Here is a 264,141-nt window from a genome sequence, read left to right as displayed (position 1 = left end):
ATCAACATGAGTATACCTTCAGCAAAGGAAGGCCAATGGCATCCGGAAAACCTCTGTTACCTGGAAAGGCACATGGCTGGCATCTGCTGATCCTGGATTGTGTTCCACTCCTCTCTCAGTTCCTGTGCTTTCTTTGAAATGTTGCTCTTGTGGTGTTTTGTCCTCTCTTAGCTTCTCTGGAGCAAACACTGGGCTAGCATATCCAAAGTGTCAGTAAAAGTCTGCTCTCAGTGGCCATCTTCAAAATGTCTCTCTTGGCTGCAGCACAAATCAGGGGTCCACAACTCCAAGCATCTCTGAGCTAAGTCAGCTAGCTTCAGGGTCTGTGCCAGCATTTTTTTTTTCCATAATAAAGGAGATGATAGCCTTTACTGAGCACCTATGGTATATCATGCATTTTCCTAGGTGTCTTTTTTTAAATTCAGTTTTATTGAGATATAGTAAAAAATCATACAATCATCCATAGTGTACAATCAACTGTTCTGGTACCATCACATAGTTGTGCATGCATCACCCCGGTCTATTTTTTGAACATTTTCCTTATACCAGAAAAAAGTAAAAATAAGAATAAAAAATGAAATTAAAAAAGAACACTCAAATCATTCCCCCCCTCCCACCCTATTTTTCCTTTAGTTATTGTCCCCATTTTTCTACTCATCCATCCATACACTGGATAAAGGGAGTGTGATCCACAAGGCTTTCACAATCACACTGTCACCCCTTGTAAGTTACATTGTTATTACAACTGTCTTTAAGAGTCAAGGCTACTGGGTTACAGTTTGATAGTTTCAGGTATTTACTTCTAGCTGTTCCAATACATTAAAACCTAAAAAGGGCTATCTATATAGTGCATAAGAGGGCCCACCAGAGTGACCTCTCAACTCCATTTGGAATCTCTCAGCCAGTGAAACTTTATTTCTTTCCATTTCACATCCCCCTTTTGGTGAAGAAGATATTCTCAATCTCACAATATCAGGTCCAGATTCATCCCTGGGAGTCATATCCTGCATTGCCAGGGAGATTTACACCCCTGAATCAGATCCCACATGGGGGGAGGGCAGTGGGTTCACCTGCCAAGTTGGCTTAGCTAGAGAGAGAGGGCCACATCTGAGCAACAAAGAGGTACTCAGGGGGAGACAGTTAGGCACAATTATAAGCAGGTTTAGCCTCTCCTTTGTAGTAACGAGCTTCATAGGGCAAGCCCCAAGATAGAGGGCTCAGCATACCAAACCATCAGTCCTCAATGTTTGTGAGAACATCAGCAACAATACAGGTGAAGAAGTCCAACACTTCTGCATTTTCCCCCAGATCCTCAGGGGGGCCCTACATATATATTTTTATTCTCTGCCCAAATTACTTTGGGATGTGTTGCTATTTCACACTAACCTATACAAACCTACCAGGTCTCACTTCCTACTCAAAGTTCCATGTAGTTATGGTATTTGAACAAACTGTACGAGGTAAATTGTTTAGGAAATATAGATCCTGCACCAACTAAACATCTCTTGGTCTCACATGGAATTTGAAGTTTTAAAACACAGTCAGTATCGTCCTTTACCCTTTGGCCCGATTTGCCCTAGTCCTAACCACATCTGCTTCATTCATATCTCTAATTGAAGTCTGGACTCTTTTTCAGCTTTTTTAATAGTTGCTGTATGTGCTAATACTGTCATTCATATCTGCCTAGCTCTAGCTCTGAGTTTCAGGTATCACACTGATACCCAAAGTTCCAGGGATCAATCAGGTTATACACAAAGGGATCAGCTTCTCAGAATCTGGAGATATCCTTTACAATTCAGAAATAGATATGACTGCTGTACAAGCTTACAATCTAGGGACTATTACTATAAGCATTCCCCTGATAAGCTGTGCTCTAAGACTCATTTCTAAGTTTACATATTGTAGTTAGTCCATATTGGTGAGGTATTATAGTGTTTGCCTTTGTTTCTGGCATAGTTCACTCAAAGTGCTGTCTAAAGGATCCATTCACCTCGTTGCATGTCTCACAGCTTCACTTCTTCTCATAGTTGCTCAGTATTTCATTGTATGCATGCACCACAGTTCACCATTGTGTTCCTTAGTCGATGTACCCTTAGGCTGCCTCCACCCATTGAAAATCATGCATACTGCCTCCATAAACACCAGTGTGCAAATGTCCGTTCATGTCCCTGCTCTCAGATCCTCCAAGTATATGCCCCCTAATAAGGTTGCAGGACCTATGTGTACCAGTGTTTTTAAAGGAATCCAGTGATTAAATCAAGACCCATGCTGAATGGATGTGACCACACCTCCATGGAAATAATTCAATCAGAGTTTTCACCTACAGTTGGGTGGGTCATATTTCCATGTAAACAACTTAATCCAAAGATTCCAACCTAATCAACACAATATGTCTCCCCCACAAGATTGCATTAAAGAACATGATGTTTGGGAGGACATAATACATATGGACCATCACACTCAAGTTAAGTCATGGATTCTAATTAATACTACCTTTATAATAATGTGCTATCATCAGTTGTAACAAATGTACCAAACCAATGCAAGGTGTTAGTGGTGGGTGTATGGGAATCCTGTATTTTATGCATGATTGTTTTATAAACCCACAACTTCTCTAAAAAAGGAAAATGGGGGGGGGAGGGTAGAAGAAAAAAAGAGAGACCTGAGTATCAGTGACCTGTGGAACAATTACAAATGGCTTAATATATTTGTAAATGGAGCTCCTGAAGTAGTGTGTTATAGAAAATTATTTTAAGAAATAATGGCCAAAATTTTCCCAAATCTGATAAATAAACATAAATCAGCAGTTCTAAGAAGCTCAAGAAACCCTAAGGAAAAGAAACATGAAGAAAACTACACCAATACACATCATAATCAAATTGTTCAAGGCCAGTGATAAAAAGAAAATCTTAAAAGCAGCCAGAAAAAGAAGACACAGAGGAGCAAAGTTAAGGATGACAATGAATTTATCTCAGAAACAGTCAGGCAAAAATTCTGTGAAGCATCATCTTTAAAGTACTGAAAGAAAAAAAAAAAACTGTTAACAAAAATATCTCTTAAAATGAATATTAAATAAAAAATTTTTCAGACCTATCAAAGCTGAAAGCACTATCAGTAGAGCTGCACTAAAGAAATGTTAAAGGAAGTCCTTTAGGTAGAAGGAAAATGATACCAAAGATACCTAGAGCTACATAAGAGAATGAAAAGCACCAGAAATGGTAACTGTGTAGGTCAATATGTAGGATTTTTTTTTAATTGCTTAAGTTTTTTCAAAAGAGAATGGGCTGTGAGGCATGCAACCAAGTGAATGAACCTTGAGGACAGCATTCTGAGTGAAATAAGCCAGAAACAAAAATACAAACCTAATGCCTCAGTAATATGGACTAACTATAATGTGTAAACTCTGAGCATTGAATCTGAGAGCATAGGTTATAAGCTGGAAGTCTTACGGTAAAGGTTCTTAGATTGTAAGCTCTTACAGTGTCACATCTATTCATGAGTTGTAATGGTTATTTGTAAATTCTGAGATGCTGATCTCTTTATGTATGACCTGGTTGGTCTCTGGAATTTTGGGTATCTGTGTGACACCTTAGACTCAGAGCTAGAGTTCTGCAGCTATGAATATCAGTATTACCCCATACAGCAAATGTTTAAAAAGCTGAAAAAAGAGTTCAGATAAGAGATATGAATTAGAGTTCAATTAGAGATATGAATGAAGCAGATCTGGTTAGGACTAAGGCAAATCGGACTGAAGGGTAAAGGATGTAAAACTTCAACTTCTATGTGAGACCAAAGGAAGAGTTGTGTAATTGGTGCAAAATCCATATTTTCTTTAGCACACTATATAATTTAACTTGTATGGTCAGTTTATTCAAACACCATAATTACAAGGAACTTTGAATAGGGAGTGAGATCTGGTTGGTTTGTACAGGTTAGTGTGAAGTCTCAATACATCCCAAAGTAATTTGGACAGAAAATAAAAACGTATTTGCAAAGCCCCCTTGAGGGACTGGAGGAAAATGTGGAAATATTAAACTTCCCTACCTGGGGAATTACTGATATTCTCACAAGCATTGGGGACTACCAATTTAGAAGGCCAAGCCCTCGATCTTGGGGCTTGCCTTATGAGGCTTATTACTGCAAAGGAGAGGCTAAGCCTATTTATAATTGTGCCTAAGAGTCACCCCCAGAGAAGCTCTTTTGTTGCTCAGTTGTGGCCTCTCTCTCTAAGCCAACTCTGCAGGTAAACTCACTGCCCTTCCCCCTACATGGGAAATGACTCCCAGGGATGAGCCTGGACCTGGCATTGTGAGATTGAAAAAGACTTCTTGACCAAAAGGGACAAGAGAAATGAAACAAAGTAAAGTTTCAGTGGCTGAGAGATTTCAAATGGAGTCAAGAGGTCATTCTGGAGGTTATTTTTATGTGTTATTTAGATATCCCTTTTTAGTTTTTAGTGTATTGGAATAGCTAGAAAGAAATACCTGAAACTGTTGAATTCAACCCAGTAGCCATAATTCTTGAAGATTATTGCATAACTATATAACATACACAGTGTGACTTATGTGATTGTGAAAACCTTGTGGCTCACACTCCCTTTATCCAGCATATGGTAGATGAGTAGAAAAATGGAGACAAAAAGTAAATGAATAGGGAGGAAGTGGGGAATGGGAATTTTTGGGTGTTCTTTTTTACTTGTATTTTTACTGTTATTTTTACCTTTTTTGGAGTAATGAATATGATCAAAAATTGATTGTGGTAATGAATGAGCAACTGTATGATGGTACTGTTAACAATTGTACACTGTAGATGATTGTATGGTATATGAATATATCTCAATAAAACTGAATTTAAAAAAAGAGAATGGACTGTTAAAAATAATAACAATGTAATATGGAGTTTATTATATATAATATAAATATACATAACTTATTTATAAATATACATAAATATATACATAAAGAGTGATAGGGAAGTACACTGTATGACAGCAGTAGCATGAAGAGTAGGAGGAGGGAGATGAAAGTATACTATTGTAAGTTTCTTGTACTATATGTGAAGTGGTATAGTTGGTTCTGCTTCTGTGATTGTACTCTGACTGATACAGTCTCCTTGAAAAACTTGGGATTTTGAGTAGGGTTGCATTAAATCTATAGATCCACTTGGAAACTGCATGGGTTTGGATATATTATGTCCCGCCAAGAGCCGTGTTCTCTAATGCAATCTTGTTGGGGCAGCCTGATTAGTCTGTTGGTTAGGGTGGAAACATTTGATTAAGTTATTTCCATAGAGATGTGTACCCCGCCCATTCAGAGTGGGTCTTAATTAAATCACAAGAATCCTATAAGAGACCTCAAAGGCAGAAGGAACTCAGAGCAGCTGAGAGAAACTTTTGGAGAGATGCTTGGGATCTGATGCTGATGCTTGGAGACATTTGGAGATGTAGACAGAAGGAAGTTTGGAGATGCTAAGCTAAGAGATGAAACACAGAGTTTGCCCTGGAGAAGTGTAGATGCCAGCCACATGCCTTCCCAGCTTACAGAGGTGTTCCGAATGACATGGCTGTTCTTCACTGAAGGTATCCTCTTGTTGATGCCTTAGTTTGGATACTTTTATGGCCTTAGGACTGTAAATCTGTAACTTAATAAATCCCTTTTATAAAAGCCAATCCATTTCTGGTATTTTATGTAATGGCAGCATTAGCAAACTGGAACAGAGGTTTTCTATTCAAAAGCTTATGTCTCTGTATTTATTTAGATCTTTAAAGTCTTTTCTTCATAAAGGACTTCTTTTGCTATTCCTATTTACTTTATATTTTTATTGCCACTGAATATAATGTTTCTTTTTTAGGAGACTTTAATTTTTAAAAGATTTTTAGATTTACGGTAAAATTGAGAAGCTAGTTCAGAGTTTCCATATCCCCCAGCCTCCTCCAATTTCCCCCATTATTAACATCTTACATTAGTATGGTACATTTGTTACGTTTAGTGAACCAATATTGAAAGTCCATAGTTCAGTCAGATTTCTTAGTTTCTACCTAATATTCTTTTTCTGTTCCAAGATCTCATCTAGGATACCATGCTGCATTTAGTTGTCATGTCTCTTTAGTCTCCTCTTTAGACTCCTCACATTTAGGCTGTGACAGTTTCTTAGACGGTCCTTGTTTTTCATGACCTGGACAGTTTTGAGGAGTACTGGTCAGGTGTACTCCAGGATGCCCCTTCTTGGAATTTGTCCTTGGCATATTTTAAGGCTCATAAAAGATTAGCTGTCATTATTTTTGCTTCACGTTCAGATAAAAGTTTGGAACACGGGTGGTATGTATGTATGTGATTTTGTTGAACATTCAGTATTCAAAAGAAAAATTTCTTTTGATGCTTGGTCAGTTTATCAGTGCTGAAAAACTGTCTGGATAGAATATTGTTTGCCTACATCTGTCCTTCTGTTCATCCCTGAATATAATGTCTTTTTAGAATTTCAATTTTCTATGTTCTTGTTGCTGGTGTATTGATTTTGCATATTGAACTTATAGTCAGTAAATTTTCCATACTCTGTTATTAATTATAATTTGTCTGAAGATTTTCTGTGTCTTTTATTTAGACAGTCATATTATTTGTGAGTAGTGGAAGTTTTGTTTCTTCCTTTCCAACCCTTATGCCATATATTTTAGCAATTTTCTGTTAAAAAAAAACAAACAAACAGGACTTTTGGACATAGCCTGAATTTACTGTATGGGAATCTGGTTATAATATGGATAATATACATTTCTAAACTTCCATTATAAGGATCCATCAATGTTTTTATTTTTCACATTCACCAAGATGGACATCATGAATGGCCAAGTTGTGGCTCAAAAGAGGTTCTTTAACAAGTGCTCTAAGCTTCTCAAAGGCTCTAGGTTCAGATTCTTTGAAGTCTCTGATGTTATTAGGGAACAGCAAGAATAACAAACAAACAAACAAAATTTCATAAAGAAGCAGGAAACTTCTTCACTAGGGGCCAAGGTCTTAGAGATATGATTGATGAGATTTCACTTTCCTTCACCTTCAGGGACTATCTGTGCCAGACAGGAGGAGGCAGTGTTTAGAGAATCAGGGAAGCAGTCTGGTGCAGCAGGAAATGCAGGCTCTGAGCTGTGGCAACACCTGAGAGAAGGCAAACAGTAAGATAAACCATAAAGTCATCTATGGGGACTTACACTTACATATGAGTACAAAAGTAGAGATAAGTAAGTAAATATTTTAAAAAATAAAATTGGGATCATATTCAATATAATCATGTCTAGTATTTTCCCCCTTTGTATCATCAATATTTCCTCATGTAGCACAAATTCTTAAAAAATGTTTGTAATGGTGAAGTTTTTCAAGCCTAACATTCTGGAACAGAAGCCGAGTTCACTTGGCAAGACCAATGTGTCCTCTATGCTACAGTTATCTAATTCCTTTTGGGTAAACAGGGCTAGAAAAGATTGCAGAGTAGCAGAGATGAAGGCTGTATTGTCTTCAGACTCTGAGTCTCCCCAGGCCCCACCCCATGATGCTGTGAGAAACCCGAGCTGCTCCTTGAAAGGAGACTTTGTGCCCTTGTCTGTGCTCTGGGTTTACTCATCTCTGGCAGTCCCAGGCCTGGGGCAAAGATATTGCTCCTCAGGTAAGGAAGGATGGAATAGGGACTGTTATAAAAGAGGAAGAGTAGGTCAAAGTGAGGAGACGTTGAGGAGAAAGAGAAGTAAAGGAAGAACAAACCCAGAGGAGACAGTGAAGACTGTCCTGTATAATTTTTATTTGCATGTTTGTTTTACTTGATAACACCCAACCAGAAGTCTGGAGACCTGGGGGCTTTTGCTAGTTCTGAATTTGTTATGGAGTTTTCCATAAAAACATGAAAACTTAAAAGTGACCTAAAATTCATCTTCATTCCATGGAAATGGGAGGCAACATAAAGTCATTAGGAGATAACTTTAATCAATGATTCCCATACTCCATATCCAACTCTGTCTTCTTTTTAAGAAACAATCCTATATATTCAGGGATCAACTCCACATTTTCATTTCCTATTTCATGTGACATCCAATTTGAGTAAAACTCATTGCCTTACCTACCCTGCCAACCCAAGTTCAACATCTTTGTTACTTATTTATTTTATTTTTATATTTTTCACTCTCAGAGCATCTATTAAGTACCTACAGTGTGGCTGGATGTTATGCTAGATAAGAGGCTAAGACCAAGCTTCTCTGTGCTTGGAGCCTTATAGCTCAGTTTGTGGGGGTGTGGAGGGTGGCCAAGGAGACACCTTGCAAGTTAGTGTACTAAAGTGTTGTTGATTCTATGAGATTAGAAAATATCTTTAAGTTACAAATCTAATCAGTCAATTAACCCCTTTCTCTCCATTTCTTCAGTCAACATCCTAGTCTGAGTCTTGGTCACTTTGTGCCTGGAAAACAACATAGCTTTTCTGATAACATATCCTAGTACCATTGCCAGACTAATCTCTGACTTATCCTATGGACCTCAATGACTACTGAATCAAGTTTACATCCCTCCATGTCTCCACCTGCCTCTTGAGAGCCTCATAATTTAGCCTCATCAAGGCTAGCACAGAACTTTCTCTCTTGTCATTGTGGTTTCTTTGAAGCCCCAGAAAATGCCATTCTCCTTCCTACCTCCAGGACTGTGCCCTTATTAATCCCCTGACTTGGACTGTTCTCTCCTTTCCCTCCACCTTTTCAGTTGCTTCCCATCCCTCAAGGCACGGCTCAAGTCAACCTTCCTTGACAAAACCGTCCCAACTTTTCCAGCCTCACTTCAAACTTCTCTGAATTTCCAGTGCACCACAGACTCAAGTCCTTAATTAGGTACTATGTTCCAGAATTATATATGATATATAATTATATATTATGTAATTATTTGCATCATTCTCTTAACATGAATGATATTTGTTGAGTAGCGTCTGTGTGACAGCCATTAAGTGTCGTGCTTGTTTTGTGTGTTATAAGTGCCTTGAAGGCAGGATCATGTTCCATAATACAGAACTTTTGAATGTTTAATAAATTCTCAAGTCTTGGGGACAGGACAGTAGGAGGTAGGAAGGTAGAGAACAATCAAAGTGAAACACTGTTTGGGATGAAGGGTAGGGGATTTTGAAGAAAGGGTGAGTAAATAGAATCAAAGGCTATTGAAGTTTTAACAGGAAGGATGCAACTGAGATGAAACTATTGAATTTTGCAATTAGGAAATTATTGATAACTCCCAAGAGTGAAATATCTTAGACTAGTTGGACCAAAAGTCACTAAAAAGAACAGAGGAGGATCAGGAAAGAGATGCACAGATGTGAACACTGGGGGTTTTGGTTGAGAGAATAAGAAGGAAATCATTGCAAGTATTTTGGCCATTCCTAATGTAAATATTGATGCTTTAGGTAACCAATGCCAGAAGACACTTATTGTATTCTAGTCATCCTTCATAGAGAGGAGTTTATTCACTTTTGCAGGTAAAGAAAATATAGCCTTTTCAATAATAAACACTTAAATAATAAAAAATTCAGAGGCTTTTTTTAAATATAAAAATGTTTTTCTTTTTCTTTCTGCCACCTGTAATATATCCAATTTTGAACCAAAGTTCCTGGGGTTAAAATGGCTTTCAGAAAATGTAGTTATAAAGCTAATGCTCATGGAAATAATAATAATATCAAACACTTAGATAGTAGTTACTATATGCCAGGCACCGTTCTTTGTGTTTTATGTATATTAACTCATTTCGTCTTTACAACAACCTGTTGTAACAAATGAAGAAACGGAGAGGTTGATTAACTTACCCAAGTTCACACAGTTAGTAAGTGGCAGACCCATGGTTCAAACCAAGATGGTATAGTTCTAAAGTCCAGGTTCTTGAATACTTCACTAGACTGCTAAAGATCAGGGTGACTCAGTTCACCTGTCTAATTCCTCTGATTCTTTAAAGGCCTGAGTTGTGCATTACCCATTACCCACAAGTGTTCTTGGTCAGTGAAGTCCTAGGATCTCAGAAGTGATGTTAGGATCTCAAAGCTCTTCAGGCTTAGGCATGTCTATAAAGCTCTTTGCTTTTTTTTGCATGACTAACTCCATCACTTTGGAAGCAGTTGAAAGAAGTTGACCAAGAACTCATAGAAGCACTGAAAAGAAGTGACATAAGGGACTGACCTAGACAAAGTTGTAAAGTAGAAGGTTTTGCTTCAATGCTCTCCTCCCCATATGGAGATCATCCTTGCTACTTGTGGCCATGTCTTTGTAAAGGAATGGTGCACCCAACAGAAAACACACTGTATTCAGGCACAGTGATGGTTAAGGGTGCTGCATATCTCACCAACCAGATCTAGACACCCCTGCAATAGCACTTTATGATTGCCTTGTTTAATTCAGACGAATCTACCTAAAATACTGCCTGTGGTTTGTTTAGTTTGAGCATTTATGAAGATGACAAAGAGATTTATAAAGAAAAGCTTTATATATAAGGCTCACTAGCAGTTAATATATACCTGTGACAAATAATTCACAGTTATTACAGTGTCATACAGTTCTGGTACTAAAAAGGAAATTGTCCTTACTAGGGAGGTGGTAAATTATCCAGAAGTGTAATGTTACCCTTCTGATTTTGATTCTCTTCATCTATTGTCCCTTCCTCTATGACCTGTGATGCTCAGATCAATGCCTGGCTATGGTTACTAATATCAGGTGATTATTCTTGAATGGAGTGAAGGCTCAGTAGAATGAATGTCACCTATTATTCTGCCTTGATCAAATATTTTGGAAAAGAGCATTTTATGGTAGGGATCAGTATACTCTTCCTCTTTGAACAGGAGCACAAGGGAGATAAGAAGTATGGTACATTCTCCTCTGATGAAAAGAAGAGACAGCAGAAATCCAATTGAATTCCATCCTAGTGGTAGACCCAGAAAGAATCATGGGTTTTAGAACATTTTGGATTTTTTAATCTTTGTAATGCTCTTATGTTTTCTTTGACTTTTTTTTCTTCATTTCCCCTAATGTGAATAGTAAAATCCTTCCAAATAGAGAACTCCTGTGCTTTTCTTTGAGGGTAGGGGTATAGGGGCAACAAGAGAGGCTGCAGCCCAAGTGACGGCCCAAGAAATGGTGGGACGAGAGTCTGCAGACTGGGATACGGTGAGAGACTAACATGACGAACAAGAGAGAGGGGGTTGAGCAGTAGGAAGGTCTTCATGGGCTTCCTGGTAGTTGGTTACGGTCTTCTATCAGAATTGATATTCTAATTAGAAAGTGTTTCAGTTTTTCAGTTCTGTTGCTGTTACAATAGAGATGCCACCAAGTACATTTTTAATGTTCTAGTTATTTCTTCTATAACTATCGAATAATTAGTAATAATTAGTATTGGCTATTTCACAATTCCATGCAATACTGAAATGCTGGAGGTTGATTTCATGGTGCCCCCCAGAGGTTGTTTTTCCTCTTCTCTAAAGAGAAACTTGCCAGAGAATTGCCTTGGAACTCAGAAGGGTCAACCTCCCTTTCCACCGAGATCAAGAGGGTAGGTACCGTGGAATCACTGGAGCATCTCCCTTAGAAGGCTCCCTGGACTGCAACCATTGAGGAAAGCTTCTCTTAGAATGGTGGATTCAGGAGGAAAAGCCCAATTGTCTGCAGAGAAACTAGTGGCACTACCTTGCAAAGGATTTTAGAATGGTAGATAATTGGGTTTGTTTGCAGGTTGAAGAGAACAAGCCAAGGCAAAGAAGAAATTGAAAGCAACATCAATCTCAGTCTCATTCTCAGCAGCTGGAGAGGATGGAATCAAGGACCTTAGATGAAGGATTACCTTTGGAGTAGAAGAAGGATATTTCTTTCTTCCATATTTGTGAAAATAAATAAATAATAGTTAAAGATATAAGGAAGCATGGAGGTGACTGGTTAAAAATTAGCCATAATGTTGGATTATGGCACCAAGTCTCCAGAAAGACTTTGTTTAAATGTAAATGCCACTTTGGAGTGGTGCTGTATTAGTCTAGCATCTGCAATCACTGATGATTTTAGCACTGACTAATATCCAGATTAACTACCACCTAGTAAAACTAAATGAAATGGAAAGGATAGGGGCTGTCCCTCAGCAAAACTATGAGGTAGGAGAAATTGATTTTCTTCCTCTTCTCACTTCTCCTTTCAGCACCCTAATGGCATGTTGAATTATACTTACTCCTACCTTCTTTTTTCCTTCATAAGGCAATTCTGATACTCTCCCTAAAACATTTTAATTCAAAGTAGATATCAATCAAAATGATAATGAGTTAAGCTGCAACATTCAACTTTATGTTTCTGAGGCTCACAAAACTCTCAACACCCATGTGGCTAACTATAAAAAGGATCTAGCAGATAGTGGAAGCTCAAAACATATTTATTCAACCGATTGCACCCAGTTGTCAGGGAATACACACTCTTTTTGAGTAAAGATGGTGCCATCGGCCTTTCTTCAGAGAAGGTATCTTCCTGTTGTTGCCTTAATTGGGACATTTTCATGGCCATAGAACTGTAAATTTGTGAACTAATAAGCCCCCATTGTAAGAGCCAAGCCATTTCTGGTGTATTGCATTCTGGCAGCTTTAGTAAACCAGATCAAATGGTATATATGAAAATTGGCCATGTACTCATCCAAAGAACAAATCCTGAAAATTTCCAAAGAATAAATGTCAAACAAAACACATTTACTGATATCAATGAATTAAATTAGAAAGCAATAACAAAAACATACCTAAAATACTCTAAAAATTTGGAAATTAAACTATGGGTTAAAGAACAAATCATAATAGAAATTAGAAAATACTTATAACTGAATGATAATTAAAAGTGTTACAAATCAACACTTGTAGAAGGCAGCTGGAACACTACTTAAAAGAGACATGAAATGATGTTTGATCACATTATCATCATGGAAATACAAATGAAAACCACTGTGAGATATTATATCATGCTCACCAGAGGTTGTCAAAAATTTTAAATCTGAAGGGTTGGTAAGGATGTGAAACAACAGGGACTCTCATGTGTTGCTGGTGGAAGTGTAGATTAGTACAACCACTTTGGAACAGAAATTTATATCACTCAATAAATTTGAAGATAAACATAACCTATGACCCAGAATTCTCCTCCTACATATATAATTTATGACTCCTATATGTGTGCACCAGGGTATATGTACAAGAAAGTTTGTAGGAATATTATTGGAAATAGCCTAGAAACTTCAAACAACTCAAATGCATATTGATAGGAGGCTGGCCAAAGAAAGTGTGATGTGGCCATTCAATGGAGTATTATCAGCAGTGAAAAGGAATAATCAAGGGTCTATTGGTACATGAATAAACAGAAAAAAAAAAAAAAACCCTTGAAATTAAGAGGGCAAGTCACAGACACATACATCTAGTATAGATCCCTTTCCCCTAAACATACAAAACTGAATTTTATTTTACTGGGGTACAATAAAACCAAGTCACTGGAAAAACCCAATATTCAGAAAAGTGATTACCCTGGGGCTGAGGAAGAGAAGGAGAAAGAGTCAAGGAAGGGCACAAAGCAGGTTTCCGAAGTGCTGATGATGTTCTGTGACTTAAACTAGATGGTATGCACATGGAATTTTGTTTTATTATCGTATAAAATGTACATATAAGTTATATATACCCTTTTGTCTATATATGTTTCATCAAAAAATGGAAACAATAGTAGAGATTACTCTGGTAGCTATATGGAAGAGGGGAGATTAATAGAGTCTGGGAGACCAAAACAGACACTGATGCAAGAGTGAGAGATTGGAAAAGAAGGATGAAGTTCACAAACATTTCTGAAATAGAATTTAGGACTTTTGAATTAACTGGATGTGGTACAATAAATAAAAAGGAAAAAATGAGGACTGTTCCTTTTTCTAGCTTGTGAAATTAAATTTTTATAAATAGAAAATATTTGGAAAATGAACTAGAAACTGGCAATAGTGTTGCCTTCAGTGGTAAACTGTACAGTCCTGGGCAGAGGAGGGAGGGAAATATACTTTTCATTGTCTTTGAATTCTGAACCGTGCTCATGTATTACCCATACAAAAACAAACAAACAAACAAACAAAAAACATTAAAAAGCAGAGATTTGTGTTTAGCTCAGATATGACTATCCTGAATTGATGGAGGTAAGTTTCATAGCAACAATATGATTGTGGAAATGACTTCTCCTATATTTTGTGATCCAATGCTAAATAAGACTAAATAGGGAATCTTCTGCATTATCCTAGGCTACTACAGTGGGAATGAGAATTGATTACCCTTTAGTCAAAGGCTGTGAGGACTGTCCCCTTAGTAGGCTCTGGGTGGGACAGTCACTATGCTTGATATGTTTGGTACAACAGTACAAAGAACCTATAAAACACTCCCTGTTTGGTCCTTATGGCTGGGGCAGTCCCATAGTAAAATCCTACAGTGAGATTGATCTTTGACACCATCTTATCTGCCTTCTCTGCATCTTTTCCTGTCCGGAACTTCTCTTGTATATAATCTTAACACGTTAGCTAGTCCTCAGTAAATTGATAAGCCTTAAAGTGTTAACCTTTCAAGGGGGTTCTGTATTTTTATCAGAAATCCTGAAAAATCAAAAAGCTCTTACAATTGAAAGAAATGAATATTATTGGTGAGGTTTATCATGCTTATGTCTTTTCCATTATACTATTTGACTAATTACTAAAGCTGATCCTGACTCTAGATTTACAATGTCATTTATATAATATAAAAATGTGATCATTTTATTCAATTTTTATTCATACCTTGCTTCATTTCACAAAAGATTTAAGGTGGCTTATAATAGCACATATCATAACATGGTAAACTACAAATAAGAAATTAAGTATCAGGCACAGAGAAATAAAATCTAGACTAGAAAGTCAAGCATAGGCATAAAAGCAGAACACAAATTAGAATGAACTAGATTTGAGTTTTGTGTTTGGTCCAAGATCCCCTTCTGGAAAGCAAATAGGAAGACACGATACGTTACCAGTTACTGTCAAAAAGAAAAAGCCCACTATGACCACAGAAATACATAGTCTTTCCTAACATGTAATTCTATAAGAAATTTCTCACGAGAGCCATAAGCTTTTATTACTAGCAATGACTCTACATACCTTTGCATAATAAAGAACACAAAGAGAAAAAGAAAAGAAATTTTTGCTGAATCAAAATTGAAAGGTTAACTTTTGCACTGGGAAATGAAAGAAACAGTAGATGTAGCTGACATGACTTGAGAGAGCTGTGTATTTGTTTACCAATTTATATCTCAGTAGCAAATAACTAGGGAAATAAGAATCCTCATGCGTGTGCTTTGGAAATATCATGCAATCACCTGATACAGTTGCATCATATTTTTTGGTTCATATGAAAATAGTTGAAGTGATGTTCACTTGATAATTCTGTTTTCTGAATTTAGTGATTCATGTTCACAACATATTTAAGATATACCATACATCATTAAATACCTTCATTTAATGGGGCACTGGGGAAATAATAGCTTTTCTTGAAAAGTTTTGTTTAGCATGTTTATCACTGACCTGGATTAAGACATAAAAAGAATACCATTTAAAACTGTGACAGACAAGAAGCTGGCAGAGTTAATTCAGATGATGGATGACAGAATCCGGGTCTCCTTCCATCTTAGGCACTTTAAATAACCATATCACAATTTGTCTGAAACATGTTAAAATCCAGCCAAGGTGCATCTGCCTGTCTGCAGGATTTTTTTTTTTTTTTTTTTTTTTTAGAAAATTCCTTTATTATAGTGCAAATAACTTTCAGCAGTGACATAATCATGTAAGAACACATTTAGCAATGTTTTACACCATGCAGTAAACAAGAAAATGTTTCTTTGAAAATATGTCATAGGAACATTATTTGTATATAAATGCTGAAAAATGCCAAGGCTGTTTCTGTCAAGGCAATAGGGCTTCCTCCCATTTTGGATTTTTTAAAAATTAAAATAAAAGGATTTGCCATTTTAACAAATCACCAGCAATTCTAGGAGTGATCTCTCATGGGACTCTAAACTGAGGTTGGCAAGATTTGAAATAGGGTTTCAAAATTTAAAATAATAATAATTGTAAGACAAGTCCGAGATAGCCCAGAAAGTAGAAGTCACTTTTATTAACTTTTAAGTAGATACACACATTCACTTTCATTTTGCTGCGGAAACGGACAGATTGTCTAAAGCCTGCCTTTTATTCCCCCAGAGCCTGATTGTTATTCATATTCCTTGGTTTTGGTCATATTGCAAAACTAGGGCTCTGGTCAGAAATAATGCAAAATAACCCAAATTGTCTGTAGGAATTTTGCAGACCTCTTCCTGTTCCGAACCTCTGCCCACTGCCCCCCACCCCCAACCCCCGGGGTTCTACTTGCTTCGCACCTCTCATTCCAGAATTTGCTGCAGGTTCTCTTGCTTAGTGACCTACCTGGACCCACTTCTCCAGGCCCTAGGCTCTGTTTCCTGGATATTATCTGGTGCTCAGCCTTTGGCTTCAAGCCCTGATGCACTGTGGAAAGCTACCTTCCCCAGCTCCTGCGGCCCTGACCCAGTTTGGCCCAGCTTGTCATGCTTCCTCATGGTAGTGAGTGTGTGGGAGTGCGAGATCAGTTTTTATCTCCTTTCTTGGTTGTCTGGTGTCAAAGAGTGAGGAAACCGAAAAGCTACACTCAGAGTTGCTTAGCAAAACCAAAAAGGGCAAAGGCACATTCATTCATTCATTCATTGTCCATTGTGTGCCAGGCACTCAGGACCCAGAGGTGGACCACACAGACACTTGTCTCTGTCTTCACAGAGTTAATAGTAACGGAGAAAGTACTTTTAAGGGAATTTTTTTTTTTTTTTTTTCAAATGTACTTTGTTTATCATTTAGTTACATAGTGACCTTGACCAGGCTTTGGGGCAAGAGGCTTTGACAAAGACAGTGTATCCCTAACAGCAACTATTAATAATCCAGCACAGTGGTTTTCAAGCTGGGGTGATTTTGCTCCCCAGAGGTTTTGTGTCTCATCAATGTCTGCAGACATTTTTGGATGTCACAACTGGGAAGGCGCTACACAGTGGTCAGAAGCCAGGGATGCTGCTGTGTACAGGACAACTACACACAACAAAGAATTATTAAGTCCAAAATGTCAGCAGTGCTGAGGTTGAGAATCCCTGGCTAGTGTATATATGAAACTGAATGCTACTGAGAGAGCAACTGTCAGCAAAGCTTTCTTTAGCCTGGTATTTATTGCTAATAATAATGAACATTTTTTGAGTGCTTACTATATACCAGGCATTATGGTAAGCACTTTACATGAATTATCTCACTTAATCATAAACAACTTCTTAGGGGGGATATTATTATTACCTCCATTTTATAGATGGAGAAACGGGGTTAGTTGGATTAAAAAATCTTGCCCAAGATCTCATCACTAATAAGTGACGGAGCTGGAAGTAGAACCCAGGAGGTCTGAGTCCTTACTCTTTTCTACCATAAACAGTTAGTGTCTCTAACTCAGAGGCCAGGTCATCCCTTTCTGTTAGCTCATTAGACATTGCTTTACTGACAGACTGAAATAGCTCAGCCCTCTTGGTTGTATCCTTCTGTTGGAAGCCCTAAGGGAGAGAGAAGTTGACATAATCTTGCATAATTCAACCCAAATTTGGGAAAAGTTTTATATTTTAAAACATCAACACACAGTTTGTGATTAGTAGTTCTCCCACATGGTCATGCATCTAGCTTATTAATCTGACCCAATTAAATGCAATCAACCAAAACTGTAACTGTTAGTCATCTAATTCAGCTGTGGTTGTGTTGCAACAGCGTAAGCCAAACTTATACACAGCAGAATTGAGCTAAGAGTCTCTGAAGCAGTTAGCTTTCATTATTTTACACTTGGCTCCTGCTTTACTAAGAGCTGGGCAGATTTTGAGAAACATTTTTAGGACCCATACTGCACTTTCCCACAAAGTTTGGTGTTTTCTGAAGACAAAATGCAGTCTGCTGTCATCCATACCTTTACTTGCATTACAGTGTCTGAACATGCCCAGAATGTAATTTGATCTAGTTCCCTAACCTTATAATCTAACTGATAGAAGGTAATCGAACACCATGTCTGCCCATGTGATAGGGCAGAATTCTTCTGTCTTCTCACCTAAGTACAACAGGCTTGTGCCACCCAGAAGAATGAAAAGGTAACTCAGAATATGTGGGGTCCTTATAGCCCAGGAGGATATCCTTATGAAGAAGAGGAAGTATGGGCCCCACAAATTGCAGGTTAGTGTGAAGTTAGTATTGTTTTGATCCCAGTAAGTTTCTGAAATGACTTGCTTGGAGAAATTATATGTGTGCACCCATAGCTTTGGCTGTTTCATTTTTGGGTCCTTGAGATATGTGGGGGTTGGACATCTTTAACATGCTAAAGCATTTTTGGAAAGAGTAACTTACCTGGAATTCATACCTGTTTGGCTGACAGCAATGGAAAACATCTCTGTATGTGGGGCCAGTAACAGCTTCTAGGGGGTTAATTCAAGGATGTTGACTTTCTTTTTATCATGATTTCTGTAGTTTAAACTACTATAATTCAAAGGGAAGGTTTGCAGGCAAAGATATTTTTGGGGGTAAGCACCTTTCCCTGCTGTTATCAAGACTGATGGTGTATTACCTTTCTCCCTGATAATTCAACAAGTCACACAGACAATGTTTCATTAACCCCTTCTCTGATGGTGGGTGGCTGCCTGGTAGTTTTTTTCCCTTGTCTTTGAAAGTCACAGAAAGGTTAAATATCTTTTTTTTTTTTTTTTAATATCTTAATTATTAGCTCAGTAATGTAGCTTTACATTTTAGAATCTTCAGAAAGTCTTGTAGTGAGTCTACCATTATTCAACTTGCTTCTAGAAATGTCCCTTAATATTGTAAACCCTGCTTAGCAATAGAAATATTTATGGTCCAAACTAAACAATAATATAGTGGTAATAGCTACAATCTACTGACTGCAATGTGCCAGGCCTGGTGGTGACTGCCTTAAATACACTCTCTTAATTGATCCACATAACCCTTTCACTTATTCCTACTTAACAGAGGAAGAAACTGAAGTTGAGGCTAAGTGATGAGGATGGTTTAAGTCACACTGCTGGTAAGAAAGCAGCTAAACTAGGATTTGAATGCAGGCTTGGCTGATACCAAGGTTCATGTGATGAATCACTCTCCTGCATTGGGAACGCTGTTCTTGCGCTCAGGGTTTAACTGAAGGATTGTAGAACCTAAAGGCAATGGAATAAGAAGTGAGAAGAGAGTAAGAACAAAACAGAGTCCAGGTAAAGGAGGGGAACTTTCAGGAAGCTCACTGAGTATCCGTGTGTTTCCAATTTTTCCCAGCCAGGTTCTGCTTCTATATTTCACACCAGTTCTAAAAGTGGCAAATTGCTCTAGAAAAATCGATGCCACATTCTAATAGATAATACAATATTTTGTGAGTTTTATTTTTAAGGTTACACATTTAAAGCATTTTCCTAGTGTTACAGATCTCAGATTTATTTGAAATGAAATTTCCTACCTTGCCCTTTGTTTAGGGTATTAGTCATTTGTCTAGAGATGTAATATATTGAGTTATAATTTCTATCCAAAATTCTGAATGTCTTTAGAAGGACATTTCACAATATTTAAATGTTGCAGTCTTTGCACAGATCATAAATCCATGGGGAAAATAGGAAATACAGATTCTTCCTGGATGTTTTTTAATACTTCTGGACTCTTACCTGATTTTATTTCAGCTATTATACCTGTAGACTTTTCATTTGATTCATCTACAAAAATAGTTGTAGAGCTGGCAGCTAGACAGTTGGTACTTCACTTTATGGTATAAGAATAGTTAATGTTTATTGAACATTCACCTTTTGGCTCTGTGCTAAGGCTAGGTACTTTACAACGCATTATATCATTTCATCCTCATAACCCTATACATAAGTACTAGTGTTATCCCCATTTTACAGATGATAAAACTGAGATTTAGAGGGATTGGAAACTCACTCAGTTTTCACAGTTAGTGACAGAGCCTAGAGTGAGCCATGGGTCTGACTTCCTGTCAATATTTTCAATTTTGCCTCAATAGTGTACGGGCTTCAGATTAATGAAGGTGAGTATATGGGAGCATTTTCCTTTATTGTCTGCTAAAAATCTGAGTGCTGTTTTTTCAACTCCAACATAAACTTATAGCTTTAAAAAATATTATTGCCTTATTTACTGTATTTTCTCTGACCAAGGATCGGGAGATAAAGGTTTATGGTATAGCATTCCAGATGCCTCAGCCTAGTGTTAGAAACTCTCTGTGATCTTTCTACTTTTATATCCCAGAACTTTTTTTCATTTGCCCTTTGCTCCAGTCACACTAGATTACTTATTGGGCCTCTGGCATACCTCACCCTTTTATGTAGCAAATTTGTTGAGGACTGAATATATGCAAGGCACTATGAATTGGGGGAAATGTAAAGAATAGGTGTTCCAACATCTAGTAGTGTTGACAGTCATGGACTCAGATGTCTTTATTAAAGATTTTAGTATGATGAGCACCCCTAAAGAGAATTACAGATAAAATGTTGTAGGAACACAGAAGAGAAAATGACTAAGTGTGACAGCATTTAAGCTGGGTTTTGACTGAAGATTTTGGCAGGGAGAGGTGGTGAAAAGCATTCTAGGCATCCCCGTGCTGTGGTGACTTGGAAGGCATTGAGCTATAAAGGGCATGATAAGGCCAGGAAAGAGATATCTATACAGTGTGGGCAGGGAAAGTTGTAAGATCTAGCATGGCCCACCAGCATGGAAGGTGGTCCGGGATGGATGGGTAAGGGCCTAAAGTTTCCTGATGAGAAATGCATTTTGTTCTAAAGGCAATAGATATCTTTAAATCCAACGAGTTTACCAAAGCCTTTAAGGTTCTGTAAGATCTGCCCCACCCATCATCCCTACTTCCCTGATCTCATTTCCTACTACTCTCCCTGTCATTCACTCTACCCCCACTATCCTGATGGTTCTTGTATACTCCAAGCATGCTCCCATCTCAGGGTTTGGCACTTGATGTTTCTGCTAACTGAAAAAAATCTTCCCCCGAATATCTCCATAGCCTAGTCCTTTATATCCTTCAGGTCTTTCTCAAATAACACTTTATTGGAGAGATTCCCCTGCCTACCCTATGTAATATAGCACCTAATCCCTCTTTATCCTTGTACCCTATTTTATTCTTTTTCATGGCCCTTATCACCACCTGATATATTTTTTATTGTTTTACTGTTCCTCTGTCCCTCTTCTTTCCTCACTTGGCTGAAATGTAAGCTCCTTAAGGGCAGGAGTTTTTGTCTTTTTTGTTCACTTCTATATTCCCAGCATCAAGAACAATGCTTGGCACAAAGAAGATGCTCAATACATATTTATTCTATTAACAGATAAATTAAAATTTGAATTTCCTGCCTCTGCAAATATATTTATGCTTCTGTAGCCCATTAGAATGTTTTCCTTTTATCTTATCAAATTTGTCTTCTCTTTTAAGGCAATGTATATAAGAATCACCAGGAGTGCCTTATAGAAAATGCCAATTCCTGGTACCCATCCTCAGAAATCACTGTGCCAATAATTCTCAAATCAGATGTTTTAAAATAGTAATGTCTGCGTCAGTTGGAATCCCATGTAGCTAGTTACTGACAATGCAACTTAGATTAAAAGGGAAAAAGGAATTTTGTGGCTCACAAAAAAAGAAAATTTGACTTGTAGTTCTTTCATCATGTGATGCTTGATCCAGTGGGTAAAGCAGGGGGTCACCAGGTCCTGTTTTTATCCCTTTGCTCTGCTTTCCATGGTCTGGCTTTATCCTTGAATTCCGCATGGTGGCAAAATGGCAGATACGGCTCTACACATTATCTTTTCTCACCATACCATCTATTCTAGGGTAAGAAGCAGTGATTTTTGAAATTGCTCTGGCACAGAGCATGGGATTCATTCTCTCCCTATTGACCTAAACTATGTGCCCTTTTCATCCCTGACTTAGTCATTATAACCAGTGGGGGATAGAGTATGCTGATGGGCTAAGCCAGTAAAGGCTGGGGGCAAAGTCAAAGCTACTCAAACCACGTATTTGAGAGAGGTTGAAGGGTGAATGTCTAAAAGGAAAATTAAGATACTATTGGAGAAAGAGGAGGAAAGTAGATGTTGGGGAGCCAGGCAATACAAGGCAGTCAAAGCAGGAGCTTTAAGCTTTCTCTTTCAGTCCTGGAATTGCCCTCTGTTCCCAAGATGGGTTATGATGAACCACAACTGTGTGGACTGGTTTTTAATCTAAGTTGGACAATTTTTCCCCCATTCTTTTCAAATATCCACTACTCTTCACAAAAACCCTAGTTAGTTCCACTCCTCTCTTATCAGGTGATCTCAGCATCTAACTCATAGAGGGAAAGAAGCAATTAGGTAAGTGTATCATTTCTACCACCTTCCTACCCAACTCAAACTCATCTGCATTTGCACCCAATCTTATCTACTCCCCTCTAATCTTATAGTAGGGATTGGCAAACTACAGCCTCTTGGTCTGCTACATGTTTATGTAGATAAAATTTTTTCAGAACATAACTATGCATTTGGTAATAGACACCATATAGCTTATGTGATGGTTAAACTCATGTGTCAACTTGGCTATGTTTGGTCAAGCAAGCAATGGCCTGATTGTTACTGTGAGGGTACTTTGTGGATTTAAATCACTAGTCAGTTGATTGCATCTATGACTGATTATATTTATAATCAACAAAGGAGATTGTCTTCAGCAATGTGAGAAGTCTCATCCAATCAGTTGAAGTCTTTACAGTTAGAAAGAATTTTTATCTCTACTTCAGCCAACAGCCTCTCCTGGGAATGTCATCAGAGTTCCAGGCTTACAGACTTCCCTATGAAATTCATACTTGCCAATTATGAATGGTTCTGTTTAGTTGCATGAACAAATTCTTATAATAAATATCATAATATTTACATTCTATATATCTATATCTCATCTTTCATCTATCATCATCTCCTTTGGTTTTGTTTACCTGGAGAACTCTGGCTAATTTGGCCTATAAAGCTACAGATATTTACTACTTGGCCCTTTAAGATAAAGTTTGCTGATCTTTGTCTTTGAAGGTGGGGTGATCCTCCACCTGACCACAGCTATCTTTCTTGTTCTTGATGTTGACCTCTTCTGCTTCTTCTGATCTTTTAGGCCTTCCTTCTATGATGTCCTCAGCCTTTCCAGCTACATTGGCCCCTTTCCCTCAGTCTACCAGTGTGCTCAAAGATACCAGCCTTAAACAAAATAAAACAAAACAAAGCATTCCCTTGGTCTTTCAGCAATCTCTGAAATCTCTGCCTTAGCTCTCATCTTCCCATCTCTTCCAAACTTCTTGGAAATGTTGTTTTCATGATTGCTCTTATATCTCTCACCTTCCAGACACTTCTCAAAGCACTTCAGTCTTGTTTCTGTCTTTATCAACCGCAACCACTGTCAGTTAGTTAATCAGTTTAGTCAATTAATTTTAAAAAGGTATTTAGGGACCACTGTTGTGCCTGGTTCTGTTCTACTCTGAGGACAGAACAGTGAGCAGTGAGCAAAATGGACAGATTTTCTTACCATCATGGAGCTTATAATCTAGTGATTATGCATTAGACAATGAACAAAATAAAGAAGTAAAATAACCAGTATATTAGAAAGTGATAAGTGCTTTGTAAAAAGTAATCAGGGAAGGGAGATAGGGAGTGCTGGAGGGGGATGTGTGGGGTTCAGACTTTTAAAAGATGGTCAAAGAAGGCCTCATTGTGAAGATAACATTTAAACAAAGACCTAAAGATATGAGGCAATGAGCCATGGGGATATCAAGGGGAAGAATTCCCAGCAGAGGGAAGAGCAAGGGCAAGGGCCCTGAGGTGGAGTGTGTATCTCATGTTCAACAAACCACAAGGGCCAGTGTTGCAGGAGTAAAGTGAATAAGGGACAGAGTGATAAGAGATAGAGTTGAGGGGATGATGAGAGGTGTCTTAATTTACTAGATGCAAAAACAAATGTTGTACAATGGTTTGGCTTTTCCTAAATGCTAAAACAACTGCCATACAATGGTTTGCCCTAACAACAAGAATTTATTGGCTTATGGTTTCAAAGTCTAGAAAGCTTGCTTTGTGGGGTTGATATCTTCTGGCTGGCTGGCAATCTTTGGTGTTCTCTGGCTTTTCTGTCACATGACAATGCACATGGTGGTATTGTCTCCTTTCTTTTCCAGGTTCTGTTGACTTCCAGCTTCTGGCTGCTACCTGTGACTTTTCTCTCTGTGGCTTTCTCTATAAGACCTCCAGAAATAGGATTAAGACCCATCCTGATAAACAAATTGTGGTGTGTATATATGATGGAATATTATGCAGCTGTAAGATGGAATGAAGCCCTGAGGTATGCAACAATATGGGTGAACCCTGAGGATATTATGTTGAGTGAAATAAGCCAGACACAAAAGGACAAATATGGTCTCAGTAATATGAGCTAAATATAATGAGTAAACACTGGGAGTTAAAAATCTGGAGTATAGGTTACCAGGAGATAGAAAGAAGGTAGAGAATGGGCAGATGGTGCTTAATTTGTAAAGAATGTTAATAAGGGTGATAGTGAATGTTCAGAAATGGATAGCACAATAGTTTGTGATAGTAGCACAATACTGTAAGTGTAACTAACAATTCTGAATGTAGGTATGGTTGAAAGGGGAAGGCTAGGGTAGTGTATGTCATTAGAAGGAAAGCTAGAGGATAAAACATGGGATTGTATAACACAGTAAAACCTATAGTGGATGATGACTGTTGTTAATTGTATGAATATAAGAAAGTTTCTTACATGAACTAGAACAAATGTACATTACTATTACAAAGCATTAACAGTAGGGTGATATATGGAAAAATACAATTAATGCAAACTATAAGGAGTATAAGGACTATAGTTCTTTCATCAATTGTAATAAAGATAAGCGTCAATAATGGGGGAGGGTGTAAGAGGCATAGAATTTTTTTTTGAGAAATGAGAATGTTCTCATATTGATTGTGGTAGTGAATGAGTAACTATATGACTATATCAAGGGCCATTGGATGGATTATATGGTTTGTGAATAAAACTCTTAAAACAAAACAAAACAAAACGGTCCATCCTGATACAGTTGGCAACACTGTAACCAAAAATACCATCTTCAAAAGGTCCTATTTACAATGGGTTCACACCTACAAGAATGGATTAAGAACGTGTTTTTTTCTGGGGTTCATAACTGGGGTACATATCTCAATCTATCACTAAGGGCTATGCCATTTTACAGGGCATTCTAAGGATTTTGGCTTTTACTCTGAATGACTTGGGATGGTCTTAGAGGATTTTGAACCAAGAAGGGATGAGATTTGACTTAATATTTTAAAGGGAGCCCTCTGGCTGCTGTGTTAGTACTAGACTACATGGGATAAAGGCAGAAGGAAGGAAGAAGGAAGGTAGGAGATTGTTGCAATTACCCAGAGATGATGATGGCTTGGATGTGACACTATAGTGGAAACCTGTTCAGTTCTGAATATATTTTGAAGGTAGAGGTGCCAGGATTTGCTACGGATTAGATGTGGCATATGACAGAAGGAGGGAGGTCAAGAATGAATCCAAGGTGTTTGGTCTGAGCAGCTGGAAAGGTGGAATTGCCACACTGAGATGAGGAAGATTATATGGGAATCAAGTCTTGGATTAAAAATCAGGACTTTGTTTTAGGACATGCTAAGTTTGAGATGCTTTTCAGACATTCAAGTGGAAATGTCTAGTATACAGCTGTATATGTAACTCAGGAGATATAGATGATAAACTCTGGAAGTCAGCACATAGATCGTGGTTAAAGCCAGATAACTGGGAGAGATCAGTATCGGAAGTGGCTGAGAAGAGAAGAGAAGAGAAGAGAAGAGAAGAGAAGAGAAGAAGTATAGATTCTGAGCTCAGGGGCACTCCGCTGTTGAGGAGATGAGGAGGAATAGTCTACAAAAACAGTAGCCAATGAGGCAGAAGGGAAACCAGGAGATATAGTGTCATGGAGGCCAAGTGAGAAAAGTGATTCAAGGATTTCCCCTTTTAAAAAACTCTCTGTGAGGCTCTATAAAAGTTTCACTCACAAAGTTTATTTCTCAGAAACTTAGAACCTCCAGAGTGTTCCTATGCCACATAAGTCCCAAAACCCAGAGGCAACATCTTCTTCAAGAACATCAAACAGATGCATCCCCCTTCGCCCTAATGTAGACACCCCTTTACAGTATGAACAAGCTAGGGTCGTCACTGTCCAGATATCCCCGAAGACTGAGACAGTGACCAAGCGAGAGGGAGGGGTAGCAACAGATAAGATAGGATAAAAAAGGTTTATGAATACTGAATTTTTGTATAAATATATTTTTTTAGTTTCTAGGGTATTAAGATAGCTAGAAGGAAATAACTGAAATGGCGGAACTGTAACCCATAACATTCTTTGAAATTTGCTCTCTAACTACTTGTCAAATTGTACTTTGAAAGTTATCACTTTTCTGTATATATGTTATATTTCACAATAAAAAATGTAAAAAACAAAAACAAAAACAAAAAACAACCCTCTGTGACTTCCATTAAAGTTTCAAATTTCTTTGAGTGGCCTAGAAGTGCTAGGAAAGAGTTGAGTCAGTTTGGTAATTCAAGTGGACTTCTTGTTATTTTTATTTATTTATTTATTTATTTTGGTGTTTCCAGTAAGCCAATGGGTAGGGAATATTTATGTTAATTTGAGAACTAAATTTGATTTGAGAACTAAAATTGCTTTCAGAGGAATGCTATAAAGGGCCAGTGATGAGATAAAGTTCATCAGGAGAACGTGACTAGGCAAACTACCTGAGCATGAAGAAAGGCATCATGATACACAGATAGTGCATGTTAATAAAAATTAAATCTGCACACTGGTGAATGTTTTATCTCTTAAGAGAAGATGGGCCAGGCTGGGACTGGCTGTCACTTTGAGGGCTTTGGGACACATGGGTATGTCATCAGCATAGCCTTCCTCCTTGTTGTTGTTGTTGTTAGGGACAATCAACTTACCCTTTAAGATGTCAAGTAATCATTAGTGCTAATTTGTTATTTTAAAAAAACAGTTTAAGGTTTTTGGAGGTCAATTTCTTACACATCCCAAATTATATGTTAGTTGATGAAAACATGTAAAATAAAATATAATTCTTATGTAATCTATTTTTTTTTTAATCTTCATTTTATTGAGATATATTCACATACCACGCAGTCATACAAAACAAATCGTCCTTTCGATTGTTTACAGTACCATTACATAGTGGTACATTCATCACCCAAATCAATCCCTGACACCTTCATTAGCACACACACAAAAATAACCAGAATAATAATTAGAGTGAAAAAGAGCAATTGAAGTAAAAAAGAACACTGGGTACCTTCGTCTGTTTGTTTCCTTCCCCTATTTTTCTACTCATCCATCCATAAACTAGACAAAGTGGAGTGTGGTCCTTATGGCTTTCCCAATCCCATTGTCACCCCTCATAAGCTACATTCTTATACAACTGTCTTCGAGATTCATGGGTTCTGGGTTGTAGTTTGATAGTTTCAGGTATCCACCACCAGCTACCCCAATTCTTTAGAACCTAAAAAGGGTTGTCTAAAGTGTGCGTAAGAGTGCCCACCAGAGTGACCTCTCGGCTCCTTTTGGAATCTCTCTGCCACTGAAGCTTATTTCATTTCCTTTCACATCCCCCTTTTGGTCAAGAAGATGTTCTCCGTCCCACGATGCCAGGTCTACATTCCTCCCCGGGAGTCATATTCCACGTTGCCAGGGAGATTCACTCCCCTGGGTGTCTGATCCCACGAAGGGGGGGAGTAAGATTCAGTTTTATTGAGATATATTCACATACCATACAATCATCCACAGTGTACAATCAACTGTTTACAGAACCATCATATAGTTGTGCATTCATCACCCCAATCAATTTTTGAACATTTTTCTAACTCCAAAAAGAATAAAAATAATTTAAAAGAATGTAAAAAAGAACACTCAAAGCATTCCATTCCCTCCATCCCACTCAATTTTTCATTGAGTTTTTGCCTCCATTTTTCTACTCATCTATCCTTACACTAGATGTAGGGAATGTGAGCCACAGGTTTTCACCATCGAATAGTCACACCATGTAAGCTACGTAGTTATGCTATTGTCTTCAAGAATCAAGGCTACTGGGTTGCATTTCCACAAGGTATTTCCTTCTAGCTATTCCAATACACTAAAAACTAAAAAGGGATATCTATATAGCGCGTAAGAATGCCCTCCAGAGTGACCTCTCCACTCCATTTGAAATCTCTCAGCCACTGAAACTTTGTTTCATTTTGCTTCCCCCTTTTGGTCAAGAAGATTTTCTCAATCCCACAATGCCAGGTCCAGGCTCATCCCTGGGAGTCATGTCCCGCTTTGCCAGGGAGATTTCCACCCCTGGAGTCATGTCCCACATAGCGGGGAAGGCAGTGAGTTCACCTGCTGAGTGGGCTTAGAGAGAGAGAGGGCACGTATGAGCGACAAAGAGGTTCTCTGGGGGAGACTCTTAGGCACAATTGTAAGTAGGCTTAGCCTGTCCTTTGCAGCAACAAGCTTCATAATGGCAAGCTCCAAGAACAAGGAAGGGCTCAGCCTACTAATTTGGTGGTCCTTAATGTTTGTGAGAATATCAGTAAAAACCCAGGTGGGAAGTCCAACATTTCTGCATTCTTCCCCAGTTCCTCAGGGGAGTCCTGAAAATATATTTTTATTCTCTGCCCAAATTACTTTGGGATGTATCGGGATTTTTGTGCAAAACATCTTACTGCTTAAGATATAATTCAGTTCCTTATATTTATATTAAATTGGGTGATTAAAAATACTTTCTTCCATTATATTCCTCCATAGACTGCAAAAGCATGCCTTTATTATGACACTATAGCCAATAGAAACTTTGACCTCATGATAGCTGAGAGAACAAAGTGTTTTATGATCTCATTAGAACCTTGATAGGTATGTTTGCTGGGTGCGTACTCTCGTTCAAAAATTTTCTTGTAGAATTTTCTATACCATTTAGGTTGTGCAGATTTTGGCTTAAAGAAATCTGTTTAGATTGACAATCACTTCCTTGGAAGAAAGTTTTGTAAGTTCATTTTAGAAAATAACAAGAGGGCAATCAATTAAAGTGTAGATTTGGGGGTTCTTTTCATTGGCCTATTTCACTTTGTGAAATTAAAAAATTTTGCTTTGAATGAGAACTTTGACTTCTTTTCCTAATGCATTTTATTCTAATACAACATCCCATTGAAATGCTGTTAGGAAATATGTTAAGTGAGCTTAGATTCTACAAGAATTTTAAATCAGCAAATTTGGAAATAGATTGCCAGCTCTGGATTAATTTAGCCTTTTAAACAAAGTGAGTGAGTTTATTGAGCGATTCATGTTTTTCACATATAAAATCTCAATTAGAATTTTCTTTAAATAAAAGTTTTTGAATTAACAAACCAAGATTTGAGGGGAATAAACATCAAGATTTTGGGGAATAAACATCAGGCCAAATTCAATTAATTGTGTGAGTGTGGGCAACATGTTCGGGAGTTGTTTCATTCTTCAGAACTCTACTGCCATGGACAGTAGCCTGTAAAACATGGGATGCAGCTCAGGAATGCTGTGGAACACTCGTTACAACGAATCTTTTCAGGACTTTGTTTTTAGTTTTAAAAACTCTTTTGGGGGTTTTATTTCGCTTGTGAAAATTAGTGGATTGTAGATGTGATCTTTAGGGTTTCTTCCAGCTTGAAATTTACATGGTTCTGGGCTTAAAAGAGTTTAGAGATTCTGATGTTAGGGCGAGTTCTGTTTTAACTCTCTTAAAAGGGTATGTTCCGGTAGTATTTCTGAGATTTCCAGAATAATTAGTTATCTGAAATATCAAAGTAATATTTGTTTATCGTTTAGCTTTTTCGCGAACCAGCGACACAACTTGCTAAGAACAAATGAGTTGAGCTTTACTCCCTGGTCTCAGACTCTCCCTCGAAGTCAGTCAGGGGGCGCTACACGTGCGCGCCGCTTTGCCTCCTAGAGGTAAACAAGCGACGCCGAACCAAAGGCTGGCGCAAATCCCTTTCCGTTTCTGGAGAAATCACTCAGAGCGCATGCTCTTCTGTTCGTGGGTCAGTAGCGCCATTTTCGTATGTTAGGAACTGCCCACTAATTAAACACTTTAATAGGACATCAGCATTGAAGTTGCTCAAACAGTATGAAGAACCTTGCAGACACAAGTCAAGAACCTCTTTGAGAGGAACCACTCGCTGCAGCGCTTCAGCGGAGATTACGTAAAGAAATTCTTTGTGTTAATTTCCCCCTTTGACGTGTGGCCCCCCCTCCCCTCCCTCCTGCCTGGCCTCGCTTCGCCGCCCCGACCCCCTCCGGCGACCAGAGCAATATCAAGGTTAGACATTTGTGATGACTTTGCGCCATCGGTGGCGGCCCGTATGAGAGGACCTGGGAACCGGATGGGAACGTTTTTCCCCGTGAGAACAAAGCACAAGTTGAATCAGACTCTAGTATGTGTAGAGGAAACCAGTACGTGTACTTCTGAACTAGGAGGTAGCACTTCTTTTATTTTTGTAAAGATAGAGACCCTCAGTGATGGGGATGGCGGTTGGTTGAAAGGTTAGCAAGAGGTAAGGCAAGGTATGGAGAAGATATGAGGTCTTTAAGTGTGTGCATGCATGTAAAAGTTTAGAAGAACATGGGTGAGTGGGGAGAGAGAGAAAGGGAATGAGACATGGAGGAAAATCTGGAGTAGAAGACTTAGTGGGTGCAGAAAAGGAAGGGGCGCCGGCGCATCCTTGCCTTCCCTGTCTCGACAGAGCCCTCCGGGATATCCCCTTCCAACTTCACTGTTTCATTCATAAGTTTCTGGCCTGGAGGCCCCGCCCGACTCCCCTAGGCCGAGGGCCCAGTTTCCTATACAGCAATTGGTGAACGGCAACAAAGCCTTAGCAACTGGCTCCTAGTGACCTGTGGGGCGCTTGGTAACTGGGGCGCGGGGACCGGCGAGGAGGAAGGAGCGGGGCTGTCCCTTTAAGGGATGGCCGTGGAGCCGTGAAAGTGGAGGGGGCTGGGGGAAGGCGGGGAGGAAGGTCTGGGGGTGGACCTAGGGGGAGGAGGAGGAAGAGGAGCTGCTGAAAGGAGGTGGCGAAGGAGGAGCCCGAGCAGCTGCTGCCAGCCCGCGGGCACCGGAGTCCTGCCAGCTGCCCCACGAGTAGCCACGGGCGCGATCGGGGCTAGACGTCTCCTCCTCCATGATCACTTTGGGAGCCGGGGGAAGACTTTGCCTGGCCGTGAGAGCTGGTCTGAGTTTCCCAGGCGCGGCGGCGGCGGCAGAGCAGCAGCAGCCGGGTCCGGCTGGGAGCGGCCACAGCCCGGGGCGTGTGTGCCCCGCGCGTAGCGGGCTCGGGCTCCCCGCGGAATGTCCCCGGGGCGCCCCGCGCGCTGACCCCACGGCTGCCTCCGCCTTCGGCACCTTCTGCCTCTCTCGGGCCATCCCTGCGTTCGGGACTGCGAGCACACAGGCTCCAGGGCAGTGGGGAAGCCCCCGGGGGTGGGTGACCTCAGCTGGCCGCGACCCAGCCCCTTCCCCGTGCGTATCTCGCTTAAGATGGCAGCGGAGTCTGGGGAACTAATCGGGGCTTGCGAGTTCATGAAAGGTGAGGAGCAGCCGTCCCGCATCCTCCAACCCTCTCTCGCTCCAATTCTACACTTCTCTCCCCTACGTCCCAACCACTGCCCCCCGGCCCCTTCCCGGACCCCCAGTGTCCTGCTAGCCGCTGCGCGCGCTCTTGTCTCCACTCCGTACTCTTCTCCCCGAGGACCCCCTGCTTCCGGCTTCCTCTGTCTTTCTTGCGTCCCTCGTTCCCTTTGCAGCTCCCTTGGATGGCCTCCCCGCCCCGAGGTGATACAACTCCGGCTTCTGCTCCGGCTCCTGGAGGCAGCAACTTGGGAATCCTGCCCCGGGAGATCTCTTCGGCCGCCTTTATCCCACCTTTGCTGGCCTCGGTTTTCCGGACACCCCTACCACACCCCCCAGTTTCTCCTCTCTTCCTCTTGAGGTCTCTCGAGCTGCTGAGGAGAGGCTCGCCTCTCTCTTCCTCCTCCGCAGCTGGTGAAGTCTGGAGATTTCAGAACCAAACTTGCATCTCCAGTTCTGGCAGTACCCCCAGCTCCTATCTACTCCCACTGGCCTGAAACAAGGGAGATGTGGGAACTGTGCTCCTTTCCAGGCCCCTCCAACCAGCCCTCCTCTTACCTCTTTAACTGTTGTGCTCTTGGGTCTCTATCGCGTTCTGGGAGAGATCAGGTTTCCACGAGAATTCCACGTGTTATTGGGGGGTCTTTAAAAATTATAGGCAGCAGTTATTTTCGTTGCAGTAATCCTTCGTGTTTTGTCACCAGCCCCACCTCCATCTTCCCTATTTCTCATGTGTTTTCTCCCGTCTTTTAAACTTGTCTTTCAGATCGGTTATATTTTGCTACTTTAAGGAATAGACCAAAAAGCACAGTAAATACCCACTATTTTTCCATCGATGAGGAGCTGGTCTATGAAAAGTAAGTTTCTGTTTTGTTTTTTTCTCAACCATTTAGCTTGTTGGCTCTTTGGTGAGGAAACACCGTGAATCTTTATGGTGGTAGTTTTAGTCACTTTGCCCAATGGTGGAAGTAACAGTACCAAATTTTTTTTTTGTACTGTTGCTTGGGGAGAGAGTCAGGGAAAGTTAATGTAATTTGAACCAGTTCAGTTCTTTTAGGCTTCTGTCTCTATTAGATCTTCCTATCATGCCAACAAACAGCAGCTATAGACTCATTATCCCCACCCCCTCGCCCCACCCCCCCCCCCCCCCAGAGTAGGAGAGACAATATTGCCAGACTAATTGCCGTGTGAATCAGCCATATAGTAATTATGGAGCACCCACAGGGTACAGGGCAGTGTGTGTATTACAGGTGTTTAAGCCTTACAGTTCACAAGGCCTCTATTGTATCTCAGGATATTTTTGTTTATGCAGTTCATTTTTGGGAAGTGGGGCACTTTAGCTATAGGGAGCTGTACCCAAGTCATATCTCTGAGTAAGGTTTTGCTTGTATGGCAGATTATTGAGTTCTTTTTTATTTGTTTGCCCCAAGTTTAATGGTATCACTTTATTTGCCTTTGAGGAAGTGTCATAGGAGTGCTGATTTACTTTCTCTTTGGTTACTTTGCTTCTATGGGATTAGGGTTTGAGAGTGTAAGCTAAGAGTAGGGAACTGTTTTCTATGATGGACCACTGATCTACAGGAAAAAGATATCTCATACTTTAAGCATAGTGAAACATTACAGAGAAATCTCCATTCAGTAAAAGCAACAGATAAGGAATAAGGCGGCAGCTGAGTTGACTTTGTCTTTTTATTAAAAGAGTTGGTGTTTCAGAGGAGTCTAATATATTTCGATCTGCTGAGTTGACTTTGTCTTTTTATTAAAAGAGTTGGTGTTTCAGAGGAGTCTAATATATTTCGATCTGCAGAGTTGACTTTGTCTTTTTATTAAAAGAGTTGGTGTTTCAGAGGAGTCTAATATATTTTGATTTAAACATTTAATTTTACTTTCTTGTTGTCTTAACCAAATGTGCAGTTAAAATGAACATACTTCAATGAACCATGGTCACTCTAGTAAGTTTTCTAGGAATATTATAAAAGGGAAATTGGCAGTTCTGCCTAAGGATTTGTGGGTACCACTGTGCATTCAAAGAGGGAGAGTATTCTCAACCTTCAAGAACCTGTCTTTTATTTGAGTGGCAAACAATAAGAGTCTTTGCCACTTTATCATAGGGTTTCTTGAAACTAATGTCTCCAGGATATTTCTTTTAGTGGTGCTGGGGGTCAGATTCTTTTTGAATGGCTGAAGTGAAAGTGGGGATGAAAGAGCCCTTTGCTGTTCCTGAAGGAGGCAAAGAGGTCTCGATCTCTAGTGTCAGATTACAGCTCTGCTCCTAGATAGAATGGAGTTTTGCACAGCCTGCTCCCTGACCCTGTGTACCTGGATGATGTCACCGCCAGCAGTGTTTATTGAGTGTTCAATCTATTATTGGGAATGTGCACTGTTGTGACTTTCTTTTTGTGAGGTTAGGGTTTGGGAACCTCCTGTGAGTCTGAGGATATGGAGTATGGATATGCCATTATGTTCAATTCTTCAGTGACAAACATGCCGGAGGTTGTTAATATGTCATTGAATAAGCTCAAGTCATTGACCTCTTGAGTTGCTTCTCTTGGGATTTCTTGGTGGTGGATCTAGCAGAAAATTAATTTAGTTGACTAAGGCAACACAGTGTTGAATGGGTTTTTGATTCTAATATTGATGTATCACACACAAAAAATTTTGATTTTAATGTTAGTATTTTAGGAAAGGGCTCCAAACCTGTAGGGGGAATAACAGTACTGCAAATTAGAGGTGTAGAAAAGATAACTGCTGTAAGAGAAACATAACCCCTGTTCTAGGAGGAATTCAGAGGATCGGAAGACATCTGGTTGAAGGGTTCAGAAAAGGATTGATTCATGGGGGATTTAAAAAGGGCTTGAAGGATGGACAGGATTTTATCAGGTGGAGAAGAGAGAGGAGGAGGCATCTCAGAAGAGAGAAGAGCAAGGACAGTGGTTTAGAGGAAGGACACTCTGGACACATGTTCAGGGACAGTAAGTCCTCCAGTTTGCCTGGTGTGTGTCCAGGTCACATGTGGGGGAGGCGGAATAGGAGGCTGAAAGGTCAGAAGGGGACAGAACAAATGCCAGGGTGAGGAAAGGCCATGGGACTCTATCGAGAGTTTTGGGGCATCCATGATATGACTGAATTTGCACTACAGAATGTCAAATAATGGCAAACATTTATTGAACATTTAAATGTTTGCCAGGATCTGTTCTTGGTGCTTTACAAATATTAATTTATTTGATTTTCACAACCACACTAGGAGGCAGATACTATTATCATTCCCATTGTACAGATAAGAGTCAGGTCCAGAGAGGTTTGGTAACTTGTCTGTGGACATGGAAGTAAAGAAGTAGCAGAGCTGGTATTTGAAACTAAGCCATCTTCTTATGGAGAACACATATACTCTCTCAAAAAAATTAATATGATAACATCACTTAAGATGGGTTAGAGGAGATGGGAACCTACTTAGAAAAATTCCTGGGGTGTTGAGAGGGAAGAAACATGTGCCTAGATTAGGGAAAGAAGGGTTTGTAATCCAGGTGACTTGACTACAGATCAGGTAGATGGATAGGTGGGAAAGGAGGGGGCTAAGAAAAAAGAGGAGTCAAATAAGTCTTTAAGATAGCCTAGGTGGCCTTAAGTATGCTGGTGACATTAACTGAAACAAAAGAGGTAGAGGGGGAGAATTGGCTTTGGTAGGAGGAGCTCTTGGGGCCCAGGAGAGTGTAAGTACCAGAGGTCACTCAGCTAGTAAATTGCAGAGTTGGGATTCAAGCCCCAGGCAGTCTCTCGGGAGTCCATACTCTTAACCTAGCGGTTTGAACAAGTTCCCAGATGTCCTGAGCTTAAGGCTGGTAGGGAGGTGTGCAGAGCAGATTTGCCCTTCTTGGGAAGGTTTGAACCCTCTGATTAAGCTGGTGATGGCATCAGTAAAAAATATGCCACTGATAGAATGTGTACAAACTTTCTCTCCAGTCCCCTATCTGAGAATATACAGTGGTAATTAGAATTTTTTTCCCACAATTTCACCTTTTTGTGGGTATAATTTTGCCTTTTCTCCTTTCAGTGAACTGCCAGAAAGAAAGAAAAAGTAAACTAAGTTAATTTTAAGTATATATTGGTAGGACAGATGAAACAAAATAACTCCTGTTTTTATAAGTCTATGAAAACTGCTTTTGCAGGCTAGTGAATGGTCTCGCGGCTTAACTGGTGTAATTTAAGATGTAATGATTTCTGCATAAAATTCTAAAAACGCAGAAAACTCGGTAGCTTTTAAAAGATGATAGGTTTATACTCTCTTCCTCCTTTTTCCTTTCCTCCTTCTCAACCTTGCAAAAACAACGCAGTATTGCTCAGGGCCACTTTTTCTTATCCTTTGTTTGAGCTTTAGATGTGTGCTTATGTATTTGTATACCTATATATGTAACCAACATTATAATATACATTATGACTACATAGATAACTCTATATACAGCCACCAGTTCATTCTTAATTCCATGACTCACTAGAACCAGATTTTACTTTCTAGATACTGATTTTTTTAAATCCTTGCTGTATTGACCAACTTTTAGGTATTCCAAGTGGATAGTCATTCTCTAATCTTGATTAACTGTTATTCACTTCTTTCAGTTTGCTTGAATGAAAACCCAAAATTTAACCAAAGTGCTAAGTAGAGGGATCTGTATGGGCTGCTGGGGAGTCAAATGGGGAGCTGTCTGTTATCCAAGTTCTTTCTGAGCCAGGTCACCACAGGGCGGTTTCAGTGTTTTTCTTGAAATACAGTCCTAGGACATCAGGTGTTCTCACTTGTAAGTTCATAAACACATTCCAAAGCCAAAAGTAAATGACTTTTACTCTAGCTGCAGCTCAATACACCTGAGCCTTAAAAAAATAAAAGAAAAAAAGAAGACTCTTGACACATTTTATGGGAAGTGAAAAGCATGACTCAAAAACCCATAAGTGGTTGGAAATTGCTATAGAAGAAACTAACATTTATGTGGAATAGATTTTGATGCAGAGCACTGTGCTAATGCTTTGGGAGTACACAGAATGCATAAAGAAGAAAGAGAAAACAAATACAGTGCAGTTCAACTCATGACAAAGGCTGCAAATGAATCCAAGGATTCCCAAGGAATCCAAGGAAGGAAGAAGAGGTCATTACTGCCCAGGGTGATTGAGACTTCATAGAAGTGATGTTTGGACCAGCTTTTGAAGGGTGTGTGAGAGTTTGATGAGCAAAGAGTATATTTTATGATCTTTGCGGGACACGTACTACCTGTTAGCACAGTGCCTGGCATAGAGTTGATGCTCAAGAAATTGTAGTTGGATGAATGAATGAATTAGGGAGCTAATGAGAAAGGAAGGGAGGAAAGGAAAGAAGAGATTTCAGGCAGAGGCATGAGAAAAGGCACAAGAGGTGTTTGGGAACAGCAAGATTCTGTTGGGTGAGGCACAAGATTTGAATAAGGGAGTGATCACAGGTGAGGCTGGGCATGTAGTTGGGGACTGGATTGTGGAAGGCCTCTTGGACCTCAGTGAGCACTGTGTGTTGTGAACAGTGGAGGGAGGCCGATCAGGGCTCGAGTACAGAACAGTACTGTGATGGCTGGGAGGTGGAGGGCAGGTAGGCTATGATGGGAATCTAGGAGGGAGGTGAGAAAGGCTTGGATTATGTCTCAGTGGGAACAGAAAGGAAGGGCCAGACAGGGGAGAGGCTAGAAAGGATGGATTGACAGGATTTGGGACTGATCAGACAAGGGTGGGAAGGAGGAATTGAAGGTGGGTCCAAGGGTTCTGGCTTGGGTGACTGGGAGAAAGTAACACATTTAATAGGTGAAGTATGTAAATCAGAAGGAGAGGCTGCCTTTTTTGTTTTGTTTTTGTTTTGGGGGTAGGGAGCAGAAGAAAACAGGGGGTCATTATAACGCAGTCTTTGCTTTTTGTGATCTTCAAACAGAAAACAGACAATGCCCCTCCTGGATATTTAAATATTTACTTGCTTAAAATCTGGGGAGGTGGGTGGGACAGCTGATCTCAAGTTCCTTTCTGACTTTGTGATTTGAGTTGGGCTTTCTACACTTGTGTGCAATTCATTGTTTCCTTTTAATTTTTTTTAAGCTTTAGTTTAAATATACTTCATTGAAATGCAGTTTTGTAAACCAACTAACCACTTCTAGGCTCACTAAACAATTATATGTTGAAGGAGAATCATCAAAAATATGACTCTATTGAAAGCACACAATATTCGGAGTCCTTGGCAACTCGGAAACATCTGGTAAATGGTCACAATTATTTGTGGTTGACAGTGAATTCCCTTATAAAAAACAGTTTGTGTCAATTATAGTTTTGAATAAAATGCTTCGGCCAAGCACTTTTCATAACTGTAATTTAATATTTTGTTGTGAAACATGTTCACATCCTTCTGATGAATTGAAGAATTTGCCAGTTTGGACTTGTTCACTTGTTATGAAATTTAGTTTTCTTTTAAGAACCACAAAAGATAGTTTTTTCTAAATTTGGTCTTTTTGATGGATATATTCTAGTAATGTACTTACCTAGTTTTATGAGGGAATGTGGCATTTTAGTGAGGCAGCTTCTAAAGAGAATTGGAAAATACTTCTTGAAATACCAAAACAGTTTTACAATTTAAATAATTTATGGAAACCTTTCTAAAATGAATCTACATTCCTGCCTTCTTAAAGAATTTGCTGATCATGATTTACTCTTTTTCCTAATACTCAGACTCTATCATTATGAATATATTGGTTGTATAGTTTGACTGTAATTCAGCTATAGCTTTAGGGGCTCCTAAGGAATAAAGGGCTCTTTGCTTGTGTGCCAGATGGCCCTGTTTGCTAAACATCTTGTGTCTTTTAGTGGTTTTAATTTATTCAGCCAGTTTTTACTGTGAATTACCACTGTGAGTCGAGTGGTTTCTAGGTGCTGCCTGCACCTAGCTTTTGACATCCCTGTGAATGTACCAGCCACTAACAGCTGCCTCTTCTCTATGATCTTGTCTGAGGCTTCTAATATACTATAGGCAGGGAAACCAGATCTAATATTTTATTAGCATTGGGTACAAAATAAGACTAAATAGATTCTGAGTGAGACTGGGAGTCTTCTATAAACATAGCTAAAAGGCATGGGATTTTTGACAGCCTGTAGAAGAAACAAAATGACTTCGCCCTTTTGGCTTCCTTGTAACTCTCACTTATGTTCCAAGTGGTGAGATTTCTGAACCGGCCATCTGTGTAGAACTGATTTCTTATTCTACACATTTTTCTTCCTTAAAGGAATGTTGAATTAATAACTGCATTTGCATTAGTCCTGGTAGTCAAATTATTGACTTTCAGCAGCTGAATTAACTGAAATGGCAAATCCCCCCCTTTTTAAAGTGTAAAATATAGGCAAAGGCTTAAAAAGTTTTATTCCAAGCAGCTGTGAGTGTAGGCTTGTAAAATAGTGCCTTCCCTGTTCTTCTAGACCTTTCACTAGCATTGTGTTGAGCTTTGTTCCAGTGTCCCCACGGCTTAAGATGGTTGTAACTTGGCAATACTCAGACAGAGCTGAAGGGGCTCCTAAGGAAAAAAGGAATTGGGTGATGTATAGTTGTAGAATGAGTCTTAGATATCAGGGGTTACTTCTGGAGCAGGCCGTATTTCCAGCATGCCAGTAATAAAGATGTAAGTTGTAGGGGAAAGTTTGTGGGGATGCACCTAACCTTTTCTTGCATGGAGTAGTGTGGACGATCTTGCTAGTCTTTAGTCTTTTTGCCATTTCTTCCTTCTTAGCTCATTTTTGTCAATTTTATTCATTTAGTCTTATTTTGTAGGCAAAGCTATAAGAAAAACAACCTGTGATATCTGATACCTCTTCCCACATTAAGCTGGTGTATAGTTTAGAAGGATTAGAAAGGAAGAAGGAAGTATTTTTGCAGATGAACCAACCAAGTGTCTATCAGTTATCCATTTACTCAGCCACCCTATGCCAGGTGCTAGGGACATAGCAGTGAGCAAACTTTAACCCAGCTCTTGTTCTCATGGAGCTTCTAGTCCAGTGCAAGGGTGGGTAAGTGGAGGTGGCGGGGGAAGACACTGATCAAATATTCAGACATGAGATTACAGTACTTGTAAGTGCTCTGAAGGAAAGACATAGATCTAAAGTATGAGTAAATATTAACCAGGCAAAGGGAGGGTGGCAAGTGCTAAAGGCCTGAGGCAGAAATTAAAAGAAATTCCCAGGCTGGAGATTACCAGTAATAAAATGGGGGTAGGGTGCAAAATGAGGTGGATGAGAAAGACCCACCCAGGACCTCATAGCAATGTTGAAGGTTGTGGTTTTAATTCTGAGAATTTAGAGAGGTAAAATGATCAATGCTGCAAGGTTTAGAGTAACTATGAGTAACTATTTTCCTTTTCAGGGCCTCAGCCACTTTGTGAAATGTGAGGGTTAGTCTTGTATGTCCATAACAACAGTCATTCTGTTTTCTGCCAGAGCCATGTGGCATATAAGTCTGCATAGCCCCCTTAACCTCCAACCCTTGCCATTAATGATGGGGTTAATTTATACTGCTTGAGAATGTTTCTGTGGGAATGGATTTTAATCTTACCCGTGCCTTCCTGAAAAAGCCTCCTTTTGTTTTCATGAATCTGAATCTAGAAGGGACTTTTCATTAATTGACTTGCATGTTATCATTTTCAAAGAAGGAAGTCACAGAAATACAGTCCCTGATGATGGAAGTTTCCTTGATGTTGGGCTTTAAGGCAAGTGGTGACACTAACCCATTTCACAGAAGCTGCAGCTGAAGCCCTAAGAGGCTGTGCTACTTGCCGCAGGTTAAGAAGGCACTAGGTGGAGAAGGGTTCCTCACACTCCCAGGGTTGTGTAGCTGCACTTTCTTAAAAACCTTGATAATGCACCAAAGGACAAGAGTGAGTGACAGTTGATATTGGGGGTTCTCTCCTTCCTTTCATGATCTCACCTCTCTGCAGTTAAGTAAATAACAGTGATGTCAAAGGTCCTAATATACGAAGCTGATTTCCACTCTATAGGGTTGTTCTAACCTCCAGAAAACATAGTGAATTTCAGGGAGAAAGGTCTGAGATTCTTCCCCCTTCTCGAGGAAATACTTTGCTGGAAATGTCCCCTATACCCAGACTGAACACATTCAGAAGACAGAGTGGATCAAATAGGGCAGAAGCCCCTGAGAAACATTTGAACCATTGAATAGATTTGTCCAGTGTCATAGACTAATAAAATGTGAGATCTGGAGAGAACTTTAGAAACCGTCTAATTCAGTGGCTTCATTGGGTAGATGAGGATGTAGTCCCTGAGAGGCTAAAACACAGCCCAGGAACATTAAATGAGTGACCACCTTGGGACTAGACTTGCAATGTTCTTTGGTTCTACATCAGGCTGCTATATGATGTTCTGGAGGTAGGACAGTCTCTTTCCCAAGAACTTGACATAAATGTGACTGTGATTGGTTATGCTATACGGGCTTAAGCAAAAACTTGGACCTTGGCATTGTGCCCTGATCTTAGATTAGTGTTGAGTGATTTGAAATTTGAGAGTGCCAATCATGTACAGAAATTTTAACATCCGATTGTAGGGGTACTGATACTTTTCCAGTGATAGGGAAAATACTAGGGGGGTGTGTAGCCCAGAGGGTTGTGCTGATTAATTTCACCAAAAATACATGCACACATATATACTGTGCTTTAGGAGATACTGCTGTTTTAGCATTTATCACACTGTAATTATATGTTTGCTTGTGTCTTCATTAGGTAGTGAGCTTCTTGTTGGCAAGGAATGGTGGTCAGCAGCCTTTCTGTAAATATTTGAGTGAGTGAGTGAATAAATAGACAGAAAGTATCAGCATCACTGGTGTAAAGATAAATAGTTCCTTATGATCTTGTAGAATTTTTTCACCCTATTTAAAAAGTAGTTAAACAGTTTGGTTTTTTTGTGTGGGTGTTGCAAACAGTCTGATTGATATACTGAGTGTAGAACACCTTGCTCATACTAGGGGTTCAAAATTTTTATTGAATGAATGAGCAATACTTGGAATATAAGAAATCCAAAGCATTCCTGTCCAAAGTATATGAATTCCTGTCAAAATAGGATATAGTTTGATATTAGTCACTTACACTTATTAAATAAAAGGTAGATCGGCTGTTTTCACTTAATTATGCATGAATTTCATTTTAGTTTTTGACTAATAATTTCCCAACCCTGCTACAGAGGAGCTTTACAAACAGATGGAACGATTCATTTGATTGTTTGTTAGTTCATTTGTTTTTGAGGAGGGGAAGCTGAGGGGTCCCTGAAATAATATATCCATATTTTTCTCTGCTCAGATGAATCAAAACCCCCATCCACCACCCCCCGGGAGTGTGGAGCCCTGGCTTGGCTGTGGTTCTGGAGGCGTCTTCCTGGGAATTGCCAGGATAGAGAAGACACTGTCCAGAGTCATTGACTTGAGATTTAGGAGCCCACCCAGCATTCAGGTTTCTTTATAGATTCACTAAAGGGCTTATCTCTGTCATTTTCTCTTCCTCTTCTTCACTGTGCCCAGGTTGGTGACCTTCCATTTCTTCTTTTCTATTCTGAGCCAAACTATTCCATGCTTCTGCCTTTGCTCCAAGTTGCCCATATACATATTTCATACTTTATGCTTTCAGTTGATATGTTAATAATATTTTTGTGTTTGAATATTTCCATCTAGCTAATGATCTGGGATTATAAATGTGTTTCCATTTTTCTCCCCCCTCTGGTGAGGAAGATTCTTGCAAAGACATATTGTTGGAAAATGTCTTCTTTGTTCTTGACATTTTATTATACCAAAATTAGTGATAGTACAGCATGATGTGAGCAAATAGGACCATTTTTCAACTATCTGTGAAATTTTCAGAAATATATTTAGATATAGTATATAATATATATATTTTCTTAGAAGTATAAGTATTTAAAGGAGAGGATATATAAAATGACCTTAACATCAAGTTCTTTGACTGTATATTTGCCTGTGACAATTCTGACTTTCAAAGACCTGGTCTGAATTGCTCTCGGCTCTGTGAAGGTTTTGAATTTCTTAGTGTGACTTGGAGCCCAGTCTTTGGTGGGATATGAAAGCTAGCCTACTGTGCTTTAAAATGTTGCAGGATAGGAAGCCCTCTGGGTTGATTGCTTGTTTTTCTTAAACCCTTAACCTGGAAAGCTGTGGCCAAGAAAGACGCATGTTTTTCACTGCAGTTTTCCAAAGCTCTTGAAGCAGTCTGTCTTATTGAGGGGCAGTGAAGGAGAGTGGGGACTAGATCCTCTCCTATTTTTACATTCTCTAGGTCCCATACTGGCTTTTAGGAAATATGACCCCCTTGAACAAAAGGTGGTTAGAATTACTAGGACCTAATCTCACTGTTGGGAAATAAGTGGACCCCTGTAATTTGTTTCCTAGGGCTGCCATAACTAATTATCACAAACTTGGTGGCTAGAAACAACAGAAATTTATTCTCTCAATGTTCTGAGACCAGAAGTCTGAAATCAAGGTTTTGGCAGAACTGGTTTCTTTTGGAGACTCTGAGAGAGCATCTCTTCCATGCCTCTTTCTTAGCTTCTCGTAGTTCCTGGAAGTCCTTAGCGTTCTTTGGCTTGTAGCTGCATCAACTCCAATATCTGCCTCCATCTTCACATGATCTTTTTCTCTGTGTCTCTGTGTGTCCTTCTCTGTCTCTTATAAGGACATTCTCATTGGATTCAGGGCCTAATCCGGTATGATCTTGTCTTGATCCTTACCCTAATTAGATCTGCAAAGACCCTATTTCCAAATAAGGTCATATTCTGAAGTTATGGGTAGATAGGAATTTTAGGAAGAGACTATTCAACACCCTAAACCCCTAAAGGTGAAGGGCATTAATTGTCTCCAAACATTTTATCTATGCCTTACTCATGGTACTAGGAAATTTCTCTAGCATTTTATGGTCATTTTTGTTCCCGTTTTATCTTTTCATCTTGATTAAATTGTTTATTAGTGCAGAAGATTTTCTGTGAGGATGAAATGTTCTATATTTGCATTGTTTGATTGAGTAGCCATTAACCACATGTGGCTTTTGAACACTTGAAATGGGCTAGTACAATGGGGGAACTGCATTTTTAATTTATTTAACTTTAATTAATTTACATTTAAATCTAAATAGCCATATGTGGCCAGTGCCTACCATGTTGGATAGTGCATATCAATTTAAAGACAAGGTCTATATTTGATTTACTTTTGCTTTCTAGCTCTGGTAGTGGTAGAGTACCTTGGACACAGTGGTTATATACTGAATACACAAACAGGTATTGGATGAGTGAATTTATATTCTGTTCCTGAAAAGTTTGCCAAATAGAGGCAGTCATGAACCAAATGGTATTTTAGAGATCTTAAGTTAAAAAACTGACCCAAGCCTGCTGCATATTACTTTTCAACTACAGAAATCTTTCCTTAGGAATGTTTGAATACGTTTGAACATTGTTCAGCTGTTTTAGATGCATTTATTAGTACAGGTTAATGGCAAATGAAGTTGGGGACATACTGTTTTAATATGATCAGTGTTCATCACAGCTTGGATGCTGTATAAGTATCCATGACTTAACTATAGTGTTGCCTGATTTAAAAAGTCAAGCTTTGAGGTAAACCTCTCAACTGAATTCGTGTCCTGTGACCCTTTTTTTTTTTCTTAGGGAGGTTAACCCTAGGCAACTTAAGCCCATACCAACTTATTTTCCTGGTCTTTGGTGAAATAGATGTGTTTATTAGCCATATTGCTTCCCAAAGCACCTGTGCCATGGCTTGTTGTTAGAAATTGCATAGCTTTGAGTTTGAAGTAGAAGTTGGCCTGTAATGATTAGGATGGAACTGCAATTAGATGGCCTAAATTCTTTTGGCTTTCCTGAACTTTGTTCAAAGTGAGTTGAAAAAGCTGAAATAACAATACCTAAACATTTGAGATGTATTAGAATTCTTCAAGTGTCATGTTCAAGTAGAAAACAAAACAAGGTATGTTAGTCAAGAGCACTGATTGCAATAACCTAAGGATAAAGTTCTCTGAAACTTTAGTAGAAATAGGGCCACCTTGATCAATGTTGGTAGGTACTTATTTGTATCCTGTTTTCATTTTGGATCTTTTGAGAGGGTTCTTGTTGACACCAATTCTGTTTTTGGACTGGTCAGTAAGTACGTTATAGGCATAGTTCATTTTGTTTGGATTCATGGATATTTTGTTTATATTTATAGCACAGCACCACACCGGAAACTAAATAAATAAATCAAGACTTTTTGTTTCAAGTCATTGCAAGTTTCCTTTTTTTGTGACTGTTCTTTTCTTTCATGAAGTCTGTTTACAGGGACAGCTAATTTTGGTGCTGCTGGAAATATGAGTTCCAAAATATTACCAATTTGCCTAACATAGATAAAAATATATAAGTTCAGTGTTCTTTTTTTTTTTTTAATTTTGAACTTTTTATTTTGAAATACTTTCAAATTTACAGGACAATTACAAAATAATACAAACCACACACAGAACTCCAATATATCCCTACACCCCAGATACCCAGATGCACCAATTTTAACAGTTTATCACATTTGCTGTATTATTCTATCTATCCACCAGTCCATTTATCTATCTGTCTATCTGTCAATCTGTTTTCTGAATACTTTTGTGTTGGTTGTATACATCATACTCCTTTAATACTTAATACTGCCATGTGCATTTCCTAAGAGCAAGGATATTCACCCATTTATCCAACTCAAGTGAAGTTATCAAGCTCAAGAAATTTAACATTGATATAAAGCTTATAGTCTATATTCCAATTTTTCATATGTCTCATTAATGTCCCTTTGGGCCCTTCCTCCCTTGCTAAATCCTGTCCAAGATCATGAATACCTTTAATTGACTTGGTCTCCTTAGTTGCTCTTTTTTTTTTTAACTGTGGAAACATACATACAATACAAATTTTCCCATTTCAACCACTCCCAAGCAGTATACCCTTCAGTGAGATTAATCACATTCACTATGTTGCAGTACACTCACTAAAACTTTCCCATTTCTTCAAACAGAAACCCTGTACCCATTTTACATCAGCTTCCCATTTCTACTGCCCCTTGCCCCTGGCAACCTGTACTCTTAATTTCAATCTCTGTGAGTTTGTGTATTCTCCAGTATTTTCTTTGTATTTACCATGGGGCTTAAATTTAACATCTTAAATCTGTAACAATCTTGATTGCTTTGATACCAAATTAACTTCAATAGTATGCACAAACTATGTTCCTATATTCCTCCACCCCCCACCTTTATGTAGTTCTTGTCACAGGTTACATATTTATACATCATGAGTCTCAAACCACTGATTTATCACTATATATATTTTTTATTATCAGTGACATTTTATGCACTTGCCTTTTAGATTCTACAGGAAGTAAAAACTAGAGTTACAAACCAAAAAACAATAGCATAGGTATTTATATTTATCCCTGTCAATTACCCTTACTGGAGATCTTTATTTCCTCAGGTACCTTTACTCTATTATCTCCTGTCCTTTCCTTTCAACCTGCAGAATTGTTTTTAGCATCTCTTATAGGGCCGGTCTAGTGGTGATGAATTCCCTCAGCTTTTGTTTATCTCAGAATGTCTTAAACTCTCCCTTATTCTTGAAAGACAGTTTTGCTGGATATAGAATTTTTGGTTGGCAGTTTTTTACTTTCAGCACTTCACTTATGTCATTCTACTGCTTTCTTAACTCCATGGTTTCTGATGAGAAATCAGCATTAATCTTATTGAGACATGTGACACGTTGCTTCCCTCTTATGGCTTTCAGAATTCTTTCTTTATTTTTGGCATTCAAAGTTCGGTTATAATATGCCATGGCATCGGTCTATTTGGGTTTATCCTGTTTGGAATTCGTTGAGCATCTTGGATGTGTATATTCATGTCTGTTGTTAAATTTGGAAGTTTGCAGCCATTGTCTTTGAATATTCTTTCTGTCCCTTTTGCTGTTTCTTCTCTTTTGGGAACTTCCCATGATGCATACCTTGGTATGCTTGATGATGTCCCACTGGTTCCTCAGGCTTTGCTCACTTTTCTTCATTCTTTCTTCCTTCTGCTTCTCAGACTGGGTGGTTTCAGTAGTCTTATCTTCAAGTTCACTGATTCTTTCTTCTACTAGCTCTAATCTGCTTTTGAAATCCACTAGGGAATTTTTAATTTCTGTTACTGTGGTTTTCAGCTCTGGTTCCTTTTCATAATTTCCATCTTTTTATTGATATTCTCTTTGGTTCATCTATCATTTTCCTAATTTCCTTTAGTTCTTTGTCCATGTTTTCCTTTGGCTCTTTGAGTATACTTAGGATCATTTTTAAAAAGTCTTTGTCTAGGCCTAGTCTTCCTCACGGATAGTTTCTCATGCTTTAATTTTCTCCTTTGCTGAACCATGAATTCCTCTTTCTTTGTATGTGTTGTGATCTTCTGTTGAAACTTGGGCATTTTGATATTTTAATGTGTTATTGCTGAAATTTAGACTCTGAGGCATCTGTTCCTTAGGCTTGTGTCCTGGTATCCCGCTAGTATTATGACAGCCTTCCTTGAATGCCAGAAGCTCACTTAAAAAAAAAAAAAAAAAAAAAAAAGGGCAGAAAGGAAACACTTTTCAGAACTTATCCATACAATGAGTTTTGAGAGAATAGTGTGAGGCCAAAATGTAGGGGCCACCTTTCTGTGCACGTTTTGCCTTGGGCATGCCCATGTGTCCCTGGAAATTCCCTATTTATGAATATCCCCTCTTCCCTAGGAAACTGTTTCATCACTGTTCTGGCCACTATACTGTATGGTTTCCTTTCAGCAATCCCTTGCCTCAGGGCAACCACTTGACTGCTCCCTACCCTGTTCTGTAAAGGAGCTTGATGATCTGCCTTCTACATGCAGGACAAGTTCTGGGACAGTGAGTCCTCAGGCTACCACAAGATAGATTAGGCCAGACATACATGCTCCCAATATGCGCTACAAGGGTTACTCTGTTCACTCGAACTGGGATCATCTGCACTAGGAGCACAGGCTGGCTCTGCACAGAGCTGATAAGGGGTGGGTGAGGGATCGGCCAGGACACTGCAAGATCATACCACTTTAGGGTAGCCTTTTTCTTGATTGGGCACTAACTCCATTACCACAGTCCTGTAACTGTTTTCTGGAGCTTTACAAAAGATGTTTCTGCCAGTTCTTGCTGGTTGTTTGGAGCTTCTGATGGGGGACAGAGCCCTGAGGAATTCCACTCTGCCATCTTGATTGGGCAGTTCAGTATTCTTTACTCATCTAAGGCTAATTGCTATTGGCAGACTTGATGTAATGTAATGGCATATTTGTGATAAATTGGGTGACAGAAAAAAATCAAAGCAAATGATTCTCTCAAGGTAAGGGTCTTATGGTCATGAATTTTTTGAAACTGTTATTTAGCAATTTTATGTTCCAGTCTAAAATTGAATTTAGAACATTAGTGAGCAGACTATTCATAGTGAAGTCCCATTTGTGATAGTTTTGTGTCATGAGCATGGCATTCTAAGCATATAAAGTACAAAATACAGCCCCTCACTGAGTGGTATACACAGTATTTGGGCAGGTGGGATATACATTTAAAAAGATAATTCACAAATTAGGATTTGACTGGATTTTGAGAAAGTTAGATTGTAGCAGAAAGAGAAGATGAAGGCTTCAGACAAGGAGATCAACATGAGTAAAAGCTTGGATTAAGAACAGACTTGGAATATTTGGGAATAAGGAATAGACATGTTTGTTGGAATGAAGATTCCATATGGAGACATATCAGGAGATAAAGTCAGCATGGAAGCTGGGGGCATTGATTTGCTGGGCCTTAGTAGGGCTTTGATTGTTGGGCCTAGGAATTATTCTGAAGGCTGTAAGGACCCATTAAACATTTGTAAATAGTAGAAGAATATGTGAGAAGTGGGATTTTAGAAAGATTAATCTCTATTGTGGAACATAGGAAGATTGGGAAGGGGAGAGAAAGGATTTAAACAGTACAGATGTTTGATGAAAATGACCCAGACTTCTGTTGCTAAAATGGGAACAGAAAAGGAAAAGATGAGTTTATGTGGTAATTTATTTGATACAGGAGAATTTAAATTAACAAATATTTCTTGTGATTGAGAGAGAAATTATGGTTTCATGCCAGAGTGATGGGGAGAAACATTTTTGTTTTCAGTCTGGAGGGCTGATGTGAAGGAAAGGTATGTTGAGTTCTAGACATTTTGAGTTCCAGGTCATGGAAGAACATGTAGATGGTGAGGTTCAGTAGGTAGCCAGAGATAGAAAAGAGGATGCTGGGATTTCAAGTATAGGAGACATCTCTTCTTTGTAGGGTTATCAGTTAAATTCATGACAGTGTATGAGAAAGAGATCTGTGGATTGAGTATGACTGTATTCTGGAGATGTAAGTGGTTGGGAGAGGGAGAAGAGCCAGTGTATCATATTACACAGAAGGTTCAAGAGAATGAGAACTCGACAAAGACCACTGGATTTACTATACTTTGGTGTTAGAGTGGAATAGTTAGAATTGGAACCCAGAGTACATGAATTTTTTGACTAAGTAGTTGATGGGGACATAAAAGCAGGAAGTGTAGGCCTTGCCTGTGTTATGCTCAGGTTGGTTCTTCAGGTGCTTGTTTTCCCATTCTTTTGCGTCATGTTCAGGCAGGGAGATAAAAAGAAGTGAAACTCAGTACTGTCCAACTAGCTGCCTATTAAGAGATTGGTTATAGTACTGGAGTGGGTAAGTCAGGTGAAATGATCAGTTATTTGGATTACCATGAATCACATTGGTCATATAAATGGCCCTCATTCCTGAAGATAATTGAAATTCAATAGCAAATTTAATGAAATAAAAAATTAAGCATTGATGTTACTAAAAATTACATTTCTACTAAATACTAAGTTTATGTGTTGTGTTTTTTTTTTTAATCCCAGTTTCTATGCAGATTTTGGACCTCTGAACTTGGCAATGGTGTACAGATACTGCTGTAAACTAAACAAGAAACTAAAAGTAAGTATTGTGCTGATGGTTTATATACTTTGGTATTAAAACATTGGAACCGTGAAATCTGACAAATGAAGTGGCCGTGCACATACCGTTTAGTTAGGTAATCTTGGTCTTTGGAAATTTATGTGAGTAGTTTACCTACAAGTTGAAATTGATCCTCTGATTATACCACAAAGGACATGGTAGACTCTTTCATTTTTCAGGATGAATTGAAACACGAGCTGAATGAAATCATTGGGATGGTGATCTAAGAAAGAAAGCAACAAATCCTTTTTAGATGGTCATTAATGAGTCTCTGTCAAATTCCCTCCTAGGATTATTGTTCTGAAACCTTCAATTCTGCTTCTGGACACTGTTACTAGGTGATGAAAGGGTTCATCACAGCATGGCAGGCACTCTGAGGCATGACATTTTTCTCTCTGAGCAAGATTGAAATTTTTATGTATTCTTTGATTGTCTTCTCTGCAGAATCAATAGCCAAGTGAGACTGATGAACTAGCTGTGATAGAGCATGGACTTTATGCCTGTTCTGACAGAATTAGGGTCACATATTCAGTATTCATGTATATTTTTTATTTTACATGGGGATCTGTTTCATTTTCTCCACTTATGCATGCATTTAGGCATGCGACATTCCACCCCCCCTCCCCCTTTGAGCATGTGTGAGGAAAAGTGACATCTGTACTCCTTGTTTTGGTAAACTTATTTCCTTACTTAAAAAGCAATAGTTTATCTGTGTTTTCCTTTTCAGTTTTCTAAATGAGGACTTTAAATATAATGTTTCAATTTGGAAAGTAAATTACTATACAGCTTGCTCTTAAGGATAACTGCTAAATTATAATGCTCTGATAGTTTGTTTTTGTTGTGTAAAACGTCTCTGGTGTTATATAATACAGAGCCTTGTACATATTAGTTGCTCAGTGATTATTTTTATTCAATTGATTTTTATTGAACTTAGGTCTAAAAGGTACTCTATGGTGGAGAATTTCCTGTAGAATGTAGTGTATTTATGAATTTATAAGTTTTTGACTTTTATCTCAAAATGTTACATGGTCATGGAATGATGCCGGGAGATATTTTAGTCAATATTTAGTCAATTTTTCTAGGAATCATTTTTTAAAATACTGTCTGACTCAAAAACATATACGAATTCCTTCAAGTAAATATCATTTAAACCAGATCTGTGTTTTTCAGATAAGGTGCTACTGCCTGTAGCTTGGACTATAAAACTGAAATTTTTGTATTCACTGCAGAAGCAAATAATATCCTTTTTATACAAAATGTATTTTTAATGGATGAATTATCAAGAACAGAATAATTTATTAATAATTGAAGCCCATTTCTTCTTTTTGGGGACCAAGGGATTTCTTTGCTTTCTTGATTAGCCTGTTTGTCTGCAGTTAACTTGAACTGGGTATTATAATTATCAGTCTGGGACCTGAGTACTATCTGGAATGACCAAAGAGGAAGGAATCATAAATAAAATTTCTGTTCTTACTCAGTGTTCTACTTATATCATTTACATAAGAGTAGATGGATTGAATAAAGACAATTTATTCTACCATATGCTATGTAGAACAGTATTGCTATATATACACACACATATATATAAAGATTTATTTTGATTTGTTTTCATTTACAAAACTTTCTTTCAGCGTTTTGAAATTGTTATAAAGTTCTGGCAGTGCCCTTGGTTCATTCTAGTGATCAGGTGGTCTGTTGAATACTTGGAATAACATTGTTAGCTTAAGAGCAATTTAAAAATATACCCTTTTCCATAGCTGGCACTCTATTATTCATTTAAAGAATGAATTTTCAAAACTCAAATCTTTATAAGTCATTGCTTATGTTATTGAAGCATACCAAGTAGAATCTTTATTGTAGGAGCAAAAGAATGATCCAAAGTTGTAATTGTTTCAGTCTTGTGGAATCTTAGTTTCCTTGTCTATGAAATAGGGATTATAGAGTTTCTCACTGGGTGGTGGTTAGGATTATATTAGAAAAATACATATAAAAGAGTTTTGTAAACGTTAAGGTCCTATACAAAAGAAAGTTAATATACATTTGTGAATTCTGATAGGAAATACAATAAAGACAATTCTTCAACAAAGTTTATGAACACTCTCCTCAGCCTCATAGCTATCACTTCTGTGTGGAAAAGTGGTCCAGTATAATTTTAGAAATCAAAATGACCATTTAGTTCGGCCTCCTGATTTTATAGGTGCAGAAATGGAGGCCCAGAAGAGGTACATGACTTGCCAAAGGCTGCAAGGTAAAGTCAGGCTAGATTTCACAGCTCTCGACTGCATCCTTCATGCTCCTCCTGGTCACCTTCATGGTAATCACAGCCTCTGATTTATGATCTTCCCATGCTCACCCTAATTGACTTCACTTTGCTGACCAACAGTGCCCTTAGGGTTCTCTGCCTCTTCCATTCCAGTGACTATTACTGCCACTCCAGCTGCTTTACTTCAGGAACCCAGACTCCAGACTTTCCCACTTTGAGTATACCCTTCTTATTATACACCTCCTTCATTTCTTTCTCTCTCACCCTAATGCAATCTCTAGACCTTCCGTCTCTGTATTTCTGCTGTCCATCGGCTCCCTGCTTATGTTTCTTGCCTGCAGCCCATAATCACTCATTTTGGTAAAGCCTTTGAGTGCCTTGCTTCCATACATTTCTCCTTGCTTGCCCTGCTAAGTCCCCACTCTTTCACTTACTCAGTGGATGATTTCACACTAATATACGAGGAGGATCGCAGTATACCTGCCATTCCTGGGCTTGCACTTTACCCTGGATTGCACCAGTTGCTCCATGTGTTTAATGGTAATGCCCGTTCTGACTGGAATGCCTTATCCCAGTGGCTTGATAACTCCTTGTTCTTTAAGACCTTACTTAGGTGCCGCTACTTCTGGGAAGCATTTCCTGCTGTTCCAGGCTGAGTTAGAGGTGCCTCCCTTGTTTTCCCCATATTCTTGTGCAGATCTCTATTATTGATGAGTTACGATTTCTTGTTTGTACTTTCTGTCTCTCTCTAGCTTATGAGCTCCTAGAGGCTGGGAACATGTTGTGTAGCTTTGCGTCTCCAATGCCCGGCACAGGGTCACTGAAACACTCAGAAACTTCTGTTGACCTTTACATGATCCCTTTGACTTTCAGATCATCTCTTACCTTTAGCCTGCCCTCAGAGTTTTTATAACTGCGTTATGATACACACTGATTTCTTAATTCTTTGCTCTCTAATTTTTGCTGTCCCTACTCTTATCTACTGGAACTGCTCTAGTGACATCTTAATCACTGAATCTGGTGGCATTTGCTTGATCCTCAGACTTCTTTATTTCTGTGAATAATTTGGTGCTATTTTAACCAATAACTCCTTAGAATTCTTCTGCTGTATGGTTTCCTAACTCTTTTAGCACATTTTGTTTTTTAGTTTGAAGAATTTTTAATTCCTTCCAATTAAAAAAAAATCCCTTATCTGATGCCTTGTGTAGCTGGATAATATTTTGCAGTGGAATCATTCCAAACCCAAATTCCTTATTTTTAATGTCAAAGTATTTTTTCAAGTTGATGATCAGCGATTGTGATTTACGGCTATTTTTTATGTGTCAGTATGTACTACATTCCCAGTGGCCTTAATTTCTTTTATGTTGATTAGGATGGAAAAATTACCTATCAAACCTCTGCTTAGACTAAAAAACCAAAACAAAAACCACCACCAATAACAAAAATTCTGCTGTTTATTTTAAAGAATACTTTAAAAAATTGTTAGTACTAAGTGCACTAATAGGTGCATTTTGCTATTTCTGGTCAATAGTTATCTTAATATGACAGCTGAAGCAGTTGAAAGGGGAGATTTATTGAAGTGTGAACAATTTGCAGAATTGTGTGTGCTATTTAATATAAAATTTCATCAACAATTGATAGACCAGAGAAGGAAGTATTAATCTGGTATTTCAGGGAATCCATAACTCCCTGAAGTTATATATAAAATTTTGTATTTCCATTTTTCTTTTGGGAAGACAGTTTTTATTAGTTTCTCAAAGAGATCCTTGGCATAGACAATACTAAGAATAAGTGGGCTAGGTTATAAGGGTTTTTAAAAGAGAAGACTGTACTATAAAATACAAAGTTATAGTATTTTAAAAAAAAAATACGTTCTCCAAACTTAGTCAGTGAAAAAAGGCTTTCAATTACTGATTTAATAACCTGAATGTTTTATGAATGCAATATGACTTAACTGGCTTTTTCTAAATTAGTCAATACATTTTTTTTCCTATTGTACAACCCTGTTGTTTTTGTTGTTGTTGTTGTTTTTTAAATTCAGTTTTATTGCGATATATTCACATACCCTACAGTCATCCACAGTGTACAATCAGTTGTTCACAGTTCCATCATATAGTTCTGCATTCATCATCAAAATCAATTTTTTTAATATTCAATTTCACTGAGATTTATTCACGTACCATATACAGTCATCCAAAGTGTACAATCAATTGTTCACATAACCATCAAACAGTTGTTCATTCATCACCCCCATCTAATTTTTTTGAACATTTTCCTTGTACCCAAAAATAAAATCAATTTTTGAACATTTTCGTTACTCCAAAAAAGATTAAAAACAAAATAATAAATTTAAAAAGAATAAAAATACAAGAATAACACCCAAAACATCCATCCCCCATCCCTCTTATTATTTGTTTACTTTTTGTTCCCATTTTTCTATGCATCTGTCTGTACAGTGGATAAAGGAAGCGTAAGCCACAAGGTTTTCACAATTACACAGTCATACTGTGTAAGCTACATAGTTATACAATCATCTTAAAATCAAGGCTACTGGATTGCAGTTCAACAGTTTCAGGTATTTCCTTCTAGCTATTCCAATACACTAAAAACTAAAAAGAAATATCTATATAATGCATGAGAATAACCTCCAGAATGACCCCTTGACTCCATTTGAAATCTCTTAGCTACTAAAACTTTGTTTCATTTTTCTTCCCCCTTTTGGTGAAGAAGTCTTCTCAATCCCCTGATGCCGGGTCCAGATTCATCCTTGGGAGTCATGTCCCACATTTCCAGGAAGATTTACACCCCTGGGAGTCATGTTCCACATAGAGGGGAGGGCAGTGAGTTTACCCTCTGAGTTGGCTTAGAGAGACAGGCCACATCTGAGCAATAAAAGAGGTTCTCTGGGGGTGACTCTGTGCACAATTATGAGTAGGCCTAGCCTCTGCTTTGCAGTTACAAGCTTCATAAGGCAACCCCCAAGATCGAGGGCTCGGCCTTCTAAATTGATAGTCCCCAATGTGTATGAGAATATCAGTAATTCCCCACGTGGGGAAGTTTAATATTTACAGATTTTCCACCAGTCCCTCAGAGGGGCTTTGCAAATACATTTTTATTCTCTGCCCAGATTACTTTGGGATGTATTGGTGTTTCACACTAACCTGTACAAACCAACTGCATCTCACTCCCTATTCAAAATTCCATGTATTCATGGTGTTTGAGTAAACTGACCATACAAGTTAAATTATCTGGTGTGCTACAGGAAGTACAGATTTTGCACCAAATAAGCGTATCTTCCTTTGGTCTCACAAATTTGAAGTTATAAAACATAGTCAATATCATCCTTTACCCTTTAATCTGACTTGCCTTAGTCCTAACCAGATCTGCTTCATTCGTACCTATAATAGAATTCTTAACTATTTTTCAGCTTTTTAAACAGTTGCTGTATGGGGTAATACTGATATTCATAGCTGCAGAACTCCAGCTCTGAGTCTAAGGTGTCACACAGATATTCAAAGTTCCAGAGACCAACCAGGTCATACACAATGAGCTCTGCATCTTAGGATTTAGAGATAACCTTTAGAACTCAGGAATAGATGTGACTGCTGTGGGAGCTTACAATCTAAGGACCTTTGAAGTATACCTTACCCTGATAAGCTGTGCTCTAAGATTCAATTCTCTGCATTTATGCATTATAGTTAGTCCATTTTAGTGAGGTGTAATAATGTTTGTCTTTTCATTTCTGGTGTACATCACTCAAAATTGTGTCCTCAAGATCCATTCACCTAGTGCGTATCTCACAACTTCATTCCTTCTTGCAGCTGCTCAATATTCTATTGTAAGCTTGCACCACAGTTCACCATTCCCGTTCTGTTTATCAGTTGATGTATCCATAGGCCACCTCCGTTCATTGCAAATTGTGAATACTGCCACTGTAAACACCAGTGTGCAAATGTCCATTTGTATCCCTGCTCTCAGTTCTTTCAAGTATATACCCAAAAATGAGTTTGCAGGATTCTGTGGCAACCCCATACTTAGCTTCTTGTGGAACCACCACACTACCCTCCAGATAGGCTGCACCAATAGTGATTAGGACCTCCCTCTCTCTCTGTTTTCTCTAGCAATTGTATCCCTCTGTTTATTTTTTTCCCCTTATGTCTCTCTTCTTTTTCAATTTGGCATCCATAGGGTCCTTCTCCCATCCCTACCCTCCTCCAGAGTTCCAAGCAAGTCAAGATTATCTCCCTTTTTAATTAGTAAATACAGTTTTTTTTTTTTTAATTCAGTTTTATTGAAATATATTCACAAACCATACAGTCATCCATGGTATACAATCAACTGTTCACAGTATGATCATATAGTTATGCGTTCATCACCACAATCTATTTCTGAACATTTTCCTTACATCAGAAAGAATCAGAATAAGAATAAAAAATAAAAGTGTAAAAAGAATACCCAAACCATCCCCCCATCCCACCCTATTTGTCATTTAGTTTTTACTCCCATTTTTCTACTGATTTTTTTTCAATTTTTTAACTTTGTTTATCAAAAAATTAAAAACAAACAGGCAAACAACAACCAAAAAAACCCCCACAACATTTCAAACAAAGCAATGGATTAAGGAAAACAAATAACCTAAAATAACTACTTTGCTTCCAATATGTTCCTACCATACCCCAAGAAAATTAATAAACCATGTCCAAACAGAGGAGTAAGAAAAACAAATAATCTAAAATAACTACATTGCTTCCAACATGTTCCTTCCATACCCCAAGAAAATTAACAACCCCTAAGAAAACAAAGGAATAAGAGAAAAAAAAAACCTAAAATAACTCTATTGCTTCCAACTTGATCTTACTATATCCAAGAAAGTTTACAAACCATAATCATTCCTGAGCATTCCCATAACATTGAGATTACCCTCCATAGTTTATCTGTTCTTATTAGATTATCATTCCCCCTCCACTAATTGGTATCTCTAGGTCCCCTACATTCTACAGTATAAAACATTGTACAGTAAATACAGTTTTAATTGCTCATTTCACTTTCCCTCAAGAAAAAGAAAACCTCAGCTTGGGAAAAAAATATCCAAGAGCATCACTGAAAAAAAGGGACGTTTTCTAGGGCAGTGATTTTTAAAAAATACCTACTCATATGAATCAACAGGACAACTACAATAGTCTTGTGGACTCTTAAAAAGTTTTTAAGAGACTCTTAACAGAAATGTAACTTGAAATTTACAAAATACGCCACATAGCCCTTTCAGGGCAAAAGGGAAAGGGATGGGTACTATGAATGAATGATTGTATTAAAGCACTAAAAGTAGCTGGCAGATGGCTGGGGCTCAGTGAACGTCCTTGTTGCTGAATGAATCAGTGCAGTAATCTGATCGTGGTAACCAGGCACCTGCCATGGTATCAGTTGTTGTACACAAGAACTCTTTTGATAGCATGATTAGACCACTCTTTTATTATAACTACAAAAACATGTCGATATTTTTTCATGTGGTTAGCTTCTGTTTCAAGTTCATGGGTGTTAGGGGAGAAAAAAACAAGCTACATTCTAGAGAGAGTTCATGTGGTTTAAAGAGGTAGTAGGGATTTTAAGGTAGTGTTAACTCACTTGGGAGCATATGCAGAGTTTGCAGGCTTGGACCCCTTAAGCTCGTTCAGGAATTCTCAGGCAAGAAGAATCCCCAAATGCCAGCATCGTTAAATAATCTTTATGAGCAACTTTTCTCTGACATTTTGACTTCTACTTTAATTATGTGTGCCATTTCATTGATGAACTATATTTGGCTTTAAAGCAAATGGAAAATAAGGAGGTGCTTTTTTTCTTTCTAAGAAACTACTCAACCTATTTTAATTACTTGAGCCATAAATAAAAACATAAACCATATTTTGTTTTGTACAGCCAAAGAAAATTTTCAAGAGTATCCCTTTCCTGAGAAGGTTGGAGGTAAAACATGTAGAGGTCATGGCTGCTCACAGGAGGACCTGTTCGTTGTTACCGCTTTTGCAGTGAGATGATCCCTGATTGCTATGGAATTGCTGGTTGCTGCAGCAGTTATTGGGCTAGCCTGGCCACCTGTAAGAGAATGATGCCTTTGGTCACTATGGTGCCCCTGTGTTATGATCCCCGTAGTCTGACCACCATCATGCCAGAGCTTGCTTGTTTAAGGAAGTGCATGGACTCTTATTTTGTTTTTGTTTTTGTTTTTTTAATTAAATTCAGTTTTATTGAAATACATTCACACACCATACAATCATCCATGGTATACAATCCACTGTCCACAGTATGATAACATAGTTATGCGTTCATCACCACAATCTATCTCTGAACATTTTCCTTACATCAGAAAGAACTAGAATAAGAGTAAAAAATAAAAGTGAAAAAAAGAACACCCAAATCATCCCCCCATCCCAACCCATTTGTCCTTTAGTTTTTATCCCCATTTTTCTACTCATCCATACACTAGATAAAGGGGGTGTGATCCACAAGGTCTTCACAATCACACTGTCACCCCTTGTAATCTACATTATTATATAATTGTCTTCAGGAGTCCAGACTGCTGGGTTGGAGTTTGGTAGTTTCAGGTATTTACTTCTAGCTATTCCAATACATTAAAACCTAAGAGGTGTTATCTGTATAGTGCATAAGAATGTCCACCGGAGTGACCTCTCGACTCCATTTGAAATCTCTCAGCCACTGAAACATATTTCGTCTCATTTTGCATCCCCCTTTTGGTCGAGAAGATACTCTCAGTCCCACGATGCCGGGTTCACATTCATCCCTGGGAGTCATATTCTGCATTGCCAGGCAGATTTACACCCCTGGGAGTCGGGTCCCATGCAGGGGGGAGGGCAGCGAGTTCACCTGTCAAGATAGCTCAGTTAGAGAGAGAGAGGGCCACATCTGAGCAACAAAGAGGTACTCAGGGAGAGACTCTTAGGCACAATTACATGCAAGTTTAGACTCTCCTTTGCAGTAACGAGCTTCATAAGGGCAAGATGGACTCTTTTTATTTTTAACGAGCATCTTTTCCAGGCTGCACTAATGTGTTCCTTAGCTCAAACTATTCCACACAGCTTAATTAAATGCAATGTTTTAACAAATGACCTGAAGATTTTACTTTTAAGCATGGCAAACAACTTGATCAAAAGGCTGCTTAAAATTTGTTTTTTTTAAATTGGCTATTAATATTTTTTTCTTATTTTCAGCTAAATTTCATCTCCTTTTGTTGTTGAATGGCTAAGTATTTTGTGGTCTTCTGACCTAATGTGAACAAGTGCATAAATTGTTTCTGTGACCATTCTTCAAGGTTAGCCTGGGCTATTTGTTATTTGTGTAGCATGTTATCATTTTCATCTCTCTCTGAGTTGCTGTGGCTTGTTTTTACAGAGAGTGATCCTACAGGAATGCAATCTTTCACATAGATTTCCTTTTGGAGATAGAAAATGTCTGTCAGGGTCAATACCCTCATCTTAGTTTGCATTGTTCTATTGCAAAAGTCAATGTACTTTGGTTTACAAGTACTATTAAGTATTTACCATAAATACTTATCTCCATCACACAAGAGTGGTAAAACTTTGAGTCTGAGGTAAGCAATACAGGTCTAGAAATTTCTGTAGACTTGATTATGTTAATTGTGATAGATATTCAATAATAAATCCCATCTCTTATCTCATATTTTTACCTTGTGAAGTGAAACAATTATCATACCTGTAGTTAAGATCATTCCATTGGTCCTTGCTGTGTTGCAAGTGCATCCCAATGCAGTTATTCTCTTCTTTATGTAATATATCTTGGCTAATACTTTGACCTTGTTTAGCAACAAATATTCATAGACTGTGAACACTTATGAGGCTCGTGATTGGGGTTGCTCTCCCTTTGGGCATTGCTCAGCACAGTGCTTGGCACACGAGCTTCTTAATGTATGTTGATAAAATGAATTGAACTTAATTCAGCCACAGTATCCTAGCACCAGATTCAGCATACTGGTTGCCAATGTGGTGATTCAGTCCAAAGACCTGTTTTGTTGGACATGTATGCTGTTTAAAAATTTCAAATTTATAGTCAACAGCTGTAATTTATGGAAATTTCCAGGCAATTCTGGGTTTTTGGCTTCTCTTAAATATTGCAGTATCTGACAATTCTGGGCCCAGATTCTTGCATGGGAGCAGCATGTTGGAGCTTTGGATAGGGCATGCTTCTCTTATTGTCCTGCTGGCTCCCCTCACAGTCCTGGACCCTGAGAGCATCCGAATTTGGAACCTCTGGAATAACCCCATTTAAAGCAGCTTAGTTACTGAACCACTAAAGGAACCTTCTCCTCAGGTGTTATCACCTGGAAGGTGTGAATTTATAAATTGTAATAGAAGTTTGCTGAGGAATCTGGGGAAATATATTTTTTGCAACATGCTTATAAAAGGCATATGGCATGATTTAGTGTTCCTTGATATGAGAATTTTAATGTCTTTTGGGCCTGCTTGGAAGGATGGACAGCATTTTAGGATCCACACAGAACATTTCCAGAGGTGTAACCAGTCACATTTTTGCACAGCTCTTCTCCAAAGTTTAGCCATGTCTCAGGGCTATGGATTTCAATGTGTGTTATCTGGACCAGTGGAACTGGGGAACTTGCAAATGCAGGTGATTCCGAACCCCTGTTTTAGGATGAAATATGACACAAAAAGATAATAAAATATAGTTTAGGTTTAGATTTAATTTATTTTTATTTCTGAAAAGTTTTAGTGTTAGTGACCAATTCAACCTGAGAATTATTTAAATTCTGAACCACGAAACTTGTTATGGCCTCTTGATTGAAATTTACACAAATTATCCAGCTCAGCAAGAGAAAGTTCCATGTAAATATTTGCAGCAGGCCATTTCTGGATATTGGCTTATGTTTTCCTGGTAAAACACAGCATGTTCATTATATTTCAGTCATGCACAGGGCCTGTAGTTTGAGGGTCACTCTGTGTCCTGTCAAACTGGACCCCTCTGGTATTGTTTCTTTTACATTGGGAAATAATGGAATGTAGCAAGTGACCAATAAATGTTAGCTGCTGTTTTTGTTTTTGCTGTTTTTATAGTGGGCTGGCTGTGTCCATTTAGGTTAAGTGTTCAGAAGGCTGTATATTCCAGTTTCAAGATAGAAATCTAAAATATAGAGCAGATAGTGGGTGTAGGTTATGATTTGTAATGGGTAATGTGCAGCCTGTGGCAGAGTAGGCAAAGAGTTCAGAGTTCTTAGTATTCCTTTGGTGACATCCTCCCCTTTATATTTAAGACTATAATCACTTGATTTGACCAGTTTCTAACTTTACTTTGCTATTGTATATAGGGTTTTTGTAATCTCTGAGCTTCTCTTGTAAAGCAGCAAAAATTTATAATAGAGCAGATAGCTCATTGAAAGCCAGAAACGATGGTATAATTTTGCAAGTGTTCCCCCTGAAGGGTCTGGCCAGCCTACCAGACTAGAGCCAGACCAGAGTAAGGAAGAGGCAACCGTTGAGTGTTGAGGCATGATGGTCTCTTGGTACTAGGCAGAATCTGAGAAAATATCTGGGCTCATTCATACGGTAGAGTCCTGTGGTCTCCAAACTGCACCTTTCTTTCCCTGTCTGGTTAGTAGTACTTCCGTGACAGATCTCAAAGAAGGAGCTGAACATTCCTCTAAAGGTATGCTGGTCGTCAGGGTTGCTACTGGATAGCATCATTCTTCTAGACGTGCTTTGATATGTAATATTAGTTTGTTGTTTTTAATGGAGGAACAAATTTCATATTGGAAGGAAAACATTAGAGTTTTTGTATAATCGGTCCAGTCATATAAAACATCAGCTAAACACTGGACAAAATGACAGTGTTTGGTACCCCTGAAATCTTCCACCCCAATACCAGAATATTTCCTTTGTTGAAGAGCATTTCCAACTCACTGGTATAAAACTATGGGACAGAATGACTGATAGAATCAGGAAAGGGAGGCCTTGTTTTGGCAAGGAGGGTAATTAGTACAAGGCCTTGTAATACCTAAGATTTTTCTCTGTTACGATTCACTTTTAGTTAGTTTTGTTTCCTTGAGTAAGAACTCAACTCTCTGTGACCTGACCTAGGAGATACTGGCCAAGCTTCACTAAACAGAAGATTATTTCTTGGCTGTAGTGCTTGGATAGCAAAGAGAGAAATGTCTGCTTGGGTGGTGAGGATAGTGCTTTTGAGTCCTAAGAGAAACATGTGAATTCCCAAAATACCGAAGTTAAGAGTTTTACAGTTTTTCCTGAAAATCAGACAGGAAGCTCTCATTTAAATAAAATAAATTAAAAAAAAAGAGTAATGTTTGCTTCCAGTAATGTTTGCTTCCTATAGCTTCCTGTAGGAAATATTTAAAAATAGTAAAATGTCTAGGTATATGTTATGAAGAATATTATTTTCCTGATGTTATAATTTTTGAAAGCTTTAACAGTTTTAAAAAATTGTTCTAAAGTCCTTAAAAGTTTAATTTGTATTTTATTAAAAATTTTTTTTAAAAAGTACACAGTGAGAAGAAAGTCTCCCTCAGAATTCTGTCCTCCAGCTTCCTGGTGCCCATTCCAGGATGGTCTCTGCATTACACCAACTTCAGAACAAGAGAGAGAGAAAAAACAAAAACAAAACAAACAGAAAACAAACAAGCAAACACAAAATAATCCAAAAAAACAAAAAATAAATATTGGTGATGAAAGGACAGCAATATGTGACACTATGTGACGCACACAGTATGTGACCGAATTGTAATTGGCAGGTGGAATTGTAAAATAAATATAGTTTCATATTATTAAATGATAGAAATAATTTGTTATGGAACATAAATTCTTAGTAAAAGAGCATCAAACAGATAATGCAAACCTCAGGGTAGATTGTTGGTATTTTGTTTCCCACAAGGTGTTTTGGGGAACCGGAAATGTGAATAGTGATAGGACTGGGAGCTGCAGAGTGGTTGAGACCTTAATGTTCAGTCTGACACATGTCTGTAGAGGGACTGGCCTGTGGAAGGCTGTCTTTAGATGTACTGATATGTTGGTATTCAGAGACCATAAAAGGAGTTTATGTGTTATCAATCCTACATTCTTCCTTTGGTAAATCAAGTATCACTTATTGGTGGAGAATAATAAGTGGCAGAACCAAACAGGTAATAAAATAAAAGAGAAAAAGGACATGTGCAGGCAATTAGTAGTTGCAAGTTGAAAAAGCAAAGACAAGTGTCAGTGCCTTTGCGTTGTGACCCTTTATGTAACAGCAATGCATTCAGCTGGCTGAGCTGAATTGAATACAATGTTATACTCTTTTGTTTTAAATTTTTATTTTGTAGCAGTACTTTAGTAAGCCTGTGAGGAAATAAGGACATTGGTAATAAGAGACCCTCCTTGATTGAATTTTTTTTAAACATTCAATTGCAAAAGAGCAGTAATATTGTAATAGTGATCAGAAAATGTGATTCTTGGTTATCAAGGAAATAAACACCTGACTTGGGTGGTAAGGGTTCCCACACTCATTGCTGGGATATATGTAGCTACCTGCTCTGTGGTTACAGGTTAAAGTCAGAATGTTGCAGTTTCATCTTAGAACAGATTTCAGAATTGAAAGAGTTTCTTTTCCTTGCAGGAAATAGAGTAAAGAAAAGTAAATAGTTGAGCTCTGTTTCTGTTTTTAAAGGGCCTCTAAAAGCCGTGAGTCTTTGTGGGTTGTGGTCATTGTGTAAGATAAAAAAGCAGGTTTTCTAGTCAGTATGAATTTATAGACAAATAAACTGTACTAATCTGCCTGTATTTTTTTTAAATCATTTTATTGAGATATATTCACATACCATGCAGTCATACAAAACAAATCATACTTTCGATTGTTTACAGTACCATTACATAGTTGTACATTCATCACCTAAATCAATCCCTGACACCTTCATTAGCACACACACAAAAATAACAAGAATAATAATTAGAGTGAAAAAGAGCAATTGAAGTAAAAAAGAACACTGGGTACCTTTGTCTGTTTGTTTCCTTCCCCTATTTTTCTACTCATCCATCCCTAAACTAGACAAAGTGGAGTGTGGTCCTTATGGCTTTCCCAATCCCATTGTCACCCCTCATAAGCTACATTTTTATACATCTGTCTTCGAGATTCATGGGTTCTGGGTTGTAGTTTGATAGTTTCAGGTATCCACCACCAGCTACCCCAATTCTTTAGAACCTAAAAAGGGTTGTCTAAAGTGTGCGTAAGAGTGCCCACCAGAGTGACCTCTCGGCTCGTTTTGGAATCTCTCTGCCACTGAAGCTTATTTCATTTCCTTTCACATCCCCCTTTTGGTCAAGAAGATGTTCTCCGTCCCACGATGCTGGGTCTACATTCCTCCCCGGGAGTCATATTCCACGTTGCCAGGGAGATTCACTCCCCTGGGTGTCTGATCCCAGGTAGGGGGGAGGGCAGTGATTTCACCTTTCAAGTTGGCTTAGCCAGAGAGAGAGTCTGCCTGTATTTTGAAAACTGTTTGTCAAAATACTATAGATGTTTTGAAATATGATTAAATTGAGCAGATTTCATTGACATGCATCAGTGTTCTCATTGTTTTAAATTCATTTTTGTTATGATTTGTAATTTGATTTCATTTTAATAGGTCTCTTTTCATGTTCCTAAGCATGTATACAACATACCATCTTGCTTTTTCTAGATTTAGTTAAATACTTGAGCATGCAGCATATTGCCTGGCATATAGCAAGTGCTTAATTAACTGTTTGAATCCATGAATTTAATATGTGACTACTGTATTATATTAAGATGTTCACTGATATAATTCTTTTGATGATTCTCTTCCTATTAACCATTTATTTTCAGATAATTAAAAGAGGATTATCAGAGAACATTCTAGAAAGAAAATATTACTATTGGTGCTCCAGCCAATATAGGCACTTAAAAACTTTTGGAGAGGAAAACAGAATGGTTGACATATTTAAAAAATTGAAAATATGAAAAGTATAGATAACTTTTGGGAGTGAGGGTAGGGTGCAGCGAGTCAAAAAGAGTGAATAGACTTTACATATGGGATCCAGTGAGTTGGAAAGAATCATCAAAAATGGTTCCTGCTAGTAGAAATTCTAATAACTTAATCATTTTCCACTGCATCAGTCTCCTTTTTTGGTGAGAAACATATTTGTTATTTAGACAATTCTTACAACACAACTGAGATGCAGGAAGTCTGATGTAGTAATCTTCCCTTCCCAAATGCTCTTATCTAAATGCCATAGAAATTAAAGTTGAAAGGTGTTAAATTTCACTGATTGTTCTGCATCTTTCAAAGTTAAGAGAGGATGTTTGTCTTCTTTATATTTTATCATTGTCTCTGTGGTTACACTAAGTCTCTTTATTTCCTCTGCCTAGTCATACAGTTTATCAAGAAAGAAGATTGTGCACTATACCTGTTTTGATCAACGGAAAAGAGCAAATGCAGCATTTTTGATAGGTGCTTATGCTGTAAGTACTTTTTCCATGATTAGTTTCAATAATCAGGCTAATGCTAACACTGTTGAATAAATCCAGAAAAGGTGGATTAGCAGTTTGGGATTAGCAGTTTGGGAATTGATCTGGAATGAAAAGTGTGATCTAATGTTGGTAACCTATTTACTTTGTAGATTTTATTTTCCAGGAGCTAGTGAGAGAATCTTGGAACTGAAATGAAATGTGTAACTTGGATTCCACAGTTGTTTAGAATCCTAGTAGGGATATTTCTAGGGGGAGAAAAGTATCTCTCTATCTATATATATAGTTATGATATTGTAGAAGGCTTAAAAACCCTTGAAGTATTTCATTTTGGGGAAGAGAAGAAATCCTAGACTACGTGGGAGAGGATTAATTTTTTTAAAAAATTTAATCTGGACATTAATCTGTCTGTCTCTCCCATCTCTTCATCCATCCAACCATCCATCCATCCATCCATCCATCCATGCATCCATCCATCCATCCAGTATTTTTAAGCATCCACTATATGCCAGGCATTGTCCTAAGGGCTAGAGATACAAAGATTAATAAAACACAATTTGATATGGGGAATAGATGAAAAAACAAATTGAGTTGCCATTTGTTATGACAGGTTTATGTATGTAGTGAAGCAATGGCATAAAGCCTTAGTAATACATTCTACTTGGAGTGGGTCAGAAAACTCTTCATAGAAAAGGAAATAGTGGAGCTAGGTCTTGAAGGATGATTAGATTTTCACCTTTTGGAAATAGAATATGGAAACATGAAATAAGGACTTGTAATTAGTTAGGTATGGCTGAGGTGTGGGGTGGAGGATATGGGTGTGGTAAGTGTATGAGGGAGGAGAGGAGAAAAAGAACAGATCATGCAGTGAGTTATCATGAAGTTTTGAATTGGCAAAGGAGTTTGGCTTAGTTTGATACCAGTGGGAGGACCATGAAAGATTTTAGGCTAGGGAGTAAAAATGAGATCATTTTTTGTAGGTCCATGGTTATCACAAAGGAGATTAGCTCCTAACATTTTACTGAAATTCCTATATAAGCATTTGCAGTAGGCGAACTGAATATAAATCCTGTGTATATTATAGCTTCCCTAATAATAGACAAGGCTTTTTGAAAATAATTTCAATGAGAAATTTTATTCTCTGTAAGCACTAAAATGAAAATGTGAGTTGCACAAGAACATGTTAGAGTTTGGGAGTAGAAGAATCTGGAATTTTCTATATGTGTACTGGGATTGGGCAAACACTTGGAAGGCAGGAGCCTTTTTAGGGATGTGTGTGATATCAGCTGTGAGTGATGTTTTGAAGAGGTGCTACAGCCAAGAGGGACACTTTGAAGAAAGCACAGGAGCTGCAGATGAGAGACATTTTGAAGACGGCCATTGAAAGCAGACTCTTGCTCCAGAGAAGCTAAGAGAGGATAAATACCCCAAGTGCAACTAAGAGTGACATTTCTGAAGAACTTCAGCCTAGAGAGGAACATCCTGGGAGAAAGCCATTTTGAACCCAGAACTTTGGAGCAGATGCCAGCCACGTGCCTTCCCAGCTAACAGAGGTTTTCTGGACACCACTGGCCATCCTCCAGTGAAGGTACTCGATTGTTGATGTGTTACCTTGGACACTTTATGGCCTTAAGACTGTAACTGTATAACCAAATAACTCCCCCTTTTTAAAAGCCAATCCATCTCTGGTGTTTTGCATTCCGGCAGCATTACCAAACTAGAACAGATGTCTCATCCTAAAGCAAAATTCTCCTCTGAGAATTTTGCAATCGAGTACCTTCACTGGAGGATGGCCAACGGCATCGGGAAAACCTCTGTTAGCTGGGAAGGCACATGGCTCGCGTCTGCTCCAAGTTCTGGTTTCAAAATGGCTTTCTTCCAGGATGTTCCTCTCTAGGCTGCAGTTCCTCAAAAATGTCACTCTTAGTTGCACTTGGGGTATTTGTCCTCTCTCAGCTTCTCCAGAGCAAGAGTCTGCTTTCAATGGCCGTCTTCAAACTTTCTCTCATCTGCAGCTCCTGTGCTTTCTTCAAAGTGTCCCTCTTGGCTGTAGCAGCTGTGCTTGTTTAAAGGCAGGGAGAAGAGAGGCATCATTTTTCCTTATCCTTGCGGGCTTTCTGTGCTTCTCTGAAGCCTGGAAGCACACTGCTGCGTGACCTTTGAAGAGCTTCATTCTGAAAACCTTGACGGAAGGAGGCACCAGCTACCAGACATCAAACTCTGCCACATCAAATCAAACGCTCTGGGGGGAAAAAGCCGAGCTGTATTGTTGGAAACACTGTCAGCTGTTGCAGGGTGTAGTCTGAGAACAGTGGCAGGCTGACAGCTAGTCTGCTGGCCTAGAATCTTGCTTCCAGAATGGAGATGCCCAACTCTGCCCACCTTTTCTGTCTGCTGTGGCTCCCTAAAGCCTTGGGCTATCACTTTCGGCACTTGTTCTTTCTTGCTCTGCAGTGTGGTGTAGTAGAAGGAATAGCTAAGTGTCAGAAAAACATGAGTTTTTAGTCCTGAAGTGGCTCTGTGATGATGGGTGAGCCACTTTATCTCTCTTAGCTTTCTTTAGTTTCCTTATCTGTAAAATGAGAGGGCTGGATGTAATGACCTCCAAGCTTCTTTCCAATTCTTAGTATGCTGGGATTATTTGTCATGCCAACCAGGCTGTTGCTTTTGTTTTAAGAACATACACGTAAAACTGGCTATTGGTATGAAGGTTCAGTGAAGTGCTGATAAGCTGAATTAAGTAGGCATGCTTAATTTTCATTTTACGTTGATAATAGCTACTTTTTTTTTTTTGACTGATGCTTAAAATATGGATAGTCTGTAATAATCTCTGGATTCAAGACACATAAACAAGTGTGTCCTTCTAGAGAGGTGTTGTGGTGCTCTGTGAGCCTGTTGTTTGTGGGTCTGTGACATAGGGGATTGCCATCAGAGAGGTCATTTGCTGCTCTTCTTCCATTTCCCTCCCTTCTTTCTTCTGTCTTTCTTTTTCCTTTTTTAACACCTATCCTTTCCATTTTGTTTAGTTATTGTCTTTAAGTTCAGCATTACATCTCTAGATTTTTTGAAAGGAAGTTTAGTTGTAGAAGATGGTTGAATTTGTGATAAAATATTCTGTGATAAAAAGTCTTCTAATAGAGGAGATTACACCACTTTAAAGCGACCGAAGGGGAAGAACCCAGTCCTGGCGTAGTTGAAGAGAACAACCTGAGCTAGATTTACACACTAGGTACAGTCCTGAGAAGCAGGATAAAGTGATTATTCTTGTAATGGGCACTTCTCACCTATTTTCTTTTCTAATTTTGGAAATGCATTCCCCAAAAAGCTTTCTGACACAAACACTTAGTAAAAACGAAGAATAACAATGTTAATCTTTCCTTGAAGAGAATTTTGTGCCTTTGTATTGTCTGTATGCATTTAATTGTTGCTAAGTCTTGTAAGAAGATAGTAGTATCTGTTATATATATATATATACACATACATTTCAATTAAAATTTATGTATATTAATTGTTGCCATTTGGATAAGTCTCAATCTTCTGGGGGAATCTTGTTGGATGCAATGGACCTTTCCAATGGAGTAGCCACATAGTCTGTGTGTTGCAAGCTATGTAGGTGAGTTTTTTCAGAGAAAAGTCCTTAACAGAGAAGGCAGTCATCTCTTCTATATGTGGTCTCTGGCCCTCTCTCAAGGGGGCATTGACTAATGAAAATGTTTTGTTCTAAGATAGGACTTTTGCTCTGATCCTGTTTTCTCATTTGTAAAAATGGGACAATAGCAGGATTTCCCTGACTAACACACAGAATTATCATGAAGATCAAATGCCCAACTACGTATCTGATCACTCCACATGAATCTAAATCACATCTCAAATTTATTGTGGAAAACAAGAACTTTTTCTTCCTTCTCTCTCCAAATATGTTTATTCCCCTAGTCATCCTCTTAATAAATGGAGCCACCATTCAGTCACTTGCTAAATCAAAAGTTAGTAGTCTTTTGATTCCTCTTGTTCCCTCATTCCACATTCTGTTCATCAAAAAGTTTGTTCAGTTCTACCTCAAAGTCATATACTGAGACTGAATACTGCTTTTCATCTCTATTATTGTCACTCCATTCCAAGCCACGGCCATTGTTCACCTGGCTTACCACCACAGACCACAGCTTCACACCTTGTCTTCTCTTTACATTCTTGCTTCCCTTTTACCTAATTGCCACACAATTATTGGAGTAATCTTTTACATATATATGTTAGTTCATGTCATTGCCCCGACTCAGCTCTAATGATTGCCCACTGTTCTTGGCATAAAATTCAACCTCCTTATCAATCATAAAGATCTTCTATGATCAGGCCCCATATATCTCTGTGATCTCCTTGCTGACGAAATTCCTATTGTGCTGGGCTTTCTAACCCTGAAAACCCCATTTGTTCCCACCAGAGGGCCTTGATACTTCTGGTTTCTCTATCTGGAATGTTCTGATCTCAGACCTTTGCATGCCTAGTTCCTTCTAATGTCACCTCCTCAGAGAGACTTTCTCTGAAGTTCCACCCTTTTATCCCCACCCCCAGTCACTCTAGCCCTTCTGTTTTATTTTCTTTATAGTACTCTGCTATTTGAAATTACTTTGCTCATTTTTATATTTACTTATTATCTCTTTTACCCAGACTAGAACACAGGGACCTTGTCTGTTTTGTTCATTGTTGTGTCTAGGGAGTGATAAAATATTTAACAAGGGGTTGGGCTGAGGCTTTCACCAGCTGATTTGGAAGCTGGTCACAGCATCCTGGAGGCTTCCTGCTGTGCTCAATCCTGGGGACGTCTAGGGTGAGGGTGGGGTTTCCCGGGGAAAAGACTAGGGTGGCCAGGGTGGGGTGGGGTGGGGTGGGGCAGCAGCTATTTACCAACTGGTATGCAACTCTTGCAGTATTTGAACACTAGATATCAGCTTAGAACTGAGTCTGACACATAGTAAGTGCTCCATAAATACCTCTTGAATGAATGAATAACAAAATGAAAAAATATGAAAGAAAGAAGGAAGGTAATGTACAGGAAACTCCTCTGAAAATTCTCAGGTTGGATATAAGTATAAAGTGTAGTGGTGTCTTCTTCATTACCAGAATATTTGTGGTAGTAATGACTGAGCCAATAGTGGTCTTCAAAGAAGTGGCGTCCAAGTACAGGTCATAGAGTAAGGGTGGTACGTGGTATACAAATTCGTATCATCACTCTGCTTTTGAGTATGATACCTTGTGCCAAATATGATGAACCTACAGAGTCAGGGCTTTAATCTGGTTTCTCTGTTAGATTATGATTTCAAGTACATCACAGATGCTTTTGTGTCTCTATTTTCTTATCTCTAAATGGGGAAGAGCCTTTTTATACTCTGTCTTTTAGAGCTGTCATGAGGATCAAATAGGAGATAAAATATGGAATGTTATGTTCAGTAAAGAATCCACAGAGAAGGAAAACCCTTTTCTATGGGCGATCCTAAAACCAGGGTTACTGGAATGTTGTGGGCACTGGAGATCACAGAGACACAGACTGACAGGCATCCATTAGTGAGTGCCTATTGGTGAAGCATCTCTACTCTCTAAGCTGTAACATTGTGTGCCATGAGATGGAGGGCTCAGAATTTAAGGAAAAAATTATCAACTTTGCTGACAGGTGTTTCCCTTCCAGGGTAATAATCTGTGCAATTTTAGAGCAAGGACACTTAAATCACCGTAGGGTGTGTTTTAGTTTCATAGCCACTAAAACAAATACCATACAATGGGTTGACTTAAACAAAGGGGATTTATAGGCTCACAGTTTCAGAGGCTAGAAGGCTTGCTTCCTCTGGAGTTTGTATCTTCTATCTGGCTGGCACTCTTTGGGGTTTCTTGACTTTTCTGTCACATGGCAACGCACATGGCGGCATCTTCTCCTTTCTGTTCCGGGTGCTGTTGACTTCCGGTTTCTTGCTCTTTCCGTGGCTTCTCTCTCCATCTTTCACTCTGTTTATAAAAGACTCCAGTAATCTGAATTAAAGCCCAACCTGACTCATTTGAGCCACACCTTAACTAAAGTAATGTTTTGAAAAGATCTTATTTATAATGGGTCCACACCCACCAGAATGAGGACCAAGACCAAGATACATATCCAAATTGGGGTACACGATTTAATCCACCACAGCATCTAAAACACTTCCATACGAGTTTGAAGAAGGTAAATTTAAAAAATTGTAAGTGTGGATTAAGTTATTAAAGTTGTGCTTAAAGAACAATTCCTCACTGACACTTGTGTTAATATATTGTTTTCAGTTCACAGGCCTGTGATAAAGAGGTCAAGGAGAATTTGGATCAGACCACAAATGACTGAAAAATTGGAAAATAGTTGTATGGGGAGGAGTTAAAATAAGTGGTGTTTTTTAGCCTAGAAAATTAGATTCAGAGTTAAAGAGATTTAAGAATGTGTTTTTTTTTAAGTTTGTGGAGGATGCTTAAACAGAGGTGATAACCACATTATATTTTCCATACCAAACTTGTTAGGTGCTCATGTGGCTGAATGAGAGGTCTGTGGTATGCATTAAATCTGGGACTAGCTTGACGCAGCTGTCAGGTCTGAATTTGGTGGTGACAAGGCTGTGTCTGTGTTTCCTATTTATTTTTGTAGAACAACAATTAAGGCCTCAGTAGTTATATAAGAGTAGTTATAAGTCTACCTCTAATTGCAAGAAGCCATTCTTGATCTAGTGTAGCGGATGAGGGCAATGACTTTAGCAGAATGACAGGCTCAACTCTAACCCACTTGTTAGTTATATGTCTTAAGCAAGCTGTGTTACTTATCCAGACTCCTGTTTTTTTTTGGTTTTTATTATTGTTATTATTTTCATCTTTAAAATAGGGATAGTAACACCCATCTGAGAGAATTGTAATGAAGACTCAGGAGGTCATGCAGGTAAAAGTGTTGGTGCAGTGCTTTACAGTCTGGGCAGGGAAGCCTTCTAACTTCCCCAAAGTCTTCTGAACTCCTAACTTCAGTGCTCAGACCCGTAGGCCACCTCCCTGAAAAACTGAAGATCTGAAGGCAGTTTCCTGCTTTTGTTTGCTGAATCTTCCCTCCTTTCTACCCTATTTTACATTTAAGTCCTTTGCTGGCTCAGTAACACTCAGATGGTTGTTAATCTGATTACTGTTTAGGATAATTAACTGGAAGGTATGAGTATGAAGTTTACTTTCCCTCCTAGGATGTTACTTGCATTTTAAAGGAAGAACTTGTTTAAGTGATTTTGTAATCTGTGGGACATGTATTCAGGCATTTATTAAGTCAGTAAATATGTATTAAACTTCTATGAGCCCTGCTGGGCATTGTAGTGGGCTCTGGGGAATTAAAAAAAAGAAAAAGAATGCCTAGGTCAGAGAGGGAGACAGATGAGCAATAAATAATTGTGAAAAGTGCACAACAGATACTAAATCTGGATAGATATGAGTTCATTCAACAAGTGTTTTTTGAGCTCCTATTATGAATCAGGTGTGTCTTAGGAGTTGAGGATGCTAGGGTTTTTTTTTGGGGGGAGGGGTAGTGAGTGGTGGGAAGGCAGTGAAGGAGGATTGGGAGAAGATTAGTTATATTTTAAATTTCTGATTTGAAAGGGGGATAATCTAATAAGATACTTTTTTTTCCTTACAATTTTTAAATTAAAAAGGTGGCATAACTACTTTGTGGGAAATATGAAAATTCCTGTAATTAAATCACTCTAAACCTAAACTATTTACTTAAGTGTAATTTGCAGTGTAGTTTTGTGAATCATTTTTTCACTTAACCTACATGTATTTGGCCGCTTTGCTACTGAGAGGGCCAAAATATTACCCCATTTAGAGGGTATACCATTGTTTGCTTAACATTTTAGATGATTTTCAAAGTATTTATAATGTGACAAACATCTGTCTGCATCATAAATATTTTTTTGTGGGTTTTTATCTTTAGATAGCCAGAAGTAAGATTATGGCTCCTAGAGCATATTGCTATGTTTGAGCCAGTTAACACTAAATTTGCTACTATGTGAAATCTTGTTTCACATACCTTTGCATATTGCATATAAACATTAAGAATTTGGAAATTTAATAGGTGTGAAAAATAATACATTGTTTTACTAATCACTTCTTTGATTATTAATGAGGTATATTATTCTTATAGTTTTATTTACAGGTTTATTAAGTTTTTGAAAAATTTAAAAAAATTTTTTTCTCTATTTTGGAACATTTGAAAGTTGGAAAGGGCCTATCAGTCTCATTCCTTAAGAAATAAAAGTATTTTCCCCCTGTCTACTTTGTACCAATAGGTCAGACCCCTAGAAATCACACACATCAGTCCAAGTTTTTTTTTAAGAAATTAGGAAGTCCGTATACCTTAAATTCTATTATTCATCTGAATGCTTTATTAATAAGTACTTCTGTATACCTGAATGGAAAGATGATTAGTTAGATCTGCTGAAAATATACCTATTGATTATTTAACAAAGGTGTCTGCTAAATTAACAGAAAATTATATTCAGAACAGTATGAGTTAAAAATAATAAGGATTTGTGTATGTTTTAGAACATTGGAAACTGATAAACCAGTTAGTTAACTCTGAAACTATATATATTTTATTGCTTGGCCTAAGCATGTTAGTTTCCTTTAACTTACAATTCTTCAGTAAATTGCAATTTCAGAACTGCTTTGAATTGTCATTAAAAAACAAGTAGGTTAAACAAATTTTGTTTAAAATTTAGATAAGTTTATCAAGAAAAGTGTTGGTTCTAAATAATAAAGACATTTACCTTAAATATTTATTAAAAAATAATATAACGGATGTCAGTCGTGATGCTCTGTCTTCTGTTGTGGCTTGGTAAATCTAACAGATAGTGTTTGCTTCAGCCCATAGAAATTTGGAGAGGAAGGGAGGGGTGGCACATGGCTGGGGCAGGGCATGTTCCTGTTTGCAGTTCCTTCCTTTATGGTTTGTTAGGCAAGAATGCTTTTTGTGATATTGCCTGTAAATGGTCCAGGCAGTGTTGTAGTTCTGCAGGCCTTTAATTTTGGTGACTTTAAAACAGGTCACACTCCCTGAACTCATACAGCATCTTTCAATTTGTATCTCTTTGAGTTGGAAGTTCTATTAGTCTTCTGCATGTGGTTAGAACAGTATCTTCCCTTAGTCAACTCTCCTTGCATATTTCATCTAGCTTTCTGGAATACAAAAATCAGCTGTTTGTTTTTCATTAATGGAAGGTTTGTTTCCCAAATTAAACTGAATGTCTTTTCAGCATTTTTCCTGTTCTCCTTTTAGCATCTTGATAAACTTCCTCTGTGCTGTAAGTAAATTCTCATATATGTGTATGTATACATATATGTATATATGTATATGCATATATGTGTATATATGTGTGTGTATATCTATGTATAGATCTCATTATATATTTAGTACTGGTTCACTGTGTGTGCTTACAGCAGTTGCTTGTTTCTGAATCTTATTAGTAGCCTTGGAATGACATATACCTATTGAAAGCTTTTGCCCATTTGCTTCATTTATGTACTGAATTAAGGAAGTGTACTTTTTTTAATTTAACTTTTTATTGTAGTAACTGATATAAAGCACAAAATTTCCCATTCTAACCATGTTTGAGTATACAATTCAGTAGTACAGATTATATTTACAATATTGTGCTACCATAACTGACATCCATTACCACTCCTTTTTCATCACCTCAAACAGAAACTACTTACCCATTAAGCTATAACTCCCTCTTCCCATCCCCACCCTCTACCACAAAACCTATAAACCACCATCTGTCTTTATGAAGTTTGCTTCTTCTAGGTATTTCATATGTGTGATCATACAGTATTTGTCTTTTTGTGTCTGGTTTATTTCATTCAACCTGAGGTGTTCAAGGTTCATCCATGTTGCAGCATGCATCGGAGCTTCATTACTTTTCATGGCTGAATAGTATTCCATTGTATGAATATTTTGTTTATCCATTGATCCATTGATGGACACTTTGCTCTCTTCCACCTTTTTACTATTGTAAATAATGCTGCTATAAACACTGGTTTACGAATACCTGTTCGAGTCCTTGCTTTTCAGTTCTTTTGGGTATATACCAAGAATTGGGATTGTGGGATCATATGGTAATTCTATTTTCAATTTTCTCAGGAACCATCAAACTGATTTCCACAGTGGCTGTACCATTCTACTCTGCCACCAGCAATATAAAAGCTTCCTATTTCTCTGCATCATCACTGATGTTTATTATTTTCTGTTTTTTAAATTAAAGCCATGCTAGTGGGTATGAGTGGTATCTCATTGTGGTTTTGATTTGTATTTCCCTGATCATCAGTGGTGTTGACCATCTTTTCATGTGCTTATTGGCTATTTGTGTATCTTCTTTAGAGAACTGTCTATTCAAGTCCTTTGCCTATTTTTTAATTGGGCTATTTATATTTTTGTTGTTGAGTTGTAGCAGTTCTTTATATATATTGTGGATATTAAACTCTTATCATATATATGGTTTGCAATCATTTTCCCCCAATCTGTATGTTGTCTTTTTACTTTTTTGATAGTGTCCTTTCATGCACAGAAGTTTTAAATTTTGAAAAATCCATTTTATCTATTTTTTCTTTTTTTACTTATACTTTTGGTATCATATATAAAAAACCATTGCCAAATCCAAGGTTATGAAGGGTCCTCCCCTTTGTTTTCTTCTAGGAGTTTTATGGTTTTAGTTCTTGTGTTTAGATTCTTGACCCGTTTAAAGTTAATTTTTGTGTATGGCATGAGGTAGGGGTCTAACTTCATTCTTATGCATTTTGAATAGCCAGTTTTCCCAATACCGTTTATTGAAGAGACTGTTCTTTTCCCAATTAATGTAGTTGGCACCTTGTCAAAAATCACTTGGCCATAGATACGTGGATTTATTTCTGAACTCTCAATTCTATTTAATCGGTCTATGTGTCTGTCCTTATGCCAGTACCACACTTTAGATTACTGTGGCTTTGTAGTAAATTTTGAAATCAGTGTGAGATCTGCAGCTTTGTTTTTCATTTGCAATATTTCTTTGGCTATTTGGAGCCCCTTATGATTCCATATGAATTTGAGGATTGGTTTTTCCATTTCTGCAAAAAGGCTGCTGGGATTTTGATAGATATTGTGTTGAATCTATAGATAGCTCTAAGTAATATTGACTTCTTAATATTATTGTCTTATCAAAGAACATGGGATGTCTTGCCATTTATTTAGGTTTTCTTTTATTTCTTTCAGCAAGGTTTTGTAGTTTTCAGTGTACAAGTCCTTCACCTCCTTAGTTAAATTTATTCCTAGCTATTTTATTCTTTTTGAGCTATTTTGTATGAGGTTGTTTTTAAAATTTTCAGAATAGGAATCTACTTTTTGAATGTTTTAAATTATATTATTTGCTTGTTTATTATCTCTCCCTTTAAGGGAAAGGACTTTGTCTTGTTTTCCACACCAGTGCTAGCATCTAAAACACATCCTAAGTGCTCAATAACTGTTTGTGGAACGAATGACTGTATGTTTAATTGATAAAAAAACCTAGTAATTTAGTTCTTACAGTTCTTTTAAGTTTAATATGGAGTGATTTGAAAACTGGATTGCTTAAAAACAAACTACAGTCATTCCTAATTATAAAAATAATTTAAAGAATCTCAGTGTTTGTTTTAAGGCATTAATATCTTTTGTTAAAGCTACCGGGTAAAACAGGTGTTTTATATAGTTCTCTAAAGTTTTAGAACTGAAATGGGCTCTGTTAATACAAACTATCATTTGAAATCAGAATTATAAATGATAGTCTTAATTTATCCCCAGTATAATTTTTGTGTTTTCTCAATAGGGGGAAATCCTTATTCATACATATAAGTAGTTGCTAATAAATGTCAATTATTTTTTTTAACAGCTGTCCTTACAAGCTCGAGAGTTTGGGGGATAAAAAGTAATCTAAAGGCTTGAAAGAGAAATACTAGAAAAATTTTGAATCACAGTTGAATCTTTAAAAATTTTTAACTGCATTCATCCTTTATAAAAACATTCAAGAAAAAGGTGCCCAAAGCCCTGAAGACATTTATTATCCAGTATTATCACAGTGTGAGTAGAAATGTATTTGCTGTGTGTGATGTGAGATCATGTCCTGAACACATCTGCCTGGTCTCCCCTGGCCTTTACCTGACTGTGGGCCATCTCTGTTCAATTTTATAGAAATATCTGTACAAGAACAGGCTCACATTTAAACATATCTCTAGTGCAGAGCTATGGTCTTCCCACTCAATGAGATGTTTATTAGAATATATACAGAAACTGGAGGTAATTCTTCCAAGTTTTACACAAAATTGAGGTTATTCAGCTGCTCAAGTATATGCACCAATAATTTCCACCATGGTAGAGTTTAATGCTGAATGCATGTGATTGTGTTTACTGTTTTCTCTTAGTTTTAAAAATAAACATATATTAATTTCAAAAAAATGGAACCACTTTTGTAAAACCATTTAAATATCGCTACAGAAAACTCACTTGGAAAAACCCTGCTTCAGTCCTACTTTCTCAGATTACAGTTGGGGAATCTGAGCCCAGAGACATAAGTGTTTTGTCTAAATTCAAACCCAGTTAGTGAAAGAGACCCTTGAACCTAGGTCCCTAAATTCCCTTTCGGAAGATTTATCCAGTCCCAGTGTAACTGAGCGGTCTTGTCTTGGAATAACACACTGCATCTAGCCCTTAATAGTCTGTGGAAGATTGAAAACAGCACGCAGTGTGGAAGGGTAGAATTTTCTGCTTAGAAAGCATTGTTTCAAGTATACTAATCATGCAGCTTCTTCTCTAGGTAGCATCTGAGCTTTAATTGTGGCCAATGACACTAACACCCCAAATACCTTTGGATACCAACAAGGTGAAATGACTGTTTTCACATTGGCTTTTGGTGATGTCTCCATGGATGTCTTGGAGTAGGTCTAAGTGTAGGGGAGTGATAGGGGGACATGAGAACAGAGTTTTTCAAACTTTTTTGCTACAGTCCACAGTAAGCAACTTATTTTAAATCTCAGCTTAGTGCACACAGTGCACACATACACACCATTCATGTGTGATTGAAACAAACGATTCATGAAGTAATTCTTACCTTACAATGTGTGAGGCATACTGACATGTTCTGTTCTGTTCTATTTAATGAAAAAAATATAGTCATTATCCATAAAATTGATTTCACTACTCATGAATAGCAGTCTAGAAGACACAGCTACTGGAGAATCTATTTTTTGTGCTTAGGCCACAAATATATTTGCATATTTTTGAGGGCATTGATTTTGGCACTGAATGAACAGGTGATTGTTTGCCCATCTGGGGTAGTCTACAATTAATAGGAGCAGCTTAAGAAAAACTGAAGGTGTTCTGAACTCCCCAGAGGCTCCTATGTCTAAGTATCTAGATGTGTGGCTGATTTCCATGTGGTTTTTATTCAGTTGATACTTGATTCTTAGGAGAACTTGAGTTTGCTTTAAGGTCTCAAATAATGTGATTTATCTTTTCTTCTCTCATTTTGATTTGAATCCCTATTTACTCTCATACGTCTCTCATCCTCATTCCTTTCTTCCAGGCAGCCAACGTGTGCATTTATTTCAGTTGGGGAAAATCTTGAATGAGAAAAGTGTGTGCTTGGGTCTGCCTTAGGTGAACTGAGTCTGCTGTGTTTGCTCCATTTATAGTGTCTCGTCAAGTTTTATTTCTAAGATTGTCCTCATAACTTATACAATGCCCTATTCACCCAGTGGCATCTATTCTTAAACCTTAGACTTATGAGTTTTTTTTTTTTTTTTGGTGCAGAATCTTAATCTATGCAAATTTTATTTCAAGAAATTTTTTTTCTATTTGATATGGCAAGTAAATTGTGGCCTTTTCCCCATTATTGAAAGTGAATGAATAAATTGAAAAACCTCTCCATATGTACTCTCTGAAATGTTAAAGAAGGAGCTAAAAGCAACTCCTGTTGAGGTTGCTGTATGTTCAGTTATTCCTAAGACTTTTGATGCCAAAAATACAGTTCCACACTAATAAACTTAGACCGTGTCCAAGCTACTCTTGAGCCCTAAGTGCTCACTCTGGGGCCCCTCTGCCCTGCATCTCTCTTACTTTCTCTTTTTTCTTTGTTCCTCTGCCTCAGCCTTGCTTCCCCTGTGCCCACTGTCCACCCCCCATGACAAATGCTTGTAGGGCCTTTGGAAGACTTTTCATCATGGAACACCAAACTTGTATGATAAGGACATAAAGCCAGGGATGTAGTTAGACAGCAGATTCACAGTTAATAAGTAGTAGGGCTGGGAAAGTGTAATCTCATCCTAAAAAAATATATTTGAATTGGCCACAGGACTTTATAGAATTATTTAATTAGGGGAGTAACATTTGTGGTTTCTAGTTTCAAATTAATGAGCAGGCAGACAAACCTTTCCATGTGAAGATACATACTCTAGCATGAATCAGACTTAGAATTCTTCCATGATTGGGTGGGGAGTCATTTGGTAGGGCCTGCTCTGGGAAATTTCTTAGTTAATAAAAAATATAGTCCCCTCTTTGGAGAAGCCTTTCCTGATCTTTTCTCTTGAATTTATCTGTCCACACCCCAGCTGTTGTGTTTTGTTTTTTTTTTTTTTTTTTGTCATTTTCTTTCTACCTGATCCACAACATGGCTTGATTATCTCTCCTTGTCTTGCAATTAATTGTGTGTGTATAAGTGTGTCTATATATATATAGACATGTACACATATAATCCACAGAATGAGCTCCTTGCAATTAATTGTTTTTCTCTCTCTCTCCTACTAGAATGAGTTTCTTGAACTAAGGGATGTTTCTTACTCATATGTGCACCTCCAATACCTTATGTAGTTCCTGGCTCTGTCTTTTTAATGAATAAAGGAATGAACAAGATAAGAGTCAGCTATGGAGCAAATTTGGATTTCCCATGATCCTGGATGTCATGTTAAGAATGTGTAGGAAATGATGTGATACCTGCTCCCTGTATTAGCATGTGGCTTTGTAAACAGACTCCAAGCTCCAGGCTCATTCACTCCTCTCACTCCCACGTTCTGCCCTTGACCACCATCACCAAATGCTGTTGATTTCTAACTCAACTTAGGGATATGCTCTAATTCTCCAGGTAGTATCCAGGATATTGTCTTTCCTGGAATTGGGGAAACCTTAAATCCTTTCATTTGAATGTGATAAAGTGTTTTTGTTCTCTTCAGAAATGCCTGAAATTTTGAGAAATTTCTCAGTTTCTGCAAGTCAATTGTAGTTTAGGCAGCAAGCTACTTATTTTACCTGAAGCCAAATTTAAACTTTATTCTTTTATCGAAAACACAGCTGTGAAATTTAATGGTATAAATGATAAAATGGGGTTCACATTTTAAAACATTTTATAAAATTATTTTGTTTTCCTGTCTCCAAGTCAAACAAAAAGGTATAGGATATCCTAGCATTAGGTTATTTAAAATATATATTAGATATTAGATTTTAAATATGTGTACCAACTGATAAAAATATTGTACTTCTGAGTTCATGGAAGATGAAAAGGAATTCAGATTCAAGTTGTCAAGAGCCTCGCATTCCATGGAATTAAAAAGTTTTGTAATTTACCCAGAATGTGGGCCACTGGGTTACCTCTCTTAACTGTTTTGCTTTTTTGTCTTTTTTTTTTTTTTTTTCTGGAGGAACATTGGTTGACCTTGACCTCAGATTGAATACTAGATACCAGGCTGACCTTGGGTGGGGTGGGGGTAGGGTCCTGTCTGACTTTTCCATGTCTACTCTAGCAATCCGGAGAATAATTTCCCCTCTGAAGAATTGTCCTAGTGTAGTTGTACACAGTGATTCTTCATTGAGGTTTAGAAATGGATGGACCTTAGAGGGGATCTTTCGTCTTTCCCTGCCCTGCCTGCCCATCGTCCCCCATTGCAGTAGGAGACACAGAGAAATTAAGTAACTTGTCACAAGAGGCAGAATTGAGAGGGCCAAGAACTCCCTAGGTTGTTGGCATTCTAATCCTCCTTCTGTTCTGCCTTAGCATCCCGCAGCTTACTCAGAGACTCACAGCCCAAGGAAGCACTCTTGTGTGAGAAAATAACTTCATCTTTTCTCATGCTTTGCTTTCTCTTTTCCTTTATGCCTGTTACTCATCTCTCCCTCTCTTATCGCTCTGTAGCTCTCACTCTCCATCTTTGTTTTTTCTGTTACTTCTACTACCTCTTTCTCCTTCCTCTCTTTCTGACCACTTCTTTCCTCTTGCTCTTTCCTTTCTCTTCCCCTTCTTTCTTCTTAACTCTCCAATATATAGAATAGCAGTGTTGTTTTAGTTGGAGTCCTTTGGTTGTGTGCAACAGAAACGGGCTTTGGCTAGCTCAAGTGAAAAAGGGTATTTTAATACAGATGTGAGGCTCAACCAAGGCTGGAAAGGTGAGGGACCAGGATGTCCCTGGGGCTTTAGTCAGAAAGGACTTAAGAAGAGTTTCTGTAGGGTAATTTCTCAAGACAGATTAACCCCCAGTGTCAGTCCTTGTGTCATTTTACTCAAGATTGAAATACCTGAGTTTGTCTGATTGGCCTAACTTGGAGATTATACCCACCCCAGGGGAAAATCAAGGGTGCTGGATGTTGGGCAAGACAGAAACAACAGATATCCAAGGTATGTTTTTCAATATTTGGTGTACAGAATTAGATTTTGTATTCAAGTTATCTGTTGAGTTTATTCTATTTTCTCTGTAAAGGGAGTTTTAAAGGAGGGAAAAAAACCTCACATGAATTTCCTCTGAACTTTTATAAGACCCTTATTGGTATATTATTTTGTTCCTGAAATATTTGCTTGTCTAGCTCTATAGGTTGAATGATTTAAAATATTTTTGTGTTTCCAGTTTCCCAAACAGAATCTGATATATATTTTTATATGTATAGTATATCAAAAAACTGTAAAAATGAAGGCAAAAGGACAAAAATCAGATGATAAAAAAGGATGAAGGGGCAGAAAAGCAAAGTAAAAGTTATATGTGTATGTATATATATATCTCTTAGATACAGGAGAGCTATTGAAATTAAATAGTAGAACAGCAAAGCTCAAAACTTAGTAATGCATTTCCTGGTAGCTTAGTCAAAATAGAGACATAGGGGGCTGCTGTAGTCTTTATTGAATGAAACTCTTTATTTATTTTAAAGGGAAATAATCTTTCCCTCTCCTCTCTGTCTGGTTCATTTGTTCATTCATTCATTCATCAAATAATTATGGAGTACCTATGCCAGATAATCTTCTAGGTTCTAGGGATATAGCCATGAACAAGACAGAAACAAAACAAAACAAAACAAAAAAAACCCTGCCCTCATGGAGCTTACATTCTGGTGAGTGAGACAGACAACAAACAAACAAAAGATCAGTTATGCATAGAATTAAAATGCAGTGATTTGCTAGTGATTAGCTGGCTGTTTGGGAGTCCTTTTTGAGGTGGTGAGAGTTAAGCTGATAAGGAGGTAGCATTTCTAGGTATAGGGGGCCATGAGCTTGATGTACTGAGGAACCAAGAGAAAGCCGATGTGGTTGGAGCACAGAGGATGAAGAGGCTAATGAAGGCCATGCTATCTGAGGTCTCAGCCGGGGCTTTGAATGTAAGGGGAAGAGTTTGGATTTTATTTTCCATGACATGGGACCTATTAGAGAGTTTGAATGATCTGATTTGCACTTCAGAAGATTTTTTTTTTTTTTTTCATTCTAGTGGGAAATGCTATCTAGTGGCTTTAATTTGCATTTCCCTAATGACCAGTGATGTTGAGCATCTTTTTATGTGCTTATTGTTTATTTGTACATCCAGGAGATTTTTTAAGCTCATCTTTTAAAACTCCACTCAAAACTCTCCATGATGCAATTATCAAATTTCCCTTATGCTACTTATACTGTAATGGGCTGATGAATTGTTTATGTCTGCCTTCCCCGTGAACTTCAAGACAGAAAGCATATTATCTTCATTTTTATATCCCTAAAATATAACTCAGTGCCAGAAATAGGCACATGAATGAAGAGGTAGATTTGTTGCATGGTTGTAAAGGACATTGGCAAAGCCTGTTGATGCACCCTTGGAGTTTCATCAAGAGTGTAGACCTCCTTTCTTATATCAGCTGTCACTTAAAACTAAGGCCACAGTTTATTTGTAGTTCTGTGATACAGTTCAGGTATTTAGCCCTTTGACTTATATAGAGAAAAAGCTTTTAAAAGTGGTTCTCAATCGTAGTTATGTATTCAGATGACCCATGGGCCAGACCTTATATCTACTTATCAGACTTTCAGGAGGAAGAGGTCAGGATACTGTATCTTAAAACAGCTTCATGGGATTTTTCTTTGGAGTACTTGAAGTTGGGATCCCCTGGCTTGGAGGATCTGCACTAACATACAAAGGATGTTCCGTGAGGTCAGGGACACTTCTGCCTTGTACATGGTCTTATCCATTCTTTGCTAATGAATAAATGAACCACTGGTCTGTAGAGCTGTAGAGAAGTCTTTGCTTATCTTCTTTTCCTTACTTCCTCATCCTCATTTTCCTTTCTACTACTAAACCTGTAATACAAGTCTTAATGCTGATCAAAAGATGTGGGTGAGAAGTTGCTGACCTGGAGTGGAGGAGGGGAGTGTTTATGGACGTGGTGGGGCTACCTACAGCAGTGAGCCAGAAGGAGAAGGAAATTCCCAGTTGCTAGGGAAGTAGGATGGACTTCTTGTATAGGTATATTGGATATGTATGCAATAGATCTATAGATTGAATTTAAGTTATTTTTATTTAAGTTTGAGTTGCTGTCACTTGTTTCAGTTCTACTGTGTGTGAAAATTAGCAATCTAAAGTCTTTAGGGAACATGGTTACTCCTTTGAAAGTCTATACACACATAAGAATGATTATTCTATCATCTTCTCGAAGGATGGTCCTGTCATGTGGCATATGTTTGAACAGTTTGGGCTAATGCGTAGAAAAATTGCCACCAGATCCTTTCTGCAAACAGCTGACTTGTGTGCAAAGCTCTTGTTTCTCCTGCTTTCTCTAAGCAACAACTCTTTTGTAAATACTGGAAGAGAACAACCTGTTCCTTGTTTGTTTTCATTGTTGGTTTTCTGTTCTTGAGTAAGTTCAAAGAACAGTGGTTTACAAGTTACTATGAGATACTAGATCTGAGATTTAGTTCACATGCTGGATGGTTTCTGTCTTAGAGTGTGGATAACATCTCACGTATAAACTTAAAATTCGAAAAGGAATAAGACTGTTTGAAAAGCTTTTATTTATTTGTTTATTTTATTTTATTTTAAAAGTCTCTCAGGTATGTGCTCTAGTTACTAAAAGGAGCACAGTGGATTATCTAGTCCACCTCCGTTTCTCCTCCTAGAAAGAACATAGGCTTCTATAAAGTTGGTGGGAAGCTGCCACAGATTGGTCTTCCTGCCCCTACACTCCAGTGGGGTTCCATTCCTGGAGAGTTTGGCAGTCTTCCTCTCATGTACATCCAGAACATTTCTGACCTTTCTCACTTTTCTTCCAAATTATTTCCCACTAGTCACATAAAGAAAACCTTTCTCCTTTCCTATATTCCCTGCCTCATCCCTTCACATTTGAAATCATTCCTAATCATACTGCCTAAGCATTTTGAAGTGCAATTAAGTATAATAAAGTACCAGTTAAAACATTTGAAATAATTCAGGGTTCACTTTAGAGTCGTTATAAACATGTTCACTGATTTCCACAGTTTTTCTAATCTAGTCTTTCCTCAAGTATTAGCATTGAGGGAAGATAATTTAAAAAGCAACCTTGTTTAATTTAATTATTTTTGTTTTAGTGTTTAGTTTTTGAAATAATGTTTTCCACTACATTTTATTTTAGCTATATGATTTTCGTGATAATATGGAGTAAATAATCATTTTTGAACTAGCCTAGGACCCTAAAAATTATAAGATTTTATGTTTAAGAAAGTATTTCCAGAGATCTGAATATTAACCTTTACAAATAAACTTTTGGAATATAATTCATTAGCAAGTTAAGGACTTTCTATAATTGATGATAGGTGTTAAGAGGACTTTACACATTGAATTTTGGTCTATTATAGTGGATCTATAATAAGCGTCTTCATCATAAAAGAAGTTACGGCTCTTTGCCCTCTACGCTTGATCTAACAAAGTCCTTGATTTAATAAAGAATGCACTTTTCTCACTTTTTTTCACTTTCCTTTTTTAGCATGAAAAAGTTCTATGAAATAAAACTTACGCTATATCCAGAAGTAGGCAGTGAAACTCAGCACCAGTTTTTAACTTAAAACCATTCTATCGGAGAGTAGGTATTATTCAAGTGATATACTGGAATGAATCTGTTTTTGTGTTTTAAACCAGACTATATTCTTATGATGAATGATAGATGATATACAGGGCTTTGTTTAACTGCATGTTGTGACACATCAGCCTTTTGCTCAGCCTGTGTGGGACTAGGGACTGAAATTTTCTTGGCACTAAACATTTTCTCCCTTTCCCCTTAAACAGGTCCCTTTAGACTTCTGTGTGCTGAGAACATTGACTTAGTGTTTCCGTGGTTTGTTTAATAAGGGGTTGAGCTAGTTCAGTGAGATGCAGCCAGCTCAGCGATGTCTGTGTTGGAAAGTGAGCTCTTGAAGCAAGCCCTATGGATTACTGAGCCAATTGTAACAAGAGACATGTATTTGTCCTGGGTTTAGCTGTTAGTTCTGGAAGGACATCATTTTAGGCTTGTTATGAAAATTATGGTCCCCATCAAATTAGGTGAGAAGACATACATGGCTAATGTTGTCCCTAGTTCTCCTGAATTGCCCATCAAAGAGCTCCCACTGTTCTTACTATAATTATATCCACGAGAAGATTGGAGAGAGTATTTCTATTCTAAACTAATTCTCAAATAAATAGAATAAAATCCACTGCTTGTTGGTTGTATATCAACTCCAACTTCAAATTACAATGTAAAGAGATGTCACATGAAAATATTTCAAAACAAACATTACCTCAGTGGGAAAGCAGAGTCATTTCTAGGCCTTGTTCTCATAAGGATAGGATGCCAATTGTTTGCTATTTTTAGGACAGAAATAAGCAATGGAGATAGAGACCAGACATCAGGTTCTGCCTTACTTCTACGATTAACCTTGGCTCCAGACTTCTTAAATAAATGCATTGTCTTATACTTTGTATGCCTCGTATTCTGTGATCTATAATAGTTGAAACTTGACGAACAGGAAGAATGACTTGCTCTCTGTAGGAGACAAGATGCATTCCTTATCCTGTTTAGCACAAAAGATTTAAAATAGACTGGATAAAACACAGGTTGTTTAAAATATACAGTTGTATTTCTGGTTTGTGATCAGATTAACCTATCTAATTGTAAGTGATTGTTTAAGGCTGAGTATTTCTATTTCCAAGGTAATTAAAAGAAAAATAGAATTGGTTAGGCATTTGAGAAATATACATGCTTTTCCTATTATTATTTTTAATTAAAGCTGAATGCAGGTATTGTTTTCTTAGTCACTGGATATAGTGTGAGGAAATGCTTAAGGAGAAAATGTTGCAAAAAATAACAAAATTTAACATTTTGTTTGTGCATCTGTGGGACAATTAAAACTTACTGCTGTCTTCAGGAAAAAGCAGTTTATGAATTAAGTGCCCTGACATTTAAGAAGTCAGAGAACCAAGGTCTTGGGAGCCAAGGAGGAGGCTTTAATTTAAAAGTTATGTTTCAGCTCTTCTCAGAGATTCTTACCTTGCAGTGTGTTTATGTTCATTTCTTGGAATTCTAAGGTTCTTTTATTTTTGCAGGTATCTGGTAATTGCTTTCCTATCCTGAAAAAAACAACAACCCAGTCTAGTAATCTTTTTTGTTCATAAGAAGTTCAAATAAGCAAAAATAAGTACAAAGCTAATAATATCAACTCTCTCTTGTTTACGTGTACTTCCTTGGAGAAGGGGACACACTGGTCATCTTGGGATCTTCTGATATTCTGACAATGGATTTAATAAAGCAAGGGCCGGTGGCATTTATTTTATGGTTGCTGATATTAAGAAACCAGGAGATTCAGGAGACTGTTTGAGGAGGCAGAACTGAGAGTGAAATCAGTGTGCTTTAAAATGAAAGAGTTGAACTAAATTCTGGTCTAATATGGTATGATTTTGATATATAGCAATCATGAGGGAAGTTTACAACCTCTTGTTCTGTTGTTTGTATACATAGGCAGGTGTTAGGGCTAAGGGTGTGAGAAATAAGAACAGCTGGGGATCCTGTTTCATACGGATTAATGTGACCAAAAGGGAAAAAAATATTATGGAACCAAAGTTTTGTGCTTCTTTAGTATAGAAGAACTATGTACTAGATACAATTCTGAGCACTTTACATATATTATTAATTCATTTAATCTTCCCAGCAAACAACTTTATGAAGTATTTACAGTTGTTACCCCCACTTTACAGCAAGTAAACTGAAGCACAGAGAGGTGATATAATAGAGTGTGTAAAGGAAAGGGCCTGGATTTGAATGGAGGCAGCCTGGCTCCAGTCTCAGGGTGCCTCACCACCACACCCTGTTGCCTCACTCTCCAGATAGATGAACGGTGTTCTATGATTATGTCATGCTTCTTCTTACATAAAATGCCCTCTTTCTCCAGTAAAATGACCCCTTTCCCCCACTGTTTGGTCATGCAATCATCAACCATTTTTTTGAGTGTGTGCTGTGTGCCAGGTACAGCTTGGGTCCTGCAGATACAGAAGACACAGAAATTCTGCTCTCATTAGAATTTCAGCCTAGTCAGGATGACAGACCAAATCAAATAACCATGGAAATGTGAAAAACCAGGGTAAGAGGTTGAAGGAGAAGGACAGGGAACTTTGAGAGCATAAACCAGAGGCCTAATCCCATCAGGTTGCCAGAGAAGGCACCCCAAAGTAATTTAGAGTGCTCTAGCATCACAATTATTAGGGGCCGTGCCTGCCCAGTGACATATGTTCAATTGCTGCAGTACCCAGATCCCAAGGAAGAGGAGGAGGGGACCACCTAAAGCCTGTCATGATGCAAGGCAGGCCCAGGTTAAGTTGATGTCTTCCATGGAGGCTTTCCGACACGCACCAGAGCCCTTGCAGTCAATGCCTTTAATGAGGTTGCAGACTCCTCCTGTGTCCTCATATGTGTTCAGGGTCCTGTGCAAAGTGTAAGTGTTGCTTGAATTACAGTCATCTTTGGTGACTTGTGTTTGGTTCCACTTTCTGCTTCCTGCTTTTTATCAGGTGTTGGGAGTGGCAGAATTGTAGCCTCAGAATAGACATAGGGAGAGAATGTCCTAGTGAGGTAGTATGCCTAGACTCTAGATGTTTTCAACAAGCAAATACCAATAATCTGAACTATAACCCTTATTTTTCCTTCATTGTCTTCATTCCCTCTCAGTTCATCATTGGAGAATTGACTGTGTCCAGGTTGATGCTCTCATACAACTTGGCTTAGAAAGTTAATTTCATTAGCTTCCCCTGACATTAGCAGTAAAGTTGTAGTGAAACATATTGTATCTCATTCAGTAATTATTAATTAAGCTGGATTAAACCTCTAGGGTGGGTGCATTCTCAGTACCTTTATAAGTTTAAAGCAGTGATTCACTAAACGTGTTTACTGATCATCTGTCTGCCAGGAGGCATTGTAAGGCTTATAAAGGTATGGAAACCTAGGTTGCTGCACTTGGTGAGCTTTCCAATTGAGTATAAAGGAAAATAATTGTAACGGAGCTGTGAAGGGCCCATCAGGAAGTGGATATGCATGCCTGTGAGGAGTCAGACTGCCTGACTCCACCGAGCCCTAGCTGTGTGACCTTGCACAACTGATTCTCAGCGCTTCATGTATAAAATGGGAAAGATAATGGAACATACCTCACAAGGTTATTGTGAGGGTCAATGAACCGAATTATGTAAAATACTTAGAATAGTGGCTGGCACATATGTGTACTTATGTGCCTGTTTTTATTATCATCATTATGATAATTATTACTCTGATAGTGTCATTTATTCTGGAGTCTCAGGAGTAAGGGGAGGACTTTCTGAAGAAATGCATTATGGAGGCTATATTTGAGTTGGGTCTAATGAAGTCAGAAGAATTTTAATAGGCAGAGGTGGATGGTCAGGAGAATATTCTCAGATGCAGGAAGGTGTCAAGTATGTTTAAGGAATGGTGAGGGGTCCACTCTAGCAGATGGGGTTCATTTAAGGAACAGTGGAACATTCACATGGAAACATAGTTTGGGACCGTTTCTTGTGAGGGGGCAGGCAATCTGGGTAGGGCTTTAAAGCAGAATTGACCCTGTCAGAGCCCTGCTCTGGAATTACTACAGTAGTAGGAGGTGGAGGCAGAGAGAAATGGTATTAATCCTTGCGTGCCATGATAAGGGTTTGAAATAATGTATTGATGATAGCTATGAAAGAAATAATGGGTTGATGATAGTTATGAAAGGGCAGATTCACTGGGAAGCTAATGAAATTTAAGATTTGGGCCCCTCTCTCCAGGGGCCTTAGTGGAGTGTTCATATGGTTAAATAATTTTGTAAAATTTGAAAAGATATTTTGTATCCATTTTCTTCCAGAGCCTCCCTACAAATGTTTATTTTAGGCCCCCAAACTTGCCCTGTAGTTGAAAGACACTGTGCAGTAAGAACCATTTCAGGATACTGATTTGATGAGGGCTAGCACAGTGAAGAGGACAGAATCAGAAATCAAACATGACTTTGATATTGAGACTGGCTGACTGGGAGGAACTCAGGGCAGGAAAGGGGAATGTTGGTAAGAGCCCATTAGAGAGCAGAGTTTCAAACCAAGTGCTTTGCAACAGTTAGCTTTGCCAGCAAAAGAAACATTTTCTTCCAAATTCTGTCCAACCCCTTCTTCAATTGCTGTCATGCAAATATGATAATTTTAATTTCTAAGGGGCTGGAGATGGAGCACAGCCATGACTACTAATTAATGGACTCGAGCTCAAGGCCCATAGCACAGTGACATCTTTGTGGATGTTCATCTTCGGTACTCTGTATGCTAAACCTAGGCATTTATTTTCCTTATATATTGTTGTTTGTTTGACACTTCTAAAGACAGTCTTTCCTTTTCGGTATAAAGTCTTCCATATTTGGTAAATCTTAGTGCGTCTAGACTGTTTTCAAGTTATAATGTCGGTTCTCTGGAAGCTTCTGTTTTCAAGAAATTTAATTTACTCAGAAATGGTTGGGATGTTACTTTCACAGCCCTCATGTCAGTGTTCCAATGGCAGAACCTGACTGGGAACGGCTGTTCTCAGCATTTGTTTCCCCCCTTTTAAACAAAAAAATTAAATAACAGGAAATCAAATGCCAAAATTGAAAAAGGCTCTGAAGTGGTCAAGTCTAATCCTCAAGAATATTTTCATTTCCCAGATCACAAACTATAAATATAACTAACATTGAGGCATGGGTTTTATTTTAAAATTTATTGTGTGTGTGTCTCATGCCTCACTTTGCAGTAAGGCTTTTTTTGGGAACCTGTGTCACCTAAAACAAAGCTAAAAACATAGTAAGGCCTGAGTCAAATGACCTTAGGGAAGGACCGTTAGCAAATTCATGACTCAGGACTCAGAGTTTGTTTCAGGCTTCTATATTTAAGCCATTTGTTGTTTTAAAAATCATCCCTTGGGTATCAGAGGGATTATATTATCTGAGTAGGGAAACATAATTGTAAATTTCAAAATGCTTCTGAAATTCAGGTATATTAATATTATTTGTTTTGTTGTGTATCTTTAAAGATTTTTTTAATTGATTTTTTATTTTTTATTAGAGAACTTATAGGTTTACAGAAAAATCAGGCATAAAAGACAGTGTTTCCATTTACCACCCTATTATTAACATCTTGCTTTGGTTTGGTACATTTGTTACAATTCTTGAAAGAACATTTTTATAATTGTACTATTAACTATGGTTCATCTTTTACAATAGGGTTCACTGTGTTGTATAGTCCAATTTTTTTTTAAAATTTTTATTCTACTAACATATACACAACCTAAAACTTTCCCTTTAACCACATTCATGTATACAATTCAGTGGTGTTAATTATGTTCCCATTGTTGTTGTGTCTGTTTAAAGAGAAATGGTAGTACATGGTGGTACATGGAGAAGCAGAAAATGGGAAAGTTGATGGATGAATAACTGAAGTTTGGGAAACATTGGTTTATTGGTAAACTATAAATTTTGCTGACTTGTACTATAATTTTGTATTATGTTAAAAACCTCATGGCTATGGGAACTATATATAAATTAGAATACTGGCTCTTTAAGAATCTTTCATTAAAGAAATTGAGTTATTTGGGTCATTGATACATGGCATCAAAGATAATTAAGCAGAAAAACTCACTTTAAATGGTTGGCTGATGTTCAGTTAAAAAGAAGGAAGTATATGTCAAATGCTATTCTATTGATAAGGTTTCTAGGGCTTCCTGGCAAGAGGAAGACAGTTTTATAAAAGTTATTCATGAACTCACCATTCAGGGATAAATTGGCATACTACACAAAGCCTATGCAAAGGGCTATATTTTTTTTTAAATTTTTATTTTGAAATAGTTTCAAACTGATAAGATAGTTGGAAAATAATACAAAACTCATATAGTGAATGCCAACATATCCCCCACCTAGATACCTAACATCTACCGACTTTTAACATTTTCCATATTTGCTGTATTATTCTATCCATCCATCTACCAATCCATCTATCCATCTCTATCTATTTTCTTTTTTTTTTTTTTTTTTTTTCATGAGAAAATTTGGTGTATTGGACCACCTCAAAATTAAAGGACATCATAGATGAAGTTAACACACAAGTTAAACACTGTTAATAAGTAGTAAATAATTAACATCAAGAATCAGAACTCCTGCAATCAGCAAGAAAAGGAGAAAATTTTAAAACAGGCAAAAATATAAATAGGCAATTTACAAAGACAGGGACATAAAGTCTGAGACCCCATGTCAATATGCAGTCATGGAAAAAGTATTTCTAAGGAAAGGAATTAAAGAACTATATTATCCAGTCAAGTGAAGTGCCATCACATTTATAACATGTACACACAAACTATGTAGGACTAAAGACCATAGGATAAGATGAAACTTTGAACCACAAAGCAGGCAGGATCAATTCTCAGTGGTTTAACCCTCCATAACCTTATTGAACATTTTGGAAGGTAGGTCTTGAAAAATCTGCATCTTATCCAAATCTTGACAACATATGAAATTTCTAAGTGAAGGCGTTTTTTTCAAGGACGAGGGAGTGATTGGCTGGCCAAAGACTAAAGACAAGTAGAGTAAAATGAAATTTGAGAATAGGTGACTGATTTTTTTTTCCCCAAACTGATGGCACGCAATTACATGAAGCTATCTGGAAATGCCTGAATATGTAATAATTAGAGAGGCATAACTTAAAATCTAAGGCCAAATAGTTAAAAATATAGAAGATTTGAGTAGCTTTGTGTGTTAAGCCACACATATACACCTTCAGGTTGTCTATCTATTTTCTAAACATTTGTGAGTAAATTGTATACAATATTATTCTCCTTGAACACAATACTTCCACGTATATTTTTGCCAAGGACTTTTGTTAAGTTTTATCAATCAAAAGACAGGGAAGATTCTTTTTATTTGGATTTATATATGTTAATATTTTGTGAGAAGGATAGACAACATACAACATATTTGTTCCCCCTGGGAAGCAGGAAACGAAAATCAGAATAGTTAGAAGATGCTTTGAAATAATTTTATTCAAAAAATGTTTTTTAGAAATATTAGGATATCTGGTAACAAATTTCTGAGTATTAAGTATAGATTTTATTTTAGAAAGAAATTTGGCATTTTATAACTGATTTGATTGCTTCAGGTTTAAAGAACAAATTACTACATATCTGTCCATACAAAATACAAGAAATGTAGAGATACATAAAATAGAAAGTATCCCTTTCTTTCTCTAACCCTCCCTCCAGTCCTATTCCTTAGAGAAAACTACTGTTAACAGTTTGAAGTCATTTAGTTTTTTAAGGTCAAGTGTAGGCTGTTTAGGAATTAGGGAGAGAAAGTTACTTCTCCATATTTGTGCTTTGTTGACTGGGTTTATATTTTCAAGCAGATGTAATGTATGCAATTGCTATGTCCTTTGGAGTCATCAGATCTGTGATCAATTCTAACTCCATCACAGAGCAGCAGTGTGAGTTTGAGGTTTCCTTACCTTTCTGAGCTTTAGATTCCTCGACAGCAAGGTTTAAAAAATGTTACGTCCCTTCTGTGCTTCATTCAGCCCTTGTCTATCTATCTACCTTGTCTCCTGTCCCTTTCTCTTTTTATTAAGGAGACTCATCTTCTGGCATGTGAATACATGACATATTTTCTCCTGGAAAAATGGAATTTGGCATTTTAGTAAGCCCAGCATGCATGCATTCCTTTATGGGGGAACATTTCTCTATTCTCCCCATGTAAGGCCATCAGGTTATAAGAGGTCATTGCATACCTGCCCCTGGAATCTTGGAATTTAGATGGCCTCTTTGGGGTTTCACTTTGCACTTATATTAATATTTTAGCACTGGGATAAAAATAAAAACAAAGGCTCTCTTCTTACAATGTGAGAACATGGGTCATGTGTGCTAAGTCATGCAGGTAAGATGAGTAGCAAAACCCTGTGGGATAGCCAGTCTAAAGAAGTGTTTCATGTGGGCTGGTGCCTCCCTCCTGTGGAATGACTGCCTCAGAATTAAAGGAAATTAACATAATTGCTCCTGAGGAGGGAAATGTATTTTTGCTTTTCAAAGGCTGTTGTGTAAGATTTAATTATCTAATCCAAACACAGAAGTTTTCTGCAAGCAGCTTTCCCTTTTAGCAGCCATAGTCAATTTTAAAATACTGCAGCATCTTTGGGCTTGAGAAATCACTGTTATAATCAACTTTATTATATAACCTACCAATAAAGACACAATGAAATCCCGTTTTAACATTGGTTACTAAAAATGGTATCTCTAAAGCAAAGGTTGGTAAAAGGATTTTGGTAATTTATTTGAACTGCAATTAGAGTTGTAATTCTTGGTTTGTAGAATCTATGTTACAGGTCCAGACAGACACTCAGCACTTTTACAATGGCTTTATTTTCTGTGCTATTTTTGTTTCATACTCAGTGCAGTTTGGTTGGTGTGTGCTTTATTAGACCTGCACATTTAGTTGACAAATGAATATGGGGCTTTCTTCTTAAGTTAGAAGGGTCTTTTATTTTGTTGATGATATTTTAGTTTCCTTTTTTTAGTTTATTCAGGTGTTTTCTAGTCCTAAAATTATTAATTAGGTACATTATATATTGCCATTGAGAATAGCTTCTTTATTCTCTTCCCAGGACCCTGCTTATGTCCTTTTTAGCACTTACTTCAGACTGTATTATTTTCATTAATTCAAATACATTCAAAACTAAAAAGTAAAATCTATGGAGAAGTACCAGTACCTGATACAGTGCCAGGCGTATAATATGTGGCCATTAAATATTTGATTAAGTGGAAGTTGTTTATTTGTTTTAAGGGTTCCTTTTTGTTTAGGATTAGATTTTCATGCTGGACCAGAGGGATTTAAATGTTCCTGATGTCAAGAGCCAAGCCAGTATGTTTTCTAGTGCTCTTAGCTGCATACATTTTCACCCATTTCATTGTGATTTTATTGAGCATTTACTGAGCAACACTGGTTTTCCTTAGAGCGGAGGACTCAGTAGAGCTCCCATGGGTGTTAAGCTCACTGTGAGATGCCTTTCAAAATTGGCTTACCTCACTGCAGGTCTGTGAGTGACATAGTAGAATAATGAATGGAAGTAGAATTAGACTGCTCCCTTCTCCCTACCATTCTGTCTGCTCAGCATGCCCTTGAAAACAGCCTCTAAGTGGCCTCTTTGTGGATCTGCTTTCTGTCTCTCTTTCCCATCCTTAAGCCAAAGATTGCTGCTCCACTTCAAGCTGAAAGGAAGCTTTGGCCCCTCAGTTGCTATCTAAAGGTCAACATTATTACCATGACAGTTGTTATTCCAAGTGGGGGAAGCAAAATGCAGATTTGGTGAATAATTGAATTAGTTTTGTGTCTTTCTTTGGCAGTGTTCTAAATGTTGCTATTTATCTATTTTAGGTAATCTATTTAAAGAAGACACCAGAAGAAGCCTACAGAGCACTCCTGTCTGGCTCAAATCCCCCCTATCTCCCATTCAGGTATTACTGTTTGTGATATGTGGGACATCTAGCACTTGGCTATGGCTTTCGCTACTTTAGAGTTGGATTATTGTGTTCTTTTAATTGTTTTAAGGCTGTAATCATGATATTATATGAAATGAGATGAGACAGTAGTTTTTATTATTTCATCTTTGAAGAGCTTTTTTCTTACCTGGCAAGAATAAAATAGCCAGGAGAAATAGCTTTCTCCTTTTAAGAAGTAATAGTTTCACTGGAATCCTTTCTATATCTTGACAATTTAAGTACAAAGAGTGCCTGATTTATGAGCTAATAGTCATGTACATCATTCATTCTTTCATTTCATGAGCAGTGATTGAACTCTGGCCACTTGTCAGGGGCTGGGGATATAGGGTAAGACCCTCTAAGTACCTGCACATGTTTGATGGGAACACTAAATTGACTGTTTACAACACAAATCTGGCTTATATCCTGAGGAAGTCCCACTTTTATTACAGTGTGGGAGGAGAACTTTTTGTAAGTACCAAGTGAAAAAGGTCTTTTAAAAATTTGGGCTAAACTTGAGCATATTTAAATAGTAGAAGAGAATATACATCAAAACTCCCACAATAGTCATCTCTGATAACATTTCATATGATTGTAATATTTTTGCCTTTTTGCTTATATGTGTGTCTAAATTACAAGCATGCATGTTGCTTATTAGTGTTACTATTATAATTAACAACAAGAGAAAAGAACGGGAAAGATTGAGGAGGCCTCTTTGCTTGGTCTTGTGCTGTAAACTCATGGAGAGCAGGCCCTGTGTCTTGCTAATACAGTATCCTCAGTGCCTGACACCTAAAAGTACATTTAGTAAACATTCAAATGAATACGTTAAGACTAAATCCCTTAAGATGTGGGCTAAGGGGATTCTGAGACCACAGGAGGGAAGAGGGTGGCTCCCGGAAGCAGCATCTGGTGAACTTAATCTTCGCGGGGAAATCTAGGGTTAAGGTATTGGGATTGGGACAGTGGGAGGAAAATAGTCTCAATCAGTCTAGAGAATGAGCCACTTAGTCACTGAAGGGCAGATTATATATAGGAGCATTGTAATGGTGGAGACAAAAGCTCCTCACTCCTCTCACTCCCCCTCCCTACACTTCTAATGGTTCCTGTAATTTGAAAACAGTTAGTAGAATACAAGTGTTTTAGAAAAGGATAATAAATGGCCATATTAATCAATCTACTTAATATCTAAGAGAAGACTTTAGGAGTAATGCTTTGGAGCAGAATACTGGGTTTGAAGCCTCACTGTGCTTCTTACTGCCTGTATAACCTCGGGCAAGTTACTTATCCTCTCTAAGCCTCAGCTTCCTTATCTGTAAAATGGCTTCAGTATACCTTTCAGGGTTCTAGGGAGGATTGACTGAGATAATGCATTTATCACTGTATCTGGCAGGCCAGGAGGTTTTTGTTTTTCTTGTTGTTTGTACAATCACTTATTAAGAAATAAAAGTTATCCTCAAAGATGTAGTTGTAAATAGGGGATATTTCTTTTAATGATCTCACATTCTAGTAGAGACAGGCAGATCAATAGGCATATAATTAACTGTACAAAAGTTAGGTTGTATAATAGAAGAAATGACTAATTGTGACAGAAAGATTTGGAAAAGCATGATTCTCATTTAAGCTGAGTAAGGGTTTGATAGGAAAAGGGAAAGTTAGTGCAAGGGGTGTGCTCTGTGGAAAGCCCTGGAAATACATGCTTTGTCTGAGGCAACTTCCAGTCCTCTGGAAGGAGCAGTGTTTTTTCCCGCTGATTTAAATTTTTTTTTTTTTTTTAATAATCAGAATAGTATTTGCAATTCTCTTTTGTTGTTTAGAAAATAACCCAGGCACCTGGAAATTTTAAGTCCATAACAATTTATCTAGCAGTCACTCAGGATACCAACGATTGGACTGCCAATTAATTGATCCAATGGACAGTGTATATTTTTGTAATTTTTTAAAAGCAGTTTTATTCACACACCATGCAATCCATCCAACTTGTACAGTCAGTGCCTCTCAGTATATTCAGAGTTGTGCTTTCATCACCATAATCAATTTTAAAATGTTTTAATTGCTCCAAAAAGAAAATATTTTTATAATGTTTAAGTGGAAAGTATATATTAATTTTCACACTTGTGATACTACCTACTCAGAAGTCAAGGGGCATGTATTTCTGTTTGACTAGCCAGTAGTCTTGCTATCCTAAATTGTCAATGTAGATGAAGATTTTGTCAGAGAGGAGGGAAAAATTGTCTCCATAAACATGATTATATTTTGGCTTATATGTACAAGGTAAGTAATTTTGAGAACTAGAATCTTAGTATTGCTAATAAGACCAGAAAGGAAGAAAAGATAGTAAGAAAATTACTACTTAGCATAAAATTTTATAATTATCGTGCTTGTAGCTTATTTTTCAAAATTGTATTTATTTAAATATTTGAAAATATAAGTATATTAGCATGGTTCCAAAATTTAAAAATATAATAAGAAGCTTTTAGTAAAAACTCTCTCTCCCACCCTTGTTCTTTATATGCCTAGTCCTTTCCAGATAACTTCTGTTATTAGTGTATTCCATATCCTTCTAGAGTTTCTTTATGTACATATAAGCAAATAAAAATTTACATTCTTTTCTCATTTTTATCATGAAATGTAGCATACTACATATACTATTCTGCATGTTGCTTTTTTTTTCCACTTAACACACCTTGGATATCTTTTCATATTAGTACATAATACTACCTGTTATTGAAATTACATTAAGTAGAGATGGCTTTTGAGAAAATTAAATTTTCAACTTGGTGTGATACTCAAGGAGTGTTATGATGTTACTGTTAAGTTTGCAAGTCCATTGAATTGGTAAACAAGCTGGGTCAAAAACTGTGCTTTTCATTTGTAGCTGAATATTAGGGGGAAAGGATATTTTTACCTACTTTAAATTCTTTACTTTGAGTTCATCCATCTTTAGTGTTGTCTTGGCATTTGGCCTTCAAGGGACAATGGGCTTTTCAGTTCTGGGGTCAGAGTCAGCAGAGACTAAATTGGCAAGTCTGGTAAGAATCTTTTTAGATTTCTCTTCCTTTCAATGTACTACTGAATTTGTTGTGTGTACGATTGATTAATCATTCTACAAGATCTTATGAATTGGCAGCTTTTCCCAAGAGACCACTGACCGTTAATGCAGTTCTCAGATTGTTTTCATGGCAGTCAATGGCAAGGGTTTTCAAGTCTACATTCTTGGGTGTTCATAAAAATTTAACATCTCACAAAATACTGAAAAGGTAACCAATCTAAAATGTACAACTCTTCTTTTAGTGATCTGTTGTGTTTTTAAAATTCATTTTACACCTACTTTTTTAGTTATTGGTTCATATGTGTCAGATTGGTAAATTTCTTTATATTGATAGTGATTAATGAATCTACTAAAAACCAATTTTTCTCTGACATAAAATGAAATGGAGGATGAACTTTGCAGACAGTGCAGAACATTCAGGGACTCAATGTTGAAGAAATATCAGAAAGCATGGCATGAAAGTAATGACTAGTTTAGAGGTGAGGTGGAGGTAGAAGGTAGTACTAATATCCAGTGGAATAAAGCTGGTTGAATGTTAATTTTGTTTTTTTGTGGGTCTCTTCCACGATAGACCCAGGAATGCAATTTTGTGTGACTATTTTTTTTTTTTTTTAATTGGAGAGGGTAATTAAGTGTTTCCCAAAGTTATGCTTATTTTCAAACTTGGCTCTGTATCTGGGAAGCTTAAAAAAATATTGATTCCTGCCTTCCACTCCCAGAAATTCTGATGCAGTTGGTCTGGGGTGATGTCTGGGTACTGGGATTTTTAAAAATTTCCTTCATGATTCCAGTATGTGGCCAACATTGAGAACTACTACTCTGTAAGATGTCTCATGAAAACAAAGTTGGATGATCAAATAAGTTTAGAACTTTCCTTCTTGGAGATTTACAAAGTACTTTTCCATCCTAAAGTTTCTGAATTGTTCTAAGTAATAAAGTAACATGTTTAATTTTGTTTAACCCAGAATTTTCCAAAGTACTTCATCTCTTCTCCCTTCTAATATCTGTTAGCATTCAGCAGAACTAGTGTTCTGAAAGATCCTGGGCACATTTCCTGATCTACACCCATGTAGGGGTTAGAATGATATGCTGCCATTTGTGAAACTTTTTTTTTTGCTGTTTCCTGAGAGTCTTGGAAATAAATGGCCTATCAAATAGTGGTATTTTACCTAATGTGAACAGGAATATGCAAATTTTCTATTAGATTGGTTATGAGGCCAGAAAATCTTCCTTAACAGGGGACCCACAAGCCTCTTATTCACAATCATTTAAGGGCATTTATCATTGAAATGAGTCCATGCTATTTGTGTTAAGGGAGGTGTTTGTTGTGTTTTGAGGATGACTCCTAGTGATATCCCTGTTGCTGAGCTATGCCTTAATCTGGCTGAGATTTACTTAATGGGAAATCTCAAAAGCAATTATTGGAGATCTTCTGGGCATGTCAAAACTTGTAGGTCTCTTAACAAAGGCTCAAAAGGGTCAGCCACTTAGAACTTGGCATCACACTGCCTTCTTTCTTCTAAAGCAAAGTAAACATGCACTGGTAGATGTTAGATGCAATTTTAAGTACATCTCATTACATTAAATGTTGAATCAGTTATTTGTTATCTTAAAGGTGGTATTGTGATTTTTTTTCAGAAACTATTTAGCAATTAACTTTGTACTTCAAAGGAAAGTTCTCCTTATACTCTTTTCCTCTTGAGTTTCTAAAATGTAGAAACAAAATTTCTTTTATGATCTCTCAAGACTTGTAGAAATAATTTCCTTTCATTCTCCAATTTTTTTTTTTTTTAATGTTTGCTGCCTGTCTTCTCAGTGTTGATCTTTGGGGTCCATTTTGCCCCTGAAGCTTAAATAAAACTTTGCTTTTGATACTTGGTATGAAGGAAAAGAATATGCATTGGTTCTGAATAGGATGTGCCAGTTTCCTGAGTGTTGGAAATAGACGGCTTATCAAACAGTAGCATTTTGTCCATCTCAAACTGTTGAGTTCATTCTTAGTAGCTGGGGCACATTGAGTAACCTGGACCACCATGAAAAGCAGACTATCAGATTTTGCTTGTTAAAGTGGTCAATAAGCACCACTGTGTATGAGATCTGAGAACAGAAACAACTGACAGGGTCTTTTGTGACCTCTAAAATATGCACAAGGAGGTGAATTACATCTATTTTATTTTTTATCAGGTGGAACAAGACAGTGGTTCAATGATTTGCATTGTGAAAATTGGTTCAGACTACTTCTTTGTTATTCCTATGTTTGTGGTCCCAGATCAGCATTACCAAACTTTCTGTAGTTAAGGTCAGTGCCAAACTTTTTGTACTCTTCCATTGGTATCAAAAACTTCAATCAGCAACTACAAAGACTGCTAAGTCACTCAATCCAATTCAGTTCTGACTACCCGGAGTTAGGCCAGACCCTACAGGTTAAGGGTGATCCTCTACAAGATTGTCATTCAGGCTCCAGTTGCAAGGTCAGAGAGCCAGGCCACCCTCACTTCTGACCAACTGACTACAAATTTAGTGGTTCCCACCACCCCCTAGGGTTTGATAGTTTGCCAGAACAACTCATGGAACTCACTGAAAGCGCTATACTCATGATTACAGTTTTATTAGAGGGAAAGGATACAAATAAGCCAAAGGAATGGATGCACAGGGCCAGGTGTGGTAGGGCCTCAAACGCAAGCTTATGTGTCCTCTCCACGTGGAGTCACAAGGGTCACCCTCCCGGCACAGAAGTGATGTATTTTTTATCAATCATGGAAGCTCCTTGTGACTTTGAGTGTCATGATTTTACATGGGATCTCATTACATAGGGATGATTGACAGAATCAGTATCCACATGGGTGAGCTCAATCTGTCAGGAAGGTGTGGCTGACTTTGCTTGGCTCAGAGCATCAACCCCTTAGTCACCTGATCAGTTCCTCTGGTATGATCAGCCTCTACCTTAAGACTGTGGGTGAGGGTGGCCCTTCCCAGTGGTCTCCTCAATATATGAACTATTATGTAGTCCTGGGCCCACTATGAATAACAAAAAACGTTCCTATCACAAGAGAGTCCAAAGATTCAGAGGTTGCTTCCCCAGGAACCAAGAACTAAGACCAGCAAAGTTTTTCATTATAGCACAACTCTTTATAGTACATTCCCAATAGCTAGCCTTAGGTGATAAAGAGGTTTAGAATAAGATTGCAGTCATTTACCTTTATGAACATAGTAATTATTTTATTGACTACCTAATATATGAGCCTCTTCTTTTCTCTACTGAATTAAAGACAAGGTATCATTATTTTAATGTTTAAAGCAAAATTGATGTAGTTAAATGGGTGGCACTTGGATGATGATAAAAGGCCCAGAGCACAGCCTAGTTTTTCTGATGCTTGCTATTGCTTGTTCTAGACAGATTGCATTCTGTCTTTACATGAACTTTTAAACCATCAATTAGAATTTGTTTTTTACTCATCTCTAGTTCCCTGACTGAGGATTTTGGTTAGTGTATAACCTTATCTTAAATCATTCTGTTTTTCATTAGGTATTAGTAGTACTCAGCTTTGGCCCTGCCCCAGGATGCCATTTGGCTTTGATACCCATCAAAGGTGGGGGTTCTCTGCCGGATGTGCTCAGTGTGCTCAGATGTGGTCCTGAGACAATGGGGTTTCAAAGAGAGAAACAGTTTATTGCCTAGCATGAAGCAGGAGATCAGATGCCCTATCAGCCTAAAAATCTGTCTCCTGAACTATAGTAACTCTTGACAGTTTTATAGTGTCAAAAGATGGGCAGTTTTTAGGATAATGAATACAGTGGCTCAAGATGATGAAGTTAGAGATGATCTAATTATTGAGCATGTGCAGTTTGATTACATGCTTAGTCATAGAATGTGTGTAAGAAAGTGGTGGTCTTAATAAGAAGCTACCGTGCATGTCAGGCAGGCCAGATTTATTTAGATCCAGCTTCATCTAGCAAGATAGTTTAGGAATTGGGGTGAGTTACTTGTTGGCTGACTCAAGTTCTTTCATTAATAAACATTAGGAACTGTCTTGTGATCAGAAGACTCTAAAGTTGAAAAACAGGAGAAGGGGCTACCAATGTGGCCAGTCACAAGGTTTTTACAATCGGAAGATAAAACTATACAGTTATGCAGCTATTATCAAAGATCAAGGCAGCTGGGTTACAATTCAGTAATTTCTGGTCTTTCCCTCTGGCTAGTCCAAAATACTAGAAAGTAAGAAAGAAATATCTGTATAATGATTCAGTATCATAATCATTTGTTAATTCCTAACTCCTTGGTTACAGTTTTGCTCTTTCATGAGTGGGTGACAGCTTTGTTCCCCCACTAATTGACATCAGATATATTTTCTTCTTGAAGGCCTAAACAATCAGTTCTTTTCTCTGTAGCAGGTATATATATGTCCTGGATTTGTTCAGACACTGGAAGCCAGGGTATATGTTGGACGATTGTATAAAGCACTTCAGATCATTGCCTAGTTCCCAAGTATAAATACAACATAGCGTAGAGCTGAGTTGTGCAGTGCAGCAGCCACTAGCAATGTGTGCTGTTGAACACTTGAAATCTGACTAGTTGAGATAGATTGTGAGTTTAAAATATATACTGGACTTTAAAGATTTAGTACAAAAAAAGAATGTAAAGTATCTTATTTATGTTAGTCATATTGATTACATGTTGAAATGATAGTATTTTGGTTATATTGGATTTAACAAAATATATTATTAAAATGAACTTTACTTGTTTCTTTTTTATGTAATGTGGGTATGAGAAAATTTAAAATTACATATGTTGCTCTCATTTTGGCTACCGTTATATATCCATTGGATGTTGATGATTTGGTGTATGTTTTTGCTATTGGACATAGCTGATGATTAAAGATTGTTTTATATAATTTCTGCTTTGAAAGTTCAAGAGTTCTCAGCCACTCAGGAATAAGGTGAATGACCTCTTGGTAATGATCATTTATTCATTCCTTTGTTCATTCATTCAGCAACATCTACACCATAGTTATATGCTCGATACTGTACTAGACCCTGGACATTCAGACATAAAGGGCCTAGACCCTCTCCTTAAAAAGCTTATAGGCATGTGGTGGTTCTGTAGATGGGATTCTGGCCAGTGCCTGGAAGGGTGCTTAGATGACTGTTGAGGTGTTTTCAAACCCATTGCTCTGCGGTTAATTGTACTCCTCTTAACTACTTATTATCCAGAAAATTTACTGAGATTCTTGAAATCCAGACATATGTAGATCTAGGTAGTTCCAAACATTTCTTAGTCTATTTACCATCAGTTCTTCTCATTCTTTAGTGTTGTTTCCATATTGCAAACACTGTGACTCTATTCTTCATTTTGAACAACCTAATTATCAGAAATGCTTTTTTATTGTTTTGTGTAAATATGTTCTTCTCTGGCTTCATACCCTCATCATTAGTATTTACAAGGTTGCATAGTCTGAGCAATTTCTTAGATTCTTAGATCACAAGCAGTGGTGTGCTGGAGAACTGGCTAAGTAGAAAATGCTGAGTTCCATGGTATAAATAATCCCACCATAGCTAATTTGTGCTCTCAAAATTTCTGAATATTTAACAGTTGGCTCTTAAGAGCCTGTAAAGCCATTGCTGGAACAGCCAGTGAGTCAAGTCCATTCTCAGTATCTAATTATGAATGGTAATTCTAGTTTTCTTAAATTTAATTTTTCTTTGACTGCCTTTCTGCAAAATAAATGCAAAAAATACAAATAAATCCCCCAATTCCTCCCTCTACTCAAATTTCATTCATTTAGTTTTTCATTCAAAAAAGTTTTATTGGTTGCAAGCACCTTATTCAAAGTCACAGTTATGTGGATTTTTATAATCACTTCATAATAACTTTATGTTTCAGTTGACTTTTATTCCAAAAGTCACATTTGGAAATACAGAATTTCTAGGATGGATGGAGTTTAGATCTTCAAGCCTGAGGTTGAGCTAAATTTTTATTTGGATGGACAGCTGTTGACTGTAACATTAGTTTTTTGTATTGGGGGTTAAACACAGAAAATTTATTGTTTAGCAGAAATGAATGATTATAAACCCTGGGTGTTTGGTTATTATGTTATCTTCTGAATTAGAGTAGCTTTGTGTTTACCAGCTTAATAGAGTAATATAATACATGGTAAAGCTATCATGACAGATAAGGTTAAAAGCCATAGTTCTTAAAAGCAGCGAGGGATATGCAATTTTTTTCTCAGTTGGAGTGTATGGGATTTTGGTGGTCCTTCCTGAGGTAGGTAGAAAAATACAACATATCTTATTCAATTCAGTAAATATTTGGTTCAATAAATATGAATGAATGAATGAGCAAACCAGGAGTTATGTAAGCAATTGCAAACTGTAATTGCAATAAAAACTAAGAATGTTTAAAAACTTGTCTATTCTATTCTAGCACATTGGTACAGTGATGTAAATCCTTAACATTCTTTTCAACTTCTCTAAAATATCTGGGTTAAAATGTAACGGCATGTTTAATACCACTTGACAAAGGAAGAAAGAATTACCTTGAGTGTCGCAGCTTTTAGCTTTATTCAATTAATACTCTTTGTTGAAGCTAACAGAAGGAAGTGATCTCAAATGGACAGAAGGGATTTGGGGTTAATGCAGAGAAAGCTTTTCTTGCTAATGAGGATTTAGGCTACTTGAGTTAACAAAAATGGTCATAGATTATTATGGAATATTTTCATGGAATGAACTGCTTCTGTAATTTATTCATTTATAAAAATAGACATCTACCAAGTATCTATCCAGTATTAGGAACAATGGTGAGAAAAACTGTGTATATCTGCCTTCTTTGATCCTATTACAGAGAGGGAGGCAGAGAATTACATGAGCTCATGGGGATATAATATCAAACTGTGAAAAGTCCAATGAAAAAAGTTTGGGGGCCAGGGTGGGTTGAAGGTTTTCCCCCTGAAAAAGTGATCCTGGAATTGAGATCTGAAGGATGAATAGGAGTAATCGAGGTAAGGTGAGTTGGAAGAACATTCCAGGCAGATGTGACTGGTAGGTGCAAGGGTTCTGTGGTGAGAGCACAGTGCCCACCTGAGGAGCTCAGAGAAGGCCATTGTGCTTGGCGGCAGAGAGCAAGGGGAGAGCAGGCTGGAGTGGCAGGCAGGGCCAGAGCACACAAGGCCTTGTAGCCAGGTCAAGGGTTTGAACTTTACCTCGAGAGCAATGGGAAGTCAGAGAAAGGTTGAAACTGAGAAAGGTTTTAGCTGAAGAGTGACCAGAACAAATTTGACCTTTTAAAAAATATCACTCTGGCTGCAGTGAAGAAAACCAATTAGAAAGGATTAAGAATGGATGTAGGAAGGCTGTTGCAGTAGTCTACAGGAGAGGTGGCTTGGAGTTGGAGAGAAGTAAATAGATTCAAGAGATATTTACGAGGGAGAAACAATGGGACAGAGTGATGTGTAGAATAAGGATGATGAGAGAGAGAGAGACTTCTAGGTTCTGGCTTGAGCAGTTGTGGAAGTCATGTCTTTTACCAAAATATGTAGTGTTGGAGGACCAGTTTATTGTTGCTGTTGTTGTTTTTTAGGGTGGGGGAAGATTCAAGAGTTAATTCTTACACAGTGAGTTTGTTATGCCTTTGAGACACTGAAATGTCATGTAGGTGGCTGGCTATAATATTTTGGAGTTTCAGGAAGGGGTTTGCACTAGAGAGAGAAATTTGAGAGCTGCTGACAGTTAACAGGTAATCTCTGTAGATGAGATTGTCTAAGGCAGGGGTTCCCCAAATGTGAACCAGCAGCATCAGCATCACCTGGAAACTTGATAGGAATGCACATTCTCAGGCCCCACCAAAACTGTGGGGATGAGGCCCAGAAAGCTGTCTTTTAACAAATCATCCAAGTGATACTGATGCACGCTAAAGTTTGAGAGGCATTGTTCTAGGGAGAGAGTGTAAACTGAGAAGAATTTGTGCCTGAGGAACTCTAACTTTTAAAGATTGGGAGAAGGGTGACTTTGCAAAAGAGATTGGGAAGAAGTAGAGGTTAGAAAGGTAGAAGAAAAATTGAGAAACCAAGAGAAGAGACAATTCAAACGAGAGAATTGCTTGTTGCTGACAGATCAAGTAAGATGATGCTTATAAAATGTCCCCTGGGCTTAGGAATCTGGAGATCGTTGGTGACCTTACTGAGAAGTGTTCATGGCACGGATAGGGTAGAGACAAAATGGAAGAGGTTAAGGGATGAGAAGAGGGAAAATGGAGGCAGGAAGATGAGTATTTCTTGGTGTAAAGGTGAAGCTAGAGATGGTGGTAGCTGAAGGGAAGTATAGAGTCAAGGAAGTTTTTAGATGATTTGTTTGTTCTTTGTAAAGATGGGAGAGACCTGAAAATGTTTAAATTCTATTGGGAAGGATCCAGGAAAGAGATATGAAGAGGGAAGAAGAGATGATCAGTCTTGTTGAATAATGATATGTAATTTTTCTTTGAGGTTAACTAAAGCTTGATGTTTTCCTCTCTTCATTTCATATAACAACACGCTTGAAAAAAATTCTTCACAAGTGATCTTCCAATTCAAGCTTGACCATTGCGTGGGGCAGGTATCTTGCTGCCTTTTGGGGCCAACCCTTATGTTTTCAGGTGGTTCTAACTATATTGGGTGAGTGAGGGCAATCAACAGAGAAGATTGATTATAAAATGAGAGGTAATGCTGCTCTTATAGAATGAAGTCTCTCAGCTGCTTTTTTTTTTTTTTTTATTAAAGCAGTTTTAGGTTTACAGAAACATCATGCGAAGTTCCTATATAACACCCCATCTCAGCTTCTTAAATGAACTTTCAACCAGTCTTTGTTTAGTTACTCCTTTCATCCTTAATTCCAGAAGAACTGGGTGCTGCCACTTTCTGAGTCTGTTGAGAGTTATTTGGTATTAATTGGGTTAATTTTCTGATTTTTTTCCTGTCACCTTAGTATTCAGTTGTCTTTGTCTGCTAATTTATTTGCCACTCATGTACCTGATCTCCAGTTTCACAATTTTGTTGCTTTCTTTTTATTCTTTCTGTCCTTGTTGGATACCATTTAAAAAATGCCTTTTATAGTTCTCTTTTAAGTGGGATTTTGGTAGCGGCATGGATTCATTCTGCTCCCTTTACCTTATCGCTCTCTTTTTTCCTCCCAGAGAATATTTATATAAAATGTTTTATGTCCCTTCATTATTATGGTTACTCTCTTGGCCTGTCTCAATGTCTGGCACTAAAGATAAGACTCCATGTGTGAGCCAGCTGCCACTAATAAGCCATTTCTCTGTTCTGCAAATAAGGGGAGGCACATTTTGGGAACCTGTTGGCTATGTGTGTCTGTTTTGAGGATTAACTGTGTTAATGCAAATAAATCAGCAGGCATAGTACTATGCACACAGTAGGTATGCAAAAAAGGTTTGTCATCCCAGCTTTCTTTCTCCAGTCCCAAGGATGTGACTTGATTTTGTTTAATTCCTTGTTATGCTTTATTTTGTAAACTTCTGCTTGTCTTTCCAGCCTGTTGTTACCTCTTTGTGTCCTAATCCTGTCAGATAGTATGTTAACTCTCCAATCTAGCTTTGAAGATCTGCAGATTTTGATCACCAAGTCATTGGAGTTTCTTTTCAGTTATTGACGAAACTTGTGACTGTAATAGAATCAAAGATATCATGAAAGCCTTGGTATGCTATACAGACATTCAGAAAGACTAGATCTGTAGCTTTCTTCCTAACTCACATATGTGAAATTATTTGGCTAAGTCTGGGCATGGGAAGATAAACTACAGGCTACCTCTAATTCTCATAATTTCTATTTTTTTCATAATTTCAGTTTTTTTTAAAAATCAGGGTTACAGTTTTTAACTTAGGGTTTGTGGAGATAATTCAGGGAGGCTGTGAATTTAGATGAGGAAAAAATATCTTTATTTTCACTACCCATATAATGGAAATTTAACATTATATTCAATAATAAATGTTTGAAATAAATGGTAGTAATAGCAACTTTGTCACATTAGAAGTCAAACATTTTTATATCACATTATAATTGTTGCATATATCTTTGATATTATTTATAGTCATTCCTTATTCAAAATTATAGTAGTTGTCAGATGTCATAATGTATTAGTAAAAATACAGATTTCTGTATCACAATTTTTTTATATTTTCATAGCTTTAAATTTCAGTGAGTTCGTGGTTTAAAAAAAGTCTCTTTAAATCAGACTTATCTGGATAATCCTTCCTATTTACATAGGCTAATTTCGAAGTTTTGGGACTTGAGACATTTGTTAGGCTGCTTTGCTAACTTACTATTTTTGTGTTAGGCTATCAGGATGCGAAAACACAGTGATGTTGAAATTGTGTTTTTAATTCAGGGCTTAGCAGCCACAGGTTAAAGTTACCATGGGATGGTTAGTGATATAAAACTTGGTTTTATGTTAATTACATGTTAAAGGCCTTCAAGGTTATTTTTTCCCTGGCACATCTCCTGGGCTGAATTTGTGTGGTCTGTTTGGCGTTGTCATCAGTGGGACTCTGACAACTCTGTCCTTTGGGTCAGCAGTAGAGGCTGGGCAGAGAGACAGCCTGAGGTCAAATTTCTTGCCTTGGACGCCTTGGAGCACTACTAATGTTAAAGCTCCGGTGACTGTTATTGCTGAACTGACCTGAACTTGATACTTCAGTTTTATGTTGCCTAAAGCAGCTCTGCTAAGTTTGCTCTGAAAACTTAAATAAAGAATGAAGCACTCAATTTTCAGTGCAGTAGGCTACCATTCCTTTTTTTAGAGTGCTTCATGGTGCATTAGAAACTCTCACAGATTAATGCCGAGAGGAGATTGCAAGTGTGACTACATTTTGTTCAGATTTTTGGGGGGTTGGAGAAAGGGGGCATTTTAATCCATGAAAACAACTGCTAGCTTCTGTTGACCCACATACATTGTCCCCCTTACCTCTTTATTTACCATGTTCCTGACAGGTGGTTGTTCCTCTGCCAGAATACCTCATGATGATGATTACCGTGCTTAACGAAACAGCCCAATTCATTGTTAATGATAGTAAGAATAGTCATAATATTTAATAAGTGCTCCCCATGTGTCAGGCACTATTTTAAGGACTTAATATATTATTTATGTAATCTGACAACAAACCTCTGAATGGTAGCTGCTATCATAAACTTCATTTTACAGATGAGGAAACCAGGACTCATAAAGGCATAATAACTTGCTCAAGGTCCTAGCCAGTACATGGCAGAGTTGGAGTTTGAACCAAGGCAGTCTGACTCCAGAGCTCAGCCTCTTGAATCTACTTTATTCATTTTGTCTTATTGGATTAAAACAATTTTAGAAGTGCTTAAGGAGTAGTTAACTAGTGGTATCTGATGCATTGCCTATGTTTAGCATTTTGATAGCTGTGAAGCCAAACAAGTATATCTCCCATTGACTTTGATATTTTCTTATTTGAATATTCTAAATGTAAACATTTTAATATTAAGTTTATTTATGTTTATAGGGATGCTTCCTTTGGAAATTGCACTTACAATCTCACCATCCTCGACTGTTTGCAGGGAATCAGAAAGGTAATAACAGTTATCTTTGCTGTAGTTGACACAAGTTTAAAAATGTGAGGGAGGAATAATCTCAATAACCAGGGAGGCCGGTAAGCAGAAGGCTCTTCGCTTGTTGAACGATGATTGATTTGTAAAATACAGACTAGAGGGTGAACCAAGGACTAACTCTGTGACTCCTTATGGTAGCTGGGCCTCCCTTTCTTGTTCTGGGGCAGATTTATCACTTCTGTTTTCTGCTGTGGCTGTGATACTGCTGTGTTACCCATTTAGCTTCATTATCAGGCTGAATCTTGGTGTGGGAGGGACGGGAAATTATCTAAGCCACCGTTCTCTATTAGTGTGGAGGAGAACATTTCCACATTGGTTTTCTAATTGGATATTATTACACTCCCATGAAGTATTTGGTAAGCCAGATATTACTATCCCCTTTTTACAGATGAGAAAATAGAAGCTCAAAGAGGTTAAGTCACTCTCTTAGGGTCACAGGGAGTTATTAGGAGAGCTAATTCTAACTCAAATTTCCTAATCCAGTCTAGGATTCTTTCTAATATCTTATCAGCATATGGTTCTCAAAGTGTGCAAAATCATTAGAAATGCAAAGTCTCAGTCCCTACCCTAGACTGACTGAATCAGAAACTGAAGGAGAACCCTTAGTCTGTTTTTGAACAATCCCTCCAGGTGATTTGATGCAGCCAAAAGTGTGAGGAGCACGTCATAGTTATTTATTTATTGAGGTTTAAAATGGGGAAGTTAATCTAGAAGTTTCGTGAGAACTTTTGGAATATGCTTTCAAAACGTTAATCTTCAATCTGAGAAGTCATGCAAGCCATACTGTGAGTTCTAACGAGGGCTCAAAGTACATAATTCCATCTTGAGCATATAGCCATGATTTATCATTCTGGAATGTACATTTTATATTGGCAAGGGTCATCATGGACTGTAGATACAGTTTTGAGTAGTAATGATTCTAGCTCTAGTTTTTTTTCTCTGGTGCAGCATAAAGCCTACTTTGCTATATTCTGAGTTGAGAAAATTGGGATGATAAATATGCTCCAGGTTCTATGTTTGTTTCTGATTTTGATATTTTATTTAAAAATGAATTTAAAGCCTGTATAACTCTTAAAAATTTTTCAAATATTTTTCCTTCCCCTTAAAAAACTGTAGAGATACTCTAGCAATCAGTATTACCAACATGCAGTTCCAGTAACAGCAGTTAGTACCCTTAGGGAGATAGTATCCGAAATATAACCCATGATTATGACATTTAAAAAATATATACCTGAAGGAAAAAATATAATTTGTTATCACTATTACCATTGTTTTGCTCTTTCCCCCACTCTGATATAGGCCATGTCTTTTATAACACTATGAAATTCAGAAAGAGTTCACACTGGAATGTTCCTACCTTTTATTATGGTAACTGGTAACTCAGTAGAGAAATTTATGACACCTTCCTGATGTAAAGGAAAGGTGTGACTTCATTCATAAGGTCGCCTGTAAACTTACTGTTTAACCAAATATCGGGGATTGTTTTACCCTGATCTTCTAAAAAGATCTGGTATTAGATGGTTTAACACGTCTTTAGGCAGCTGAGGTTCATTGCCTGTATACATAATTTCCATATTCTAGGATGTTTTTGTAGCAGAGTTGCCTCCTAAGAATGTACCCAATTTGCCTTTTAGGAAGCATATCTTTCTCATTTTGATGTATTAACATTGTCATGAGCATAGTTCATTTGTTATGTGAACTGCTACACATAGACACACACAGACATGCACTGTAAATAAAGATAAAGAAAGAAACGTGGATAGTTCAGAAAGATTTTTTTTTCTTTCTATATTCTCTGCATATGGATGAACTAGTTTCCTTTGTTTAAAGTGCAATCATTTAAATAACTTCTTATTTTGTAGGGTTTGTCTAATGCAGTGTTTTTTTTTAAAGAATTTTTTTAAGAATTTTTAAGAATTTTCAACAATTACCTAGGAAGGCATGTTAAAAATACTGGGCCTGGGTCCCAGCCCCAGAGATTCTGGTTTAAAAGTTCTGGAATGGGGCTTAAGAAAATCTTATTTTTAATAATTACCCAAAATGTTTCTAATGCAGGTGGTTCATGGTCCACATTTTGAAAAACACTGGTCTCTAAAGCATTTTCAAAGATGTACTGGAGTCTGGCTTAACAGTTTCATCAATTTTTAATGACTATCATGTAAATTTTGAAAGTACCTGTGGTTTAGTATTCTATTGTAATCTGTAGAGCTTCATGGTTTATAAGATAAAAGACTCTTTGTCCTCTTCACAATATTAGATCTGAGCAAGCTGGATAATTTTTTAAAGTTCTAAGTCATTAAGTTACAAATAGGAGTATGTAGTTTACTTTGTGTTGTTAAAAATATCACTTCTTCCTTCTAAAGTGTAAGAGCAGTCAAGTGCACTTTTACTCTGTCAGAAACTATCATAATGAAACAGATTCTCCCAGGAATTTGGGAACAAATAAGGGCCTATTAATTAGAAATGCCCTTTCTTCTAAAAATCTCATTAATGATAAAAGGTAAACAAAACCTCCTAAGAATAACTGATTTTTTTTCCTGAGAAATTAATCAGTATTATATATTTTGTCAAAAATATGGATTAATTGCATAGTCTTTAATAGGTTTTAACTGTAAATTTGCTAGTACATGGCATTTAGATGTGTAATTGTTTTTACATAAAAAATTAATATAAATTGGTATTAAGGAACATATTTTATGTGGCATATTTTCATGTTCAGTCTCACTTATAACATAGCCTCAAAGTAAAATTTCTAGGGTTATAAGATAATTTCTAGATATTTCATTAAAAATCAAAGGTTTTATGCTTTCTCCTTCAAGTCAGTGAGGATTATTTTGTGGGCAAGTGTTCTAGGAAAGACTACTAGACTTTTATATCAGTTTAGTGTGTAAAAACTAATTTAAATTTTGCTTTTAGGGATTACAACATGGATTTTTTGACTTTGAGACATTTGATGTGGATGAATATGAACATTATGAGGTTTGTACATTTTAATTTTTTGCAAAATAAAAGTTCATGTTGATTCAACTGATTTTTTTTTCTAACACTCAGGTATTGCAAATTGAGTGGCTGCTAAATAAAAGCATAATTGGTGGTATTGCCCTTTCTACTTTATTTATTGCCTTTGAACCAGGAGTCACCAAAATTTTAGTTTGGGAAAATGCCATATCTATCTATCTGTCTGTCTCTCTATCATCTATTGATCTATATTAATTTATTAAACCTTTTTGATGATCACTTTGTTCCTTTAGTTTATAAGACAAAATAATTTCAAAGTATAGTTTGGTAGTGAAATTGTAAGTTAATTTTATTTTAAAATTCAGGTTTTGTTTAAGATGAAAATGGATTTGTGCATTATAATATTATTGACTACATACATTTTATTTTAAAAAGGGGCTGAATTTACTTAGTTTTAAGAGTTGGTTGATTTTTTTTCCCCATGGCACCATTACAGAGTTTTCCAGTACTGTCTTGCCCTGTGATGTGGAGTTTAGACAAAGGCTGTCCAAGCTAGGTCGTGTTATAAGGTGACAAAGAATACTTTCTGAGTAGGGTTAGAAGTCTAGAAGTAGTTAACTTCTGAAAGATGAGAAGTCTGTAGAATGTGAAGGGGTTCAACCTTCTATGAGAATGAGCTTGTCTGCTGGGTTTCTCCAGGGGTGTTATAAAATTTTTCAGCATTCTTAGCAAGACAAGGCAGCCCTCACATTTGGGCTGTAGTTCAGGATATGTCTGTCTGGATATCCTGCCTTCATGTTAAATTAACGTGTCCGAAAAGAAACCGATCATTTTCACCCAGACATGGTCTTCTGCTTTGTTCTTCTGTGATCATGACATTCTACCGTTCACCAGGCTCCAGACTGGAAACATCTCTTTTCTCCTTAATCCAAGGAGTATTCAAATTCTTTTTTCTAGTGCTCCTGGCCATGTCACATCTCCGCCTTCTTTTCTGTTTGCACTTCCTTTCCCCTGGTTCAAATCTCATTTCCTCTCCCGTGGACTGTGATCCCAGCTTTCTAACTGATCCCAGGCCCTTCTCTCCTCAGGCCGTCTTTCATACGCCTGACTGAGTGATCTTTAAACAGAGCTCTTGTCTTGTCTTGTCCTTGGCCCCAAACTGGCTGTAGCTCCCATTACCCGGCTGAAATGAGGATAAACCCCTCTGTCTTGGCATTCTTTGGAATGGATGAGATCCAGCCCACCTTCCAGCCCCGTATCCTGTTTCTTTGCTGTATTCACCCTGTGTTCCAGCCCTGCTGAGCTGTTCACTTACTGTTTCTTGAATGTTTCCATGCCCTGGGCTGAGCTTTCTTTCCGCCAGATACCTAACTCCTGTAACCTTTCCCCTCCTCCATTTCTTGTGTGTTCAAGTACTCTACAGTTCAGGTCTCATTGTCTGAGGTCAAGAATATTCTCTTCCCCTCAATTTCATGTGTTACAATTTGTACTTTCCATTTTCCTTATGTTACGGTGTTTTGCATACAGGCCATATTTTTCCTTGTTAGATTGCACATCTCTGTGGAGGGAATATGACCAGATGGAAAACCTATACCATGTTCTTGGACAGAAAGACTTATTATAAAACTGCCACTTTTCCCAAATTTAATGAATTTAGTGCAATGTATTAAAATTCCCGAAGAGTTTTTTTTTTTTTTCAAACCAGAAAGCTATTAATATTTTGAAACTTTTAGTAGTGGCAAAGAAAAACAAATTCAAACCAAGAAAAACAAAAAACAAAACAAAAAACAAGAAACAAAGGGGATACTAATACATGTACACTATGGAATGTTATGTAGTCATTTAAAAAATGAATTTGTAATATACCAGTTGTCTTGGAATGATTTCTGTGATGCATTTTGAGAAGAAAAACAAGATACAGAAGAGCACTTATGACATGATACCCTCCTTATTAAAAAACCAACAATAACAAGAACAATCCTCCATAAATGTGTATGTATGTGTTGTATAAGCAGAGATGATTTACTTTGAAACTAATAAAGCTTAAACGTTAGAGACTCCATGTACATTGGCCTCTTTTAAGGTCCTATATTTAATTTTGTGTTCATAATTTTGTATTATTTTCTTAAAGTAGGTCTCTACCTAGGTATGTTTCAGATCCCCTCACCCTCTCAAAAAAAAAAAAAAAAAAAAAAAACCTCCTTCTACATGAGCACGAAACAGTTTATGGCAAAACACTAAAACGATTTCAATTAAAGGAGATACTGGGAGTAGGAGATAGAGAGGAAGAGGAAGGAGCAAATAACACAATAAAGAGAAAAACTAGTTGATGTTTTACATATTCCTTTATCTTTTTTTCCCTTTTAACTTTTATGGTAATGTCGAGGGTTAGTTGAAAAAGCTATTGAAAAACCTGAAGCAGACAGTACAGTTTCCTTCTTGCAAACCAACCAACCAACCAACCAACCAACCGAACAAACAAAAATCTGGTAAGAATGTGGTGAAACCTTTCCCTGTAAACCACCATGACCACCCTCACTACCACCATCCTCATGATGGGAGAGGAGAAGTCAGTTGGTGAACATTTGACATTTTCTGTCAAGTAACTTCCTTTCTGAGAATGGTGCATCCAGTCTGTCTTAAAGCCTATAAGATAGAAAATTACAAATAAAAGTTTGCATGGCAAGTGGCAGGCACATATGTGCTCTCATTATGTTATTATTGGATAGCACTGCTGTAGAGTCCACCTGCATTCTTTCTTCAGTTAGCTTTTTTCTTTTCTTTTTTGGAATATGGACCTTACCAAACCAGACTTTGCCTAAATAACACCATCGTTAATGTTGCTATTCTTAAGCAGCCATTATTCCTCAAAGGGAATTTGAACTTCTGTCTTTAGTTTGTTATTTTAATTGACACTGAAGGGCTTTCCTACTTTTTACCAGAGGCCTTGCCATTTTTGATGATGTCCTTGTGTTGGCAAATGCAGAAGAAATCAACAGAAAATGCGGAGGCAGACTTATCCTGTAGCAGTACCCTGTTCTTAGTGGAGTGGAAAATGAAATGCAGAAACAGAGCTTCAGTGGCAACATTTGGGGATGTTTCATCACTGTGGCTTTCGTTTATTACCCCATCCAGAATTTGGACCATGCTCTGTCAAGGAGCTGCCTTAAATACTTTTTGGGGAGGGAATAGATAGAGCTAAAAAAAAATTCTTATAGAGCCTACTTCAAAAACTTTGAAATAACTTTTAAAAAATAAATAAACTTCTTTCTTTGAAGTATTTTATATCTACCATTATCTTTTTTTCATAGATCATTGCATTTTTTTTGTGGAAAAAAAATGCTTTCTGTGAAGTTGTCTTTATCAGAATAAGGATTTTTTTCATTACATTAAGGTATTACCATCTAGACCCCGAGCTTTTACATGCTGCCATGCTTGGGTCTCCTCTTTGTTACTAGTTACCTGATGTATATTGTTAGAACTGGATGAGGCTACTGCATATCTGATGGCAAGAGGAGAGTCACTGCACAGGGCTTTCTTTTGTTTTTCTCATCATGGCATATGTAGAAAATAATATTTGCTCAACGACCTGTGAAAATACCTCACAGCTGTTGGTGTCTGGCCCGGAGACTCTGGCTGCCCCAGTCTCTGCCCAGATGGTTCCATTCTGCCACACTGGTTGGGAAACTTTTTCTGTAGAAATAATGGTGTGCAGACTAACTTTTGTTATTATAAGTCAAGAAGTTACATTACAGTCTTTGTAGCCTCAAATTTATAATTTTTCAGGCCTCTATTAAATGCCTCTTATTTGGTCACTGTGTATGCTAGTTCCAATTTTTTTTTCAGAAGGCTGCCTGTAATTTCATGTTCTTGTTCTTTGCTGTCAAGAATCCACATATTCTTATGCCTCATTCTGCAGAAGTTACAGGCATACCTCAGCAGTATTGCAGGTTCAGTTCTAGACCACTCTAATAAAGCGAATATCACAATAAAGCAAGTCACATGAATTTTTTGTTTTTCCAGTGCATATAAAAGATATGTTTACACAATACTGTAGTCCATTAAGTGTGCAATAACATAACGTGAAAAACAAAACAAAACAATGTACATACCTTAGTTAAAAAATACGTTCTGGCTAAAAAATTCTAACCATCATCTGAGCCTTCAGCGAGTCAGATTGTTGATGGAGGGCCTTGCCTCGATGTTGATAGCTGCTAAGTGATCAGGGTGGTGGTTGCTGAAGGTTGGAGTGGCTGTGGCAATTTCTTAAAATAAGACAACAGTGATGTTTGCCACAACTATGGGGTCTTCCTTTCATGAAAGATTTCTCTAAAGCATGCAATGTAGTTTGATATAATTTTATCTACAGTAGAACTTATTTCAAAATTGGAAGCAATCCTCTCAAACCCTGCTGCTGCTTTATCAACTGAGTTTATGTAATCTAAATCCTTTGTTGTCATTTCAACACTGTTTACAGCATCTTCCCCATCTCAAGAAACCACTTTCTTTGTTCATCCATAAGAAGCAACTCCTCATCTGTTAATGTTTTGTCACGATATTGCAGCAATTCACTGCAATTCTGGTTCTCTTGCTATTTCCACCCCATCTGCAGGTACTTCCTCCCTCCAATGAAGTCTTGAACCCCCGCAAAGTCATCCATGAGGGTTGGAATCAACTTCTTCCAAACTCCTGTTCATGTTGCTATTTTGACCTCCTCCCATGAGAATCACAAATGTTCTTAATGGCATCTAGAATGGTGAATCCTTTCCTGAAGGTTTTCAATTTACTTTGCTCAGATCCATCAGAGGAATTGCTATTTATGGCAACAATATCCTTATGAAACTTATTTCTTAAATAATAAGAGTTGGAAGTCAGAATTACTTCTTGATCCATGGGCTGCAGAATAGGTGTTGTGTTAGCTAGCATGAAAGTAACGTTAATCTCATTGTACGTCTCCATCAGAGCTCTTGAGTGATCAGAAGCTTTGTCACTGAGCAATAATGTTTTGAAAGGAATCTTTTTTTTCTAATCAGTAGTTTTCAACAGTGGGCTTAAAATATTCAGTAAACTGTGTTATAAACCGATGTGCTGTCATCCAGGCATTTTGTGGTTCCATTTATAGAGCACAAGCAGAGTAGATTTAGCACAATTCTTAAGGACCCTAGGATTTTGGGAGAGGTAAATGAGCATTGGCTTGAACTGAAAGTCACCAGCTGCATTAACCTCTAATAAGAGAGTCAGCCTGTCCTTTGAAGCTCTGAAGCCAGGCATTGACTTCTCCTATATAGCTATGAAAGTCCTAGATGGCATCTCCTTCCAATTGAAGGCTGTTTCATCTGTTTTTCCTCAATTATGTTAGCTAGAACTTCTAGCTAACTTGCTGTGGCTTCTACATCAGTACTTGCTGCTTCCCCTTGCACTTTTATGTTATGGAAATGGCTCCTTTCCTTAAACCGCTGAACCAACCTCTGCTAGATTCAAACTTTTCTTCTGCAGCTTCCTCCCCTCTCATCCTTCATAGAATTGAAGAGTTAGGGCTTTGCTCTGGATTAGGCTTTGGCTTAAGGGAATGTTGCGCTGGTTTGATCTTCTGTCCAGACCACTCAGACTTTCTCCGTATCAGCAATAAGGCTGTTTTGCTTTCTTATCATTCAAGAACTTTTCCTTTGCTTGCACAACTTGGCTGTTTAGCACAAGAGGCCTAGCTTTCAGCCAGCCTCTGCTTTTGACATGGCTTCCTCACTAAGTTTGATCATTTCTAGCTTTTGATTTAAAGTGAGAGAGATGCAACTCTTCTTTTCACTTGGACACTTAGAGGCCATTGTAGGGTTATTTAATTGGCCTAATTTCAATATTATTGTTCTCAGGGAAAAGGGAGGCCTGAGGAGAGGGAGAGAGGCAGGGGAATGGCTGGTGGGTTTAAATTTTCTGTCTTATATGGGCTTGGTTTGTAGCACCCCAAAACAATTACAATAGTAACATCAAAAATCACTGATTATAGATCACCATAGACAGATATGATAATAATGAAAGTTTGAAATATTGCAAGAATTACCAAAATGTGACACAGAGACACAAAGTGAGCATGTGTTGTTGGAAAAATGGTGCCAATAGACTTGTTTGATACAGGGTTGCTACAAACCTTCAATTTGTAAAAAAACATAGTATCTTTGAAGTACAATAAGGTGAAGCACAATAAAACGAGTTATGTCTATTCTGTTTGACCTTGCCTAGTCCCCATCTTTATGCTTATCAAATTAGTTGAGTACACAGATTTTCTGGTTGATCCACGACAGGCTGAATGTGGAAAATTTTGCTCCTGAGAAATTCCAACAGTTTCTCAGGTGATTTCACATTTTCTTAGCCAAGTCCCATTGCAGCCTATTTGGGAACTGTTTGTGAGAAACATGGGTTGTTTCTGTATGCCTGGTATTGAGTCTTTCTCTAATCTTGGGCCTCTTCGATCTGGTCTTCACATTGCTATCAGAGTGTATGTTTTAACAATTGAATCTAATCATATCACTCATCTACTTTTAAGTCCTTCATGGGTTCCACACTGACTAAAAGAGAAAACAAACTCTTTAGCACAACACAAAATGCCCATCTTGTCATTAACTTTTCCTTCTTCTGCAGTCTTGTTCTTTTTAACTCTCTCCTCATACCTGAATTCATGCAAAGGTGGGAGTGCATCTTCCCACTTTTGTGTCTTTAGACTTGCTCTTGCTCCCTCTTCCTGCCAGGAATTCCTTCTCTCCTGCCCACTGTACTTACATGGCTGATGAAGTCATCCTTAGCCGCATGGAAGCTCTTCTCCCATAACATTTATACATCTGTATCTTCCCTGCATTCTGTAGGTACTTGAAGGCAGGAACTGTCTTGTTTATCTTTGTGTGATAGTACAATACACTCATAGTGGGCAGATGTTAAATGTTGAAATTAAGTGTATGTGTGAAAGAACTAATGAATAAATGAGTGAATAAATATTAAAAATAGAGTATAGCACATTTCAAGATGATTACACCATCTGTTAAAAGTAACTACTTTTCAGTAGAAAGTTACCAAGACATGTTAATCAAGAATCCATACTGATTTTGCAGGAACACTCCAGCAGAAAAATTTTCTTACTGTAGTAGACAAATTCTTGAAATGATGTGATTTTTCTTTCATCAGAAAGCAATCTATGCTACAAGGGTGACTTTTTTTTTTAAAACAGTTATTTGAAACATGGATTGCCAGATATTATAATCTTGGACCGGTGTTTGCATTTAACATCAGTTTAGTTTAATATCTGAACAGGGACTGTCTCCAGGTTGACACCATCATCCTTCATTGCAGTGAATAAGTAAATCATCAAACTGACTGGATGGTGTAGACTTCTCAGGTGGCCCTGCACCACAGACCTTGAGAACTGATAAGAATTGTGAGGTCTCCCATCTCTTAACATGCCACTTTAGGTCAACAGCAGGAGTCAGCCTTGCTAGATACCTAATGTATAATGTTTTAAGTCTTTGCTTTGGATTAGAATTTGTACAGCAAGCTAGAGTGGAATCTGGATGCTGCTTGGTTTGCCTGTTCATAAATTATGGAAATGGAAAATGTGAACCCCTGTGACTGTAACTGTGAATTCCAGCCACAGACTGGGGTCAAGCAAGCCCCAGAATGCAGATATGTGGGCACATCTGCATCACATGGAACAAAGATGGAGGTGTGCCTCCCTGGGTGGTTGACAATTAGGAAAACTATTAGAAGCATTTCCCCTGGAGCCATCCTGTAGTGTTGATTACAGCACTCAAAAGCCACAGGTTTAAGGAAGCAAAATTCCTTCCTGGCCACAGCAGCTGCTAAAGTGGAAGGACCTGTTGGTTCCAAATATCTACTGATATACTACACTCATTGCTGGGTCAAGATAATTGGTTAAGTCTAGAAAACGTTTTGACGCCATGATTTTGTTTCTTCCCCTTTAATGGTTGTTTGGTCTCTGTCCCCTCTTTTACCTCCACGGTTCTTAAGAGCAGTCTCTACTCTCTTCGCTTTTTTTCAGCTGTCAACTGATTATGCAATGGCCTCTGCCTTTGTGGCACTACTGAAACTGTTCTTGCTAAAACAAGAGTTAGCATAACCAAATGGCTGTGCTTAGTCTTCTCTCTGCTTAATGCTTCTGTCACATTTTACTTTGTGGCCACTCTAATTCTGGAAACTCCCTTTCCTTCCCTAACTTCCAAAGTTCTGTCTCTTCCATCTCTGTGCTCTTCAGGGAGCACAGAAGGATCCCTTCTGTTAGGGAAGGATCTCTTCCATCTCTTCCATCTCTACTCCTTACATCTCTGGCCGTTCTTTCTCAGTCTCCCTCGCATGTGCTTTCTCTTCCTTTGCCCTTGTTGAAATGCCAGTTTCTCTAGGGCCTTTTGATTTCTGGTTATGCACACTCTCCAAGATTGAGTACACCTGTTTCTAAGTTCCGGCAACCATGTATGTGCTGAGGACTCCCCAATTTTCATTTCTTGAGCACTAGGAAAGCATCCCCAAATGAGGCCTGGATTCTTGCTCTGTCCCATTGCATCAGCAGAAATGTTTGCTGGTTTGGACTGTTGCAGCCGTTTCCTAAGTGGTTTCTACCATCCTTGTTTCCCCACCCCACCTGTTGCTAGCAGAAGTGAAGTAGCCAAACACATGGGACACTCGTTTCTTTTCCTCCTCCACTCTGTTGCTTTCAAAAACAAATCTAAATTAATAATCTAGAGTTTGTTTATTATTTATAAACAAATGGTCTGGCAACTTAATTTAAACCAAATAATTCAAATATTGACTTTACTTTAAGCTCATAAAGTACTAATCATTACAGCATGTTTGAGTTTATGTGATACCACTGTAATGTCAATACTATTTTATTGGTTTAGAAGTTAGGGAAATATAAAGAAAGTACCTGTTTAATGAATAAAAAAGACATTGTAGTTCTCTTTTCTTGATTTTTAAAAGTGGTCTTTGTTTAGCCATTATCTCTTATATATCTCAATATCTTTTATTGTGGAACTTATCATGGTTTAATGCAACTTTTTCTTTTCATGGGCAAAAAGGAAGGGATAATAGCACCTATCTCATAAGGTTGCTGGGAGGATTAACTGAGGTGCCATATGTAGTAGAATAGTTCCTAGCATGGAATCAGTGGTGTATCTTTATTTGTGCTATTGTTATTGCTGTTTGTCACTTCCACTTGCCTTTGGAGTCCTTAAGAGCACAGAGAATACTTGTTATTATTTTATGTGTGATACCAAGTTATGGTCCTTGATATATAACGAAGCTCAGCATATGTTTTTGAACAAATGTTCAATTGTACTTAAAAATTGTTTATGCATATTGTTTTAGAAAAGGGAATGTTGATAAAGGGAATCAATCTGTAATTGTCAACCTCAAGGACTATGTTTATTACAATATCAGCTTATTACAATGGTAAAAAGTCCAAATATATTTTTCAGCATTTTCAGTATTTGGACTGAAAAATGTATTTGTGACTATTACAACAAAGGCATGCCTCACTGGCACAGGTATATTTCTTAGAAGTTGTGAAAATTCATGCTTTCAAATCAAAATGTATTTTAAACACACTAGAAGAGTTAACTAGTCAAAGGAAATCTGGTGAATCTTTTGTAGACTGAAGATTAAATAACAGCATTTAAGTTGATCAGTTGTAGGGATTCAGATTTTTATTCTGGGTTTTTCTAGTAGTGAAGAGTGTCTGTAGTTTTTCTGCATAGTACTTATGTAATAGATTTTGGATCAAAAGAGGTTAAATCATACTCTTGCCTCATCCTTCCTTAGGTGTTTATTTATAGAATATTGTGGGGTTGAAAAGTACCTTAAGTTCCTGTCTGATATAGATTTCTTTCAAGGGTGTGTTTGTGTGCACGTGTGTGTAACTAATTAGAAAAACAATTTGTGTGATTTAAAATATTCTATTGATAGATGTTGACATTTATATAATTCACTGTGGAAGAAGGCACAAATATTAATTTTGGAGGCTTATCCAAAGTAAATTTTTATTATATTAATTCTATTAAAAGCTCTCACTTTCTTATTAGTTTTTTTCAGATTCAGATCTAAGATCTAAATTTCTTTATTTATTCCATCAACCTTATCCAAGCTGCTGAAGATAGTCCAATATTATCTAATATTTATCTTTTGGGGTAGGCAGATTTGCAAGCATATTCTTTTGGTTCTATGAATGAATATTTCTTAGTGAGTCCATTGCTTCTCTTCATATGGTTGATTATAAAAGGTTACTATTTAACCAAATGGACAACTATAATCCAAATAAACAGACATTGCATGAGATATTTATCTAGACCTACTTAGTGGTAAAGGGTATAGAAATAGTGAACATAGCTATTCATTTTATTTTACTGTTCATAAAGATTAGTTTTAACCTTTTGATCATTAGTGCATACCTTTATTCTCTTATTTTTAAATAGAAGAATTTACTAATGTTTTAGGTTTAGTAATTATTCGTGAGAGATTTTGGACCACTAATTTGAGATTGCTCTTTTTTTTTTTTTTTTTGAAATGTAGAAATATTTATTTTTGTTTCCGTCATTGTTTTTGGAAATTCTGTTTTGGCTTATAAAATATAGAACTAGCCAAAACTTTAAAAGCAAACATTCAAAATCCCTTTGTGACAAACTATTGATTTCTTGTAGCAGTTAAGAATACACATATGAAGTTAGGCTACCAAATGGTGTTATTACAAGGACAATTCTTCAGTGGTATACCTGTTGTGCTTGTATAATACATGTATGCACACATATCCAAAAACAAAAACAATTACTGTTAAATGTATGAATGACAGCTTACTTCAATCAAATGTGGCAAACACTTGCAGTAAAGTGAAATGCTGCCTATTTCCCAAATTAATTTTTAAAAAATGTCTTGAGAAGTTAATACCAGGGAATGATTTTTTTTCAGACTTCTATATCCTAGAATTTTGGCTTGTCAAATACATTTTGTTGAGTCAGGTAGCAAAATGATATAAGAACATTTGTTTATTAGTGTCCATTTAAAAAAATTCCCAAGTATTTCCACTCCCTTCATAGTTTTGAAGACATGCTTTGCCTGTAAGTTGATATTGGGGTGCTCTATTTAAACAAGAAAATGTTTAATTGTCATAAAAATTTGTATATAAATTTATTCAATTTGTTAAAAACAGATAGCTATGCTTGAGATTTGATTTGGCATGTGTACTCATAACATTCTTAGTGTCTCTAAGGTTTTATCTAGGGCATTATGGAGATATTTTTGTTTATTACAATGAGATTAATGCAGTTCTTTCCTTTATAGTGTCAAGTTTCCTTTATAACTTTTTATAACTGGAAAGAAACATCTGCTTTTTAAAAATGAACTGTACAGCCAAGTTTTGATTTTCAGGGGATGATAATGGGTAATATAAGTAATTAAAGTGGAGGCCCCAGATTTCCTTTATGGCAGTGTTCTAATTTATCTAACAAATATTCACTGAGCTCTTACAGAGTGCAGACTCTGTGTTCATCCCAGATTCCTACTTGCTCTATGGTAGAGGATAGGGCGTGTTATATGAAGAGCCCTGGCCCAGTGTTGCCTCCCTGCCTAGGGAAGATACCAGTGGAGTGCTACAAGAGCCCTGAGAATGAGAGCCCTGAGAATGGCCGTAGACTTCGAGGTTTGCAGCTGTGCCTGAGAGGGAGGGCTAAGGAAGTCTTAAGTGATGAGACCTTACATATAATTTTGTTATGTATTACATGCAAAATCTTGGATCCCCTTAGTCCATCCCCAGTGTTCTATGAGTTCAGAGGCACATGGGAAAGGGAAGAAAATAGAGGAACTGTTAGCGCAGTGGGGGAGTGTTCGAACCTCTGAGAGTTCAAACCTTCCTTAGACCAGAGGCTGACAACTGGCGATCAAAGTCAACCCACAGGTGCATTTTATCTGGTTCCATTAGAATTTGAAAACTTCACTTAAAATAGTTAGCAACATTTTATTTTTAAAAATAGAGAGATTTCACATGAGAATCCAATTAGGAGGATGGCCACATGGGGTTAGCTTTCCTGCAAGGTGACTAATTAGCTAGAGCTGCACAGCAGCTGCCCTTCTTTATGACACCTTCTGACCCCATGTAGCCATTTGGGGTAGCTCTGCAGTAGACCTTGGCTGACCCTAGTTTGTGTTCTGCCTTGAGGGTTTAATGAGCCTCTATTCCTCACCTCTACTTCCTTCCTTTTCATAGTCTAAAAATCAGCATTGACAACAAACATCAACCTTTATAAAAACAAAACATTTGGAAGTGTGTTCATCATGGCCCTGATAGTTATAGATTTTTCAGTGCCTAAAATATGTTTACCATGTTCATGGAAAGTGCTTATATCGACCTTTTTCTTTTCCTCCCTTTATTTATTGCTGGGACAAGCAGTGTTTCATTTTATTGTGGAGTGGCTAAGAGACAAAATTATTTTCATAAGCAGCTCTCTCTAACTTAAAGTTCTCTAACTTCCTTATATAGCCTCAGTAAACTTTTTTCTGGAGCAGATTGGATTCATAATGCATACAATAAAGATACTTATTTTTATTTTAAGCTGTTTTACTTTGAATGCATATCCAGTTAGTTTAGTACTAATTGAGTGGAAAGCAGTTTTATTTGTAAGGGTTTCCTATATTGTATAAGAATTATAAAATACTTTTCTTCTCTTTCCTCACCAAATTATGCCAGCGAGTTGAAAATGGTGACTTCAATTGGATTGTTCCAGGAAAATTTTTAGCGTTTAGTGGACCACATCCAAAAAGCAAAATTGAAAATGGTAGGTTTTTCTTTCTTTTACCATACAGAAATTTTATTTTGGTTCATCTTCTTTAATATTCTTCATTTCCTCAGATATTCTTTTCCTTTGTTGATATTCTTTTCCTTTGTTGATAATATTCCCCAAAGAATATTTATTTATGATTTAAAAATGTGAACAATAGTCATTAATGTATTAAGTATTATAGTTCCAGTAAATAAACCTATAATCACTGTTTTTAAACTAGCAAAGTTTTAGGTTGCCATAAACAGGATGACCTGACCCAGTTATCTAAGAAGAATCTGAGAAACAAACTGGACAAACCAATAAGCAAATTGCTGAATTCTATCAGTATTTCTCAGATTTACTTGGTGATAGAGTGCTAACTAACATCAGGGTATTCTTGGGGAACACTATTTGAATAATGATGATGATGACAATAGGTGTCATTTATTGAGCACCAGATACTAACTATTCACAGCATTATTTCATTTAATGCCCACACAACTCTAGGAGGTGTAGGTGCTAATATTATCTCCATTTAACAGGGGATGAAATTGAGATGTATTAGAAGTTAGTGAATTTGCCCAGGGTCACGTGGAATTTGACAGAACTGATACTCCAACCCAGAGCTGGGCTCCTATACATTACCACTATCCTGATAGATTAGGTCCATCATGACTACTAGGAACAATTTTCTGACTGAAAGTAATTATATTACTTATATGTAGTGTATATATATATATAGCCATGGGCATACATATTCAGGAAAAGAAATAAAATCAAAATCAAAAATAAACCCCTTGAATGACACATGATCAACTGTTTGTTTTTCTGTTAATATTTATTTTCTACTTATGAATTTATTTTTTACATTTGCTAACACTCCCTAGAAGACAAGTAATGATGGACACCAAAGATTGAAGACTAATTTATGGGAGAAGTACATAACACTGAAAAAATATTACCTATGAATATAATAGCTCCTTTGTGGCCCTCTATTTGGTCTTAGAGGTGGAACACTAGTCTTCTGAGGGAACATGACTTGAAACCCCTAGTTTTTTTAATTCTTTCATCATCATCATGAGTTTTTTCCTTCCAAAATCTAGTTTCATTGTATATTGTTATTCATGCATTTATATTTGATAATTTGTTTGAATTTCCCAAAGTGTGCTTATTATTTCATACCCGTGACATTTCTAACAGAGAACTCTGCTTGAATCATGTTTTTCATCTGTGGACATGCAATCCAGGTCTGGAGAGTTAAGCTAACAAACGGGAGACCTCTACCGTGAAGCCAGGATCAGATCCCATTCTTGAATTTGCTAATGAATTGTTTTTTGCTCTGGATGTTGATTAATTAATCTCTGTCAAGTTGAGTTGTTAGGAATAACATGTCAAGGGCCTGGGGAAACTGCTTCCTGATAGTTGGTCTTTCTAGACAGGACTGGTTAAACCTGCCTTTGGCCTTCTGTGCAAAATTATCCAACTCAGGCCCAGAAAATCTTAGTAGGTGTATGCTCTGTAGTGGCTTTGTTGTTGCATGTTCAGTTTAAAAAACAGATGTGGTTGGCATATATGGTTATTGCAGCTTTAGTTTCTTCTTTAAGATATGTTTTTAGAAGTAGAATCACTACATAAAAGGATATGCATATTTTATGCAATAATTCTTGACAAAATCTTAAAAAAAAACTTTTTGACCATTTTGCAATAAGGGAAATAATTATAGCCACCATTTGCTTATATGCCAGAAATGATGCTAAGCTTCTTGTACGCACATCATCTATTTAATGATCAGAACCATCCTCTGGAGTAGGTGGTGGTGATTTTATGGAAGAAAATGAACGCTTAGAGGAGTTATGTAAGTTGCCCAGGTTCATGCAGTCAGTAAGTGCAAGGTATGGATTCAAACATGGATCTGTTTGATTCTCAAATGTTTTTTAATTTTTTTTTTTTAATAATAGGGGAAATACATGTTCAATGTAGAAAATTTAGGTAAAACAGATAAAAATTAAAAATCATCTGTAATCACATAATCTAGAAATAACATCTAACTTTTTTCTATGTATATATTGTGCCCACTCACATTAAGGATAAAATATCTGAAAGTGCCACTTGCCTAATTTTTGCCTGCCTTTATGATGCCTAGAACAATTTCATTTAAGGGGGACATTGATAAAATATTGATATTTTACTTGATCTCTTCATTTTAAGATCTGATTCCCACTATAAACTTCCTATTTTTACAAAGGGCTGTAACTTTGTAAATCCTTTTTGAACTTTAAAAAATAATATTTTGATGGAATTTATAAACTTGACCCAATTATAGTGAACTCTTTCTTGGCATTTTTTTTTTTTTTTTTTTTTTTTTTTTGAATTGGTTACCCTATGTTTCCTGAGAAGCCCTGGAAATCATTTTAGGGGCTTGTTAGTAGAAGAGCTGAGACTTTAAAGCAATTAATCAGATAGCTGTTGCTAGGATGTAGCAAAAGGAAGCTATAAAATCCTGGGATCTGGGCAGAATGCATTTCAAGAGTCTTAAGTATGCACTTGTGTCAACAGAGAGCAATGAGGCATTTCTTTCCCCCTCTTGAATCACATTGTTTTGAGGGTGGGGAAGAGCCTTACTTTTTTGGGGGCAAAAAATTCGAAACATATTTTGGATTTGCAATTTTCTGAAAAAATCTTCAAGGTGGCAATGTCATTCTCACCTCTATTTAAAAAAATGAAAGCACAGAGAAAGATAACTTGAGCCAGAATCCCAACAATTTGATGCATCTCCAAGCTCATTTAATGAGTGCAGCCTACTGAAAAAAAGCCTGGGCAGGCTGAAGCCCCACCCTGTCCCTTACTGGCCCTGTGAACTTCTTGAGTTCTTCAGCTTCTCTGAGCTTCAGTTTCCTCACATATCAAAAAAGGGAAATAGGATCCACACTGCAGGTGTAGTAAGGATTAGAGTGTCTTGCAGTGTTGGGTACATAGTAGATGCTTATTAGACAGTGGATATTATGAGTAGACTATCATTTACATGCTAATGAATTCCTATTTTTCTTCCGTTAGTTACCTGTCCACTTTGCAGTTTTTACTTGTAATAACTGGGTGGATGAGTCATTTAACTTTGCTGTTCTTCAGTTTCTTCAGCTTTAAAATGTGGGACTGGGAATCGATGCAGTTTAAGATCTCTTTTAGTTCTGAAATTTTGTTTGTGTTTGGTTAGCTAAACTCCCTGGTACAAGTAGGCTGCATGTGCTTTAACTGCTGTCAGTGTGCCATCTTGTGGCCAGATGGAGTAAGGGAGTGTGAAAGCTGGGTCAGCTCCATGTCTGCTTGAGGATTCCCAGAGAGCAGTGCACTTTGCTAAAACCAGTCTTCCATCAAAAGCATCCAAATACAATGACAACACACACAGTTGTTCAGAGGTCATAGGATATTTTAATTGAAACAGTTTTGAGGATTTTTAAGAAACCTGCTCATCAACTCTAGGAAGTGCAACCCCTAAGGTGCATCAGGCTTTGGGATCCCATTTAGTTCATCAAGCTCTTCCTTTAGCTAATCAATGCACGGTATGTAATATGCATATAATGTGCCCTTGTTTGGGTGCCTAACAGATAGAATCAAGTTGGTCTTACCTGAAATCAGCCCCAGTTTGGAATCTGACTGCCAGGATTCAGATCCTGGCTCTACCTCTCACTAGCTGTGTGTGCATGGGCCAGTTGACTTTTCCAGTGTCACTAATTGGGTAACTGTAAAGTCTGAATGAAATAATCTACATAAAGCATCTAGCATAGTGTCTGGCACATAGTAAGCGCTCGATATATAATAGGAGCAATAATTATTATCATTACTGTTATTAATGTCATGTTGACATGTTTGGACAATTTTATCTAGTATTTTTTTCTCAAAAGATACCCATAGTTTCTTTTAACATTCTGTTTGCATATATAACATGAGACCACTTACTCCTAAAGGAAATTCATATGTGACAATGGAGGTTCTTACAGCCTTGGTGGGGAAAGGAGATAGATCCCAAATCATCAGCACACCAGGCATAGAGTGTATCGTGGAGGTGCAGGATGTGATAGGAGCCCAGAGGTAGAAGCCCTCATCAGCCAACCCGCCACAAATAAACCAACTAGGAAAACAGTTTGATTTTTCCATATTGAAAAGCATCTGTTTTCTCTATATGTGCTTCCATGCTGAAGACTGTATATAAGCTCTGTATTTTCTATTTTCTCCAAAGCAGCATGACCTGTAAAAATAACATATCTGGGCAGTGGGTTAGTTAGGCCTGCCTTCCAATTCTGCCTCCATCCCTTGTGTGACTTTGGACGAGAGTACAGGTTAAGGCTCTTAGTTGCAGGCAGCAGAAACAAAATAGCAAATTAACCTGGAAGTATGTTGGGTTGACTCACAGACTCTAAGGAAAAGCTGGAGAACTGGGCTTAGAAAATCAGCCGAATCCAAAGGGGATACTGTATCAGCAGGGTCCAGGCAAGAAAATGGAAATCACACTAGGTATTTCAGATGGAGGGTATTTAATTCAAGGAATTTGTTACAAAGAAGGCTAAAAAGTAAAATGGTAACACTGAAGAAACCAGAATATTATGCAGGAAATGGCAAAACAAAAAGAAAGAGGTAGAGTTACCAGAACCTGGGACTTCTGTTTGGGGACCAGAGGCTGGTGCTTGGACTTCTGAACGGAATACTACACCATTGCTGTTTGGATGTGGGGGTCGATGAAGAGACAGTGAGACTGAGCTCTGGCCTCTGTGGGAAGTACTGCTGGCTGGTGCTGCTACTTGAGTGTGGCTTGTGCAGGGGTGCCAAACCAAGCTGGAAGCTCTTGCTGCTCCTGTCTTATGGTGCTGAAGCGATACTGGCAGGAAAATGGGAAAAAGTCCCTTCTTCCTTCTTCAGCCTCCATCACCTTTTCAGTGGCTCCTGTTTTCAGACCTGACAGGAAGCCAACTGAGCAGATAGTCTGGGAAATATATATGGACCACAGCCTCCGCGTCACAGAGCAGGGTAGGGCTTGGAGCCGAGAGAACATAGGAAATGACCAGCGTAAGTAGGATCTGAGGCAGAAGGAAATACAGTCCAGGACACAGTGCTGGACCTGCCTGGTTCGCTTAACTGGCTCCTGCTGCTGCCATCCTTGAAGCCCACCATCATGAATGAATTCTGAATAAAGTATCTCCCTGTATGAGAGCATCTTCCCAGTATGCCATGCATCAGTGAGCCCTGAATGGGTTACAGGTGTGGCAAACAGTGTGCTGAGAAATTGGTCCCTGTAAAGCTTGGGGCTTCTGGGCAAGGCCTGGTATGGCCAAGGTCCCCAGTGGTCCCCTTGGCTAATTGGCCAAGTCTAGATCATATGTCTGTAACTTGGCCGACTCTATAGTTCCCACCAGTACTCATGTGATGGATTACCCCCCAATAGAACGGGATTTAGAGGCTGAGCACCTAGTCCCCCCCAAAAAAGAAAAATCTCCACATTTTTGAGTAAAAATATATGTACCCAATCTCTTTTAGTTTCTTAATGGTTTCATTATTCTGAATCTAACAGGTTATTCTGTGGATTAAAAGAGAGTTACATGCAATCGTGATTGGTACATAGTAGGTGCTTAGCAATCATTGACTTCCTTTGTGGGGGATTCTGCTATAGACTAAGGCTGTAGGTCTGTAAAAAGGCTTTAACTGTAATTGAAAATTATTTGTCAAGTGAAGACCAGTGCTCCAGGGGTAGCAAAAAGCACAAAGAGTCATTCCAGGCCTACTGGGGCATATATATGTATTTTTTTTTAAGAAGTAAAATGGTCTTTATTCATGAATGATATACACATGTATGTCGATAATCCTAAGGAACAACTCTGACAAAGAAGTGACTTGAACTAGTAAGTGAGTTTATCAAGGTCTCATTATCAAAATCTATACAAAAGTCAATTATATTTATAAATACTAGCAATGAACAATTGAAAGTGAAATTTTAAAATTCCATTTTCAGTAGTGTCAGAAAATATAAAATAATTAGAAGTAAATTTAAGGAATTGTGCTCATAACTTCTACACTGAAAGCTACAAAACATTACTGAGAAAAGTTAAAAAAGACTTACATAAATGGAGAGATATACCGTGGTCATGGATCAGAAAGCTCAATACTGTTAAGATGTTAATTCTCAAATTACTCTATATCTCAACAGGCCTATATTTTATAAGAATTGACAAGCTTATTCTAAAATTTATATAAAAAAGCAAAGAATCTGTAATAGTCAAAACAGCCTTGAAAAAGAAGAGCAATTCTATCTGACTTTGACTTCGTATAAAGACACAGTAATCAAGATGGTGAAGTTTTGGCCTAAGGCTAGAAAAATAGTTGAAGGGAACAGAAAATAGAGTCCACAAATAGACAGACATTTATATAATTGATTGATTTTCAAACACCAAAGCAATTCAGTGAGACAATGGTGAGCCTCGTTAATAAATGGTGCTGGAACAACTAATACCTATATGGGAAAAAAGTGAATCTCTACTCATAACTCACATAATCAATAAAACAATTCAAGACGGATCATGGATTGAAAAGTCAAAGCTAAAACTCCACAGCTGCTAGAAGAAAATAAGGAGAATATTCTTCAAATTGGTGGTAGGCAAATATTTTTTTTGGCAGGACACAGTAAATGATAACCATACACATTGGTAAATTAGACTCTACCAAAATGAGCAAGTCCTGTACATCTAAAGACACATTCACTAGAATGGCAACAATAAAAAGACTGACATCACCAAATATTGGTGAAGAGTTGGAGCCACTGAACTCTCATACATTTTTTAAAAATTCATTTTTATTGAGATATATTCACATACCATACAGTCATCCAAAGTGTACAATCAGTTGTTCACAGTACCATCATATAGTTGTGCATTCATCACCTGAATCTATTTTTTGAACATTTTCCTTGTTCCCAAAAAAGTGAAGATAAAAAGAATAAAAAATAAAAGTAAAAAAGAACACCCAAATCATCCCCCAGCTCCCACCCTATTTTTCATTTAGTTTTTTGTCACCATTTTTCTACTCATCCATCCATACCCTGGATAAAAGGACTGTGATCCATAAAACTTTCACAATCACACTGTCACCCCTTTTAAGCTGTATTGCTATACAGACGTCTTCAAGAGTCAAGGCTACTGGGTTGTAGTTTGATAGTTTCAGGTATTTACTTCTAGATATTTTACTGCACTAAAACCTAAAAAGAGTTATCTATATAGTGCATAAGAATGCCCACCAGAGTGACCTCTCGGCTCCATTTGGCGTCTCTCAGCCATGGAAACTTTTTTTCATTTCATATCGCATCCCACTTTTGGTCAAGAAGATGTTCTTAATCCCACAATACCAGGTCCAAATTCATCCCCGTGCATCATATCCCATGTTGCCAGGGAGATTTATACCCCTGGGAGTCTTACTGGGCATATTTGAGGGCTTCAGGATTGCCTTTGTTTAGGGTATGGGAAAGACTAGTTTCCCACGATTTGAATGCTAGAGGTCGAGGTTTTGAACTTTAATGGGCTGCTTCCAATATTTAGAGAAAAAGAAGGTACTCCCTACCCTACAATGTTTATAGTTGTTCTGACTACTGCTTTTAAGAGTTCCTAAACATTTTACTGCTAAGCTCTGCTGAGATTTATAAACTTTATAATTAAAGGTTTTTGGGTTTCTGGATTATGTTAGATGAAATGTGTGCATTTAGTTTACTGCTTGTTTTTTCCCTTTAGGGTATCCTCTTCATGCCCCTGAAGCCTACTTTCCTTATTTCAAAAAACATAATGTGACTGCAATCGTGAGGCTGAATAAAAAGATTTACGAGGCGAAGCGCTTCACGGACGCTGGCTTTGAGCACTATGACCTGTTCTTTATTGATGGCAGCACACCCAGTGATAACATCGTGCGAAGGTTCCTGAATATCTGCGAGAACACAGAAGGGGCGATCGCAGTTCACTGCAAAGGTGCGTGCATCACTGTGCTTCTGAAAGGGGGTAGCCAAGGGAAAAGCAAATTGTATAAAGGAAAATTAGCCAGTATCTTAGAAAAACATGAGGCTTTAAAAAAAAAATGTCAGAAAACCAAAACACAAAACCATTTTAATAACCCCTTCCTTAAGGAAAGGAGGGCTTGAACAGGGACTGTCAGTGGTGTGGCTCTCTTGACAACACAGTTTTCCTGATCCTACCAAGCCCATGCTTACTGATGCCATCTGCCCCAATGCAGGAAAGTAGTAGCAGCAGTCCTCTTAGGCTGGCAGGAACACCGTTAAATAGGTAAAAATGTCAAGGTGTAATGGTTGTTAGCTCTGTCTCCTCTTCTTTCAGAATTTCTCATCTCCTTTTCATTCTCTTGGACCCCATGTGATACTTGCTGCTCCCATTTTGTGACCCAGTTCTGTGGTCCCCATCTCACCCTCTGCTTCTCCTCTCCCCTTACTATTCCTTTCCATCATGGAGCGGAATGTATTCTCTGCCCATTGCTGCGGCAGTGGGCGGGGGGGGGTCTACCATACTGGGTGTTCCGGTTTGCTAATGCTGCCATTATGCAAAATACCAGAAATGGATTGGCTTTTATAAAGGGGATTTATTAAGTTACAAATTTACAGCTCTACAGCCATAAAAGTGTCCAAACCAAGGCATAAACATGAGTATACCGTCACTGGAGAAAGGCCACTGGCATCTGGAAAACTTCTGTTAGCTGGGAAGGCATGTGGTGGGCGTCTGCTTGCTTCCAGGTTGCGTTTCAAAATGGCATTCTCCAAAATGTCAGCGTCCGCTTTCAATGGCTGTCTTCAAAATGTCTCTCTAAGCTGCAGCAGCATCTGGGCCTGTGTGGCTCTTTTTAAAGTACTCCAGTAAACCAATCAAGACCCCACTGAATGGGCAGGGCCACACCTCCATGGATATAATCTAATCAAAGGTATTACTCACAGTTGGGTAGGTCACATCTTCATGGAAACAATCTAATCCAAAGATTCCAACCTATCAACACTAATATGTCTGCCCCCACAAGATTGCATTAAAGAACATTGCGTTTTGGGGGACGTAACGCATCTAAACTGGCATGTTGGGTTCATCCCATAGCTTACTTGCTGCCCATGTGTTACCACCTCTTTGAATTAACTGAAAAGACTTGGAAAAGTAACTGAATTTCTGATCTCTGGTGTGGGATGGGGGTACTTCAGGGCAGTGGTTTTTCAGATCACTGGAGGTGTAGGGTTGTCAGATATAGCATTTAAATACAGTATTCCCAGTTAAATTTGAATCTCAGATGAACAATGGATAATTTTTTTTTTTAAATGTAAGTATGTCCCAAATAATGGAGCATACGTTCTATAGTTTGTCTTGCAACCCTATGTCAGCTGCTCAGAAAATCTGAAATAACATTTGCATTAAACCAAGTTGTTATTAGATTCTGAGGAGGCTCATTTAAAATTTTTCCATTGTGGTGGAAGGTGTTTTACTGGGATCTTCGATTTCAGTGATAGAAATCACTTTGGTCACCCTTGAATGGAGCCTCCAGTTCCATCCCTCCACCTGCAGCTTTTCATAACGCCACTGGGTGGTGCTGTTCTCGTGGCTGTGTGTCTGGGAATTAATTTCTGCAGCGTTTTATGCTAATTCTCTAGTAGGTGTTGGGGACCGTACCATTCTTTTCAAGCGCCTAGTGCCTCTGTAACTGACTTATTCAGACAAGCATGGCTTTGGTTCTGACAGAAATTAAAATACCATTTTGTAGGCCCTTGTTCTATGTTTAAGATTCGTGTAGGTGGAGGTACTTTGCTGAACATGTGAGCAGCTCGGGGAAGCTGCCTTTGCCAGAGACCTGAAGAGATGACATGAGCAGCACGTGGCCCCTGGTTTAGATGAGGTCTTTATCCACAATTGCCTGGTTTTCCTTCCTCCCTCCCTTGCCCCATTTTCCTAGCAGGATGGGCCTGGGGTGATGGATCTTCTGGGTGCTGCTATTTAGGTTCTAATCAGGTCACAGTGGGGTGAACTGACTTGTCCCAAGTGTGATTCATTTGCATCCTAAGTTTGCCTTTTCATCCCATTTTGTTAAAGATTTCCCAGGTCTAAGAAAAAGCCCGGATTTCAAATATTTCAAATCTCAGTGGTACCTGAGAGCTAATGGGAATCTAGCAGCTACCAAAGTTTAGTGGGAGCAAGTCATATGTTCTCTTTAAAGGTTTAGTTCTGTATTATAAAAATCAGTTTATTTTACTGAGATTAATTTGGCCTTATTTACTCTAGTCAGTTAGTTTTTATGATTCCAAGTCATATAGTTTATCTATGTGTCATGTCTTGGATTGACAAATTCAAGGTAAAAGAGATGCGAAGCTTGCATTACAACTCAGTATCTTTCCTGATAGTATCCCTCACCTAAGAATTGTGAAAATAAAAGTCTCTGAGGTTAAACATTATTGTTACAGATAGTTTATGTATTATATCCTTGACATGTAAATATTGATAATTTAAGAAATATATTTATTTTACATTGCAGAGATTTTGATATTTTATATAAAATCAGAACCTTTAGCATGGAGGACAGTTTTTGTCTAGGAGGGTCACATTTACATGTTGTAGCATCCTTAGAGTGTTATTTCATTTGCTTCCACATGTAAGATTCTTTAGTAAGGGTTACACCTTCAGTTTAATTACAGCTGTTTTGCTTTTAATAGCGTACTTATCTACTATAGGCCTGTTAATTATTTTGACATCTGTCCTAATTAAGTCAGCTTAATTTTCTGGGAATTCAAGCAGCACTGAGCATTTTAATTGAACTGAAAGGAGGAGGGAGTAAGAATCTTATCCTATGTCGAACATCAGGAGCTGCTGGAAAGAGAATAACTATGTCATGCTTCAATATAAAGTTATATACACAGACAAACTAGAAGATAATTCACTAGGAATGTGTGAAATCTTGTAATGAATCGATATCTGCAGTTCACCTTGTGGTTGTTAAAAGGGAGGGCTATGAATTCTTGGAAGTTTGTAGCACAATAGTAATTATAAAAATGGGAACATTTTGATGTTCAGTATGTGATTATTGATTTCTGTAGGATTTCAGAAAAACGCTTGGAATTGTCGTTTGACTTGGTATAAATAGAATACTTTTCAGTGTCTTGTCGAGCCATGCCAGGGAGCCCTTTAATTAGCAATACTTAAAACAATTTTTTTTTCGAGTTTTTATAGAAACTTAGTGAAATGTTCCTATTCTGTTCATTTGTGGTAAGAGCTCCTAACTATTGAGGGCTAAGTACATTCTTTTTATAGATCTAAATTGCAGATTCTGTAAAGAGGTTAGTTTCCTTTACAAGGGGGAAGGAACTTTAGTTTGAGAAATTTGAAATTTTTCTGCACCAAGTTTTCTGGTTGTCAGTGTGACTAGGAGCCTAACTGAGGGAACCAGGAAGCCCCTTGCAAGAGGAAGGAAACAGTGAGACTTAGCGAGTTAGTGTTTTCTTCCATGAAGGCTGTCTTCTCTCAAGAGGACCCACATCAGTGACTTCAGGGGAGGACTCTGGAAACTGACCAGGCTTTTGCTTGAGGCCATCCATCTGTGGTTTATCCAAATGGTTACTTGTAGTCTTGTCATGAATTTGGGGAGTTAAGAACTATAGGATCTGGGCAAGAGCCGAAAGGAAAATTACTCTTAATTCTTAGTAATAAAGGAAGAGCCCCAGTGAACCCATCTCTTTTTAAAAAGATGTTAATGTTTGATCTAGGACAAAAGGCATTTCAGGATTAAAACAGGCCACACATACAAATAATACCCTCTTCTAATAAAAATGTATGTTTAATTTTAGAAAGGAAGGGTAGGAGTGCAAGCCATCTTCAGCACATAGGCCTGAATGTGATTTCGTATTTATATGCGTATGTATTCTTAACCCAGGAAATGTCACCCCTGAGGGGCAAAATTTGTCTTTATTTAGGGGGTGAGGGACAGAAAAAATTTTATTCCTTTTTTGTATGAAGCTTAGATAAACATACTGTCCATATAGTTATACATTACCTGTGGTATTAAAATTTCAAGGGGAGAGGGCAATTAGAAAGAAAACATGTCTAAAAAGTCTCCTAGAAGTGGGGGAGGGGGCAATAATGAAAAAAAAATAGGTTGAGAACACTGATTTAGAGACATTCCTTTTCCACATTCTAACATCTCTGAAGTTAGGATGAATCTTACAATTGATTTCACATCATGGTTAATTGGCAGCATTTTTTCCTTGTGGAACTCAACCGTTATTAACTGATGATGTCTTAGATTTGGTGAAATATTGTGTATTTCAAAAATCTGAGATTGGAGAAGATTCTCTTTATTATTTGACAAAGAAAGCTGATAAAAGACTCCCCAAAAGCAATGCATTCTTAAACATGTTAAAAAATGAAGTCAACAACTTTCTCCTATTTCCTTTTCTAACTAAATGTTTTCATTTTTCACGGTTGAAATCAACATTGTACCAATTTCGCAGGCCAAAAATATCAGTCATCTTTACCTTTCCCTCTGACCCAGTGAAAATGTATTTCTAGTTCCGTGCTTCCTCTCCATTATCACTGACTATCCTCATCCAAGCCCCTCGCAGCCTTCCAGCTCATCTCTCAGTTCTGGTCTCTGTTCTTTCCAATTCATATCCATCTGATTTTATTACGTCCTTTCTTGCCCCAAAACTCATAGGCAGTTGTATGCTTATTTGCTATTGATAATATGAATTCTGTAATACTATTTAAATGAATTGGATTTTATTCATCAATGCATCATTTCCATACACTTGAGAAGAAATAACCAATATTTCCAGGATACATGACAAAATCAGTCCTCAGAGTACCATGCGTCTGATTTGGGAATTTCTGACAATAACTCAGCAGTCCTCAGTGTGTTTTCTGTCCACAGATTTGTAACCTGCTTTACCCATTTACAGGCTTCACGGCTTAACTTGGGGACCCTCTTTAATCTGGTCCCTCCATACCTATCCAACCTTATTTTCCACTTGACACACACCAGCATGTTCTCCATACTAACAAAGTTTTCTGATACCCCTGCCCAAAATGTTCTGATCTTTCTGTTTTTCAGGGTCTGCTAAAGTTCCTTGATATCCATGACATTCTTTGAAGACGTCAGCTTAATATTCTCTCATCTTTTCTTTGAATGCCTAGTTTCAATTTAAACCTAAATTTCTTTGCTTATTGCTTTTTGGTTAATATTCTTGTGTTCGCAACTAGTTCAGCAATTCATCATGCTTAAGAATTATATTCTCTACTTGCTTATGTCCTTATACTTATGAGCAGAGCCCTGTCCAGGGTATCTTGTAAGTGATGAATTAAGATTTGAATAGCTGAATCTAATGTTTGAGAACAAAGCACTTTATCTTTCTGTAAGAACAGATTTATATGATAGGAATAGATGTCTAATTAGTGCAAAAATAGCTTAATGCCTTGTTCATAGATGGTGCTTAATAAATAAAAATTTATAGTAATGAATTTAATTTCAAGAAGCCAGAATACGGAAAGATTTAGAAAAAGGCAATGTAAGTAAGCATTTTTGGCTCAGCACTGTAAGCCTCTCGAGGGCAAGCATCTTGCTTGTCTTCATTTTTGTATCCCTAGCTTTCTGTCACATTGCCTAATGCACAGCCACCCTCAGTAAGTATTTGTGCAGTGAGTGACTGAATATGGATGAACAGAGTAGAAGGAAGAGAGGCAGGATGCCTGGTGGATTTTAGTCCTAAATTCCATATTCACTTTTTATGCTAATATGAGTCCATTGTTTAGTATTTTGGGACCTCAGTTGTTCTGGTGGAGGAGCAACCACCATTGTTTTTGAGAACCTATACCTTCGTCAACCTTTTGAATATTTTCAGAGAAGAAGGAAGCTGACATATTATTAAAAACAGATTTATTTATAAAATATTTTAAATAAAAAAACCCACTTATTTCTCTGGAAAGGAGAAAATATAAGAATTCATAAAAACACTTTGAAGAAAAAGTTAGTAAACATTACTTCATTGCAGATCATTTCCAGTTGTATTTTACTTTATTTTACATAGCAGATTTGGTTTGATGTAAGGAAAGTATTGTGATACTAAAGTTACTAAAACATGAAACAGCTTCAGGAATGTAACGGGAAAACTTCTAAATTAATTGGTTGGTTGTTTCTCAGTCGACAGTGTGCTCTCACAATAATTTTTCAAGACTGCTCTGATTTTTATATTCTCTTACATATGTTTCTTTGTTTTAATAATGCAATCTACTTTGGAAAATTTCTTGAGTTAGTGTCATCTTTTAACCCTATTTCAGGTAAAAACCATTACATTCTCATCTGGGTTTAAAAATCTTCCATTACACTTGGAACCAATGCAGTTTCAGGGCAGAACTTGCTTTCAGCGTATTTGTAGGTGCATTTGCTGTACTTTGTATTTCTTGTTCTCTTTTCCTCTCTTATAGCTGGTCTTGGCAGAACAGGGACATTGATAGCCTGTTATGTAATGAAGCACTACAGGTTTACACACGCTGAAATCATTGCTTGGATCAGAATATGCCGGCCAGGCTCCATTATAGGACCCCAGCAGCACTTCCTGGAAGAGTGAGTATACTGTCTCCATTATCCCATTATATCCTGTTTTCTGATCATTTCTATCTCTTGTTCCTCTGGTTATGGACTGTATCAAGCCTGTGGTTACAAAATGGCTGCGTTGTTAGAAGTCTGTGCCTATAATGGAATATTGTTGGTTTGACAGCTAATGCATTCTAAACTCATACCTTTTATATCTCTTGGATCAGGCGAGAGTGAGAAGAAAATCACAGAGCCATCTCTGCCTACCTTTTTTCTGTCATTTTTCTATGTCTGATCTGGCTACAGTGCAATTTTCTAATGTCATCCCACTTGGCACTTTTCATTCTTTTCTTTTGTTTGCATGTCTAAAAGCAGATTAAACACACACACACACACACACACACACACACAACTAAGGTCAGCCAGCGTTTTCATTAAGATTCCTGCTCTCCTGACAACTGACTGAACTGCTGATGTAGCTGCAACTTATGAATATACCTCAAGAAGTTATCAAAGAGGAAAAGAGAGGAGAATTGGATTTTAATCCTGACCCTGCCGCTAAACAGCTTATGACCATTATTTAGAAGAGTACTTATAAATTCATTTATAATTCATTTACTTATTCATTCATTAACTATTTTTCAACCCCACTTTCTACCAGGCTCCCTGCTAGATGCTGCCCACCAGATGGAAAACTTTTATTTGTAAGGGAACAGCCCTTTCTAATATACTTGGTTTCCCTTTAAAATGTTACTAATTACCATTAATTTACTTATTAATAAAATAATGAGGTAAAATTAGCACCAGCAGAACTAGGGCCATCTTTAATTGTTATGAACGAGGGATATCTTGTACTGAAATTTCTTTTTTGTTTTTCTTTTAATGCTGGGATGACTCTATTTTAAGTAGTATTCTTTTCCTTGTAGTTATTTTCTTTTCAATTTTTATCATTTTATGTTCGTGAGAAACAAATGATCATGAATTTCACAGAAAGATGACATAAGTAAGTTCTTAGCATCTAAAATGATTAAGAGAATTTGAACTTGCAGAGGAATTATTCATTTAGTTGCTAATCCCAAAGAGAATAATCGATATGAAAACAAGTGCCAAAAATGTTCAGTTATACCTTAGTTCAAAAGAATGAGGCAAAAATAGAATAAATAAGCACGGAAAGAATACCCAAGAAAGGGATCATTAAGAAGACAAAGTTTTTGGCCAATGAGATACAAATAAAGTAATTCTGTCCTTTTAGAGCTTTATTCTTTATCAGATTCTCAGCCAGTGGTTTCCTCTATTTTGCATTATGTGTGCCCATAGCATGGAACTTTGTGTTGTGTATTTGCAGGGACTTGTATTTATTCCTTGTTAACATCAAATAAATGGTTTTGGAGTTAAAAAAAAGTGAAAAAAAAAAGAACTCCTAAGCCTGGTTCTTTAAGCTCTCTAATCAATTTCTTAAGACCGTTGTTTTGAATAATGTTCATTCAAGAGATATTTATTGAATATTCACCTTGCACTGGACACTTAGCTAGAGACAGCTCACAGGGTAGGAGGTGTAGCTCTGAGAATACCAAGTTCATTTAGTTTTCTGAGGGTGTCAGGGAACCACAAACCTTCACACTTCATACCTGCACACACTTCCCTTCTACCTCTCTATTCTGCCTCTTCTCTCTGCAATATCTCCAAATAATAACGGAAGAAATTAAGATTGTGAAGCAAAGGCATTCTAGGTTGAGGAAAGTTTTTTTCATTTATAGATACTTAAACTATAAAAGTTAGTATATTTCCTTAGGTTTGAGTCAATACCATAGTTCTCCAAGTATTTTTCTGTGAAAACTGAGGTGCAGGAATGACTTACTTGTATACCTAAAGTATTAAGTCATTCCTAATGCTTAGGCTTGAACCTTCCTGAAGGTAGGTTCTTTGTCTTTGGCCCTCTACCTTTTATATTTTACAATATTTCATACAGAGCTGGCATTCACTCCTCTTTTGTTCTCTCCTTCTCTTTGCTTCTTCCTCTCATTTTTTTCCTTCCAAGCCTGTGTCTTGGTGTACCCATGGCAGACGGCATTGTTTGGCGCCTTGGTAACATACATTCTTTCCACAGATGTTTACTGAGTGCATAGTCTCTCTCCGTCAGGCAATCTTTTTGGTCCTGGGGATTCAGCAGTGAATGTGGCCGACAAAGTCCTTACTCCCAGAGTGCTTATGTTTCCAGTGGACAGAGAGCATAATAAACAAGTATCTAAGTTTATATAGAAGATGATTTCTGATGATGATAGTGTTATGAAGATGTGATAGAGACTAGTCTGGAAGGTGATCAGTGGGGGTGAGGGGAGTCCTTTGGATTGAATGGTTAAGGAAGGCATCTCTAATGAGAGTTGAGACCTGATGGGCAAGAAGGAGCCAGTTCTGTCAAAATCTGAATTGTGTCCCAGGCAGGGGGCACATAAAAGCCCTGAGATGGTGCCAAGTACTACTTTGGAGAGAAGCCTAGTGTGGATGGATTATAACTAGCTGGGAGTGGGTGGTTTGAGAGAAGGGCTCAGTGACTTTTCACTAAGTGAACATACCTGTGTAACCACCCTTCAGATCAAGAGGATATTATTGGCACTCAGAAACTGGTTGTGCCCCCTTCCATTCACTATCCAATTCTTCCCTCAAAGTCATCATTTTATGACTTCTAACACCATAGATAAGTTTTGCCTGTTTTTGAACTTTCTATAAATAGAACCACACAGGATATGTCTCTGCCTTACTTTGCTCAAAATTATCCTTATCATTTGTGGAGCAGTAGTTTTCATTGCTGTATAACATTCCACTGTTTGAATATATGACATTGTAATTCTGTCAATGAATATTTAGGTTGTTTCCAGATTTTGGCTATTTCATATCCTTTGATATGCCTACTGTTGGATGTATACCTATGAGTGGAACAGTCGAGTATGTGCATACTCAGGCTTAGCAGACATTACTAAACAGTTTTTCAAAGTAGATATACCAGTTTACATTTCCACCAGTAGTGGTTGGGAGGTTCCTGTTTTCTCACTTGCTTGCTAAGACTTGGTATTGTTAGTCTTTTAAATTCAAGCCATTATATTTCATTTGAGGTGGTAATTTGCTTTGTAGATTTTTAATGCATTTTTTATTGTGAACTTTAATATATATACATAACAGTGATAACTTTCAAAGTATGATTTAACAAGTAGTTAGAAAATTTCAAAGAATGTCGTGGGTCACAGTTTCACAACTTCAGCTGTTTCCATCATCATTATATATAACATACATACAGAGAGGTGTTAACTTTCGATGTACAGCTCAACAAGCAGTTACATAGGTAATTTCAAAAATTGTTGTGGGTTACAGTTCCTAAGTTTCACTTCTTTCCTTATTATGCAATATAGCATATACACAAAAAGGTGAAGACTTTCAAAGCACAATTCAATGAGTAGCTCTAGAGCAAATTCCAAAGGGTGTTATAAGTTACAGTTCTACCATGTCATTTACTTTCAGCTGCTCCAACACCCCAGCATCTAAAAAGTATGTATTTATATAAAGTTTCAGTATTCAAAGACCTTTGTTAAATCTTATCTTGTTTATTGCTATCCCTTCCTCTCACTTAATCCCTTTCTCCATCTTCAGGGGTGTCTAGGCAGTGAGTACCCTAAATTGTTCATGCTGAATGGGGGTGTTGACAGTATGGGGAAGGTGGCTGCATCTGATTGTTTTTCTTAAAGAGGCTGTTGCCTCTGGGTTTTAGGACTTGTCTGGCACAGGAACACTGGTGGATTTAAGTTTCTGACAGATAAAACTTAGTGAATGAATCTTTTATAGAATCACAGGTAGGGACCTAGGTATTTGGGGACTACTTTTGGTAAGGGCATGGCATACTGTGGCCATTTAGGATGTCTAGCTGGAGCTTACATAAGAGAAATCTCCAGGATAGCCTCTTGACTCTATTTGGGATCTCTCAGCCACTGTGACCTCAGCTTGTTGCCTTTCTTTTTCCCCTCTTCTGGTCAAGTAGGCATTTTCAATCCCTCGCTGCCAGGGCCAGGCTCATTCCTGGGAGTCATGTCCCACATCACCAGGGAGATTCATTCCCCTGGGAGTCATGCCACTCATGGGGGGAGGGTAATGAATTTATTTGCCAAGTTGGGCTTAGAGAGAGAAGGGCCATATCTGAGCAATAATAGAGGTTCCCTGGAGGTGCCTCTTAGGCATGATTATAGGAGGGCTTAGCTTCCCATTTATAACCCTAAGTTTCACAAGAGCAAGCCTCAAGTCGAGGGCCTGATTTATTAAGTAGTGGGTTCCTAATTTCACCAAATATGTATTCTATTCCAAGATAAACGGTCAATTTCTTACATTATCTTCACTTAGTTGTATAATCTTCATCACTCTCAACTTCAAACAATTATCGTAACATAAAACATCCCAGAGCTCTTATCAGGTGCTAATTATTCATCCCTAGTATTAGTGTAGTGTTAGTGAGATATTCCTATTAAATATAGTCTTTAATATGTAATGGATATTTTTGCCATATACCACTCTGTTGTTAACTCTCTGCACCAGTGTCCTACCTTGTAAGTATATCATGCTAACACTTATTTCGGTTTCTGGTGCTACTCTGTGGGTTACATGCCTTTAAACAACCATTTACAAACATGTTCACCTTCAATGTGTCACTGATACTTATAATCCCATTAATGATCCATAGTCAAACCTGACCATTCACATACTATTAAGTTCACCCTCATTATCATATCTGTACGTATTAAATTATCATCCCCCCTTCACTAGTGTTCTATCTCTAGGTCCCCTATATTCTACATTATAAGATACTTATTTTACATTTCCCACACAACTCACATTAGTGGTAATGTACAGTATCTCTCCTTTTGTGTCTGGCTTATTTCACTCAGCATTATGTCTTCAAGGTTCATCCATGTTATCATGTATTTCACAACCTCCTTCCTTCTTTCTGCTGCCTAGGAGTCTATTGTATGTATATACCACACTTTGTTTATCCATTCATCTGTTGAAGCACATTTGGATTTTCCATCTCTTGGCGATTGTGAACAATGCCACCATGAATGTCGGTGTGCAAACATCTATTCATGTCACTGCTTTCAGATCTTCTGGGTGTATACCGAGAAGTGAAATTTGCTGGATCATAGGGTAACTCGGTATCTAGTTTTCTGAGGAACCACCAAACTGTCTTCCAGGGTGGCTGTACTATTCATTATACAGTCCCACCAGCACTGAATAAGAGTTCTAATTTTTCCACATCCTTTCCAGCATTTATAGTTTCCTATTTGTTTAATGGCAGCCATTCTTATTCATGTGAGATGATATCTCATTTTGGTCTTGATTTGCATCTCCCTAATAGCTAGTGAAGATGAACATTTTTTTCATGTGTTTTTTTAAGCCATTTTGTATTTCCTTTTTGGAGAAATGTCTTTTCATATCTTTTGCCCATTTTATAATTGTGCTGTTTAAACTATTGTTGTTGAGTTGTAGAATTTATTTATATATGAAAGACCAGTCTCTTTTCAGATACATAGTTTTCAAATATTTTCTCCCACTGCGTTGGCTGCCTCTTCACCTTTTTGACTGATTCCTTTGAGGTACAGAAGCTTTTGATTTTGAGGAGTTCCCATTTATCTATTTTTTCTTTCGTTGCTTTTACTTTGGGTGTAAGGTCTAAGAAGCTACCTTCTAATACTAGGGCTTGAAGATGTTTCCCTACATTATCTTCTAGGAGTTTTATGGTACTGTCTCTTATATTGAGGTCTTTGATCCACTTTGAGTTAATTTTTGTGTACGGTGTGAGGTAGGGGTCCTTTTTCATTCTTTTGGAAATGGATGTCCAGTTCTCCCAGCCTCATTTGTTGAAGAGACTGTTCTGTCCCAGTTCAGTGGATTTGGGGGCCTTATCAAAAATCAGTTGACTGTAGATTTGGGGGTCTATTTCTGAATTTTCAATTTGATTCCATTTATCAATATGTCTATCTTTGTGTCAGTGCCATGTTGTTTTGACTATTGTGGCTTTAAAGTAGGCTTCAAAGTCAGGAAGTGCAAGTCCTCCCACTTTGCTTTTCTTTTTTAGAATGTTTTTAGCAATTCGAGACCCCTTTCCCTTCCAAATAAATTTGAAAACTAGCTTTTCCAAGTTTGCAAATTGGAATTTTGATTGGAATTGCATTGAATCTGTAGATTGGGTAAGATTGACATCTTATCAATGTTTAGCCATCCTATCCATGAACATGAAATATCTTTCCATCTCTTTAGGTCCCCTTTTATTATTTCTTTTAGTGAAGTTATGTACTTTTCTGTGTAGGTTCTTTTACATCCCTGGTTAAGTTTATTCCTAGTTACTTTTTTTTTTTTTAATGCTATTGTGAATGGAATCTTTTTCTTGAGTGTCTCTTCAGTTAGATTATTTCTAGTGTATAGGAACATTACTGACTTATGTGCATTAATCTTGTATCCCATCACTTTGCTGAATTTATTAGCTCAAGTAGCTGTGTCATCGATTTCTCAGGGTTTTTCAAATATAAGATCATATCATCTGCAAATAATGACAGTTTTACTTCTTCCTTTCCAATTTGGATGCCTTTTATTTCTTTGTCTTGATGGATTGCTCTGGCTAGCACTTCTAGCACAACGTTGAATAATAGTGATCACAGTGGGCATCTTTGTCTCATTCCTGATCTTAGTGGGAAGGTTTCCCACTAAGTACTATGCTGGTTTAGTATTTTTGAGTATTGAGTAGTATGCTGGCTGTGGGTTTTTCATTGTATGCCCTTTATCATGTTGAGTTTCCTTCAATTCCTCCCTTTTGAAGTGTTTTTATCAAAAAACAATGCTGAATTTTGTTTAATGCTTTTTCAGCATCTATTGAGATGATAATTTGATTTTTCTTTTTGGATTTGTTAATGTGTTGCATTACATTGATTGATTTTTCTTATGTTGAACCACTCTTGCATGCCTGGGATGAACCCAACTTGGTCATGGTGTATGATTTTTTTAATGTGTCTTTGAATTCAATTTGCAAGTATTTTGTTGAGAATTTTTGCATCTATATTCATTAGAGAGATTGGCCTGTAGTTTTCCTTTCTTGTAGCATCTTTATCTGGTTTTGGTATTTGAGTGATGTTGGCATCATAAAATGAGTTAGGTAGTGTCCCATTTTCTTCAATTTTTTGAAAGAGTTTGAGTAGGAATGGTGTCAGTTCTTTTTGGAAAGTTTGGTAAAATTCCCCTGTGAAGCCATCTGGCTCTGGGCTTTTATTTGTAGGAAGCTTTTTGATGACTGGTTAGATCTCTTTACTTGTGATTGGTTGGTTGAGGTCTTCTATTTCTTCTCTTTGTCGGCCTAGGTTGTACATATGTTTGCAGGAAATTATCCATTTCCTCTAAATTGTCTGGTTTGTTGTTAATAGTTGTTAACAGTATCATCTTATGATTTTTAAAATTTCTTCGAGATCCACAGTAATATCTCCCCTCTACTTTATTATTTTATTTGGGTCTTCTCTCTTTTTGACTTTGTCAGTCTAGCTAAGGGTTTGTCACTCTTGTTGATCTTCTCAAAGAACCAGCTTTTGACTTTATTTATTCTATTTCTACCTCTCTCTTTCTCTCTCCCTCCTCCATATCATTTATTTCTGTTTTAATCCTTATTATTTCTTTTCTAATACTTGCTTTAGGGTTAATTTGCTGATCATTTTCTAGCTTCTTCAGCTGTTCCATTAGTTCTTTGAGTTAAGCTCTTTCTTCCTTTTTAATGTATGCATTTAGAGCTATAAATTTCCCCCTCGATACCACCTTTGCATCCCATAAGTTTTGATATGTTGTGTTCTCATTTTCATTTGTCTCTATATATTTACAATTTCTCCTTTGACCCACTGATTATTTAGGAGTGTGTTGTTTAACCTCCAGATATTTGTGAATGTTCTAGATCTTTGATGGTTATTGACTTCTAGTTGCATTCCATTATGGTCAGAGAATGTACTTTGAATCATTTCAATCTTTTTAAATTTACTGAGACTTGTTTTATGTCCCAGCATATGATCTATCCTGGAGAAAGTTTCATGAGCACTAGAGAAGAATGTATATCCTGATCATTTAGGATGTAATGCTCTGTATATGTCTGTTACGTCTAATTCGTTTATCCCATTGTTTAGGTTCTCAGTTTCCTTATTGGTCCTCTGTCTGGTTGATCTGTCTATTGGAGGGAGTGATGTATTGAAGTCTCCCATGATTATTGTGGATACATCTGTTGCTTCCTTCAGTTTTGCCAATGTTTGTCTCATTTAGTTTGGAGCACCTTGATTGGGTGCATAGACATTTATGATTGTTATTTCTTGGTGAATTGTCCCTTTTATTAGTTTATAGTGTCCTTGTCTCTTGTGACATCCTTACATTTCAAGTCTATTTTATCTGAAATTAGTATTGCTACCCCTGCTTTCTTCTGGCTGTAGCTTGCTTGGAATATTTTTTTCCATCCTTTCACATTCAATCTCTTTGTGTCACTGGGTCTAAGATGAGTCTCTTGTAAACAGCATATTGATGGTTCATATTTTATAATCCATTCTGCCAATCTGTATCTTTTAATAGGGGAGTTTAATCCATTCATATATTAATTGTGGGTTTATTTGGATTTATTCTATTTGGAGTTCATTGGGCATCCTTGCCTTGCATATTTATGTCATTTAGAAGGTTTGGGAAGTTTTCCCCAACAATGTCTTTGAATACTCTTCCTAGCCCTTTACTCCTCTCTTTGCCTTCTGGAACACCAAATATTCTTTTATTTGGGCACATTACTGTGAAGGCAGTTTTTAAACCAGCCTTCATATCTTTTGGTTTTTGTTTGTCATATCTATTTTTCCCCTCTCTCTATTTCCTTTAAGTTACCCTTACTAATACTATTCAGTTCTGTGCCCTTCTTCAGGCCTCTCTCTCCCGTCTTTTTTTTCTCAGCTGATAGAGCTCCCTTTAGTATTTCTTGTAGGGCAGGTCTCATATTAACAAATTCTCTCAGCTTTTGTTTGTCTGTGAAACTTTGAAGCTCTCCTTCAATTCTGAAGAAGTTTGCTGGATAGAGTTCTTGGCTGGCAATTTTTCTCTTTCAGAATTTTAAATGCATCATACTGCTGCCTTCTTGCCTCCATGGTGCCTGCTGAGTAGTCAGTACTTAGTCTTATGTTGTTTCCCTTGTATGTGGTGAATCGCTTCTCTCTTGCTGCTTTCAGAACTTTCTCCTTCTGTTGAGCATTAGAAAATCTGATCAGAATATGTCTCAGAGTGGGTTTATTTGGATTTATTCTATTTGGAGTTCATTGGGCATCCTTGCCTTGCGTATTTATGTCATTTAGAAGGTTTGGGAAGTTTTCCCCAACAATGTCTTTGAATACTCTTCCTCACCCTTTACTCCTCTCTTTGCCTTCTGGAACACCAAATATTCTTTTATTTGGGCACTTCATGTTTCTATCATTTCCCTGAGATCCATTTTAAATGTTTTTATATTTTTCACTTTTCATTCTTTTGTGCTTTTGCAATTCATTGCTGTGTCCTCGAGTTTGCTGATTTATTCATCTACCTCTTGAAAATCTGCCGTTATGTGTCTCAAGAATATTTTTAATTTGATCATCAGTATCTTTTGTTTCCATAAGATCTGCTATGTTTTTTAATTTACTCCCACAAATTCTTCTTTATGCTCTTCTAGGGTCTTCTTCGTGTCCTTTATATCCTGGGCCGTGACGTTGATGTTTGTCTGTCCGTCTTTGATTAATTGCTCCAAGTTCTGCGTCTCCTCTGCTTTTTAATTTGAACATTTGGGTTATCCATATCTTCTGGTTTCTTCATATGCTTTATAATTATTTGTTGTTTTTGGCCTCTTGGCATTTGCTTATCTTAATAGGATTCTTTTAGTATATGCATTGTTATTTGAATGTTTATCTGTAATTTGTCAGTGCTACAGCTTGGTGGAGTGCACTTTCCCTGACCTAGCAGCAGATGGCACTCTTGAGTAACCTCTTAGCTTCAAGCCAGTTCTCCCCCAACTTCATCTGTGCACTGCGTGGGGGTCCAAACCATGTGGAGGTCCAAGGAGTGCACCAATTTTCTGTGTGCACTGGGGATTGATAGCCCTGTGGGTGGGGAGGCACGCCCTGCACAGTTTGGCAGAGGGTCCGCTCCAGGACACAGTGGTTCTGGCTGTTCCCAGGGCTGCAGGTAGAGTACTGTGGGGCTGCAGAGCTGCGTGTATCACCTTCCAGCTCAAATACCCCATAGTCCCTGCCTGCCATGTGCACATGAGTCCCTGGAATTGGGGGAGGGCTCCTGGCACTTCCATGCAGCACCCTTGCCTCTAGGCTATGTACACCATGGGCTTCTGTGGAGGAACAGTAGACCTTGTCACAAGCCCCCTGAATCCCAAATTCCCTCAAGGAAGCTCTCAGCCATGGGGCTGTGAAGGGTTATCTTCCCAACTAACTGCAAAGATGGCTGCACGGGGTGTGGAATGATTCCCCCTTCCATGCTTGTCTACCTGCTTCAACTGCCAGTCCCTGGCATGGGGGCTCTTGACCACAGGTCTGTGAAGGGGTATCACCCAAGCCAAGTGCTGAGGAAGGTTCCCAGGGCATGGGAGGCTGCTCCCCTCCATACTCCCCAGCCAGCTCCAACCGCCCGATCCCTGGCGATGTTCTGGGTCGAACACTCACTGGTATTAAATGCAGTCTCTTGGCTTCTCCAAGTATACACTTATTATGGGTTTAGAAGTCCGTGCCCAGCCAGTGGAACCCTGGAACTGCTGTTCTGGAGTCCTTTCTGTCCTTTATCTGGTGGTTTTCATGGAGGAGAATTTTGCTCTGTCTCCCCTAATCTGCTATCTTCCTGGAAGTCTGCTTTGTAGTTTTAATTTGCTTTTTCCTGATAGCTAATGAGGTTGCATGTTTTTTCTTATATTTATTGGCCATTTGTATATTTTTTTTTGTGAAGTATCTTTTCATGTCTCTTACTGATTTTTCTATCAGGTTGTTTGTCTTTTTGTTGTTGATTTGTGTTTTTTTAATATATTCTGGGTAAAAGTCCAGTGTCTATTATATGTAATGCAGATACATTCTTGTACTCTGGTTTGCTTTTTCACTCTTTTAATAGTTTCTTTTGATGAACAGAATTTTTAATTTTGAATATTGTCCAATTTCATTAATCTTTTCTAAGTAATGCTTTTCATATTCTACTTCAGACATCTTTGTCAATTCTGACATATGAGTATATTATTTTATGTTATCTTCAAGAAGCTTTGTTGATTTTCCTAACACATTTAGATTAACAATTTATTAGGAAATGCTTTTTAAAAAATATGTTGTAAATTTGGGGCCAATATTATTTTTTTCTCCCTTGTGGATATCCAGTTGATCTTGTACAACTTTTTGAAAAGACCACCCTTTTCCCATTGCTGTAGAGTGTCACCTTTATCATAAATCAGCTGTCTGTACATAGTTCCGATTGTTTTTGGGCTCTTTGTTACATCTGTTGGTTAATCGTCTATCTTGACACCAATACCTCAATATCTTAATTGCTATAGCTTTAAAATGAGTCTTGCTGTCTGGTAGTGTAAGTCTGCCAGCTTTGATCATATTCAGGATTTTCTTTATCCCTTCATTTATTTGGGCCTTCTTTAATTTCTCTCAATAATTAAAAAAATTCTCTATTTTTCTATGTAGAGATGTTGCACATATTTTGCTCTATTTATTCCTAGGTGTTTGATGTTATTGGATACATTGTAAATGGCATTACTTTATAGGTTTTATTTTCTAATTGTCTACAGTTGGTACATAGAAACATCACTGATTTTTTTTTACAGATAATATTTTCACATAGGTTTTTAAAAATTGAAATATAATCCAAATACAATAAAATCAAAGGAAGTAGTTTGATGAGTTTTGACAATACCTGTGTAACTACTACACCAAACAAGAAATAGAGAATTTCATATACCACAGAAAGTTCCCCTATGCTCCTTTCTAGTCAGTTTCCCCGACACACCTCAGAAGCAATTGCATTCTGATTTCTGTCACCATGGATTTGTTTTGCCTGTTGCTGGACTTTTTATGTTCTTCTCTATCTGCTTTTTTTTTTTTTTTTCTCAGAATATGTTTCTGAGATTCAACCGTGTTGAATCTATCAGTATGTCATTCCTTTTTATTACTAATATTCCACTGTATGAATATATCATGATAAATTTGTTTATAAAACTGTTGTTGGACACTTGGATGATTTCCAGTTTTTAGCTATTATGAATAAAGCTGCTATGAATATTTTTATTTTAAGTATTTCTGTGGATATATGTTTTCATTTTCCTCATGTAAATACCTAGGAATGAAATTGGATTGTAGGATAGGGTAGCCATATTTTAACTTTATGAGAAACTTCGAAGCAATTTTCCAGAATGATTGAATAATTTTACATTCCAGTTGGTGATATATGGGAGTTTTAATTGCTCCACATCCTTGTCAACATTTTGTATTGCAAATAAGTTTTTTTTCTGTCTTCTAGTTTGCGTCAAATAGAATCCCATTGTGGTTTCATTTTGTATTTCCCTGATGACTAATAATGTGAACATCTTTTCATGTACTTATAATTCTCTTTTGTGAGCTGTCTGGCCAAGTGTTTTGCCCACTCAAAAAACTTGTTTTTCTTTTTAAATTGTTGATTTGTAGTAAGTTTTTTTTTTTTTTTTTTTTTTGGATATAAGTCCTATATCAGATTTATATGCTGTGTATCTTTTGATGAACAGAATTAAAAAATTTTCATGAAACTTATTTTTGAAAATTTACCTTGTATCCTGCAACCTTAATAGTTTCATTCATTAGTTTTAATAGTTTGTTCTTTTTTTTCCTTATTGCACTGGCTAAGATTTCCAGTTCAACATTAGAAGTGGTAAGAATGCATATCTTTGTCTTGTTCTTGATCTAGGGGGAAAGAATTCAGTCTTTTACCATTAAATATGATGTTTGCTGTGGGGTGTTCATAGATGCCTTTTAACAGAATAAGGAATTTTCTTCCTATTCCTAGTTTGTTCAGTTTTATTAAGACTGGGTATTGAATTTTGTCATGTTTTGTCATCAATTGAGATAGTCATATACTTTTTGCCTTTATTCTGCTAATTTGATGAATTATATTGATTTTTTGAATGTTGAGCCAGCCAACATTTCTGGGATAAACCCCACTTGTTTATAAATATACTGTTCTTTTTATATATTGCTGGGTTTAAAAATGTTTGCTTTTAGGATTTTTGTCCATATTCGTGAAAGGGATATTAACACATAATTTTCTTTTCTTACGGTGTCTTTGTTAAATTTTGATATCAGGGTTTTGTTGACCTCATAAAACAAGTTTGAAGTATTTCTTCTATTTTCTGAAAGGAATTTGTATAAGATGGCATTATTGGATAGGTGGGGAAGGATAGGAAATTACGGGTTCTTAGCATCTAATTGATGATATGATGGGTGATCTGGAAGGGTTGGTCGTGTGGTCTGACCAAGGTCAACCAGGTTCAGAGACATGGTAAGTTTGGTTCTGAAAGTTTCTTAGAGTCACGTGGGCTAACAGTAGAGGCTGGAGGGCAATTGACGATAGGTGTTATGCAGAAAAATAGAGCAGGGAAGAATAGGGATCAAAGGGGAAAGTAGTTTTAAATAGCATGGTCAGGAGAGGCGTCATTGAAAAGATGACTTTTGAGCAAAGATCTTGAGGAAGTGGGAGCACAAATCAGTGGATATTTCAGAGAAGAGGGTTTCATGCTGAGGGAACAATAGTTGCTGAAACTGTTAAGGGGAATGTGCCTGATGTCAGTGTAGCTGAAGGGGAGAGAGCAGTAGAAGGTGAGACCAGGAGGTAAAGGGGATCAGATCATACAATCTTTTGGGCCTTTGTAAAGACTTTGGCAGAGGGTTTTGAGGAGAGGAGTGATAGATCTGATTTATATATAAATTTTTTAATTAAAATTTTTATTTTGAGATAATTAGAGATTAACATGCAGTTCTAAGAAATAATACAGAGATCCCATATACCCTTTACCCACTTTCTCCCTATGATAACATTTTACAAAACTATAGAACAGTACCACAACCAGGATATCAACACTGGTAAAGTCAAGGCACAGAACAGTTCCATCAACACAAGGATTCCTTATGTTGCCCTTTTATAGCCACAGGCACTTCCTTCCCACACCTACCCCCTCCTAATCCCTGGCAGCTGTTACGTCTGTTCTCCATTTCTATTATTTTGTCATTTAAGAATGTTATATAAATAGAATAATACAGCACGTAGCTTTTTGGGATTGGTATTTGTCACTCGGCATTCTCTAGAGATTCCTTTAGGTTGCTGCAGACATCAATAGTTGGTTCCTTTTTATTGCTGAGTAGTATTCAAGGTATGGATGCACCACTATTTATTTAACCATTCATTTGCTGAAGGACATCTGGTTGTTTTATGGTTTTTGGCTATTACAAAGAAGGCTTCAATAAACCTTCATGTACAGGTTTTTGTGTGAGCAAAAGTTTTTATTTCTCTGGGATAACTACCCAGGGAGTACAATTGCTATGCCACATGGTAGTTGCATGTTTGAATTTTTAAGAAACTGCCAAAACTTTTTCACGTATCATTTTACATTCCCACCAGAAAAGTATGTGTGATCCAGCTTCTCTGTGAAGGCCAGCATTTGATGGTGTCACTATTTTTAATTTTAACCATTCTAATAGGTGTGTAATGATATCATGAAGTTGTGATCTGTACTTTCCTATTAAGTAATAATGTTGAACAACTTTTCAATTGCTTCTTTGCCATCTGTATATCTTTTTGGTGAAGTGTGAAGTATCTGTTTAATTCTTTTGCCCATTTTTAAAAAAGGGTTGTCTGTTTTATTATTGAGGTGTTTTTTTTTTTTTTTTTAATCTGGTAACATCCATGTAAAATTTGCTCTTTTGACAATTTTTTAAGTGTATGGTTCAGTGGCATTAATTACATTTGCAGTGATGCGCTGCTATCACCAACATTTATTATCAAAACCTTTTCATGGCCCCAAACAGAAATTCTGTGCCCATTAGGCAATCCCCATGATTATTGAGTTTTGAGAGTTCTTTATATATTCTAGATTCTAGTCCTTTATCAGATAGATGATTTGCATATATTCTTCTTTAACAGAATTGATTTAGTAATTCCAATTCCTTTGCTTTTCCATATAAATTTTAGAATGATCTTATCTATGTCTTCAAAAAATCTTTCTGCGGAAGGCTTTAAACCTCTGTATCAGATCTGCATGCCTTTTATTTCTTTTTTTTTTTTTTTTTTTTTTTTTTTTTGCCTTATTGCATAGGCTAAAACTTTCAGCACTATATTTTATTGAATAAGAGTGATGAGAGGAGACATCCTTGCCTTATTCCCAATCTGTGGGGGAAAGCATCCAGTCTTTCAACATTAAGCATAATTTTAAGTATAGGATTTTTCATGGTAACAATTTATCAAGTTGAGGACGTTTCCCTCTATTTCTATTTTTCTGAGAGGTTTTTTTTTTTTTTGTCATAAATGGGGGTTGAATTTTGTTAAATGCTGTTTCTGCACAATTGATATGACCATGTGACTTTTCTTGTTTAGCCTGTGAGTATCACAGATTATGTTGATTGAGTTTTGGATATTGAACTAGCCTTGTATTCCTAGAATAAATGCCACTTTGTTACAGTGTGTAATCTTTTTATATTTTGCTGAATTTTAATATTTTGTTAAGGATTTTTGCATCCATATTCATATTCATAGGCATTATTGGTCTGCAGTTTTCTTTTTTGTACTATCTATATTTGAATTTGGTATCAGAGTACCAGAGTTCATAAAATGAATTGGGAGTTATTTTTTCCATTTCTGTTTTTTGGAAAAGATTGTGTAGAATTGGTACTGATTCTTCTTTAAACATTTGTTAACTTTCCCCAGTGAAACAATCTGGGCCTGGAGATTTCTTTTTTGGGGAGTTTTAAAATTATGAATTAAATTTCCTTAACAGTTATTGGGCTATTGAAAATATCTGTTTCTTATTGGGTGAGTGTGGTGGTTTGGGTTTCTTTAGGCATTGGTGCATTTTATCTAAATCAAGTTTATGTATGTAGAGTTATTCACAGTATTCCCTTATCCTTTTATATCTGTGGGGTCTATAGTGATATTTTCAATTTTATTCCTGATATTAATAATTTATCTTGTGTTTAAACTAAATCCTCACTTTGGGTGGTGCTGTGTAGCTTTTTTTTTCTCCCAGCAAGATTAAGAGGTTCCTTATTTTCTCCCTTTGAGGAATGAGATTTTTTTTTTCATTTTCACCCTTTTACTAAACATGGCTCCTTCCAAGAACCTTGGCTTCATTTATGGGTCTCTCATCCAACTCTCAAGTTCAGGCAGGCCCAAAGCTCCTCTCCTGTCCCTTCTATGTGACTTCTTGAAATTACTCGAGTAATTGAGAGGGACAGGAGGGCATTTGCAGGCTGTCATGGCTCCCGCATCTTTCAGAGTACCTGCTCTCTGGTTGTTTCTGGCCTCTGGGGTGTGCTTATTTTCTTGCCAATTAGCTAGACATTTTGCAAGATGGGAGAAATTTTTTATCTCCCATGCACCATAAGGCTGAGAGAGTTTTTGAGATTTTATAGTACAACATATTGCCGAAACAGAAACCACTAGGTATTTTCTAAACTTATGTATTATTTGAAATTTTTCTTTCTTTTTTTGTTTTTTTTAACAGAGTGTTTTTTCTTTAATTAAAAAACAGAACATTGTGAAAGCCTTGTGGATCACACTCCCCTTTATCCAGTGTATGGATGTACGAGTAGAAAAATGGGGGCAAAAAAACTGGATGAAAAATGGGGCAGGGGGGGACACAATTTGGGTGTTCTTTTTTTACTCTTTTAATTCTTACTTTCACTTTTTCTAGTATGAGGCAAATGTTAAAAAAAATAGATCGGGGTGATGAATGAACAACTATATGATGGTAATGTGATCAATTGATTATATACTTTGGATGATTGTATGGTATGTGAATAAAACTTAATAAAAAATTAAAAAAATAATTTGTCTTGTCTATTTTTTTCTTTTCAGGCTTGGTAGTAGTTTGTAAATTTTATTGGTCTTTTCAAATCAAGCTCTTTGTTTCATTGATTTTTCACTACTGATTTTTTTGTTCTAAATTTCATTGATTTCTACTCTTATATTTCTTTCTTTTCACTTGTTTTGTTCTGCTGTCTCTAGGTTTTTTAAACAGGAGCTTAGATTATTGATTTGAGGCTTTTCCTCTTTTTTAATGTATCCATTTAGCCCTATAACTTTCTCTTTCAGGTCAGCTTTACCTGTGTGCCACAAGTTTTGATATGTTGTATTTTCCTTTTCATCCAGTTTGAGGTTTTATTGATTTCCCTGAGACTTCCTCTTTGACCCATGGATTATTTTGAAATGTATTGCTTAGTTTTCAAGTATTTGGAGATTTTCCTTTTATCTTTGTTATTAATTTTTAGTTTTATTTCATTGTGGTTAGAGAGCTTACTGGTATGATTTCAATTGTTTAAAATTTGTTGGTTTGTTTTATGGCTCGGGATATGGTCTATCTTGCAATATGTTCTATGAGCATTTGAAAATAATGTGTTTTCTGCTGTTGTTCGGTGAAGTGTTTTATAAATATTGATTTAATCCTGTTGTTGGTGTTTTGCTTGTTCTGAATTCTCGCTGATTTCCTTTCTAGATGTTGAGATCAAATGTTGAGAGAGGGATGTTGAAGTCTCCAACTCTAATTGTGAATTTGTCTATTTCTTCTTTCCATTCTATCAGTTTTTGCTTCACATATATTGCAGCTCTGTTGTTTGGTGCTACACATTTAGGATTGTTGCATCTTTTTGATGGATGGACCCTTTTATAATTATATTACATCCCTCTCAGTCTCTGGTAATTTTCTTTGCTCTGAAGTATACTTTATTTGATACTACTCCTCTTTTCCCTGGATTAATGTTTGCTTACTTTTTTTTTTACTTTCAATCTGCCTGTATCATTATCTTCGAAGTGAGTTGTTGTAGACAGTATATAGTTGGGGCATGTTTTTAATCCACTCTGCCAATCTGTGTTTTCCAATTGGTGTATTAGACCATTTACATTTGATGTAATTATTGATGTGTTAGGGCTTATGTCTGTCATTTTACTTTTTGTTTGCTTGTTCTAGTTTTCTTTCTTTTTCCTGCCTTCCTTTGTGTTGCTGGAACTTTGTTTTAGAATTCCATTTTGATTTATCTATAGTATTTTTGAGTGTATAGCTTTTAAAGTGGTGGTTCTAGGTATATGTTACATTATATATACATAGTTTATCACAGTTTAAAATGTCATTTTACCAGTTCAAGTGAAGTATAAAACTCTTACCTCCCTTTATATCACTTTAACCTCCCCATTTATAATATAATTGGGTTAAATATTTCATCCATGAACATTCAGAACTGCATCAAACAGTGTTATAATTTTTGATTCAACTGTCAAACATGATTTAATAAACTTAAGAGGAGAAGAAAAGTTTGCTGTGTTTACCCATATTACTCCTCCTCATTTTTTCTTCCTTCCTGGTGCTCCAACATTCCTTTTTTTATAGTTTCCTTTCATTTTGAGGATTTCCTTTAGTGATTCTTGTGGGGTACATTTGCCAGTGACAAATTCTTAGTTTTTTTCATCTGAGAATGTTTTGGTTTCTCCTTCATTTTTTTTTTTTTCAGTTGAGGTGAAGTGCATGTTAACATACAGTTAAGCATTTTAAAGTGTACATTTGGTGCCATATACTACATTCACAATGCTGTACAATGACCGTATCTTTAGTTTCAAAACTTTTTCATTACCCCAGAAGACACCCCATACCCTTTAGATAATCACTCTCCATTGCCGCTTGGCCCCCAGCCCTGGCAACCACTAATCTGCTTTTTGTGTCTGTGGATTTGCCAATTTTGGTATTTCACATAAAAGGAATCATACAATAATAATGACCTTTTGTGTCTAGTTTCTTCCACTTAGCATAGTATTTTCAAGGTTCTTCCAAACTGTATCCTTTATCAGTACTTAATTCTTTTTCATGGCCATATAATGTTTCTTTGTATGTATATGCCACAATTTTTTTATCCATTTATCCATTGATGGACGTTTGGGTTGTTTCTACCCTTTGGCTGTTATAAATAATGCTGCTATAAACATTCATGTGCAAGTTTCTATGTGGACATATTTTCATTTCTCTTGGGTAATACTTAGGAGAAGAATGTTTGGATCATGTGGTAATTCTATGCTTAACTTTTTGAGGAACCACCAAACTGTTTTATGTGGCAGTTGTACCATTTTACGTTCCCATGAGCACATTCTTACCTGCATTTGATATTTTCCATTTCCTATGATAATTGCCCTGGTGGGTGTGAAGTGGTATATCATTGTGGTTTTGGTTCCCTTTCATGTTTGAAGGATATTTTTGCTGAGTTCTGTCTTCCATGGGTTGATGGTTCTTTTCTTCCAGATCTTGAAAAACGTGTCATTTTCTTCTGTTCTCTTTGGTTTCTGATGAGAAATCTGTCTCTCTTTTAACTTTCAAGATTTTTTCCTTTGTCTTTAGGTTTCATAAGTTTGACTGTTTTGTGTGGTGGTGTGGATTTCTTTGGGTGTGTCCTTTTTTGAGGTTAGCTCATTACATCCTGGTGGGGTGAACATCTAGCCTCCCCAGTTGGACTTTGCTGTCTTGGGTGGCGGTAGGGACACAGTTTTTTCTGTGGCATTTGGCTGAAGTACAGTGGTGATTATTTAAATGTTTTCTGTCATGTTAACTTTGCCCCTTTCCTGGTTCTTTGACTAGAAAAAGCAGGCTTTCATCGGGGCTTGTTTTTTCCTCTGTGCCCTTTGGCATTTCTGGGTTGCCACCTTCTTCAGTTCCATGTCTGGAACAGATGACAGAAAAAGAAAACCCAGAGAACTCACCACCATGTTGTTCCTCATGTCCCAGGTTTCCTAACTGGCCTGCCTTTTTGTTTCTACCTTCTTATTTTTTATGTAATATATGTAATATATAGTTGTACTTAGTGGGAGGAACAAGGAAAAGTGTATCTATTTAACCTTCCTGGAAGTAGAAGCCTTGCCTTGTATTTTAAAAGAATCAGCCTGGCTCTTCTATTCAGCCTGGAATCTCTGGTGGGCTGAAGAATGGCATTTTGTGAATGTTACCTTATATGGCAGAAGGAACTTTGCAGAGGTGATTAAGTTGAGGATCTTGAAATGGGGAGATTATCCTGGATTATTCAGGTGGGCCTGTCATCATGGTATTCTTTATATGCTGAGGCAGGAGGGTCATTTAGAGGAAAAGGAGATGTGATGATGGAAGCAGGGAAAATGGGTGGCCCACTAAAAGCTGAAAAATGCAAGCCTGCAGAAGGAACCATCCTTGCTGACACATTGACTTTAGCCCAGTAAAACTGATTTTGGGCTTCTTCAAGAGAGTAAATTTGTGTTGTTTTACACTAAATTTGTAGTATTTTGTTATAGCAGCCATAGGAAATGAAACTCTGCTTTGTGTAGATACTCTGTAAATTTGTACAGTAAGACCTGCAGATCATAGTGATGAACATGGGTACTCAACTTTTTTTTTTTTTAATCTTCATTTTATTGAGATATATTCACATACCATGCAGTCATACAAAACAAATCGTACTTTCAATTGTTTACAGTACCATTACATAGTTGTACATTCATCACCTAAATCAATCCCTGACACCTTCATTAGCACACACACAAAAATAACAAGAATAATAATTAGAGTGGAAAAGAGCAGTTGAAGTAAAAAAGAACACTGGGTACCTTTGTCTGTTTGTTTCCTTCCCCTATTTTTCTACTCATCCATCCATAAACTAGACAAAGTGGAGTGTGGTCCTTATGGCTTTCCCAATCCCATTGTCACCCCTCATAAGCTACATTTTTATACAACTGTCTTCGAGATTCATGGGTTCTGGGTTGTAGTTTGATAGTTTCAGGTATCCACCACCAGCTACCCCAGTTCTTTGGAACCTAAAAAGGGTTGTCTAAAGTGTGCGTAAGAGTGCCCACCAGAGTGACCTCTCGGCTCCTTTTGGAATCTCTCTGCCACTGAAGCTTATTTCATTTCCTTTCACATCCCCCTTTTGGTCAAGAAGATGTTCTCCGTCCCACGATGCCGGGTCTACATTCCTCCCCGGGAGTCATATTCCACGTTGCCAGGGAGATTCACTCCCCTGGGTGTCTGATCCCACGTAGGGGGGAGGGCAGTGATTTCACCTTTCAAGTTGGCTTAGCCAGAGAGAGAGGGCCACATCTGAGCAACAAAGAGGCATTCGGGAGGAGGCTCTTAGGCACAACCATAGGGAGGCCTAGCCTCTCCTTTGCAGCAACCGTCTTCCCAAGGGTAAAACCTATGGTAGAGGGCTCAACCCACCAAACCACCAGTCCCCTATGTCTGTGGTCATGTTAGCAACCATCGAGGTGGGGTAGGCCAATACCCCTGCATTCTCCACAGGCTCCTCAAGGGGGCACTACATCTTTTTTTTTCCTTGTTTTCCTTTTTTTTTTTTTCACTTTACCTTCTTTTTTTTTTTTTTTAATCTTCATTTTATTGAGATATATTCACATACCACGCAGTCATACAAAACAAATCGTACCCTCGATCGTTTACAGTACCACTACACAGCGGTACATTCATCACCCAAATCAATCCCCGACACCTTCACTAGCACACACACAAAAATAACAAGAATAATAATTAGAGTGAAAAAGAGCAACCGAAGCAAAAAAGAACACTGGGTACCTTTGTCTGTTTGTTTCCTTCCCCCATTTTTCTACTCATCCATCCACAAACTAGACAAAGTGGAGTGTGGTCCCCATGGCTTTCCCAATCCCACTGTCACCCCTCATAAGCCACATCTTCATACAACTGTCTTCGAGATTCATGGGTTCTGGGCTGTAGCCCGACAGCCTCAGGTATCCACCACCAGCTACCCCAATTCTTAAGAACCTAAAAAGGGTTGTCTAAAGTGTGCATAAGAGTGCCCACCAGAGTGACCTCTCGGCTCCTTTTGGAATCTCTCTGCCACTGAAGCTTATTTCATTTCCTTTCACATCCCCCTTTTGGTCAAGAAGATGTTCTCCGTCCCACAATGCCAGGTCTACATTCCTCCCCAGGAGTCATATTCCACGTTGCCAGGGAGATTCACTCCCCTGGGTGTCTGATCCCACATAGGGGGGAGGGCAGTGATTTCACCTTTCAAGTTGGCTTAACCAGAGAGAGAGGGCCACATCTGAGCAACAAAGAGGCATTCGGGAGGAGGCTCTTAGGCACAACCATAGGGAGGCCTAGCCTCTCCTTTGCAGCAACCGTCTTCCCAAGGGTAAAACCTGTGGTAGAGGGCTCAACCCATCAAACCACCAGTCCCCTATGTCTGTGGTCATGTTAGCAACCATGGAGGTGGGGTAGGCGAATACCCCTGCATTCTCCACAGGCTCCTCAAGGGGGCACTACATCTTTTTTTTTTTCCTTGTTTTTCTTTTTCTTTTTTTTTTTTTTTTAACTTTCCCTTCTTTTTTAAATCAACTGTATGAAAAAAAAGTTAAAAAGAAAACAAACATACAATAAAAGAACATTTCAAAGAGACCATAACAAGGGAGTAAGAAAAAGACAACTAACCTAAGATAACTGCTTAACTTCCAACATGTTCGTGTCCTACTTTACCCAAGAAAGTTACATAATATAGCAACATTTCTGTGAACTTGTTCCTACTATATCCGTCAGAAATTAACAGACCATAGTCATTCCTGGGCATCCCCAGAACGTTAAATAGCTTATCTGTTCTTCTTGGATTATTGTTCCCCCTTCCTTAATTGCTCTCTACTGCTAGTTCCCCTACATTCTACATTATAAACCATTTGTTTTACATTTTTCAAAGTTCACATTAGTGGTAGCATATAATATTTCTCTTTTTGTGCCTGGCTTATTTCGCTCGGCATTATGTCTTCAAGGTTCATCCATGTTGTCATATGTTTCACGAGATCGTTCCTTCTTACTGCCGCGTAGTATTCCATCGTGTGTATATACTACATTTTATTTATCCACTCATCTGTTGAAGGATATTTGGGTTGTTTCCATCTCTTGGCAATTGTGAATAATGCTGCTATGAACATTGGCGTGCAGATATCTGTTCGTGTCACTGCTTTCCGACCTTCCGGGTATATACCGAGAAGTGCAATCGCTGGATCGAATGGTAACTCTATATCTAGTTTTCTAAGGAACTGCCAGACTGACTTCCAGAGTGGCTGAACCATTATACAGTCCCACCAACAATGAATAAGAGTTCCAATTTCTCCACATCCCCTCCAGCATTTGTAGTTTCCTGTTTGTTTAATGGCAGCCATTCTAACCGGTGTTAGATGGTATCTCATTGTGGTCTTAATTTGCATCTCTCTAATAGCTAGTGAAGCTGAACATTTTTTCATGTGTTTCTTGGCCATTTGTATTTCCTCTTCAGAGAACTGTCTTTTCATATCTTTTGCCCATTTTATAATTGGGCTGTCTGTACTATTGTCATTGAGTTGTAGGATTTCTTTATATATGCAAGATATCAGTCTTTTGTCAGATACATGGTTTCCAAAAATTTTTTCCCATTGAGTTGGCTGCCTCTTTACCTTTTTGAGAAATTCCTTTGAGGTGCAGAAACTTCTCAGCTTGAGGAGTTCCCATTTATCTGTTTTCTCTTTTGTTGCTTGTGCTTTGGGTGTAAAGTCTAGGAAGTGGCCTCCTAATACAAGGTCTTGAAGATGTTTTCCTACATTATCTTCTAGGAGTTTTATGGTACTTTCTTTTATATTGAGATCTTTGGTCCATTTTGAGTTAATTTTTGTGTAGGGGGTGAGGTAGGGGTCCTCTTTCATTCTTTTGGATATGGATATCCAACTCTCCCAGCCCCATTTGTTGAAAAGACCATTATGACTCAGTTCAGTGACTTTGGGGGCCTTATCAAAGATCAGTCGGCCATAGATCTGAGGGTCTATCTCCGAATTCTCAATTCGATTCCATTGATCTATATGTCTATCTTTGTGCCAGTACCATGCTGTTTTGGCAACTGTGGCTTTATAAGGGTACTCAACTTTTTATTCAAATTAGTTTCTAATTTGAAGCATTTGAGGTAGGGGAGTCATGTGATCCAAGTGTTATTTAAGGAAGATTGGGCTGCAGCAGTGTGTAGGTAGGAGATTGGAATCAGAAAGGCTAAAAAGGAGACCACTCTAATCTGTTTTGGGGATGGGGACTTGTCGAAGGGACTAGAAGTTTGACTGAAGAATTAGAGATGGGTACCAGGAACAATTCAGGGAAGTAAATATCAGGCTGTGCAGACTGACTAATGATTGACTGGATATAAGAGATGAAGAGAGTGAAGTCAGTGATGACGCAAAAGCATGAATAAGTAAAATGTTCATTAAAGAAGAAATTAGAGGGTAAAAAAAAAGTTTTCTGTTGGGCTTTCATCTGCTAAAAATAACTGAACAAGTTAAAGAGACTATGAGAGGTGAAAAAGCCAATCAGTGCTTTTTAGATTTTTGTTTCAGATCTATGACTTTAGGAAAGCTGATTTGTCACATCCTGCTAGTCTTTGAAGACCAAAATATGTCCAGATGTTTGATTTCTGTGTCTTAAAAAATACATTTCTTGTATGACTCCAGCAGTTAGAGGGATGTTTATTAGTATCCTTGTGAGTTGTTGATTGATTAATGTTTTAGCAGATCCAGAACCTTTCTTTGTTACTGTCAAGAAATTTTATATTTAAATTTTTTCCTAGGGTATAAATAAAGCTATCAATTTGCAAAACAACAATCAAATGTTTTTCTTCTACATAAAGCTGATGTTCTTAATCTAAAAATACCATTCTGAACCCAGAATGTGCCTCCTACCAAAGATCCTCAGTGTTCTCAAAATGATGCACAAACACGTCTCCTTTTTTATGAGCCAACTCTAAACTTGTCCTTTTTTGACAGCCTGTAGAAGTAAAAATTGAAAATTCTTCCATTCTGCTTTATAATCATGGATGTTTTCATCGACATCTAGTCAGTTGGATATTTTCCAGCATTTTAACTTAGTTGTAAGTCTTCAATTGTCTGCAGTGCTTCTCAAATATTAAAGTGCTTAAGAATTACTTGGAGATCTTGTTAAATGTGATTTCCAGTTTAGTAGGTCTGGGGTGGGACCTGAGCGCCTGCATTTCTAACATGCTTCTAGGGAATGCCAGAAACTGCTGATCCATGGACCACACTGAAGAACAAGGTCTATTCTACGGCTCATTCTTATTCTCTAGTTACCAACTTATGCCACATGCAATTTGGTATTTATAGTATTTGTTATGTTTCAGAGTTGGATTGAGCTAACCATTGCTTTTTATGTTAGGAGATTACCAGAAGTAAGATGAAGAAAAGAACACCTGTTCAGAAAATGGAAAAATGCTTGAAAATATCAAACAATAATGGCTTGAAATTTAAATTATGATGTTACTGTTTGCTTTATATAGATATATATATAGAGAGAGAGAGAGAGAGAGCGAGAGCGAGAGAGAGAGAGATTGTTCACATACCATACAACTATCCAAAGATCCAAAATGTACAATCAGTTGCCCATGGTACCATCATACAGCAGTGCATACATCAACACAATTAATTATTTTTTCAATTTTTAGAACATTTTCATTACTCTATAAAAGAAATAAAGACAAGAAAAGGAAACTCAAATCCTCCCATACCCCTAACCACGCCCCCCTTCATTACTGATTCATAGTTTTGGTATAGTATTTTTGTTACTGTTGATGAAAAAAATGTTAAAATACTACTACCTGTAGTATATAGTTTGCAATAAGTATATATATTTTTCCTATATGCCTCTCTATTATTAACTTCTAGTTATAGTGTCATATATTTGTTCTAGTTCGTCAGAGAGATTTCTAATATTTGTATAGTTAATCATGGACATTGTCCACCACAAGATTTACTGTTTTACACAGTCCCATCTTTTACCCTCCAACTTTCCTTCTGGTGACATACGTGACTCTGAGCGTCCCCTTTCTACCACCTTCACAGAGCTTTCAACACTTAGTTATTCTCACAACATGCTACCGTCACCTCTGTCCATTTACAAATGTTTAAGTTCACCGTAGTTGAAACTCCACTCCCCCTTCTTTAGCCTCATTCTGTATCTTGGTAATTTATATTTCATGTCTATGAATTTGCATATTATAATTAGTTCGTATCAGTGAGACCCTGCAATATTTGCTTTTATGTGTCTGTCTTATTTCACTCAATATAGTGCCCTCAAGGTTTCTTCATCAAGCCATTTCTTTTAAGATGGTTTTGTTCACACACCGTACGTTCCATCCTAAGTAAACAATGGTTGGTTCCCTTATAGTCATGTATTTATGTGTTCAGCACCATTGCCACTATCTATATAAGGACATCTCCATTTTTTCCGCAAAGAAGGAGGAAGAGTCAAAGAAGGTAGAGAGACAAAACAAAAAGAAAACAGAAAGAGAGAGAGAAAAAACAACAACAACAAAAACAAACAAACAAAAACCTGGAGAGCTAGGAAGCAACAAAAGGAAAGATAGCATTAACCTCAAGTATAATAGAGAGTCAGACAACATCACCAATGCCAGGAGTCCCATACCCTTCCCCTATTCCCACCCCCCCATATGTATTTAGCTTTGGTATATTGCCTTTGTTATATTAAAGGAAGCATAAAACAATGTTTCCATAAATTATAGTCTCTAGTTTGCATTGATAGTATTTTCCCCCCAATCCCACCCTATTTTTAACACCTTGCAATGTTGACATTCATTTGTTCTAACTCATGTAAAAACATATTTGTACCTTTTATTACAATCATTGAGCACCTTAGGTTTCCCTGAGTTACACAGTCCCAGTCTTTATCCTTCATCTTTTGTTCTGGTGTCCCACATGGTCCCAGCCTTCCTCTTTCAACCATACCCACAGTCATCTTTGTTCAGTGTACTTACATTGCTGTGCTACTATCTCCCAAAATTGTTTTCCAACCTCTCACTGCTGTCTTTTCCTTTCTGTTTGCAGTGCTTCCTTTAGTGTTTCCTGAGGAGCAGGTATCTTGTTCACAAACTCTGTCATTGTCTCTTTGTCAGAGAATATTTTAAGCTCTCCCTCATATCTGAAGGATAATTTTGCTGGATATAGGATTCTTGGTTGGTGGTTTTTCTCTTTCAGTATCTTAAATATATCACCCAACTTCCTTCTTGCCTCCATGGTTTCTATTGAGAAATCCACACATAGTCTTATCAAGCTTCCTTTGTATGTGATGGATCGCTTTTCTCTTGCTGCTTTCAGGATTCTCTTTTTATCTTTGACGTTTGATAATCTGATTATTAAGTGTCTTGGCATAGGCCTATTCAGATCTCTTCTGTTTGTGGTATGCTGTGCTTCTTGGATCTGTAATTTTATGTCTTTCATAAGAGATGGGAAATTTTCATTGATTATTCCTCTATTATTGCTTCTGCCCCCTTTCCCTTCTCTTCTCCTTCTGTGACACCAATGACATGTACATTCTAGCTTTTCTTAAGTTCCTGGAGATGTTGCTCATATTTTCCCATTCTTTTCTCTATCTGTTCTTTTGTGTGTAGGCTTTCAGGTGCCTTGTTATCCAGTTCCTGAGTGTTTTCTTCTGTCTCTTGAGATCTGCTGTTGTATGTTTCCATTGTGTCTTTCATTTCTTGTGTTGTGGCTTTTGTTTCATTGATTCTGTCAGTTGGTTTTTCGAACTTTCAATTTCTACCTTATGTACGCCCAGTGTTTTCATTATACAGTTCATCTCTTTTGCCATATCTTCCCTAAAGTTTTTGAATTGACTTATTATTAGTTGCTTCAATTCCTGTATCTCAGTTGAAGTGTAAGTTTTTTCCTTTGACTGGGCCATAACTTCATTTTTCTTAGTGTAGGTTGTAGTTTTCTGTTGTCTAGGCATGGTTTCCTTGGTTACCCCAATCAGGTTTTCCCAGACCAGAATGGGCTCAGGTTCCAGAAGGAAGAAATATCCAGTTTCCCTGAGGATGTGTCTTAGAAAATTGGTACACCCTGTGATGCCTCAGGTCACTGTGCTTTTCTGCCCGGCAGGTGGCACCTGTCAGCCTGTAACTCTAGCCTGGTGTAAGGAGATGTGGCCTGTGGCTATTTTCCTCCAGGCCCTTGGGTCTGGTTCTGAATGGAAGGCAGGTAGTAGAGCTGGGCCCCACCCCTTTCCTCTTAGGGAAGATAACCCCCCTAGGGAGAAGTCATCAGCATTTGAATAGACTCTGCCTGTGCAATCTCCACCCTTGTCTGGGTCAGAGTACTGGGAACTGAAAATGGCTGAGGCTTTCTCCACTGAGCCGAAACAGAGACAGAAAGCACCCTTCAGTCCATGGCCATCCTCTGGCTATCCAAGGTCAGTCGTCACCCAAAGCCTCTGCCTGCTTGTTGGGGATTCATAGTTCGTAGTGAGCAGTCCGTGTTTGTTAATTAAAACCCCAGTTGGAGCTCAGCTGAACTATATTCACTTGCTGGGAGAGAGTTCTCTCTAGCACCACGAGGCTTTGCAGCTCGGGCTGTGGGGGGAGGGGGCTCCCGACTTGGATCCACAGTTTTTACTTACAGATTTTATGCTGCGATTTTGGGCATTCCTCCCAATTCAGGTTGGTGTATGATCAGTGGACAGTCACGTTTGTGCCCCTGAAGTTATTCCAGATTATTTACTAGTTGTTCCTGGTTGTTTATTAGTTGTTTCAGGGGGATTAACTAGCTTCCACTCCTCTCTATGCCGCCATCTTAGTTCCCCCACTGTTTACTTTTATAATTTATTTGTTTAGATACATGCAGTAGGTCAAGGAATATGGATTAAATTTTTTTAAGAATCTATTTTAAGGATTTAAAAATTTGTCTTTCCTGAAATGCAGAAATTATAATTTGAAATATTATAAAAGGCAGACAATAACAGTAGAAGATACCTTGTTTTTTATTAGAGTACTAAGCATATTGTATAGGTTTCATGTTTTCACTGTTTATTAAGTCCCATTTTTGCAGTAACATTCAGTTATAGAAGCTTCTAATTTTCTTTTCAGTTTTTGTTGTTGCATCATTTAATCCTTTTACTGACTGTCAATTGGCATTGAAACTGTTGGTTAATAAGCAAAAATAAAATCCTTATATAGTTTAAGTATTAAGAGATAATTAGGTATCAGAATTTTTATCAGTGGTAGTATCAGAAAATTATCTTGAAATCCTCATGCCAATAGAAACTGAATGGTTTCTGTTTGTTTGATTTCCTTTGCTCTGAATAAAGATGTGTAAAAAGGATTAGAGCTAGGAAAATAAATATATTGTAAGCTGTGAATGCATAGGGTATTTGTAAAGTGTGTATGTTGGCATGACACCAGTGCTCTGATTGTGGGGTTCTATACCCAGACTTAGCTAGTTAAATCTTTTTAAGATTCTCTAACTCACTTTCTTTCCTTCTAGCTATTTTTCTTGTGTATTTCAGAATCAAGAACCTTCCCCCACACATTCATAAATTCTGTTTGTAAACATCTTCCCACTACTTCTTCCAGCTGTATCTCAGTCTGAGTAGAATTTCTTGAATACCTGTGCCCTGTATCTTGGATATTGCTTTCTCATTAATCTGATATTCTTTAAGCCTGGAACTACCTCTGTTTCCATAATAGCACTGGGGTGGTAAGTAGCAGGTATGCAGGGCAGATTGGTGCCCAAGTCGCAGTTAGAGTAGGCCAAGGCCAAGCTAGAAAGTAGGTTGGGTTTTTATACAAAATTACCAAATAGTGGCTGTTGGATCAGGGCTGGTTGTACTGGGAAAATATGTGTCTAGGATGGAAGGAGTGATGAAAATGAAGAGTTGGGATGGTGTAGAGATAGGATTAGGTTGAAATTAAGGAGGTAAGGGAAAACAGGTCAGCTACAAACCAAAGAAGCGGTATAGTGATTTCCATTGTGTTCTAAAATCAAAACCCAAAATCCTAATAACAGTGCAGTAGACTTGAGTTTCTTTAAAGGAATTTTAAAGGTAGATTTTAAAAAGACCTGTGACTATATCAGAATTAACTGTGACGTGGATCACAATGAAGCCAATATAGTTATTATCTTATGTCCCAGGCCTGGCTAGCCCAAGTCTGACTAATCTAGGGCCAGGACATGGTTGAAGAAATTGCTCTAACATTGGCTAGCTCCCAACAAGTCTCTATTAAAATCAAGATGAATCTCTTCTTGTCATTTCAAATCACATGTCCTTTTGAAAAAAGGTCAGTAATGTCATCCTCTCTTAAAAAATATGCTCAGTATTGGGGGATTTACTTTGAGCTGGTGTGTTAGCTTCATAGGATTTCATTTTTAAATACCAAATATGTAAAAATACATGTTTTACTTCTTTTGTTTGAGATAAAGCTTTTAAGGAGTAATAGACACCACAATAAAAGGTAATGTGGTTTTCATTGTCAATAAAAGATATTTTCATGAAATACTGCTTTTTCTTAAGAAGTACTTGCGTACAGCATTGCTTAGCAACCCACAAATCAGCTTTGACACCTTGTTCATCTTTAATATTCAGGTTCAGATAAGTCTTTCCCATGATGGGACTGATTGAGTCTTTTAAACTGAGCAAGTGAAAGATGTCACTTAGTAATTTTAATCTTAGGTTGCAAGCCGCATCTGAGTTTTCATTTTATAACTCATTTTGGAATGGGATTTTAAAGATTTTTTTTTTTTTTTTTCATTTTAGCCTCTGAGATTCTCCAATGTCTTATCTTTTGCTTCTACTTCATGATTTTTATCCCTAAAGACTCTTGCAGGGTCTTGACTTCATTTTTGGGATAAAATCTAAATTCCTTAGCATGCATGCGGGGTCAATCATGATCTGGTTCTTACCTACTTCTCTTTCATATCCTCTGCTTTGTCTAAATCCAACAATCCCAGTTTCCCAAATATACTTTGTTCTATGATATCACTATTTCTTCAGCCTTCTTGTTTTCTCTGATTTGGGAATTTGCTGGCTTAGTCCTGCTTATCTTACTAGATACTTCAAGATTCTTGGGAAACTTCTCTGATTCCTTCAGGTCAAGACAGGGGCCCCTTCTAGCATTCTATGTAAATCTTGGACACAAGTCCTATAATGCTGGATTTCTGTTGTTTACTTTCTCAGGCTAAACTGGAACTTCTTGAGGGACAGGTTTTCTTTTATTCATATATCCTTATCCCTTCCATATGTTTCATTTAACTGAATTTCTCACTGTGACAGAGGTGAATCTGCTCTTCCTGTGAAATAGTGAGTTCTTCATACTGGAAGTTTTGACCAGAGGCCCAAGACATCATTTATGAATCGAATAATTATTTTTTGAACCACTCATTCTGTACCAAGGACTATGCTGTTTGTTTACTATACTTCGGAGGTTTTAAGATTCAAGCATCAAATGAGGGGTAGCATTAAGTAGAAAGACGGATAAAACAAATTAAAGCAAGAATTTTTGAAGATGCAAAATATAAGGGAGGTTATTCCATAGTTTTATAAAGATTTATACAAAGGAGGGAAATGTAAAGAAGAGTTTGTTTTGAATACATATTTTTATAACTGATAAAAAAAAATTAAATGTGACTCAGTACCTCATGAATTTTCATACCATAAACTCAGATTCTACTTCTCAGTGGTCTGCTTCTAAAAAGGACCTTCTGCCGTGATAGAAGGCAGATACTGCCATTCTCCCTAGTGCATTCGCATGAGTAGGTTTCTGGAATTTTTATCTTATTCATATATTTAAAAACTCACCAGATTTTTGTTTTTAAAATTTAATTTATTTAGAAATATACTGGATGTTTCTTAAGATAATTTAAATTAGTATAAACTTTAGAACAATGCTAGAAATGGTAAGTTAGTCTTATATGTGGACAACATGTTTTATATCTAGAGCCTCTATACTGGCTGTCGCAGATATTGGATCTAAAGATATTTGTTTTTCTCCTTTGTTTGATTTAGAAAATGCTGAAAAAATAGGTAAAAAGTAAAAGAAAAAAATACTTCTTGTTGGGAAGTAGGGTAGAATATTATATATATATATAAATCAAAGTCTCCCAAACATCCAGTCCCATCTATGCAGTTAATATTCTGGCATTTACTCTATTGACTTCTAAAGGTGCTTTATGAGTACTGCTGTTAAAACAATATAATGATGTGCTGTCTGCCTTTATGATAACTTTAAAGGTTCCTTTTCATACTTAACTTTAGCGTTGTTCTGCTTTTATCCTTGTTTGCTTTTAGATCACTTATTTTTTATAAAAGCAAATGGCCACAATATGTTTTTTTGTTTGTTTGTTTTTGTTTCTAAAAATCAAACAGTGGATCTTATACCATAGAAAGCTTAAGTGTCCCTGTTCTCAGGAGTGACTAGTTAGTATTTTGATGTATACTATTCTAGACAACTGCGATGTTTTAGTTAATGGTTTAATGTCTCCTCTATCTTCTCTTAAATTTTTTTTCCAAAAACGGGATCACACTTTCCATACTCTTACCACTGGTATTTTTCATTCACTAATGCCACATTTCATGGCCATTCTTCCCTGTAACCAATTAGGTACACCTCAGGCTTTTCGGTGGCTACCTAATATTTCACAGAATGCTTCTATTGTAACTTAATGGACTGATTTTCTATTGGGTTACCTCCAATATTATACTATTACAAATAATACTGAAATAAGCATTTTTAATATTTTGTATACAAGTGTGTATTTCTGTAGGATGACACCTGGATGTGGAATTGCATGTAAACTTTTTCTATAATTTAAGCAGATTACTGTAATTTTTCTTTAAGATGTTTTATATTTAACCTTAAACAACAAAGTTCTAATTTGAGAATAAACTTCATTTGAAAGGAGAAATAGATTCCTGTCCCTGAGGCCCCTTGATACAGCTCAGGGAGGATTTTTGTTGTTTATCCTTTTTTTTTTTTAATTTTTTTTTTTTTAACTTTTATTGTGGTAATACATATATAACAAAAATTTTTCCATTTTTAAGTGAACAATTCAGTGCTATTAATTACATTCACAATGTTGTACTACCATCACCGCTACCCATTACCCAAATCACACAAATCAGAACCTCTGAACCCATTAAGCAATAACTCCCCATTCCACCTCAAGGGAAATCGAATTGTGGCTATGCAGTTTGCTTTTACATTGTTAAGATTGGATTTCTAAAGTTATTTGTTTAGGGACTTTCATGGTGCCACACACAATTATGTGCTTAATACTTAAGTTCCTTTATTGGTGTCTTTGAGTCCAAAGCATCTGTCTTTGAGTTCTGAGCATTTGAGGAACCCAACAGTCAACCCATGCCTGGTTACTTATACTTATGTTGGAAGATGGGTATTTGTTTTTAATACAGAACTTTAAAATTTATTTTGATTTTTAGAAAGGGACTTCATTTTTCCTTATTCTAAGATCTCATTATCTTTCTAGTCTGATATGTAAATATTTGTTTGCTAATCTTTTTATCTCTAAGACATCGTACTTCTGAGGGATATAGTGGTTTATTTTAATGAATATTTTGTTTTCTCTCCTTTTTACAGAAAACAAGCATCATTGTGGGTCCAAGGAGACATTTTCACATCCAAACTAAAAAATAGAACATCCAGTGATGGAAGTATTAACAAAATTCTTTCTAGCTTGGACGACATGTCTATTAGTGGAAACTTAACTAAAATACAAAACGTGGAAAGATTTGGAGAGGTGAGTTTCCTCCAGAAAGATTATCATATCTCCTTAGACTCAAGTTCTGCATTTCTTTGTTTTCCTATTGAACACATATAATATGGAAGTGTCTGTTCTCTGAGGAACTAAGAGTACGAAATTTTAGGTGTGGGTGGAGTCATCCACCTATAAAGGAAGAACCAGAGCAAAGAAAGCAATTGCCTTCAAAAAGAAAAAAGCTGTAACTTAAGGACTACAGTTATAAAGGAAGTTACTGGTGTGGAGAGTATTTACAAAATGGAAATAGAAAAGCACACTTTCTATTTGAAAATGGAAATAGATATTAAGAAGAAAAACTTTAATCTGACAATTGAAGAAATAGTACAAACCACCATTGGTACTTTGAAAATCTCAGATTCATTCTGATTTTTCAAGTAAGCTCAGTGTCAAAACCTAATTAGCGACAGCTTTTTAATTGAGTTTCTGCTATAAGCAAACCATTTTAAACACTTGATATACCTTATCTGATTTAATCTTCATGAGTACCTGGTGAGTTAGGTAATGTTGTCTCCATTTTATAGATAAGGAAATTGCATTCAGAGATGTTCTGGTTTCATTGCTAGAAACATGAATCAATTCAAATTTGTTGATTCCAAACTGTGTGTTTTTTTTTCTATTATACCCTGCTACTTCTGATTAACAGTGGAAATAGACTTACTAAGAATTAGGATCATGGGCATTTTTGGAGATAGAAGCAACTGAAAATTTGTGACTTGCCCGAGGTCACAGAGTTGTTTCGTCATGGGGCCAGCGTGAGAACTCTTAGTGTGGGGTGTCTAACTCCTAGTTTAGTTCTTTCCACAACATTACACCTGAGGTGAAGCTAAGCACCTAGCTTATATGTTTATGTTCCCAAATGACTGAAAAGAGCTGTAAAAAAATATTTATGCAGCAAGTGCCAATTTGCTTTTTATTAGACAGTGACTTGTTAGATCCCAGGAGCCTTGAACAAAATACCCTGGCTCAGGCTTAGCCTTCAAGGAATATAAAATGGAAGGAGTGCATTGTAACTCTCTCTCAGGTCAACAGTTGGGATCCCAAAAAGGTCTCTTAAGTCAAGAAAAAAGACCAGGGTGCTTGGAGACAGGGAGAGTGAGTTTTCTTCTAAGGACAAAGGAACTGATGTTTAAACCCTGCAGTAAATGCTCCAGGGCAGCCACTGTTGAAGTGACTAAGTTTACTTGTCTGAGTCATTGGTCCTGATGAAATGAAAATCTTAGTCAAAGTCATGCTGATGTTCAGAGCCTTTGTTGACTTTTTCTTGTCTCTGTGTTGCAGTCTGGCCTAATAAAAGCAAAGAAAGGGGGTGTGCATTAATATTTTAATGTGCTAATGTAGCTAAGTGAGAACACTTTCTTGCTCTAATCAGCATTTCCTTCCGAAGTTGAGTTCAAATAAATAGGGCTTTGAGTGATGACTTCTGAAAAGGCAAACATAAAATTTATTCCCATATCTTAGAAACATGTTTAGCTTAAAGGAAAGTAATGCTTTCTCTATTATAATCTATATTCAATTAACATCTGATAGGTAGAACATTTCATTCTCATATTCTTTTCAGACCTCAATTTGTTGAACTTAAGAGTAATTAACATTTATCACTGGAAAGGTAAGGAATTTAAAATAATAATTAGAAATAAGTCAGTTTTAAGTATGAGCATGTAATCAGATGTTGGGCTGTTTCTCCTCTAGCCATTCATAAGTGCTATTGTTTCTGAAATTAGATGACAGAAATGAAATAATCCGGAAATGCCCGAGACTGGTGGTGTGGATAGTGTTTTCTATAATGACTTGTACATGGCTTTTGGACCAGTTTATAGTTAGGTAATGCTTTATGCAACTCTTCTAGCACTTTTCTTACTGTTCTTATGTGGTGCCAGTTCCACATATAGGGAGTAGTTTACGGAAAAGTGAGCTGAAGAGAGTTAATGATATCTTTATTGTTCTTGTGAATTACAAATGAGAAAATAAGTTGAGATTGCTGCAGGGATTTTAATGTGTTTCATGTTCCAAATCAATGTTGGGGATAAAATGCCATTAAAATTCTGGATTTAATTTAGATTGTGCATAAAGAAAGTGCAAATAAGGAGAATTCCTCAAGTAGTTAGAATTTTTGATGTAAAGTCAGATTGAAAGCAGAGATACCAAATTTTTTTATAGGAATTTGCCTGTGAGTGGTTTTTAGGAAACTCTGACTTGGAGGATTTGAATACAAGATTTTTCAGCACTCAGGAGGTGTGTGAAAGGAAAATAAACAAAAGTATGAATAACCAGAATGATGCAGGTCTTGGTAATGGATGGGTCTGTGCCCTTACTAAGTTTCCTTAGCCTACTTAGAGTTATGAGAAATCTTTTAAAAATAGAATCTTTGCCTTTATTGAGCCTGCTGTTTGGTGCTGGGCTAGGAGCTATGAAATATACAGGGGGGCGTAAGACCCAGCCCATCCTGTGGTCTAGGTAGGCTCCCTGCTCTGTGCTCCTATCTCACAGTATACTTTTCCTCTGTGGTCCTTATTGCTTCTTCAGGCAGGGATCTACATCTGCCCTCATACTATTCCAACCCCACAGGGCCTTACAAAATATTGCTTGAATGAAAGAAAAAAAGCTTACTGTTTCATAGGAAGCATAATAACATCAGTATGTGCTCCTTTTGACATTCGGCCTCTGTTATAGATTGGCATTATTAAAGAAGATGGAATTTTAAGCACCTTACTTAAGGTGCACATATTTAAGTTGTTAAATGAAGAGTTTAGGTGCTAGACACTCTCCTAAGCACTTTGCACGTATGAACCCTTTTAACCATACATCAGCCATATAAAATAGGCACTATCACTATGCCCATTCTACAGATGACAAAACTGAGGAAGAGAAAGTTAAACCACCTGCTCAAGGCCATCCAGGAAGAAAATGACAGAGCTGGCATTTGAACCCAGGCACTCTGCCACCCGACCTCCAGGCCTCTGGGTGTACCCTGCTGCCTCTCCATGAGGTCTTCGGTGTGGCTTTGATCCATCACATAAGATAATTTTGAATATAACCTTAGCCATCCCATCCTGTTTTTACCTTTTCTTTTTTAGGATGGTAGTCCAGTATTAGCACACCAATTAGTCGATGCTTTTGACTTAGAGATATTAATTAGATACAGGTGCTGCTAATGTTCAGCCCATTCACATAAATTGACAATCAAGTAAACAAGAATGTAGTGCTTCAGTTTCATCTTTGAGACACTGATTTAGAAGATCCTTTACTTCTTACAAATAATCATGAGCAGGGTGCATCTTAGAAAAATCTGTGAAATAAAAATTACTCTCTGAGGCCCTACTTTTAAGCACTTTTCTTTCTCCTCTGAGGACCACTAAGGCATTTCAGTTCTAGTCTGAATGCTGTGGGGAATCTGCTGGAAGCTGTTAAATGGTACAGAGATTCTCATTTTGGGGAGATGACTCTGGCTGTGGTGTGGAAGATGAGCTGAGGGAGATATGGGGCTGGGGTGGAAGGCTGGGAAGTTGGTGATGGTGGAGTGGTCCAGGTGATAAACATCTGAGCCAAGGCAGTGGGCGCAAGGAAGGAGAGAAGGCACTTGAGAGGCTCAGATAAATCCAAACTTTCTATTGTTCTGAAGCAGCTTATTATGAAAATGGTACCTTTGCCTGTCCCTGAATTTTTTTTCTTCAATTCAGTTTTATTGAGATATATTTACATACCCTACAATCATCCACAGTGCACAATCAGTTGTTCACAGTACCATCATATAGTTGTGCATCACCACAATTTTTAAACATTTTCATTATTCCAAAAAAAAAAAAAGAATAAGAATAAAAATACAAGTAAAAAAGAACACCCAAAACATCCCCATGTCCCCTCATTCCCCCCATTGTTCATTTAATTTTTATTCCCATTTTTCTACTCATCTTTCTATACACTGGATAAAGGGAGTGTGAGCCACAAAGTTTTCACAATCATAGTCACACTGTGTAAGCTATATAGTTATAGTCATCTTCAAGAATGAAGGCTACTGAGTTACAGTTCAACAGTTTCAGATATTTCCTTCTAGCTATTCCAATACACTAAAAACTAAAAAGGGATATCTATATATTGCATAAGAATAACCTCCAAAATGACCTCTCTACTCCATTTGAAATCTCCCAGCCACTGAAACTTTATTTTCTTTCATTTCTCTTCCCCCTTATGGTCAAGAAGACTTTCTCAATCCTACAGTGCTGGGTCCAGGCTCATGCCCCAGAGTCAAGTCCCACATTGCCAGGGAGATTTACACCCCTGGGAGTCATGTGCCACGTAGTGAGGAGGGTAGTGAGTTTACCTGCCAAATGGGCTTAGGGAGAGAGAGACCACATCAAGGAGGTTCTCTGAGGGAGACTCTTAAGCACAATTATAGGTAAGGTTAGATCTCCTTTGCAGTAACAAGCTTCACAAGGGCAGGATTGAGGGCTTGGCCTTCTAAATTGGCAGTCCCCAATGCTTGTGGGAATATCAGTAATTCCCCAGGTGGGGAAGTTTAATATCTCACATTTTTCCCCAGTCCCTCATAGGGGCTTTGCAAATACTTTTTAATTTTCTGCCCAAATTACTTTGGGATGTATTGGGGTTTCACACTAACCTGTACAAACCAACCTGATCTCATTTCCTATTCAAACTTCCATGTAATTATGGTGTTTGAATAAACTGACTGTAAAAATTACTTAGTGTGCTAAAGAAAATAATAGATTTTGCAACAAATAAACATCTCTTCCTTTGGTCTCACACAGAAGTTGAAGTTTTAAAGCACAGTCAGTATCGTCCTTTACCCTTTCGTCTGATTTAGTTTCAGGGACTGACCAGGTTAGGCACAAAGAGCTCAACATCTCAGAATTTAGAGATAGCCATTACAACTCAGGAATAGTGACTGCTGTAAGAGCTTACAATGTAGGGACTTTTTCAATAAGCCTTTCTCTGATAACCTGTGCTCTAAGATTCAATTCTCAGAGTTTGCACATTATAGTTATTAGTGATGCGTTATAATGTTTGTCTTTTCAGTTCTGGCTTATTTCACTCAAAATGCTGTCCTTAAGATCCATTCACTTAGTTGCATGTCTCACAACTTTCCCAGACTTTTAATCTCATAGTTTCAACATCTGAGAACTAAAAAGAACTTTAAAGATGAGCTAGCCACTTTTCCTAGCCAGTTATTTAAATCTGCTAAAAATTCATCTTCATCTTTATCTTCCAATCCTTTGACTTCTATTTTTACTCAAGTTTCTATTTCAGGCTCTCCTTTTATATCACTTTTCTATTTTAGTGCCTCCATTTTTACTCCCTAGGGTGCTTTATTTTATCTAATAAATCTTTTCTTAATGGCACACACCACTGGTCCTCCCAGTAGCTTCCTGTGCCCCATTTTATTGATGTGTTAGTCAGTAATTACTTTATCCAACTGAATTCTGTGGACACAACTTATTTTATTTTGGTTTTCATCTTGTGTTTATATGAAGAACAACTAATGGAATAAAATGAATCTTCATGGTTTACCTTATTATTTGTTCTTTAGCTAAATCATCATCTGTAAATAATGTATTTTTGACAACAGCATTTTTTTAATATATTTTAGTTTGCTCGCTTTCCTGCCTTTATGTAAGGTAAGCTGGTCACCAAAAGAAAGGCTGTTAGTACACAGACCCTCCAAAGGGCAGCAGGGAGTCTGAGAGCAAACCTTTCTCTTTTGGGGAGCAAAGATATGAGGATCTTCCCAGGAGTAGGCTTCCTCACTTTTGCTCATGTGGCTTTGTGGTTTTTCAGTAGTTTTCAGGGAATCTGCATCTTCCTGACCAGCTCAGGGCAAGAGGGAGAGGTTCTGCATTGGGACCCTGTGGGGTAAGGGGCTGGAGCCCAAGAGCAGAAGGGCTGTCAGGGTTAGGTTCTCCACAGTCCTCATTTGTGAATGCAGTCATTAGTGTTCTTCAGTCATCAGGAGGAATGAATTGAATATAAAAGAATGAAACCTAACAGCACTTCATAAAAAAAGTATTTAAATTGTTCCAGGTCCACCAATTCATGGGATTGATTCATACTTCATGATTATGGGAACTTTTTTCTAATAAACTTTTTTCCCTTTCACTGGTGCTTATGACTTTGTATGCATTGTAGGATCCCCTAATAAATACAAGTCTTAGTTATATTTATGTCTTTGTGTCATATTCAGTATTTCAGGAGGCCAAAGTTTTTTCCTGTATAGCTTTTTAGTGTCAGTTCTGTAATTAAATTTAAACTTCTTTTGAGTAAAATGTGTTAACTATTTTTGTCAAGAGGTAGAAGGCTATGTGTTCTATACCTCTTAGTCCTTACAATTCTAAATCACAGAATAGCCACAGAAATAAAATAAGTGACCATAGGTTGAGACAAACAAAATAACATGGTTCATATTTTGATAGATTTCTTCAGACCTATCCATTTCCCTCCTTTCCTCTTCCCCAGGTCTTGCTTCTAAGCAGTTTCCCAAACCCTAGTCCAATCTCTAACCTCTCACCAGTCCTCTGCAGTAGCTGCCTAACTGTGTTCCTCCATGTCCAGTTTTGACCTTCTTCAATTCATTCTCCTCACAGTAACCAACTAGGAGGAAATTTTGTGACATATGTGATGAGGGTTTTCTGTGTAAAGGAATGTTAGAAACCAATATGGAAATGCCATGCATGTACAAAAAAGGGGGGGGGGGACCTCACAGCTGGCAAAAATAAATATTCTACTTCCCTAGAAATTTAAACACAAATTCAAATGATGAGATTCTATCAAGTTGTATGGATTAAAGAAATGCCCACAAGGCAACTATAACTAAGACTTGTATTTATTAGGAGATCCTACAATGCATACAAAGTCATATTTAGGGAAAAGAAGGTCTTAAGTATGTCTAGTTGGAGTTTAAAGTGATAGAGACTTTCTGGAGGGCAATTTGATCCCATCTGTCAGAAGACTTTAAAATGTATTTAGCAATTCCACTTCTATGAATTTATCTTGAAGCAATAAAAGGACAGTGTTCAAAGACCATGTGAGTATAGGCGGATGTTAGTGGGAGCTGTTTATAGTGATGAAAGACAGAAAACAGCCCAAACTTGGTAAATAAAATTTGGCATATCCATTCCATGAAATTTTATGGAGCCATTAATAGTGATAATGTAGAGGTCTTTTTTATTTGCTCTGAAACTGTTTCACAATATAAGTATATTTACATGAAAAAAGAAAGTTATAATGTAGCATATACAATCACTCTTTTTTTTTTTCAAGATAACCACTTTACTTCCAACATGTTCCTACTCTACCCCAAGAATGTAACCCAATAAGGCAACATTTCTATGAACTTGTTCCTACTATACCCATCAGAAATTAACAGACCATAGTCATTCCTGGGCATTCCCAAAATGTTAAATTTACCCACAATAGCCTATCTGTTCTTATTGGATTATCGTTCCCTCTTCCTTAATTGCTCTGTATCACTAGTTCCCCTGCATTCTACATTGTAAACCATTTGTTTTACATTTTTCAATGTTCACATTAGTAGTAGCATATAATATTTCTCTTTTTGTGCCTGGCTTATTTAGCTCAGCATTATGTCTTCAAGGTTCATCCATGTTGTCATATGTTTCACGAGATCGTTCCTTCTTACTACCATGTAGTAGTCCATCATGTATCTATAACACATTTTATTTATCCACTCATCTGCTGAAGGACATTTGGCTTGTTTCCATCTCTTGGCAATTGTGAATAATGAAGCTATGAACATTGGTGTGCAGATGTGTGTTCATGTCACTGCTTTCAGATCTTCCGAGCATATACCAAGAAGTGCAATTGCTGGATCGAAGGGTAATTCTATATCTAGCTTTCTAAGGAACTGCCAGACTGAATTCCAGGTGGCTGAACCATTATACAGTCCCACCAACAATGAATAAGAGTTCCAGTTTCTCCACATCCTCTCCAGCATTTGTAGTTTCCTGTTTGCTTAATGGCAGCCATTTTAATTGGTGTGAGATGGTATCTCATTGTGGTCTTAATTTGCATCTCTCTAATAGCTAGTGAAGCTGAACATTTTTTCATGTGTTTCTTGGCCATTTGTATTTCCTCTTCAAAAAACTGTCTTTTCATATCCTTTGCCCATTTTATAATTGGGCTATCTGTACTATCGTCATTGAGTTGTAGGATTTCTTTATATATGCAAGATATCAGTCTTTTGTCAGATACATGGTTTCCAAAAATTTCTTTCCATTGAGTTGGCTGCCTCTTCACCTTTTTGACAACTTCCTTTGAGGTACAGAAACTTCTAAGCTTGAGGAGTTCCCATTTATCTATTTTTAATTTTGTTGCTTGTGCTTTGGGTGTAAAGTCTAGGAAGTGGCCGCCTAATACAAGGTCTTGAAGATGTTTCCCTACATTATCTTCTAGGAGTTTTATGGTACTGTCTTTTATATTGAGATCTTTGATCCACTTTGAGTTAATTTTTGTGTAGGGTGTGAGGTGGGGGTCCTTGTTCATTCTTTTGGATATGGATATCCAACTCTCCCAGTCCATTTGTTGAAAAGACTGTTATGTCCCATTTCAGTGGCTTCAGGGGCCTTATCAAAGATCAGTCAGCCATAGATCTGGGGGTCTATCTCCAAATTCTCAATTTGATTCCATTGATAAATATGTCTGTCTTTGTGCCAGTACCATGGTATTTTGACAACTGTGGCTTTATAATAGGCTTCAAAGTCAGGGAGTGTAAGTCCTCTCACTTCATTTTTCTTTTTTAGAGTGTCTTTAGCAATACGAGGCATCTTCCCTTTCCAAATAAATTTAATTACTAGCTTTCCCAAGTCTTCAAAGTAGGTTTTGGAATTTTGATTGGGATTGCATTGAATCTGTAGATGAGTTTGGGTAGAATTGACATCTTAATGACATTCAGCCTTCCTATCCATGAACATGGAATATTTTTCCATCTTTTAAGGTCCCCTTCTATTTCTTTTCATAGAATTATGTAGTTTTCTTTGTATAGGTCGTTTACATCTTTGGTTAAGTTTATTTCTAGGTACTTGATTTTTTTAGTTGCTATTGAAAATGGTGTCTTTTTCTTGAGTGTCTCTTCAGTGTGTTCATTTCTAGCATGTAGAAACATTCCTCACTTATGTGCATTAATCTTGTATCCCGCTACTTTGCTAAATTTGTTTATTAGCTCTAGTAGCTGTATTGTCGATTTCTTGGGGTTTTCCAGATATAAGATCATATCATTTGCAAACATGACAGTTTTACTTCTTCTTTTCCAGTTTGGATGCCTTTTATTTCTTTGTCTTGCCGGATTGCCCTGGCTAGCACTTCCAGCACAATGTTGAATAACAGTGGTGACAGCGGGCATCCTTGTCTTGTTCTCGATCTTAGAGGGAAGGCTTTCAGTCTCTCACCATTGAGTACTATGCTGGCTGTGGGTTTTTCATATATGCTCTTTATTATATTGAGGAAGTTTCCTTCAATTCCTACCTTTTGAAGTGTTTTTATCAAAAAGGGATGTTGGATTTTGTCGAATGCTTTTTCAGCATCTATTGAGATGATCATTTGATTTTTCTCTTTTGATTTGTTAATGTGTTGTAATACATTGATTGATTTTCTTACGTTGAACCATACTTGCATGCCTGGAATGAATCCCACTTGGTCAAGGTGTGTGACTTTTTAATGTGTCTTTGGATTCAATTTGCAAGTATTTTGTTGAGAATTTTTGCATCTATATTCATTAGGGAGATAGGCCTGTAGGTTTTCTTTTTTGTAGCATCTTTGCCTGGTATTAGATTGATGTTAGCTTCATAAAATGAGTTAGGTAGTGTTCCATTTTCTTCGATGTTTTGAAAGCGTTCACATAAGATTAGTGTCAGTTCTTTTTGGAAAGTTTGGTAGAATTCCCCTGTGAAGACATCTGGCCCTGGGCATTTATTTGTGGGAAGCTTTTTGATGACTGATTGGATCTCTTTGCTTGTGATGGGTTGCTTGAGGTCTTATATTTCTTCTCTGGTCAGACTAGGTTGTTCGTGTGTTTCCAGGAAATTGTCCATTTCCTCTACATTATCCAGTTTGTTGGCATACAGTTGTTCATAGTATCCTCTTATGATTTTTTTTAAATTTCTTCGGGATCCGCAGTAATGTCACCTTTCTCATTCATTATTTTGTTTATATGGGTCTTCTCTCTTTTTGATTTTGTCAGTCTAGCTAGGGGCCTGTCAATCTTGTTGATCTTCTCAAAGAACCAACTTTTGGTGTTATTTATCCTCTCTTGTTTTTTCTTCTCTGTGTCATTTATGTCTGCTTTAATCCTTGTTATTTCTTTTCTTCTACTTGGTTTAGGATTGGTTTGCTATTCATTTTCTAGCTTCTTCAGTTGATCCATTAGTTCTTCGATTTTGGCTCTTTCTTCCTTTTTAATACATGCATTTAGTGCTATAAATTTCCCCCTCGGTACTGCTTTTGCTGCATCCCATAGGTTTTGGTATGTTGTGTTCTCATTTTCATTTGTCTCTCTATATTTAGCAATTTCTCTTGCTATTTCTTCTTTAACCCACTGATTGTTTAGGAGCGTGCTGTTTAACCTCCAGGTATTTGTGAATTTTCTAAGTCTCTGATGGTTATTGACTTCTAATTGTATTCCATTGTGGTCAGAGAATGTGCTTTGAATAATTTCAATTTTTTTTAAATTTATTGAGGCTTGTTTTATGTCCCAGCATATGATCTATTCTGTAGACAGTTCCGTGAGCACTAGAGAAGAATGTGTATCCTGGTAATTTGGGATGTAATGTTCTATATATGTCTTAAATCCAATTCATTTATCAGATTGTTTAGGTTTTCAGTTTCCTTATTGGTCTTCTGTCTGGTTGATCTATCTATAGGAGAGAGTGATGTGTTGAAGTCTCCCACAATTATTGTGGAAACATCAATTGCTTCCTTTGGTTTTGCCAGTGTTTCTCTCATGTATTGAATGGCACCATGACTGGGTGCAGAAACATTTATCATTGTTATTTCCTCTTGTTGAATTGCCCCTTTTGTTAGTATGTAGTGGCCTTCTTTGTCTCTCATAATATCCTTGCATTTAAAGTCTATTTTATCTGAGATTAATATTGCTACTCCTGCTTTCTTCTGGCTGTAGCTTGCATGAAATATTTTTTTCCATCCTTTTACTTTCAATTTCTTTGTGTCCCTGTGTCTAAGATGAGTCTCTTTTATGCAACATATTGATGGTTCATTTTTTTTTTTGATCCATTCTGCAAATCTGTATCTTTTAATTGGGGAGTTTAATCCATTTACATTCAATGTTATTACCGTGAAGGCATTTCTTGACTCAGCCATCTTATCCTTTGGTTTGTTTGTCATATATATTTTTTCCCTCTCTCTATTAATGTCCTTTAACATACCCATACTGAATCTCTTTAGTACTGAACCTTTCTCCATCTCTCTCTCTCCTTTCTTTATTTCTCTGTCGATAGGGCTCCCTTTAGTATCTCAAGTAGGGCAGGTCTCTTGTTAACAAATTCTCTCCGCATTTGTTTGTGAAAAATTTAAGCTCTCTCTCAAATTTGAAGGAGAGCTTTGCTGGATAAAGAATTCTTGGTTGACAATTTTTCTCACTCATAATTTTAAATATGTCTTGCCACTGCCTTCTCATCTCCATGGTGGCTGCTGAGTAGTCACTACTTAGTCTTATGCTGTTTCCTTTGTATGTGGTGAATTGCTTTTCTCTTGCTGCTTTCAGAACTCACTCCTTCTCTTCTGTATTTGACAGTGTGATCAGAATGTGTCTTGGAGTGGGTTTATTTGGATTTATTCTATTTGGAGTTCGCTGGGCATTTATGATTTGTGTATTTATGGTGTTTAGAAGATTTGGGAAGTTTTCCCCAACAATTTGTTTGAATACTCTTCCTAGACCTTTACCCTTCTCTTCCCCTTCTGGAATACCAATGAATCTATATTTGGATGTTTTAAATTCTGTATCATATCCCTGAGGTCCATCTCGATACTTTTATTTTTTTCCCCATTCTTTCTTTTGTTCTTTCATTTTCCGTTCTGTCTTCTTCCAGATCACTGATTCGTTGTTCAACTTCCTCTAGTCTTGAACTATTAGCATCCAAATCTTTTGAATTTGGTCATCAGTTTCTTTAATTTCCAAAAGATCGTCTATTTTTTTATTTACTCTTCTTTATGTTCTTCTCAGGTCTTCTTGATGTCCTTTATATCCTGTGCCATGCTCTTCTTCGTGTCCTGTATATCCTGTGCCATGGTCTCGTTGTTCGTCTTTAGTTCTTTGATTAATTGCTCCAAGTACTGTGTCTCCTCTGATATTTTGATTTGGGTGCTTGGGCTTGGGTTATCCATATTGTCTGTTTTTTTCATATGCTTTAAAATTTTCTGTTGTTTTTGGCCTCTTGGCATTTGCTTAACTTGATAATAGGGTTCTTTTAGGATTTGTAGACCGATTAAACCCTTATCTCTAATTTGTCAGACCACAGCTTCGTGGTGTGCACTTTCTCTAACTAACCAGCAGGTGGCGTCCATGAGCCACCTGTTCTCCTCAAGCCAGTTCTCCCCCGCTTTGTCTTTGTGGTGAGTGGGGGTGTGTATCTTGTGGGGTCCAATTGGTGTGCCAAGCTTGTGTGTGTAGTTGGTGTTGCCTGCCCCGAATATGGGGTGTGTGTCTGGGTGGTCAGGGAGGAGGGGTGTCTCTAACAATCAAATCTCCCTGGTGTTCCTGGAGAGTTAAAGCTGCTGCAATAGTCTAATCCTTCAGTTCAGTCCTGCCACAGTTTGTCTCTGCCGCTGACCCACAAGGCCTTGGTATTGGTGTATGGCCCCTGAGACTTGCGCGTGGGTCCCTCTTCCAGGCCATGCACCTCCAGGTCCTCTGTTGAGGGATGACTGTGCTATGTCACAGGTGAGTGCCGTCCCCCCAGGGCAGTTATGGGCTGCTGGGCTGTGTAGGGACATTCCCAGTCTGCTGAAAGGATGGCTGAATGGGGTGTGTTAATTCACACTGCTCCGCCTTCCCAACTCTGGGACAACCAGCTGAGGGTGCAGGGAAGGCTAATGTCCATGCCCAGTTTTGTGGTGTGTATGTGTAGTTGGAAATACTTCCCATCACACTGGGTTGTCTGGGCCAGCTCTGAGCTGTGGGGCCGGCGACTGGCAACAGTGTTCCCTGCCCACTGGGAAGATGGCTGTGAGGGGACACCCCCATTTTCTTGGGAAGTTGTGGTGTTTAGTGCATTTTCTCAGCCACTGGACTTATTGCCTTGTGTTTCAGAGCTCTCTTATTTCCTCTGTTGTCTTGACTTGCCCAAATTGCAAGTCTTTGAGGCTTTCTGTATTGGGCTTCTTAGGGTAATCATTTTAGAAAAAGAGAAAAAGATTAAAAAAAAAAAAAGGAAAGGGCCCTCCTTGGAGATGTAATGGGCTATTGAAATGCTAAGGGACAAGGAGATTAGGGCCATTAAGGAATGCTCCAGGAAGCAGAGAAACCAGTTTTTCAGACAAAGAAACTCACCTTCTGGATTTGCATATGAGCCTGACTCAGCCTAAGCTCTGCCCTTCCCCTTTCTATGTTCAGCAGAACTTCAAAAAGTCTCTGCTTTTATTTTTGGGTTTTCCTTGCTGTTTTTGCTATCCCTATCTCCTCTCCGCAGGGCTGCCTGCTCCCGGATTCTCTGGTGTCTGGTCTCAGTCTATCTATGCTTGGAGTTTGGATCAGTAGAATGAGTTTCTTATAAGAGCCACCACTGCAGTTCTCCCTCCTCATTCCCAGCACTGACGGCCCCTCCTCCCATGGGACTGAGCCTGGCAGGGAGGGGCGCAGGTCCCCTGGCCGGGAAAACTTACAGATTTCGCTGATCTCAGCTGTTCCACATGTTCAAGAGTGTTGTATGAAGTATACCCAAAGTCAGATTGCTCTGTGGTGTCCAGTCCACACAGTTCCTGGCTTTCTACCTACTTCCCTGGAGGAGTAACTAAAACGTACACCTCACCACTCCACCGTCTTGCCCTGCCTCCACAACAATCCCCTTTTTACAAGGAAGAAGTATTTTGGGTATGTGTATATATAGCAAAGGGAAAAGTCTGGAAGACCATATGCCAGAAAGCTAACCTGTTTTGTTTTAGATGGTAAGTATTCTGGTTTGCTGAAGTTGCTGTTATGCAAAATACCAGAAATGGATTGGTTTTTATAAAGGGGATTTATTAAGTTACAAATTTACAGTTCTAAGGCCATAAAAGTGTCCAAGCTAAGGCATCAACAAAAGGATACTTTCACTGAAGAAAGGCTGATGTCATCTGGAACACCTCTGTCAGCTGGGAAGGCACATGGCTGGCATCTGCTGGTCCCTTGCTCTTGGGTTGTGTTTCAAAATGGCTTTCTCTAAAATGTCTCTGGGTTCCCCTCTCTCAGCTCTTGTTTTTCCTTGCTTCTTTCTCCCACAGCATTTCTCTGTAAGCATCTGGGGGTCCTCTCTTAGCTTCTCTGGGGCAAACTCTTGGCTTCGTCTCTTAGCTTGGCATTTCCAAATGTCCTTTTGTCTGCATCTCCAAGCATCAGCTTCTGTGTTGGCTCTTTAGCTCTCTTAAGTACTCCAGTGAACTAATCAACACCCACACCGAATGGGTGGGGTCCACACCCGGCGTGGAAATAACCCAATCAAAGGTCTCACAGTTGGGCGAGTCACATCTCCATGGAAAGAGTTAATCAAAACATTCCATAATCAAAAGACTAGTAAGTCGGCCCCCATAAGATTGCATTAAAGAACATGGCTTTTCTGAGGGACAAAATATATCCAAACTGGCAGAGTAAGTATCTAGGTGATTTTAATGTTCTTTTTCATGCATATGTATATTTTATTGTTTTCTATCATAAACAATATGGTAAAATATATTTTTTTATCTTTGGAAAGATGTGGTTTCCTTCTCTAGAGATTGAGAGCTGGGGCTTCAAATGTAATGCTTTCTTTTTCTTTATGAGAGCAAGAGTGCTTAACTTAAGTGACATTAAGAAAAGAAGCTTAAAAGTATGTTAAATCTGAATAGTTAAGTGATTGGATGGCTGTTAATGTTTTTATTTACTGCTTTCTGCCTGTTGGAAATGTGTCATAATTTTTAAAAAAAGGTTTAACCTTTAAGATTCACAATATTGTGGAAGAGAGAAATATGTAAAGTTAACTATAATATGTAATGTAACAATAATATAAAACATACTGTTAATTTTTCTAATATATGACCACAGCTAAAAAAAATATTAGAAGTGTTGAATTCTTATTCCCTGATCCCCCTAAAGGGGGAACCTCTTAGCAAACTATGCTAATATTTTCACTGCCATATTTCTGAAATCTTTGCTTAAGTTGATTTTATTATTTATTGGTATTTGACATTTTCTGTTGCCTCCTGGTTATGGTAGTAGGATTTAGCTTTCCTAATTTGCTATTGCTGCTACCTTCCCAATATAGCTATATCATAGTTTTTTATAAAACCAAATAATGTATACATTATTACTATGTAAATATTATTCACTGTGGAGCTTAATAGTGCACTATGACTATTTTTTTCTTTGTTGGACCTCTCTTTGTTTTTCCTGGAGTTAACTGTCTTTTTCATTTGCCTAGTTTTCTACACATTTGGGTAAAAATGATGTTATCCCCCTTCCCCTGAAAAAACAGTTGTGCCAAGCAACTATAAATTTTTCTGAACTTACAACACACCAAGAAAACTTTGATTCCATTCTTTTCCTGAAGACATCCCTCCTTTCCTTCTGTTCTGTAGCCCCCTACCTAGTACACAGTTTGGATTCTGGGACTTGTCTTCACACTCTTCAGTTGGATACCTAATTTTCCTGGATCTCATGTTGTCTTCTTTCTTTTTTGCTGAAGCATACCCTATAATAGTTTTCTGAGAAAGATTGTGTGAGAGGTAAATTTTTGTATCTTTGTTCTACCTTTACTCTTGACTGATAGGCTGAATTTAGAATTCTAGGCTGAGAATCACTTTTCCTCAGAATTCCAAAGGCTTTTCAGAGCTGGGAACACAAAGAACCTTCTAGTTGGAGGGAAAAACAAACTTCCTTGGCTTTCAAATGTCCATAAAGGTACACAGTTGACATTGAAACTGCCTGTCAGGTTCTCCAGGAAGCCCCCCTTGCCAATCTTATGAGGATTTGTAGACTTTCTTGGTCCCACCCCATATTCTGGAGACTCAGGCTGTGTTCTGGTCCTTCTATCAAGTACAGGAAAGTATTAACAACCCAGCGTATTGAGTGCTGGCTGTAGCTGGGTAAAGCTAAGTTCACCTTTTCAGGGGTACCATCCTACTAGCAAGCGTAGCCTTGAGGCCTTCCAGAAATGTATTACTGCAGGTTCCTTTGGGTGGTAATGAGTTCCTCCCCATTGAGGTTGCACAGACAGAGATGAATGACATAACTGATTCTTGGAGACTTTGTTAGAGGGTCAGCTTGTGCCTCTCAGAAAACTGGCGTTAAGATTCCATGTTTTTGTGACTCTTGAGCTGGTATTCTCCTTTGTCAGGATCACCATCCTTGTGATCTTTTCCTGCTTTACTTGTATTCTTACTTTACAATTCAGCTAAGGGATTGCCTCTTCTAGGAAGTTTTCAACCTCATTTCTTCTCCTTACCCCACTGCCTGGACCCTCTTTTATTTATGTATATCTTACCTCAAACTCTATACTACCTTATTGTTTTAGAATTGTCTTTTAAAGTACCTACCATTCCTACTGAAGGTAGGGTTATGTTTTATTCATCTTTGTGCTTAGGATAGTTCTGGCACAATATAGCTATTCATTGAAATGAATGAATAGATGAATGAATATGTAAATGAATGATTATGTGCTGACTGTACTGGGACATTCACTTCTGCTGTATGCTTTGTATGTGTTTTTTTTTTTTTTTCTTTTTTTTAAACTCAAAACTGGTAGTGAGGTTTGGTCTCTCTACCCAGGATATACCTACTGAGCTGCAGATGTATCCATGTAACCCAACATAGGTGGTGGTGGGGTGGGTGTGGGAGGGTAAGAGGTGTTTTGACCCAGGAATGACTATCAGAAATGACTAGAGTGTAACTGAGGGAGGTATATTCTTAAATATTCCTCACCAAATAAGAGTTCTAGCTTTAAAGAGGGGAGGGAACTATTGTGGCTGGAAGGGGTCATAGCAAATATAAGCCCTTTGATTTTTTAGGTGAGGAAACAGGCAAAACACAGTCTTTACTGACGCCATGTAAGTGTGCTGTGGCATATGTTTTAGAAAGAACGTTGCCTCTGGGAACAAGATATCTGATTTTAAAATCATAACTCGGCAATTAAGAGTTCAGGGAGCTTGGGTAGTCTTCTTAACTTCTGTGAGCACCTCTCTTTTTTCCATCGATAAATTAAGGCTAACAATGCCCTTCCCGCATAGTTGTTATAAGCATTAAATGTGAGCTGGCATGTGAAAAGACCTACCATGGTACTTAAGTTTTCAAACTATAGGACTAATTTCAGCAGGAAATATACTTTCCCAGTCGAGTGAGCATAGTCTTTTAGCACCTTCTATAAAGGCCTTGACTGCTTTTACTAGTGCTAAATGATGGTAAGTTACCATGTAGATATCCTAAATTTTTTTATACCTTTTATTTTTGTAAACAAATTATGGAGTTTGCAACAATGCACCCTGGTACTATCTGGAAACATATTGGACTATATCCATTGAGCCAGGCTTTGTCTAGACTATATCCCAAAGTGTGTGTCTGCATGAGAGTCTCTTTGGTTGTGGCCCATTGTCACAAATAAATAGCTTCTTTTAAATTCTACCACATCCATATCCTTGCTACTTTGGTTTGAAACTTTGACTGGTATATTTAACTGACCAATAGATGAGTATCCTACAGATTGTATGTGGACAATGCTGATTCACAGTGCATAGAAATGAATTAAGATAGTACATACAAGGCAAAATTATTTGGAATGGCTTTCCTGTGGAACATGCATTTTTTTTTTCCAGAATAATTTAGAAGAGGATGAAGATGTGGAAATGAAAAATGGTATAACCCAAGGAGACAAACTACGTGCTTTAAAAAGTCAGAGACAACCACGCTCCTCACCATCCTGTGCATTTAGGTAGTTCTATTTTAAACTTATAAATTTATAGTGCTTCCCTTCATGGATAGAATATTTGTTCCTCTCTTTTGAATATCATTCTACAAATACCATGTTTACCTCTCATTTTTAGGTTTGTTGCATTTTGTGTTTTTTATTTATGTTATCACTGTGGGGAGTAGTTAAAATTGAGTTTATTGCAACCAAATGCTGGAATTCCACGTAAGCTGCTAAGCAGTTAGCTATCTCTGAGAATTCTGTTCAAAGTTTCATTTGGAATTCTGCTCTTCCTGCAGCAAATCCTCACAGGTGTGCCAAGGCTTTTACTTTGAAGCTAGGTGTGCAGAAAAGTGTTGTGTACCAAGCTTTGGTATGCCTTGACTAATTCCTTAGCCTTACAGCCTCTTTTTTTTTCATGTATATGTTTTTTTAATTGAGATTGTTTACACACCATACAGTTATCCAAAGATCCAAAGTGTACAACCAGTTGCCCATGGCACCATCATACAGCTTGTGCATCCATCACTATAATTAATTTTTTTTTCAATTTTTAGAACATTTTCATTACTCCAGAAAAGAAAGAGAAAAAAAGGAAACTCAAATCCTCCCATACCCCTAACTACTCCCCTCCACTATTTGGTATGTTACATTTGTTACTGCTGATGAAAGAATGTCAAAATACTAGCTGTAGTTTGCAGTAGGTATATTTTTTTCCTGTATGCCCCTGTATTATTAACTTCTAGTTATAGTGTCATACATTTGTTCTGGTTCACAAGAGAGATTTCTGATACTTGTATAGTTAGTCACGGACATTGTCCACCACAATATTCACTTTTTATATATTCCCATCTTTGAACCTCCAGCTTTCCCCTCGTGACATACATGGCTCTCAGCTTACCCCTTCCACCACATTCATGCACCATTCAGCATTGTTAGTTATTCTCACAATGTGTTACCATCACCTCTGTCCATCTCCAAATGTTTAAGTTCACCCTAGTTGAACATTCTGCTCATAAGCAACCGCTCCCCACTCTCCAGCCTCGTTCTATATCCTGGCAACCTGTATTTCATGTCTGTGAGTTTACACATTACAATCAGCCCACATCAGTGAGACCCTGCAATGTCTGTCTCATTCCACTCAACATAGTGCCCTCAAGGTTTCTTCATCAACCCATTTTTTTTAAGACGGCTTTGTTCACACACCATACATTCTGTCCTAAGTAAATAATCGATGGTTCCCTGTACAGTCATGTATTTATGTATTCACCGCCATTGCCACTATCTATATAAGGACATTTCTATTTCTTCCACAAAGAAGGAGGAAGAGTCAAAGAAGGTAAAGATACAAAAGAAAAAAAAGAAAGAGAGAGAGAAAAAAACATGACAGCTAGGAAGTAACAAAAGGAAAGACAGAATTAAACTAAAGAAGAATAGAGTCAGACAACATCACCAATGTCAAGAGTCCCATACCCTTCCCCTAAATCCCCCCCATATGCATTTAGCTTTGATATATTGCCTTTGTTATATTAAAGGAAGCATAATACAATGTTTTTGTTAAGTATAGTCTCTAGTTTGCATTGATTTTATTTTTCCCCCAATCCCACCCCATTTTTAACACCTTGCAATGTTGACATTCATTTGTTCTACCTCATGTAAAAACATATCTGTACCTTTTATCACAATTGTTGAGCACCCTAGGTTTCACTGAGTTATATGGTCCCAGTCTATCTTTCCTCTTGTCTTCTGGTGTCCCACATGCTCCTAACCTTCCTCTTTCAACCATACTCACAGTCATCTTTGTTCAGTATACTTACATTGTTGTGCTACTATCTCCCAAAATTGTGTTCCAAACCTCTCACTCCTGTCTTTTCCTTTTTGTCTGTAGTGCTTCCTTTAGTGTTTCCTGTAGAGCAGGTATCTTGTTCACAAACTCTGTCATTATCTGTTTGTCAGAGAATATTTTAAGCTCTCCCTCATATTTAAAGGGCAGTTTTGCCAGATATAGGATTCTTGGTTGGTGGTTTTTCTCTTTCAGTATCTTAAATATATCACCCCACTTACTTCTTGCCTCCATGGTTTCTATTGAGAAATCTGCACATAGTCTTATCAAGCTTCCTTTGTATGTGATGGATCGCTTTTCTCTTGCTGCTTTCAGGATTCTCTCTTTATCTTTGATGTTTGATAATCTGATTATTAAGTGTCTTGGTGTAGGCCTATTCAGATCTCTTCTGTTTGTGGTATGCTGTGCTTCTTGGATTGGTAATTTTATGTCTTTCATAAGAGATGGGAAATTTTCATTGATTATTACCTCTATTATTGCTTCTGCCCCTTTTCCCTTCTCTTCTCCTTCTGGGACACCCATGACAGGTACATTTGTGATCTTCATGTTGTCATTCAATTCCCTGAGATGTTGCTTGTATTTTTCCATTCTTTTCCCTATCTGTTCTTTTATATGTAGTCTTTCAGGTTTCTTGCTCTCTAGTTCCTGAGTGTTTTCTTCTGCCTCTTGAGATCTGCTGTTGTATGTCTCCATTGTGTCTTTCGTCTTGTGTTGCACCTTTCATTTCCATAGATTGTGCTGGTTGTTTTTTCAAACTTTTGATTTCTACCTTATGTATGTCCAGTGCTTTCATTATATGCTTCATCTCTTTTGCCATGTCTTCCCTAAACTTTTTGAATTGCTTTAGCATTAGTTGTTTCAATTCCTGTATCTCAGCTGAAGTGTAAGTTTGTTCCTTTGACTGGGCCATAGCTTCATTTTTCTTAGTGTAGGTTGTAGTTTTCTGCTGTCTAGGCATCTCGTTTCCTTGGTTACTGCAACATGTTTTCCCAGACCAGAATGGGTTCAGGTCTTGGAAGGAAACAATAGTATCTGGTTTTCCTAAGGGTGTCTTAGAAGATTGATACACCCCATGGGGCCTCAAGTCACTGCTTTTCTGTCCAGCAGGTGGCGCCTGTAAGCCTGTAGCTTCAGACTGGTGTAAGGAGGTATTGCCCAAGGCTCTTTTCCACCAGGCTCTGGGGTCTGGTTCTGAATTGAAGGCAGGTGGTAGAGCTTGGCACTTCCTCTTAGAGAAGATATACCTCCTAGGGAGAGTTCATTAGCATTTGAATAGTCTCTCTGACTCTGCTAACTCCACTCTTGTCTGGGTCAGAGCACTGGGAACAGAAAATAGCTGAGGCTTTCTCCACTGAGCTGAAAAAGGGACAAAAGCCCCCTTTCAGGGCCACTCTGTGGCCCCCCTCAGTTTCACCCGTTGGCTAGAGATAGCACTGGGTCCTCTGGGCTTCCCCTCCCTCCCAGGGAGGTCCTCTGGTTCTCCAACATCAGTTGTCACCAAAAGCCTCTGTCTGCTTGTTGGGGATTCATAGCTTTTATTATGCAGACCACGTTTGTTAATTAAAACCCCAGCTGGAGCTCAGCTGAGCTATATTCGCTTGCTGGGAGAATGCTGCTGTCTAGCACTGTGAGGCTTTGCAGTTCGGGCTGTGGGGGAGGGGCTCCTGGCTCGTGTCCACAGTTTATGCTTACAGATTTTATGTTGCAATCTCAGGCATTCTTCCAATTCAGATTGGTGGATGATGAGGGGACGGTCACATTTGTCTCCCCACAGTTATGCCAGATTATTTACTAGTTGTTTCTGGTTGTTTATTAGTTGTTCCAGGGGGATTAACTAGCTTCTACTTCTCTCTATGCCACCATCTTCTTCCTCTCCCTCACCTCCTCTTTTTGAGAAATGGATAAGAGATGCTTACCTGTTCCTATAAAGTTATAAACCATCTTGATTTTGAAGTCTAAAATTACTCATCAGAAGCTATTGATGGCATCTAGGACCACCATATTTGAAATCTGCTTATAGTTCAGGTTGGGTGAAGAAAGGTTACAGGATCAGTGTAGGTGCAAAAATCAGTGAGGATCATCAAAATCTTTTATTTTCATGTAAGGGGTGTGAAATTGGGATGGTCACATGATCTTCTGTGCTTTAGGCACTGGTTTGCTGATCTGGTAGAAATATCAGGTGGCTATAGCTCAGTCTGTCAATGAATATTCTGGGAAACAGCTACTCTTATTTGACTTTTAAGTGAGAGACATGCAAAGCAGGAAGAATATTTCACCAGTATGATAAATATCAGATAGAATCGCAGAGAATACATTATGTGTGTTGCCTCTCTTTCCCAGTTGCAAGGTTGTTCAAGATCAATTTACATTATCAGTTTTTTTAAATTCACTTTTTTTTCAAAACTCCAAGAAGTTGCTTTACACTGTTTAAAATTCATTTGAAACCAATTTATATTTGATTTTTTAATCATAATGGGGAGGAAGGGATAAGTTGAAGAAGAGTATAACTTGGCAAATAAATAGGCAAAAGAATGAGAGAAACCCTGCTACTTAAATTTCAAAGACTGGTTCCAATATGGTTTTTCTGTTTTCTTCATTTACTTTAATTTTTATTCTCAGAATTTTTCTCATTTCTTAGAATTTAGTTTTCATGACAACATCATGAGACCGTCATCCAACATCTTTTACCTCAAGAGTCTGTAGTACCACATTCTGATTAAAAACCAAGGTGTTGTAAAGGAAATTCAAGATGAAATAAAATAGTGGTTGAATACTAATATCTATTTTTAAAGTTTCTCCCTTTTACCAGTTTCGTTTCTTTATTATTCTGGACTCCATGTGATGTGCCTTTTGGTCTTTCCTTAAATGTATGAACCTGGTGAAGCATGAGCATTTGTTTTTAATTTCCATAGGTTGGATGATATGAAAGGGCACCCAAGAGCAGTGTCCCAGCCTTTCAGGTACTGTTAATGAGGTTGAATTTCTAGTAACTTGTAAAAAAAAAGCTACTGTTCAGATAAATTTCCTAACCAGTGCTTAAACCGAGAAAAATGAACTGCACCCAACTTTTCACTTTTTAAATTTTTTCCTCCCCATCCCAGTTTGTGACAGTTCACTTTATTTATTTAATGTTCCGCATGAAAAGGAATTTTTATTTTCCTGTGGCCCCACGGGGCTGTGTGGTTTGGTAGCCAGCTCAGCATACTTTGCTCAGAGCACACCCTGGCGCCTCATGTTAATAGCTGCTCTGCAACATTCCTTTCTCATAGTGAGAGATTGTGTTAGTTCTGTTTCCCCCTATTTCTGCATGTGTTTGCTCACCTCCTTTATTTTTATTTTAGATTTATTCCTTTCCCTATCATCTGTTTAAGGAGAAAATATCAGTGTTTTTCTCTGGAAAAATGTCCCCTGAGCACTCCCAGAGAGCGTGCAAGGGCACTAGGAACATTTGAACAAAACTGTTGATAAAGTAGAAGAAAGAAACTGATTCACTCTCCACCTTCAGTTTTTTCAACCCCAGGCTTAGAGTTTTTTAGTGGGGGCAGTTCAGGGAGGGTCCAGACTTTTCTGGAAGTTTGAGTCACTTCCTTGTACAATGTCTCCTATTCTTGTTTTAGAGGCAAGCCATGTACTTCAGCTATTGTTTGGAGGGAGAATACAAAGGGAAAGTCTCCAAATAAATAAGCTTTTCTGAAACAGATAGGAAAACAAAGACCAGATACATTAAATGGTTTGTCCAGGGTAAACCAGATTTGGCATTAAAATCATGACTGGGTCCTGGCTATCCAGAGTTGACTCAGTTTTCCCTTTTTCATTGATTGAACGTCTCTGAGTTTGGCACTGTGATAGCCACTGGGAATTGAAACGAGAGGCAGTTCTTTATCCTTAAGGAGTTTATATCAAGTGAAGGAAATAGAGAAATATCAGGCAGTGAAGTACAGTATAAGAGCTGCGATTTACTATGAGAATATATGATGAAATGGGGGTGTTTACCCTGCTTGGGAATTCAATGAAGGCTGTATGACGTAACAGCTGAGCAGACTATTAATGGATAAGTAATAGGAGAGAATCAGATGGAAATGGGAGGTAAGGAAAACAGCATCTAGAAACCAGACAGAGTTGTGAACGTAGCACATTCAGGGACCTCAAGGAATTTTATGTAGCTGGAATGAGAAGGTATTCATGGCAAGTCCTGCTCAGAGAGGCAAGTGCCAAATTTTAGAGGGCTTTATAAGCCAAGCCAAAGAGTTTAGACTTTATAGTCACTGAAGAAATGGCTTAATCAGTGAAGTGACATCAAATTTATATTTTAGATTTTGCTGGGGGCTTTTCAGAATTTGAATTTTTAAAGAGTAAGAGTCAACGGTGTTACTTGTAGTGCAGCTTAAGAAATGATGGTGCCATGACCTAGAGCAGTTGTGTGGTGGAAAGGAGAGGATAGGTGTGAAATATAAAGAGATGGATTTGCCGAGGAGTGAACGCCAGCAGTTGGGGAAGGGAAGCCATCAAGGATGATGGGATCGTGGTTGACAGCAGGACTTTGAATCCTGGATTGAAGACGTTTTTCTTTTGTGCATCTGTTTCCTCACTTGCCAGATGGGGACAGCAGTGTTGGCTACCTCATAGGATTGTTTGTGGGGATTAACTGAGTTAACGTCAGTAAGGTTCTTAGAACAGCGCCCGGTGCAGAGTTCGTACTGTGTGTTAGCCACAGCTGCTGCTGCTATTAAGACCTCTCCTGATACTGTTAATGTTTATTAGTTATCTTGTCGTAGTCGATTGCTGAATGTTTAAGATAATACAGCTTTATTGTGACACTTTGCCCATTTCCCCCTTAAAGGTTGAGTTCTTCCCCACAAGGATCTGCATCTTCTTTGAAGACCTCAAAAGCGGCTTTGTCCCCTTCTGTGACGGCCAAGAAGATAAATAGGGGTTCTTTGTCCTCGGGTGCCAGTGTAAGAAGGTAATTTTTTTCCTCCTTTCTTCCAAGGTGCTGGCAGAAGGTAAAGGAAATCTGCAGCAGAAAACTGAGTTTGACTGTAGTTGTGTCAGAGGAAGGGACCAGGGAGAAGGGAGAAACCACAAAAGGCGCTGTGATCCCTGGGCTTCTGTTCCTCTTTTGCATTGCAGGGTACAAGGTTGTGCAGACAGCGTTGTATAGCATCCCTTTCTTCTAGTGACTCTCCAGCTTGCCTAATGTGACCCAGAGTTCAGTTGTACATACAGATGATTAATGGTATTGTTATTTTCACCTAACACATATAGAACTAAAATGGGTCGGGCATTTGATGTAGTCATGTGATTGAATATAAGTTAAATCTTGTACTTAAGTTTGCATTTTACTCTCCCCTTTGAAGCTCTTGTCATTTACTTCCCACCTCAGAACAAGTAGAACCTCCAGATGTTGTATTTCAAGGTCTCTAGTCCAAGTGCATTAGCCAGCTTCTTGGGTCTTCATTAGCTGCTTTTGACAGAGGAAATTGATGTGTAGAACTAATGGTCACATATTATTTAATCACCAAGTGTGATAAAGAAGCCATCTGTCATCATTTGCATTGATCAGAATTGTCTTCATCACATTTCCCTAATGCCGTTAATATGTGTTGTAGAAACATGAACTCTTTGCATGAGTATACATTGTTGTCTATGTGTTTTCCCTCCTCTCCCGTGTTTTCCATTCAGCTTTTCCATAAACTCCCGGCTTGCCAGTTCTCTAGGGAACTTGAATGCTGCAATAGATGATCCAGAGAAAAAGACCTCATCACCCTCCAAGGCAGGTTTCGTAGCCAACCCCTTCACCAACCTCTTGAATGGCAGCTCCCAACCAACTGCCAGGAATTACCCTGAGCTCAACAACAACCAGTACAACCGAAGTGGCAGCAGCAGTGGAAGCAACCTGAACAACCACCCCACCCCCCGGAGCACCAAGACAAAGGAACACACCGCCATCCTCCAACCCTCCTACACTGGGCTCTCTTCCTCTTCTTCTGCAAGATTCCTGAGCCGTTCAATCCCCGTAAGTTCACAGACACCACCTCTTGGTCCTCAAAACCCTGAGCACAACTTTTATGCCTTGCCTTCCCAGCCAAGGCTGCCACCAAAGAAATTTAATAGCGCCAAGGAGGCCTTCTGATCAATGCCTTCCCTCTGTGTTATGAAACTGTCTCAGCGTGTACCTCCTGCTGGCTCCTCTTCAAGTAAATGCCGAGTTTCAACTGGGTTTTCTTCCTTCCTTTTTTCTTTCTCCCTTCCTCCTTTTTAAGTGGTTTCTCTCCCCTTTCATTCCCTTCACCATGGACACTGTCGACATAAGTTACTTTTCAGCTAAGTTTTCAAACCACTCTGAGTACCTAGCACAAAGCCAGGAGCTGACTCATGTGATACACAGTGTTTGTTTTGGTTGTGGTAGTATTAGGAATTATGGCTTTTTCTACATCATATATTAATGAATGAATTTTGGAGTATCTAGATGTGGAATGTACTGATTGAACAGTATCTTCCCAGAACCAAGCTTCAGGCCATGAATATTTCACCTCCTGCAGAGAACTGACTGAGAATTAATTAAGTGCCTAATGGAAGCTGTTTATAAGGAAGGCTTATAGATAGGTACCGGGATGTTGGCGGAGGGGAAGGCAGAGTATCAGGAAGATATTTAAAATTAGCCATCATTCTTCTAGAGACAGGCAGGATGAGCTCCAAACACATTTTACCAGTGAGATCTTCATTTAGGTTACCAAACTCCCCTTTAAAATTATCAGTAATCCCTGTTAGGTAAAATATGTTGGTTCACCCCCTTCTGTAATCACTTTAATCACTTATTTTGATTACCTTAGGAAATTGAGATCTAAGGCACGTGAGTTTTGATTTGAGAGGAGGCAAAAGGATGAAATAGGAAGGAGAAATGGATCCCACATATCAAGGAAATTTGAAACTTTGTGTTCGGGGCTCAAGCAAGCCCCGTGAGTGTCCTGGAAAGGCAAATAATTGGGTGTCCTGGGGAGGCTACAGCCTGGCATCCCTTCATACCACTATTCTTTAAACATCCCCTCAGCCATTATTCAGGGAGAAGCCAACTTCTGCTTGGGAGAAGAGGGGAGAAGGAAAAGTGCTGGTGGCAGCCCTTAGTGTGCTACTCGTGGCCCAGTCAGCAAAACAACAGTACTGCTCCAATAGTTAATGGGACTCACTCTCCATAGACGGCAGTTTAGAAATCGTTTTTCTAACGTGAGAATGCGGCACGTGCGCATGCGTGTGTGCGGGGGATGTGTGTGTTGGTTGAACCTATTACCACTCTCAAACCCACCCTAGCCCTCTTTTCGGTGTGTTTTTGTTTTCCTTTATCCTCAAACATTCCTTTCCCTAAGAGGGGCTCTGGCATATATAATTTTCTCCATCTTATTTTATTCCCAGCGATTGTTTTTAGCATTATTTTAGGTTACGTTTGTAGATCAGTAATCTAATCTGCCAGTCCATCCTACCCCTTAATCTGACCCTAATTCCATTACATAAATTGAGAACATGTATATCATTAAAACTCAAATCCATGTAACTGGGGATGAGATGGAAAATGATAATATATTTAACTCTTCATAGCTATGTTTACAAGTCATGTATTTCACAGCAGGAATTGAGTTCAGGCAATTTTCTCACATACCAGTTGGCATGAACATTGTGCCATATGTCAGCCTTTTTTGAAAACAGGAGTGCAGACCTTTTCCATTTTCAGAAAGTGTCATACATGTAGATATGTAGATAATCATATACATTTCTTGCAGATTTCAAAGTTAAAGGTTTTGCATAATCCACACTTTTAACTGAATACCAGAAGGGTTGGTAGCTTGACAAGAATTTGTTCTTCTTTTTCTAAGTCTCAGTATTCCTCTTTGTTAGTGGAAGCATGGGAGCATTCTTTAGGAGATTGCTGATTTCCCCCCAACTGGTGATTTTTTATATAACTGAATTTTGGTCTCATGCCATAGTTTATTTCTTCTCACTTCTCCTCCTCTCTTCTTCTTCCTATCCCTCTTCTGTCTGGAATAGGGTAATTTTCCAATAATTGAATTTAAAGTAATAATCTGTGGGGGCAGCTGCTGCTGCACCCCTCTTCTCCCTCCTAAATTTGTCACCTTATTGTAAAGAAAAGTATTTATAAATAGAATTGCCAGCATGACAATATTTCCCCGCCTATCGCCCTCCTAGGAAGTGAGTTGGAGCAGGTCTCTCATAGCAGACCCTCTTTCTTTATATTTGCCTAGAAAACTTCCTGTATGAGGAGGGCTCCAGGTCCTAATCCTGCTGCTTGCTGGCAGAAAATCTAACTTAAGATGGAAATTCCCATTTTAGGTAGAATAAAACTGGAGGTTGTGAGTTATTTCTCCTTTATTGGTCCAGTGCAGCTTTTCTAATTGCTGTGGGTTTATTGTCTAAATAAGATTGTACATCTTTCCAGTGCTTCTGAAGATTCAAGACACAGGACACTTGAAGAACTAGGAATAAACCACTGAACAAAGTTTTTAAATCCTTAGGTAGGAAAAGAAGTCTGCATGGCAATATCCTCTCAGCACCTTTAAGAAAGACCCAGAAACTCTTAGGCGATGCGGGTGATGGGTGTTTAGAGGGAGTCTAATATTTTAAAAGCTACAATTAGCATCTCTTTTGAAAGCTGCAATTGCTCGCTCATTCTATGCAGCAGTTCAGCCCCCAGAAAAATGTAAAAATGATTTCCTTGTTCTGTCATTAAATGCTTTAACATAGAAAACAAGAGCAACTGTTAAGGAATCCTTATGGTTGTGACAGAATGGTGAGAAACAAGTTTTATTTTTATTCATTTGGCCTCTTCTGTTAGTCTTGAGGTTTCTCCTGCCCAGTGCAATGCATAAGGCTTCATTTGGGTTGACCCACTTAACTGTAAAAAATCAGTTTCACTCCCTGACACTCAGAGGAGTTTTCAAATGCTTAAGAGATGAGGGACATGTGATTATGGTGTGGGTGTGGTGGAAGTATTTTATTAAACTGAAACTACTTGAGGTATCTGTCTTGAATATTTGCTTTTTTTTTTTTAAAAAGAGACTTATCACTGAATTGCTATTCATCCACCTTGTCCTTACCTGACTCCCAAGTGTGGGTTAGGCCATGATAGTTCTCCCTTAAGCTATCCTATACCGTGTGTTGGTGTCACTCGCAATTCTCTTCTCTCTGTGAATTTTAATAATCTGTTCCCTTGTCTGTGTCCTCCACTAGGTTGTAAGCTCGGTGAGGGCAGGGACTGTGCCTCTGTTTTTCATAGTTGTATGCCCTGTGTCGGGCATTTGGTGGACACCCATTAGCTAAATGGGTAAATAGATGGTTATTTAAATGAATGATTGTGGTAAGAATTTTTACCTCTTTTTTTTTATTCAATTCTATTGAGATATATTCACATAACATGCAGTCATCCAAAGTGTACAATCAGTTGTTCACAGTACCATCATATAGTTGTGCATTCATCACCCCAATCTATTTTTTGAACATATTCCTTGCACCAGAAAAAGTGAAAATAAGAATAAAAAATGAAAGTAAAGAACACCCAAAACATCCCCCCTCCCACCCTATTTTTCATTTAGTTTTTTGTCCCCATTATTCTACTCATCCATCCATACACTAGATAAAGGGATTGTGATCCACAAGGCTTTCACAATCACACCATCACCTCTTGTGAGCTACACTGCTATACAATCGTCTTCAAGAGTCAAGGCTACTGGGTTGCAGTTTGATAGTTTCAGGTATTTACTGCTAGCTATTCCAGTGCATTAAAACCTGAAAAGGGTTATCTATATAGTTCTTAAGAATGCCCACCAGAGTGGCCTCTTGACTCCACTTGGAATCTCTCAGCCACTGAAACTTCATTTCGTTTCATTTTGCATTCCTCTTTTGGTCAAGAAGATGTTCTCAATCCCATGATGCCGGGTCCAGATTCATCCCCTGGAGTCATATCCCACATTGCCAGGGAGATTTACACCCCTGGGAGTCAGATCCCACGTGGGGGGAGGGGGGTGAGTTCACCTGCTGAGTTGGCTTAGCTAAAGAGAGAGGGCCACATCTGAGCAACAAAGAGGCACTCGGGGAGACTCTTAGGCACAATTGCAAGCAGGTTTAGCTTCTCCTTTGCAGTGACAAGCTTCATGAGGGGAAGTCCCGTGATAGAGGGCTCAGCACTTCAAACCGCCAGTCCTCTGTGTTTGTGAGAACATCAACAACAATCCAGGTGAGGAAGCCTGACACCTCTGCATTTTCCCCTAGCTCCTCAGTGAGGCCCTGCATATGTATTTTTATTCTGTGTCCAAATTGCTTTCGGATGTGTCGCTGTTTCACACTTAACCTATGCAAACCTACCAGGTCTTACTTCCTATTAAAAGTTCTATGTAATTATGGTATTTGAACGAACTGTGTGAGTTAAACTGTTTAGGAAATATAGATCTTGCACCAACTAAATGTCTCTTCCCTTGGTCTCACATGGAATTTGAAGTTTTAAAACATGGGCAGTATTGTCCTTTACTCTTTGGCCTGATTTGCCCTAGTCCTAACCACATCTGCTTCATTCATATCTCTAGTTGAAGTCTGGATTCTTTTTCTGCTTTTTTAACAGTTGCTCTATATGCTAATACTCATATTCATATCTGCTGTGCTCTAGCTCTGCATTTCAGGTGTCACACAGATAACCAAAGTTCCAGGGATCGATCAGGTTATACACAAAGGGATCAGCATCTTGGAATCTTGAGATAGCCACTACAATTCAGGAACAGATGTGACTGCTGTAAGAGCTTTAAATCTAGGGACCATTACAGTATGTTCCCCTGATAAGTTGTGCTCTAAGGTTCAATTCTGATTTTATACATTGTAGTTAGTCCATATTGGTGAGGCATTGTTGGCCTTTGTTTCGGGTGTAGTTCACTCAAAATATTGTCTACAGCATCCACAGTAAATGCATATATCCCTCTCTCCTTGTGTGTCTCACAGCTTCATTCCTTCTCTCAGTAGCTCAGAATTTCATTGTATGCACACACCACAGTTCACCATTCTGTTCCTCAGTTGATGTACCCTTAGGCCACCTCCACCCATTGTAAATCATGTATACTCTCTCCATAGACACCAGTGTGCAAATGTCCATTCGTGTCCCTGCTCTCAGATCCTCCAAGTAAATGCCTCCTAATGAGGTTGCAGGACCTTCTGGCACCCACATGCTTAGCTTCGTGTTTAACCACCCCACTGTGCTCCAGAAAGGCTATACTATTCTGCCTCCTAACCAACAGTAAATGCGTACATCCCTCTCTCCTTGTTTTTTCCAGCACCTATATCCCTGTTTATATTTTTCCATAGGATTTTGTAGAGCTATTATTCACATACCATATAATTATCCACAGTATACAATCAGTTGTTCACGGTATCATCATACAGTTGTGCATTTATCACCATAGTCGGCACTTGAACATATTGATTACTACGAAAAAAAAGTTTTTTTTAATGAATAATAAAAAAGACAATAAAAAGAAAAATAAAATATCATACAATACAATATAATAGTAGGGTCAGACAGCAACACCACTACCAAGAATCCCGTGTCCCTCCCTGATATCCACCTCTTATACTTATTTAACTTTGGTATATTGCCTTTGTTACATGTAATGGAAGCACATTACAATGTAACTGTTAACCATAGACTCCCGTTGCTTTGATTATATTTTTTCCCCAGTACCATCCCCTTTTCAACACTGCATGGTTGACATTCATTTGTTCTCCTACATGCAAGAACAGTTTTATATTTGTACATTTAGTCACAATCATTGACCATTCCAGTTTTTGCTAAGTTAAACAGTCACAGTCTTTATCTTCTATCTTTACCTCAGGTGTCATACATTCCCTTATCCCACCTATTTCAGCTTTACTCGTGCACATCTTTGTTCAGTGTACTTACAATATTGTGCTACCATTACACAGTATTATGCTATCAATTTCTGGGTCTATACAAGCAAGCCTGCTGAATATTCTGTAGTTCTTCAGCATGAAATGCCCAATCTCTACCCTCTTTCTATCTACTGGTAGCCTGTGTTATCAGCTTTTAACTCTCAAAGTTTGCTCATTAATGTTAGTTCATATTAGTGAGTCCATACAGTATTTGTCCTTTTGTTTCTGGCTAACTTCGCTCAACATAATGTCCTCAAGATTCATCCACATTATTATATGTTCTGTGTCTTTGTTCTATCTTACAGCTGCGTAGTATTCCATCGTGTGTATGTACCACAGTTCGTTTATCCACTTGTCTGTTGACGGACATTTGGGCTGTTTCCATCTCTTGGCAATTGTGAATAATACCTCCATAAACATTGGTTTACAAATATCGGTTCGTGTCTTAACTTTCATTTCCTCTGAGTATATACCTAGTAATAGAATAGCTGGGTCATATGGCAAATCTATACTTAGCTTCCTGAGGAACTGCCATACTGTATTCCAGAGTGGTTGCACCATTCTACATTCTCACTAACAATGAATAAGTGTGCCTCTTTCTCCACATCCTCTCCAGCATTCTGGTAGGTGTGAGATGATATCTCATTGTGGTTTTGATTTGCATTTCCCTTATAGCCAGTGAAGTTGAACATTTTTTCATATGTTTTTTTTTTTTTAATCTTCATTTTATTGAGATATATTCACATACCACGCAGTCCATATGTTTTTGAGCTATTTCAGAAATGTGTCTGTCCATATCTTTTGCCCATTTCTTAATTAGAGTGTTTGTGAGTTGTAGGAGCGCTGTATATATTTGGGATATTAAAACCTTCTCTGATACGTGATTTCCAAATATTGTCTCCCATTGTGTAGGCTGCCTTTTTACTTTTCTAATAAAGTCCTTTGATGTACAAAAGTGTCTGATTTTGAAGAGATCCCATTTGTCTGTTTGTTCTTTGGTTGCTTGTGCTTTGAGTGTAGGGTCTAGGAAACCACCTCCTATCACAAGATGTTTAAGATATTGTCCTACATTTTCTTCTAAGCGTCTTATGTTCTTAGTGCTTATGTTTAGGTCTTTGATCCACTTCGAGTTAATTTTTGTATAAGGTATGAGATAGGGGTCCTCTTTCATTTTTTGGAAATGGATATCCAGTTCTCCAAACACCATTTGTTGAAGAGGCTGCTCTATCACCATTGCTTTGGCTTGACTGCCTTGTCAAAGATCAGTTGTCCATAGATGTGAGAGTCTATTTCTGAACACTTAGTTCTATTCCATTGGTCAGTATTTCTGTCCTTATGCCAGTACCATGCTGTTTTGAGCACTGTAGCTTTGTAATATGCTTCAAAGTCAGGTAGTTTGAGACCTCCCACTTCGTTCCTCTTTCTCAAGATATTTTTGGCTATTTGGGGCACATTGCCCTTCCAAATAAATTTGATTGTTGGTTTTTCTATTTCTGCAGAGTAAGTTGTTGGGATTTTAATTGGTATTGCATTGAATCTATAAATTAGTTTATGTAGAGTTGACATCTTAATTATATTTAGTCTTCCAATCTATGACACAGTATGTTCTTTCATTTTTTTTTAACTCCTGTTCAATTTCTTTTAGCAGTTTCTTGTAGTTTTCTTTCTATAGGTCTTTTGTGTCCTTGGTTAAGTTTATTCCTAAATACTTGATTCTTTTGGTTGCTATTGTAAATGGATTTTTTTTTATTTCTTCCTCTTGTTGCACATTACTTTTGTATAAGAACACTACAGATTTTTGCTTCTTGATCTTGTAGCCTGCCACTTTGCTGTAGTCATTGATTAGTTCTAATAGCTTTGCTGTAGATTTTTCTGGATTTTCTGCATATAGAATCATGTCATCTGCAAACAATGAAAGGTTTACTTCTTCTTTTCCAATTTGGATGCCTTTTATTTCTTTTGCTTGCCTAATTGCTATAGCTAGAACTTCCAGCACAATGTTGAATAACAATGGTTACAGTGGGTATCCCTGTCTTGTTCCTTATCTTAGAGGGAAAGCTTTCAGTGTCTCCCCATTGAGTACGATGTTAGCTGTGGGTTTTTCATATTGCCTTTATCATATTGAGAAAATTCCCTTCTATTCCTATCCTTTGAAGTGTTTTAATCAAGAAAGGATGTTGAATTTCATCAAATGTCTTTTCTGTATCATTGAGATGATCATGTGGTTCTTCTGCTTTGATTTATTGATGTGGTGTATTACATTAATTTATTTTCTTGTGTTGAACTAGCCTTACATACCTGGAATGAACCCCACTTGCTCGTGGTGTATAATTCTTTTAATGTGCTGTTGGATTCGATTTGCAAGTATGTTGTTGAGGAATTTTGCATCTGTATTCATTGAAGAGATTGGTCTATAATTTTCTTTTTTTGTGGTATCTTTGTCTGCTTTTAGTATTAGGGTGATGTTGGCTTCATAGAATGAGTTGGGTAGCTTTCCTTCCTCTTCAGTTTTTTTGAAGAGTTTGAGCAGGATTGGTATTAATTCTTTCTTGAATGCTTGGTAGACTTCACATGTGAAGCCATCTGGTCCTGGGTTTTTCTTTTTTGGGAGCTTTATTTTTAATTCAATTTTATTGAGATATATTCACATACCATGCAGTCATACAAAGCGTACATTCAGTTGTTCACAGTACCATTATATAGTTGCGCGTTCATCAACAAAATTAATTTTTGAACATTTTCATTGCCACACACACAAAATAATAAGAATAAAAATTAAAGTGAAAAAGAACAATTAAAGTAAAATAGAACACTGGGTGCCTTTTTTTTTTTTTTGGCCCCCGTTTTTCTACTCATCCATCCATACACTGGACAAAGGGGAGTGTGGTCCACATGGCTCTCCCAATCACATTGTCACTCCTCATAAGCTACATTTTTATACAATTGTCTTCAAGATTCAAGGGTTCTAGCTTGTAGTTTGATAGTTTCAGGTATTTACTGCTAGCTATTCCAATTCATTAGAACCTAATCCATCCTTTTTAAATAAAAAGAAACCCTATCACTTTCCAGTGATAACTCCGTCTACTATACTATTCTTTCGAAACTCCTCTAGGATGTTGCCCCATCCATTTCCTTCCTCTCCTACATCTTCAGTCTCTTCCCCTCCAGGCTCCTGTCTCCTCACCTGCAAACATCAAATCAGCAGAGATGGAGTTTTCTGTCAGTCTTCTCTCCCTCTTAGAATTTCTCTTTTAGGGCCAACTTCTCCCTGCTTGTTGAAGAGAAGCCTACATTTATGCTTCCGCATTCAGGCCTCCCTCATCTCCCAGGGAAAGGAGAAAAAGCAGAATGAACCGCAGCGCCAGGGTCCGGGCACGAGGCAGCGTGTGGCACTCCTGCGGAATGTGGCCAGAATGCCAGCAGAGCCACTTGGAGGGGAGGCAGGAAGGATCCCGAGGAGTCCAGACTTGACCCTATAGGCAAAGAAAGAAAAGGAGAAAGGGAGGCACCCTCTGCCCTGTGTAACTGGGAGGCACCCCCTCTGACCATTCCCTCCTCCCCCAGTTCTAGCGAAAGTTTCTTCTGCAGGTCACCATTGATTTCTTTAAGACAATATCTGCTGGTCCATTGTTAGTCCTCATTCTTCTAGTCTTTTTTGCAGGATTTGACAATACTAACCACCTTCTTTCCCTATAGTCTTTCTTCCCCTTTGATTTCTAGAATACTGTTTTGCCTTTTTTTCCTCTTAAATCTTTTTAACTGGTTTGTTTTCCTCTGCTTGCCCCTTAAAAAGTGATTTTCCCCAAGGTTCTGACCTAGACCCTCTTCTCTCCCTGGGTAATCTCCTGAGCTAGGGACCTACATTTCCATCTGCCTATGGGCATTACTAGAGAGAGTACATGCTCTTTAAACTGCCTGCTCCTCCTTTTGTTTCCTACCTCAATAATTGTGTCATTATTCATTTGATGATCACCTGTCACACTATTCTGCCCTTTCCCTCTGCTACATCCAGTCCCTATCAGTTTTCCTTCTGAAATGTCTGTTTTCTGTCCCTCCATTCTCTCCACTCCTGCCGTAATTGAGATCATCATGGACTATTGTTTCAGCTCTTTTTCTGCCTTAAGTTTCTCTGGCCTTTAATATTTTCTCTATCCTGCTGCCAGTGTTAAATTTCTGAGACACGAAGCAGATCAAATCATCCCCATGTTTAGAATCGCTCAATGGCTTCACTTTGCCTATCAGGTCAAGTCTGGACTCCTCGGGATCCTTCCTACCTCCCCTCCAAGTGGCTCTGCTGGCATTCTGGCCACATTCTGCAGGAGTGCCACACGCTGCCTCGTGCCTGGACCCTGGCGCTGCGGTTCATTCTGCTTTTTCTCCTTTCCCTGGTTTTCTACTTCATGGCCTGGTTCGGTAGTTACTTTTGGTAAAGCCCATCCAGGCATCCAGGAAAAGCATTCTTCTTTCTCCTCCTCAACTTTCATAGGACTTGGTTCATGCCCTGTGGCTCTGGATTAGTTCCTCATAGCCAGCTGTACACGATTCTCTCTCTCACCTCTGCTGGCTTTTAAGCTTCTCAGGAGCATCTTTGTTTCTTCAGGTTCCATAGTTTAGTAAGTAGCTACCAAATATTTATTGAACTAAAAGTTGGGTAATATAATCTAGGTTCATGAATGTTAAACAAAGAACGAAGGTGCTTAGGACCCATGTATTATTTTATTAGCATGTGAAGCACTAACAAAAGCAAAACAAGTTTTCTGCTTTAGATTTAATATACAATAATTTTGGAGTCTTTTTTTTTTTTTTTTTTTTTTTAATAGAAATGTGACTTTACTAAAATAAGAGAAAATAAATTTTAACTGAGTTTGCATCAATATAATTTTGGTATTCAGATGAACTGAAAACATTCATGTAATGATTGGCTGAGTCAAATTGGATGTCAACAATCTGTCATTTGACAATTGAGCTCTTTTTGATTGTTGAAAGCACAGATTAAATTTCTCCAGAAAAAGGGATCTATTAAAAATCATGTAGGAAGGTGAAAGAATATTTTATATAGAATTTTAATTAACTGAAATTGGCTTGTTGAATATTAGGGTCCCTAAAATACCTAGAGAACGCTATAGAAAAATGTATATAGTCCCTTCAAAGCTGATTTTATCTCAGCCCTCAGCTTTCTTGTGTTAATATGATGCCAACAAAACATTATCCAGTTATATTTCTCTTGGTGTCACCGGAGAAACATATATCATATTAGAAGAAGCAAATATTTTCAGTATTGTGACACCATGTTTCAGGAAATATGTATCAACATACATTTTGAGTGCTTACATGTAATACAAAAAACTGGAAATTCTGTTGCAAAGCCATAAAGAGATCCAGGAATATAGAGGCAGTTGTAGAAGAATTAATTGTTTTCCCCAGTCTCATACATGTTCTTTAAAACTTAAAACACTGAAGAGTTATATATAAAATAAAGTACCATATTTCCAAGTGTATATTTTTTTCTTTAATTTTCTATGTCATTTTAAAAAAACTACATTTTCTCAGGTGCTTTTTGTCTCCATAGTTAGAACTCAACCCCGGGGGTAATTAGTGAACTAATCCTTTGCTCTTATTGTTTATTTTTGCTTTCTTTAAGGACTTGGGGAAATGTAGAAAGGAAAAACTCAGCATGGAAAAAGTCTGGATTTTGAGCTAGTAGGACGCTAATAATATTCTTGGCCATTGGATTCTTTGGTCCAAGTTATTTGAACATTAAGACATTGGTTTATTCAGTTCCTGACAAAGACGTTAGTCTTCCATTTTTCTTTACAACTTGCTATTTTTGATAGATAAGCCAATTTTTATTTTTATTTATTAACCTTTTGTACAGTATTTATATCTATGATTATTACATATTTTTTCTACCATGATTAAGTAACTGGGCTGTTTTAAAAAGAAACACCTCCAGAGTAGCTAAATTTTTAAAGTCACTACCCACATCTGCCATAGCAGATTAGTAGCAAATTTCCAGAACAGAACAAACTGTCTTGATAGTCTTACCTAACACTTTGTTTTATGTCAAATCTAACTGCTTTTGGGGAACAAGAGTCTTGATGGAAGCTTACATTTTGACATACAAATTCTGGGGGCTAGAAATATAAGGTAACTTTATCCTTATTTCCAGGTTGAATATTGCTGTATTATTACTTTTGTGGTATTCATATAATAGTACCATATATTCATTATGAATTTGATCTAGCCTTAACACTACAACGTATTGAAGTTACCGGCCAAGTAAACCTGCATATTCTAGTTGAGAGATTAAAAACTGCTGGTTATGTATGCAAGTGCTACCTTCTAAAATAAATATTCATATCCCAGGTTTCACTTCCTTCATAACCACCCCCATTGTCATTGCAGTCATTGTTTGTGTAATTCAGATGTATTCAGTATTAATTCCTTACGTTAACATGGACCAAAACCCTTGGCCAAGCAGAGTTAAGACTTAAATTACCAGAATACTTAATCATGAGTGTTCTTATAAACAAAATTTCTTTTTAATTTAGAGAATTCCAGGAATTTTTTTTATTCAGTCCTGTTGAAAATCCTTTCTAAAGTGTATTATCCTCCTTTACAGTAATAAATAATACATTCTTATTAAAATTAATGTTTGTCCAACTCAGTATCATACCCTATCTTGGTTTGCATTTGGGTAATAGAGAATATTGGATTGAAAAGTAGTGATCACAGGACAAATCTTTGAATTTGTTTTGAGGCATAATATGCTATGTTGGCCAAGAGTTTGGGCCTTAGAGCCAGACCTCTGGGGTTCAAATCTCAGCTCTACCACTCTTTATTTATGTGATCTTGGGCAAGTTACTTTACCTCTTTGTGCCTTGATTTCTTCATCTGTAAAACAGGTTGTCTGGAACATTTAATGAGTTAATATATTAGGATGTTTAGAACTGTGACTGGATATAGAAAAGTGCTCTATAAATATCTTTTCTCATCAACCTGCCAAGTAATATATCTAATTTATTAAGAATTCCAGATAGTTGTATATTAATCTCTATTTTTGAATAGTCATATCAAAGCCAGCAATAATTATATTGTTGTTTAGTGCAAAATACATTTTCATTTTTACTATAAAAATAATAAATGCTAATAACTGGCTGTTGTCTTTGCTGGGATATTAGTAACTTTAGGATATGCAGACATTTGGAAAACAGCTTATATAGTTGGTAGTCCTACTTAAAACTGGAAAAGAACCATGAAGTTATGCTTTGTTATGATGTGATTTAGGTGAAACCAGGGACTAAGGTGGCTTATTTATATATTTTCTATGCTAAGATTTCAAGTGGAGAGGACTGACGTTTTGTTTCTAGGTTTCCTCAACTGTGGCCAATCACAAATGAACTGCAGAGATCCTCCACAAAGCCTCATTGTGTAAGCGTGTGGTGCCTTAAATCAAATTGTTACAGGCATCCCACGCTATTGTTCCCCAGTGAAAAGGCCTTGAGATGTTAGTTATTTGATTTTTAGAAGTGAGTCTCACAGACTAACAATTCCCTCACTTCTCTTCAATTCACTTTCATTGTGAGTTTTGTTTTAGATTGAAAATGAAAAGAAGTTAATTTGTTATAAAATGCTGGTATCAGAATAACTTGGTAAACGCTTTTTTACTGTTCTTTTATTTCCTTGTTTCTTTCTCTTCACATATAAAGAAACCATGGAATGTATTTTGTTTCAAGAACTTTGCTATCATATTTACCCCCCAGTGCCTAATGTATGTATAATTGATGCACAGGTTGTTGAGTGAATTAACCAGCATGACAGAAGGCCCATTCTTCAGCTAAATCATGTCTTCACTTGTTTTCAGAGGGCTGTTAGACAATATATGAGTGAATTGGGTGAGAAAAAAAGGAAATAGTAGGAATTATGGTGAACCGTGTCTGAAGGCTGGATAAGCCACAGTTTGTGACCTCTCTCTGTGAAAGGAAAGCATCTGCCTGAAGAATATGAATATTTACTGCATATGAATGATAGAAATCCTTAAAGTTATTCTAAACTATCTCTGTTTTCCAGTTCAGCAGATACCATGATTCCGTAAAATAAATATAAACATATGCCCCCCCTACACCTCTCTCTCTCACACACTGCACACACACATTTACCCTCTATATGCCAATGCATATATAAATACTTTTTCATGGAAGAAAGCTAACAAAGATTACTTGCCTGGTGTCTATTTGCTCTATCTCTGTTTTTGAGAATCCATGGATTTTTAGGAGGAGGTGCTTGTAAAAACAGCTTTGTTCTGAATTCATAGGCAATCTCCTTGATTCCTATTAGTGATAACATGAACAACTTTTCTAATTGGAAGAAGAGCAAAAGTTAAGTATTCCCAAAAAAGCATTGGCTGATATATACAGCATGTGAGTGTGTCATTCTTACAGCTGTGCAGACTTCAACTGCTGTTACTTACCAGACTTAAGAAGAAATGGGGGGAAAAGCAGCTAGAAAAATGATAGTTCATTTTTATGTTCTAATTGCTACTAAGGTAACTGATGTCCCAGAAGTTAAATGTATATGGACTTTAAGATGCTCAACCGGTTTCACTGGACTTCTCGGGGTCTTTTCTTTTTTATTCCCTCTCTGGGTTCAAACATATTATATTATAGTGTTCTAATTCTTGATCATCAGACTCTTTGAAGCCACATTCTGTAGCAAGAAAGCCAACTTGCCAAGCCTTTTTGTCCTTCCTAACAGCTCTTGATATTTAACCTCTTTCTTGAAACTTGTGGCCCTGAGAACTCCCTCTAACCCATACCACCCCTTGCCTGATCCTTTGCTTTGAGTGCAATGTTGATTTTGCCTCATGTGTATTATTATTAAATGTTGACTTCTCTGTCTTTTCATTCTGTGTCTCTTTTGACAGTGTGGTCATTTCAGCTTTTAAGACCTTTGAGGTTGAGAACCAAAACTTTTTGATTCACTCTACTGGCAGGTGCTTACTTAGTAAATGGCTATTGATAGATATAAAATTAACTGGGATTTCGAGGCTCAACAAAGATAGTTTGAATCCCTTTGTAAGTTCTTGGTAAAACAGGTAGATCCTTTTCTACTGATACCTAGGCCGTCAACAAAATAGATTACCGTCAGAATTGATAAGAGCTATTATGAAAATGCTGCAAATCAATTTAGAAAATAATTATTGCATGGGAGAAAAGGGTATTTGGTAGAAAATCAAGTTAATTTTGTTGCTCTAAAGCATTTGATTAGAAAAATTTTGCAAAATTTTTTTTTAATTGTTTAGATTGACTTATGTTCCTCCTTTGTATCTAATACTGTTTGCTACTCAAAAAATAACTATTTGGCAAACTTGCTCTAGTTTTTTTTGTCTTTTCCTGTTTTATATCTATGTTGAGGCATTCTGATTACGTATCTCAATCATGTTCCTTTTATATTACACTGTCTAATACAGTGTAAGAGGAACTTGCATTGTTAACTTTTCTTGAAAATTGCCCATTGTTTAGTAAGTTAGGAATGCTCTTCTACATAAATGCTTTCAAGTCTTAAGATCACATTTCAAAGCTGGTAGTGCTGTGTGTCCCCCTTAATGGACAGGATATAAAAGGTATTTATTAAATTCAAACATTCTCAAGGAATTTGTTTATTCTGCTTCATTAGAAGCATTAACATGTTGTTGATAGGTATTGAATTTTAAAAAACAATGTATGTCTTAAAGAAAGTATGTTCTAATAATCTTCAATTTAGTTAAATATTTAATATTTTTGATTATTGTATTACTCTTGTATTATTGATTAATAATTTTGATTATTGATTATTATAGTATTCTTGCATAAAAACTGAGAAATGTGTTTAATGCTATCTCCTAATTTTCAATTAATATTTAATTTTTAATCACCATTGATAAATTGGTAAACCTTTTAAAATATAAAGTTTTCTTACAATTACTTTACATAATTGAATATCTCATTCTTACTTAACAAATGCTTTGTTTCCTCTATCTTGTTCTATGTTTTTCCTTATTTCATGTATTTTTAATATAATAGACCCAATCTGCCTTGTGTTGAAAGAAGAAGCTGTGTGGTTTACTGGAAGTTTTATACGTTATAGAATTTAACCTTGCTTTATGTCTCTCCTCTGCACAGTCCCTTCAGTCTGAATATGTTCATTACTAAGGCCTTGCCACTCCGATGAATCCTGTTCCACTTTTAGAAACAATTTCTTCATCTGGACGAGCAATGTAGAGGGAAAGCAACTGCTTGCTGAGAGGAAATCTCTGCCTTCTTACCTTAAATTAAAGAAAGCATTAAGATAAGACCTTCAAAGAGACTTGAAACCCGAAAACTCTGGTTAATGACTACTATAAATGCACTGAAACTATGTTTATGGAGATGTCAACAATTTTTAAGACAGTTTTAATGTTGAATTTGGTATTTTGAAAGGTTATTTTTAATGTACTTCAGTAATACATTTGTTATTACATTTACTTGTACAGTGTTACATTATGTATGTATTGTCAACTTTAAAAGACTATTTTGATAACTTTATAAATATATAAAATTATGTACAAACTAGACTATATATTTTGATTTTAGATTTACCTGCTGTTTGCTACCAAAAATTTTGTATTTTGAATTTGTTTAGGATGGTTTTGTCTATGATGAATAAATAATTCCACCTTATTAAGAAAAATAAGGGAGGAAGTGTTAGAAAATGATTTTTATGCTCCCACTATGATTATGGCAGATCAGTTCATTCTTTTAGGAAGTCAGTCTGATTTGATGTAATGAGTTATCCAAGCTTACCTCTAGCAAGAATATACTTGTTTGATATGGTTTATTTAGACCATTCCTTTTCCCTTTGTTTTTGTTGCTGAGCCATTTAAATTAGTTTTGCATCCTTGGGTACAAAAATGTTTAACGTCTAATTGAAGATCAGAATTCACCTAATGTTCTTCCTGAATGTCTGTGTTTTCTCTGAAGTGACAGCATTCCAAATGCTTTTTGTTTCTGCTTCTCAAAAGATTTCTTCACCCAATTATAATATTCTGCTTTTGGTACGAAGTTGTTGCCTGTAATCACGTGGTCTGATACAGGTTTAAATCAATGAAGAGAAAAAGCAGAAAAAGATGCTGCTAAGTAGCTCTCTAAAGGAGATATTTTTTTTAACAGAGTACAAAGCCCTGACATATACATTAGCATGTTAGATTGAAAGGACCCTTTGTAGGTACTCACAGCCCTTTCATTTGAGTGTAATCTTACATTTTATCTCTGGAACCCTATAGACTTAATTTCTATGGGGAGTTGGAGAGCCTTAGATCCTGGTTCTCTTCCAGGCTGCTTAAGAATGGACTACACAGAGACACTGAAAATTGCTAGTTAAATGGATTCATCTGAAGTGCTTTGTTTCCAACCACAGAATTATTTATAATGTATTAGGAAGGGGGTACCTTGCGACTATTATATATGCTTCAGCAAAACCTCTTGTTTATGTTTTACATTTTTAAAAAGGCATTTGAATGAATTTTTAACTCAGGTTCATTAACTTAACCTTCAGTAACTGCAGTACCAAATAATTGCACTAAACTGATAAAAAAAATGAATTGTATGTTTTAAGAATCAAAAAATAAGTGGAGTTAAAATGTATACCTTTTCTAAAGCTGAAAAGTAAAATATTTTATTATGAGTTATTGTAAAAAAAAGATTTGTTAATTATATAGGAAGGAAGGTGGTAGTATTTTTAACAAATTCTCAGTGAAAATGAACTGAGATGACAATTGAGAAGGGGGGGAAAGGGAAACATTGACTTTTAGTTCTGTGAACACTAATTTGTGCGCAGCTATTAGAATGACTGTAAAATTGACTACATAAATTCTCCGTAATTGTGTATATATATGTCACATGTATCTACATGTGTATATCTTAAAATTTATTTATACACATGCACATACATAGACATACCAAGTATATGTATATAGTATAGAAAGTATATAGCAAAGTAATTCTCCAATGATAAAAATTGTTTGACATTTATTTTGTTATGAATAGTTTACCTTCCAAAGATATTTTGTTCTATTTTAAAGTGTAGAAGAATACACTGCTAATAAATAATAAAAGTTTTATGCAATTTACATATCCTCTGGCTTTTAAAACTTGGGTTTTGAGTTATCAATGTATTGAAGTCTCCTTATAATTCTTTTTGAATCCAAATCTGATTGATACCTTTCTAGTTTCTCAAGATGTCTGTTCTGGAGATTCAGTTTTATTTTTAAACTCTCTGGTTGTGGCATTACCTTAAATATAATACATATATTAAATGTGTATATATTAATACATACATTAATATATAAAAATACATATATTAATACATATATATATTAAATATAAATTATAACACAGAAATCTTATAGTTTGAATATCATGAAAGTCAGGTAATCTCAGGCTCTCCCTCTTTTTGTCTTTCTATAATTGCGTTTTCCATTAAAAAATCACTAGTCCAGATCAGTGTTTTGGGTCTTGCTTGGTCATATATGACTACTATATAATATACTGGTCATCAGTTCCTTTTGATAAAGAATGGCCATTTTGCTTAAAGAAGAAATTATAGAAATAACTCAGATGGAACAAACCTCACACCTATGAGATCTATGCCCTGAAGAACCAACTTGGGAAAAAGAAACTGCACTATTTATTGATACTTTATATATTAAACTGGATCTCTTTGCCTTGTGATTTCTTGAACTTTTTCCTTTTTAACTTTCAGAAGACAAAGGAAAGGTTGTGGGTGGGAAGAAGTTGGTTTAAATCAAGGACGATGGAGAAGGACATAGCTATAAAACACATTTGAAGTTGGAAATCTACCAATTAACTATTCTACAACACTGCATGAAACAGATACCCAGGTTGTCATGGGACCACATGTTAGAGAAGGTGATTTCTTCTGAATCCCTGCCCATTATATATTCAGCTATGATTCAAATACAGAGGAACATGAATTTACCAATTACAGGTTCACACAAATGTGTTTTCAAAATTGTTCTCACTTATCTGCTTTCTTTAGTGACAGGTATTAAACCATCAATATGTTAAAAGTTTCTACTTAAACCAATCATATTGGTGTATAAGCTGAACAGGACTCTGTGGTGTGCCCTTTCCCAAAGTTCCCTGATAAGGCAGAGTTGATGCCTGCAAAAGCCTTACAGTCTCTTTGCAATAGTCAGCACAGCAAGAATTTCATCATTACTCTCAAGAGAGTAACTGGGGCATATCTAAGTACAGCAGGATATCAAGTCTAGTATAAGATAAAATTCCTTTATTTACACATAGGTTGTATAGGAGTGGCACCCATGATGTACAAAGGGAAGAAGAAAATAATGGTATTAAGTTATTTTGAGCTGAATTGAAATGTTAATATATTCCCACCCAGTTCCTTCTCTATGGATTGAATTATGATAATCATAACAAAAAGGAAAAAATAGCTTTTCTAGAGAGTTTTAAACTTCTTTGGTAAGTGCAAGTAGAAATATACTGAAAAACTACTTTTAATGCAAATCTATTTGGAACTGGTTTTAAATGAATCAACACAAATTAGCTGACCTTGTCACTCACTGTGCTTTGTTTTAACTTGTGTACCACCAACATAGAGGTGAAGACATCACCAGTTGCTATTTCTCCTTTGGTGATCGAAACATTTCTGAGAAGTTGGACTATAAGTGAAGAATGGGGTGAGGTAGTAGTATAGAAATAATTCCAGCTGCAAATGTTTACACTAAAGCTTCAGATTTGGGGTTAATGATCTATCAAATGTATTTTGTTTATTTATGTTATGGCTTCTTCCAGAAGGATTTGAAGTGAGGCAACTGACACTGGAACTAAAAGCTGAGATAAATAGACCTTTCGGAGGTCACAGGCTGTCTGTCATCTCTTCCAAGGTTGGGCGAGTTTACACCACATGTGCATCTTGAGCAACTCCAGGACTCCTCATTGGGGTTTATTTTACTCAAGACTTTAAGAAGAGATTACATCCAAGTGAGATCTTATAGTGCCATTGTTGATCTTGACAACCAGATCCCCCAAAATAATTGTCAGGTGCATGAGAGTTCAAAAGACAAAGTAAAACCAGAGATCAGAATAGTATAATGATCATCTATACAACTCCCTATCCCTCTATCATTTATTTAGTATATAACTGGCCTATACTGACAGGTAATGGGGACTAAGCTTCAAACATATGAAAAAAACAAAAAATAAAAATAAAGTAAAACTATAACATACTCATTTTGCACTGGGAAGTTAAATAAAACTTGGAAAGACAGGCTCTTGTGGAGCCTGGCGTCCCAGAGACTTGAGATTAAATGTCAGTCCATCCTTGTCTTTGGAAAAGCAAAACAAAACAAAACAAAAGCAATGAGTAAAACCCTAGAGGAGACGGAGCCATTTTCTAAAATCTAGATTTTTTTTTAATTCACTTTTATTGAGATATATTCACATACCATGCAGTCATACAAAGCATACAATCAATTGTTCACAGTACCATTATATAGTTGTGCATTCATCACCAAAATTAATTTTTTAACATTTTCATTACCACACACACAAAAATAATTAAAAATTAAAGTGAAAAAGAACAATTAAAGTAAAAACACTGGGTGTGCTTTTTTGTTTTTTGCTTTTTTTTTTTGCCCCCGTTTTTCTACTCATCCATCCATACACTGGACAAAGGGGAGTGTGATCCACATGGCTTTTCCCCTCATAAGCTACATTTTTTTCACAATCGTCTTCAAGATTCAAGAGCTCTAGGTTGTAGTTTGATAGTTTCAGGTTTTTACTACTAGCTATTCCAATTCTTTAGAACTTTAAAAGGATTGTCTGTATTGTGCGTAAGAGTGCCCACCAGAGCGACCACTCAGCTCCTTTTGGAATCTCTCTGCCACTGAAACTTATTTTCATTTCATTTCACATCCCCCTTTTGGTCAAGAAGATGTTCTCCATCCCATGATGCCGAGTCTAGATTCTTCCCCGGGAGTCACATTCCATGTTGCCAGGGAGATTTACACCCCTGGGTGTCAGACCCCACGTGGTGGGGAGAGCAGTGATTTCACCTGCCAAATTGGCTTAGCTAGAGAGAGAGGGCCACATCTGAGCAACAGAGAGGCATTTGGGAGGAGACTTAGGCACAATTATAGGGAGGCCTAGCCTCTCCTTTGCAGCAACAGTCTTCCCAAGGGCAAGTCCCGTTGTAGAGGGCTCAGCCCATCCAACGACCAGTCCCCTATGTCTGTGAGCACATCAGCAACTGTCGAGGTGGGGCAGCCAAAAACCCCTGTAAAATCTAGATTTCTTGCAGGCAGAGAGACTTTTAATCCCATGCTGCCACATTCTAAGTGGAATACTATACTTCTGTTAGATCCCAGAAGAAGAAACTAACATGTAGAAGGAGTTTCTAACTCAGAGCCCCACAGCTTATCTCACAAGAAAACAGGTGCCGCATAAACTAAGGAATGAATGCTGTTCAAAGCTGTTCAAAGCTTTTCAAGGCCGTCCCAGTGGCCCCTCAAAGGCGGGTAAGGCAAGGTCAGATATGCCCATAAGATGAACAACCAAAAAGGCCTGCTCTCCCCAGCTACATAACGCAGCTGCTTTCCTAAAAAGAATATTGTCTCAGAACTCTACCAACCAATCAGCCCAAAACTAGATAGGCACTCACCCAATCGAGGCACAGAACATCACAGCAGACACCCTATCCAATGTGGGTCCCTTTTTTCATTAAAAAATGCTGCTCTGAGATAGAGGGCGGGAGCCATTATCTTTTTTCTTCTTTTCTGCTGCCTCCTACCTGCTTTCTTCCTCTAATAAATCTTAAACTTTATACTTAAACTTTGACTCGCTGCATTGTGTGGATTCTTGAAAGGCTCCAAACCTAACATATGGTGCCGAAACCTGGGACGGAGGTTTGACTGGGATTTAAGTTTCCTAGCCCCTCAGGGCAATGGGGCAGCCTCCCAGTTGACTCCATTCCCTAAACTACACAGATGTTCAGGTTTCCATGCATTCAGCGGCTCGAGTCCATCACCTCAGACCACCTTGACATGATGCCAGCTCACCCACACAGCTCTCAAATATCTACAACTAATTTGGCCCTAGGGAGGTAAGTGATGTCTTTCTGCCCAGATCCTCCCTCGAGAGTTTTGTTCGGTGTCCCGGGGACACCCCGGCCCACCTCCAGGTGGCGCCTCGGCTTGCTTTAACGCGACACCTGGCTTCAGAAGCCTAGGAAAATCTGAGCGCTCACTCAAAACTCTCTGACACTCCGGGAGCATCTTTCTCCATTGCAGCAGTCAAAGTAACCTGGGGGACGCCTTGGGCGAAAGACTGCACGCATTTCCTGACCCTCAATGACAAACTGGGGATGCCTGCTTTTTTGTTGCAGCAGTCATATGGATCTGGGCTGTTAGTCTCACTTGAACAATGTTTTGGGTGGCCCCTGCAAGCCCCTAGAGGAGCAGGGGGGCCATGCCCCTGCAAGCCCCTAAAGGAGCAGAGGGGGCCGTGGGTCTCCCACGGGCGATCTCCGTAAGCCTCTGATGAGCAAAATTCCCTAACAAACCTCAAGCGTTTCAAATTTTTTAAATAATCATGAGCAATATACAGTCACTTTTCAGTGGCTCCAAAACTGAATTTCCTCCTAAATCTTCTCCCCTCAGATGTTTAATCTGCAATCTTAGTAAACTTCAATTAAAAGGGGAAATAAAAAGCAAAAAAAAAAATCTCATCCACTTTGTAACACAATTTGGCCACAATATCCTTTAAAACAACAAAAAAAAAGTTGGCCAGAAAATGGCACTTTTGATTGGCAAATTCTCACTGAACTTAATTTTATTTGGCACAACGACTAGTAGTCTGTAGCTTCTAAACTTAAACTGTTCTGTCCTGGCTATCTTTATGCCACTCTGTCATCTTCTACCAAATTCTCCACCTTCACAAAAAAGCCTTCTAAGTCTTCCACTTTCCTTTCTACAAAAGTTAACCCTGAAAAGCCTTTAAACAGCTTCGGCTTCTTTAACCTTGCAAACCATCACCCTTGTAACTATATCCCCCTCCCAATTCCTCTCTAACCCCTTCCACTCCCCTTCCCTCACCCTTAACCCCTTCCCCTCCCTTCTCGTTCCGTCTCGGCCCCCCCACCTCACCCTGCCTGCGGGCAGTCTGTTTGCCATCCGCACGCCTCTCCCGTCATCTCCCACTTGGCCCTCCTCTCCTGAGCAGGGGGTTACAATGCAAGCCTGGAGCGTGTGCCTGGCACAACCAGAAAATAAATGAACAAGGCAAAAACTCCTCAAGTTACTGTTTCCTGCTGGTTTACTATTAACCCCTTCCTTTCCCAAACCTACCCCCATCCCTAACAACATTTAACCTCTAATTTACAAACACTAAATTTACATCCCAGTAAGCTGCTTCAGTATGTAAATAACCTCCTACTATGCAGCTCCCCTAAAATCTTACCTCAAAAATAATCACTCTCCTTAACTACCTCCAACAGAAAAAGTATAAAGTTTCCAAAAGTAAAAAACAATTTTCTAAGCCACAAGTCACTTACTTAGAAACTTCCCTCTCCCCTAACAAAAGGAAAACTTTTTTCTGTATTTCATAAAACATCAGGTAAGCCTAACTATTTAAAACCATGTTTTCAAATGCCCTAATCCATGTCTCCTGGGCTGTAGAGCTCCCCTCAGCTGTCCAGAAATTTTTCCTAGAGTACTAGGACTAGGAAGCACAGGTGGAAGCTCCAACCACAAACACCAAATGCATCTGAGTTAAGGTAGTGTGGCAATTGGGACTTTCCCTGTGCTGGGTAAGTGTGTAATTTTTTGTTTATTGTCTTCACTTTACTTTCTTTTGCTTCAATTAGTCTACTGTGTTCTAAGGCTAATTAAGTTAATCCAAAAGTCATCCATACAAACACAAATTTGTAGTTCTCCTTTTAAATTTTGTGCAGTTTGCACAATTTGCATTTGTGTAAAAAACCAGTTACATTTAAACAGCTCCTACTCCTATGTTTTGTCTTTATAATTTCTTTTGCTATTGCTTGGCTGTGGGAAACTCTTAAAATATGCCAACTATATCTTTCTTAAAAAAACTATTCTTAATAATTAGTCTAAATTTAGAAAGTATCATTAAAATTGTTAATAAGCTATAGCTGCAGCCAGCTGACCTTTATGTGTGGTATGGCTAGCTGTAGCAAACTGTCTCAAGAAAGACAAAGAAATCTGTAAGTTAAAAGAAAAGTTACAGTTAAAAAAAATATGTGAACTTCCACTTCTGCTTTAATATCAAAACTTCCAAAGCAATTAAATAAAAAAATAATAATGTAAATGTGCTAGCCTATCAGTTTTTAAAATTAAAAAGTCAAAAGACCTAGTCAAAAGGGTCCTTGCAAAAACCTAGAATTGCTAAAAAGACATCAAATGTAACTAATACAATTGAAAAAACAGCAAAAGTGCAAATTGTCAAACCAATGTCATAAAATAATATCTCTACTAAAGAATCTGATAAGAACTTTGACTCCCTCTTCTCTGTAAAGATCAAACAGCTAAGAAGTCTTGTTATTCTCATATGCCAATTAATGATTTGTGTTACGATGGTAAAAAAACAGTTATTCCTTCTAATATAAAAGCATATTTAATAAAATTTCAGCCTAAAATGCTAAAATACAATTTCTAAATAATAAAAAGTAAAAAGTCTTAATATAATAACTAGGACAAATAATTCATATCCTCCAAGTCCTATATTAAAAGCTTGTACTTCAACAAAAGCTAAACAGTTAAAAGCCGTAAATATTTTCAAAAAAAAAAGGCAAAAAGATTGTTTATTACTGTTTCAAAATGCACTAACTAAAATGTTTAAAAATATTCAGCATCATTCTAACAAGTTTGATTTTAGTGATAATAGCATGTTGTATAGAAGGTATAAAGAATGTTTTTCTAATTAAGGGAAAAAAGCAAGTAGCTTTGCCCTAAATGACTGATTGTTTAAGGATAGGAATGTGGGATAAAGCTTAGATGAATACAGAAAGTTGTCGAAGGTTTGTCCAGTGGAAAATTTATTTCTGTTGTCAAGGTTGAAAGATAGATACAGAAGGCTGTAAAAAGTTTGTGAAAACAATTATTTCTGTGGTCAAAGTTAAAAAATGGTAAAAACTAGTAATTACATTGCTTAAAAATAGAGCCTCACAACTTAAAGAAAAAAGTAGTTTTATGAAACAAAATACCATTAAATATTTTGGCCACCACCCAAAGCAGTAATTAATATCAGTGTTGTAAGTATGTACCTAATAATTCATACAATATAAATATTCCTCACTGTACTGCAAGCTCCTCATGTTAAGGTCTCCTGCTGCTTTTATTAAAAAAAAAAGTTTCCTTAAATTATTAAGGTGTTATAAAAGGTTATAAAAGGTTGTAAAAGTGTTTTTCTAAGTAATCAGCGTAGGATGCAAAAAGTCTCTTTTATCAAAATAACTTCTGGCACTTTATATTAACATTATTATGTCCTTGATTGTTTATTTAAATTCTTGTATTAAGCACTCTTTACTTTTAAATTATTGTCTGTCCCTATACTCTTATTTGAATGGGAGGTTACTTAATAAATCTCAAACTAGCTAAACAACAACCTAATAAGGCTCAGGTCTTTTCTAATAAAAACCATAGGTTTAAAGTGTAACAAACAAACCTGTAACACTAACACAAAGTCCCTCTAACAGCCTTGTTTAGCCAATAAATAAAACTATGTTTACTCATTTTATATTAAATAAAACTTTTTAAATGTATAAAAATATTATTTGTTTTCTAAGTTATCCATGCCTCAAATAAATATATCCATCAATTACTTAGTAATCACTGTAATAAACCTGGAATATATAGAAAAAACTTAATATCTTCACTTCAACTTGTCATCAAACCTCAAATATTTAACAGTATTAAGTTAACACATTATATTAAAAATAATAATAATGAGAATACTTTGCTAAATAATTAAATTAAAAAAAACTTCTCCTTGTAATCACAAAGCAAAAGCTTTAACCCATATCCTCCTAATATGTCCCAAATCTACCAAGAAAGCTACCTTAAAGCACATAAAAAAGTGGGCATAAAAAGCAGCCATAAAATGGCAAATAGCGAAACCCTCTCAAATACTCTAATTTAATAATTGTTATACAGGATTTGTGTATTTTTTAAGAGAAATGATGTAACACCTATACATTCCATTAATGCTTGCCAAAAATTGTTTATTACTATTTCAAGGAGCATTAACTAAAATGTTTTAATTATTTAACAATATTCTAACAATTTTAAACCTATATTATCTTTTTTTAGTAAAATATTATAAAATGTTGTCCTAAATAATCAATGTAAAAGGCAAGAAGTCTGTTCTATCAAAATAATTTATTGCCCTCTATGTTAACTCTATTGTGTCCTTGGTTGTTTAAAAATATTGTCTTCTCACTTTTAAAAGAGCTAAGTCTTTTCCTTAACTTTAATTAAAAATAAATAAATAAATAAATAAATACTGCTTCAAACCTAATAACTTTTAACATTTTACTTTCTCAAAGTCAAACCTTAAGAAATATCTTTTTATTCCCAACAGTTACAAAGAATTTGTTCTTTCACCTTGGGAAAATAATTAAATATATAAATATGTAAATAATTAAATATATTATAAGTTGCACAAGAAATGTTTAGACAATGTTATAAGAATTAAAAACTTCTAACTTCTTGTGGTTACTGATATGCATAACATCAAACAACAATATAGTAACGCTAATTATAATTTCAGTTATTTTAAAGTGTTATCTGTCACAAAAACAAAAAAGCCAGATGTCCTTGTAAATTACATTGTTTTACCCTAATCCTTCTCTAAAAGCACTTGCAGTTAGCTACAAGTCAAAGCTTCATCTTCAACTATAACAAAGAAAACCTTTTTAAAAAAGAAGCAAAGCAAGTATATAAATTATGTTCTACCCATTATCTAACATAACCCTAGTAAAAATGTAAAGAAAAACTAGACCTCTATTTTAATTAAAGTGCTTGCATGTTTAAACCAAGCTCCTAGTACTATGCCTGCATGCTCTCTCCCCATCACAGTTATTGATAAGACCCATCTCTGTGGTCCCTAAAGCTATAAGGGTGTCAACCACATCACATGAATGTGCTCCAGAAGTAAATGAGAACCTGCTGTTACCACAAACACCTTTTACTACAAACACCTTTGCCTCTGCCTGCCAGAAAAGACTCCATCACTTTGGTTTTTCAGTGGACACTGCCTCCAGACTGGCTCTGCTGCATAGTGTCAGAGGGCACTATGAAAGCCCAATGGAACCCTAAAGCCCACCATCCTGTTTCCCAGAAGACCAACGATGCTGTGCTACAACAACTGTACAAAGAAGATACCTCCTGAAGCTGTGATTGCCAGTGTGATGTGGTTAAAACCTAAAAACAGTAATCAACACTAAAGCCTGCTCCTATGAGGAGACAGCATGTATGGTACTGTAAACTTAACACCCAATGCAGCTCAGGAAAAACTTCAGCATTCATTAGCTCAACAACAAAAACTTATTCTCTACTACCAAGAACTTTCCAAGCATTGCCAATGGTAAAATATGAGGGATGTAACCATATAGTCTCATAATCAAAACCTTAAAAATCAAGCCTAAATAAGAAAAAACCTAAAAATAACAAAAAAAATGCTAACCAAACAGCTTTCTCTCTTCTACCTAGTTAAAAAACTTTCTATCAAATTTTCCTTCATTCTTCTCCATACCTGAATGAGCTATTCTACTCCCCCTTATTGGGCCATTAATTATCCTTATATCAATTTTTCTTTTTGCTCCTTGCCTCTTACAATGTCTAATTAAATTTATCAATAGGTCAATAGCAGCCGTAACTTACTGGCAAAATTCCAAAAACATGCTCCTGCTACAACAAAGATTTGAAGGTCTGCTCCTGCCGTAAGAAGGGCCTCGCTACCAGCCAGTTCCAGCAGAAGATATCCAAATATCAATTTAATAATGCTAAAGCTTAGTTCAAGGCAACTACCCCCAACTATGACCCCACCCAGCCAGAAGCAGTCAAAGAGAGAAATGATGCCCCAGCCCCTGCAAAAAGTTGCCTTGAGCTAAGTTAAAGCCTTAACCCTAATGCAGCCAGACCTGTGCCAATTTTTATTAAAAGCAAAAAGCAGGAATGTTAGATCCCAGAAGAAGAAACTAACATGTAGAAGGAGTTTCTAACTCAGGGGCCCCACAGCTTATCTCACAAGAAAACAGATGCCCCATAAACTAAAGAATGAAGGCTGTTCAAAGCTGTTCAAGGCCGTCCCAGTGGCCCCTCAAAGGCGGGTAAGGCAAGGCCAGATATGCCCATAAAATAAACAACCAAAAAGGCCTACTCTCCCCAGCTAGATAACACAGCTGCTTTCCTAAAAAGAATATTGTCTCAGAATTCTACGAACCAATCAGCCCAAAACTAGATAGGCACTTACCCAATCGAGGCACAGAACATCACAGCAGACACCCTACCCAACGTGGGTCCCTTTTTTCGTTAAAAAATGCTGCTCTCAGATAGAGGGCGGGAGCCATTATCTTTTTCTTCTTTTCTGCTGGCTCCCACCTGCTTTCTTCCTCTAATAAATCTTAAACTTTATACTTAAACTTTGACTCGCTGCATTGTATGAATTCTTGAATGGCTCCGAACCTAACAGCTCCAAGAGGCACATTCCTGGCAGTTTTATTGAGTCCATAAAGAGATAACAAATTAGCTTTTTGTGCATGTGGGATTACAAAGTAATGTGGCATCTGCTGAGTGTAACCAGTAAGATTGGATAGGCCTCGTTTTTCCTGACTTGAGATGCCTCATCTTCACTTCTGGTTTCTCCCTTGGCCACTTATCATATGACTGTTTTGCAAGTATAGCAGCCAATCCTAGATGTACCCTGCTACTTGAGGTCTAGCCAGTAGCTTACTGTACTACTTAGGTCACGTGCTTTCATTGACCAAGGAATAAATGGTCAAGGGTCACATCAAAAGGCAACACTGTGGAAACTACAAAACAGAGTAGAGACATTGGTGGCAAAGCCACTAGGCTCAGAGATTCTCATGTCACATCACCACGAAGCACCAGTCTTGGAATCCCCTTTTTCAGATACTGCACCAGAGGCCAAGTAAGAGAGGGTGGGCTCTGGTCATGACAAGAACTGGAACTGCTGGGGAGATTTAGTCATCGACTATGCTGGCAAATCTGAGACTTTACCTATTTTAAAGTCAAATCTGTTGGAAAATTATCCTTAATTAAGGAATCCTGTTTAAGTGACAGGTAGTTGGGATTGTTAATTTTAAAGGTAAACCAAAAGAGGGCAAAATCAGCAGCCTGGTCTGGAGGAGAGATAAGCAGTCAACTACAAAGTTGGGATCTAGTCCTTTATCAGCCTGTCTCTAGACAGGAGGAGCCCTGTGTGTTAGGGTCCCCAAGACACCCCCAGGTTCACTGTTTTGCTAGGAAGACTCACAGAACTTAACATATATAGTCACACTCACGGCTAAGATTTATTACAGTGAAAGGATACAAAAAATTAGCAAAGGGAAAAGGAGCATGGGGTAAAATATGGAACCAGGTGCAAGTTTACACGAGTCTTCTCCCAGTGGAGTCACACAGGATGCATTTAATTACCCCATCAACAAGTTGTAACAACCAGGAAAGATCACTAGACTCTAAGAACCCAAGGTTTTTATTGGTGGGGGTCACATAGGCACCCTCTGTCTACCATGTATCAAAATTCCAGACTCCCAGAAGGAAAGCAGATGTTCAACATAAACCATAATTTTTTGCACAGCCTAGGTATAGTGAACCACTCATCATTTAGGGAAAGTTTTACATCCATGTAGCAAACTGTTTATCAGCCAAGGCCAATCTTATAAGCAGGACTTTCTAAGGATAATAGTCTCAGGCTTGCTATTTTTTTATTTATTATTTTTCTTATATTATTAATTGTAATATATATAACATAAAAATCATTTTAACCATTTTAAATGAACAATTTTTTGGCATTAAGTACCTTGACAATTACTGTGTAACTTTCACCAGTATCTGTATCCAGACTGTTTTAATCACCCCAAACCAAAACTCATTCATTTAGCAATAGCTGCCCATTCTCCCCTACCCCTCCCCTTGGTAACCGTTATTCTACTTTCTGTCTCTAAGAATTTGCTTACTGTAAGTTCTTTATATAAGGAAATCATACAGTGTTTGTCCTTTTGTGTATGGCTTATTTCACTCAACAGGATGTCTTCAAGTTTCATCTATGTTGTCACATGCATCAGGACTTCATTCCTTTTTATACCTGAATAACATTTCATTGTGTCTATACCACATTTTATTTTTACATTCTTCTGTTGATGGACACAGATTGCTTCTATCTTTTGGCAATTGCTAATAATGCCTCTATGAACATTGGTGTGCAAATATCTGTTGGAATCCTTGCTTTCCATTCTTTTGGGTATATACCTAGAAGTGGAATTGCTGGGTATGCAGTCATTCTATACTTCACTTTCTGAGGAAGCACCAAACATGTTTTTCACAGTAGCTATACCATTTTACATTGACACCAACAATGTATGAGGGTTCCGGTTACACCACATCCTCACCAACACTTGCTATTTTCAGTTTGTTTAAGAATAGCCATCTTGGGTGTGAAGTAGCACTCCTTGTAGTTTTGATTTGCATTTCTCTAATGGCTAATGTTGTTAAGCATCTTTTCATATACTTACTGGCCATTTGAATATCTTCTTTGGAGAAATGTCTATTCAAATCCTTGGCACATTTTTTAATTGGGCCATTTGTCTTTTTGTTGTTGAGTTGTAGGAGTTCTTTATATTTCAGGATATTAAATCTTTATCAGATATATAGATCCCAAATATTTTCTCCCATTCCATAGGTTGTCTTTTTACCTCAGAAGGATCTACTTCCACCATTTAGCTATTCATTTTCTGTATGTCTTGTATGTTTTTGTTCCTCAATTACTATACTACTGCCTCTTTTTTTGTATTTAGTTGCTTTTTATGTAGTGTACTATTTTGATTCCCTTCTACCCTTTTCTCTATATTTTTTAGTTATTGTCTTAGTGTTTACCTTTGTAATTACAATTAACATCTTAAACTAATAAAACTCTCTACTACTGTATGTCTCCATCCCTCCCTCTTTATGTTGTTATTGTCTCAGATTCCATCTTTATACATTGCATGTATAAACACAGATTTTCAATTGTATTGCACATTTACCTAAGTCATATAATATACAGGATTTTATATTTTCCTATATAGTTACCTTTATCAAAGTTCTTTATCTCTTCTCATGGCTTCAGGTAACTGTCTAGTGTACTTTTATTTCAATCTGAAGGACTCCCTTTAGCATTTCTTGCAGGGACTTCCAGTCATAAACTCTTTCAACTTTTGTTTACCTGTAAATGCCTTAATCTCCCCTTCATTTTTGAAAGATAATTTTGCTGCATACAGAATTCTTGGTCAACAGTTTTTTCCATAAGAGCTTTAAATATGCCATCCTACAGTCTTCTGGCCTCCATGGTTTCTGATGAGAAATCTGCTGTTTATCTTATTGGGAGGGATCCCTTGTGTGTGACAAGTGGCTTCTCTCTTGCTGCTTTCAAAATCCTGTCTCTGTCTTTGGATTTGAACTTTTACTATAATGTGTCTTGGTATAGATCTCTAGAGATTATCCTGCTTGAAGTGTGTTGAGATTCTTGGATGTATATATTCATGTCTTTACCAGATTTAGGAGTTTTCAGCCATTATTTATTCAAATACCTTTTTCCACCTTTTTTTCTCCCTCTTCTTCTGTGACTACAAATATGTGTGTGTTGGTATGCTTGATGGTGTCCCACAGAACCCTCAGGCTCTGTTTATTTCTCTTCATTATTTTTCTCTTTCTGCTCCTCACACTGGATAATTCAATTGTGTTGTCTTCAAGTTTGCTGATTCTTTCTTTTGCTTGTTCAGATCTGCTGTTGAATCCATCTAGTGAGTTTTCATTTCAATTACTGTATACTTTGCTCTAAAATTTTTTTATTTTCTTCTTTTTTATAAATTCTATCTCTTTGTTTTGTTCAGTGTTTTCCTAATTTCCTTTACTTCTTTGTATATGGATTCCTTTAGCTCATTGAATATATCTGACATTTGATTTAAAGTCTTTGACTAATTGTTCCAATGTATGAGCTTCATCAGGGATGGTTTCTGGCAAGTTCTTTTTTTCCTATGAATGGATCATACTTCCCTGTCTCTTTGTATTTTTTGTACTTTTTTGTTGAAAATTGGACCTTCTGAATATTATCTTGTTATAGTTCTTCCACTCCTCTGGGATTGCTAGGTTTTGTTGCTGCTGTTGTTGTTAAGGGCTAGAATTGTCATTTTTTTTTTTTTTTTTTTTTTTAATTTTCCAAACTATTTTTTGCCCCCAAATGGGGAATGGAAAGAGAAAAGAGAATAAAATAGATACTGTCTCTTTAAGTTTCCTCTGCAGCTTTTGCCTGAGGAGTGTTGCAATAATGGCTGTCCTTAGAGCCAGCCTTTCAGTGATCTAAAGTACCTGAACAAAAGCAGTTACCAGAAATCAGACAACACTCCCTGGGATTTTGGAGAAGTAGGTCCTTAAAGCCCACCATGGCACCAGTAAACAGCACCAGGAACCTGAGCTGTAGTCCCGACTACTACCTGCCATGCGGTATGGTAGCAGCTGCATGGAGGATGGAATTCACCCATACCTACTGAAGTTTACCAGCCTCTTCATCTAGCTCTTTCCTGATGCTTCACAGTGTTCCACTAGACTCCAGAGTTTCAAAACAGTTGATTCAGACTGTTTCTGCAAGGTCAATAGTTGTAATTGTGGATGGACTGATTCCTGGAGCTTCCTGCTCTGCCATCTTCCCACAGTCATCTCATACATTAACTCTTTTCTGCACACCCAGTATCTTAATCTAATTTTGTAGTAACTTAAGCCCATTTAAATTAATGTGCAGTTTTACCTTATGAAGTTGACACAAAGTCCCTTTTTTCCAAAGACGATTTTGTGGAGGGAATGAGTTGTGATCTAGGAGACAGGCAATTGATCTTTTAGGGACTCCAATGCTCAAGATGGGCTAGAGTTCTGGGTTTTGTTTTTAAATAAATTCAGAAATGGTACAGCTTCCCCTTCTAAAACTTTCTACTGGTCATAGTAGATGTGTCACTCCCCATTGTCTCCAATATCCCAGTCCATTTCAGGGCAAACTAGAATAGGAAAAACCCACTGAACCTCTTTTTGAACTAAACCAAAATTTTACCTCCAACATCCATGCTTCCTACCTATGAAATAAGTGAAAGAAATAAAAATGTAAGCTTAAAAAGTTTTAAGAATATTTCAATTTTTAAAATATTAAAATAAAAAAATGAAAAAAACTAAAGCTAAAAATGATTGCAATAGATAGGCAATACAAAGGCTTTTAAAAACATATACTTAAAACAATAAAAATATAAGAATCAAAATGACAAAGTATATAAATCAATAAACTGCTTAAAATAAGACAGAAAGCAAGTCTAAAAGAATAAAATACAGTGAAATAATGACACAATGGACTTGAAGATTTAAAAGAATGACTAAGAGTAATCTAAAATAATTTAGGAATAAACCAAACAAAAAGACTTGGATTAAAAAAAATAAAAACAAAAATAATTAAATATAAGTTTAAAACACAAAGAAGAGGGCTGCTTGTGTTGAGAAAGTGACAGTTACCCACAGGCCTCCTGTTTTAGTCTGACCCCAAGTTTGAGTTGCCCTGGAGAGGTCTTGTGAGAGCCAGAATCTCCAGGCATAATATTCTAACAAGAAAGTCTACATGCAAAAATTCTTTTGTCATCTCAAAATCATCCCAGTTAGTTTGCATCCTGGAACCTGTAGACCTGCCTGCAAAAGCTGTTAAGTCTTAGGATAATCTTAATATCATTTTTTTTGGAGTGATTACTGTGAGCCAGACAATGTGTTAAGTGCTATAAATCCGTTATCAACTATACCCTTATTATAGCCCTGAGAAGTTTTATGGTTGAGGACCGGGACTTGGAGAAGTTAAGTGACTTGCCTAAGATGATACAGCTAGCAAGAGATAGAGCCCAAATTTAAACACAGGCCTGTCTAATGTCAAAGTCCATCTCCTAACCTTTCCGCTTACTATTTATAGTGAAGCAATTTCTGTTAAATATGGCTTGATTGCACATCAAAATAAAATAAAAACACCTAAAGAGAGACATTTCACAGCATTTCAAAGCCTCAGGTTGAAGCACACATTGTTAGGCTTAGAAAAATTTGGTTGAAAGATTTGTTTTGAAAATAGGACATGTTTCTAGGCAGTGAGGCTTTCAGATATGTATGTAAAGTAATACTTTCTTGCAGATACTCTGATAGCATGAAAAACCTAAAGAGGACAAGACTTCATACATTGGAACCTGATGGAAGAAAATTAAATTCTTGAAATTAAAAAAATATATATATTTTAGTGTAGTGTTGAAAAGAAAAGCTCAGTTGGTTGAAAGGCAGAATTCGTGTTTAAGTTTCCACCACAACCTTCCCGTACACCTTTTTAATATACACTAGAAAAGGGTCCTCTTTGTGTGCTTACATAGCAGTGAGCAACTTCTAATAAAAAGGTAATTTAAGGAATTTTTAAAAAGTATCTATTTTAACATTGTCCTTATAACAAACCCTGGACAACTTTCCAAATAGCACTGTTCTTTTAGTTTTAATAGGCTCAAATGCTTTGTATGAACATACCTGACTATATTATAATTAAAATCCTGTTTAATAAAATATTTTATTGAAAACATGTATCTTGTTTTTTTAGTGAACATACTATTTTTATTTTACAAAGTGACATGGTTCTTGTATAGAGTAAAATGATCAAGTCCTTTTTTCCTTCAAATCCTCTAATCTGAAGTATTTGTGATACCAGAATATCCTTGTAGATTTTTTTTTCCCCAAGTCATGTTCTGTACTTACATAATGACTCTACGTGGATACCCAAATAGTTGTGTTTGCTTTTTCCTTCACAACTAAGCTCAGTGAACCAAATGATGTGCTGGATAAAAATAGTACCTGCCCCTTTTTTGTGTGTTATATTTTAAGGTTTCTTAAATATTTTCATGTACCACATAAAGTCAATACTTTTAGTGATCAGCTTACTTTTCACCTGCTTCAGGAAGCCTTTTCCCATTTTGAATTTGGTGAAGTATTTGTTTTCCCCTCACTAAAATTTGCCTTTTATGGCTGTAGCCCGGGTGCCTGACACATAATAAGTGTAGGTTGGACCCTTTTATTTCCCTTTGCTGTTATTTTTCATATTTTCTCCAAGTTCTTCAGAAATTAAGTGCTACATAGATTTCATTTCCTTGGGTAGATCCCTAAGCAATTAAATCCAGAAATTTGAGTGAAATCTGGTTTAGGACAGCTTCCTGCTGGGAACAGAACTTTGAAGAGGCTTTATCAGAGAGCATCTGGGGAGGTTTAATGGGCTGTTATCTCTGGTAGGGGTGGGGGGTGGAGGTAGCTTTGCTGGTTTATAAAGAATTGAGACCATAGAAAAGGAATAAAAGATAAGAACTCCTATATTTACCCACAGATTGGAAAATTGACTATGGATCCATAAATATTCCTTTGTTCATTTTTCCTACGAAGTTTATTTATAGGCTACTGAGAAGCTACAGACATAAAGTTAAAATTGCTGTGATCAAGCTCACAGTCTTCTGAGGAACACAGAAACCTAAACAATTAGCACCCAATCTGTTGAAGTGCTTTTCCTGGGGAATGCAGAGGATAAGAGTGTAGACTCAACTTGAAGAGAGATACAGTGAGAGGAGCCTTCACACAGGAACCAGCATTTGTTTGAGATGATTGTGAAAGTCACAAGGTGTAGGAGTAAATGTTTATGTATTTTCCCTAATTAAAAACCCAAATGTGCTCACCTGGCAAGGTATTAGAAGAAATAACAATCTTCAGACTGACTGGAGCCATCCGGTGCTGGGCCTCCAACCAGCTCACCTCCCCAGCAGGCTCCATACTTTCTAAACTTCAAGGTGGGCCCTAGAAGACATGGTTTGCAGGACAGCGTGAACTACCTGCTCAATCCTTACTGCTTCTCCACCAACTGGCAGAATTGATTAAGGGCATGGAATGAGGGTGAGAAGTTGGAACTGAAAAGAGCAGAGGCATGAAAACACTTTAGCAGAATATAACTTCCCTGACTGTAAATTTCCTCACCTGGCTGTGTTTAAAGGATGCATATAATTTTAACATTAGAACAACTGTAAAATGGGAGTCATATGGAAGGATGGTTCTCAGCCATTAGATGCATTAGAATCACTTTGGGAACCTTTTAAAAATATTGGTGCTCAGGCCCTATTCCAGATCAATTAGATCACAACCTGGGGTATGCAGACTAAGCACTGGTAGTTTTAAGAGCTTCCTAAGTAATTCATGATGCACAGGAGGAATAAGAACCACTAATATAGAGAAAGGGAGACTCAAAATTATTTCAGTTTTAGGTTTTTTTTTAAAACAATGAAATGCTTTCATGTCAATTAAGTTGGGGGGTGGTGGTGCACAGAATAAAGCAAACTTTCCAACCATTTTACATTGTTGTTTTAAAAGAATAACTAAGAGTTTTAGTCTCCAAAAAAGAATGTGGAGAGAGCAGTTGGCTGAGCAGACAAAAAAGTTTGCATTACACGCATAGCTTTGCAAGATAAAGATGCTATAGGACACAGCACTGGAGAACAGCGTAGTATAGCAGTAATGACTAAATGAATGTACAGATATTGCTGTGTCCACCTTAGGAGTAGCCTGTTTGAAAAATTGAATCAGAGTATGGACACTTAGACTACCCATTTGTGTGGGTTGTGGTGGTGGTTAGGATGAAGTGAGGCAGTTCCAACATGGTGCTTAGCATAGTGCTGGGTTGATTTATGCCATTGGTTGCTACCCAGCCTACACAGAGAATCACTGTCTACCTTTCACGCCCAACATCCTGCAAGCATAGAAGGGTTCAGTTTTACTCATTTACTTGAGGGACATTGTGTTTGTCAGGGTTCTCTAGGGAAACAGACAGGAGGTATCTGTAAATATTATGAGATTTTTATAAGAATTGTCTCACATGACTGTGGGGGTGGGCAAGTCCAAATTCCAAAGGGCAAGCTGCTGGCTAGGAACTCCAATGAAGGTTTTTGATGAATTCCCCTGGAGAAGCTGGCTAACTGAAGTAGAGATAGAAATTCTCTTTTCTGACTGTTGAAATCATCACTTCTCCTTTTAAAAACTTCAACTGATTGGGTGAGACTTCTCTCTTTGTTGAAGGCAATCTCTTCAGTTGATTGTAGATGTAATCAGCCATAGATGCAATCAACTTACTCTTTTTTTCTATTATATATTTTTATTTAAATTCAGTTTTATTGAGATATATTCACATATCATACAATCATCCATGGTGTACAATCAACTGTTCACAGCACCGTCATATAGTTGTGCATTCATCACCCCAATCTATCTTTGAACATCTTCCTTATACCAGAAAGAATCAGAACAAGAATAAAAAATAAAAATAAAAAAGAACACCCAAATCATCCCCTCCATCCAACCCTATTTTTCATTTAGTTTTTGTCCCCATTTATCTACTCATCCATCCATACACTGGATAAAGGGAGTGCAATCCACAAGGTTTTCACAATGACACTGTCACCCCTTGTAATCTACATTAATCAACTTACTCTTGATTTAAATCTACACAATGTTCTTACATGAGTAATCAGGTCAGTTCTTGCTTGAAAAAACAACTGGACACCATCACCAGGCCAAGTTGACACATGAACTTAACACAGACATCTAAGTGGAAGTGTCTAGAATGCAGCAGAAATGGGGCGATGTTCTCAACACTTAAATTCCATAAGCAGAGTGGCTTCCAACTGCCCTCTTCTTGCCACTCAATCTCATAGTTTGGCAGTTGCTTTCATTGAGGCTCAGAGGACTGGGCCCAGCATCCACGGAAGGTTTTCAATGCTTATAAAACAAAGGAATACCCTGAGAAAGGGGCTCCTGGAAATTGAGGGTGCCAGTTTGCTTCCTAAGCAAGGAGAAGGGTCCTTATTTTTGAGATGAGGAAAATAGAAGTGTATTAGTTTTTTTAACCACCCAGTGATTGCTTCTATGAAGTCTACTATAAGATATTCCTGGTTTTCGTTTTTTTTCCCTGCTCAGAATAATATAGAGTTTAAAATTACATGAACAATTTCTTAGATTTTTCTTAAGTTATTTCACTTATGATCTTGTTAATCCTGTTTTATTCCAATTAGCAATGATAATTAAGGCCAAGTGCCAAGGAGTATATGGTCATTTTTTCTCCATCAGTACTATATTTGAGAACACACACACACAGCTCTTTTAAAACAATTTGATCTCATCATTTAAATTACCTGAAATAATTTCTAAATGCTTGAGAACCCTTTCCCCTCTCCATCCAATTCCTATCTTTATCAGACAGAAATATTTTAAAGTAGGTTTTTAAAAATAAACTATATTAAACCCTTTACTGGAAAAAAATCACTTTTGGACAGAGACCAAGCCAAAGCAATTTTAGCTCAAATTGGTTTTCCTGGAAAAACTGAAAATGTAGTCCAGAAAAGAAATGCCTTGGCAACTTTACAAATCAACACTGAAAAACTAACAAGATCAGTCTAAATATCCTCCACTTCAACAATTCTCAAATACTAGAGTAGAAGAGAATCCCCTGGGCAGCTTGTTAAAATGCAGATTCCTGGGCCTTGCCAGTAGTACTGAGCCTGACCTATGTGATTTTGGTACAAAAATTGGAAGGTCACAGTTCAATTAACTCTAAGACAAATGTAGAGATTTATAAGTTAACAGGACTAGAGGGAGGACTTGTGTTTGGGATACCATCTCTCAGCCCAGGTGACACCACCTGTGTCAGTGTCCTGGGACCAACTGAGTCAAGGTACAGCTCCCTCACGCTGGGCGTGACTTTGGGCAAGTCCTTTTCTTTCTTTGGCTTCCAGTTTTCTTTTCCATAAAATGAGGAGACGGGATGACACCAACGGTTTATAACATTCAAGCAGTTAATAAAATTCTTCAATCTTCTCTCCAGAAAAATGCATAAATATACTCACACATTTCTTTTTTTTTTTTTTTTTTTTTTTTATTTTTTGCACATAAATTTAGGGAAGTTCACAGTTCACTTAAAGTGTTTACATTTTACTGCCCATAACCTTTGGCAGGGATTCTCAGTGGGGGGAGAGTTAGGGTTTATCAGAATCTGTGTTTCATAATTCCTTTCTTCCCCAACAATTCAAATTTGTTTTCATGAGGGACATGCCCCTTCCTGCCCTCTACCCCCACCCCAGGATAGGAATCACCATTATCACTTGCATGTGCAGCACATATACTATATGCTGGCCACTCAGTTAAGCTGTTTGCATAAATTGCCTCTTTTAATCATTAGAAGACTTTCAGAGATAGATAACATTATCTCCGTTTTACAAAGGAGTAAATTGCGGTCTATAAAGGTCACATGGCTAAAAACAAACAGGCCTTGGATTCGACCCTGAGTTCTTAATCTGCACAACAGGGTTGACATTTTGGGCCAGATAATTCCTTGTTGTGGGGGCTTGTCTGCACAATGCAGGACAGCAGCAGCACCCTCCCTCCACTTGTGACAACCAAAAATGTCTCCAGGCATTGCCAAATGTCCCCTGGGTGACGAAATTGCTCCCAGTTAAGACACACTCCTCTTATATCACTACCGTGGCGAGCCACAGCAGGAAAAAAAAAAAAAACTTGAAAACAATTCAGGTGCATGTGAGCATTCACCAGGACAATAAAGCCCCATGATACAGCTCTTAGAAATTGTGAAAGTATAGTTTCATGAAGCTGGAAACGACTTATAGTTTATTCTGTCCTGAAGGCCTTTACCTGGGGTACATGGAATGTTGTAATAATGTTCTCAAGTTTTTTTTTCTGCCCTATCAAACTTGACTCAATGCCTCTGCCTCAGCAACACTGGCTCACCATGGTAGTGATATAGGAGGAGTATACCAAAGAGCAGTGTGTCTTAACTGCAGCTGAATTACTCCTACACTTGGCTATGAAACACCATGAAGATGTAGTTCTTTTGAAAAACATCTAATACAGTCCAAACAGACCCATACCAACACAATTATCAGTTGTGTAATATATGAGAGACCAGATCTGAGAAAACACAGCTGGGATTTGAATTGGGATTTTAGAAAGTCCAATGTTGTGCTTAGAGACATTGTTCTGTGGTTTGGCTAATAGCAGGGAGGGAAGGCAACAAGAAATGAGCAATGATTCATTGCTACTACTTATACTGTGTTTTTCCAATGTTTATGAAATGGTTGCAATATCATCTTTTGGTGGATTATGAAATTCAGTACTAATAAAGTCCATTTGGGATCCTGTCCGGGGTGGGTGTGGAGTTGGGTATGTGTGTGTGTGTGTGTGTGTGTGTGTTTGGGACAAGCGCTCACTTTAAAAATAGTTTGGAGTATGTAGTTATATGTAGCTTTTAAAGTATTTTAGAACAATCAATAATAATGTTTTGCTGTGTGACTAATGCTAGTTATATCTATTGAGAAATAAAGAGATTGAAATCTTGATCCCATGTCAGAAGTTCCTAAGAATCCTATTTGGTTAACAAACATTCATTAACTACTTACAATGTGTTGCTCTGCCCAAAAAGAACCCTGCCCTTGACTGGTTTACCACTGGGAGAGGGAATAACCAGGAAGGCTGGCTATGGCAGCAAAATGCACAGGTGCTTTAGGTGGACATGGGCTGGACAATCTGGTCATCGGGCATCAAGAGGGACTCTTTGTGCAGGAGGTAAAGTCTGCCCTCAGACCCGGAAGATGAGTAGGATTCAGCAGGACAAGAGTGGGGGAAGATTGTGGAAAGGCAGTGAGGGGCCAGAGGAATAGCATGTACTGAACAAGCAAACAACACCTGGATTGGAAAGAGGAGGGACCAAGACACACTCCAGGAATGGTAAGTCGTAGAGTGTTGGCTGATGTAGACTTGGAGGAGGGAAAGATGAGATGGAGAGGTAAGAATGTAAGAAGTCATGTAGGGACTTATGCAGGGTTGTTTTAAAACTTCTGTAGGCCCTGTCACACATACTGCAACAACAAACTTATTAAAGGTCACACATATTCCACATGAGATAATTTATGAATAATAATGAGTTTCAGTTGATTATTTCATTGCATATTAATTTCTATTTTAATAATTTCTTTTTATATTTCAGAGCTAGTAATTTCTTTCCCCCTGGATATCAAACATTTTCAAAGGGTCTTGAAAAGCTGATAGGCTTTAGGGACCATGCTTATAGGGCCCAAATGCTAGGACAGCCATATTTTAAACCTGCTAATTGCAGGGTTAAGCCTGTGTAACTCTGCTCGTTACTCCCTCCCTCTTCTTTTTTCCTGCCCTTGCTGAGTTTCAGCAGGGCCTGTGGCCACTCAGCTAGAGAGGACATTTCCCAGCTTCTCTTGTGGCAAGGAGCAGCCATGAGACAAGAGTTCTGATGTGTGCACAGAAGTGAGTGTGAAATTTTTGGGTCACATTCTTAAAAAAGAAGCTGGCTGCCTTCCATTTCTTCCTTCTGTAACTCGATAGGCTGTGATGTGGATGTGGTAGTGATGAAACCGCTTCAGCCTTGTAGCCCATGCTAGGGCAGTGATTCTCGACATTAGCGTGCATCAGAATCACCGGAGGGTGTGTTAAAAACATGATTGCTGGGCCTCAGCCCCAGTAATTCTAATTGTAGTAAGTAAGAATCATTTCTAATGAGTTGCTAGCATCAATTCCCAAGCGATGCTGATGTTGCTGTCTAGATAGCACACTTTGAATACCACTGCCCTAGGGGATGGTGGAGCAGTAGGAGAAGATACCTGAGTTTCTGGATTGTTTTATGGAGTACATCTGTGGTCCACTTGTATGGCTTATTCACACCTGGACTGTCAATGTGCAAGAGAAATAAATTATTATCTTTCTTTTAGGGGGGTAGAGGTGCCACTGTAGTTTCCAGTCTCTGTGTTGTAGTAGCTTAATCTACAGCAGCTAAACCATGAAACTTTGCCAAGGGAGGACGTGAAACTTTGCCAAGGGAGGCAGTGTAGTGTATTGGCTGAGTATGGGGCTAATAACTAAGTTTAAATCTGAGTTCTGCCACTTTCTAACTGTGTGATTTTGAGAAAGTTATTTAATCTCTTTGTGTTGTCCTGGCCCGCGGGACTTTCAACCGAGGCTCTAACTCCTGCGAGGGAAGAATGGTATGGGACAAGAGACACGAAGAATGACAGCAAAACAGGTTTCTGATCAAGCTGCAAAATTTTATTGAAGAGGCAGGGTATATATACTCTAAGGGTGGAGGGAGTGGCTAGTAACAACAAGTGGCGGTCTGGGATTGGTGGCTGCTGTTGCTAGGGTGGATGGCCAATGGGCGGCTACTGTTTAGGCGCGAACTAGCTACTGCTTAGGCGGGAACTACTGTTACTTCCTTGAAGAAGGCTAATTATAGCTTAGGCTGTTCTTGCATCAGCCCTGGCGGCCATGTTGCATGTTACCGGTATCGCTGAAGGTGAATATTATATATGCTACCTTAATTGTCCCCAACACTAAACCATGAAACTTTGCCAAGGGAGGACATGAAACTTTGCCAAGGGAGGCAGTGTAGTGTATTGGTTGAGTATGGGGCTAATAACTGAGTTTAAATCTGAGTTCTGCCACTTTCTAACTGTGTGATTTTGAGAAAGTTATTTAATCTCTTTGTGCCTCAGTTTTCTCATTTCACCTAGAGCTCAAACCCCATTTCTAGGTCATATCTGGTACCAGGACTCCAGAATTCTCTGCTCCAGTGGCCATGAGCAAATTTCCAAGGTCTGTGTGGGCCTTCTCTCTGGATTTGTCCTCCTGATGGCTGGATGTTCTCTCTAGGTGCAATCCCAGGTCTGAGGGTTTGCCAAATGGTGGCTGTGGGACAGGGGTGTGGATGGGACCTGGACTGGCAGGCTGGAGTGCCCTTAACCTTAAACATGAGGCCCCTCTGGCTTGTAATGACAACAGGGGTTGGGAAAAGAAGGGAGCCATGGGTCAGAGGCAAGCTCTCCAAAGCTGTTATATTCCAGTAGCATTGATCTCCAAGAAGACTGAAAATTCTAAATTGGAGCTTAGCTTTCCAGTTGTCATGAAAATATATTTGTCAAGGTAGGAAAATAGAATGTATTTTATTTAACATTTCAATGGCTTGACTTATGATTTGAGATATTTAGACATATGGCATGTGGACCTCCATCTGGACTCCTGCCCTGACCCAGCAAATTAAGAGGTGAGCCTGGCTACCTTGTGGACCTGGGGTGAGGACTGAATAAAACAACAGATAAAAATTCCCATGCTTTGTACACATGGAGTGCACTCAATAACATTAGCTATGCTGCTACTGCTACTTCTCCTGAGGCCAAGAGGGGCCATTGAAGGGTTTTAAGTAAGACAGTAACATTTGTTCACCATTTTTTTTTCCCCTACAAATATTGATTATAGGTCTACTATGTCCAGCACTATTCTGGATGCTGCTGATAAAAGCAGTGAACAAAGCAAGGTTCCTCCTTCCCAAGAATGTATATTACAATAGGGAGTGGGGAGACATATATAAATAAAAATATTTAACATGTGGAACGATGTTAAGACTTTGGGGTTTTAGAAAGATCATTTTGACTAGAGGGAGGCAAGATTGCAAGTAGAGTTCAGTTAGGAGCTCGTGGGGATGATCTAGAGAAGAGATGATGGTTGCCTGTTGTAAAGCAGTGGCAGAGTGAATAGAGATCAGTGAACAGATTTAACAAACGTTAATGTGATAGAATGATGACACTTGCTGATTGATGGATATAGGGAGGAAGATAGGAAGGAATCAAAGATGGCAGCTGGGATTCTGGCTTACACATCAGGATAATGGTAATACTGTTCACTGAAATTTGGAACACAGGAAAAGGAGGGACTGGTTTGGAAAGATGAAGGAATCAGTTTTGGACATTTGGGGTTTGAGATGTCTATAAAATACCCAGTAGGCAATTTTATACATGGGTGGACTTTGGCCAGTTGGAAAGGAAATCTCGTCCTCTTCTCGAGTCCTGCTCTCTTGGATCTGCATTTAATGAGTCTAGAGGTCTTTAGAGGGGACATAAGGGAGCAGTTTAGGCTGGTAAATATTTTTATATGGATCAGAAGCTGAATATGAGTATATTTTGTAAACCAGTTTGTCTGATTTCACATCACTCTGTTTATTGTCTATCTTCTTCTGGCATTTAGTAAAGTATTTAAATATTTCAGTCTATCTCATTCATATATAATGGAAGAGAGGAGTATGTGTTCACTCTTGGGCTACAGTGATGATTAAAGAGGAGCACCATCCTCATAAGCTAGTGTGCAGAAGCAGTGGAAATCACAAAATGAGCTTCAAGATGGAGGAGAATCTCCCAAAACATTCTAGGGCTATGAAACCCAGCAATGGATATGGCTCATCTTGCCAATCTTGGAATATTTGAGTTTAATTTCATTAAAGAAGACAGAGATTTCTTTGAAGAAGGCCTCCATGCTCTTCAGCACCCATTCCCTTGGGACTTTATACTTGGAATATCCTGCCTCCAGTTTCTTGACACTCCTTGGAAAAGCTCATCACATTTTTCAAAGCTGAGTTCAACACCATCTTCTCTGTAGAGCTACCCTGCCCCCATCCTTCTTTCAGCACAGTTAATTGCTTTATCTTCTAAACTTCTGTAGCACCTTGAACATTTTTCCTTTCTAGCACTTTTCATATTGTGTTAGAACTAAATAATCTCTGTTTCTCCCATTTCTTCTCCACCCTCTCCATATCCTTATCCAGCCTATAAAATAAAAATGGAAAGGTTGTGTATTTATGCTTAGACCAGCATACCTGTCTTCCCCGTGCCAGGGGATGGTCACAGTGGCAATTAGTGCCAGTTCTAAGGGCTCAGCCTTCAAGATTCCATTCAATTTTCAACATCATCTCCTCTTCGAAGACTTTCCTGACCTCTAGGCAGTTACGCATTTCTTCTTCTGTGACTAGTCTCGCAGTATCTTATGTATTTGTTATAGCATTTAGCACATTACTTTATGACTATTTTGCTTATATATTATGCTTACTCCTCTAGACTGAACTCTTTGAATGCTAGGAATAGATGCTATTTATCTTTATACCTTCATTGTCCGGCACATAATAAGGGCTCAATACATTTATGTATATGGGTAAATAGATGTGATGATAAATAGATAGGTATGTATTTTATTTAAACCACATCTCCTTTTGCAACATATAATAAGTATCTTACAATTAAAATATATATTATAATAAAATGTCAATGGAAATAGAAATCAGATAATTTTCTAGAAAAATATAATAATCAAAATTCCTCAAAAAAAAAAAAAAAAAGTTGAGCCTGCATAGACCAATAACCCTAAGAGAAATGAAAATGGTAGGCAAAGATCTCTGTCTGAAATTGTCACCAGGCCCAGAGAGAATTTGCAGATAAGTTCCACAATGCCTATAAAAATTTTCTAGAAACAGACAAAAAGACACCTTTAATCTTGTAACTTCAGAATAATTTTCAGAATAAGGAAGGACAAGACTAGCACAAGAAAATTACATTAATTAGGCCTCATTTATGATGCAAAAATCTTAAAAAATTTATTAGCAAAAATAATTCTGCAATCTATTAAAAAGGACAGTACGCTTTGACCTAACAGGGTTTATCACAGGAATACAAAGAGGACTAAACTTTTAAAAACATCAAATGTAATCCACTATATTAGCAGTTAAAGGAAAAGTAATTTATTTCATATAAAAAACTCTTACTAGAATTAGATAGAAATGTTTCCTACTTGATAGAAAATATATTAGAAAACTGCAACAAACACTATATTTGGTGATGAAATGTTAGAAACGTTCCCATTTAGTTTGACTACTTTCAGTAATGGACTGGAGAATCTAGCCAAAGAAATAAAATAAGAAAAAGAAATTTGGTGTGATTATTGGAAAGGAGGAGACAAAGTTGTTATTTATAGATGACATAATTCTTTATCGATAAAATCCAAGTCAATGGATAAATTATTTGAACAAATAAGAATTATGCAAAATATCTGGATACAAATTAACATACAAGAATGAAAGGTTTTTAATAGCCAGAATAACCAAATAAAAAATAGGATAGAAAAAGATCTGATTCACAGTAGCAACAAAGAGTACTAAATATTTTTAAAAAATACATCAGAAATGTTCTGTGTAGAGAATGTTCACGTTTTACCAAAGGGTGTAAAACAAGAACTGAATAAAGGGATATTATGGATGGTTGTGGATGGGAAAATGCAATAGTTTTTTGCCAGGGGAAGAAGCACACATACCACTCTTAATATCGCTACAGATGGGAGGGAATTTCCCCTCTACTTTCAGCTGAGAAATGTATGGGAAGAAAGGATCCAGTTTCTCTCCATGCTGCCATTCACATCTCCCAGGGGAATAAAGGCGGGGCTTATCTGATAGATGAGTTTGAGGGCAGGAAATTGACAGACTCATCTCTGCACCTTCTTTGTTCCCTTTTGGATTAGCTTTCAAGCAGCAAGGCTGCTTTCTAATTTGGGGGCAGGCCCTTGATTGTCCAGTGCTGCTGTGCCTGGGTAGATAAAGTCACCTGATTCTGGGGGAAGAATTCATAAGCCATGTTCTCCAGTCAGTTTTATCAGTAATAAAGTTGGCAGTTTGGCCTCCATCTGTCTGTTTCCTGTGTCTTTTTTCCTGAGTTAGTTCAGAACTCAGGGCATGGATGTCAATGGGTACTCCTTTTTGTTCTCACCCTCCAGTCTCTAAATGAATATATGAATTCAGTACAAGCTCAAGATACCCTTGCAATTTTTCATAGAATCAGACAATCTAAGCTTAAAGTTCATAGGGAAGACTAAATGTTCAAAAATAGCCCAGACACTTTTTTAAAAGAGTGAAAACACTTCATGAAATAAATAAGAATGATTGCAATCAAGAAACAACTTCATTTCTTGCCCTCTACTTGCCTACTCTCCACTGATGATGCAAATATGCTCATTCACTGCCACTGGATGAGATCTGGAGTAGGCTTCTCGCTTTTAGAAAATAAAAAGACCTCCAGTAATTTTCAGTCACAAGAATGGTCTCATTTTGATAACTGATGCATCTGGTCTAGTGTAATAATAATTATTTATTACCATTTTGATACTTAAGGTAACTGGTCGACTATAATAATTAACTCTGGAGTTAATTCCAATTTAAGCTTCTCTTTTTTCTTACCCTGCTTTGTGCTGACTACCAAGCAGGAAAAGAGCCTGTGGCTGGCTTCTTCTCAGGTCTCCAAGAGGACCCCCAGCACCCCTGCCTCCCTGTGTTCAAAACCTTGCATAGTCTCCTCCCACAATGTACAAAGTTGGTCTGTGTGTGATCACAGAATACAGCATAAGTGATGAATGTCACTTCTGAGATTAGGTTATATAAGGCCCTGCAGCTTCCTCGTGGCTGCGCTCTCTCTCTCTCTCTCTCTCTCGGATCACTCACTCTAGGGGAAGCCAGCTACCATGAAAAGCCCTTTGGAGAGGCCCATATAGCTACTTTGGAAGTGGCTCCTCCAGCCCCAGACAATCCTTCAGATGACTGCTGCTTGACTGCAACTTTGTAAAAGTTCCTGAGCCAGAACCATGCTATTCCTAGATACCTGAACCCTACAGCAAGCGCATCTAGAAAGTACTTGACCTCAGAAACTGTACAAGATAACAAATGTTGGTTGTATTTGGCTGCCAAGTTTTAGGGCCACTTGTTATGCAGCAATAGATAACTAATATCTTACGATTCTTTTTGTCTTACATTTTCAATCTTGGCTCCCTCACTCACTAGGCTGCCTCTGGCTTTCCTAGGAATGAAGTAGGGAGAAGGATGTGAGGTAAGGGATAGGAAAGGTCTTACGTGATTGATACAATCCTGATCTGGCACTAGTGCTCTCTGGCTCTGAGGGTGGTGGTGGCAGTGGTGGTAGTGATTAAAGCTGACTCTAATTTAGGTATTTTTTGTGGGTTCCTGAGAGACATTTATCACCAAGAAGCTATCACATGCAGTTTCCTTAACATGGGCAATATCTCTTCTGGCTGGCTACTCAACTTCCTCCTTAGTCTTAGGTGTTTGGTTTTTTTTAAATGTAATTTTATTGAGATATATCCACATACCATACAATCCATCCAAAGTATACAATCAATGTTCACAGTGTCATAACATAGTTGTGTATTCATCACCATGATCATTTTTAGAACATTTGCATTATTCCAGAAAAATAAATAAAAAGAAATAAGAAAACTCCAAACATCCATCTCCCTTACTCCCCCTTCTTATTGACCACTAGTATTATACTCTAACCAATTTTAAGACTTACAATAGAGGTAGGTTAACCAAGACAGTGTAGTATTGTTAGAGATACATAGATCAGTGGAACAGAACAAAACATCCAGAAGTGGATCCATACAAACACAGGCAACTGACTTTTGTTGCTGTTGTTGTTGTTGTTGTTGTTGTTGTATAGTTATACAATCATTATCAAAGATCAGGTTTACTGGATTCCAGTTCAACAACTTCAGGTATTTCCTTCTGGCTATTCTAAAACACTAGACAATAAAAGAAATATCTATCTAATAAATTAATAGTCACAGTCATTTGTTGAATCTTAATTTCTCAGTTACACCTCCTCTCTCTCATTTGATCATTCTCTCGATCTTCAGGGATACCTGGGCAATGACCATTTTAACATTTTCATACTGGAAAGAGGTGTTGACCTTATGGGGTAGAGGCATGAAACTGGCTGATGTTCTTGGAGAGACTGGTACCTCTGGGCTTCAGGTTTATCTGGCATGGGATCAATCTGGAGGACTTAAGTTTTGAAAATATAAAATTACTAAGAAAAACTTTTATAGAGACTTTGATAGAGCCCAGAGCACTCCTTAGCATTTTCAGGATACTGTTGGTTGGGGCTTGGCATTATGTGGTAGTTTGCAATATCTGGCTAAAGCCTGCATAAGAGTAACCTCCAGAATGACCTTTCGATTCTGCTTGAAATCTCTCAGCCACTGAAACTTTATTTTGTTTCATTTCTCTTCCCCCTTTTGGTCAAGAAGGCATTCTAATCCCATGCTGCCAGGGACAGGCTTATCCTTGGGAGTCATGTCCCACGATGTAAGGAGGGTAGTGAGTTTATTTGCAGAGTTGGCTTAAAGAGAGAGACCACATCTGAGCAACAGAAGAGGCTCTCTGGTGGTGACTGTTAGGCACAATTACAAGCAGGCCTAGCTTCACCATTGCAGAAATAAGTTTCATAAGGGCAAGCCTCATGATCAAAGGCTTGGCTTATTAAATTGGAGTCCCTAATGATTGAGAGAACATCAGGAATTACCCAGGTGGGGAAGTTTAATAAATCCACATTCTCCCCCAGTCCCTCAAGAGGACTTTGCAAATACTTTTTTATTGTACGCCCAAAATACTCTGAAATGGATCCAGGTACTACATTAACCAGTACAGACTAATAAAATCTCATTCCCTATTCTAGGTTCCATGTAATTAGGTTGTTTAAATAAACTGACCAGACAGGTTAAATTAGATAGTGTGCTATTGAAAATTTAAATTTTGGACCAAATAAACATCCTTCCTTTGGTCTAACACAGATGTTGAAGTTTTAAAATACAGAAACCTGAATTTACCCTGAATTCTGATTTACCTTAGTCCTAACCAAGTCTCTTTCATTCGTATCTCTAATTGAAGTCTGATCTCTTTTTCAGCTTCTTTAACGGTTGCTCCCTGGACTACTGCTGACTTTCAGAGCTGTGGAACTCTAACTCTGAGACTCAGGTGTCATACAGACGCCTGAACTTCCAGGGAACTACCTTGTTATACATAAAGAGCACAGCATCTCAGAATTTAGAAATAACAGGAAAAGTTCAGGAATAGATGTGACTGCTGTAAGAGCTTACAATCTAGGAAACATTACAGTGAGTCTCAGGTTTTTTTTGACAGTTTGCCCCACAAAGGCTCTTGTTTAAGTATGGGTCTGGCACATTCACTGTATCCTAAACTCCCAGAGAAGTCAGATCAGTTTCTTTAAGTTCCATTGTGGCTCCTCTTATTCAGCTTGAGGCGAGAGGAAAACACCTTCCTTCCCTCTGCTATGCTGTGATGAGGGAAAATGTCTCAGCACACTAACATTTTACAAAGGAATTCTCTCATTTCTAACCAGCCTCAACTTTGTACATCCTTGAGCTGGGAGCAGGGGCAATGGTCATGAAAATGGTATCTGGCCACTTCTTTTGTAATCCTGGAAACTTTGCTTTGGAATGTAAGAGTAAGAGATCAGTTATCCAAAGACTTCCTATCCAGAAATTACCATCTGGAAAATAAGTGACAGTCACAAGTAAACCAAAATCTCCAAGTCATTTTGTTTCTTTTAAAGACTGCTGCCAAAACCCACGCCTTTTAGCTGTGTTTACAGGAGAGTCTCAGTCTCAATCAGAGTCTATTTAGTGTTATTTTGCATCTGATGCCAATAAAATGTGATATTTAGTTTCCCTGCTGTCTTAGCTTGCCAGGGCTGCTATAATAAATATCACAGGCTGGGTGGCTTAAGCACTAGAATTTATTGGCTCACAGTTTGGGAGGCTAGAAGTCTAAAATCAAGGAATCATCAAGGCCATGTTTTCTCCCTAAAGTCTTTAGTGTTCTGGTGATGGCAGTTCTCTGTCACATGGTGATGTCCTTGGTCTTCTCCTGTGGCTTTCTTTGACTTCTGGCTTCCATGTCTCCTGGTTTCTCTCTATAAGGCCTCCAGTAATATGGATTAAGGCTCTCTCCTCCCTGATTAAGTTGGTCACACCTAAATAGGATCTTTGAAGAACCTATTCACAAATCAGTATACATTTTACTGATAATACCTCCTCAAAGGGTCCTATTTACAAATGAGTTCACACCCATGGGAATGCAGATGAGGAACATGCCTTTTGTTGTGGTACATGATTCAATCTATCACACCTGCCCATAGTATATTAGAAGCATCAGACAAGATCATAGGGAGGAGGCAGCTATTAGTGGCTGGTACATTCACAGGGATGTCAAAAGCTAACCCCACAGAAAGCAACACCTAGCAAGTACCTGACTCATAGTAGTAAGTCATCAATAAAAACTGGTTGAAAAAATGAAAACCACTAAAAGACCCAAGATATTTAGCAAACAGGGCCCAGAAGCACGCAAGCAGAGAGCCCTCTATTGCTTAGGAATCTCTAAAGCTATCCCTGTGTTACAGTGAAGCCATACAACCAACATATTTATGATAAATTCTGAGTACTCAAAAAAAGGAGGAGGGGATTTAGATGACCTGTATCTTAGAAGCAACTGATGAGGAGGTTGAGATATAAAACAGAAACCAGTTAGCAGGCTAGAGTAAAACTCCAAATGAAAGATGATAAGAGCTCAAGTCAGACAGAAATAGAAGAACAATTTCATCTCCAAACTTGGTGAAGGATTAAGTGTTCAAAATGGGGGGTGGCGGGATGTTGAAGACGACTGCAGTGTAAATCATGATTTAAATTGAGGCTTGGGAATTCTCTGGGGATAATTATCTATGTCTCATCTTACCAAAGAAAAAAAGGAATTTCAATTAGAATATAAAATAATTCTCCCTAAAAATCTGTTTTGCCCAAGTGTGGGAATGAAGACATCCATCCTGGATGCTGGGAGTATGTTTACCTCTCAGAAAAAAACTTGCCCCCAGGATGTGTTGGACTGGGTTGAAACACCTTGGGATATACGATATGTAATTCTAACACTCAAGGGAAGAAAGGAAGAAGGGAAAGAAAAATGAAGCAGGGTGAAAAAAAATAAGAGAAAGAGAGCAAGAGAAAAGAAAAGACAGAGAAACTTGTTAATTACACGACTTTCTGAGCAAGATATTTTTCTTCTTCTCACAAGTTAGAAGCTATTGAATAATTCATGCTAAGCATGGAAAGGCTGCCTTTTCCCTGGGTGATGTATAACTGAGCAAGAGAGTGCTTCGGATGGGTTCGGTACATCAGGCACCACTCTTGCTTCTGAGCATAGGGTGCTACTCCTCTTGAGCTCAGCTTCTGCTTTTGCAGCCAAGCATCCCTGAGGCTGCTGCCTGCCTGCCCACCTATCTGGCTATTTTCTTTACTTTCCCCAGCCCTGCTGCCAGCTGAGAAATCTCCCTGCAGCTGCTGTTTCCTGCCTAGGACCATATGCGTGGATGCTGCTTGGGACAAGTGGACACTTGCTCCTGGCACTGATCCCAGCTGAGTTTCTCCTGTTGATATCTGGACCACAGATGCTGCTGCTGAGGAGGTATTTTCTGGCATCCCTCCCTCTGCTACTGCCAGCTTAGGACCAACCCCAAAGCAAGGTACCCCCCACCCCTTTCTCCTGGCATTTTCCCCAGCTGGGATATCCCTGCCTTCTCCTGGAAACTAGGGGCTCCAGAAGGCAATATTCCCGTGTGAGTGTCTGAGTGCATGTGTGCATGAGTGTGTGTGTGTGTGTGTGTGTGTGTGTGTGCACGCGCGTGCTCGCGCTGAGGGAGGAGAGAATGTCCTTAATGTTGCTCTGTTCTGCGGCTTCTCTGTGCTTGCTGAATGCAAAGAGACCTTTCCCGGGGCATCGGAGACATTTCCGAAGCAGATACCTGTCATCTGCCACCCCCGTTCTCCTCGAGCTTCCTCTCCCCCCTCCCCCAGCCCATTATTCTGCTTCAGCCTTTTGTGTCAGTGGCAGAGGACTGAAGGGATGTCGTTGCCCTCCCCGCAGGGAAGTGTCACGATGGGCCGCGCTGCAAGAAGCCGTCGCTAGCGAGCGAGGTGTGAAGAGTTGGTCAGAATGACCAACTCCTCCTCCACGTCCACCTCCTCCACCACCGGGGAATCGCTGCTGCTGCTCTGCGAGGAAGAGGAGTCCTGGGCGGGCCGGCGCATCCCGGTGTCCCTCCTGTACTCGGGCCTGGCCATCGGGGGCACGCTGGCCAACGGCATGGTCATTTATCTCGTGTCTTCCTTCCGCAAGCTGCAGACTACCAGCAACGCCTTCATCGTGAACGGCTGCGCCGCGGACCTCAGCGTTTGCGCCCTCTGGATGCCGCAGGAGGCGGTGCTCGGCCTCCTGCCCGCGGGTTCTGCAGAGCCCCCGGCGGATTGGGACGGCGCGGGAGGCAGCTACCGCCTGCTGCGGGGCGGGCTGTTGGGCCTCGGGCTTACTGTGTCCCTCCTGTCCCACTGCCTCGTGGCCCTGAACCGCTATCTGCTCATCACCCGGGCGCCCGCCACCTACCAGGCGCTATACCAGCGGCGCCACACGGCGGGCATGCTGGCGCTGTCCTGGGCGTTTGCCCTGGGCCTCGTGTTGCTGCTCCCGCCCTGGGCGCCGCGTTCCAGCGGTACACCGCCGCGCGTCCACTACCCTGCGCTGCTGGCCGCCGCGGCGCTGCTTGCGCAGACGGCGCTACTGCTGCACTGCTACCTGGGCATCGTGCGCCGCGTGCGCGTTAGCGTTAAACGGGTCAGCGTCCTCAATTTCCATCTGCTGCACCAGCTACCGGGTTGCGCCGCCGCCGCCGCCGCCTTCCCGGCCGCCCCACACGCTCCCGGCCCTGGCGGCGCTGCGCACCCGGCTCAGGCTCAGCCACTGCCACCCGCGCTGCACCCGCGGCGGGCGCAGCGGCGTCTCAGCGGCCTGTCGGTGTTGCTGCTCTGCTGCGTCTTCCTGCTGGCTACGCAGCCGCTGGTGTGGGTGAGCCTGGCCAGCGGCTTCTCGCTGCCCGTGCCCTGGGGCGTGCAGGCGGCCAGCTGGCTTCTGTGCTGCGCCTTGTCCGCGCTCAACCCGCTGCTCTACACGTGGAGGAACGAGGAGTTCCGCCGCTCCGTGCGCTCCGTCCTGCCTGGCGTTGGCGACGCGGCGGCCGCTGCTGTCGCCGCCACGGCCGTGCCAGCCGTGTCCCAGGCGCAGCTGGGCACCCGCGCCGCCGGCCAGCACTGGTGACCCGGCTTAGGCTGGAGGGAACCGGAGATTCCCGGCTTCCAACTTCCTTGGCCATCCTAGCCTCCTTCCCTCCAAAGTATGCCCTGCCCGAATGAAGACTCGCACTGTGAAATCCAGTAACCCGGTGCGATTTCGCCTTTGACCCCAGTGGGGTACCTGAACCAAGATCTCTTTCGAAATGGGGACCCCCAAGTGGACGGCCACCTTTGTTTCTGTGTTTTAATAAATCCTAGAATCAAAACGCCGGAGACTTCAAGAACTTGCCAACTGGCATTTTAAAAGATCCGGTTAATAAATTTCAGCACCGTTTGTTTTTGAAAAAGAGCTTTGACAACGTATTTAACCATTGCCATCTTCATTGTCTTATAATATATATGAAGCGCCTTGAGTGTGCATGAACCAAAGGAAATAATATTTAAGAGGTATTTTAGAAACTAATTTATCTTTGATGATGTCTCTGTTACAATTTAGCCTTTGTATATTAACCCAAAAGTGAAGCCACATTTGTGCACACCGCTATGAGTTGCCGTTTAGGCCTCAAGCCCTTTATTGTTAAAGGGTTTTATAAAGCAAAGTCAATCTTGAAGGAAATAGAATCTTAACCAGTGAGAAAAAATATGTAATAGCTTTTTACATTCCTCAGACTGAAAATTGCCATTGAGTATAACTAAAAAAATTCCAGTTTGATAATTGGTGGCCTGTGCCAGCAACAGAATTTCAAAAACAAATAAGGGGGTTATCTATTTTAGGCACCAGTTTCACGTTTTCTATAGCATGCACACTTGTTGCTACCCTCATTTAGTAACCGATTTTCTTGCCTTATGAGTGTGATTGTAGCTCTAAATATTCTGTAGTATAATGATTGCTAAGGAGAATAAGTTCTGCTTTGTCTTTAACATTTAAAATATCTCAATGCACATAATATAATTAAACACTAATAATACCAAGATTGCATAACTAAAGTTAGCTGTTATTGCATGCTCCTAGATGCTAGAACTTATTGGGCATGTAGTATACTAAAGCAATACCCATTAGAAAAGGACCACTGGACACTTTACTTCTTCCAGATACCAGAAGAAGTGGCCTTGTATTATTGGAAAAGAGACACAGAAACACCTCTGGCTTCCTAGAGATCTTCTTCTCTTGACCTAATTTGTGAGGAAACCCCAGATTGGGACTTTATCTGGCAAATGGAACCACAGTCAAGATGGATCAATCACATGGTTTGATTCTGCAAAGTGATCTGTGCTCTTTAGATAAGCTACACATTAGAAAGCAACACTTTGTTTTTACGAAGTTCATATATATTACCATGACATTTAACATTAATATTGTGTCTGTTGAAGGTCTAATAACTGTTATGCTTAATGAACAGTTCAAATGGGAATCTGTTCTAAAATATGTTATTTGAGGTTTGTCATTTTTACCTTTGGTATACTAAATTTATTTAGAAATACTTGAAATGCAAAATTGTGTGAAACCACTCTATAAAATTAAAATGGGAAGAAAGTAATTTTAAATGATTATATATCTGTATCCTGACTGCTAAAGACATCAAATTGGGGACCAAACATCCTCAGCTACTTGTGTAATTTAGAAACAAAAACTGCTGGCTTTGGTTGCACTCCACCTGGACATTTTAAGCCAGGATTTTAGAGACACTTGCGCATTTGAATAATCATGGGAGTTGCGGGAAGCTTTGAAATGTTTATAGAAAACCAAAACAAATATGTTCATCACAAATACGATCAGCAGTCATTTTACTGATCTATCCCCTTTGTGCATGCACCATTTCTCTTTTACTACGATTTCATCTGTTCCCATTTTCCTTGATTCAAATATTTAATTAAAATTCAGATAACTCTCTGAGTTTTTTTTTTTCTTTTTTCTTTGCTCTGATTCTTATTTTCTGCATACCTCCATGAGAACATTACAGAGGACGTATTATTCCAAAGCACCAGTAATGAAAGTAACTTCTTTGTGCTGGCTTTATTTAATTTTATTTCTAGCTACCATTTTTTTCTACTTTATATAATTAAATGTGGCCAGTATTTCAGCATTAAAAAAGAAACAGGTATAATTTGCTTTCTGTAAACATGGTTGTTTGAGGAATAGGCTGCAATAACAACACAGAGCTGAGGATTTTCCGTTTTGGGGGAGTAGGATGTGTACTGGACACTTCTATAAAATCGTTTCCTTTAATGTGGGCTTTATCTGTTTATCACTGTGAATGCTGTGAAAGATTTCTCCCACTGCTCCTGTATTTGCCACACATACAAACTCAGCTTTGCAAGTGTAGACCTGATATCTTGCAATGTGTCCAGGTAACATTGAAAACCATCTTATACTGGCTCACTGCCAGGTAGGAGACCTACTTTAGGTTATATTTACTGGTAATTAACTCTGCAGGACTGATTCACTTTTAATTTCAAATAGCAATGATGTGTCTAAAAATGCCTTAGTAGGGCACTAGCTGTGAATGCTGGAGTTATTGCTTTTACAAATTAAGTTAATGGAGATTGTGTTCTTATTTAAATGAAACCACATATTATCCACACAGGAATAAAAAAAAATCCTAATTGCTCCCGTGGGCTGCCCTACTTTGCCTTTTCTGCTTTTTTTTTTTTTTTTCCTCTTGAGTATATGACTGTTAAACCCTCGCCCCCCTCACTCTTTCTCACATATATTTTAATGGCTACATTCTAGGCTGTAGGTAATAGGTATTAACCCCAGAACATCCCTCTTTCCAAAATGAAGTTATGTCCATAAACAAGAATCCTGTTTTGTGCAGAGGCATCCACAGATGGCTTTTGTTTTAAACACTATAGGGAGATTTCCAAGGTCAGACAAGTTTCCTTTTGTCTCAGAATTAAAGTTTCTACAATGGAAGTATTGTTCTGCTCAGAAGGACCAAGTGGGAGGATAGAGTGAGGCAGAAGAAAGAAGAAGTGGCTTTCTTTAATCCTCTGATAGAGAAAGTCCTTGAAAAGATCTGCTCACCCACTGAAGTTTAGTTCATGGATGCTTTGACTCAGAGTTCAGGGCGACCCTGTTCTTCTGACGGCAACTGTTTTGGCCAACTTCACTTCTTCCTGTATAACCTTTTTTCTGTTCTCCAGGGGCTCAGCTGATCCAGTTCTCCTGCAGGCCTATGATCTGACTTGACAAAGGGAATTAACAGTGGCATAAATTGAGCTTCAAAAACTGAGACAAATTGTAGATACCCCTTACCTTCAGAGGCCTGCCCCTAATGTTCGTGGAGCTCTTGGTCTGCAGTTACAGGGAGGGCCCTTTCTTCCCCCCTACTGTCCCTTTCATGTATGGGTGAGGCTCAGCCAGAAGGTCTGAGCTCTGCTCACAGCCTTTCCCCTGGACCAGCCAGCCCCCCTTGCCCACCCACTTCAGGTCTAGCAGCACACTTACAGGGGACAGAGTATGCCTTGGAAGTAGCCTCGGACTGTTTGAAAAGGGAATTCTGGGTTCCAGGCACTAGCACCTGATGAGGGGAGCATGGGACTTGGGAGGGCATATTCCCTTGGGATTCCTTTCCCCATGGGAAGGAGAGTGGGTGGAAGGGGCGAGGAGCAAACGCTTCAAAGCTTGAGGACCAGGTTGGTACTTTAGTTTCTCATGTTTAAGTTCACCTTGAGGTCACCCTGCTTTCCTAGCGCCTCCTGCCTGCAGTGACTCCTGAAATGGGGAGCACACATAGGGTTTCCCTAGATACATCAGGCCTGATGTAAGAGGTGAGGGGGATGGTGAGGAGGGAGAGGGAAGGGAATGGATGAAACACAATAGGTGAGATATTGATGGTTGTAGAAGGGGGGTGAAGGGTGCATGGGGATTTATTGCACAATTTTCTCTAACTTTGTGTATCTTTTAAATTATTCATAATGAAAGTTAAAAAGAAAGTGAAGCCATAATGCACACACAAAAGAAAAAGACAAAGAAAATTATCTAACGTGCCTACTAAGGTCCCACAGCAATTAAATGGAGGAGCTAGGATTCAAACTTTTGTCTGCCTGACTCCTGAGAATGAGATGGTAACTGTTACACTGTAGGATAAAATTAGAAATTTTTACTCAGGTGTGTAATTTCCTCTATGATTTGACCATTCCCCAATTTTCCAAATCTATGTCTTACGGCTCCCCTACTTGCCTCCTTCACTGCAGCCAAGGTGGACTGTACAGTATCTTCTAAGCACGGCCCAGACTGTGTCCGAGTCTTGGTTTGCATTTGAGGACCTTCCTGGAGTATCCTTTCTCTTCAGTGCTTACCTAACTCCCATCCTTCCTTCAAGGAAGGCTCATGTTTCTTCTTACCTCCTCCCTACATCCTCCCCAGCCATAAGCTCTCCCTCCATAGAACTCCTTCACTCTTTCATTCTTACCACATTCCCTTCTTGCCTTTATGTGTATGTCTTGCCTACAAAACTAGACAGGAAAAGTTTTTGTTGTTGTTTCTTTTATTTATTTATTGTTATTATTTTAGAAGAAATACTGTCTTTTATCTTTTTGTATTCCCAGTTACCTGAAACATAGTAGGTATTTAATATATGTATATAGTTGACAGCAGCAATTTTGGAAGAAAAAAAAACACATTTGGTCATTCCCTTGTGTGTTTATTTTTTTCTTAAGGAAAAATACTCAAGAATAAATCCGAGCTCCCATCCTCATATCTTGCCCAAGGAAATAGCAGAGTAATAAAGCATTTGATTATGAACCTGCATATTAATGCTGTCAATGACATGCTGTCAATGCTCTCATTTGAGGGAGATTTATACTCTTGTTATATCCAAGCTCTTTTCACACTGACTAAAGCAACAATTAGAAGTTTCAGTCCAAATTACTATAAATTCAAGATCAAATTGCCCAAGAAGTGCAATTATTTCTCAGGGTCTTGTATAGAAAAACCTGTGTGGATTTGATTTGTGAAATCCTTAAACACTGCTATTCATTAGTAGGCTATTTTGCTAGAACACTGGGAGAAATAGCCCTGGGCATGTTTTTACCTCTCCTTGTCAGTCCACTGAATGACAGACCTGGAAAAAGTGCCAGAGACTGGGCAGCCCAGCTCCCTGCTATTTTAACTGGACAGAAAGTGCTTTAATTTTTAATCTTTCCTGGTATAAGTTGGGCCCATTTCCCATTTTTCTATTTTCAAGGAATAGAAACGTATATAGCATCTTTTATGTCATAATGCTGTACCAGATGCTCTGCTTTTAGCCAAGTGGAAATTCTAGGTAATGTTGACATGACTGAATTTCCCCATTATCACAAACATTTGCCCCCATGAAAGTTTTATTTCTCAAAAATAAATTTGATTTTTTAATTTTGAAAATCAGTGTCTGTTTTCATAGACAACTTGTAAAATGCAAAAATATAGTGGAAAATATAAAATCCATTAGTCATAACCACCCACAAATTGCCACTCTTAACATTTTGCTGTTTCCATCTACTCTTTTTTCCTCTCTTCCTGTGTGTACTTATTTATACGTAATTGCAGTCACACATACACATATATCTCACCTATATATAAAAAGTCAGTGTAAATATATGAAAAATGTTATAAGAGGTCCATGTATTTACCACTAGTGCTTGTAACAATTAGGATATGTTCAACTACAAGTTAACAGAGAACCTAACTGAAAATGCCTTAATTGATGACATTTAATTTTCACACAAAAGAGAAGTCTGGAGATAGGTGCTTCCAGAATTTGTTCAGTAGCATAACAATGTCATCAAGGATCAAGGTTCTTTTCATGCTTCTATTCCACCAGCCTCAATGCTTGCTGCTTCATGATTCCAAGAGGGCTGCTGAACCCTAGGCAACAGGTAATCACATGTCAGCTCTCAAAACAGAAGGGAGGGGAATCGTGTCACCAATATGGTGACACAAGACAACTGAAAAAACGAACCCAGAGATTCAGTGAATATAAGGACAAATTCCACTTCTTAGAACTCTGGAGGATGGTGGACACTTGAGAAGGACTCCACAAAAGCTGAACTGAAGTTCAACCTACTTGTTTCTTTGAATTTAAGGTGAGTCTCCTTCAGACAGCATATAGTTGGATCATGTTTTTTTAATACATTCTTCCAATCTCTGCCTTTTGACTAGAGTTTAATTCATTTACATTTTTAAGTCACTACTGATTATACAGACTTTCTTCTGCCAATTTGCTATTTAGCCTTTGTAATTCTTATGCCTTTTTTGTCTCTGGCTTCTGTTTAAAGCCTACTTTTAGGTTTATTTGATTTTTTGTGTTGTAACTAATTGAGTAACTTCTCATTTCTATCTGGATATATTTTTCATAGCTATATATTTCTATCTGGATATATACCAACTTAACTTCAATGGCATGCACATATACTCTTCCTATACATCTTTGTCCCCCCACCACTTTTTTGTACTTTTTACTCCTTATATCTTTGTACATTGTATGTCTGAAAACATAGATTTATCACTACTTTTTTTCTTGCAATTTTATTGAGATGCAGTTACATACCATACAATCATCCGAAGTGTTGCAGCCCAAGAGGGCCATGCCAGTCCAGAGGCCAAAGAAAACAAGCATTTTCCAACACATGAACTTTTATTCAGGGCTTACTTACAGGGTGAGAAGTCGTGGAGAGTTCATGACGGCTCTCTCAAGCCGGCAGGCATTGTGTTCGCAGGGAAGACGACTGAGCAATGCAAAAAGGGGCTGAAAGCCTTTTATAAGAGTTTAAGACAAAGGCCCTCCTAAGGGTGGGGGGAGCATAGAAGCAGGAACAGGTTACTTTGACCCCGGGGTTGGAGCAGGAAGGACTAGAATAGCACTTAAACAATTAGTTTTGCTCTTTTTGTGAGACTAAGAGCCTCTCACTTCCTGCCTGCTTGCATAAAGTTACAATTTAAGGTCAATTTACCCTTTTTTTCTTTACTGGCTTAGAAAGACAATAGGTTAAACATTTAGCTGCCTAGATCATGCAGACTGCTGTGCACCAAAGATCTGCAGGCCTGTTTTGCTCAGGCCATGGTTTGCTACACAAAGTGTACAATCAGTTGTTCACAATATCATTGTATGGTTGTGCATTCATCACCACATTCAATTTTTGAACATTTTCATTACTCCAAAAAAATAGTAAAAATAAAAGTAAGAATAAAATAAAAGTAAAAAAGAACACCCAAGGCAACCCATCATTCCCATTCCCCGTCACTACATTTTATGAATTTGCATTTTAGCACTTGTGAGAAGAAGTGGAGTTACACACCAAGCAATACGCTACAATAATACTGGCATTTATAGTTACTCAAACAGTTACTTTTACCCCAGGTCTGTATTTCTTTACGCTGCTTTGCACCACTGTCTAGTGTCCTTTCCTTTCAGTCTGAAGAACTCCCTTTAGAATTGTTTGTATGGTGGGTCTGGTGGTGATGAACTCCCTCAACTTCTATTTATCTAAGACTGTCTTAATCTCTCCCTTATTTTCAAAAGAAAGTCTAGCTAGATACAAAACTCTTGGTTGGCAGTTGTTTCCTTTCAGCACTTTAAAATTTTGTATTTCAACCCATTGCCTTCTTGCTTCCATGGTTTCCAGTGAGAAATTGGCGTTCAATCTAATTGTGACTCCCTTGTGTGTAACAGGTTGCTTTTCTCTTGTAGCTTTCAGAACACTTTCCTTCTCCTTTGCATTCTATGGTGTGATCAGTATATGATGTGGTGTATTTTGCTTCATGTTTATTCTGTTTGGAGTTCTCTGGGCTTCTTGGATGTGCATACTCATATCTTGTGCTAATTTGAGGAAGTTTTTTGTCATTATCTCTTTGAATATTCCTTCTGCCCCTTTCTCTTTTTCTTCTTCTGGGACTCTCATAAAGTGTATATTGGTATGCTTGATGGTGTCCCAGAGGTGTCTTAGGCTATTTTTTTTTCAATTTTTTTTATTAAGTTATATTCACATTCCATACAATCATCCAAAGTGTACAATCAGTTGTTCACAATGTCATCATATAGTTGTGTATTCATCTCCACAATTTTTGAACATTTTCATTACTCCAAAAAAAGAATAAAAATTAAAGAAAAAAAGAACACCCAAACATCCCATCCCACATCCACCAATTATTCATTAAATTTCTCCCCATTTTTCTATTCACCTGTCCAAACACAAGATGAAGGGAGTGTGAGCCACACAGTTTTCACAATCACATGGGCACACTGTGTCAACTATATAGTTACACACTCATCTTTAAGAATCTAGGCTACTGAGCTGCAGTTCAACAGTTCCAGGTATTTCCTTCTAGCTATTCCAATACACTAAAAACTAAAAAGGGGTATCTATATAACAATAGAATACCCTCCTGAGTGACCTCTCAACTCCATTTGAAATCTCTCAGCCACTGAAACTTTATTTTGTTTCATTTCCCTTCCCCCTTTTAGTGAAGAAGCCTGTCTCAATCTCATGATTCTGGGACCTGGCTCATCCCCAGGAGTCATGTCCCATGTAGGGGGGAGGGCAGTGAGTTTACCTGCAGAGTTGGCTTAGAGAGAGAGGCCATGTCTGAGTCACAAAAGAGGTTCTCTGGGGGTGACTCTTAGGCACAATTATAAGTAGGTTTAGCCTCTCTTTTGCAGTAACAAGCTTCATAAGGGCAAGCCCTAAGATCGAGGGCTCAGCACTCTAAATTGGTAATTCTCAATGCTTGTGAGAATATCAGTAATTCCCAAGGTGGGGAGGTTTATTATTTCCACATTTTCCCCCAGTCCCTCAAGGGGGTTTTGCAAATATGTCTTTATTCTCTGCCCAGATGACTCTGGGATGTATTGGTGCTTCACACTAACCTGTACAAACCAACCAGATCTCACTCCCTATTGAAAGTTCCATGTAATTACAGTGTTTGAACAAACTGACCATGCAAGTTAAATTATATAGTGTGCTACAGAAAATATAGATTTTTCAATGACAAACATCTGTTCCTTTGGTCTCACACAGAAGTTGAAGTTTTAAAACACTGTCAGTATCATCCTTTACCATTTAGTCTG

The 264,141-nt window shown here is 37.8% G+C and overlaps 2 protein-coding genes across 6 annotated transcripts; both read left to right on the top strand.

The window, feature by feature from the left end:
- Positions 1-31,337: 31,337 nt before the first annotated feature.
- On the top strand, positions 31,338-218,982 carry CDC14A (cell division cycle 14A). 3 transcript variants are annotated; one of them, XM_037826539.1, is made up of 16 exons: positions 31,345-31,812; positions 32,620-32,710; positions 49,847-49,922; positions 65,617-65,709; positions 95,931-96,010; positions 110,593-110,659; positions 113,615-113,677; positions 126,387-126,474; positions 134,223-134,453; positions 140,934-141,072; positions 174,768-174,927; positions 192,964-193,079; positions 197,811-197,858; positions 199,739-199,861; positions 200,581-200,914; positions 216,999-218,982. In XM_037826539.1, exons 1-16 carry the CDS (start codon positions 31,764-31,766, stop codon positions 217,026-217,028), a joined length of 1,788 nt encoding a protein of 595 aa, XP_037682467.1. In that variant the 5' UTR covers positions 31,345-31,763; the 3' UTR covers positions 217,029-218,982. The 3 variants fall into 3 exon arrangements, with proteins under 3 accessions (XP_037682466.1, XP_037682468.1, XP_037682467.1); XM_037826538.1 differs by lacking the exon at positions 216,999-218,982 and having other exon boundaries at positions 31,338-31,812; positions 200,581-204,323; XM_037826540.1 differs by lacking the exon at positions 197,811-197,858 and having other exon boundaries at positions 31,343-31,812.
- A 22,775-nt stretch (positions 218,983-241,757) lies between these two features.
- On the top strand, positions 241,758-257,702 carry GPR88 (G protein-coupled receptor 88). Of its 3 annotated transcripts, XM_037826537.1 has the most exons (3): positions 241,758-242,005; positions 253,279-253,436; positions 253,896-257,702. In XM_037826537.1, exon 3 carries the CDS (start codon positions 253,965-253,967, stop codon positions 255,117-255,119), a length of 1,155 nt encoding a protein of 384 aa, XP_037682465.1. In that variant the 5' UTR covers positions 241,758-242,005; positions 253,279-253,436; positions 253,896-253,964; the 3' UTR covers positions 255,120-257,702. The 3 variants fall into 3 exon arrangements, with proteins under 3 accessions (XP_037682465.1, XP_037682464.1, XP_037682463.1); XM_037826536.1 differs by lacking the exon at positions 241,758-242,005 and having other exon boundaries at positions 253,055-253,494; XM_037826535.1 differs by lacking the exon at positions 241,758-242,005 and having other exon boundaries at positions 253,056-253,436.
- The last annotated feature ends 6,439 nt before the right edge of the window (positions 257,703-264,141 follow it).

This window comes from Choloepus didactylus, chromosome 2 (genome assembly GCF_015220235.1).
Source record: "Choloepus didactylus isolate mChoDid1 chromosome 2, mChoDid1.pri, whole genome shotgun sequence".
In the NCBI taxonomy this organism is placed as follows: Eukaryota; Metazoa; Chordata; class Mammalia; order Pilosa; family Megalonychidae; genus Choloepus; species Choloepus didactylus.
This window is presented reverse-complemented; position numbering and strand designations above follow the sequence as displayed.

Excerpts from the sequence above, each read along its gene's own strand:
- CDC14A (XM_037826538.1), top strand. The coding sequence starts at position 31,764 with ATGGCAGCGGAGTCTGGGGAACTAATCGGGGCTTGCGAGTTCATGAAA. Across the intron at positions 197,859-199,738 it reads GCAGTGTCCCAGCCTTTCAG|GTTGAGTTCTTCCCCACAAG; the intron begins GTACTGTTAATG and ends TCCCCCTTAAAG. Across the intron at positions 199,862-200,580 it reads TCGGGTGCCAGTGTAAGAAG|CTTTTCCATAAACTCCCGGC; the intron begins GTAATTTTTTTC and ends TTTTCCATTCAG.
- GPR88 (XM_037826537.1), top strand. The coding sequence starts at position 253,965 with ATGACCAACTCCTCCTCCACGTCCACCTCCTCCACCACCGGGGAATCG.